General features: G+C 33.8%; 19 protein-coding genes, 1 long non-coding RNA gene and 2 other non-coding genes across 51 annotated transcripts; 13 read left to right on the top strand and 9 right to left on the bottom strand.

Annotated features, from left to right (window-relative positions):
* The first annotated feature begins 44064 nt into the window (after positions 1–44064).
* On the top strand, positions 44065–75585 carry LOC105249213 (insulin gene enhancer protein ISL-1). 2 transcript variants are annotated; one of them, XM_011254516.3, is made up of 6 exons: positions 44065–45424; positions 62743–62929; positions 67969–68273; positions 73033–73334; positions 73455–73661; positions 73832–75585. In XM_011254516.3, the coding sequence occupies exons 1-6, from the start codon at positions 45310–45312 to the stop codon at positions 74060–74062; spliced, it is 1347 nt and encodes a 448-aa protein (XP_011252818.1). In that variant the 5' UTR covers positions 44065–45309; the 3' UTR covers positions 74063–75585. The 2 variants fall into 2 exon arrangements, with proteins under 2 accessions (XP_011252818.1, XP_011252817.1); XM_011254515.3 differs by having other exon boundaries at positions 73440–73661.
* A 3147-nt stretch (positions 75586–78732) lies between these two features.
* On the top strand, positions 78733–82151 carry LOC105249214 (transcription initiation factor TFIID subunit 5). Its single transcript, XM_011254518.3, has 11 exons — positions 78733–78911; positions 79106–79291; positions 79406–79608; positions 79694–79890; positions 79982–80186; positions 80252–80371; positions 80447–80592; positions 80697–80834; positions 81160–81353; positions 81449–81740; positions 81813–82151. Exons 1-11 carry the CDS (start codon positions 78849–78851, stop codon positions 82025–82027), a joined length of 1959 nt encoding a protein of 652 aa, XP_011252820.1. The 5' UTR covers positions 78733–78848; the 3' UTR covers positions 82028–82151.
* A 190-nt stretch (positions 82152–82341) lies between these two features.
* On the top strand, positions 82342–86011 carry LOC105249215 (NCK-interacting protein with SH3 domain). The gene is made up of 9 exons (XM_011254519.3): positions 82342–82736; positions 82841–83034; positions 83107–83994; positions 84303–84505; positions 84582–84685; positions 84757–84975; positions 85061–85233; positions 85335–85432; positions 85520–86011. The coding sequence occupies exons 1-9, from the start codon at positions 82709–82711 to the stop codon at positions 85608–85610; spliced, it is 1998 nt and encodes a 665-aa protein (XP_011252821.2). The 5' UTR covers positions 82342–82708; the 3' UTR covers positions 85611–86011.
* A 1191-nt stretch (positions 86012–87202) lies between these two features.
* On the bottom strand, positions 87203–93439 carry LOC105249219 (troponin C). 2 transcript variants are annotated; one of them, XM_011254524.3, is made up of 6 exons: positions 93235–93439; positions 92046–92076; positions 89798–89941; positions 89379–89498; positions 88287–88418; positions 87203–87347 (listed from the first exon to the last, which is right to left on the bottom strand). In XM_011254524.3, exons 1-6 carry the CDS (start codon positions 93235–93237, stop codon positions 87319–87321), a joined length of 459 nt encoding a protein of 152 aa, XP_011252826.1. In that variant the 5' UTR covers positions 93238–93439; the 3' UTR covers positions 87203–87318. The 2 variants fall into 2 exon arrangements, with proteins under 2 accessions (XP_011252826.1, XP_011252825.1); XM_011254523.3 differs by having other exon boundaries at positions 93214–93430.
* A 4163-nt stretch (positions 93440–97602) lies between these two features.
* On the top strand, positions 97603–99348 carry LOC105249218 (protein TIPIN homolog). Its single transcript, XM_011254522.2, has 2 exons — positions 97603–97793; positions 98105–99348. The coding sequence occupies exon 2, from the start codon at positions 98156–98158 to the stop codon at positions 99131–99133; it is 978 nt and encodes a 325-aa protein (XP_011252824.1). The 5' UTR covers positions 97603–97793; positions 98105–98155; the 3' UTR covers positions 99134–99348.
* LOC105249216 (U6 snRNA-associated Sm-like protein LSm6) lies at positions 99271–100056 on the bottom strand. Its single transcript, XM_011254520.3, has 3 exons — positions 99882–100056; positions 99678–99768; positions 99271–99509 (listed from the first exon to the last, which is right to left on the bottom strand). Exons 2-3 carry the CDS (start codon positions 99766–99768, stop codon positions 99361–99363), a joined length of 240 nt encoding a protein of 79 aa, XP_011252822.1. The 5' UTR covers positions 99882–100056; the 3' UTR covers positions 99271–99360.
* A 945-nt stretch (positions 100057–101001) lies between these two features.
* LOC105249255 (monoacylglycerol lipase ABHD12) lies at positions 101002–108078 on the top strand. 8 transcript variants are annotated; one of them, XM_025409028.1, is made up of 11 exons: positions 101215–101751; positions 101893–101999; positions 102771–102916; positions 105124–105242; positions 106399–106504; positions 106619–106818; positions 106925–107060; positions 107152–107269; positions 107347–107508; positions 107597–107724; positions 107818–108078. In XM_025409028.1, the coding sequence occupies exons 3-11, from the start codon at positions 102846–102848 to the stop codon at positions 107855–107857; spliced, it is 1080 nt and encodes a 359-aa protein (XP_025264813.1). In that variant the 5' UTR covers positions 101215–101751; positions 101893–101999; positions 102771–102845; the 3' UTR covers positions 107858–108078. The 8 variants fall into 8 exon arrangements, with proteins under 8 accessions (XP_025264817.1, XP_025264816.1, XP_025264815.1 ...); XM_025409031.1 differs by lacking the exon at positions 102771–102916 and having other exon boundaries at positions 101214–101751; XM_025409029.1 differs by lacking the exon at positions 101893–101999.
* Positions 108079–109535: 1457 nt separating this feature from the next.
* Positions 109536–119678, top strand: LOC105249220 (glycerol kinase). Of its 2 annotated transcripts, none has more exons than XM_011254526.3 (12): positions 109536–109790; positions 111643–112205; positions 115413–115492; positions 115901–116159; positions 116372–116589; positions 116902–117114; positions 117198–117308; positions 117427–117683; positions 117937–118142; positions 118284–118427; positions 118562–118648; positions 119082–119678. In XM_011254526.3, the coding sequence occupies exons 2-12, from the start codon at positions 112043–112045 to the stop codon at positions 119177–119179; spliced, it is 1836 nt and encodes a 611-aa protein (XP_011252828.1). In that variant the 5' UTR covers positions 109536–109790; positions 111643–112042; the 3' UTR covers positions 119180–119678. The 2 variants fall into 2 exon arrangements, with proteins under 2 accessions (XP_011252828.1, XP_011252827.1); XM_011254525.3 differs by having other exon boundaries at positions 111598–112205.
* Positions 119679–120791: 1113 nt separating this feature from the next.
* LOC105249224 (E3 ubiquitin-protein ligase CBL) lies at positions 120792–152306 on the top strand. 5 transcript variants are annotated; one of them, XM_011254534.3, is made up of 8 exons: positions 120792–121895; positions 143337–143483; positions 143545–143817; positions 143920–144139; positions 144464–144628; positions 148256–148532; positions 149014–149676; positions 149760–152306. In XM_011254534.3, exons 1-7 carry the CDS (start codon positions 121345–121347, stop codon positions 149670–149672), a joined length of 2292 nt encoding a protein of 763 aa, XP_011252836.1. In that variant the 5' UTR covers positions 120792–121344; the 3' UTR covers positions 149673–149676; positions 149760–152306. The 5 variants fall into 5 exon arrangements, with proteins under 5 accessions (XP_011252836.1, XP_011252837.1, XP_011252835.1 ...); XM_011254535.3 differs by having other exon boundaries at positions 143920–144142; positions 149023–149676; XM_011254533.3 differs by having other exon boundaries at positions 143920–144142.
* On the bottom strand, positions 138935–142891 carry LOC105249223 (probable phospholipid hydroperoxide glutathione peroxidase). 2 transcript variants are annotated; one of them, XM_011254531.3, is made up of 6 exons: positions 142781–142886; positions 140597–140685; positions 139748–139847; positions 139557–139666; positions 139383–139474; positions 138935–139230 (listed from the first exon to the last, which is right to left on the bottom strand). In XM_011254531.3, the coding sequence occupies exons 2-6, from the start codon at positions 140655–140657 to the stop codon at positions 139015–139017; spliced, it is 579 nt and encodes a 192-aa protein (XP_011252833.1). In that variant the 5' UTR covers positions 140658–140685; positions 142781–142886; the 3' UTR covers positions 138935–139014. The 2 variants fall into 2 exon arrangements, with proteins under 2 accessions (XP_011252833.1, XP_011252834.1); XM_011254532.3 differs by lacking the exon at positions 140597–140685 and having other exon boundaries at positions 142781–142891.
* On the bottom strand, positions 143685–144470 carry LOC112638036. The gene is made up of 2 exons (XR_003122867.1): positions 144274–144470; positions 143685–144209 (listed from the first exon to the last, which is right to left on the bottom strand). It is a non-coding gene; the product is annotated as an uncharacterized LOC112638036 (long non-coding RNA).
* Positions 152307–152412: 106 nt separating the features above from the next.
* On the bottom strand, positions 152413–157196 carry LOC105249222 (peroxisome assembly factor 2). Its single transcript, XM_011254528.2, has 7 exons — positions 157035–157196; positions 155216–155738; positions 154600–155040; positions 154276–154502; positions 153807–154203; positions 153198–153497; positions 152413–153096 (listed from the first exon to the last, which is right to left on the bottom strand). The coding sequence occupies exons 2-7, from the start codon at positions 155649–155651 to the stop codon at positions 152483–152485; spliced, it is 2415 nt and encodes an 804-aa protein (XP_011252830.1). The 5' UTR covers positions 155652–155738; positions 157035–157196; the 3' UTR covers positions 152413–152482.
* LOC105249225 lies at positions 157117–163993 on the top strand. 5 transcript variants are annotated; one of them, XM_020026910.2, is made up of 15 exons: positions 157117–157241; positions 157999–158185; positions 158416–158620; positions 158683–158879; positions 158957–159185; positions 159275–159428; positions 159509–159740; positions 159889–160627; positions 160755–161521; positions 161617–161807; positions 161936–162361; positions 162472–162647; positions 162730–162977; positions 163366–163629; positions 163766–163993. In XM_020026910.2, the coding sequence occupies exons 2-15, from the start codon at positions 158046–158048 to the stop codon at positions 163938–163940; spliced, it is 4143 nt and encodes a 1380-aa protein (XP_019882469.1). In that variant the 5' UTR covers positions 157117–157241; positions 157999–158045; the 3' UTR covers positions 163941–163993. The 5 variants fall into 5 exon arrangements, with proteins under 5 accessions (XP_019882469.1, XP_011252839.1, XP_019882468.1 ...); XM_011254537.3 differs by lacking the exon at positions 157117–157241 and adding an exon at positions 157327–157499; XM_020026909.2 differs by lacking the exon at positions 157117–157241 and adding an exon at positions 157379–157503.
* Positions 163994–166313: 2320 nt separating this feature from the next.
* On the top strand, positions 166314–181051 carry LOC105249227 (DNA mismatch repair protein Msh2). Of its 3 annotated transcripts, none has more exons than XM_011254539.3 (15): positions 166314–166616; positions 166698–166747; positions 175800–175923; positions 176194–176450; positions 176785–176952; positions 177140–177328; positions 177653–178047; positions 178417–178631; positions 178907–179224; positions 179298–179519; positions 179650–179882; positions 179961–180052; positions 180124–180346; positions 180479–180571; positions 180738–181051. In XM_011254539.3, the coding sequence occupies exons 1-15, from the start codon at positions 166583–166585 to the stop codon at positions 180897–180899; spliced, it is 2775 nt and encodes a 924-aa protein (XP_011252841.1). In that variant the 5' UTR covers positions 166314–166582; the 3' UTR covers positions 180900–181051. The 3 variants fall into 3 exon arrangements, with proteins under 3 accessions (XP_011252841.1, XP_019882474.1, XP_011252842.1); XM_011254540.3 differs by lacking the exon at positions 166314–166616 and adding an exon at positions 173006–173190 and having other exon boundaries at positions 166625–166747; XM_020026915.2 differs by having other exon boundaries at positions 166314–166747.
* On the bottom strand, positions 167725–173339 carry LOC105249228 (filaggrin-2). 4 transcript variants are annotated; one of them, XM_025409094.1, is made up of 3 exons: positions 173208–173339; positions 170016–172583; positions 167725–169928 (listed from the first exon to the last, which is right to left on the bottom strand). In XM_025409094.1, exons 2-3 carry the CDS (start codon positions 172569–172571, stop codon positions 167781–167783), a joined length of 4704 nt encoding a protein of 1567 aa, XP_025264879.1. In that variant the 5' UTR covers positions 172572–172583; positions 173208–173339; the 3' UTR covers positions 167725–167780. The 4 variants fall into 4 exon arrangements, with proteins under 4 accessions (XP_025264879.1, XP_025264878.1, XP_025264880.1 ...); XM_025409093.1 differs by having other exon boundaries at positions 167725–170105; positions 170193–172583; XM_025409095.1 differs by having other exon boundaries at positions 167725–170281; positions 170459–172583.
* A 230-nt stretch (positions 181052–181281) lies between the features above and the next one.
* Positions 181282–183918, top strand: LOC105249229. The gene is made up of 5 exons (XM_011254543.3): positions 181282–181511; positions 181766–182590; positions 182699–183062; positions 183168–183471; positions 183683–183918. Exons 1-5 carry the CDS (start codon positions 181384–181386, stop codon positions 183802–183804), a joined length of 1743 nt encoding a protein of 580 aa, XP_011252845.1. The 5' UTR covers positions 181282–181383; the 3' UTR covers positions 183805–183918.
* A 3847-nt stretch (positions 183919–187765) lies between these two features.
* LOC105249230 (ras-related protein Rab-39B) lies at positions 187766–190205 on the bottom strand. The gene is made up of 3 exons (XM_011254544.3): positions 189799–190205; positions 189057–189166; positions 187766–188841 (listed from the first exon to the last, which is right to left on the bottom strand). Exons 1-3 carry the CDS (start codon positions 189904–189906, stop codon positions 188403–188405), a joined length of 657 nt encoding a protein of 218 aa, XP_011252846.1. The 5' UTR covers positions 189907–190205; the 3' UTR covers positions 187766–188402.
* A 2531-nt stretch (positions 190206–192736) lies between these two features.
* LOC105249231 lies at positions 192737–223854 on the top strand. Of its 3 annotated transcripts, none has more exons than XM_011254546.2 (9): positions 192737–193062; positions 211893–212912; positions 217560–217803; positions 219753–220179; positions 220571–220698; positions 221847–221966; positions 222407–222424; positions 223103–223250; positions 223655–223854. In XM_011254546.2, the coding sequence occupies exons 2-9, from the start codon at positions 211899–211901 to the stop codon at positions 223749–223751; spliced, it is 2196 nt and encodes a 731-aa protein (XP_011252848.1). In that variant the 5' UTR covers positions 192737–193062; positions 211893–211898; the 3' UTR covers positions 223752–223854. The 3 variants fall into 3 exon arrangements, with proteins under 3 accessions (XP_011252848.1, XP_011252847.1, XP_011252849.1); XM_011254545.2 differs by having other exon boundaries at positions 219738–220179; XM_011254547.2 differs by lacking the exon at positions 222407–222424 and having other exon boundaries at positions 219738–220179.
* On the bottom strand, positions 203695–203766 carry Trnaa-ugc. Its single transcript has one exon. It is a non-coding gene; the product is annotated as a tRNA-Ala (tRNA).
* LOC112638067 lies at positions 213431–213592 on the top strand. The gene has a single exon (XR_003122874.1). It is a non-coding gene; the product is annotated as a U1 spliceosomal RNA (small nuclear RNA).
* Positions 223855–224351: 497 nt separating the features above from the next.
* LOC105249232 (serrate RNA effector molecule homolog) lies at positions 224352–232641 on the bottom strand. 3 transcript variants are annotated; one of them, XM_025408976.1, is made up of 16 exons: positions 232501–232641; positions 231921–232060; positions 231487–231783; positions 231024–231218; positions 229681–229747; positions 229350–229597; positions 229089–229261; positions 228907–229029; positions 228568–228809; positions 227503–227643; positions 227175–227420; positions 226914–227084; positions 226544–226806; positions 226178–226453; positions 225845–225967; positions 224352–224743 (listed from the first exon to the last, which is right to left on the bottom strand). In XM_025408976.1, the coding sequence occupies exons 2-16, from the start codon at positions 232037–232039 to the stop codon at positions 224662–224664; spliced, it is 2766 nt and encodes a 921-aa protein (XP_025264761.1). In that variant the 5' UTR covers positions 232040–232060; positions 232501–232641; the 3' UTR covers positions 224352–224661. The 3 variants fall into 3 exon arrangements, with proteins under 3 accessions (XP_025264761.1, XP_025264762.1, XP_011252850.1); XM_025408977.1 differs by lacking the exon at positions 232501–232641 and adding an exon at positions 232327–232414; XM_011254548.3 differs by lacking the exon at positions 224352–224743 and adding an exon at positions 225278–225598.
* Positions 232642–235114: 2473 nt separating this feature from the next.
* On the top strand, positions 235115–243671 carry LOC105249233 (collagen alpha-1(I) chain-like). Of its 2 annotated transcripts, none has more exons than XM_025408951.1 (10): positions 235115–235287; positions 235763–235792; positions 236325–237506; positions 237812–238192; positions 238605–238784; positions 239025–240467; positions 240668–240730; positions 241246–242010; positions 243108–243227; positions 243364–243671. In XM_025408951.1, exons 1-10 carry the CDS (start codon positions 235209–235211, stop codon positions 243399–243401), a joined length of 4281 nt encoding a protein of 1426 aa, XP_025264736.1. In that variant the 5' UTR covers positions 235115–235208; the 3' UTR covers positions 243402–243671. The 2 variants fall into 2 exon arrangements, with proteins under 2 accessions (XP_025264736.1, XP_025264737.1); XM_025408952.1 differs by having other exon boundaries at positions 235116–235287; positions 236325–237222; positions 237528–238192; positions 241270–242010; positions 243364–243670.
* The last annotated feature ends 629 nt before the right edge of the window (positions 243672–244300 follow it).

The raw sequence follows: 244300 nt of genomic DNA, 5'->3' as shown, positions 1-244300 counted from the left end.
TAAAAATATATATATATTTATATTATAATAATAGTAATATATAAATAAATAATGCAAAAATGTTTATTAGAGTCTCTCTTCTGCGAAAAAATTTCATCGTTCGAGTGAATACGTTTCATTTAAGAGGGAGCAATCTCGGCGAAACTTTCGCGCAAATCGATCGATATCGCATAGCATAGAGATATATTCTAGATTCTAGATTAGTAGCTGAGAATTGAATCGCAATGTTTAGTGAGCTAGTTTAGTGGCGTCGCTTTTTCGTCGAATGCTGACTTTGCGAGACACGCAACGTTGTGAGAAACGAAAGAAAAGCGGTATTTTTCTACGATAGCCTGTATAAATACGCAATTCGACTCGAAACGGTCCTTTATATAATACAAATGAATAACTGCGCACCACTTTCTGCGAGAAATGCATCTCTGCGACGTGATCCTTCGTTAATTTGATTCGTACTTATGCGTTTCATTCGCGTTTCCTCGCGAAATTTTCACGCGTATCACACAAGATGCGTCGCAATTATTTAGAATAGCGTTTCGAAAAGGTAGTTATGGAAAAAGAATCGTGTAATTTTGTGAACAAACTCGGCTAAGCTCGAATGGGGAGGTAATCGAATCTGCGGGATTAATCGGGGACAATGAATTCAACGAATACGATATTTTTCATTATGATAAATTTAACTGTTGTTGTAAAATTATTGAAATAAATAGCGAGTATAGTCGTTACAACGAGCAATTGAAAAATGCGACAATTGTTAATTTTATTCCTAATATTACACGTTATTGCGTCCATTTATTACCCCAATTGATCTTAGTCCTCTAATGTTGGACAAGTTTTAGCCGCTTAATTTAAGCGCTCACGAAAGTGCAGATAGGACACGATTATTTTATAGAGAAAGAAAAATAGTTTCGATACACTTGAACACGAACAATGTTAAGTGCCATACCATACCATGTACTTGATACGCATCGAGATTTTTGTCTCCCAGCAAACGCATACATTTGGCGCGTACGCAAAAAATATACTATAAACCAATATATTGCGTATGTAATATGTTACACGTAATAAAGATAATACGCTTTATGATATATACACGTGTTTGTGGAGTTTGTGGTGTTTCTTACTTTTAATTTTCCTTCAAGAATAATTTATAGTCGATATAAAAACAGTAAATTATATTTTAAAATAGTATGAAATATACGTATATTATTTATTATTTATTATTTTTTATTATGCATTATTATTTATTATTTTTAAAAATTTCAACGTGTCTATAAAATAACTGGCGAATCTTCGAAAAGCGATTTCAATCTCTAATGTGTAAATTTTGACAATTAAATTTCTTGTCGAATTCTTCTGAGAAAAAAATCGATTTCAAGATTGATAAAGAAATTTGTGAAAAACACAGCGCGGAATAGAACACGAGATAAATCGCCAACTATGTAAACTTCTACTCTACTGTTTTTTATGGCAATCGAATACAGATCGAAATGAAAGGGAGAGAAAGAGACAGAGAAAGAAATACGCCTGTCGTCGAATCGAAAAAAGGCGCCGGCGAGGTCCTGTGAAAAACGGCGGCACCTCGCCCTCTCGTACTCAACTAGAAACGCTCACACACGCGGAAGAGGGCCCGCGAGGATGACGTATGGGGTCCACAGGGTAATTTTTTTCCCAAAGCGTTTTAGCGCGAGATGCGCCTCTACTTTTTCCGGCGCCGTAATCTATAGGCGCACTTAATACAGCCGCCTCGTTTTGAGTAACCTCGTCCCCCGCCCCTCGCCGCAGCCTTTCCTTCGCCTCCTTTCCGCTTCTCGTCTCTTCTTCTCGCTTCCTCCCCTCCCCCTTTTTCTCCCTTCGGACATACATTCGTTCAACGTATGACATCGTTCCGCTCGTTCCTCACGCTGTTCCCTCCTCTTCTCCCCTTTCTCTCTCTCTCTCGCGCTCTGCTAACGCCGACATCTCCCGGCTCCACTTAGCGAGACTGCATAATATATCACGTTGCTTTTACATCGCGCACCTATCTACGACCAGCGTGCAGCGCGCTTACGATGCGACGTTTATACAGCACGGCCACGTGTACCACATACATACACAGAAATGGTGCGGCACGCATTGCGTTTCGCTCGTGGCGTACCGCGATGCATCTCGCCACGACTAAATCGACTTGGCTACAATATAACGCGATTAACGAAAGAAATCTCACAAAAAAGAGTAACCTTCTTTCTTTTTAATGTTTAATACGATTTAGATCTCAGAAATGTTTCATCACGTTTCGAAAAGTTCAAAACACAAATTTTCACTACAGAAATTAAAATAAAAAATGATTAAACTCTTACCGGTACGATGTGCAGCAACAGAATTGTGGAATGTAACCAATCTGTAAAATACAATTGCAACCAGATTATAAAGAATGTCCAGAATAATAAATTAATTAATTAATTACATGTATATGTAAAATAATTATGTACAAGTAAAAATTTTGCACTTTTGACGCAGATATTTAAGATAAAAGTTAAATACAAAATTATAAAAAAGATTTTTTTAAAAATTAAATTTATATGAAATATAACAAGAATTTAATTATAAATATAATAAATTTAATATATAAATATAATGCAAATAATCTCTTATATATCTAAAGCATAAAATATTTGTGCCTGTTAAAATATTTTTCATGTATATAAAAATATTAATTATAAATACTTTAATATTTTATTTAATATTAAAATGATGAATAATATTAAATAAATTCTTAGAATAAAAGAAAAATATATTGTTGAAAAAAATACTATTGCATTTTTTATTCAGTACGTATTATGAAATGATGTAAAAAATAAATCGTGAAAAGATGGAGCATTTAATTTTACGCACACAGAAAAAAATAAATAATTTAAAATAAGTAAGTTGCTCACTTTCGATTGCTCTGTTGTCCAATGCCTCGCTTAGTTTGCTCCTTTTCTCTTGTTGATCCTGCTTCTTCATGGCACTCGACACTCATTCGCGAAAATACAGAATTAATTAAGATCGCGCACGCACTAATCAGCAATCGCGTGGCTTTACGGCACTTTCGATATTGATCAAAATATATTATCGTTGATCGATCGATGCGAACCTTGTTACGCGATGGGAAAACAATGCGAAAATAACAATTTCGCACAAAGCTACAATCAATATCCGAAAATTAAACGATTCATCACGGTGACGCTGTGTCTATCATTAACAAATAATACATATTTTCATTTTACAAAAATTAATTATTTATATATTATAATCTTTAAGAGAGAGGGAGGAGTGTTTGTGTATGTTATGTGAATAAAGATTAAAATTTCGTATTCTTTGATATGTATTCTGAAAATATTGTAGCTTTGTTAACTATTCACACGATAAATTTTCGAATAAATTATTAATTTTTTTTATTAATTGTTAATTATTTAAAATTTTTTTTTACGTTGTGGAAATTAATCAATCGCACGAGTTGATAATTTTATTTTTAACAAATAATCGCATTTAGGATTTCTCGTTATTTTCCATATTTAAGCGTCTTGAAAGTTAACGCGACGAAACACGTCTTTCTTATTTGAATGTCACCGCACGAATGATGACAAGGCCACGTTGTATAAACAATATGTACCACGTCATTACAATCGTACGTCACAAAAGCGAACGCCAAATATCATACAAATACTATAATAATATTATAATACATGATAATATTTTATATGAATCTTTCGATCTTACTGGTATCTTATTGTGTTTAATTTAAAAATAATTGGCAAATTAAATCGACAAGAAATTTAGAGTGAGAAAAGATGTATTTGAAATATACTTGTATATATTTAAAATATACTTGATTACAAAATTAAACAATTTCATCGTTAAAATATTTCTTATCAGTTGTATCGCGCAATAAAGTGATTATTTATAATTCTTATTTTTGCAGAATAAAAATTATAAACTATTATTTCATATCATACGGATTTTACAAGCGATGATTTTAATTAAATATTCGGATATATCTCTTCGAATGTATTTTTGACATTCCACTTTAAATTTTTCGCCGATATTATATTTCGCTCATTATTTTTAAAATACTGTAAGTAGAATGTACAATAGAATCGAGCAATTAAAGTAATAAAGAAGGAAATGATATATAAATAATTATATAGTATGTTGAATAATGATTAAAAACTAGATTAAAAATATAGTTAAATAAAATGATATATGATAAATAACAAAATGATATATGATAAATAACAAACCATTTATTAACAATAAATTAAAAATACGAGAAGCATTAAATATTCCGTAAATATTCTGTAAATTTATTTTACAATTCGTTAAATATTTCATGGCAACAACGAGAAATAATTTACATATACGCGATGTTAGTTCGACGTTCATTTTTGTAACGTATAGAGCGCTATTGTTGACATACCGTGTCCTTGTTGCCATTCGCGCGGCGACACTCAAGCGTGATGGTCACGATACGAGCCGCTCTCCGTAAACCTTCGTATTCTCTGAAAAACGCGATCATTCTTATAACTATTAGCATTAACGATGATTAATTCAACATTATTAATTGATTAACACGTGCGATAAACGTAAGAATATTATGGCAACAGCTATTTTATTTCGAATAATAAAAACACACGATGTTGACTGTTCATTAATAACGCGAGTATATCGTGCGATTTGTTGAAAATAAACTACATGTAATAAATTAAATTAAACGGCAATACGAGTCTAGAGTTGTTGATACAAAAATTTTATTGACGTCATTATGAGACTATATTTCGCCTATAAGGCTATTTTTATTAATATTTCATATAATTATTATAATATTTTATAAAATTTTTAGATATTAACAACTCTAGACTCGTATTGTGCCGTTTAATTTAATTTATATATTTGATTTATACATTCTCGAGTCTATTATCATTATTGTTATATTTTTTTCAAACAATCCATTTTGCGTCTCAAATAGCCGAATTAATAAAAACTCCGGATATTAATGAATAGTCGATATATTATTCTTTTTCATTAAAGATTAAATCAGTCTTCATCATGAGACTTATCGTTCCTATATTCTTATGTGTATCGTAGAAATTATATCTAATTAATATTGCGCGATAATTAAAATTGTCGATGTCTCTTTTAGAATTTTTCAAATTATATATTCATTCACTTATATTGTATGAGATTAAAATTGTCCTAAAAATATGCTGATTACGAATCAAGCATGATTGCGAGTGGCGACGTATGTAAATTGTCTCGCGCGATTTTTTCGAACGAATCTTAACTTGAGTTGTCTCGTTGTAATGTAATGTAAAATATGTGTGCGGTTTTTTTTAATGTCGGGAGTGCCGTACAAAGTATCGCGCGATTATCATATTTTACACAGTACGTGTGCAACCATAATTATTCGTATTTTCGCGAGTGAGTGTCATGAAGAAGCAACAAAAGATTAACGAGAGACGAAGAGGGAGACATCCAGTGACGACGGAGCAACCAGGTAAGCAATTCATTGTGTTTATGCTCATTAAACATGCGAAATTAATTGCGTTTATATTTCTATAATACATTTTCCATCGATCTGAGATTAAATTAAAAGCTGAAACTACAATTGGCTTGAGTTTTTCTTCATATGCTGCGAATAAAGAATTACATAAAGAATTACATATAGTTATAAAAAAAAGGAAAAGCATGATAACAACTTTAAAAGTAAAAATATAAATAAAAAATACAGGAAATAGTAAAAAACATGCAGACATATATTTAGTTAGAAAAGTTTTTCTCGTTTTTTCGATAAATAAATGCAAAATTAAATTTTTCCAATGTATATTTTTGCATGAAATACATAAGTTCAACTGTTACGAATTTTTAAAATACGTATTTGAGTTATTTGGGATTATTATAAGTTGAAAAATTTTGAGATGCCGTGTCTTCCTAACAGGGAAGGGATTTTTATCATTAAATCATCTGATCAGAAGTTATTTTAAAGAATGCAGTAATTTTTGTTTTTGACACAAAACGTTGAATTTTTGTCAAAAAATTTGAAAAATCTAATATTTTTTAAATACTTTGGTTGTTTATTTATTTCAAGTTTGTTTTTATCACAGTCGTTTTAAAATTTTCAATTGTTACATCCGTTACATTACATTGATTCCGTCATTTTATATTCATCTTGACATCAAATTTACATTCTGTAAAATCTTACAGTTTGAATACCTGAAAAATGATCCAATCGCCTGTTTAATTATTTATTTTATAACTCTATGTAATAACTCTATCTCACAACAAATCCACATCAAATATTTAATTACGAAAATCTTATCAACTTTAATCTTTGTCAAATTTCTGTTCAAAACTGAAAGTTCTAACAATGTACTTAATTATGAATAGAACAAAACTTTTCCAGCACATTGTATACCGCAGCTGTACAAAGTACATTAAAACAGTCTTATAAGTTTAATCTCAAACGTCGCAAAATTGATAGAGCATTTCGAAAATCGGAATTGTATCTAATTAACAAAAAGGTTACAAGGAATGATTAATCACTTTCTCAAATTTAAAAAAAGATTTTTTCATTAAGAAATGTGTAATCTTGCATTCTTAAATTTATTTTCCGGTCTAGTTAGCTCGATGAATGTCACGTTTATATATATTTACTCTCGAATATATTAATTAATAAATGTCTACATAATATATAATATATAATTATTATATCTATCAATATATATAATTATACACATCTATACTGGACAAAATTAACGCATAATTTTTTGCACTTTTTCTTTAAAATTTTTCGTTAAAATTTAAATATCAGCTTTTAAAGAAAAAAAATGCGTTTTGCCCAGGAGTACCTATATATATTATAATATATATAATTAATATAATATAATTGGAAAAATTCAAAGAAACATAATGCTTGACGACTGACACCGTAAAAATTTGCGCTATCGAATAAGTTTAATCGCAGATGCTATCGCTCTGCCCGAAATCATCGTAATTTCGGCGAGAATAACGACGATACGAAGTAGAGACGAGGATAGGGAAAAGCGTTCTCACGATTACAGGAAGCAACCCTTTGCCGCGCGAACACGTCGCGAGGACCGAGGGCATGCGTATGGATGGAGGAGAAGGAGGGGGGGTGCTATATGTCCATTACGCTTATTACAACCCCGACCACCCGCCGCCGCCGTCCTTTAACCATCCGCTCCCTCGATCCGCCGCCACCCACCCTTTTACGTGGATGAACATCGATCGACACACACGACCTGGAATAGTCGGCCGCGCCAGTCAACGCACCAGGTAACTAAATTGCCCTCGTTCTCGACGTCCCGAATTCGGTTAGACCGAACGTCGAAACTTCGATATAATGTCCGGGGCCACTTTCTGACGGCTTCCTGAGCCTCACCGCCGCGATGCTTGGATATATCGTTTTGTGCTAGAGAAACACGCGCCCTTTTTTCCATATTAATTTTTGCGCGTGTCTTTTACTACTTCGAACATTATTTGTTTATTGAATTAATACAAATTTTGTGAATAAATTAAATTGTATTGTCCAGGGGGAAATATTCAAATTATTTCTACGCAGAATAATCGAGGACAGAATCTTACTTTTCAATTCTTTTATAAAATTCCTTTTTTGTTCTGTAATTATGTACAAAAAATGACGCGGGTGAATTTTATTTTAATAATTTTAAATTGAATTTTTACGATGATGATTAAATTTAATAATCCATGGAGAGAAAAATACGAATCGAAAACGAATACGAATCGAACAAAGTACTTTAGGTGTAAGAAATTAACTGCGTGTATGAAGATGTGATATAATATTTCTTTTGTGGGTAAAATATTTATATTTATAATATAAATATTATATCATACGCAATAACTAAATTTTGCTCAAATCGCAACGTGTTGCACGCAGTTTCTTCATGTTTGTCAAATGAATTGACACCCACAATGTGCGTTGTGGGTATATATTTTAATTGCATTCGTTTATTACGAATAATATATGGTACATGTAGAAATTTATAATAATTTAATTGCAACAATTTATTTCAAATATATACAAAATGTACAAATATATTATAGGATTAGTCGGTAAAAGATTTATTCAAAAAAATGCAAATAAAATAAAACATTATTCGACTCTGGAGGAATAAAATAATGAAATAATATAAAAAAGGGTCCTTCGATTTTTCTGCTTTATTGACAAGTATTTATTTTATAATAATTACATATACTTTAACGTAAGCGCGATTGAAAAATCATCTTTTGCAATTAAAAACCTCGATTTGCTCTCTTTTCCTTTCTATCTCTTCTTTCTCTTTGCGTTTCTCGCCCTTTTTCGTTCTCCCTAAAATCGGATCGGTTTTCCCGGCTGCGAAGAGCACCCTTTCGACTTCAGGATCGACGAATCGGAGACAGGCGGGAAGACCAAGAAGAGTGCGGGCACCGAAACCCGATCGTTGTTTACGCAGTGCGTCGTAACCTCCCCCGCGTAAGCAAAGCGTCCGTCCATCCACATCCATCGCTTCGAGCAAACACATCCCGCGGTACCCTAAAAGCGATATTCGGTTCCCGAAGGCCGCGTCTTCCCTCGCGTTCGTGAACAAATTCGAGTATAATTTTCGACTACGGAGTTATCGTAAGAAGATCATCAATATCACGTAGTTTATCGTGCTTTTCGCGCGAATTATCGCGCTTCCCCTCGTCGTCGATTCGCATAATCAACAGTCCCGCAGACGAGAGGTCCAAAGGAGTCAGTTCTTATTGAAGATCCGCGTTCTATGAGTACTGAATAAAAAAAAAAGAAGAAAAGATGAGGAAAAGAGAGGAAATAATTGTGAGAGGAGATCGCCCGCTGGCAGGGGCGCAGCTCCTGATTGCTGTCGCATTGTGCACCACCTCGTCCCACAAACGAGGACGAGGACGAGGCAGCATTGTCGCCGCGTGCATCGTGAATAACGCCGGCAGGTCGACTATGAATGACGAGTGGGAGGAACCGGAGGAGAAAGACGCACGAGGAGGGAGCTTGTGGTGTAAGGGGACACGGGAAAGAAGAGAGGAGAAGGGGGAAGAGAGTAAAAATTAAACCCCAGAGACAATGGGTCAAGCGTCCATAGAATCGGAAACACCAAACACGCCCTTGCCCTTCTGTCCGCTTTTTTTTTTCTTTCTCGGAGCCCCTCGATTAAACGGAGTAAAACTACGAAACGTCAGCGTTGTCGTCAGCATGTTTGATATCAATATTGCATTTCCGTTTCGAAGATGACAAATATGAACTTTCCATTATAGAGAGTAAATTATGAGAAATATTATTAATACTCGTCACACATGATGTGGGTCACGTGAATAAAAATAGTTTATATGCAAATATATTTTTTATTTGCGTTCTTGTTGAAGAAAAGATGCGTCTTTTTGCGATTTATGTTGGAATAAATCGTACAATTGTTATCAACATGTAATAACTCAATTAATTATTTTAAGAATTTCAAAATTGCTTAAAAATGTGTATATATTTCCTTTCAATAATATACATGTTATTTTTCTTTTATTTTTTTTTAACTTCTTAAAATTGTTATAAAATTTTTTAAACACTTGATAAATTTCGTGACCAATTATACATGTTAGATTATCGCATTTACGAAACTTGTTGCAATTGTATGATTTTGTCGAGATAAAATTAATTGACACAACATTTAAGTATTTTGTCTTTTATTCGACATAACTACTTAATTGACCGAAATAGCGATTATACGATTCTATTTGCATATCATTTCTGGACTTTAAAATTTATGATACGTAATTATATATCTAAAATCATTTTAGTACTCTTTACACATACAGCTATAAAATCAAATTTAAATAGCACGAAACTATTCAAATTTATCGTCCGCGAGAAGTCAGAACTGGTCCACGTTCGATATAACAGAGGCTACTTAAAATCTATCATCCGCGATGCTCAATGACACAGATGCACCGGACCCATTCACGGTTACGTGTTATTTTATTTCATAGCCTCTCGCGCCCCTTATGGTGTCTGCTGCGTCGATGTGGCGTATTAAACACGAATGGACGGCGAGACCGGCGCGCGGTGTAAATGGAACGGGCTCGTAGGAACGGATAGAGAGATAGGGAGAGGAGCGGGCAACGAAAGCCACGCGTTATTGCAACGGTGATGAGGAAAGACAGCCAGAGTAGGGATGTACACACGCATTCGCAGCGCGCAATGTGGACACAGTCAAGGTCCAGTGATCGGCTGATTGATTGTCTCTACGGGGGTCGCTATTTAGGGGTATCATCGTAAACCGGATGACAGAGGCGCACGGAAGCCGCCGGGATAGTTCGGATCTTTTGGAAATTTAACAAGAAAGATCTCGTTTTTTTATTTATTGAATTAATTACTTAATGATACGCGTTGCGAGAGGATGTGCAGAAAAATTCCGTATGTCGGCCATCGTTGTTGAAATCTTTTTAGGAAAGACTTATTATTTTAGATGAAACGATATTATAGATATATATATTTATATAAAGATGCATACACAAGTGTTTGTGATTGCGACAATTAACGCGCACAAAGTGACGCAAATTGCAGGCGAGGATGTAATTTAGTCGACAACGACGAAATGGCTGCCTCGGTCATCTAGTACTCAATTGGTATCCCCCACGTTTCCGATCACACGAAGGAAATCGCCCTCCTTTGGCTTTAAATCGGGTCACCGGATATGTACTCGAAGGACTATAATGGGGATGAAAGCTGGGGAGGGAGAATCGAGGAATGTGCGAAAGGAAAAAGCTAGGAAGAGAGGGTAGAAAGGAGCACTTTGGTCTGCGAAGAGAGAGAAAGAGAGAGAGAGAGATTTGGGGAGAAAAAATGTATAATTTTATCAAAGGATTTTAAGATCGTGGCAAAAATATAATAATGCATTTTAGTTTAAACATTATAATTCAAGTGTCTAATGTCCCGATATTTTAAATATTTAATGTATTATGCAATAATATCTCTGAGAGACAGGATTATATTATTTAAATATTTTAATTAATTGTATGATTAATTTATTATCAATTGAAAAATATACAGGGTAATTATAGGAACAAAATTCATAATTAAAATAATAATATTAATGAAATATTTAATATCTCGGAAAATATGAATCATAAATATCTAAAATAATATTATTATAATATTATTATAATTATTGTAATATATATCAACGGAAGAAAGATAATCGTGAAAGCCATAATGAAGAATTAAAAAAACATAAAAAGATGGACTGGATATTTATTTTACTAGAATTCACATAATCGTTTATAGAATGATGTAAATAATTTATCAAAATTTGCACTTTGTTGGGAAAAGCGATTTGCAACGCGAAGTCTGATAAAAAAAAAGAGATTGTTGGAAGAAATCGTCCCTTTCGAAGAAGGCTGGATGACAGCCTTGATAGAGAGGGCGAGCAAAAAGAAAACGAGCGTTTCGTCATCAGAAATTAATGCAGGGTGACACGGGGTGGCGTCACTATTGTCCCCCAGATTCCTAACTCGGTACCACCAGTCGACCCGTGTCTCGTAACTGAAGGGAGGGAAACGAATGCGAAAAAATTCAGATGTGAAATTTTCATTTCCGTCGCGGCTCACCGGCTCGGAAGAAATACTTCCTGGACGGGGTGAGATTCTCTTCCCGAGAACGAGGGCCGTAATATTGACAGTCTCTTGTTTTCTCTTCTGCCTTCATCGACACACACATCGTAATCTCGCTCATGACTTTTGCATAGAGATAAATTTATGATTTGAAATTTAAGATTTTTCAGAGAGTTCTTTATACAATTCTTGAACTTTGTAATCCGTTCTTTTTGCATAAATTTTTTTCGATTGTCGACTTTTAAGAGCGAATAATTTTAACTTTGTGGAAACGTATTGAAAAATGATGACGTATTAAAAATATTGATTTAGTGTATTCCATTTTTGGAATATTAAAAGATAAATACAATGGTGTGACTTTTTTTTCAAGAGATTAAAACATCTTCCGCAATGTAATATATTCTTTAAATTATTTACTCTAAATTATTTAATATACTATGAATATTTCTTGTGATATTTTAAACATAAGAGCATTCAAATAATATCAATATTTAATAAATATTTTAAATATATTTTATATAAGATAACGTACATAATAAGATAAATAAGAAGATTATTTTTATTCTCAAATTTGCTAAGAAAAACGAAAGAATAACACATTCAATCGAGGCGACTCATCGTTTTCTAACAATTAACATATCGAGAGATTAGCATTAACATCGTCATAGAATATCTCGAGATAAAAAAGGTATTCTCGACGAACAAGAGCTTCGATACCGCATTCGTCGAGTTCGATAATCGGGAGAGAAATTTTTTTACGAAATCGAACCCCGTTTGCGGCGGCATCCGGTAAAAACTTGGACTCGGCTAACTCGATGTAACGGTTCGGCGGATCACCGGAAGCTTTTATTGTTTTACAAGTTTACTACGGCCGTCCCGAGATCGGACCGGCCCTATCCACGGCCGATTCGATTGCCTCGAGGACGACCGCACCGCATTTTCCGTCAAGACTTTTCACGTGGTTGCTTTCGTACTATCATCTCCCGGGAGACGAAGTGGGTGGGAGAGAAAATCTCATCTTGTACCGTGTACAATTGTCTCAATTCGAGAAAATAAGAAACTTGAAATCTACGCATACATACTAAAAGAATCGCGATATATACGTAAAGAAAAATTATAATCAGATATAAAAGAAAGAGATTGAGCTGACTTTCAAATATCAAGATGGCTATGTTTGAAATCTATCTATTTCCTTACACAGAAGAAAAGGACATTCTTGTTTTGAAAATATATTTAGTTTTAACATGGAAATCTTGAAATGAGATTATATTGCGTTAATTAAAGAAAAACATAATTGCTTGAATAATTGCTTACTTGATTGAAGCCATTTTATATAGTTCAATCAAGAAAAATATATTCTTATGACTTAAGATTTAATTTTCTTGAATGGAAAAGAAACAATGTGATAGATAGAAAATAACATTTTTAAATCAAAGATTATAATTTTCTTAAAATAGAATTAAATAATTATATATTCTTGAGGTGACAATTGCAATATTAAAATAAGACTATAATATAATTATTAAATTCTTCTAAGAAGATTATAAATTGTTACGTATATACAAAACAACGAAACGCGTTAGTTTAAGTATACATATAAATTTTGATCTGACACCTATCTTTTTTCTGTGTATTTACAAGTATTCGTAAATTTTGCAAGAAAATGGAATTAAAAACTGAGAAATGACATATTTTAACTTCTTTAAATTTGAATAAACTCCATGTCTCTCCATGTCTTAATACTACATAAATTTAAGAAAATCACTTGAAACATCTTAACAAAAATAATTCAAGTTTTACGCAGAAAAGAGAAGAGATAGGAGCTTTAAAAACGGAGGAAAGTAAGAAATAAACTTACTAACATAGTTCCGCGTATTCTACAAGAAGACGACATTTATGTCGTACATAATTATAAATTACGCGTAATTAAATTAGGACGATATCGCGGAAACACCGGATAGGAATGAGTAAGCGAGCGTCTTCCTGCCGGTTCTCCAGGATGTCGAGGCTGCGCGCCTCCCACGGGGGATCGTTAACGCATGTGCTTATATATATATGGGGGTTTGACATACAAACAGGCGGGTAGTGTTGTAATTAACCGCAATCATTGACGGCAAACATACAACGATCTCCCGCGGGACATCATTGACCGAGGCTATCGGGCCGAGGCGCGGCGCAAGGAGTATATCGCACACATCCTATATTCGCGATCAATATTTATGACCGAAATTCAAGGGTGAATCCACGGGGTGCGTAACCGTTTGTGCGCTCTCGCGGTTACGAGAACCGCGGGTCAATATTTACGATTGAGAACATCTCTTGTCGATGGGCACGGTTAACCGATGACGCTGCGTTCGTCGGGGAACTTAAAACACTGTGTCGTAATCATCATGAAACATCAATGTCGGAGAATAATCGATACGGTACGATGAGAGTTCTCTCGTGTGAGTTGAAAAGTAAAGAAACTTTCCTAAGGAGCGACGGTGTTTTCGATGCGGCAAGAGTCGCGAGAAAGTTTCTGCGCAATTCCGTGTGTAGCAGTGAAATAGAAAGGAATTGCTGATGTAGAAGGTTGCGAAATACGTCAATGAGTCTATAAATAGAATTAATACATGGCGAAAATAATATCGATATTCCAAAAAAGCAAGAATTATAATTAAATTCCATCTTGACTAATATTTTGAAAGCAAAAGTATCTGTATCTTAAGAAATATCTGGCGCCAAGAGAAGATAATCGATTAATATCAAATATAAAAATATTAGGAAGATGTGTATATAATTAAATATCCGAGAATGTTGAAAGCAATCAAATAGAATCAATAAAAAATATAATACGTACACAGAAAAAAGGACATTCTTGTTTTGAAAATATCTTTAGTTTTGACAGTTTTGACAGTTTTGACATGAAAATCTTAAAATGAAATTATATTGCGTTAATTAAAGAAAAATACAATTGCTTGAATAAAGTCATTTTATTTATTAATTCAATCAAATATATTTTTATGATATAAGATTTGATTTTCTTCAATGAAAAGGAAACAATGTTAGATAAAAAATAATATTTTTAAATCAAGGATTACAATTTTCTGAAAGTAAAATTAAATAATTATATATTCTTGAGATTGCAGTTACAATATTGAAAATAAGACTATAATATTGTTGAAATTTAAAATTATTAAATTCTTTAAAGAAGATTATTGTGTAAATTGTTGCGAAATAATAAACCCATTAATTTATTTGATTTGACATTTATTTTTTTCCGTGTAGCGTTCTCGGCGAGATTATAACTCAGAATCGACAATTTTTAACTTCCATTTCTAAAAACGCAACATCTCGTATGAAAAAAAAAATTATTTTACGCATCCCACTCTTATTTCTTCGCGAGCAATCGCCTTCTCGGTTGCGCCACGTGTCCCGAACATATAGAAAGTTTAAGTTTTCCATCTTTTGGGAAAAAAAGAATAGCCTTTCCTTGATCTATTCTTCTGCGTGGTGTTCTCCTAGCGTCACCCGCGTGTCGTTTTAACGCCGTCGTGGCACGTGTGCATCGCTGACACGGCTCGGAAACCGTGTGCGGCGTCCCCTCCGCCCCACTTCGCGCTAAAAGCATATCTATGTCGCGTCTCGCGAATACACACGGGGGGTTAACGAGAAGAGGGTGGAGAGGGCGATTCCCCTCAAGGTTGTCGGTCGGTAGGTCGTAGACGTCGTCGTCGCCATCGTTGCTTCGCTTTTCCTCGCGCAAGTCAGACGCTTTAAGGCCGATTTCAATGCCAGTTATAGAGATTTGTAGAGAGACGGAAAGCGCGGCTCTAGATTCGCATGTCTGATGACTCGATCCGGATGTACGCACATCCATCGCGTACTGAAATTAACGTAAACTCTCCCATGTACGATAGAGCGATGCCTTGTTGAGGCATTGCTAGCTTTTTGTGTCAGATGTTTAAGTAAATAAATTATATTGAATTATAAATATAATGAAAAAATAGAAAAAACTGACACGTATTTTTATTTCTGAGCAATTTAATGTTGTGCACTTTATCAAAACTGAAAACTCGTTTCGCTTACAATTAGTCAATTTATTTAGAATAAAAAAATAATAATGTAAGCATTCATCTTATATATAGAGAGAGTTCTCAAAGTATGAAAATTTTCTCTTTAATTTTCTTTAATGAGTTATATAAAAAAATTGTAACCTTACATAACAAAGAGAAATATTCTTTTAATAATATTCTTTTAATAATTCTTTATCATTTCTAAATTTCTAAAATTGTATCATCTCTATTTTTTTGGTATTATTAATCTCATCATACATCTATGGTTAGTTAGGCTTTATAATAAATGTATACCAGTGTGAGAAGTCAATTACTTATCTCAATTTTTCTCCGTTTCTACAAAAAAAAAACTCACTTATTAAAAAAAGATTGGAACGAAATCATCAACTTCGACAATAGCTGTATGATGCAATCTGATATAGAATAGTCTCTAAATATCCGCGAATATAAATTATGTATCCCCAACTTTCAGGCAAGTCTGCAAAGATAAAATGTTGATTTTTTAATACCTTTCCTCTATATTTATTTCAAGATAGATACGAAAAAAACGAGATAATATCGAGCGCGAACGGAAAATGAATCTGATAACCGAGGAGGTGACTGCAAAAAGATCCTTAATCTAATGTAATCTAAGGTATTTTTGCTGATGGCAGAGTCATTCCCTGCTTTAGGCAAGTGTATGTGTTCATTGAACGGGCCAAGTGGAGAAAGGGGGAGAGGACGGGAAGCGCAGACAACACACAGGGAATCTATCTCTGTCGCAAGCTCATGTCGCTTGTGTGCACGAGGGCACGGTTTGGCCCATATGGCTGGTATACACGGCCGATTATTACATTACGTATGTAGGCCCAAGAATTATAATCCAGATGAGGGGATGCTGACTGCGAGTCGGTGTCCATGTATATATTTAGGAAGTTGCTCTTTCAATATTTTATCGTCGAAATCGAGGAAAATGCGGAAATATAAGAGATTTCCCTGATGTGTATTTGACAAAAGGGAAATTTTAATATATCGCTTTATAAATTATATATTTTATTTATATGAAATATATATATATATATATATATATATATATAATTTAAAAATAATACATTTAAAATATATTCTGAAAAAGTAAAATTCAACTTATTTTGCAGATGATATTCGTAATCATTTTAAAATACTCATTTAGTTGTGATTAAAATATGAAGGAATACGTTTTAAGCTTTTTTGTAGTTGGTTCCCTAATTTTATCATTTTAATAAATGATTATTTTAATTTATAAATTAATAATCTAATTTTAATTTGCAGATTAATAGAAGAATGAATATTGTAATCTGTTTTTAAATATTATTAAATATATTTAATAAGATATATTTAATAAAAAATATTATTAAATATGTTACTCAAATAATAATATTATTAGAATATTTAACATATTACTTCACAAAAATGGTTACAAATGCATGTTCGTTCACGGATGGTATCTACTGTAATATCTACAAATGATCTCTAATAAGTGGCAATAACGATGGCATCGACTTAACTCTAGCAAGATTGAATTCATTCGACCGCATTTTCCGCTCCTGTGTATATACATATAGGGTGGTCTCGACACACAACATTGGAGAACGTTTGAGACTAGGAGATCGCTCGAAAAGAGAAAGAGAGAGAGAGAGAGAGAGAGCAACATCGTGATTCTGATTAAATCAGCATTAGAGTCGGGGGTTCTCGTTGCCGCGGACTTTCTCGTGTTGCACCCCTTCTGAGTCGTCTCACGACAATGACACCAAATGTCGATCCGAGCCCCAACGCAGGCTCTGTGGAGCTTTAATCACGATCCTCCGGGCTACGAAAGCGCGCGCTGTTACACTAGCAGGTGCCCCTGACCTGCCCCCTGCCCTCTCTCCCATCTAAGAGAACCCTCGCGGCTTCGATTTCAATTGACACGAGGAGAGCATGTTGCACTTTGCGCGCGGGACAGCCGGCCAGCAACGACGGCCATTCTCGGTCGCCTTCGCTTTTATGCGACGCGTTCGTCTGCTTTTGATGTCGCGCCGAGTGCGCGAATAAGTGAGCGAGATGACGATCGGGATCGATGAGAGAATAATTGGGTCGTTGGGCGGAAAAGGGACATGCGAGAGAAACATATCACTCCCTCGTGAATTTTTCGAGCACTTTTCACAAAACGCCTGAAATACTAGTTCTATTTTAAACAGAGAAAATAATAGTCATATTCATTCCAGGGAATTTTGAACAAGGATATCGTAAATGTACATTAATTAAATTAACACGTTGCAAATTTTTTTATTACATGATATATTAATTTTTTTAAAATTATGTAAATTTATTGTTATCATCATCAATATCATAGAGAAGGAGTCAAATTTGGAAAAATTAAAATAATTTCTCGATATTACTATTTTAATTTTAATATCCCCGCTCATCCCTTCCAAGAATATTTGATTTTATATATTTTTATATTTACATTTATCGATTTTTTATATTTATATAGATGATAATTTTCTTGCAATTTAATTATTGAAAATTTTTTTCACAAGAAACTGTCACTAAAAAGTCTTTATAATTATTAAGGATGCTATTGAAGAGGATGTTGTTCGCGTTTGTGACGGAAAAAATTTACGCATTCATCCCTCTGCCCGAGCGAAACTGCACCTTGCACGCTAGACGAGAGACGAACAGAGAGAAAGAAAAATATTATTCTTGCGATGCGGCGTGACCCTCTCTCTCCCCCTCCCCGTCTGCTCTCGGTAGAATGTCGTTCCGAATTTTCGATCCCCTTATCCCCATCGACTCGACCCCCGACGTTACTTACGCGCAGCTTACGTCGCGCCTGGGCGTTCACATTCGGTGATTCGGCGACGTGACGGTTTTACGTCGTGGCTCGTTGCGCTTTTGCGAGACGCCGAAATCGAATTTATTATCCGCCGCTACTGCTACACGGCGGCGTGTTTGCAGCGGCTTAATCGAATCTAACCGGACGATAATCGAACCGGACCGGTTACTTTGGAGGGAGCCGGGCGGTCCGCAGACGCCAGCCGGTGACGTCGTAAAACGCGTTACTCGACGACGGTTCGCCGCGACGCGGTCGCTGCCAATGAGAATTTCAGCGACGCTCCACGATAAATTCGTCTCGAGCAGGGAGAATACTCGAGATACATTCGCGATTATGCAATTCAGCGAAAGAAGATATGAGAAGGAGAATAAACGTCTCATAATTCTTTTTCATGAATACAATTTCGGTTTTCAAATTGATGCATAATTTCAAAACCGAGGTCATATTCGGTCCAAAAATATTGTGAGAAATAATTACTCTGTATTTTATATTTGAAAAAGAATTTTCTTATTGAAGTGTGTTATTACTTCGCGAAAAAAAGAGCTTGATCGATGCTGAGAAGATAAATCGATAGGTGAGAATAACATTCTTGTTTCGCGTAAAAAATCATTACTTATCTAACGGTACTTCAACTAGACATTCGTCGGTACGTTTTCCGTCAGTCGTCGTTTTTTTCTAAGACACACAGCGGTAATTTGTATAATTATGACGAGTCTATCGGGCAGAAAGATCGACGATAGGAGCTGTCCGTGGCCTGCGCTCTATTATCGAACAGTGCTGATCCGATCGTTGCCTAATTTCGACAGGCTGCGAGTTTAAGGTCTTACTTTCAGTAAATCTTCGAATTAGTAGTCGCCATCGTGGCCGCGATGCAAGATAACGTGGATGTAGATGGCCAGGTAGATTAAGATGGGAAGGAGCAACGAGATGCTGAGGAGCGATGGAGAAAGGGTAGGTAGAATAGGGAAGAATCTTTCTCTCTTTTTCTCTCTCTCTCTTTCTCTTTCTACTCTCTGGAAAGAGGAGAGAATGGTCGGCTGGGTGACGTGGCAGATGCGAGTCGTCGATACGGACTGTACCCTCTTCTGCCGTCGCCTTCTCGGAATTTCTACTAAAGGCCTGTCTGTCTGTCCGACCGTCCCTTCGGACATCGGTGATGTCACGAATGCCGCGTGCGAGATCGTCGGAAAGGCTCTTTGACGCACGGCTCTCGGATGGCACCTTAGGTGGCATCCCTCTAGTTATCTCGGCAGCCACGTCGCGCACCTCGATGAAAACATTCGGATAAATATTCGTACGAATTATTCGTCGGAGATGCGCCTAAGGGGATACACGGGATAGACGGGACGACACATGCGATACGCTATCTTCATCTTGCGGAGAGCACTCGATTCGCATAATAAATTATTAGAGTGAAAGGACGCGGTCATTTAAATCATAGAGACTTTGAAGAAGATAAATCAATTCAATATTTTTTTTTTCGAAAAAATTCTTTTCTCCTCCTCCGATTTTCGACTTCCTGAATCGTGGAAGAAGTTACCTTTCTTCTTGTTTTTTCAAGAGCTCCTTATTGTAATACGCTTTAAACAATTTTTTTTCGTTTTATTTTTTTCAAAATTACAAAGTTTTATCAAAATTGGAACGACGCGCGAAATATGTTCCCAATAAACGTCTCGTTGCTCTTTTATAACCGCGGAAAATGTAAATCAATCAATTTCACCGCGTTACCGTCGTGTTACCAGCCCGATGCACTTCGTGTTTTCATTATCGGTGTCGCGAGTTCCCTGCAAGACGAGGCTTGCATAATAGAGGGATGCACTTAGCGTTTCGCCACGGGAAGTCCGCCGTAGCGAATCTCTTAACAAACACGCGGTAGTCCTCCACACCCAGAATGCGACGACCAGCATCATCTGGTGCTCCATTACGCGAGGCGAGGAATCGCCAGACAGGCGAAGCTGTTGAGTCACTTACGCATTGAGCGCGTTGCACGACTAAGTTTGATTTGTCCGATCGGGATTCTTCGAAACTGATCGTGCATCTCTAGCCTGGAGGTCGAATTTATAGCGAATCAAAATGTCGATCACAAGAGTGATGATAATTTTTGAGAAAATTTTCGCGAAAAGATATGGAGCTCTATTTTATTCAGAGAATGAAGATAAATTAAAAGAAAAATATATAGAAAATTAGTTATTTATTATTATTTGCATTGTTTGTAATTCTAAGCTCTTCGAATTAAAATTCTATTTAAAAAATCGATTAAAAAATATAATATATAATTAAAATATATTTTATATATTTTAATTATATATTAAATTATATGTTAAAAGAATATATATAATAAATTCAAAAAATATAATAAATAACTAAAATATATAATTAAAATTAATTATGTTAATTAAAATATATTTCTATTCTTTTTGAAGTTTGCAAAAAACCCTCTTTTCAGACGCTTAGAAATAAAAAAAATACTTCCTTCGTTCTTTTTTATTTAAGAAAAAAATCGCTAAAAAAATCTATCATTAAAAGAACATCAGGTAATTTTGAGACGATAGTCTGTTATATACCCGTGCTTTTAATGTGTCCTGTACGCTTTTACATCGAATTACTCACGGTGCGATCTACGGAAATTACGCGGTGACCGTGCGTTGGTCCTCGGTGGTTTCGATTTCAAGTGGGGTGTTCCGGTGGGAAACTAAGTCGGGACGATCGACCATATATGGCACGCGGGGGAGTAGGCACAAAGGGTGCAGTAATAACGCGACATTATGCTGCCTAACGTGGATCATATTCCACGCATCGTCGCCCATTAAGAGCTCGACGTGGACCGTGAGACCGCAAACGATTCAGCGAAGATGATGTACAGCTTTCATCCTTTCGCGATAGCAAAAACTTAGACATTTTTGCCCAGAGACATTATTGTTTTTCCGCTGATTTAATAATTTCATTCGAATTTCATGGAATTAATATAAGTAGTGTCCATGAAGGATTTTTTTGACAATTTTCCCTTATTTGTCCCACAATAATACATCTTGTCGCAGAGATAAGATGATGCTTGTAAGACTTATATGACGAAGGAGAAGACAGGTAAATTGAACCTGCGCTCGTCATTCGGAAGGTGAAAAATTGCGTAAGCTTTGTTCAACGAGCACTTAACCTTGGTATAGCCAGAGGATCGTCGATCATCGAGATTTATTATGTCTTTGTTCATTTGTGACCACTGAATGATGGTGTCACGTATCAGAATTTAATTTTTTCTGCACAAAGTTTAGTAAAAAGCCCATCAAGATTTCCCACAATTTTAAATAATAATGAAGATTTCTATCATATTTTATAATAATTATATTTCAGCATAGTTTCCTTCTCTCTTTTTTCCGATTGTGGCGAAATATGCGTAGGCTTATATCCCAGAAAGCTATCTTTTGAGGGAAAAAATGATACCGATTTTCATTTCTAGGTAGCTTCATATATACAATAATGCGGAGAGTAAAAGACTCCTGCTCCAGAATCGTGGAGATGCTTGTAATAAAAATCCGAACGTTTCGTCCATTAGCGAATAAAGGACCTACCCCCCGTTCGCAGTGAGTTCCATCAATCTGCCGACCACAGCAACGACGGCGACCCTCGGCAACGCGGCGCGTGCATTTCTCGTCCTACAGGATGTATTCCGCGGGATCCTCGAGAGGATCGAGAGAGCTCATCCGAGAGTTGGTCGTCTCCTTCTCTCTCTTTCTCGTTGACGAGAAGATATCACTTAGCGCCAGCGGGAACCCCTCGACAGGGCAAAAAAAAACGAGAAAAAAGAGGGAGAAGGAGACGACCGCAGGGGTCGCGTCGCGCGCCGTCTCTTCAGGGGGCGTATGGGTGGAAATAAAAATATTGATGGTTCGGTTCCGGCCCGCGGACGGGACAATCGGCTAATTATTCACCGACCACGCGCCGGATATTCAGAGCGTTCGCGCGCGCGCGCGCGCAGGACGTCCCTAATCCTTCCCCTTCATCCCTCCCGTGCAACCCCCGTGAGCGCGGTAGATCGACCGAACGGATAACGCGCGTCCTGTCGCTCCGTCATTAAGCTCCTTTTTTTCGCATTCGCGCCTGACTTTTACATATCGCATCTGTAAATTGATTTCTCGACGCATCCTTTTTCGACGTAAACATCTTGGTAACTAAATTACTTAAATTATCCAAAAGAAACGACTCATTTCTTTGTTTCTTCCCGATATTTTCACGGTGGATTTTCAAAGGAAGATGTAAATTTTTTTCTGCAAGTTACATGTGATCAATTATTATTTTCAAAATTACACCAACGTAATAAATACATCGTGAATAATGTTATAATTCGTAATATAAATATCTTTATATATATATACAACAATAAAAATTGTTATATATATTGACAAAATTGATCGAGTGTTTTGAAAAAATTTATTTAGAAATATTGTATATGATTTACTATAATTTTTTTATAATTAATTAATTTCGGATTAGTAATATAATTTCGGGAGCATCTGTAGAATGAATGGACAACAGCAATGAAATGAAATTAAAATAGAGATCAGAATTAAGAGCGAAACGAGCATCCATTCCGTTAAAAGGACGAGGCGACGTTAAAAATACGGTGGATCGCACGCGCTTACGCGCAAATGTTTTCGAGAGAGAAAGGGAGTACCTCGCCCTACGCCGTTGCGTGCACCGAAAAGTTGGCTAGCGATACATAACAGCTAGCGGCACGTGACGTCACGGTAGCGTCAATTAGGCGTCGCGTGGCCGAACGGCGCCACGCGTCATTTGTCAGCGTCCCCGCGAGAGACGAAGACCGAATATATACTGCGACGTATGTACAACGCACACGTCAAATTCTCCTCTTCCTACGCGATCCGCCCTCCTCTTTCTCTCTCTTTCCTTCTCTCTTGAAAAACGAGCGCTCGGTTCCGGGATCGCTTTGGACCGACGACTTCCTTTGAGATGGAATGACCTCGCCGCACGATCGCTCATTTTACGGCGTGTTTTCATGAGACCCAGCACGCACAAGTTCACGTAACGCGAGTCCACCGAGACTCGTCGTCCCATTTCGTAAAACTTGTACTTGGCATTTGATCAAGAGACGCATACGGTAATTCGCGAAATTAAAAAAGAAATTGAGACATTAAATATATATTTAGAAAACTATTATTTTCCTCTTTTCTCTGATGATTTGTATAAAGTATGAGTCTTTTGCTTTTTCTCTTCTCTTTCCTCTTTACGTTAAATCTTTATGGAGGTTTTAAGACTTTCGATTTCGCGAATAATTATGTATATTTTTCAAGCTTTCAGATGATCTATAATTCGTGATAAAATTTTTGAGACCGAATTCTTTTTAGTTTTGTGTATTGTATAATATAATATATAATTAATATATAATATAATACAATATAATATAATATAATATAATATAATCATCTTATTTCATAAAACTTGTACTTGGCATTTGATCAAGAGACAGATACGATAATTCGCGAAATTAAGAAAAACGGAGAAATCAAACGTATATTTGGAAAAATATTATTTTCTTCTTTTCTCCGATGACTTGTATAAAATATGAGTTTTTTCTTCTTTTTCCTTTTCTTACGTTAATAACCTTTATGGAGGTTTTAAGATCAATTCGCGAATAATTACATATATTTTTCAAGCTTTCAGAGATGATCTATAATTCGTTAATATTTTTATAAAATTTTTGAAACAGAATTCTATTTATTTCTATTTTATGTATCGTATAATAAAGAAAAATATGGCAAATTAAATAGATTTCTATCTTGAATTTCGCAAATTATAGATCGAAAGTGGACTTTATTGTGTCCGACGAGACGCAAACGACGAGTTGAGAGCCGTGAATGGTGAAGCTCGCGAGCGAGAGTTTACTCATTAAACAAAATTTAAACGGACATAATTCAATCCGTGTACTGCTTATGTATAGAGCGTCTCGCGAAACGTGTCGTCTCGACAAAATGTTTAAACATCATGGGCAAAAAAAACGACGGAGGATAAACGTTTACGAATTTCCATTACGAGCGAACAGGAGGAGAGAAATAATTGATTCGCGTCTGATTAATAACGAAAACTACGCGCGCTCAAAGTACAGTGTGAACATTACAATTCAGGCGTATCACGCACGTCGACGTATCGTGTAAGAACATCCACCAACACCATCGACCGACTCCGATGTTCGACACAATGCCAGGCTGATTGGAAGTCACGTGTCGGCGGCAATGAATTCGTATGTCGGGGTCACGTGTCTCGCCAAGCGCGTTTCCGAGAAGTACACATAGCCAAAAGTCAGACCCTCCCCTTTCCGTTTTACCCCCCGTCATCCTCGAAATCTTCAAAGTATCGAACGAGGATTGGTTTTTCAAAAAATTAAAACCCATATATTTATATATCTTTCTCATTAACAATAAAAAAAGTCTAATTAATTTATTTATCTTATATTGCAAACTTGTAATCGAGGATTAATGACGCTTTTTTATTTCTTATAAATTATGTAGATATTTTTAACTATCCTATCCTTTATTCTTGGTACTCTCTATCGAGAAGTTGAAACAAAACTTCTGATTTTCTGATTTTTCATGTGTCACTAACGATTTCTAGGGAGAAAAGGGCTTGACAATCCCTTCGACGACAATCAATGAAAGAAGAGGAGGCAGAGAGCGAGGAAAGGGGTGGCAAAGGGCGGTAATGAATTAATTGCCTTACGTTAGCACGTGGCCGGACGTACGGCCGATCGTCTTCGACTTCCGATCCCGGCGACTTCTTCCTCCTCTTTCGAGGTTTTCGTGGTTCCGATCGAAAGCCGCACTCGGACGACGGTCGAAGGGACGCGAGAGAATGTCGTTCACTCTCCCGGAAAATATTTATTTTCGTGCCCGCGCGACATGGTGGACGCACAAAGGGTACTGAAACTGCCTTTCCTCAAATTCTCCGGTCCTTCCTTCCGGACCGACTACGTATGCGGGCCACTTTGATACCAAGTATCGATTTTATTGCGCGGGGAAATGCACGAGAACGCCATTACTTGACTTGGAATTATCGAGATATTGTTCGGAAATGTTTGCGTCGCACGAAAATAATATCAAAATTATCGTTCTCTTTTTTTTACAAGCGCCTTAGAATCCTTCTATGGAATATCCATTCAAGTTTAACTGGAAAAAATGGAATGGAGAAAAAAGATTTATCGACCATCGTTCCCTCGACGGGGAGAGACGATATAGCTTGTTTCGCTCTTATCATTCAGTACGATCTCTTATCGGATGCACACGCTTGCGCGGGGGTGGACTCGTGTCGAGGGTAGGCGGAGTACGGTTGGTGCATGCCATATGGCCAGAAAAAGGGCAGCTGTTGATCGGATCGCATGCTCATCATCTCTACTAAAGCCAGCTCATGCTTACTGTCTCCTACTTGATTTGCAGATGGCACAATTATTTATGCAGCGATCCTGCGAGAGAGGACGCGTTTAAGGGATCGCTAAGAATCGTGCAGGAAATCCGTAGCCTTTATCAATTAATTACTTTAAAATTCCAATTAGAAATTTTACGAAATGATTCGATTCGAATCATTTATCTCTCCACAAGAAAGATGGAGATAGTTGGACATTTTTTAATTAAATAATTTATTATAAATCGTAAACTCGAAGATACATATTTTCAGAGGAAAAATTATCTCCTTTCGCTCAATAAATTAATGATTATATGCATATATAAAATATTATATTTTAAATTTCGTTCAGCTCTTCACATCGGAAAGATTCGAAGCTCGAAGTGATACATGTTTTCTGTTTAACGAAAATATTAACAGTTGTACGGCGCCGATAAAGCGGAGATAACGCGGTCGCGTGCGCCGGAAGTTAATAAAAATAAAATACTCACGCGCACGACAAAGAAAGAAAGAGAGAGAGAGAGAGAGAGAGAGAGAGAGAGAGAGAGAGAGAGAGAGAGAGCGATAAAATGTAACTCTGTTTGCACAGATAATCCTTTGGTCCCTTTTATGTTAGCAAACAAATCCGATCCTGCTACGGTAGCGAGGCTTCGCAAACAGGTGACTCGATTTATATTCTATAAATAAATTTCATCTGCATACCATCATTTGACAATTCTTTCCAAGAGGTTCGACCTTTCATATTGCGATTAACACTCTCCCTCATCATGTGACGATGCATATTGTATAACGAAAATATAAAAAAAAATTACTAAAATAAAATTATTAATAATTATTATTAATAATTATTAATTAAATTATTGAAAATGAAGAATCAATCGTTTTACACTATCTCAAGTAAATTAAAAAGTAAGTTAATAAAAGTAAGTTAATAAATAAATAAAAATAAATAAATTTGAACAAGTAACTATCTCCAAAAAAGAAGTAAAGTATTTGTCATATCGATCTAAAAGCAATTCGAGTTTAAAAATCCGATATCGCAAAAATTGCGCCGCTTATCGTTTCTATCTAATGGAGCAGATGGCAGTGACTCTCCCGAATAAACGGACTATTCCTGCGTAACGTCGCGTAATGAAAAAAAAAAAATAATAGTATTTGCGCACATCACTGCCATAATCGCTCATCGCGGCGAGTGATTATCGTTTTTATTCGCCGCGACACGTGCCGCTCGTAATTAACGGAAAATCACCATAAACCGGACGTATACGTGTGGATTCGGGGCACGATGCGAGCGACGATTACGCGATCGCGTGTTGTGCGTACCTAGGTGTATACGCGATGCGTGTAGCGTTGCTCATCCCGACACGCTCCCTTTAACCGTTCGTCCTCGTTCGATCTCCTCTACCGTTCCACGACGGTAAGTCAGTCGGGGTCTACCTCAAGCGAGACACGCGCATATTGACTCCTACGCGATACATAACAGAGGCATGCATTAACGAGGACCACATGTCGATAATTTGAGAGACGAGATCGTCGTCCAAAAACGCGATACAAGAACGTGAAATTGTGAGACAGGTAGTTGAATTGAAAATAATTTGAAGAATAATGATAAAAAGAAAATAAAATATTTGAATATTCGCTAATAAAATATCATTTTAATTATTGATTTTATTACTTGTGAGATTGCTTGAAAAATTTCATATTAATATACATATATAATAAAAAAAGAAAGGAGAAAAATAGACATATTTATAGTATACGGTTCAACAGAAAAAGATAAGAAAGAGAATAATCATTTCCCATATAATCTTTTTGTGTTAAGAAATTATATTTTATTAAAATCATATTTTATAAAAATATATTTTATTAAATTATATTGTTTAAAATATTACTTTTTATTAAATTATATTATCAGAAAAATATATGTTTCTAAAGTAACATATATTTTTTTAATTAGCTTTAAAAATTTTATTTGCGTGTACATAATCAGTTTTGCGAATCACATTCTATATTTATTCATTGGTAGCTTTTTTAGAAGCTATAAGAAATGAGAATAATATACATTACTAAGACGATCGATAATATCGTGCGGAAATCAGAATTGAAGCGGGGAAGAGATTTCATTGTTTCGCCAGACATGGCGGAAACCAGTTGCTCTGGTTCGCCTCATGGATGCAGGATGCAGCTGGCAAAGAGAAGAGAGGAGAGAGTGCGCATCTCTCTATATAAGTAAAGTAGTTATGTCTATATATCGTCCAGGTCCTGTTCCAAGGGACTACCTTTCTCCGACCGGCCCGACAAAAGGGCAGCCACGGATAAATATGTAACTATAAAAAAAAAAGGAGGATAAATACTTACGGTCAAGAGTCAATATTGTGAGAAGAGTCCCCGTCGGTCTTCGGTCTGTTTTGTTCAAGATGGAAGCCGCGTTTAGGAAACTTTGCATACTTTTTCTTTGTTTCCTGGGAACGAAACTCCTCGCTCTTCCCTCGTTTATACGATCCTCGTTAGCCCATAGTTAACCGTTCTAATCGCGCCAAGGCTTCAAGGAACGATCATAATTTGCGGGCATCCAGGGTAAAGCGATAAACATTGCGACGCGACGTCAGGCAATCGGCGTCGGCAAGTTTTCGAAAAAAAAAAAAGAAAAAAATAGCTTTAATATTTCGGCGAAAAGGCAATTTTTACGTCCAGACATTCTTTTTTTTCTCCTCCTTCCTGATATCTCGCTGTCGATTCCGTCGCGCGGGACTCGCTAAAAAATCGCCGAAATGCATAATGCAGGTGTAATGATATAAGCGCGATCGGGCGCCAAACCTTTACCACTAAAAGCTTTCGAATCGCTGGTAAATTTGTCACCGGGCAACACCGACCGATAATGGCGCGCGCGCCGGAAAATAATCGCCGGCTCGCATTACGGATCCATTACATACGGGATCGCGCGCGCGACCAAACACGTATTAACCCCCGCGGCGTTTTGTACGGGGTACCCCGCCCCCGGGTCTCCCCGTCTCCCTCTCGCCCCTCGCACCCTCGCCGCCCCCTCACCCCGCACATTCTCGAGGATGGAGTATATCGAGCGCAAAAATGATCAATTATATTTCAAGCTGTACGATATGCATACGTATATGTATCGCACACGTTCCTTCGCTCACCCTTCTTCTTGATATCCCTTCTTAGGCGTATCTATGAAACATTTTCCGCGTCTTTTTTTTCACGTTAAAAAATTCACCCGAAAGTATACTTGAAAATTCATCACGCGTGCTTTGTTTCGTCTCGCGAAATTTTTTTTAATCAAATTACGCAGGTCATTAATACCGTGAAACGTTGAAATTACGTATATGTTTTTCGTTAATTAAAATCGATTTGTGAGAGAGCGTATTTGCTATACGCGTTTTTTCATATGTGAATTTTTTTCATCAACTCGCAGTCAATTTTGCCGTTTTTTTTTTCTAATACATAAACGAGATTTATCTGTAGCGCGTTTTTCCACAAGACAATGTGAAGCTGTAGAAATTTTATAACTCAATTAAAGAAATTGACGATACCAGAGGATGAAAGTTCTTCTAGTATACTCTATACATTAATGCCATGCATCTCGAGGTGCGCAAAAGGGTTTATACGTTACTACCCCTCCGGGCGTTTTACAGACAAGAAGGGATTAATATTTCGGTCCGCGTCATTGCATGTAATGGATACATCTAATGCCCAGAGGCTAATCATTCTATTTTACGCATCGATAAATAAAAACAACCAATGAAATAAAAGAAAGTTTTTCCGATAGTCTTTTAGTGATCATGCAAAGCAAATCTTTTGTGAAAATATTTAAATGCTATTTTCCTAAGCACTGATGTGAACATGTTTTAAATACTATTGAAAATAATTATTTAAATTTATATAGTTTATTATATTTCGTTTAAATAAAATATTATTGGAAAATTTATTTTTTTCCGTACAAACTACAAGCATAAATGGATAAGAAATATTTATTACGCAATATTTTGCAATTATTAATTTAAATAAAAATTTTTAAAAAGCTATCAGACATTATTATGTGAAATAATAATTGAAATTTTTGAATTTACATCGATATTTCACATGTGCTACTTTTCCCTTATATTTACTTATTATTATATTTAAAGTATTTCAAATATTATACATATAATAAAGAGACTCATATTAGAAGAGAGTAAAATGGATATGCATATATTTCAAACTTTGTGAAAGCAATAAACATAATTTAATGAAACACGAACAAAAACAAATTTAATGGACGCAAGAGAGAAATAAACAAAATAAATTTCTGAGAATTTTAATGTTATTTTCCAAACAATGAAAGAAGTAATTATATTAAGTGACGATTTGAATTTCTAGCGAAAAATATTTATATGAAATATTTATTTCTTCGTAAAATCGATTCGTAAAATCAATTAATAATAAATAATTAATCAATAAATATTTCGACACAAAGTGAGGTCTTAATTAACAATGAGTTATTATTTTTAAAGTGGGAGAGAAACAATTTGCGCTTACATATTTTTATTTCTTATTAAAATATTGTCTAGTTTTTCTATCCCTGATTCCTCCTAAATTATAGACGAGTTTCATTAAAAATGTAGCTACAGGTCTCGGGAGGATAAACTCTGCGCTCACAACACGAAGACAGTCGCGGATAAAAAAAGCTAACAAGGTCGGTAAGCATTCGCCTTGTCCTGTCGTTTTGTTCGATTTCAGTTCGAAGAAATGGACGCGCGGAATCAGCTGTATCACGATGCACGCACACTGATGCACGTCAAAGCTGTTTTTCTTTCTCTCTTTCTCTCCCGTTGCTCTTTCCAGCTTCTCGTAATGATGGCTCGGCTTGCTAATTGAAACATCGATGCGTGTCAGCGGTATTATTGCGAATTTGTAACTCAATTCCCGGTGAGAGACATTCTGCTTCGCGTTGGATTAACATTCGCAATATTTTTGCTGCTCGTGTATTAAGCATAATCATGTCAATATGCTGCATCAAACGCAGTCTGAAGTCTAATCTAGTGAAAGGAATTTTTTTTAGAAAAGAATTTATTCAATAGAATCTTCATGGAATATATGTCAAAAAGAATTTATTCAATAGAATCTTCATGGAATATACATATGTCATTAAAAATCAAAGAAGCTTACGTAAAAGTGAGCGCGCGATGTATATTTTCCGTCGCAAAAAATATATCGAATGTACAGATGGGGGGGGGGGGTGATCAATTATATTTCCTTAGATTATCGATATACAACTGAAATGTTTACTCAATAATCGTTAATTTATTCGTCTGTTAATATCATCGTTTGTTTCTCATTCGGTTCGTGAATTTCAATAAATACATGGCTAAATTTTTTTCGTAGCATCCATTTATATATCATATAAGAGCTCCACAAGGCCAATTGAAATCGCTGCAGATAAGTATCGGTCGCGTAGATGCCTCCTAGATAAATCGGAGGTGCTTGCGATCCTGTTTATTGTGAATGATAGAAACGCCCGTCAAGTGATCGGACCCCGAGCGCGTCAAGTCTTTATTTCTGCAGAACGCAGGTGTTGCTCTCTCGCTGGACGGGATCTGGGATCTAGAGATAGAGAGAAAAGTGACGTTCCATCGTAGATCAAAGATCGACGCCGCATCGTCCCGTCATCGCCTGGTGCGCAGACACGAATGTAACATTATACAGGGTGTCTTGGAAAAACGAGATGCGTACTAATAAACATACAAAGCCTAAGACAACCACGCGCACGGTAGAACATGACACCTGACAGTCCACGAATAAAGCGAGATGATGGATTCACGTTTTCTTATCTCGCTTACAATTGTATAAACAATATCAATATCATTCTTATATCATTCTTAATTTTCAAACTAATTCATAATTATCTTACATTAGACTCAGGCTTGTTCTTTTTATTCATAGCACACTGAGAAAAAAAAGTTGTTAACTTAATTAAACCATTCAACTAAATTATCTTTTTAATTGAAATATTTAATTATTTAAATTAAATACATATCAAATCTAATATGACTTTTATTTAACTTCAATATTTCAATTTAAAAAATAATAATTTAATTGAACGGTTTGGCCAAGTTAACAACTTTTTTTCTCGGTGCAGAGGAGTGAGAAAAAAATCGGGAATAATCCAGCAACGCAATTTTACTAGGCTCGCGCGCGCACGGGAGGGTCTCGTTATTATCTCGATGATTAATATCGTTACGTAGGCGGTCTAACAGCCGGAAGACGCGAACCCATCGCGCGGCTCCCATCGGAATTCCGTTTCGAGGCTCGCCATTGAATCCATGAATTATTATACTCGGGCGTGAGTCGCGAGTTTAAGCGGCCCTGGAAACGGCAGATCGATATGGCGCGCCCGCGCAAGTCCGCGGGACCGTCGCTTTTATACCGTCCGCGTAAATGTGCGTAGACGCGCGTAGACGCGCGTAGCGTACGCGGCCACCGCGGTTGTGCCATCCTCCCCCTCCTCTCCCCCACCCCTCGTCCCCCTTTTCCCCTGGCCCCGTGCTTTTCTCCTCTTTCTACCTCCGATTGTGGAGACACGCACGCGCGCATCCACCTGCGTATACAGGATGTCCCAGACTTTACCTTCCTTTGAGCGACCCGCGTCGCTTCCCAGGGATTCTTCCCTAACCGCAGACACGATGGAACGCGATGATTCTTTTCTGATGGAAAAGAGAAAACGATAGTCCTCCGAGAGCCTCGAGTAACCGAGGAGATAAAGGTCTTCCTTTCTTACTCGAAAATGTATTTCACTGATATGAAGGAGTGACGCACTCTTTTTCTTTTCGTTGATAGAGAAGAACAAGGGGCCCGATAAGAGGAGAGTCACGCGAGTGATTGAGGATAAAAAGATGTTTTTTTTTCTTTTTGAAAAATGTATTACATATCGGTATCCAGGCGATTTCTTTCTAATTGGAAAGTGTAGAGAGACTGAATTATAAATGATGGGAGGCAAAAGTTTCTTTTCTTCTTCGAGAACGTATTTCACTGATATGAATGGCGTCTCTTCGTTAAGAGAAAAGTGGGAAAACCGATACGAAAATTCAAAACTGGCTCTGAAAGTAAAGATTTCTTTTGTTTTTCAAAGAAATATAATGAAATATTAATTATACAAGATTTGATTTTAATACATTTTATTCTTATCCTTTAGATGAGAATAATTGATGCTAAAATCTCTATGGTTTCTAATGAAAATTTAATAACGGTATTTCAAAGCAAAGCTATGTTGTCTATTGACAATATTTCAATCTGCCATGTATTGTCAAATATATATAGACTATTAACTGAATTTGAAAATTATAGAAAATCTATAGAAAATGAACTAGAAAATGGCACTCATATTGTCGCTATTGACAATGAATTATTTAATATTAGAAAAAGCAAAGGAAAATAAATTTTAAGAGTATACAAAAATTTATTGGAAAAAAGAAATTTTGTTTCTTTAATTAATGTTATATTAAATCTAAGGCAAATTATTAAGATAATAAATATATATAATATATAATTAAATATATAAATAAATATTATTTATTATAAATATTAAATATATATAATATATAAATATAACTGATGAACGTGACAAGTCGAACTCTTTATAAAACAATATTAATTAAATTTCCATTGACATAATACTGAGACATTCTGTACACGAGAAAATAGAGGGTAGCTCGTTCATTTCGTGATAATAAGCTTCAATCACGTGCTTGAAAAGTGTTTTTGGTACAATCGAAAATTGCGACAAATTTACTTTACTTTATTTGTACGTATATACTTATAAAGGGTTTGCTTGTATATCTCTCTTTGCTTTATGATGTTTTATGCGCAACATAAACGACATAACTCTTTGTTTCATAAATTACTGCGAAGCTCCATTTATTAAGGAGAAATTTATGATATCTCGAGCATTCTAAACCATAACACTTTACATTTTAGAAATGAAATAATTAACACGATTTCCGCGTGTTTTCGAGTGAAACGAAGAAGTATGCGTGTTTTCAAGTAAAATAAGTTTTCCTCCTAAAGTTCTCAGGCTTTATCACATTATCTTCGGAGATTCTCGAGTTTCTTTGCCTTCAAATTTTCGCTATTTTGAATTTTAGGATCTTTAGATTGAATTTTCCAAGATTCTTGTGTCTCCAAATTTTTCCCGATTTTTCGGTTCTTGAATGTAATTCTGAATTTTTAAATTTTTAGAAACTGCCGAATTTTCAAATTTGCATCAATGGGCGTTTGCGATCGTCAAAATCGCATGATTATACAAATAACAAATCCAATCGTCGATTCAGAATTGTTTAATTTATTCGTGCAGTTCTCAGCTGCAAATCGTTATTATTTATCTAATAAGAAAAACTTAAAATATCCTGTAATATTATACATTTTATGAATAATTTAAAATGTAAACTCTACACTCTGTTTTTATTATGCATATATAAACTATTTATAATTCGTGGTGAAATTCGCGAAACAGAATTCCACGTATAATTTTATGTAATTTAAAAAACATTTGAGAAAAATTATAAAATATATATATTAAGATAGACACGTATATATTTTATACGATGTATACATAAAATTATAAATAAATTTGTCTTGAATTCTGGCGAATTATAGATGATTTAAAAAGCCGCAAAGATGTTAAGACATTCCTTTTTAAAATCGTTACTTTGCCCTAGCAAAACGGGAAAAAAGTGGACACTTGGAAACCTATTTCGCGATTGATTTAGCACCGGGAACGTTTCCGCCGACGTACGCGAGAAAATGGTGGAGGAGGGGCACGATTTATCCTCCGATGTGTCGAGCGATTCAGGGGCCAGTAGAGTCGGTTCGTAGAAAAATTGGGACATCGCAACACCGCGCCTCACCGTCGGCCAGGAGACGGTTCCAGGCCCGTAGTAAGGGAACAGAAGGAGGGAGGTTGATGGAGAGAAGCTTTTAGCCGGGCTAGATGGTGCCGAGATAACGGCGCGTCGAAGTGCAGAGTGCGCGCCGCAGTAAGTAGTATAGTGAAGATGCTACACTAAAACCGCGCGCGCGCACGTGTATCTCACGCTATGCATTCGCCTATCCAGCGCAGCATCTTCGGCGAGGCTCGCTAAAGAGAGCAGTCGATTCTTCCGTGTATAAAGTATGTTTCTCCCGGAAATTTCGAGCGATTATATAATCGCGATAAGACTTTTCGACGGATATCGATAAAGCTAAATTTCTTCGGATGAAACAATCGGGTCTATAGTAATTTAATAGAAAAGCCCTTCGACTTGAAATTTTAATTTCGATTTCAGTTTTCAATTTTTTTTCTTTGATATTTTAAATATATAAAGTCAGAGGTTCTTTTTTGAAATTGCAATATTAATGGAGTTAAATTTCTTTGGATGAAACAAAATCAGATCTATATTAATTTAATAGACTCTCTCGACTTGAAATTTTAATTTCGATTTCAGTTTTTAATTTTTTTCTTTAATACTTTAAATATATAAAGTCAGAGATTCTTTTTTGAAATTGATATTGATGATATTGATGCAGCTAAATTTTTTTGGATGAAACAATCAGATCCATATTAATTTAAATAATATCTACATTAATTTAAGAGAAAAATCCTTTGACTCTTGAAATTTTAATTTCGATTTCAGCTTTCAATTTTTTTTCTTTGATATTTTAAATATATAAAGTCAGAGATTCTTTTTTGAAATTGCGATTTTGATGGAGCTAAATTTCTTTGGACGAAACAATCAGATCTATATTATAATTTAATAGAAAAATCTCTCGACTTGAAATTTTAATTTTAATTTTCAATTTTTTTTGATATTTCAAATATATAAAATCAGAAATATTTTTTTGAAATTGATGGGGCTAAATTTCTTTGGATGAAACAATCAGATTTATCAATTTAATGGAAAAATCCTCCGATTTGAAATTTTAATTTCGATTCAGTTTTCAATTTTTTTTCTTTGATATTTTAAATATATAAAGTCAGAGATTCTTCTCTTTTGAAACTATTTAATTTATAATTTTGCTCTTCTTTTAAACCTCTAAAGAAATAATTCGTTTATTACACATTTATAATACAAGAATTGAATTTCTGTATAAATTAAATCTATCGAAATGTCTCTAGAATCTGTAAATGCAAGAAAAATGATGTTGAAAAGAGGAATAATATTTCTCGATATATTTCGACATATAAATAATTACATGTTTGTAAGATGAATCATTTTTCCTGATGAACGAAAAATAGAGAGCTCGTTTATTGAATAAGAATCAAGCATGGGTAATTTAGTACGTGTAGACTGTAACTGGCGCTCGTATATAAATCAACGTCTTAAAATAAGAGGCAATCGCTCTGAAGAACTCATCGTTCATCGCCGACATATACATATCGATCGAATCGTATTGTTTAATGAGTGACTTTGCGTGTATCTCGCGACTTATCCTTGATCCATTTGCCGATGGATGCGCGCCGTCGACGATGAAAAGCGCGTAAATTTGCATCTCTCTCCTCGGCGGGGTAGGGGGTTACGACTCGATGTGACTCATAACAAGAAATACGCACGACCGATGCTATTTCTACGAAGGTAACGGGAAGATCCCCGAACTACCTGGTCGTCAAGGCTGCATCGTAAAGCCTGACGCTAGCAATGCTGATACGAGACGCACTTTACCGTTCATGTTATACAGCGTTCGGAGTAATAACGAATATCGCCCTCTTACAGTTTGTTGCCGTACGTGTAATTCCGTAAGCCTCACTGGAATGTTGAAGAAAAAATTTCGACTAGATAAATCCTCGGCATCAGTCAAACCAGACTGACGTGGCTTCTAAGAATGTAAATTCTCTGTATCGAGTGAGAGAAAAAATATATTAAAATCGAATTACATCAAATATTAGAATGAAATATATATATATGTGTAGATTAGAGTTTAAAAATATTGCAAAAAATTAAATTATGTTGTATTTAAATTAGAATATTTAATTATATAATTGAATGTATGATTTTACCGAGAGTTTTATAAAAGAAATCATTTCAAATTATTCGCTTCTTTTTCGTGCTTGCATTGATTTACATTACAGCTTTATTTGAAGACGACGAGTTTCTTGGATCAAAACATTATAGAGACTATCATTGAAGTCTCAAAATTTACGAGGTTACCTGGATAGACTTCCCTAGGATTTACCCTCATTAGCATGAATTTATCGATGTTTTTTTCCAAGACAATACAACTGAGATTTTCATGAGAATTCCAGTTTTCAAAATTTTCAGACAACTATCGGCGCCGGAATCCTCGAAACCTGGGTTCTTTTTACAAGCGCGACTACCTTTTTTACAAGAGAAGTATCCTGGAAAACAAAGGATATTCCTTTTCCTTTATTTCTCCGAAACCCATATTTGTGACTGATTTACTTGCAAACCTAGAAATGTCGTTCATTTACGCGCTCATTATGAGAAGAATTTATTACTCGGCTAAAATTTATTATCTAATATTTTTAATAATCTAATTAAATACAGAATAAAAATAATTTTCTCTCTTTCTTACGCGCAAAAAATAAATATTTTTGATAAAAACATGTTTAATAAAAATCAAAAATATATTTAATAAAAATTAAATATATTTGTGTAGAATACCCAGGTAGAACATGAAACTCATAATGACATCATTATGACGTCATCATGATTTTATTTATCACTTAAAAGTTACCTAAACAAAAATGATTAAAAAACAAGTTAAAGATGACAAAAAATCATAAATTTTTAAGTTCAATAATCGCATTATATAATTTTAAAAAGATTATGTTGCTTAAATATAATTCAAATATATTATACATGAATAATTAAATAAACAAGTAATTGCGTAATATATATAAAAAATGATATTATTATGATTGATTCTTAAGATTTCATACGCGAAGTATATATATTCTTCAACAGAGTTCGCTAGAATTGTTTAATATCAAAAATAAGTCACCAAAACATTGCCAAAAGTATATCAAATGAGATCATTATGATTTTTCTAAAATGACTTTTAGGTGACGTCATAATGATATCATTATGAGTTTTATGTTCTACTTGGGTAATCTTGCTATTTGAAACATTAGTTTCTTTCCTCACGTCAACAACAAATCTTTGCCAGATCGAAAATAATTATGAAAAATATCGATAGATTGTCATTTTTGTTTGATGTAGTGGAATGCGCTTTTAGAATTCCGTGGACTCGTCATCGGAATTTTCGACATGGTTTACAAGGTAGCGGGAAAAGAGCATCGAGTGGCGCCTCGACGTTGACGTGCACAACAGGCTTCGCTGCCGCGTGGCTGTCGTTGTCTCTTCACGAAACTAAATCCTACCTACTTAAGCGGCTCAGAGCGGCTCCCGATACGACGGGTGGTCCTGAATATGGAGGTCAATCGGTGCCCGGAGGCGTCTCTCGGTGCGGAAGAAAGCTCTAATCCGTAGGTTTTGCGCTCTCTCCGCAACTACCGTTTTCTTCCCACCGCCTTCCACCCTTAAATACGTCCTCTGCTCCCGTAGATTTAAAACACCGTGAACGGAATCTTGTTATTAAAGCTTCCACTTGACGATTAGCTGCCCCAGCAAAATAAAACACGCTGATTAAAAAGGTAAAAGAGATTTTTCAGTTCTCTATTTCTCTTTCTCTCTAGAAATCCAAATAATATTTTCCAATAATTTTTTATACAGACAAAGAAACTGTAGATTGTTTAGAAAAAGGAATAATTATTATCTATGGCGCGAGTATTTTTTTTATTGCTCTTACGAAAGCAAGAAACTTTTGCAAAAATTATTCTTTCATTTCCAATAATTCCCGCAATATTAGCGGAGACACGTAAAAGGACTCTCGAGAGATGTGAGAATTTCTTCCGTAAGCGTCGAGTTTGTCGCGTCAAATTACCATCAAGTTCCAAGCGAAGTCGTGCGTTAGAACGTTAAAATAGCAGGGTGACAATGGGAGAAAAGCCGTAACTGCTGTACGGTGTCTTGGCGTTTTGAAGTTCGCGTGAATTATTGCGGACCGTCGGGCATGCCTTGTGCGCGCGTCTTGAAGAGGTCCGAGCGAGAAAATACGGGAAGGAGAGAGAGAAAGAGAGGGAGAGACGCAACGCAGCATCTGCCTGGAATGCATTCGGCGCTGATAGCTTTGTCGGCTTCCCGCATCCACACGCTCCTACGCGCTCTGAGCCGCTTAAGAAGCCTTCCTCCACTTCACAAAGCAGTCCCCCCGTTGTAAAATCTCGTAATTCCGAAACGCGCGCCGTGCTTTACCGAGAGCTGAAAGATGGACGATCCCCTCGACACTTGATGCCGTGGAAAAATGTTTCTTTCACGAATTTACGCAAGGACATGTCGGAAGTAACATTCCCAATTTTCGCTATAGGGATGACAGTATTCTTGTACTATTTTATTTGCCCTTAATAATAAGTTAGGTCCGCTTTAAATCGGTCTGTAATTCGCGATTCGAGATAGAATTTTGGAATTTATTATTGATATTTATTATTGATATTGTAATTTCTCATGTGTCGTTAGGAAATGCATATAAAATCATAAATGAAATTTTATCGAATTATAGATTGTTTATGGCGATAATATATTCTATTTTATTATAACTATAATAGTGTGATATTAAAAGGTTTTCTCAGGGTTTTTTTCTCTTTTTATTAAATACCAATATTATCGAATATTAATATAAATTATTTTATAATCAGAATCATTAAACATATTAACGAATGTGCGTTTTCTCTGACGATCCAAATATCAAAAACACGAAGCCCCTTTAATTTTTTTTACCTTTATTTTATTTCGCGCATGTAGTATTCTTCACTTATTTACATTTTTACGTTTCATTTTTAAAAGAAGTTTCCTCGCCGACTATTGTCGAACAAGCCGACCATGTGTGGGCAGTAGCCGATATTTTTTCCCGATCGGCTCGTTGGCCTGCGGATTAGCTAATGCGCCGCAAGCGAACCGCGAAAGCTCTCCCTGTTTTTTTTTTGCGGCGCGAGAATCGCAGCGCGAAGCTCCTGATTTTTTTTTCTCTCGCAAGCTCCCTTCGCCTCGGCTCGGTAGAAAGGAACTTCCGCTTGAATTGCGCCCTTGTTGCGCGAGAAACAGAGAGAGAAAGAGAGAGAGCCGCACCTAGATATGAGATAAGTATATATCCCATAGCGTTCAAGTTTTTACGCCATTCAAACGGTTCCTTTTCGTCGCGCGGCTGTGAAGAGATCGATATTATTTAAATTCTGTAAAGTAATTTTTATCTCGAATGCAAAAGCAGCAATAAAACGAAGCAATAGCATTGCATTAATTGCCGAGAACAAAGATTGGTTATATTATATTACACAAGGATAATTTGATTTATTACATCTCTTTGCCTCTTGACTTTATATATTTTTCCTATTTTGATGATTCATCGAAAGTTATTGAATAAAATTTACCGTACATTCAATATGCATACATGCATAGCAAAAAAGGGACAATTTTTTATTACAAATTACCGCTGAATATTTTACATGAAATGAAACAATCGCATTTAGCAAATGACGATATCTTATCGCTAGCCTACTTTAGAACTATAGTGCCGAGGTCTAATGGCATTAGCTTTCACTTTTGTTAATATCTTGGATCGACGTTTTTTTAGTAATGTCAAATGGACTTGAGATATTGATTTTTTTTTACTTTAATGCAATTGTACAAATAGGTAAATGGATAATTCTCGTAAACTTTATATAATTCATTTTTCCCAATCAGATATAGATTTTTTGGCGATAATTTGATTATCGAATTGCATTATTGATGAATGTTTCAGTGCAAAAAGTCTCTTCTCATACATTTTCATAATTATCAGTCTACCGAGAATTATTTTCTCGAGCCATATTTAGCACGTTAAGAGAAAAGGGGGGAATTATAGTCGGATAATTTGTAAAATAGAAATCGTGTTTTTTTCTTGTTTTTTTTAGTGAAACACGAAAACAAATATCGCGAGATATCCAATCCGCCATTCCGCAGACGTAATCTTTTCAAAGATTGATAGCGGCGACGTGTACGCGCGCGACGTGTCTTATGGAGACCAGACGATTTAACGAGGCTTTCGCGCAAAAAGCTCGCTCATCGAATCGTAATGTCGGATAATGTGACGAAAATGAATTATCGGTCCGACGAGCACGAAGGAAATATTTACTTCCGCGAGAAACGCGCGCGCTCTCCGCGTAAAAAAGGCCGAGTAAAACCGAATCGAATTTAATTTGATCTATCTCGTCGGTTCGAGGAGAGACATTTAGAATTGTTAATTAGATGATGGTTATGCGAGGAAAAGAGAGAGAGAGAGAATTAATCCGAAAAATTAAAAAAAAAATCGATTAAACGCACAATTGATTGTGAACACGACTATAAAAATCTATTATAAATTCATTATAAATTCAATTTATTCACACAATTCAACTATGTACGATGAGTTGGCTCATTTTTTTAAAAACGTTTTTTTGCATAACATCATCAGATTATACTTTGACAAACGACGCATATATATTTTCTTAGACTTTGTAATTGGAGAATTTTTCAAGAAATATACATAAGACTGCGTAGGAAATTTTTATTATAGATAGAAATGTACATATATTTATATTTATATTAAAAAACGTTAATTGCAGACTATAGAATTCCATTTGGAAAGAATTTTACATATGCGTTGAATTTAATTAAATTTTTGCCGCGATTAAAACATTGAGAAATAACATTTTATTTCGTATAAATATTTTATTGTTAATAACCATTATTTTTAGCTTACGAGCGTTTCTGTTATCTGTAATACATTGTTTTTAATAATACAATATGGTACGTAAGCTATTTTATAATTTTTTCGTTCAAATAAAGCGCATTGTGATTAAAATACATTTTATTCTTCACTTAAAAATAATTATGTTTTTAAAATATTCATCTCCTTCTCATCCATTTGTCATCATTCTCTCGTTTCTCTTTCTCTTTTAATTTCGTAAAAATTACTTATAAATTACGTATAAATTACTCCCTCGCCTTTTATCGAAATCGGAAGACTTCCGAGATTAATGGAGGAAGTCTTTTGGAGCTTCTAGATTCTCTCCACTCCTACGTCGAACCCTTTCACATTTCTAGCTCAATTCTAAATTCTATCTACTAAGAGCACATCTAAATTAAAAGGCTACGTTATACCTTCATTTTACTCGACGGTATCTCCGAATCGAACTTTTCGATGCGCGATATTTCTAATCTCTGTCGGACATTGCGCAGAAATCGACCTAATCGATACCTCGAGCAGCGGCAGGAAGAGAGTGCTTCGCCGCACCATGGGAGACACAAAGTGTTTTCGTGAATATTTCTTTAAACGAAATACCCAGGACAATGGCGAGAATTGAGGGGAAACAATCGAGTAAACATTAAGATAATTTTAAACCGCGGAGTTTTTTCATTTCGCGAAAAATAAGCGGAAATAAATATCAACATGTCCGAATCGAAATTTTTCTCCAACTTTTCATCTCAATTTTCAATTTAACATCAAATATTTTAAGCAGTTAGACTACTTGTTTTTCTGATCTGTTTAACTTGTAATTTTGCCGAAAGCTCTTCTTTTAAAATCTTGAATAAGTGGTAAATTTTTACCATTTATTGCCTATTTAAGGTACAAAGTACGTAGTTAAATTTCTTATAAAAATTAAAGTCGAAATTCCCAACGATCCACAAATGTGAGAAAATTGAGGGTAAAAATAAAAGCAAAATTTCAACTCGGATGTCTGTCAAATTTGCAAAATTGCGCGTCGCGCGAATACCGGCCGCTATTACAATTAAATTACCCGTGACGATCGCAACGTATCTCTCTAACTGTTGAAAAATTGATGTTGAATCTTTGACGACTTGTCCGTGTTAATGTATAAAACGTTTCGCGGCTAATTACTTAACCTTGTACTTTATTCGCTCCCTGTTATTCCACACGACATCGCGTTCTGTCTCTGAAATTATTCAACGAACTTGCCCGAAGGTTTTGCATAAATACTTTTCTCCCTAATTTATCGCGACGCTCGAGTACGAGCGTAAAATCAGGCATCAGGTATAAAGTAATTTTGCGCAGCGTAAAATTTGCGCCGCGGGAAGCATCGGATGCTGCCGCGAATATTAGAATTTGCGAGATCGCAAATCGACGCGAAGTAGCCGAAAAGCAAACAGGCGAGAGGAATATCAGTGAGCTAAAGTCGAGCAGACACGGGACGTAGCGTGCCACAGAAACGACATAGATACCGGCCGTTTGGTTACCACTCAGCCGACATCGCGGGTAGCATCACGGCAGCGAGACGGATTAACAAAGAGAAAGAGAAAGAGAGGAAGATGGAAGAGCGAGGCCCATATAGGAACCTGAGGACCGATAAAGCGCCGGAGAGAAAAGAGAGAGAGAGAAAGACAATGAAAAATACGTCGGCGAAGACGAACGGTGGAACGCGACGACGTATCGGTAGCAAAGGAGAGAGGAAGAAGGAGTGATTCGAGACAAAGGAACGACGAAGGGCGACCGGAGGTACCCGGAGAAGGGTGATAGCGGAGAGAGAGGAGGAAGGAAAGCGCAGGAGAGATGCGAAGAGAGGAAGAGAAAGAGAACGCACGGGCTTCGCGGTAGGAGGAGAGCGTAGAAGTGGAAGGATACGCGAAGTCGCGGAGGAGAGGAGAGACCGAGAGAGACGGAGGATAGGCACACGCGAATCGATTAGATGCGCGCGCGGTCGGCCATTTTGTTGCCGGCTCGCCGGGGGTTGCGGGGGCGTGGATGCTGGACGGCGTCGACTCCGATCGCGACGACGAATCCGATCGCGCTCGCGCGTCGCTCTCTCGCGTTCGATAGGACGCGCGCGCGACGTGGACGCCCGAAGATGGAAGGGAGATTGGGGCTCGAGTCGGGGCGAGCGAGAGAGGGGATGATTGTCAGGAAGCGGGAAGGGAGAAAGCGGTGGCGGCGGCGTAGACACAGGCGAGAGCGAGCGAGAAGGGACGGTGGAAGGGGAGAGTCGGACGGTCTCTACGGTTAGGTTGGGTCGGGCTTCTCGAGCAGACTATAGCGAGACACCTAACTGGCAGTCAGTGGCTCCCGGGGCCCTGCGTCGTCAGTCTCGTCGGGGTAGTTTCGTGCAACCTCTTCGTGGGTCTCTCCTCCTCCTCCTCTCTCTCTTTCTCTCTCTCTCTCTCTCTCTCTCCCTGTCTTTCTCTCTTTTTCTCTCTCTCTCTCTCCGACTCTCTCCCTTCCTCCCGGTGCCTTCCCCTTTCTTTCTCTCTTTCCGTAAACCGACCTCTCTCCCCTCGGCCCTGACTTCCTCTCTTCCGCGATCTTTCCACCTTTCTCGTCCGTTTTCTACCGGAATAGTTGTTTCTTTTGCTTGCCCTTGGCGCTATCTGTTGACGTGCGAAACATTCGTGTCTCGTGGATCTCGACAGTGAATTCTCTTTGCCTCTAGTGAGTGATAGGAACGTAATCGCGGTTCAGTGTCGCGATTTCGGACTCGTGCGAATGGACCGGTTGACGAATTTCGGAGCCAGCCGTTTTGACGAGAGCGAAAGGAATCAGCCGCCAAGCATCAGGAATATCGTCAAAGTTCTGCGTGGCACGTTGATCGTATATCGTATCGATCACGTTCTCGTCTGGCAATCGCGAGAAACCGCTCGCTAAAACTTGCGAGATAAGCCGGGTGTGGTATCGCGAAAGAGAGAAAGAGAGAGAAAGAGAGAGAGGAAAGCCGCGTGATAATTCGAGAAGACAGAGTGCGGAGGATTCACTCGACAATATCCAGGAAAGAATCACGGGAGTGTCGGAGTGTGAATCGAGAGTGAACGATTATCAGTGGCGAAAGTGCCAGAGAGTTGAACCGGGTTGGAGATCCGTCAGAAGCCGCAAACCCTGGAACGTTTCATTTTGTGCCCGGCATTCGTTAAAACTTGTATAAAATCCACCTTCAACGAGCTAACAATGTGAATCCCGCGATATTTATTAGGTATCGATACGCCTTAAATCTAAATAATTTCCCCAAAGAGTTTTCCATTCGCGTGAGACTTCAACTTTTGAGATCAACCAAGACAAACCTCTATTGTTTACGTATTTCCCGCATCCGAAGCGACTTGATCCTCGGTGGATTCTGTAGCGTTTCGAAAAGAGGGATACGAGGGGGCGGAAAGGGGGTGAACGCCGTCAAAGTTTCGCGAATTTAAAGGGTATTTAAAGGGTACGGCCGGCACGAAAGGCTTCAAGATTGCTCGAAAACCGTCGCGCGACGTGCGCAGGAGTGGCAGAGCTGCGGAAATAGGGGGTGCCGGCGTAATGCAGCGGGTGGGCGCAGCCGGGGGGCCCGGGCCCATCGGCTTCCAGGGCCCTCCGAGATCACTGAAAATCTCACCGGTCAACATACAGGACGAGCCCACCGATCCCACGCAGAGTAAGTACCTCGATTTCCCTTCTCTTTTACGGATATCCGCGCGATCGATGAAGAAAACCTCGCAACGATCCGAAGAAATCACTTTTTCACGGTGCAGGGTTTTTAGCTTGTAACCCTATCTGTGTATGTGTATGTGTATGAATATTTATATACACATAAATATTTTATGAATAAACACGCACATGTGTTTCCATCGCCACGTTATTTATAATTCTAATAAAAAGAATGATATATAAAATATATTTTCAGAATAAGACTCAAATAGATTTATATTTCACGATATAATTTTCACTCAAATTATCCAGGTATAAAAACTAGAATTTGATTGTGAAGTATATTTTATTCTTCATCGACCGTTCAATTTACGAAATTTTCTCTCTCTCATACATGCGATATATTGCGATAAAAATCTTTTTTTCCCGCTCACTAGAGGTATTTCTGATAGAATATATAATTGAGTCATTATTTTTCAAACAAAGACTTTATCTATTAAAAATAAGAGTAGCTGAAATAAAAAAGATTTTTCCCGCTGTCACTTATATTTTTATCCCTTCATCACAATTTTAGTTGATTCTACATATTGCGGCTAATTTTTGATCCATCAAAACCAATTTTTTATTTAAAGACGAACTATGATTTTCCATTAATTAACGGTGATTTGCGATTCATTACATCGTCGCTGATTAAATCATTGCTTAAAAATCCGTCCGCCCGATAATGAATTTCATTGCCACTTCATTACTCGCACGTCGCGTAATTAGATTGTTTAAATAATTATCTTCTCGTATTCGCTACTACACTTTGCCGCAGAGTGAAATCAAAGGACAGGTACATTAAGTAATATATGATGCATCTGTAAATCTATATCGACGCATTACTGTCAATAAAAATCGAATTCGAATTATTTTTCCGTGTAAACTCTATAATATTGTATTCTGGCTTATGGCGTTGAAATAATTAATAGAATTAACGGTGAAGAGAAATCAATCTCGATCAACTTTAAATTGTGCTTACATTGAGAAAAATAAAAGCCAAATGTTTTCACAATTTTCTATTCTAGCCAAAATAAATTGATCATCGTTTATACTCCAGTTTTTATTTTTTCAAATCTTTTGATGTCTCTAAATGTTTAGATGTATGTATTGTATATAATTATCATAGGAATGTGCGAATAAATTTTGAGTTTCAATAATAACAAGCAACATCTTTATAATTATCTGTTAAATTGCAAATCTTATAATCGCAGGAATAAAAGAGCTGTTGATAGTAAAAAAGAAAAAACTATTATCATAAAATTTGTGTATAAGAGGAATTTTATATCCGAAGGAAGATTAAATATCAAGTGTATCTTAAGATAAAACTCAAATAAATCATAAAATTATATTATTTTATGATATTATTCACTTTGTAATTACTCAGATATCGTATGCTAGGTGTCTAATCGTCGGAAGTGAAGAAAATCTTGTCGTATGTATTTAAATTCGTTGCAACGATATCGCGGATATTTCTTCAAATAATTTAGAATTAATTAAACGAATTTATAAACTTTGAAACGCTATCTTTTTATTGCGGAAAATGTGTTATTTCGTAATAATATGTATGTAATGTAATAATATTGATCATAAATCAGCGAAACAGAGCGGCAGCGAAACTTGTAACATGTTTATAGAAAAAAATACGCGATCGATGCATAAATTACTTTCATGTTCTCTAAGAAATCAATTACAGAAATGTTGTAACAAAAAACTAACCTAAATAATTTCTGGCATTATGTCAGTATTTCTTGATCGTATCGTTGATTCGACGAAACTTTTATCAACATATATCACATTAAACATTAATATATCACGTTAAAATCGCGTGCACAGAAAATGATAATGTTAATCTGGGATGCAAATTGCCATGACATTTTGTTGCAGTAAAAGCAACAGACTTTTTATTTCAATTGCCATTTCTAATACAGAAATGCTATAGTTATATCTAAAGTCCAATAGTTCTATTTTCTCTCCTCAATATTAATGAACATTATACCCAAATATCCTAAGCTATTAAGAAATCAATTTTGTTCTTTATAAGTTTTTTAATTTTAATATCAGAGCACTAATCATATAGTTTAATTTATTTGTATAAAAATCATTCGAAAAAAATACATATATTTCTTTACAAGGTTTACATAAAAAAATGGCAGCACAATTCTAACTTTATCAATATATTATTTCGTAATTATCTCTTACTGGACGTAAAATTATATATGTATTACATTATAATCTTTGGACGCGTCTCTGTTCTGGCTACATTGCGGTATTTTGCGCTCGATGCAAAAGTCGACAAGCCTCCTCGACGGTCGACGCTCGCGAACTCATTTATTATTAATTCGAGTTATCGCATTTTCATAATCGGATACATGGAATATTCAACGATGCGAAACGATTCGCCGATGATTTTCTGTAATTAAATGTTACAGTATTGCGTTTAACACGTGTTTTTCGCGCGCGCGCGAGCGAGCCGATGAGATCGTAATTATCATGGGGCGACATTAATATCTACTGTATTTATCATTCGTAATTATTGCGACGCTATATTATTCGCGAGTAAGAATGACGAATGCGCGTACATTTGCATTGTTTAGCGCGTGCATCATGATGGGATCGCGGTCTTTAATTTACACTCGCGATTAATTTGATAATGTTCGATGAGACGAATGAATAATTAAATTACCGGTTGCCGTATATGAGAACAAAGAATAATTAAATTCATGGAATTGCAAGATCGCGGTAATGTGAGTCTGCGATTTAATCTCAATGCGAGTGATTTTGTAGCGGAAAAAAGGGAAGAGGGGGGAAAGGTGTAGATGTGAAATGATTGGCTTTTACATTCTTAATGTTGCGAATATACCCTTTCGACATAAATTATTAATTCAAATGTCTTAAATGTTTGACGAAGTCACAATTAAATAATAATCTTCCGCGAAATTTAATCTAAAATTTATCTTATTAGATATTACACTCTAATTATATGATGTGATTATAATCGGACTTTAAAATTGTGTAAAGAATAGCCGATCTTTTGTGTTGAATAAGCTTAATTGGAATTAATAATCGGGTAAGAATATTCAAAATTTTAATAACTATTTAAAGTATCTTGAAATATAATTTTTAGGCGGAATTTTAAGAATTCAATTATTTCCACTGTTGAGATTATGATCCAAATGTGATCCAAAATTAATCAAAAATAAATTTAGTCAATTTGATTCATGTACTTTTCATGTTTTAATAGTGATTACTTGCAATAATCAAAATATGAAAGATAAAATTATTCCATCTTTTTTAAAAAATTGGAATTATTTTTTTGCTACATTTGAGTAACTATGTTATTTATCAAAATAACAATATAATTTTCTTTCAGAAAAGAAGAAAATTACATAAAAATGCATATATGTATATTATTATATATTAATATCAATATTTAATTAAAAAAGATGTATATTTATTAACTTTTACAATTGATTAATTTTTTATTTAATATTTTTTTATTTTCAATATTTAATATTACATATTTATTTTTATTTAATTATAAATTGCACGTTAATTATAAATTGCACGAGATTTAAAATACCTTATCAAGAAAATTAGAAACTATCATCCTTCTTCAATTTTTCCAAGAGTTTAAATTCGTCGAAATATTCGAGTCATTAAAATTCGATGCGGTGGAAACAGAATATTCCGTATCAGAAAGTATTAACAATCCGTATCCTTGCATCATTACAATTTTCTTGATATAAAAGCACGTAATATTGTATAATCGCGTCGACTACTTTTTCAACTTTTCCAATTAGCGTGCGACTTCGTCGAGAATCACGTTGCAACTTTGTTCGCTGTTTACGATCGTCGTATCGATATGTATATACAATTTCAAAGGGAGGAGGAAAAAAAGAAGAAGCGTTCCGCTCGCGTCCCGCAAAATGCGGTTTTTAATTAACGGCTCATGCATTTGCATGATTAGACCCTGAAACGTTAGAATTATTCGCGATATCAGCATTCCGTGCCTCGAAAACGACCGCGACATTAACGCTGGGATTCTTCGGTGAGCTTGACGTATACGACTCTGTCCCGATGACGTCGACACATTAAATATATTTAATTGTTCATTTTTTTCCTCCGTATTTTTTCTATGGCCATGCGCCTGCACGTGTTCACCTATGCACGCGCGGTAATTAGAGCAAATACGGGTAATTAGCGACATGCCACGACGCTTTGTTTAATTGGCAACTTTTCGTTGACATACGCGTCATGAAACGATATAAAGTTCATTAGTATAACTGGTCGCAAAAATATATAAAAGTGCTGTTGTGTGATTTAAAATCTATTAATACATCGTGTCATTAAAAGTTAATTTCAAGTTTCAAAGATGTAAAGATCGAAAAATTTTTATTTAAGACATTAAGATAATTGAAAAGCATAATAAACAGTTTCGAAAATAGATTTTTTCAAAAAATATATTTTTGATATTTTTGAGAAAATGATAAATTTTTTTTTAGGGCGCGAAAAAAATTTTATGTTTAATAAAACGAATGAAAAATATAATGAATCATCGTAATAAGATTTTCAGACGAATATTGATTCGATTTAAGGAGAGACAGATGTAAGAATTAATTCCTAATAAATTTAATCCAATATTTTGAGAAATTTAAATAAAATTGATCGAACATTGGTCTCTCGAAACGACTTTCGATGTCCGTCGAACAAGCTAGCTGCTAGTTGTTGTCAATCGTAAAATAAGGATCCGTGCCAAGTTTTTCGCTAATCCTGATTGTTTGCTCCGACGCTCGTAGCAACGAACGATTTATTTCGTCCGCGTGAGAGGAGAGACGACGCGTGTGCGCGCAAGAAGCGGGGAACGACCGGGCTTCGGTGGAAATCATCAGCCGATTAGAGTGCAGATGTTCTCGTACGGAGATTACGAGCCGTCTCCACCCTCCGCGCGGTGCCATCATACGCACCGGGGGTTTAGGCCTTGCAGGGGCGGCGGAAAGTGGATATAACGTCATAGGGTAGGCTTGATTGAATTATCATGAGTGTTTGCGGAACGGCGGCCTGCAATTGAATTAGATGCGGGGCCTTTCCTATCGAAGCGCGTAGACATATATCAGTGTCTCTCGACGTTAGTTCTTTCTCTCTCCTTCTCTCTTTCTCTGACATCCAGATCGTTATATCTTCTCGTCGCGTACAGAAGTCGAGGAAGGATCATCATTATGCGGGATCATCCTTGCACCTGACATTGCCATTCTTTTATACAGGTATTATTGTCGCTTAATGAAGAAAAAATTGTCTTGTTGGCGATTAGACTTGTAATTATAGTGAAGATGTATAATATATAAGATACATATTTATATAATAGATATATTTAGTACTTTTATTTTTCATTCATATATGTTTCCTCAATTATATTTTTTAATTCTATTTATAATGAAAATATTAGGTTTATTCCTTTTCAGGCAAACGTGAAGTTAGCTCCCCCAATATTGGAAATAATTAATTTTGAATAATTTATTTTCTATAAATGTGCAAACAAAGATCTATCGATTATGTGTATTGATTGAAAATCATTTTTGAAAACATTGGATGATTAATGTAAAATTGGCCCAGCACCCAAAAGTTTTTTTTGGATAACTTTTTTACTAGAAGTGTATGAAAATAGAAGTAAATGAAAATAAAAAAAGTGCATTCCTGTGCAAACAATGTGCAATCGAATTATGAAAAACAATCAATTATTTTTAATATTGGGGGGATTAACTTCATGTTTCTTTATCAAGTGGTTTTATCGCAAATTTTATATTTCAGCAGTTTTTCTGTGTCCTAAAAAAATCATTATAATTTTAAGTTATAAATCTATCTGTCAATTCTCTCTGAATATAAAAATATCAGAAAATCATTATTCAAGTCAGAGATATCGTTGAGATAGATTTATTACTAAACTTATTTAATACGTCCTCGAAAGATACAGTTATTGTGAATTTTGTTATCAGCGATATGTACAAAACAGAAATATATACATTGGAGATTATTGGTAGTTTTAAAGAGACAAGAAATTGGCAAAGATTCTCGTTTATCTCTGAAAAGGCGGCGGATCAAAAAATCGACAACGGCAAATATTATATTTGTAGTGTATCGATATAAGAAGTAGTTGTCCCTTGGATGTCAGTGAGACGCAATCGTTCGGTACACAGAGTTATCTACGATCGAGAGATTGTTTGCGGGATACAACGAAAAATCAGTGCATTCCTTTACGGATCAAAGGCGCACCGCCGATAGAAGAGCGCGCGTCGAACAAGACACTCGATAAGACACGTTCGCGGCTTATCACGCGCTCGCGATTGATTAATCGATAAGGATCTTGACGTACGTCGTCATATGTGACGTTTCCTCGAAAGCAATGATTCCAAAATTGGCATATTTTCGAACTGAATTCAGAAACCTTCAATGCTCTAGTTCACGCGACAAACATGTGATAAATATAAAATAGAATAATATAATGTAAATTGATTAATCTAAGTGACGCTCTAATTGAAAAATTATCATTAAAGATATTTGAATCGAGGAAAAATTGAGGTAAAAAAAATCGTGATGCAAATACGTGTGTCATCCTGAATTTATCTTAATTTTCAACCTCAATTTTTTCATATTTATGAATTCAATAGTTTTACTTTATAAATAAAGCTCTCCTTTACGCTTTCATTTTACACTTAAAATATGTAATAAACAAATAGCTTCCTTGGAAGTTTACTTGGAAGTTTAAAAGAGAGGTTTAAACAAAACTACAGATTACATAGTTTCGAAAGAGGACGGACCCGATTGCGTTTAAGGAATCAAAGATACTTTGGATGAAAATTAAAAATCGAAATTTTGGATTAAATAATTTAAATAATTTTGGATTGGATTAATTGGATTAAAAATCGAGAGGAGAGAAGCGGGATGCGTCGGAAGCCAGGTCGGCGGTGTACGTTTACAGGAAGCGAAGATTGTCACGCGCGAAGTATACACGTACACTTGCTACGGTCATCCGCATTCACGAGCCATTTGGTCATTGTTGCAGCCACACGAGAAAGTCCAGAAGGCCCAGACCGAACCGGGCCGTGCCCGGGTCTGGTGGTCGGTTTGTGATCGCGGCGCCCGGCGCCAGACCCTCGGGAGAGTCTCCGGTTTACGATACTCCGGAGGATCCGGCGCCGCGCGCGCCCGGAGACCTGTGCTTCCCGTCATTAAGCCCCTCTAACGAGAGGGACCGCTGCCGGTGTTCTTATCGCACGGGCAGCTTATAAAAAAGCGTAATCGCTGTTCGACGGGTACGTTCGACCTTTATCGTCGTCGCCGATCTCGCTCGGACGAGAGATTTTTCCTTTCCGAAAGGAGAGGGAGAGAGATAAAGGAGAGGTCTCGCAAAAATGGCCTAAAGTCATGTCTTGGTCATGCACTTGTCACGCGAAGAATGTATGTCCCGCGAGCAAGACGGATGGACCATCCATCTCTGTTTGTTTAAGCTTTCAAGGCGCTGTGAAAAATTGACGGAATTTGTCTGGTAAAATAGTCATAAATCATCGGAGATGTTAGAAGAGAGATTTTTCAGAGAATTTTTCGCATCTCCCATTGTATAAGAGATTTTTTATATATTTTTGTTTATTTTTGCAGAAGTATAATTTTGAAAAATTACAACGATCAAAACAACAATTATTGCGTTAATCCAAGATTGCTAAGAAACGATTTATTATCGTGAATCGTACAGATTCTTTGAGATATTTACAATTTGTGCGAACTAAAGATAGGTGGAACTTAAAATTGTATCGCGGCAAGTTTCTTTTATCGCAGTCTAAATATAAAATAATTAATTCGATTTCTCTTCGCGGAAACGAGTTGGGATAAATTATTTTTACTTGTTAATTAACTTATTAGCGTATATTTTTCACGAGCGAAACTATTCGGTTCTCTTATGTGTTTTGTTTCTTCTCGCAATGATTTCGATTGATAAGAGAGAAAACATTTTGATTAAATTATTTAATGAGACTTTCGATAAGAGACTTTGAAAGTTGGATATCGTGACATCGATATTAATTGGAAATTGGCTGTTTCCTTAAGAGAGATCATTTACATAAAACTGGATCCGATAAGAGTGGAAAAGGCGAGCAAAATATAAACAACGCGTATAGCAAATGACGCAATGAAACTGGTATTGTAACTTATAATTAGATAACAAATTGTGATCGATTGAGCTTTCATATCCGACATCATGAATTTTCATTTAACATTCGAAATATCAAAAAGATAATCTTTTCAACATTTTAAAATTTCGTTACAAAAACTTTAAGCAATCATTCGAATATATTATCGACAGTTCTCTCTCGTGGTTCCACTCAAAAATTCATTAGCAATTTTCATACAATCTATTCGTTTATTGGCTGTTTGAAGTACAAAGTAAATTGAAGTAGCTGAATTTCTATGTAAAGTAAACCTATCGAAATCCACTGGAGTTCACGAGCGTGGAAAAATTGAGGTCGAAGATGGAAGCAAAATTTCGACTTTGGGTTGTTTCGTGAAAACTGTCGACGCCACACATTTTGGCGGGGTAGATCCCGGGGAGATCCAGGGCGACGGGGGCGAGAGGGGAAGATGCGAAGAGACCGAGTTAGAGTCGCACGAATTAGAACCTGCTCAGCGATCCCGACGCCAGGGCGCCGGGTGGACGCGCAGGAATGTCGGCCGGACTGATAAAAGCCACGGCCAACACCTACATAAATTTCAACCGTGGAAAGGGGGGCGGGAGGGAGAGGGATATCTAAGGACTGTGCCTGCCTTTCGTTCATTTAAACGTACATCCTCTAAATTTAGTGTCGACCGCGTTCGGAGATGCCGCGGGTATCGGCGAAGCGGCGCCGAGGACACAGCGCCGTCCCGACGCGCCGCTTGTCATCTCGTCAGCTGGACATTGATGTTGGCTGTGACGAGATTCCGCGCGTACGCGAATCCTCTAAAAGATCTCTCGTCTCTAACTCGTCGAAAGACTATTCGACATTCCGTTGACTGATAGTCAAACGAGACTTTGTTGCGCGGATCACACGCATAATGTGCGTAATCTATTTCTATCTCCTCTTTCTCTCTCTTTCTTTCCCACTTATTATAAAATTTATTTCTCCTCGAGACGAAATTTTGCTCCCATTTTCAACTTCAATTGTTTTACGTCTATGGATTCTAAAAGAGTTTAATAGATTTGATTTATGTAGAATTTAAGATTCTATATTTTATAAAAATTTCCTTATTGCTAGAGGATTAAAAAAATCTTTCGACAAGGCTATAGTTTCAAAAAGGATGATCTGACTGCTTAAAGTAGATATTAAATTGAGAAGAATGAGATTCAAAATAGGAAAAAATTTCGAGGTGTGACACACTTGATTCAATCCAAATTATCGATAGACATTTACAAATATATGCAGTTAAGGAGAAGCTTAAAACTTGTTTTAGATAAATGATATAATAATTCGCGATGAAATTTAAAATAGAATTTTATTTATAATTTTATGTGTGTTAAAAAGAAATAATAAGCGTATATAAAATACACATTGAGAGATACATACATTCATTACACATGCGCATGAAATTATAAATACAATTCTGTCTTGAATTTTATCCTCTATCTGATTTTATTCTTATGAATATAATTCTATTTTGAATTTTATCCTCTATCTGATTTTATCCTCTTCGCGAATTATATCCTTTAATGAATCTAAGGCTCGTGAAAATCGTATTTTTATCTAGGAAAAATATCCTTTGATTATTCACCGATGCGATCTATCCTGAAGAGACAATGTAGCCGGTTTGCACGCTGTGCGTGCAAACTCTACATCGCGAAGCGACTTGTGCGTTCACCGACGATGCTACCCGCAAATTTGCACGCCACTTCGGCTCGACAGGCCCCTTTTTCCCCGCTGACTTGAAGACTCGGTCGAGTGTATCCGCTTTTACGCGTGGAGGATGTGCGTGCGACGTACTATGCGTACACACATTCGCATGCGGTATCTCGGTGACCCGAGATATGTTCGAGAGAGAGAGAGAAAGAGAGAACATCGCGGTACCGGCGAGCTTGTATAAGGACGCATTCCCGATTCCTTTTGCTGCGCGAGACCTGGCCGCGCGTCCGGTAAAAAAAAAGGGAAATAATTAGCGGAGGTGTTAATGAAATACCAAACGAACGCCGTGAGACACCGGGTCGGCGCCTCTGAACTGCCAACCAGACATCCCCGACACAAGCTGCGGCGCCGCTTCCCTCCTCCTCCCTCGTAGTAGCAAGCTACTCCAAGAGATATCTCCTTGTTTCTCTTCTCTCTCGTTCTCCTTCCACCATCGCGCCGATACCCTCCACTTTTTTCCCGTCCTCTCTTCCTCTTCTTCATCTTCAACTTCTTACATTTCTTCGCCGCATCCTTCTCTCCTTTTTCTTATTTTCCCTTTTTTTGTCCTGTAATCTCCACGTTTCTTTTTAAAATGTTTTCCTCTCTCTGCTCGAAAAAATAACGAGCTTAAATGACCGTAAGTCGTGACTATTGGCCACTTGTTGTATTAGATGAATAGAAAGCAAGTTTCGTTTTGGTGGAGGAAAATCCTGTCCGTATTGTTCGCGAAGGAAAAATAATGCGTACAAAAATATTATCACGTTCAAATAATTATTTATCACCTTTATTCGCAAATTAAAGAATCTTTTTAATTAATGAAACTGTGTTGCACTGAATCTTATGACGACGACACGATAATGATTAAAAATAATATAAAATTATGATTAATAATATTAATAATATTAAATAATGATTAAATCGTAAGAAGCCTACAAATGTAATCTGACCGAGTCCGATTATTTAAAAAAGCAAAAATGAATCTGGGCAATAAAAAAAGGGAAATGTCTCGAGATACAATCCTATATTTAAAGTTAATTCGCGTTGCACAGGTATCGTGTTGAGCAAGCGTCCGACTGAATACAACCTTCTTCGTGAAAAACAAAAACAAGAAATATTACGGTGTTGGTGAAGACGCGACCTATCCGTGAAATATATGACCTACAACGACAGGGAACGAGCCGCCACCCACATTCGGAGGTCGGTAGCGAGCGATCGTCCCAAAAATCGTTGCACTCGTGATTTTCTTTTATCCCTCGGAGGGAAGAGGAGGGAGAGGACGACTACCTCATCTTATAGCATCAGCGACTATCCTCCTCCGGCGTGTTCGAAAGATCGAGTTTTACCGATCAATTCTGACGAGGGCCAGGCAGCACATTTTCTCCATCTTCATCGACAAGTCTACTATGCATTTCATCCCTGAATAAATTATACCGCGGCTCGACTCTAGCGAGAAACGTACCTTTTAAGCCTCTTCCAGACAAATTGCAGAAAAACTGACACGCGGATATAGCGCGTATCTTGTGAACCATGCGCATCAATTAACGCGCTTCAAAGTTTCACGTGATGCAGCAAATACGACTTATTTGTACGGATGAGCAACTGTCTAGTTCATTAACATCACCTTTATATTAAGCGAATCTCTAAATAAAATAGATCAAGCGTTTCTAAGGGAAATAAAAATCTAAAAGAAGTATCGCGAATGTATGAAGCTAAACATAAGATTAAAATTCAATACATGCGATATGTATATATCAGACTGTTGATACTAATAATCAATGCGCCATATGCGATTGTAACATTAACTGGGATTAAGCTTCAATGTACCGAAAGATTTCCATCGTCCATAATTGGGTAATAATCACGGCTCCTGTCATATCACGCGGAAGCATTTCAAGTGCGACTTCGAATTGAAAATTGCAATTGTAATCTGTCGCCTGGCTCATTATTACTCATTAGCGTCAACGCGATGCATTCAATGTAATCATCTGGAAATGAGCAATAACTGACAACAGCTTATTGAACAAGAAAAGAGAAGACGTCAAAACAATTACATTAATTAATCATAGGACAAATTTTCAAAAAATTTTCTTTTACTATTTGGTTTGAATAAGGAATAACTGTGTGAATTTTTTTATATTAGCAAAAAAAAATAATATTCTTAATATTATAATAATTATTTAATAATTATTATTATACTATTATATAATTATTATATAATTCTTAATATTCTAATAATTATTAGTTTATATAATTATTATTATTTTATAACGTTTCTCGCCTCTCCACGAAGAAGAATTATTATTAAATTCTCACGGAGCAAACCACGTGGAAAACTTGATTCCTATGTTTCTAGAAATTATATATTTTCCAAAAAGTTGCGAATTTTTTCCCCAATAACTACAAAGATTTGGATCTGAAATACACTCCGAGTCACGGCGGTATTAAATCAGTCTCGCCCACGCGAGCGAAAAACGTGTAACGAAATAGCGACAAATACGCGATGGTATCTTTACGATGATTTCGGGAGGTGAGGGGAAGGGGGAGGAAAGGGAGATCCCGAGTACAGAGGCGCGCTGGATACGCTTAACCAGATCCGAGAGGTCTACGAGATACGAGGTGGTTGTCGTCTCTGGGAGCTAATGGGATGCCGCCGACACCCTCCTCACGTCCGAGTCCCTTTGATCCTGGCCGACCTTGCCCTCGCCTCCGGCGTGACTCCTGCGCGTCCTCCTTATATCTCTTCCCGATTTTCTCTCGTTCCGTTCTTTTTTTCTCCTCGCGCATCCCACCCTGACCTTATCCACCGGGTCGAGGATTTTCATGGTGGTCGCGAGATTCCCTCCCTCCCATCGACACGCGTGTATACACATTTCACATGAGTTCGTTCCGTAAACTCGGAGATTTTTTTTCTCTCTTTCTCTCTGTTTGGATATGTGAGTGCGATATATAAACTGGATACACAAATGCGCGCTAATCTATCAATGTTTAAAAATAATGATAAAGAAGGACAATTTCATTCTCAAAATGACACCGTACTATGAAGTTGTACTATTTTCTCATATTCGGAGGCTTTCGCGTAAGCGAATAAAATTTACTCTACAAGATTTTAAATTATAATTATTATTTTTGGAATAATAATAATACACATACTCATACACATATCTTTGTTTTCTCTTCATTCTGCCATTTACATATTTTTTTACTAAGATATAATGAAACTCAGGTGATGAAACTTTTGAGAATTTAATTAGTTTTCAAATTAAAATTTGAAAAAGTAAAGCCTGCTTGAAATTAGATGAAGAATAAGATTTTGTTATCTTTGAATTTTATGCTTCTGAAACTTATCCGCTTATAGCTAATTAAAAAATATCTGAAACTAATTCGCAAGAAAAACGACACGTATTTGGTCGTTTATAATCTAAAAATAATTGATGCATTCGTATATTAAGGTTTTCATTTACTAAATCCGCTATTAACTTGCTGAATCTGTTATTAATAAGTGATTCTATTAATAAGTAACTTGGAAATAACGTACAGTCTATATTTGTTTTTCTGTGATTCTTATCATTAACTTTACATCTTCAGTTTTTTATTAATTGAAATCAGTTGGATTAGGATATTTCATATCAATTTAACAAAAGTAGATCCTCAAGCAATATATATAAATACAAGTCCCACTAGTCTACTACTACTACTACTACTACTACTATATATATATATATATATATATATATATATATATACAAAATATCCGAGAACTATTTTTTTTAATTTTATTACTTGCAAAGGAAAGAAAATACAAAAGATATATAAAAAAGGTTACATAAAAAAATTAATTTTTCTAATACAAGAATGTTTAGTGCAACCATTAATTATTAAAACAATCAATTATATAAGAATTATGTGTGTTAGTTATAATTATTTAAATAATCTATAGCTGTATATTAAAAACGCTATAAATCTTTTTAAAAGAAATTTATTTGCGAATAATAAAAGAAAAACGACGAAAGTCTAATGTTTAGAGATTGTAATTTTTTAAATACGTTTAGTTTGCATAAAAGCAGCATATTTATTTAAGAGAGAAACAATTTCTATACATTTCCAAAATATTATTTATTTAATTTTCGAATTGCGAATAGATATTCCTTTGTAAGTTTTCTTTTTACTTATTTATATATGTCATGACATAACGAAGGTGACTCTATTTTCCATGATAATGTCTGTCTACACCGGCTAGCGATAATTAACGCGTAATTACGCTTATCGAGTGATAAATAAAATTACAGTGCGTTAGTTTTCGATGTGCAACGAAGGTAGAGGTGAGAAAATTCAGTTGAGTGACATGACAAATAAGGCGATGCTTTAAGATTACGCAGCATAAACGTTTATTAATAGCTGCATAATGAAAATTGTATTACATATCGCACTGATTGTATTAATGTTTAAAATTCGTTTTCACACATGTAAGTTCCTTCAATTTTATTCCTGTCATAGATAGTTTTTTAATCATATTTTCTTTGGTTAATTTATTAACCATTTATTAAAGGCGATTTAAATTGATGATTTATTTTATTTATAAATCATTTAATAAGGAACAGAATAATAATAATTTATATCAAACATGGTGTGGCTAATGATAAGCGAATTAAATATTTTTCAGAAAATCTTGAAAATTTAATATCATTTTTACACATCTTCTAGTTGCTGCCACTTATCAGCAATAACTTACTAGAAACATTTATTTAGCAGTATAATATAGTTTTATATTTTTTAATCATTAATATTGTGATATCTGAAAATTACATTACATATGCATATAATGTGTCTATTTTTAGAGATGAAGGCATCCACGTGACGGCGAATGTAAAAAACTGTCTCTCTCAACGGTCGACTAAGTTATTCCGATTACACATTTTCTCACGATTAAATATCATTAGTTATATAGTTTCTTCATCTTACTAATCCACATATTGATAAGAAAATAAAATTATACAAGTCTATATCTCATATGTATATACATATATCAAATAACTGTAGTATTATAAGCGTTTGATAAGGAAATTGTTATCAATATGCAATATGAGATAGCCAAAGACGCTTTAAAGCTCGTGAGAGGTCGGTATCAGCGTGTGAAAAAAATGCAGAGGACTTAGAAAAAGTGTTCTCTGGAAAACATAAATGCGACTTCGCGTTTCCCCTTACAATACTCAATATATGTATTTGAATAATTTTACTTCATCAAGGCTTGTTGACTGAAAACTTTTCGCACTTCTCGTTTTTCCTCTCTTTCCAACTCGTACATCTGTCTCATTCTATTCCGTCCCAGTTCGGCTGAAAGGAGCCCCGTCGCGTCGACGGCAAAAGGAGCTCCTGCGCGTTCGGAGAGCCTGAATGTTGCGGAAAAAAAAGGGACGACGCGTCCGAGAGTCCGCGAAGTTCCCGTCCGTGAACGCGACGCGGCGCGTCGCGTCAGGGCGCAGAATCCGGACGCTCCTCGCCGTCGAGACTCTGGGCGGAGTTCCGGCGGCGAGATGTAAACCCGCGCCGCCCAGACGTGTAACGCCCCTGACGTTCCCCCTACGGTTCCTCTTTCGTTGGCGCATCTTTTCGTTTGCGCGCCGCCGACGACGACAGGGACGACGAGGAACGCGGAAGCGTCGCGCTCCGCTAATTTTTAAGCGGCTTTCCAGCGTCGCGGATCGTGACAGCTGACGTTTGACAACTCGTCACCTGATTCCTTACATGCGCCGCAATGTTTAGCCCAAACTCCTCGCCGAATTATAAATATACTTCGTATATGCGATTAAATGAATGAATTAATCGCTGTCGTTTCGCCTCGTGGCTATTTTTTACGGATCTCCGCGTATCGCGATAAGTAAAGTCGGACGGTGTATTAAATTGCCCTCGCTATCTCCTTCTCTGTCTCTCTGTGAAATGTATTGAATATTTATGGGAAATTTATGTGGAAAACACGTATTTATTGACGCTGTTTATTTAAACGCGATAAATTTATCGTTTTAATTATATTTTTAAATTTAATTGCATTTTGGTCAAATGTAATAAACATAATATTATAAAAAGCTGCAAATATTTTCCAGAATAATTTCCGACATATATAAAGCGGATTTCTCTTGATAAATTTAGGATATTAAATGATACACATGCATAATTATTCGTACTGTATTAAAAAAAATCATTTGAGATCATATAATAGAGTAGGAAACGTCACTTCAATTTTGAAACTTTTAATTTGCATTGAAATGGTGAAGAAGAAAAAATGAAGAAAACGTTACGTTAACTTAAAGATGTAAAATATCTGAAAATTATGCACTCTTTTGAACGTGCAAGATTATCCTTTCAGAATTTATATAGATATAAATGAATTTGTAACTACATTTAATAGAAATAATCTCTCCGATTAACGCATCTCACATTAAGAGACTATTATGTTACGCTAATTGAAAAGCTAATCCGCTTTACAGATTCGATAAATTTGCAGCAAAATTCCTCGTAGTGCTTGACGATTATCTTTTTTCGATAACGCATTCGTATGCTCCGATTCTTTCAAAGGCGCGGCATCGTCATACGATTTAAAGGCGTAGCGAGAGAAAAAAATTTTAATTTGATTATTTAAAAAAAAGTTACATTGATTTTTCTAATAATTTTTCTAATAATTTTTTCTTAGCAACGTCTTTTTATTTCAATTTCACTTATTTATTATAAATAAATAAATGAATGAATAATTTTGAATTGTTATGTCTTTTTTCTTTCGTGTTGTTTTTTTATTGTTAGTTACTTAAAAAATATATGTATTAATTTTTTAAAAATTCCCATCGTATGCAAAATCCGTGATTAAACATCCTCATGTTACATTAGGTACATTACGTAAGCTTGATCCGCGAAATCGACAATCGAAATAACGCGTCGTTATTTTTGTCACGACATGATAGAGATCGAGGAATCGATTATTTTCGTTTGTCGGCGACTCAGTCGGTCGACACAGATGTTATTAATCGCTATTTCGCGGCTAATATGTAACTAACAAGCGGTCGTTGCGATTGATGATAAGATCGATTCTGCACGCATATTTGATAATGTTTTACTTTCACCAATATGCGTATATCAAATATGAGAAATAAATCTATTTTGGTACATTCGTCGAATTATTTCGAAACACGTGTCTCGAGATAATGTAATTATTACTTTATGTTATCATGTTTTTGATAGCAGACTCTTTGAAGAGTCGAATTTCCTGAATGCATTTTGTACAAAGGAAATATAAACCAGATGCATAAAAATTAAACTCTTGAGACACAATGTATTCCATTTCCATTTTTTTCTCTCTCCCTCTTTCTCTAAAACATAATTGTTTCTGTTTCAGAAGGAAGAAGTTCACTTTGCGTCGGTTGCGGCGGTCGAATCCACGATCAGTGGATCCTGAGGGTAGCGCCTAATCTGGAATGGCACGCGGCGTGTTTGAAATGTGCCGAGTGTCAACAATTTCTGGATGAAAAGTGCACCTGTTTCGTGCGAGACGGCAAGACCTACTGTAAGCGCGATTACGTTAGGTGAGTCACGTCGACGTTCTTTCTTTAAAAGAGCTTCGCGCGGAGAAACTCGGACAAGGAAAGAGAGCCGCGATCTCTTTTAAAGGCGTTGTCGCGGTTTTTCTCGCGCGCGAGAGAGAAATGAATGATCTTTGACGGTGAAAAAGTCGTTTGATTTTTCGGCACGTGTCATCTTATGTAAAGAACGCTCCCTTTGCGCAATGTTTTTGGACTTTCCTTTAGACTTTGATCGTTTCCTCCGGCCTTACGAGGCCGAAGCCGCGCCCGATGACGTAGAACGTCAAACGTGTGTCGTCCAAGGGTTAAGTGTCGCTCCTTAACGAACGAATTCCTCGAAGAGCTGCGAACAAGAGGCACTCGAAAGAAAGAGAGAGAAGGCTCGGCACGATCGACGGTGCAATATGGTAATTAATGCAAAACCGTGCCTCTTGTCAACGCGGCCGCCACATTCCCCGGCGACACGCGATACGCTCTTTCCGATACGCATTTGCGAGCGCACGAGATCGGGAGGCGAGCGAAGAGAAGAGGAAGAAAAAAAGGGCCGGGTGGCAGATTGGGCGGCGACGCGAGGTCGGGAAGGAAGTATTTTTATCCGAGGTGTACGACGCGAGAGAGAGAGAAAAGAAGAGGGAGACGAGAGAAAGAGAAGGAAGGAGAGATGTGCGCGATACACACACACGCGCACTACCGTACGCAACCGTCACTGTCACATTGCGTTGCGTGCGCTGGCGCGTGCAAAAAAAAAAGAAGCGCGCACGCAACTCGCGCGAGCGAAAAACGCGGTTTAAGCTCGCGATTCGTGACAAGCATTGATCGACGTCTCTCCGATTCGGCCGCTGACGTTATTTATTGACGTTCCGCGATCAAAACGGTTGAGCCGATAATTGCGTCGACGTAGAAAAACCCGAAAATTCCGTGTCCTTTTAAAATTGCGAGGATATTGCGGATCAAACTGAAAGAATATAAATAAGAAATTAGAAAGAATTGTATAACGTTAAGAGATGTAGGAAGTATATCATGTTTAAGAGATTAGAAAGAATTTTGTCGCGATGAGAAGGAATGTTTACGCTTATAAATAAATAACGAAATTCTCTATTACTTGTTAAACTGTCATTTACTATCTTATTTTATTTAGAAAATAATGCGTATGTTTGTAGGGAAATTTTTGAAATTTTTTCCTAGAGATTAAGTTGTTCGATAATGGCAATAATCTATTCAATTATTGATTTTCTGTTCTCTCCGATTGAGAGGACAAAAATATCTTAATATAACGAGCTTACAATCGATTCAATTAATCGAAACCGATTCTACTACTCTTACATTTCATTACGATACGGTATTCAATATTTTATTCTATATAGAAAGATCATAAGATTATTGAAACAATTTTGAGTTGCAATGAGGAGAAAAGCTTAATTTGTTTAAAATACAGATGTTATACAGATTTTATATTAAATATAAAAGCTTTGTTGACTAGCTTCAATCGACAATTGAATCTTCTAACAGAATATGTGAAATAAATTATATTTAAAAATGAAATTGATCAATTTCCAATAAAGCAAGCGTTAATTAAAAATTGACAATTAATTCGGATATATTAAACGCACACAAATGATGGAATATATCATAAGCAACATTCAATCTCTGAATCGCAATCACGAAATGCTGGGAATTATTCATTAAGAATATTTATAATATTTAAAAAAATGAAACTCTAGATAATTAACCTGAATTAAAAATATATATTGTTTCTTTTTTTTTAAATAAATAAAGTTTTATAATATTTTCAGAGACTGAATACAGATTGTATTCTTTCGAAACTGTATGTATCTTTAATATCTTTAATTAAATACAGTTTACATGTTCGCATAAATAAAGTAATCTCTACCAAGATCATTAAAGCTAATGCATCACGCAATGCTGGAAATTATTCCTGAAGAATTTTTATAATATTAAAAAAATGAGACTTTAAATAATTAATCCGAAATAAAAATATATTGATTCTTTTATTTAAAATTAAATAAAGTTTGATAATATTTTCAGAGACTGAATACATATTTAAAAAAATGAAACTTTAGATAATTAATCTGAAATAAAAATTTATTGTTTCTTCTTTTTAAAAATCAATAAAGTTTGATAATATTTTCAGAGACTGAATACAAATTGTATTCGTTTGAAAATTTATGTATCTTTGATATCTTTAATTAAATATAGTTTACACGTTTGTGCGCATAAAGTAACCTGTGGCACTGCTAAGATCATTAAAGCTAATGCATCCATTTAGCCATTATGTCACTTTTGTACGGTGGAAGCACCAAAAATGAAAGGACGATGAATGTCTCTCGCGCCCGCGCGGAGATCTTTCTTTTTCGTTTACGACGGTTAATGCCGCCGAATAACCCATCGGCACGAATCCGAGAGACCTGGACCAAATATTTTTCTCCGCCGAGGCAGCCGGTTTATTTGCGCCGATCCGTCGAACGTCAGGACGTCGACGTACTCGAAGAAGACTGGCACATCCGGCCGCGGATTCGAGCGACAGCGTTGACGGCCGTTTGTTATTTCGCTGTCGCGCTTTCTCGTTTAAAAGTCCAAATTACCAAAGTAACTTCCTCCTCGCATGTGTCCTGCTGGGTGTTCCCATCTCCGACTCGCGCGCGAAAGTGCGTGTCCGATTTTTACAAATATTATAGCAATCACGTGGTCGATTATTAAAGTTGTTTGTATTATGACGTTTTTAAATTACGATGTATCGCGATCGGAATAATCTTAATATTTGATTGACGAGCTTGTCTTCTTTTCTCGCGAACGCTTCCATTTTCGATAATGTCGATGTAAAAGACATCTGGATACGAGAATGTAAAAGTCGGGCAAATGAGACAATTTTTAGAGTAGAATCTCAAATGTATAAAATTTAAATAAACTTCCACGATTGTAACGATTTAAATTAAAAGCATCCTTTTAAAAAATTTATAATTAAATTTATTTAATGAAAGCTTTACCGAAGGTCTTTCGGGAACGTCGACATTAAATTATTACATAGTTTAATAAAGAAATACATACACACGGGAGAGAATAGTTATATTATGTAGCTTTTTTTAGATTGAATACGATTCCTTTTAATTTCCATCACGTCACAATTTTGAGAAATTTTCGAAAAAGATCATTTCATAATTTATCATAATTTATTATAATTTATTATAACTTATATTCCATAATTCCATTTATATTATATTCTTCTTTTGTATTATATTTTGTTGAACGGTGCTATCGAGGATTACGCTATCGATCAGATTTCGAGTTTTTCGCGAGATTTTACACAGTAAAAAATAAAAAATGTTAATCGTAACATTTTTCACATGTCCCAGAAAGTCCATTCTAAATTTTAAGTTAAAATAACTCATTCGTCGTATGTTACTTATTGACAAACTAAAAATGTTAAATAATGGACACAATATTTTATATTTATTTTTGTTATTGTGATTTTAAGTGTAATGTAAAAATAACATACAAATTAATTAAAAATTATATGAAAAAATAGTTACAATAACTCGTAAATGTTGAGGACATTAACATATAATAGTAATTATTTTAATTTGAATTGTTTGTAATAGAAACATTTGATTTTAGTAAATTTGATTATTTTTGTACGTCAAAGTTCAAGATTATTTGAAGATTTGCTTTAACTTTTCTTAGAATGTTAAAATGACTTTGAGACATGTTGATTGTTTAAAATGATTATGTTAAAAATACTCAAAATAATATTCCATTTCTAAGAGATATATACCTACAAAGTGTTAAGTTATAAAGTTGACATAAATACCACATGAAAACGTTATAAAAATAATAACATAGGTTGTGTGTTAATTTTACATTGAAGTACTACTTTTTGTATGTCAAAGTTCAACATTATTTGAAGATTTGCTTTAACTTTTCTTAGAATGTTAAAACGACTTTGAGACATGTAGATTGTTTAAAATGATTATGTTAAAAATACTCAAAATAATATTCCATTTTTAAGAGATATATACAAAGTGTTAAGTTATAAAGTTGACATAAATACCACACGAAAACGTTATAAAAATAATAATATATAGGTTGTATGTTAATTTTACATTGAAGTACTAATCAAAACATGGTGACACAAGAAAATTTTAATATAATATGGATGCACAATTTTTTACTGTGTATTAAAGATATGACGATATTCGCGTTAAAAACGCCTGTAAAATCCATCAATTATGAACTTCAGCATTAATTCTCTTTCGTCTCTCGAAGACAAACAAAAGTTTCGCTTCGATCACGTTACACTCGGAGATGCCGATAATATGTGCACACATGGGGAAAGTTTTGATCATTGATTTTGAAAAATAAGCGACACACGATAACGATGACGATAGAAATGTCGATTACATCAACGTGCGCGGATCGTCATCAATTACGCGCGCCAGCGGATTAATCCTGGATCATTAATCCTGGCGCGTTACATCAATTTCGCTCGCATTACATCGTGGCATACTTTCAATCGACGATACATGAATATCGGACATTTCATGATATCTCACCTCGCACACCCAGACACACGCACTGCATGTGCACGTAAGTTTATTTATTCAATTTATTTATTAAAAAAAAATAAAAAATTGATTCTCTCTCGCGCGCACACAATGTTATTGCACGCAAAAATAAATATACGACGCGACAATAAAAGTCACTTCGTTCCCGATTTATGTTTCCCCATCTATCGGATTTAGAACAGGATTTTTTGTTTCACCAACCGAAAATATTTACAGCCTCGCGATACTCGGTGAGATGGGAAATGAAAGAGAGGGCAGGGAAATAAAATGGCGTGAATAATGGAAGAATTACCGTCCAAGTTTATACGCAATAGATTGGCACCGCTGAATATTTCCAATCGTCGTATCAAGTTAGACTTTTTAATGAAATTTCTCTCCGAGAGTTGCAAAAATAATTCCTTTATTTTTTCGCCCCATGGGCTCATGTCGCGATTAAACCCCCTACTCTGCTTTTTGTTGCAGATTATTTGGCACGAAATGCGACAAGTGTAGCCAGTGTTTTAGCAAGAATGATTACGTGATGCGAGCGAAGACGAAGATCTATCACGTGGAGTGCTTTCGATGCTGCGCTTGCATGAGGCGGCTCGAGACCGGCGACGAGTTCGCCCTGAGACAGGACGGCCTCTTCTGTCGGCACGATCACGACGTCCTCGAGGGCGGCAAGCACTGCACCGGTGCCGCCGGGATTCCCGGAAGCGAGAACAACAACAACGCCTCCCTGACGAACAACAATCATCATCTGCACCCGAACGACGGCTCGATGTCAGGTGAGGATACGATATTTTCGAAGAAGATTCTCCTATTTTCCACGATAAAAGTATAGCCGAGTTGGAAAAAAATATACGTTTGCGGTTAATCTTCTCAAAGGACTCGAGGATTTGAATTTGAAAAATACTCGCAAAGGTGCTCTCTGAATTTAAAATATTTCAAGAGAAAGTCCGCTTTTATGTCTCGTTTTTTACATGTTGCATTATTTATATCACTCCTCTTTTCATTATTCTTTTTTTTTTGTTGAGCTCTTATCTTTAATTGAAGATTGCCATTAAGATTCGATATAATTATATTATCACGGGGAAATTGTATTCAGCTTCCGACATGCATCAAACGCGCGATGAACACTTCGGATATCTATGGATTATCAGAGAGGCACAGCATTATATCCGTGTACAAAGACCAAATTTGCAAAAGGGTGCACGCTCGAGGGTATGAGCTCAAAGGACTCTCCTAACAGTGATGTTGTGTTAGGATCACGAGAAGTATAATTAGGTGTTGATAATTGAAGCCCTTAAGACCGGTAAGGGCTTGACCACTACCCTCGCGCTACGCGTATCGGGATTACGCGGGCTTAATGTCCTGTAGCTCTGTAATGTGCGTGTAATGTGCGTACGTCCAACCGACCGGTTGAATTGCCGTCGCGTGAATTAACTCGACCGACACGGAGAGTCAAAATTCAGACGCTAAATTTAAATAACGTGTAAAAAAAGATTGGCAGGATTAGCGAGATTTTCCATCTCGGAGAATAAAATCGAGAAACGATCGAAATGGGCTCTTTCGATATCAGAATTGGAATAAACATCAACAAGTATTAATTTTATATAATTTAAAGCATAATTGCGTGTTGAGATATCGCAATCTTAGATCGAGATCAGACAATTTTAAAAAAAATGAGAGCTATGAAGTGATTTAGGAACATCTACACGCTTTAAAATTAGTATAATTCTCTTCCAATTTCTGTCATAAAATCTTTTAGTTGAGTAATATTTTAATGCTCTAAGAATTGAAATAAATATATTTTAATTTTTATTTCGTATATATACAAAAGAAAATGGAAATCATATAAATATATAAATATTTAAAAATAAATTCACTTGACAGCGAATGATCATAAATTCTCTTATTATATTAAGAGAAAATTCGGATATTTCGAATATGAAATAGGGCTGAAATAATGATATTTTTTCGAAAATATATATCTAGAATTATGCGAATAAATATAAACACAATTTTCGCGTATTCTTTTATACGCATCATACACTTTTCATTCAAATTGTTCACAACAGTTCACAATCTCCTCGATTTTGTTTCGTTGTAATAAAAATGTAAGAACGATAGTTTCTTCGGTATTTCCAAAATTTCATTGAATTATAAAATCATCGAGATCCTCCACAAGTTTCTGAATTATCTTCTGGTTCGGAATGAAATTAATTTTTTTTTAGTAATTATAAAAATCGTAAAAGAACGATCAAACTAACATGACGTAACGATCAAGAAAAAGAGAAACCATGGCATGTATGTACGATGATGGGCTACCGTTTTCCGTCATGTCCTTCCCCGAAGGCCTCCTCATCTCTCTCTCTCTCCCTTTCAAAATGCAAACGACAAACGTGTCGGTATATAATTACCCGATATACTAATTCCTTCTACAAATAACTCGTGTGCGACCAGCGCGCGTCCTCTCATATTTGTCATTGTGATTCGTCACGAGATTGTCGCGCGCGCGCGCGCGCAAACATCGTTCTCTATAGGAACGAAAAAAAAAAAAAGATTGGACCATCTCGCGCCGACGGTAGTGTGTCTTTAGAACGCTGCCGAGGTGCCAAATGTAACACCACCCTGCCAACTACTGTCGCGCATAACTACGCACGATCTGTTCCTTCTTATTCTTATCTTCTTTATTAGCGTGCTGGATGTCCCGCGGACGACCCGATCGCGTGTATGTGTGTCACCGAATAATTAATAACTCGGTGGACATTTTGTGTGTGTACAACCTCGAATTATTAATAAACCCTAATAAACTATTCGCTTCCAGCCGAAAATTAGCGATGTCCTTCTTGACAACGCGAGGTTTTATTTTATGGCGTTGAAATAGAAAAGAGAGGAGATCTATAATTTATTTATAGCGTTTGATGATTTTGTTTTTTAAAATAACTGAGAAGATAAATTTTATTATATTTTTTAAGGGATATCTTCTTTTTTTTAAGTTGCAATTTGCGATATGTAAATTCTTCTAAATTAAGAGAAAATTATTAATACGGATTACATAATAAAAAAAATATTTTTGATCAATGTTAAAAATATTTTTTTTAAATTCTTGTATTTTTCATATAAAAAAATCCGAATTTCGAGAGAACTCGTATATGTAACTTTTAATTTCCCTCAAAATTATTCTCGCGATTAACTTGTGATGTGCAAAATATTTCTTCACGCACAGCTCTCATTCGCGTTTTATTTAGAAAGGAAAAAAATCACGCGATATGATCTACCTATGTGATCTTTCAAAGATCGAGAGCCTTTTTTACTCGCTTTTCTTATCGTCATGCCGCCGTGTCAACGCGGGTTTCGTTCTTGCTTGTGCCAACTGGGACCGCTATTTGGTTAGGACGCAGAAATACTGGGATTTCGTTTGTTCTCTCCTGTAGTGTGCTCTTGGCTTTCCGCGTCTTTCTGCTAGGCAGACCTACTAGATTTCGAGCCACGTGATGTGGCTAAAGCACCTATCCCGATGTCATCTAACAATAAGATGCACCAACAGATGATCAGGTCAAATAATATTATGGGATGAGTCAACTATTTTGCTAAATCATGCGAAATGATTTTATTTCCGTCTTAAATTTCGTCTCCGACGTGTCTTGTATCGTTAGGTTTATTTTATGTAACGATAAAGTTTGAAGTTTAAACTATTCACAAAGATATTTAAAGAAGAAGCCACAAAAATATGATAGGGGTTTTATATTCGGGATTTTATAGTAATCAAAAATTGTTACAGAAAGAACAACGTGTTTTTCTATAGCTTCAGAATATTATATAATTATTATAAAAATACTTTATATTTTATTTATATATATTATAAAATATTTTAAAACATATTATATTCTTTTCGTGTAGTCTACGTTTTGCAGCGATTCCAAAATTATTCGCACCTTTTTAGATCTTTACTATTCGGAGGGAAGTGCCAGACGGACAAATTAAACGCGATATTTTTCGCTAAAAAAAAAAAAAATACAAAACTCGTTTCCACAAATAAAACGTTACGACTGCGACTGCTAATCAATCTCCGCGACGCTCGAAATGTTCCCGCGATCCCAAGGTCGTTCGACGATCGAGAAATCACGACGGATTCGTTTGTTCATCTGAACTATTGTCTTTTTGATTGTTGCACCGGCTCCTTTTCCTCCCCCCTCCGTCGTGTCGGTACCTTTTGCGCGTTCCTCGTCCGCCATGTTGGACCAGTATCCGGATCTCCCATTAGCCCCCCATGCTCTCGGCCGTTTTGCAAGACCGGTTAGGAAGATGGTCCCGCGGATGGGCTGGAATCGTACCGCGTGTTCTCTTCTTTACCCTCGTGCCCGAGATGTTTCTGCCTCGCGAACTTCCTTTTTTTTTTTCGTGCGAATAAATCTGGACGAAATGGGAAACGGCAGTTCTTGGCTCGGATCTCTCGCGATCGGTCTGGAAAAAACGTTAACGGGCAATCCGGAAAAGCACGCCGAGAGATTTATGATATTTATTATGATTGCCCGATACTACTCCTCCTGCAGATATCGTGGGGATATTTCCGAGAAAGTTCTGTCGGCCATTTCCAAGTTTATGATTTCTCAGTCGGAGTAATTCGCGCGCACTCGCGTCAGTTTATTGCCATCATAAAAGTGACAGCACCTCTTGATCGAGTCTTGAGAGACCCATTAGATTAACTAATTAATTTTGCGAAAACGTCTCTGCGGCTTTTAATCCACCTATTCTTCCGCGAGCTATTAATATCTATTTATACAAAGGCCACACAGAGTAAATCGAGTCGCCCGATATCTTAAATACAATTTATTAATTACTGTTTGTTTATATATATATATATATATATATATATATATATATATATTATATTTATAGTCTTTCGAGTACTCTAGACATATTTTGATACGTGGAAGATTTCGATATATTTTTAATTTAACAATAAAATCTATTAGTCATCAAAAATAGAGTTTCAAAAAACGTTGAAAATTATAGTGAAGCATTCATTGTGAATAAAATTGCAATATTGTGGAGAATAAAAAATATTTTCGATGAGAAATATATAAGGAATGCAGAAGAATCGAACTTTATGCGCGAAAGAATTTTGTTCGGGTAGTTCTATCTAGTTTTATCGTACTATATACATATAATAATTTCGCTTGATATCAAAAGACACATTTTCAAAAAGTGTATATATACGATATTACTTCAACGTTACATACATATGTATAATATTCCAATTTCCTCAAATGAGTACTTAGATAGAACTCTTGCGTTATACGGAATAATTGTTTTTATGTCACATGTACGTCAAATGTATGTCGAAATTATCTTATACTACCTTGTACATTTGCATACATTTTCATTTAGCGCGTATTTTTCATTTAAAATGTTTCCTGGATATTATATTAACGATAACAATTGATGTTACATTTGAAATACGTATTTATATATCTCTCTGGAATTTAAGATCCAAGTGGACTAAGAGGACAAAAGACTAAGCTCTCGGCGTGTTTGCAGATTCCGGGTCGGAGAGCGGTTCGCACAAGGCGGGCGTCGGCGGCGTCCGCGGCTCGGGTGGCCACAAAAGCGGCGGCGGATCCGACGGGAAGCCGACGCGGGTGCGCACGGTTCTCAACGAGAAGCAGCTGCACACCCTCAGGACCTGCTACGCCGCGAATCCGCGCCCGGACGCCCTCATGAAGGAGCAGCTCGTCGAGATGACCGGGCTGAGTCCGCGCGTCATCAGGGTGTGGTTCCAGAACAAGAGGTGCAAGGACAAGAAGAAGACAATCGCTCTGAAGCAGCAGATGCAAGAGAAGGTAAAGATTAATATGACGTCGAGAGCGACGAGAGAAAGGGTATCGCGTCGATGAGCATTTACAAATTAGAAGCGAATCGAAGCGAAACGATCTAATGGATCCAAGCACTTTTTATTTCAGGACGGGCGTAAGTTGGGTTTCGGCGGCATGCATGGCATTCCCATGGTTGCCAGCAGCCCCGTGAGACACGAAAGTCCTATCGGCATGACGCCGCTAGAGGTCCAGGCTTACAAGCCACCCTGGGAGGCGCTCTCGGAGTTTGCCCTTCATACGGACCTGGAGCGACTGGATCCCAACGCGCCGTCTTTCCATCATTTGATGTCCCAGGTAAAACGCGACGCGTCACAGAACAGCCGTAGCCTCTCCTGGCTCTAACGTGATCGAGAAAAAATGTCTAAAAAAAGAGATACGATTTATAGAAAAATATATTTGCGCGTTTTCAATTTTTTACTTGAAAGAAAAAATTGGAGGGACCCATTTATCTGTGATAATTGCAGATGCACGGCTACGAGATGCACAGAGGCCCGCCACCGCAATTACCGCCCCCGGGGATGCTCGGCGGGCCGATGAGCGATGGCGGGGGTGGACCTTTACCGCCGCCAGGGCCTCATCATCCGGGCGGCGGCGGCGGACCGGATATGGGCCAGCATCCCGACAGCACCGACAGCTTCGTGACCTACGTGGAGAGTGACAGTGACTCGTTTCACCACGATACGGGAAGTCCATAGTGTCGTGCATGTGACGGATGCAAAGCGACGACTAGCCCGCCGTCCTTCGCCTTCGTAGCTACCCTCGTCGTGGTGCTCGTCGTAACAGCGAGATGGTTGCAGCGGCGGCGGATCTGACGGGGAACCGGAAGTGCGCTCGATAGGAACCGGAAACGCACGCTTGCGCGCACTCGACGAGTTTCAGATACCAAAGGACTCCTTCGTGTCTCACACGTCGATTCTTCGACGATAATCAAACAAGGCTCGGGGCGGGACGGGACACGTCGGGATTCGGAGAAAGATGCTTCGCGGGAACGACATGATTTCCGATATACATATATGAAATCAACGGGCAAAAAGGGGGGGAGGAGATAATATTGTTATTCGGGACATTATCTCGCAAATTGACATTTACACTTATAATATTTCCCTTTCAATTGTAACAATTTCAACGTGACGACAGAAAATCAATCATCTCACTAGGCACTTGAAAATTTCAACGCAAACAACTTGAAACATCCTACGATTTATCCAGCTTGAATGACGTAAAATCATCGACGGTTTTCTTGTCAGACTAAACGTTATTTTGATTCTCTTGTTATTTTTTTTTGATATAATTCTTATCAGTTTTTTATTATATGTATTACATCTATCGTTTATATACGTCACGAATATCTTGACAAAAGTTCGCCGCGATATTCCTGTTAATTGCAACATCAATTTTGTCGAATTCTTGACGAAACAAAAATTTTAGACACATGTCGTTGACCACGTGTATATAAGGAGAGAGAAGAGAGGATCCCGACATCCGACACTGGAAAAATACACTGTACATAGTTGCTAATTGCTGTAAATCTAAGCAATGTTAAACCATGATGTACTCAGGCGCAAGTTGTAGCGTAGAATATGAATAGTAGAATATATTATATATATATAGGCACATATGTTATATGTAAATTTATATTAACGATTGCGCATTATTCCAATTATGTTAAGTTTTACAACGGCAGAAATATGCTTGGAAGATATTGCCATACGACGCGATTTATTTATCCATCCTCGATGAGAGAGAGGGGGAGAGAGAGAGAGAGAAAGAGGGAGAGAGAGAGAAAGAGCTGCCGCGCTGTCATCGTCGATATATTCTGTATTATCTTTCAAATTTGTATGTCTAAACGAAAGGAGCGATTCTGTACTTATGATACACATGCCTCGGTTTTAAAATAAATGGATGATTACGCTTAATTACCGAAGAAGCACAAGGGAGCGGTACTCCTTTAATTACATTAGGCATAAAGAAAGCTGCATTTTGACAAACCGTGCAATCGAAGTCGCCTTGTAAGAAACAAGTTAATTAAATGATAAAAAATTGATAGGAATTAATTGTAACGCAAAATTATAAATGATCTTTAAAGCAAGACTTTTTAGCTTCATATTTGTTAATTTTTCTTCTATTTTTCCTTCCGATTTCTGTCTACTCATTCTAATCAGATGCGATTGTGAATAATCGGAGAAATTAAAAATTATATTATTAGGAAGTAAATTTTTATGTTTAAAAAGTAAATTCCTTTTTATCTTGTATTCAATAATTATATTATAAAGTTGGCAATTTTCTAGTAAACTAGGAAGATTTATAACAAAACGCGCAAAATAAATTATCTATTGTATGCAATTTTAATGTTACCTTTACCGCTTTACGTATTTGTCTTAAAGTCGTAAATATATTAAATTTTATATTATAATTAATCATAATTAATTATATCATAATTAATCATTTGCCTATTTCGCATTAAATATTTTCTGTGTCTCGCTAAAACATTTTGTCGTTTAAAAAACCGACCTAGTAATTCAACTTTCGCCGCAAAAATGATTAGAATTATTTAAAATACAATTGTCTGAATTGAAAATATAAATAGTAACATTAAAAAAATATTTTATATATATTTTTTTATTTTGATACACGTTATTTTTAAATATAAATTGATAATTCAGATCCTGGGACGAATTTAAGTACCTCGAGTTTATTACTGGAGGAAATTCTAAAAGATTTAAAACTCTTGTCGATATATTTCAATAAAACATTGTCTCGAGAAGATATTTTAGACTCTTTGTGCACTCTTTTAAACTTATTAAATTTTCTGGAAATGTTGCATTAGTACATTTATAACTGATTTCGAATGAAACGAATTTTCCAGGATTAAGCATCTTAAAAGTTAATAAAAGAAGGAGGATTTTAATGTTATATATATAATGATTATTTTTTCAATTTTTTTGTATCGAATTTCAAGATCATTATTTCAATGTTTTTTCTAGGAATGTGCTTTTGGAACTTTGCCATATATTTTCATGAAGAAAACGTGCAAAGCTTAACAAGTAACGGCGAATAATCCACCAAATTGTAAATAATACTTTTCGACTATTCATTTAATGAAAAAAAAGATACGTAAAATTCACCATGGACGTATGCACGATGCGTTACTAGCCTTTTTGGGTGTTTGTGTAAAATCTACACACCGCTCTCTTGTACATATACGTGATTAAAAAAAAGAAAAAAAAAACATACGTAGATCTAACGGTTTCGTAATTCGTTCAAGCATCTTCGGATTTGTATGATATTTCTATACTGGCACAATGTATGTAATAAACTGTCAAACAAAAATATTTTAATGAGCAAATAATCATTTTAACAAGGTTTACTTGTTTAGGCGCAAACATGCACTTTAAATGACATTCAGAGACCTTTAGAAACATTTTTCACTTATCCCATCAATAATAAAAGAGTTAAAAATAATAATTTGTCTTGTAAAATTCTAATGTAATTCTTTGATATTTGTGTATTTCGATATAAAATAATATTATTAATATATTATTAATATATTATTAACGCTTGTAGAGTATCCAAAATTCAAGTAAATTTATAATAAGTTTATTATTACAAATTTCACTAAATTTCATGATAATTTGAAAAACACGATTTGTTTATATTATGATTATATTTTATATGACGAATAATTAATAATAATACTTTTAATGAATATGAAAAAATTTATAATATTAAATTTTAATGTATATGATATTTAAATATCTTGGAGGAATATATATATTATATCAGTTCTGGAGCACAAATATCGCAGTTTCTCAAAATGCTAGCGCTACATGGTGGCTTGTATATAAATCATTTACATACCTAACGGTATCTCGTCGATAACAAAGCGTAAAAAAGGCGAAAAAAAAAAAGATTACCATAAACGGTAAAGTAAAGCACGATTTTACTTGCTCCGAGTTTTATCAACAGAGCGGTATTGAAATTATAAGTAAAAAATACTTACCAATCGCGGCGTTCTTGCATCGATATCCGATAATCCGAATCTTGAGATCCTCCTCCCCCACCTTCCATCATTCTTACTCATCCTCGAGAAATCTGCAACGTTGATCCATGAATCCGGTGATCACTGTCAATCGATGCATCCCATATCCTTGCGATCGGCCTTCGCTAACACTTATTTCACTTTTGGCGAACTCGAAGCAGCTCCGGCTCGTTCGCACTTGATGCACCACACTTATACTTTTGCTACTTTATATCTTACTATATATTATATGTATAGCATATTTTATTTATTCACTCGACACTCGCGACGATGACGAATTATAAGCGAAATCCAGTTTCGAAATACGGAGAAAAAAATGCGGAGAAATCTTCTCGGAGAGAATTTTCGAATCGAGACTTTTCTCGACTTCACGCCTTGACTTGACGCGCGCGATCACAACCGATTACGACATCGACGCGCGATTAATTGAGTGACATTTAATGCAACGACGGCCGCTCACATTTCACTCGGCACTCCCGACGATGCTTCACGCGCGAAACTCGCTCGATTAATCGGCGGAATTGCGAAAAACACGGAGCAATTTTTCGAATCCGACCTACCGCGTCGCGAGTCGCACCGTCTTATGTATCGAATCTGCTTGCGATTCTCGAAGCTACGGATGCCTTCGATGCAACGGGCCAATCACTGCGCTCGGCTCATTGCAACGGGCCAATCACTGCGCTCGGCTCATTACAACGGGCCAATCACTGCGCCCGGCTCGTTGGAACGCGTCAACTATTGGTGGATAGCCGCTTGCGATTCTCGAAATATCGAACAGCGAATCAATTACGGAGATTCGCTCCCTTTTTAAAGATTGTGTGATTTTAAAAATTCATGCAACGATACTTGAACAGGATACAGAGAGTACCTGATATATTGAAATAATCGCGTAAAAAAATTACTATCGTACCTTGATCCAGTTGCTTGCTCTTGAAAGAATTAAATATCATCAGAATATGTATAATAGAGTGAGATTCAAAATTTTGAATATAGATGAAAAAAATTGCTGTTAATAGAATTTAATGTTAAAGTATGATGTGAAATAGAAAACATTATGCTTATTAATTAAATTTGTATTATTTATATTATATAAATGGAAAATACAGCTTTATTCAACATATTTTTATTTTATTTAAAACTAATCTACAATTTAATAATAAAGAAATTCTGTAGGAAAATTAATGTTGGATGCTTTGAAGCGTTTGATTGGCTAATCAGAACAAAAGAAGTAAAGATTTCTTTAGACCAATCAAAGCCAAGCAGCTTGCTGACTGATTGGTCAAAACTGTCAATCGTAATCCCAGTCGCAACGAAGCCTACATCTGTAATGTAATACGACCTTTAGTGTTCGTTTTAAGATTAGGTTAGGTTCCTCTGTTGTATATTTCCTATTTTTCACAGAAAGAGATCCTATAATACTTTATTAACATTCGCACATAAAGATGGATAACGATAAAAGCACAATGCTCGCTGTTTTACAGCTCTTGAAAAAGTACAATTTAAAAGTAAGTTAATTTTTACTTCTCTCTTGAGGTATTATTCTCTTATTTCTCTTATTATTCTCTATTTTTCTTTATTCTTATTATTCTTCTTCTAACCAGTGTTAATAAATGTTATTTTATGAGATATAATAAATAAATTGTGTATAATTAAACTGATAGGAGAATGCTATTAATCTTTTTTTTATACTTTTCTTTAGGGGACCGAAGAATTGTTTAGAAAAGAAGCTAATCTTACAGATATTTCGGCTGAAGAAGCTCAGAAAACTGATTCAGAGGTAAATAGTGTTCTTCGTGCTTACAAGAGCGAAGGGGATCCTGCACAGTATGAAAAAGCATATAGCGAATTGAAGAAATTTGTGGAAGGAGCTTTGGATATTTATAAGGTATAAAAAACTATAAAAATTGAAATTTATGAATATAAAGTATATGTACCAAGTATGACAATATATTATAAGTTTATAATTTAATATCTCTCTTATGATATGTATTTGCCATAGCATGAATTGGGGACCATACTATATCCAGTTTTAGTGCATACATATCTAGAATTGGTTTACAATAATCATTCTGAAGAAGCAAAACAGCTCATGGAAAAGTTTGGTGGAAGTTTAGAAGAATATTATCAAAATGACTTGAAAAGATTATCTAATGTAACAAAAAGAGAGCAAATGGCAGAGAATGAATTTATTGATACTTTTAAGTAAGTGTGTCTGTGAAAAAAAGTAATATAATCAAGTATTATATAATATAATCAAATGTTATAAACATATTATGGTTATTTACAGATCTAATCAGTTTATAATTAGAATGTCAAGAGACACAATTTCTATACTAAAACGACATTTGCAAGAGAAGAAACATAATCTTTTATTAAACATTATACAGGAGCACCTTTATCTTGACATGTATGAGGGTGTTGCTCGTAATAAAGAACAAATAGACGCAACATCTGGAGCTATGGTGGGTGAAGCTACTAGACAAGGTAATAAAATTGTTTCATCTTTCCAAGAGAATTGTTTTTTATCTTTGCATTATAGCAGAAAATGTCTATTAACAAAATTGTTACTTTATAGATAATAAGGCCAAAGTTTATTATGGACTTTTAAAGGAACCAGATATTCAGTGTGTAGCACCAGCTGAAGAAGAAGAGGACGATACAGGTGGTGGAGATGGAGATAAACCAAAAAAGAAGAAAGCTAAGAAAGATCCTTTATTTTCAAAAAAAACCAAATCAGATCCAAATGCACCACCTGTTGGTAGAATGCCATTACCTAATCTGTAAGATAAAATGCATTTCTTAAGGATTGTGTTCCTATGATTTTTCATATAAATCATATTTTTAGGAAAGATGCGGATAAACTTGAAAAAGTTAAGGCATTGAGGGAAGCGTCAAAAAGAGTTATTCTGGGACCTGATACACTACCATCTATATGTTTTTATACATTGCTGAATACAGTTCATACGTAAGTAGATGTAGTATGAATGTGTATGAAGAACATTTTCTTTAATATCCATTTGCAATTATATTGTAATATTAGCGTAACAGTAGCAGAAGTAGCAGAAGATTCAAGTTTATTAGCTATTGGGTTCAGTGATTCTGGTATAAAAGTTTGGAGTTTAGTTCCACAAAAATTGAGATTGATGAAGACGGGTGAACTATTACAAGACGTCGAGCGAGAAGCAGGTAGAAATAAAATTCAATTTATGTTGTTCTAAGGTGTATATTAAATAGCATATAATAATACATATAATAATACATATATAAATAGCATATAAAAAACTTTCCAGAGGATGTGCTGGTTAGAATGATGGATGATAGAACATCTGAAACTACAAAAAATCTGTATGGTCATAGTGGACCAATTTATAGCCTTTCATTTAGTCCAGATAGAAATCTTTTACTTTCATCAGCAGAAGATACTACAAGTGAGTTTCATATATAATGTTGTATATCTATATATTAATTAATTTGTTATATATATATATATATATATATATATATATATATGTATACATTTTAAGTGGTTCACAATAAAATAAAAATATAAATCAAAAGTACAAGAAAATAAAAATCAAAAGTTATAATTTTTTAACAAACATGTAAAGAATATTTTTCTTAATATAATACATAGACGCACGCGAATGATGTATAAAGATTGCGTTAGTAATTCTTAGAATATTAATTTCAATTCTCTCTCTTTTTCTCTCTAAAGAATTTCTGTGATAACTTTTAATCTCTAATTTTTTTTAGTAAGACTATGGTCACTCCATACATGGACATGCGTTGTATGTTACAAAGGCCATTTATTTCCCGTGTGGTGCGTAAGATTCTCACCGCATGGTTATTACTTTGCAAGTGCTTCAAACGATAAAACTGCTAGACTATGGGCAACTGATTCTCATCAACCATTACGAATATTCGCTGGCCATTATTCAGATGTCGATGTGAGTTAACATTTATCGACATCGATCAAGTTTATTTAATTGTTAGTTGAAAAAATGATCGATTATTATCTTATTTTATATATTTTTGGACTTAGGTAATTCAATTTCATCCAAATTCGAATTATGTCGCGACTGGTTCGAGCGATATGACTGTAAGATTATGGGACTGTGTGACTGGCAGTCAAGTTCGATTAATGACCGGACACAAGAGACCGATTTTTTCTCTAGCTTTTTCAACAGAAGGACGATTTTTGGCTTCAGCCGGTGCCGATCATCGCGTACTCGTATGGGATCTAGCGCATGGTCATCTTGTCGCAGCCTTGTCGGGTCATACAAATAATATTCATTGCCTATCGTTTAGTCGAGACGGCAATATTCTAGTCTCAGGTATTTACTCTATCTATTAATTTGTCTAAATTAAACGAAATAGATGTCAATAATAAATTGTCATTTTACTAGGATCCTTAGATTGTACATTAAAATTGTGGGATTTCACAAAATTAGCAGAAGAGATGAGCTTAGAAGATGTAAATGTTTCTCACAATCCAGATGTGAAGACTAATGCAGAATCTTATTTGTTGCGTACTTTTGCTACAAAAAATACATCTGTCCTGACAGTACATTTTTCACGTAGAAATTTACTGTTGGGTATCGGTATGTTTGATTCTACATAATTTATTACATCTCAGATCTTCATTTCATATACATAGAAGACTTGAACTACTTATTAAGTATATCATAACTTCTATCAAATGTAATATAGATTATCATCAAGCATTAATAAATCTTTCCTATTTACATATTTTTGTGTGTATATGTATTACTAGTTTAATAAAAACTATTTAGTCTGTTTATAAACGCGATAAATTAGCGTTGGTGAAAATTTATACATTTTATTAAAATAGCAGAGAATTTTAAGATATTTGTGTATTTAATTTCATTTCTATGATTCTCTCATTTTGTATAATCGTCGTTACACGTTGTTATGAAATCAGAAAATGTGTAAGTAAAAATTGAAATAAAAAACAACATCGAGGTCGAGGGAAATGATGCATTGCGATCGATAATTTGCAAGATCTTGCAACTCGAACGTGCGAGTGAATGGCGGTAGTAAACGTGCCGTTCTTGCGGCAATAAGCGCGATCTGTGTGGTGGTGTGTTGATGCATACGCACACAACGTTGACAGAACTCGACCGAGCGATAAAAAGCTATTGACAAAAAATAAGCAAGTAGGAGGCGGAAATGAAATGGATAAAATGTCGGCGCGCGTAAATGAAAGTAAGTAGGTGGTTCTCCGACATTCCAATTGTCACTTTCGGGCGTTGCCTGGCGTGAAACCGTTTCACTTTCTAACATGATGGACGATAATAGTGCAAGGTTAGGTGAGTTGAGAGCTTGGTACATACGTCTGCATTTTCTGGAGAGCCGGTTTTTTTTACATCTTCGAGATATATAATTTCTTCTGGTCGTATTTTATTTTGCGTAGCTACGGATAACGGACACGAGGTAGTTAAAGCTTTGTACGACTTCAAGGCCACATTTGCCAAGACTCTCAGCTTCCGGGTGGGCGAGCATTTCCTCTTGCTGCAGCGTAATGTCAAGCAGAAGAATTGGTGGCAAGTTGTAAATAGAGGAGGACGTCTAGGCTATATACCATCAAATTATGTTACTACTGTGAAGGTACGATTTTGTTTATTTATATATATATATATATATTTTTTTTTTTTCTAATTGTTATCAATTAATCACTAGGTCCAGCCCCAGTTCTTGATTGATTTTTTGGATGACTGTATAATCACTTTGGAAACAGAAAATAGTAAACAAGGTGAATCGCTCCCTCCTGACAAGCAAGATCTTTGGGCACAGCTGGTGGAGAAGAAAAAGCAAGTTGAATTAAGTAGGAAGCTTAAGAGACAGGCGCCTAAACCGCCAGATTTGGAATGTAATATTATACCTGGAGAAACAGATTCGGTGTCTGTTTGTGACAACATAGAAGCAGATGTTAGATCAGCACCAAGCAATACTTCTTATGTAACAGCACGGACTACTCTTCATGGTAATACAAATGCAGATGCTGTTCAAACAGTCCTTCAACGACCAGCGACAGAAAATGAACATGTGCAATCGCTGCCTCGTCAATCATCTTCAGATACTGTGCAAAAAGCCCAGACGCAGATCACGGATGTTCGTAAAAGCTCCTCCCAGAGTAGCATGCAAACTGTATGTAGTAACTCGCCAATCAAATGTAATTCATCAACTAAAAATGGCTCGCCTGTTAAGAGCAATTCGTCGTTACAAGCCATCAATTCGCGAAGCGCTTATCAATTACTCGATCAAGTGCGCAAAAACACTCAACTTAGTCATGAAATGTCAAAAGTAGCAGTTACAGTGGTAGTGTCTGGCCTACAACAATTGCTGCCAGAAACTATAAGTCATTATCTCGATGCTTTGTTACATCAACTACAAACACCATTGACTGTGTCAAAAATGAGTATAGAAGAAACTTACGATGCTAATAGATTGAAAATAATTTTTACCGAACTAACTTCATGCAAAGAAGATTCACAGCAAAGGAGTTGGATGCTTTATGAAGATGAATCTATCATTGTGGAATATATCAAAGAACTGACGGAAATATTGGTATGTTTCATGAACACCAATAGAGTATTTGAATTAAGATGTTAATATCACATATTTAATACTTTAATTTCGATATTACATATTCCTAATTCTTTCTAATCTTCAATTAAATTTTTTTTTGTTTAAATCAATACATTTTTAAAGGTATTATACCCTTTGCTTTCCCTTTGCATTTCTACTTTTCTATTTTTATATATGGAATATTATGTATAATTGTTATAATTGTTAGCATTAAATATGTGATGTAAATATAGGCATTTGCTTATTATTATTAAACAATATTTATAAGTATATTCCTTATTGAATAGACCAATGCTGATGCAAATGTATCGAGATATGTTTTGAGGCAAGATCGGTACAATGGAGCAACAATATTAATACAATATTATCAAATGGAAACAAGATGGACTATCAGACAATTGTTGTTACAATCATTTGGTGTTATGTGTAGTTTAGATTCAGTGGTTCTAACTATAATGTTAAATAGTATTTTACCAATGGAATTAGCAAGGTACTACAATATAAATTTAAAACTTTTTGATAATATTTTTTAAATAGTAAATAAAATTCTTGATATGCTTTTGTAGAGATATGAGGAGTAATCCCAGAAATGTATTAAGATTAAATTATTCCTCTTTACTACTTACAATGATCTTTTCAATGGGTGAACCCATGCCAGTTACACATTTAGGTAAATAAAAAATTAATAATAATCAAAATAAAGATTAAAATATATATTTATTCTTATGAATTTTATTATAGAACAACTTGGTCCAGATTTTATATCGTTCCTCCTGGACTTAATAGAAACACCACCTGATACAGATTTAGAAGATCAAATTCCAGACTTGTTCATAAATTTAATATTATCCTACAATCTGCAATTTACAACTTCCGAGAATATGGTTCTAAATGCTCTACGTGAGCGGACTGTGGCCAAGACTTTTACTGAAAAAATTTTGTTCCTTTTTAATAGAGAAGGTGAATTTTAGTAAGGCAAATAATATCACAAAACCGATATGACTGACATGTTCAAACTGATTAATAAACTGATAATTCATTGCAGAGGATCCGGTACGAATATTTGATCATGAGCCTCAACCGCCACACTCTGTATTGAAGCTTTTTATCGATTTATTCAGTAATGATGCCATAGCAAGTCTCTTCTATACCAATGATGTGAAAGTTCTCATTGATATCATTCTACGGCAACTTTTCGATATGTTCCCTGGTGATAAGGTATTGCATTATGTTACATGATAAAAATGTTTACATTGAGTTTGTGAAAAATATTTTAAATATGTACCTAATATTTATATCAATCTTTAATCTAATAATAGCGTAGACAATATTTAGAACTTTGTCGTCGAGTTCTACGTACTTCAAGCTATAAAGAGCATCGCCATCGATCTGAAGATTTGTTAAAATGTTTTACAAGGTAAGATTGAGTTATATGCCGTGATACAACTTATTGCAAATATTTTTGTATTAAGCTTTGTTTTTTTCATTTTGTATTTTGCTCTAGAATATTCTGCGAAGAAACAACAGAAAGTCAAGAAGATCAGAAAATAGTACGCGAAATTAGCAACGAATTTCCACATTTATTTAAGATGTGACATTTAATTTCATCCTCTGATCAAGATTTAGAGGAAGATGATTTGCAAACTCTCGTCTAAACATACAGAGATCTGTGAATTTATTAAAACAAATCAAACTCATGGAATGAGTTTTTGTTAATCTTGGCTTATTTTCTTTTAATCTTAGTAAAGAGGAAATAGCGAAATGCGCACAATTCATGAAATCGATGATATGTTTTCCAACTGCCATAAATGTTTTCATTCAGTTATGGTGCTAAGATGTTATTTGTTGCAATTTAGGTGAAATTGTAACTATTTAGAGTGAAAAGATAACTATTTCGTATATGTAAAATTATTATATATATATAATGCATGAAATAACAAAAAAGTCCTTTTCACTCTTATTACGAGGACCATTGATATTTAAAAATATTCCAATATTTGCATAATTAAAAATTACATTCAGTAATTATAGTTAATCTCTCCATATATTAATTTATATATAGAGATTATATATAATGAGATTATACATAATGAAATAAAGTTTAATATAAAAATACAGTTTATATATATATATATATATATATATATATATATAAATCTGCGTGCATTGTTAAAAGATGGACAAATCAATTAAAATTATAATGTTATTTCTTCGTAAAATATATATAATCTAGTCCACATCTATGTGTCAGAATAATATTCTAAGTCATAAAAATTAAATTCCAATTTATATATAGTTTATTTTTCAGTAAAATATAAATACTTTTATGTCTAAATACAGTGCCGTTATTTTACAAATGTTTTAATTATATAAAATAAAATCTAGATAGAAAAACTTTCTCACGGATTTACTTATAAGACTTACTAGGTATCACTGTGCTATTAGTAAACTTGCTAGTCTATAATTAGTAACTATATTTTTTTAAACATGTTATTCTACGTTATGTTTGCAACTATCAACATGTCAATTATAGAATCTCAAATTTATTGTGATTAATTGAATGTTAAATAAATAAAAGGTTTAGCTGATAATTCTCAGATAAGAGATATTGATATTTCTCCTCTTTCTTGTATTTTTGTGAAATCTAAAAATTAAAAAAATAAAAGAAGAAATAAACAAATATATATATATATATATATATATATATATATATATATATATATATATATATAAACAAAATAGACAAAACAGGATTACATAATTTTTTTTACATTTAGTTAATTTTACAAATTAACTAAAGAATCTCGTTAAAAAATAATATAATAAAAGTAAGATATGTGTTTTCTATGTTAAACAGCCTTAATCGAATCAACATGAAAAAAGATTTGCTCGGATATAAGTCGAGAAATATTAAAAATTTTTATCTATGACGAAACACGTTCAGGAAAATTATGTATACTATCATCAAAATATAAGATTTTTATCTTGTTTTATTAATAACAATAAATATATATATATTGACTTTTTTAATGAAAAAAATACAAGGATTTAGTATGAAAGTAACATTTGTTTACCACAATAAATATAATGTATGTATAAAAGCAGGGAATATTCATTCGATGTAATGTTCATGGTAGGAATTTTCTTTCGAGACTAATCACAAAATGGAAGGATCTGTAGGAATAAATTTTTTTGCTGTGCATTGATTTTTCATAACTATGCGAATGATCAGTTCCAAAATGTAATGGTTGCATGCACACATGTCTTTGGATCCAAAAGCAATTTATCATTCGTTCAAAGTAATTATTCACCAGTCATCATCTCCATGAATTCTGAAACGAGAAAGAAAACAATAAATTTACAAGCAATTTTTGTTTAGCTTTGCCTTAAATTAATTAGATAATTTTAGTTAGATAGTTTTAGAATTTCAAATTATTCTCGTTCTGACGATTCAATTGATAATAAGTTTCTGATTTTCAAGATCAAGGATTGTTTTAAAAGTATATTATAAATATTTTTGTTTATTCGTTTCTATTTTTTTAATTTTCATTCTTTTTGACAAAATCTTATTTAATTTAATTCTTCAATAATAATTAACATATCTCTTATATAATAAATTTCTTGCTATTGGGTTTAAGTAATTCCTTTATATGCATGCATTTACTATTTGGTATACTTTTAAACTATTTTATTACAGAAATTAAAGATCATTAATTTAATCACTCATAATAAATACAAACTGATAATATACGAAAATTAAAACTCCGCCTTTTCAGCGGATTGAAAATAAGTTTCAATTCACTTTTAATACACTTATTTCTTGCAGAATTATTACTTTATTCGATATTTATGAACATCTGAAATTCATCAAGAATTGGAACGGACGTGTGATTTTGATAAATCGCTGCGATTTGTTAAATACGAATATAAAAATAGATAGTCGCGGATCACGAAATCTGTGACATCATTCATGATCATTTCCGATCTGCCAGATGTTTCACATATAAATAAATCACTGGGTTTTGCAATAAGATACCGATTCTTTAGAAGAATAAAGTAGGGAATATTTTAATTTAACAATGATAAACATAATATTTTTCATTTCATTAAAATTGGAAAATATTTCGAGACGAAATGCTTTCGTAAAAAATTAAAAATTATTTCTTTTTAAAGCCAAGCCATCCAAAAGTCTATATTTTGTTTTCTTAAAAAAAATGCTTTTTTTGTCTATCGAAAAAAAAAACAGAAGAAGGAAATAGAATAGAACGTACCATCAAAATCAACTGTACCAGAGCCGTCAGAATCGATCTCTTCAATCATCATGTCCAATTCTTCATTCGTCAATTGATCATCCAATTCTCTCAGGATCTCGCGTAAGCACGACGTTGGGATGTAGCCGTTACCTAAATAAGAATAAAAAAAATTGCAGATTTAAATAACATTTGATTAATTTAGATTTCATAAAAATTGCTAAGAGATCATTAATAATCGCTACACATTGTTTTATTATTAATCGTAAGTTCAAAAGCATTATCTTCAATTGGTACAAACAATAGATTTGTACGGAATTTATCCGCTTCGTAAAGCGGATAATTTCTCTTCTCGTTGTCAGTCATACACACGTTAAAATAGATACGCACTGCTTTCGATATAATCGTAATTCATGAAAGATGTGTTACGACATTCTTGGCTTTTGGCCGCCACGTGAGGTGATTCCGTTGGGAATCTCCGCGTAGCCGGCTTATTTTTACATTCACGTATAGTACGAACTTAATGCGCTTGTTTGTATCCCGACGTTTCCTTGTCATACTTTGTCACATATGTCTCTTTCCTCGAGAATTGCGAGATGGATTTTGTTGATTTTACAAAACAAAATATTTGCACTTAGAAAGACCTCGTGTAATTTTATAGATTAGATATAGAAAAGACATTGTATATATAAAAGCAACAGATAAATGTTATACAGTATCGGACATTTTTCGATTTAAAATATATTATTCTAAAAAAAAGTATGAAAATAATGAATTAATTTTATTGCAATGTTAACCGTTGTTGGACATTCTTACAATTTATGATCAGAGATATATTTAGAAATTAGAAAAGATAATTCCAAATCAGTGCTATAATGAATCAATTATAATATCATACAATGTGACACGATATGACAAAATGTACCAACGGATTATATTGTTTTCGCATTCTTAAACGTTTATCGTTGCTTTCGAAATTATTGGATTTAATATAGTCGTTACTAAAACGATCAGCGAATTGCCTGCGATGTCATCACCTAACGTTAACAGTGCATAAATAATGGGAAACCTCGTTTCTCCATTAAAACTGTTTATATGAGCAACTTGCCCTACCTTCCTTGTCGTAGAGCCTGAAAGCCTCCCGAAGTTCCTTTTCCAGAGCCTCTGCGTCCTCTTCAACGATAAATTTCGCCGCCAATGTGACGAATTCCTCAAATTCAAGTCGTCCAGATTCTGCAAGCGAAGAATTGTGTAAGAAAGAGATTACGAATTCTATAAATAGAATTCTGTGAGGCCAATTATACAATAAATTAAATCACGACATTTGACAACAACTCGTATTAAGGTCGTATAACAATCTTGTAAACACGTTGAAAATAGAAGAGTAAACATGTCATTATTGCGCAGTCATTAATATACTTTAAATAAACTTTATTGTATTTTTAATATCTAGCTTTAATTGCGTTAAATATTAAATCTAATTTCTAATTTTAATTGCGTGAAGTATTAATATATAGTATGTTATTATTTACTATCGGCATCAACTTCATCAATGAGTTCGTCCAAGATTTTCTTATTGAATGGTTGGCCCATTAGTCGAAGAATATCAGCCACCATGTCAGTGGGGATGCTGCCGCTCTTGTCCCTGTCGAAGCTGTCGAAAGCTTTGCGTAGAACTGCAAAATATAAATGACTTATTCTATATTTATTATTAATATTTATTAGAATTTTTATATAAAAAAATTTCTTCTTCTGAAACTAGAATTTTGTATCACTCTTGTATCATTATTTTCTCAATTATAATATCGAAATCTTTTACACAAAATTAATTATCATAAAATCAATATTTTATACAATTTTATATATTCTTTAGTATAATTTTTTCTGAAAATTTTAGGGAAAATAATAAAAATTAAGAAAAGACTCGAAATAATATAAAATATAAATAGCAGGTTTTAGATTCGATAAATCTTAATCGAAGATTTAGCTATAACTATTATAATTATAGTTAAAAATAATTGAGGAGAATTATTAAAGGAGACAAATAAAAGACAGAATAGTCTCTTCATCGAGATTAGTTTCGCCGACAATAAGTCATCCGGCTAAAGACATTAAATGCCGCAGCGATACGGATTTAGACCGAATGTTAATGTCCTTCCGTCAGCACTAGCCAGCTGAGCTCTAGACTAGACGCTGAGCTTATTTAGCTTGGTACACCATTGCAGCAGGTTACATGATCGGATTGTTTATCAAGATCCTTTGGAAATTTCGTAATTACACGCATCTGCGATTTCGCGTATCATACGATCTCGTGAGGTCAGATGAATTTAAATTATTATTTTTAATTAATATGATTATCATTATTGTTGTTTAATTTCTTTGAATTATTATACGATCCAAAATTCACAAGCTTTTGACACTTTACTAGTATCATATTACTTCACTGTTTTTCGCGATTAATCTTTCTCATTTTCATTGCAAACACACAAAATTACTCGGCGCCAAAATAGACAAGAATTCGCCATAATTTGTACGAAATATTTAAAAAATGTACATATAACGTATATTAATATTTAATTAATGTGCAATATCTAATATTTTAAATTAATTAATATTTATATTAATTTAACTATATATAAAAATTGTACGAAATGTTTGAAGGAGAGTTTTGTGGTATCTTAAAAACTTTTTTGTTTTATTTTATGATAAATAATGCGTCAGTTCCATTATTAATCAAATGAAAAGAATTGAGCCTTGATGTATTTTCGGCAGCCTCGAGGAGAATTGTATTGTTCGAGTTATATTCGTAGCATACAGAGCTCTCTCTCTCTCTCTCTCTCACTCTAGTTGTGCGTTATTTCGTTGTAAAGAAAGAGCTTGATTTATGCGAGAGGGCACATTTTGCTCCAAGCGTTTTGAAATTTCTCTCTTTGAGTGATCCGACACGATGATCGCAAACAGCTGGAAACGACAGTCGCCCATTTTTCTGGCCTTCCGTTCTAAAGAGTAACTTTTCGTTCTCTCCTTCCTATTTTTATCATTTCGATACACGTGCGTATTCGTAGAATCGATCATCGTATGCGCGAGATACTCCCTCGTCTCGGTTGGGAGACCCGTGCGCTTTTCGAGGGATAGCTATACATAGACACACTCTCCGCAGCTGCCCCCGATCGGATTAAAGCGTAAATAAACTCGGGTAAAGACTCGGCGAAAGCGAAATGAAAATTTATCCGGGCTCGACGTCAATTGCTGTTATATCGTCTTTCGATCTAAAGGGTTTCTATTTTCATTCTCTCTAATATAAACCATCCTTGACGAACTATCGTGATGCCGAAAATGCTTTTACAAACGCTGCCATACGATCTTTCCTTTATCAGAGAGAAGGAAACTGAAAAGATTGACATGTATATAAATCTTTTAAATCGACATAATTTTTTAGCAATTAAATGTTACATTTATCGTAATAGTAAATCGCAGATAATATCGCGTAAAGTAGCTTCTCTATCAATTCTTGACACGTAATATTACGGCTTCAAGTTCTGGGCAGTTGTACAAGCTTGACTAAATTTATATCTATTTGTTCTGCATTTTTGGCCAGTGCATTTTACAATTTGTTTATTTCATGAATCTTCTTGAGATATATGCTATCTTTTCGTTATATCGATAGCAAGATTATAATAGATAATAACACCTCTCGATTACCTCGTTTTAAACGGTATGAGTTTGAAATTGTTAGTGCGATTTTACTTTAGGGATTAACGAGCTGTTAAGAATACATACCGGCAATTTGTTCCGCCGGCAACTCATCAGCCTGTAAACATCGCAAGAAATACGATATAATTATAATTGACACTAAATATAAAATAAACATTATATAAAGATGTCTACACGGTGAACACTTTCATCATTCCTATTAATCGAAAGTATTATACAATTTGTTAAAGACTTTGAATAGATTTGATCCGATTAAAAATCGATGCAGTTACTTTTGGTAGAAACATTCGTGCATTGTTAAAATTCATTCAACAGATGTTTTTTTAACAATTGAGTTTATCTTTACTTCTGAAATTGAAGATTTCAAATATAGAAATATTTTATATAGGATTATACTTCAAAAAATATCTCGAAATTAGTTACTATGAAAATATTTTGGAAGTCTTCACAGGCATGCAGTACATTACAAGCAGAATAATTGAACTTCTTAGTTAATGAATTTTTGAATTATAATTTTATCAAAGTAAATCGTGCATAGTGTTCGTATTTTTAATGATTTTGCAATAATTATGCCTTATCACAGGATCATTGTTTTATTCAAAAAGCTTCAATTATCTTTCTATTCGATTTTACCGATAATAATTCATTAAAATTAACTTTGTCCGAACCGCCACTTTAAACATATCATAATTGATCGTATCAACCTCTGCATAAGAATCGTACAGGAAGATTTTTTTTCATTTAATAATATATTTTAAGCAATAAGATACGTATTAGTTTCGAAGCTAATGTTAAAGTGGCGGTCGAACTGACTCGCCGTCTAAGAAACAATCACGTTTTTCCAGAATCCCATCCATCACGGCTCCAAAATATCTCTCTCAATAAATGGTCAATCGATCAGATATTTTATACGCGTGCTTAGCATACTATTAGATTACTATTAGATTAATTAGACTATTGTAAATCCGAGCTACGTGATACGTGTTAAGCATTACTGAATCACGATGCATAAAAAATAAAACAAAAAGAGTGCAAACGATATTTATAGAAACAGATTAGAGAAAGAGATCTAAAAAGTTAAATACCCAGGCGGTGACGTGCAGATAATTTTTTCTTACGATAGACAAGAAGAAAGAAAGAGAGAAAGAAAGAGACGATTAAAAAAATACAACAAATAACTAAAGTACAGATTGACAGTAGGAAAACGTGTATGTTTACCAGGGCGACGACTTACAATATCATCGATAGAACATACCATGATGATGGCGCGATAGGACTTTCTTTTTTTTTTTTTACTCTACTTAAAACACCGAGATATTACTGTGCGGTCTCGCACGAATTGCCTGACACGTCTGAATCTGAAGATATGAAAACGTGCAATTCCAAAGAGGGGGTAGAGAATCTCTTTCGCGGGTCGCCGATTAAACGCACTGCCGCGAGGCGACGCGGCGCCGCGGTAATATTCGAATAGGACGATATAGCGGTTGCGTGCCAGTCGCGATCCGCACCCCGCAAGCTCCAGCCAATCGTCGGTCCATGTCTGTTCGATGGTCCACGAAGCTTTCGGGAAGGCGCTTGCGCTATTTCTGGGACGCCGTGTACGACGTACCTACCAGTCGCGGGGGTCTCTCGCAGATCGCAGAGGCGGGTTTCTCCTCGTCTCGAATTCACCCGCGAGATCTGATAACGGTGGCGAAAGACATCTGGCTATTATTCCAATTCAACTATTTTTATCTCTTCAATCTCTTTCTCTCTCTTTCTTCTCTTTTGATGCGAACTGAAAAAAAGTTGTGAGAAATTAATTTTCAGATTATAATCTCTAAAAGATAGTTCAAAACTGACAAGGAGAAAGTTTCAAGTTTCAAGTTTAAGAAAACAATATCATCAAAAAAATAAGTCTCTCTGACGAAATATTTTGCATTTTTGAAATTCTTTGATGTTGGATAGATTTTATCTTAACGGAAAGTAAGAAATATTAGGAAAAGTGCCATTCAATACGATTATATTTAATTAAATATGCATCTCCATTCATTTGTACTGTTTTGTATCCTGAGCCAAGGCGTATTAATCAAAAAACTTTGACGCAAAGCTCAATGATTCGCGAAGAAAATTTAGATCTATAAACACTTCTTTTTGAGAAATTATTCACACAAAACTGGTAGTTATTACGAATATAATTATCCATGTAAAATTAAGGATACTATTATAATTTCTTTCAAAAATAATTTAAATGATTCCTTGATTTGTAAAATTATTTGCGTAAAAAGTGTGAATTGTACATAGAATAAAACAAATAAGCAGATAATTATAATAAAATAAATTATTGCTTGACATTGGATTTTGGAACTTGAAGTTTTGCAAATATTTAATATAAAAACGCGATATTCCAACAAGTTTTTATTAGATCGCTTATATTGTATGATTACAACCGTTCCCTCCTGCGAGAGAACGTAGCGATGTACTGCAGTGGTACGAAAATAGAGAATGAAAATCCTGCGGTTAGAGTAAGCGACAGTAAAACGTAGAAGAGTATGGTGCACCGGATAAATCGATGTCAGACTCACCATTTGGAATCGGGACAAAAACCTTCGTAACAATAGAAGCAACGGACAATTTAATTAAAAAAATAATAATCGCCCTACGCTGAATTTTTCTTGCGAAAATAATAATTGTAACAATGAGCTTTCTTGTAATCAACGAAGAATCAGAATGTAACATTATGTATTGTATATAAGATACACTTTATACATTGTATTAATTAGAATATTACTTTTCTTTCAAGAGAACATTATTTCATTTGATAACAATAATTATTTGCTTTTGTGCGCTTTCAATATTACACATTATTGCAAAAATATATGATATATACATATTCTCTTGTTAGAATATAATATATAGAATCTGGATAGAATTATAATTTACTCAACGAATATTCGTCAAGAGTTACAGCTGTTGTATTACGCCATAATCATAAATATAATATTGCAGCAAAATTTATCATACAAATTTGACACTCTTGGATTTGTCGAATATTTGGTGATTTGTTTTAAAATGAGAATGACAAGAAAATTTATTTAGAAGCACGTTTCATATTTTATATAGCAATTCTTATATCAAATGTCGATTAAAATTATTTATTCAATTATATTCTTATAATGCATATCTACAAATGCGAATAAATTTAATTAATATGTCAATATGATTCATAATTAATGCTAAAAAGGATAGATGTTGATTTTATATAATTGACAATTTCTTTGCTTCTGAAGAAATATTTCTATTAGATTAGATATTGAGAAACATAACTTTCATTCATAACGTTCATTCTGTATTTCTTTTTAATTAATTAAAGTTAATCGATTAATTAATTACAAGATATTAAATCGATTAATTAATTAATTGCAAGATATTAAAAGTGAAGCAATTTTTAAGATATCGTTAATTTTTGCGTATTAATATACGAGAAATTAGATTTAATATCACGTATGGTGAAAAAATGTAAAGTACAGTAAGATACATATTTCGTGTATTTTCGCGAACATGTGCCAAGTAGATTTCCGGACATTTTGACAGGATCAAAATGAGCGATGAGGTATAAAAGAGCGCATGGACATTTGCCAGTAGAAAATCTCTGCGCGGACAGTGCTCTGCATGAAAACAATAAACAACCGTCTTATATACATATATGTATATGTATATTTCGTTTATATATTTCTATATTTTGTGGCTTAAATGCGTCATCCATTGATGATGCTTAATTAATCTTATATAAAACATCACTCAAATTCGCTGTATGTTAATCGAATAGAGCTATGTATTTTTATCATATCATTTTGCGATAACATTTTCCCTTACTTTGATCTGGTCTCTTATAAATATTGTTTTAGCAAAAATGTTCATTACATATTAAACTTTGCAATCACTCAAGAGTTAAAAATCTATTAAAGTTAGTTTGAAATTAATTGAACAATATAATTCGTTTATTGATTTTTTTAATTCAATTCTTTGAAATTTGATTCTCATTTCAATTTTTTAAAAGATTGCAAATAGCGACAGACTAGGAATTATAATCCATTATACAGCTTAATTCGCCAACCAGCCGAGAATATAAATATGCTATTTGTTCTTCGAAGCAAAAATACAATTTGTTTATCTGCTTTGAAAACAAACTAATTTAGTGCATTTTGATATATTTAGCACCTAAGATTTCATTGGAATGTGCGTATATAAACGTATGCGACATAAACAAAAGAGAACCGGTACTTTATTTGAATTACAATAGCCTCATTTTTCACATTTTTCATTTAATATAATCGTTTAATTTTGAGTTTTATTTGAATGTATTTTTTTCAAGCATTAATTTTGATTAAAAGAACAAAATTGAGATAAATATCACAATTACACGATTGACTATATAATTATTTGCATTGGATGTTTGCTGACTAAAAACTATAAAAGTATAATTACATTTAATATAATATGAAACTTATACTTTAAATTTATATTTTATCGGACACATTGTAATAAGTGATCGATAAATCGATGAATTTGGAAGCATTAATGGATGCATTTGAGTTCTCCAATTTTATTACAAACAAGCAAACACTCGGTCTTGGACGGCATTCGTGTCTGATTGAGATATTTACGCTCTCGACAAGTTGGATCATTTCAGATCACTTTATTAGTTTTTGAATTTGGCATCGATAAATCAACCTCTTGGCACCCTTACCGTTTTTCGCGTCGCATGTTTTCTTCTCGTCATCGTGGAAATCTCTGATTCGAATAATATACTTCCAGTCACGTTTTTTATTTATGCCGACGATAAGTCGTATCTCCTGATCCAAATATTGAGTTTATTATTTTTGAAGTTTACGAATCATCTTATGTTATTAATAAAATCATATCCCAACATCTTGAATATCCTGGAAAATTTAAAAAAGGTAAAAAATACAAGCAAATTTTATCTAAGACGAATTTTGCAATTTTATCAACGAAATTGATCCATCAATTGTTGCTGGCAGGATTTAAGCAGAAATCAATAAAGATTTAAGTTTTGTAATAATATCTTTTTACTTTTTTTTTGTTTATACGAGGTTATGACGGAAAAAAGAATAGTAAATAGAATTGCAATGTCTTCTTTTTCCTTGAATTCCACACTGTCAATGTATGCTGTATAGAAAACATTTACTTATATATAAGATACAGTTTCAAATTTAATTCGGAACTTTTCACTGAAACAAAACAACATAAACTTTGATTTCAAAGAAGAAAACAATCAAAGAAACGATAATACACGATGTAAACATCGAATAAAATCTATCGATTAGTCGAACAATCGACTCCGTTACCTTTCATCGCTACAGCTGATATCGATTTAGATGACATTTCATATATTTACATGTACTTTATATCTTGATGTTATTTCCTATGACTAAGTGGAACTGAACGCTTTCTCTCTACTGAAGAATATATATTTTATATTCGATAAACGCGCGAAAATATCGTCGCGAATATATTCATTCGTATTCGAATAATTCGTAAACGCGATAACGAAAAATGCCGGGGACTCCGATGGAACAGGACAACAACGTGTTAGGGAAATTGCAAAGTGAACGATCGCCGGACGAACCGAAGAACGAATCTGTCGTGCGTGAAATAACGCAGACCGATCGGCTGAATAAGAAGCTGCTCGTGTCGGTTTTGGAGCGTATGAAAAAATCAGACGGGCAGTTTGACAAGTTTATGGAGGACGAGAGAGGAAATTGCGAATCGCACGACGACAGTGACTTCTAAGACGACCGGTATCCGGTAGAAGTAAGCTGTGTATTTTGAATTTTTAGAAATTTTTGATTATAAAATTTTATATATAAAGCACTATTTAAAAAAAAAATGCTTCTCGCATTTATTTTGTTGAAATAAAATCTATTTTGTTGAAATAAGAAAATTGCCAGACTTTGTATTCAAAGATAAATTAGGGTTAGTTACTTAAAGAGAGAGAGAGAGAGAAAAAAAAAATACCCTCTATTTAGTTTAGATTAGATTAATTTAGAATTCCTGATAATTTGGTGATATGCAATGATGTGGTTATTCTTGTTTGTATTTAACGATTTTATATCTTTTTTTAGGAATTTGCAAGTGGTGCTTAAATTTAATCAAGATACTTTACACTATACATCATGACGGATATTCCCGATTATGAGGGTGATGATGATATCGTGGAATATTATGAAAATAAAGAATCCGATGATGAGCGTGGTAGCCTTGGGATGGCAGGAGAAGCAACTTCTGATAATGAGGCAGACACTGGGCGAAGAATCGATCCATCAAAGTCTAAAACACATACAGTTAGAAATCCTATGCCCAAACTGAATACAGAGCGATTGAAAGGTCCCAATGGTATTCACACTATTGAAAAATATTTTGAGGGTTTTAAGTTTTATGGCAAAGGACATGAGAAAACGGATCTTGACAGAATTATGAAAAGATTGGAACATTGGTCCTATCGATTATTTCCAAAATACCATTTTGATGATTTTCTTACAAGAGTCGAGCAACTAGGGACAAAGAAGGATCTGCAGGTGTTTATGAAAAAGTATCGATTGGATATGCTCACTTCAGATGATGATTTAATTATCCATGATAACATGGATAACGAAGAAGATCAACCAGAGAATGCACCTCTGGATGATTTCGATTTATTGATAACAGAACAAATTCAAAAACAAAAGCAAGCTGAAGCACGAAATTCCATGCCTACTGCAGCTCCGAGCATTTCTAACGAGGATGCTTTTGATGAACTTCTGATGCAATCTAATAATTTATCAAATTCACAAATACAATCCACAAGCACTGCCAAGGATGAATTGAACGATGAGATAAAAGAACGAATCGAGAGAAACAAACAACTGGCTATTCAAAGAAGACTTCAGCGACAAAAAGAACGTGAAGGAGAACCTAAGAGGACTAAATTGATTGAGCGCACAAACGTAGAAACTCTAAGTGAAAACAATAATCCTATAACAGTTTACGAAGGGACAAATACATCTCAAGTCGATAGTACGCAGTCACAACTCAATGAAGATGCAAATGAAGTATTTGCTAGTAAATCGGAAGAAATACTATCGAATGAGAAGCCAACAACAGATCGTATTTAAGCAACTTAAAATATATAGTAATATAAAATTTTTGTTACATCCACACATATAAGATTAAAGTATCATTTAGAAGTATTTATCATATAATAAAAATTATCGCTTTATACCTGTAATTATTGTAGAAGTAAGCCAAAATGTAGTTGTTACAAATGTTTATGCAAAGATCAATTTCCAATATACTTAATAAACAAAAATTTAATTTTTATTGAAATTTATATCTGCTTGTATTAATTTCTACGCTTTTGTGTGCTAATATATAACACATTATTTCCTCGTATAAAGGCATCTCCATACTTGTCCTTCAGCTGTCCATTGACATATTCTTCTGTCTGTTCAAGCGCTATGTTCATGTAACCATCGATACAAGCTAATACACCTGTAAATAAAATACTTGTTGCTTTAGAATATACAAAAGAAATTTCCAAATTTATAAAGCATGCGAACTATACTAATCAAATTGAAAAATAATTATTTTTATTTCAGTAGTGAAGATAATAATTAGATAAATATTAATATTATGCTAAAATATAACAAAAACATTTACCTCTGTAATCAACACCACTGTTTAATTTTACGACAACAGGCCGTCCATGAATTTGTTGTATAAATTGGGATAACGCTTCCTTCCGACTCATCTGTTAATATATAAAAATATTAGAGAATATTTATGTACATCGTGACATTTATCGTAATTTTCAATAATAATGAGTGAGAAACGAGTATAATTATCACGGATATTTTGTTTTACCTTTGTAAATAATACGGATATCTAACTAATACGTATATATTTCAAAACAGTTTTAACCTATTCGAAAAACTGATTTTTCATCAAATCAACATCTGTTATACCGACTGATCGCGTCAATTTTCCTTTGTGCTACGTGATTGGTTGTTACATGTTTATGTATGTAACATCAATAGAATGCCTGAAATTTTTATGAAAATTTCTCTCGATTTGATCAGCCTGTGCCGACTTAAAAAAAAGAAATTAGAATTTAAAATTTAGCTATTAACAGGTTATATCAAAATTTTAAACCACGTTTATGCGTGAAAAAGATTAGTAAAATAATATAAACGTAAGAAAATCGACCAATCAGTGAGACTTTTGAGAATGCTTTACTGTGATTGGTCGATTTGCTCGCGACTTTACCAAGTCAAAAGGTGAGATTACATGAACGATTTAACCGCATTTTCGATTGCGTTCAATTTGACGTTACTACTAGTGCTTAACCAATCAGAAAAGCAGCAAACATTTCTTTACCTCGATTGGTCAATGCACTTCGAAGCATTTGTAGCGCCATAAAAGCGGCTTTTATCGAATATATTCGTTGAATACGTCATCTTTACCGGTTTCTTTTCATATTCAGAAAATTCGTAAAAAAAGAGCGTTCTTTCAGAAGAATCAAAGATAATTTATTGATATTGTTATAAAGACAAGGTATTAACTCATCTATTAATTCACCTATTAATAGATTAATATTAACCGAGCTGCCACTTATATCCATTCAAGAGATTAGGCTAGGTCTGTTCTATATTCTGTTGTATATTTCAATTGTACAAAGTGCAATTGTTATTGCATGTTATGAAATTTTTTGATTAAATAGGCGTAATCTCAAATCGGATAAAATTGGTAGTAATTATTTATAATTTTATACATATTTATAATCTTTATTCAGTGATATGTGCCTTATTTTTTCAATTTCGAAGTTAATATTTAACATTCTTTTTATTGCGAGAAGCGAACTCGTATTTTAAAATCTCGATAGAGATAAACGAACAGGCAAACAAAAAACGACGGAAAAGAAAGAAGCGACCTTTGAAACTGAATTTGTGTTTTTATCACTGGCGATTACTCACTCGATTAGTCATTCAAATGTCGAGCGGCAAACACACGAGTCAAATAGTGCAATAAAAATCATGCAACGCGTAATGGTTACAGATGACAGATGACGAATTGATATGTAGCAACGCTAGATTACCATGCAAGAGAAGTACATATTTATCTACACGCGAATGCACCTATTATGAGTAGTTCCGCGCATAAAAACAAGCCTTGTGTGTGTGTTGTATGTGTGGATCTTTAACATAAATCTATTTTATTATCATACACATCGCCTTCAATGAGATGCGTATATATTTGCATAAGAGTTTGGAGGCAGATACACGTTTATGCAAATTTTTGAAAGAGGGAAAAAGAAGCGCGAGATAAAGATGTAGAAAGAGCCAACGAGAATTACTCGTTTCTACGACCGAACATAATTCGTTTTCGCTGTGCTTTTTCTTCATATCTAACCTGTTGCATTTCAAAACGCGAGTTGTGTAACATTTCGTAAGAGATCTTTCGACATGAAAAGGAAGAAAAGGTGTAGAAAGTGTAGAAAGTGCGGCTGCTGTGTGTGTGTGTGTGTGTGTGTGTATGCAACGCATTCCCCTCGTCCTCCCACTTTTCTCATCTACCAGTTAGTTATGTACGTTTTTATTTCGAGGTCACCTCTGCAATCATAAAGAACTGTGGCTAGAATCTCAGTTGATTCGCATTCCTCGATCGTTTTAGTTTAATATTAAGCAGTATTAAAAGTGAAACAGTATATCGTTAAAAGTGTATTAATATCGTTTAGGTACGAATCGTTAAATTTCATTAAACACGACGCGAAATACATACGTCAGAGAGGATTCGAAAATGTTTCCCTCGCGGTTGTGACGTAAATGTCATTCGTATAGTTCAAAGTGTTAATTTTATAAATATAATTGCTTCTCAGAATACAGGTATCCATCGTGTGTCTCGAGATTAATTAGTATTATTTTAATTTCCGATCGTAATAACAATGATAGTATATTGGCTACCGAAGAAACGTCTCGTGAAAAGGTATATTCGTTCGTTTAATTAAACCTGCATGTATTTGACGATTTTTTTTTCTTTTTTTTTTTTGGTATACGTATTCTTCCCCTTTTCCCGTCTTATTTTTTCTGGAAGCAAGAAGGTCCTTGACATACTCTCGATCGATATGTAACTACTATTATACAAACGTTGGGGTTTGAACTAAGTTTTTTTTACTAATCTATATCTATACTTATGCTGTCACTTTCACTTGTCTTAGACTAATATTTCACATAGGAAATATTACATGTGTGAGAGAAAGTAATATACAGAAAACATTTTTTTTAAAAGTATGATAGCATGTATAATTCGTATTTTTTTAATAAATCAATAGGATGAATTTTTTTAAGTATGCAAAAATGTGAATAAAATGTGAATAAAATTATAGAAAAAATATAATCTATTTTATAAAAAAAAACATTTATTGCTATTTTATATATTATTTCTATATAATTTCTATGTCATGTGTCAGAGAATCATCATTTTTAATTTTATATTTATATATAAAAGTTATACATTTATCATTCTATTATATAAAAATATTCAATGTATAAAAAGTACTGGAAAAGACTGAAATAAAGTAATTAAATTTCTATCAGAAATATTATACATTTACAAAAGGGATTGTTCTATTTTTTATGTATAAAATATATGTGTAAATACCATAAAATATACAAATATTTTGTTATTACGTCATTTTAATTATCTTATATATTTATATTTAACTCAATAATGATAGAAATAATTTCTTACAACAAGTCTCTGGAATTAAATTTAATCAAAGAGGACTAGAAAACGAGAAAACAATATAAACACCGGTAACTACTAACAATCATGATGTCAAGTTATCTACTATTAGCAGTGATAGTACCATTCGTCATCTTTGAGATTTGGCATACAGGAATGTAAGTTGTATTTGTAACTGTGAATATCTTTATTTTTACTTATTTGTACTTATCTTTGTATTTATTTATTTCTTTATATTCTTATATCGATGTCACTAAAATGTCATAATGTAGTTTGCAAGCTTATTTAAACAAAATAATTGTAAGATATGTATGTTTCTGTTTGTACAAAATTTATATGAACTTTTATCCTCAGTGCAATTATCTTAAATTGTCTTAAATTCATCATGACACATTGTGATATATTACAATTATTCTTGTGAGTCACAGTAAATCAATAATGAAAGAATTTATACAGGCTAATCTTATATAGCATGATATAACAAAATTGATTAGGAATATGTTTCATTAAGTTCATATAAAATTAATTTTCTTGTGAACACACAAGCTTTATATTTCATTACAATCTACTAACTTTTTAATTTATTTTTTAAAAACTAGTGACTTTGACACAGAAATGTTTTTTAACTTGCAAATAGTAGAAAAAGAACTATGGACTCTAATCATTTTGTTGTCAGTTATATAAATTAAGTAGGAGTGGGGTAAAATTGCGGAAAATGATTCAGTAGAAGAAAGAATAACTTGACTTAATATAAATACATATTCTGTGTTACAAATATCTATCTTTCTTTTCCTCTTTCTCACTTTTTCTCAGATAGATTCTCAAAAGATTCTTTGTTCTTGCTTGGATAACTGTTTGTAAGTATTTTACAATTTGTAAAAGAGATTGATTAACATAAAATTTGATAGAGTAGTATAGGTTAGTCAATTTTGCTAAATCTATAATTTTTTAAATAAATTTTTATATGTATACAAAGGTTTTATATAAATTAAAATGTGGAACAAAATTTTAAAAATTCAAATAATTCAATGATAATGAAGTACAAATTATATTTATTCAAATAATGCAAATTCAATGATAATGAAGTACAAATTATACTTAAGAAATAAAAAATGAAATATAAATATTCATGTATGCTTTATCAGTTTTAACTGCTTTGTATTATCTATTCACATATATATATGTATGTATGTATGTATTTATGTATGATATATATATATATATATATATATATATCTATTTCATGTATATATGTATGTAAAACTAGCAGTATATGTATATGTATAATATATAAAAATATTTGAAAAACAACTTTATGTAAACAACTTTATCATAAACATCAAGAAATATGATCATAGTTCATATATTTATTTTACGAATCAAGTAATCAAGTATATCTTTATGCATATCAAATTATAAATGAATAGAAATATGTAAAAAAAATTTGATCAATTTAAAGTTTATTGATATATAATTTTATATATATATATAATTCGCTATTTAAAATTAAATTTATCTCATATTTTCTTTCTATGTATATTATTTCCTTTCTTACTACGTATATTATTTCTTTACATTATTTTTCTTTATATTATTTTCTTTCTATGTATATATATATCATATTTTCTACTATGTATATATTTCTTACACTTAATGTGTGTGATCTTAACGATATTTATCCTATGTGTGTGTTTACTTAATGCATGCAATATTAATGCATATGTTTATAAATGCAGCTATCTTATTAGTTTCTTATTATTCTTATATTATATTAGTGTTGTGAAACTTGCAACTAACTGCTAATATTTTGTTTCTTTATTAAAATCCTACAAAGTATTTGAGTGTGCAATGACAAAAATAACTCGGTAATTATTATATATGTTGTTAAAGAATCATCCAAAGTTCTTTCAAAGTCCTTTAATCAATTTGAAGTCATCTTTTTTCATTATGAGATTATTATTTATCATACAATTCTTCGACTTTATGTGTCATATTTTTATAATAATATGAATTACAATTAAAATTCTGTTAATGTTATATAAAAAGTACATTTTTATGTATATTTGCTTTGTTTGTGATTTATCAGATGATATATCAGAAAGTTTATTTTGATTCACTAATTTTACCCATTGTTAGAAGAAATAATAATAAATATTTAATAATAAAAATTTTTATAAAATAAAGTTTATTTCACACAAATCAACAAACAATATGTATAGAACTTTAGATGGTTCTATATGTTTGAAATTGTTTTTGTTGTATATATCTTATTAATTTTGCTACTAGATCTATAGCTGGGTATATTTGTACATATGAACTTACTTACTTTAATATATATATATATATATATATACTTGTATTACAGATGCTTAATTTGGACAATGAAGGCATCTGTACTGATATATCTCGTTGTGTTTGGACTTCTGCCTGTAATTTTTCATTATTCCTACAGCATTCAGAAAAAGATACTTTTCTTAAATTTTGGTAAGATATAATATATAATTAATAATTGTAAACTTAATAAAAAATAATAAATAGTGGTATATATAAAATTAATATAATTGCAGTAACTTGAAAGTTTTTTTGAACTAATCAGAGAAATATATATATATATATATATATATATATATATATATATATATATACCGGGTGTTTCAGACCACCCGTACACCCCATTTTAAAGCAAAGGAAGTGGTTATTTTGAAAAATGTTTCAGACAAAAGTTGTTGAAGATAAAGTAATGCATTACATGGGTAAATTTGATTGACCTTGGGTGGCGTCGTGAATGTCATGTCAAGGTCGACTGGAATTTTTTAAATGGGAACCCCTATTTTTCATTGCATATTCTTGTAGCTTATCTCGAGAGCTTTCCAAAACACTATAATTAAGTACCTTTTTATTAAGTACTTTTTGAGTTATAAGGCTTGAAATAATTTCTTAATTTTATATAAACCATAAAATATCTAGTAAACCATTCATTTTTCGATTATCTTACCTTCATACTTTTATGTACAAAATAATGAGAGGAATCAATTGGTGTAAAGAAAACATACAGTTGTTTTTAAGAAAAAATATGGAATTGTTAATTGCAAATTACATATTTTTTCTTAGAAACAACTATGTGTTTTCTTTACACCAATTGATTCCTCTCATTATTTTGTACATAAAAGTATGAAGGTAAGATAATCGAAAAATGAATGGTTTACTAGATATTTTATGGTTTATGTAAAATTAAGAAATTATTTCAAGCCTTATAACTCAAAAAGTACTTAATAAAAAGGTACTTAATTATAGTGTTTTGGAAAGCTCTCGAGATAAGCTACAAGAATATGCAATGAAAAATAGGGGTTCCCATTTAAAAAATTCAAGTCGACCTTGACATGACCTTCACGACGCCACCCAAGGTCAATCAAATTTACCCATGTAATGCATTACTTTATCTTCAACAACTTTTGTCTGAAACATTTTTCAAAATAACCACTTCCTTTGCTTTAAAATGGGGTGTACGGGTGGTCTGAAACACCCGGTATATATATATATATAGAATAACATTTGTCTTTTTAATTTGAATATATTGAAATGTGATGGAAATTAACTCATGTAGTAGTTTATATTATATGTTGTTTTATTTCTCTTTCAGTGCAATGGCCACTTAAAGTGGAGTTTTCTGATCCAAAATCGGTTGGATTGGAAGGTGCTAGAAATTTTTATTTACATACTGATCAACAAGTTAAAATAGGTTTATGGTGAGTAATTGAGGAGATCTATGTGAAATTTTTAATCTGAAAAATTACATTGTTCTCTACACTATTATAATAACATAGTGTATATTGTTATATTAAAAGTTAGTACATTTACAGGCAGATATTACCACGGTCTTTATTAAATAATTCCATTCCTGCAACAGATGAAGCTTACGAAGCAGTTTTAAATAATTCCACACAACCTGTATTCCTATATATGCATGGAAACAGTGGTAATAGAGCAAGTTCGCATAGACTTGAGCTTTATAAGCTTTTTCAAGATTTGGATTATCATGTCATAGCTTTTGATTATAGAAGTGAGTATGCTTGAATTTACTTTTAGAATAATTGTGATTTAAAAATAAAAATGTTCAAGTATTATATTTAAATGCTTTTCTTAATTAATTTTGTCTGTTAATTTAGGTTATGGCGATAGTGATATAGTGGAACTTTCTGAAGAAGGTGTAGTTACGGATAGCAAATATGTTTTTGAATGGGTTATGAAAAAAGTTAATGGTTCAGTTCCAGTTTTTGTTTGGGGTCACTCTTTAGGAACTGGGTAAGAGATTTTTTAAAACTTGATTTTTTTTCATTTATAAACAGGAATAATTTGTTATGCTTGAAGTTTTGAAATTTTTATTTGTCATTAGAGTCTCTGCGCATGTATTAGCTCTACTAGCAGCTGAAAATATACAACCAGCTGCATTATTTCTGGAAGCACCATTTACCAACATAGCGGATGAATTAATAGAACATCCATTTGCACAGGTATTTAAATATTTACTTCTCGGTTAAGAAAGATGCATTATTTCTAATATAATCTTCATTTTTATATTTTTACACAGTTATTCAAGCATTTACCATGGTTCCATTGGGTGGTTGTTGAACCATTTTACAAGAACAATCTAAGATTTGAATCTGATAAACATATTACTAAAATTGAGTGTCCCATTATGATATTACATGCCGAAGATGATGGTGTAATTCCAATCTCCTTGGCAGAGAAGGTTCTATATTTATGACTTCAGATTACTGCATAAAGATTGTTATAAGAAAGGAATATTTTTGCACATGATTATGTATGTAATGTTTCAGCTTTATAAAACAGCAATAGATAGTCATGGAAATAATACAGATCGTATTCAAATGATAAAAATAGATTCATCCTACGGACTTGGACATAAGTATATCTGTAGATACAAAAAATTACCCAGTATAATTAAGTAAGTTATTAATATATTATTAAAATATAAACTCAGAGGAAGAATAATTTTACTTTTCTCAACGAAAATTTTATATTATTATTATGTTTTTAGGACATTTGTTGCTAAAGCAAACCAAAATCAGACTGAATAATTCATCTAAACTAGAAAAAGCTGAAATTGAAAATTGTCTCAATTGTGTCATAATTTTTTAGAAATTATTTGATTTATACGAACAGATATATGTTTTTACAAATTTATTTTAAAATAAATTAAATTCTGAGGAAAACATAAATCTAGAGGAACTAGAGTAAACATACTCAAACTATCATTTTTAAATATTTTGTTTGTTTAGGAATCTGTCACTTTTTTTGCGATATTAAAAATATACTTATTAAAAATTTCTTATTTAATATTTTAAGTCCAAAGTTAAAAATCTGTGGCATTAACCAAGATTTAGCTATGCACTGAGTTTATTATATTCGTTATATAAAATTTATTTAAATTTATTAAATACGTGAGAAATTTATTTATAAAATATACTTAGCTAATTTTAAAAAATATATATGTGTAATTATATGTGATATATGTAAGACATTCATCGAATTAGTATAGTATGATGATGACATTTTTATATGTCGTGAACATATATTTAAAATTATACGACGTGTCTATTAAATAAATGAGGATATATCGAATAAGTACTGTGATAACTGTATTGACACACAATTTAATAAAAATTACTAATTCCACGTGATTAACTTGTATGTACACGAAACAGTTTATAAAATACTCAGCATTATGCAACCGTGATACTATTGTTCTTTATACAATACTTCTATTTATAACGATGCATAATTTTAAGTGTTACATAGAAAGTGAACCGCTTATGTTTATTTCCTTATTGATATTATTAAAAGTTGATTTATAAATAGGTAAGATATATGTAAAATGTATGTATGCGTGTGCTCATGTGTGTAAAAATTTAGTACATATATTTAATATAATATTTACATGATATCCCTCGATATATATACTTCATATATCAATCTAAAATAATGTGCACACGATTTTCTTTTATATCTTTTTTTACAAGTATAATATTGTACATATTTCATTTTTACTTAACTTTATCAGTGATATAAAAAAAACGCGCGATTAAAATAAATAATGATAGAAACTTCAATTTATTATTTCATTAAGATTAGAGTTATGCATTTATTTATACAAAAAGCATTGCACGGTTGCCGGCAGAATTTCATTACGATAAAGAAAAAGAAATATTCTTGAAACAGCAACAAATTGATAGCAGAAAAAAAATTCTGTTTTCTATCGTAGAATCTTTTGTCACAATCAATTATCATAGGCGATTAATCATCCATTTTAATTTGGCAATTTCGTATCTGGCGTGCATCAAAATTTGAACATTCGCGCCGGATTCGGGTGTGAGATAGTCGAGCCTCTATTCTTAATTCAGTTCCCTATTTTTAACAATTTCTGTATTCTTAATCCATCTTGCTGTACGTGTAAAAATGACATTTCTGTTCGTATTATTTAAATTTTTTGCAGTCGAACCTTGCTATCTTCGATGCCTAAAATATACGTTAGTTTCATTTTAAATATGAAATTTTCTACGAGTTGCAAGCAACGTTAATTTCACGCTATTAAATAATAGATAAGTGTCAAGAATAAGGGAGTCCATTACGTCAGACGTTAAGAATAGAGGAGGAGCGTGTCGACTGTTATAAATGCGGACAGTTGCGCGCGCACAATGGCGCGTGCAGCAGACGACAGCTGTGGCATGTGGGCGGGAGGAGGGGGGGAGGGAGGAACGCGAAAGCATGGCAAAGCGCTGAAACACGCGTCTCTCTCCCTCTCTCGGTTGTCGCGCGACCGCCCCGTGAAGAGGGTGATCCGGGTATTCGCGACGCGCTCATCGTCGACGACCGCGACGAAGCGTCGACGGAGGAATCATCGACCGATCTCGGGCGATCGAGAGGGGGGGGAAGGGGCGGGAATGTCGCAGGACGCAGAGTGCTCGTTCGCCGGCTGCGCGCTTCGCAGTTCGAGTGTACTCGAGGCTTTGAGTGAGTAAACCTTTCCGGTCTTCGCCTTCCTCGTCGCACGGAAGGTTCGCTTCCGCGTAACCGGGACGTCCCGTATCTCCGCTTCCGGTTCTTCCCGCTCCGCGGAATTAGCCGGGGGGGGGGACGACACCGTGAAACCCCATATGTAAAATGCCATATGTAGAGCCACGTGGTACGATGTCACGCTCCACTTGCATTCTGACAATTTCCCTTATATTTTTTCCCGCTTACCTGTCACGCTTTTCTCACGTATAAAAAGATGAATAGAACAGACAGGTATTGCAGTTTAAGAGGTTTGATTTTCGATCTTTGTCTAGTCTCGTTAATAAAAAGTTGTCATATTTGTTGTTTATATTTCTATTTAAAAAGAAAAAAACTGAGAAAATAGGTGTAAAATGTTCATAGATAAATTTTTTTCAGTCATTGTTTTTACTGAAACGTCTGCAGTTTTCACATAAATTCCATACATATTGCGTTGAAATTAATATCTCTTGGATATAGAATTTTCTAAGTTAACGATTAGTGTTCTCTCGATTATTGGTTTATTGGAATATTCATGAAAAAATGTCGAATTTTAAAGAAATTACGTAATAAATACTCAATACGCAATCGTCTATTTCATCATAGCCGATCGATGTGTCAACAAAATATTCAGAGTTCACTATACTTTGCATCTTACTCCATGTCGTAAAATTGAAATTTCAAGGATGCATCGACAGATACTTTTATAAAAAAAATTACATTTTACACATTTTAATTAAATATCGTTACAAAATAGAAATATATAAGAATATTCCTCTAATTTAGTTTACAATACCCCCTTTTTCCTGCGCGTATTCATGTCGATGTCACTGTAATTTTTCCAAATTTTCCTCGAGGAGCGTACGCGCTTAATTAATTTTATTTGAAGGAGAATCGCCTGATTTTATCGAGCGCAACTTTAAATATCCGCGCCACGAGGAGAGCATGCAACGATGGCGTTGCATGCAATCGCGTTGCACTTTAGTTTGACATTTCGACCGCTAGGCGGTTGTCACCTTGTACCTGGCTGCGATTATTTAACTAAATAATTGCAAAGTTGTATTAAAAATCCTACGTTGGATCCCGATAATGGTCACCCGCGATAGTCGATATTTTTTAAAATTTATTCTAAAATTCGAATGCTCGAGATCGTGGTTTGGAATCGTTCTGAAAATCTGCATTCGCTATCGTAGTGTTTCTCGCTAGTGCTTGTGTACGATGCAATTCGTATATAAGGATGAATCGCGGAGATTGCTTATGGGTAGTCTGGTGCTTCCCAGGGAAAACTACGAACGCAGATATGCGGCCTTCTTCGCTTTATAATAACGATGTCTCTGTTCAGCATCATAATCCAGTACTCACGTTCAGTTCGAAAACCACGTGCGTACAGGTTTGAAACTACAAAAAAAAAATCGGGTCGGTATTGCTTGTTTGTCATTTAAAGAACGACTGAGGAAGCGAAAATTGACTATCTCTTTTGCAAAAAATTACAAAAAATTTTGCTCTCTTCCAACATCTTGACAGTAGATACGGCGTGGCGAAAAGTAATCGTATTCTCGTGAATTTTGCGAAAACTTATGTATCGTAGATTTTTATATATTTGTGAAATCATTTTTTATATAATTGAAAGATCATCTTACATATACTTATATAAAGATTTCGCGAGTCGGTTATTTCTGTATCTGACATATGTCCTCTTTTTTTCGAAGTATCTATTTAGATTCTGACTATTAAGTATCTATTTAGATTCTGACTATTAAGATTCTGACAGATGTAAGTTTTTTAGAAATCTGAGGTTTTTAACGATATTTCCTGCCACGTGGAATAATAGACGTGCCCTAAACTAACATTGACCGCGGGAACTCGATAAAAGATCCGGCTTATTTTGAGATCCGACAGTGACCGAACAGTAGATTTGAGTCACGAACACGCGATATCTACGCGCCAGAGGAGGGAGGAGGAAAAGGTGCAGGGCGGGAGAGAGAGACGATTCTCGTCGAACAGGTCACCGATTGTCTCGCATTCTATCGAACAGGCGTGCGTGACACGTTCGGTATGAAATAAGACGTTTGTTTTCTCGCGATTCCGAGAACGAAGTCTCGTCTCGAGCGAATTTAAAGTGAGAGAAACATTCCCGGAGAGCGTCAGCTGATTCATTCACAAAGCGTACGTCAACAAGCGCGGTTCCCGCGCTTTTCGTCGCCAGACTCGGGAAGACGATCGAGTGACTTATGGAGCAGGAAGACATGAATGGAAATGAAGAAGGAGATGCGAAGAGCGAGCGTGGCACTCCGGAAGGCTCCTTCGAGGACTCGAACGCGTCCCTGGAGATGGAGGAGTCGGAGATGGGAAGAAGGACGAGCATTTTCAAGTATTACTCGTACAAGAATACGGGTGAGTCTCCTAAGTGCAGATAACGGTGAATCGGATTTGTGTTAATAAACGCTCAGATAGCGCTCAGATAGAGTATATAAGTATTTTTAAGTGCAAGGGAAGCTTAGTTGATAGTGTAGTTTATCTCGATTATCGCGAAAGCGATTTAGAGATCGATCGCTTGCGCGATCATCAGGATCTTATTTTTCCCGGTTAGTCAGCAATATTTAATATCGATAGAGTAAATCAATGTGTCGCCTTTCATCGTTTGACTAAATCGACTTGGCTGTCATGCGATGATACAGAATTCAAAGTCGATTCTATGCATATTATTCTGGACTTTAGACGTATGTCTAATGATAATTGAATGCGTAGATAAGAATGACGATGTAACTTTTCTAAACATGATTCACGTAAAATAATTTCTTTTGTGCTCGTTATAATTTTTTCTTTCGTGACATTTCATCCAATTATGATTTTCTTAGTTTTTATATTATTTTCTTATATTATATTAATTCTGGGAATGAAAGAACGAATAAATTCGAACATTTTTATTTACTTTACGCTGAAGTTGAATGAAAAAAACACACTTTGTTATTGACTATTCATTAGTTATGGTGACTGCCTTCAGCAGAATCGAATACAACACTTGACATTCTTATTGCGCAAACATTGAAGAGGTCTTTAATCTTTAAAAATAAAAACCACTTCTTGTTCCTTAAATAATGCAAGATTTCGCAGAATTATTGTAGTTTTATCGTATTTTTCTTTGATTATATCTGTGCATTTTTTTTGTGAGAAAAAAACATTTACACGATAAAGAGATCTTCGTTTAATTAGAGAGAATGATTTTAAAGAAGATAATTGACCTCCTCTAAAGATTACGTAATCATCGGTACAAAAGTATGTACAGATGCCAATATTTTCATGGCCACAGTCTTAATCCTGCCTCCTGCCAGAAATACAACATGATACACGTGTCATGTTATTATAGTACACATAAAGTGTCTATACTAAAGTTTCGATGTGATATACTAACGTTCTAATGTAATAAATCACCAAAGAATTATGATGTATTCGAGTTGTCAAAACTTATATCGCGTGTTGCGTTTATCAATTCACTTCCGTGCGCGTAAAATATAAATTTAAAGTAGAATATAAATTTCTATATATATATTATGAATATATTTTTAACGAACGTTAGACGTAAAATTAACATATGAAGATATATAAAACTGACTTGACAAATATACGAAAAAAAAAACATACTTTTTACAATTTATATAAGAGAGAATATAAATATTGGATAGAGTTTTTCATAAAATTAATTGAAAATTTTATATATATTATGTACAGAGAGAGTATACCAGAGTTGTACAAATTTCGCAAAACAACACATATAAACAAAAGACCACACAAGCATATATTTTATCGTTACGAGCGATGCAGAAAATTCTGGGAAGCAATTAATTGATTACGTACACTGTCGAAAGCGTGTGTGGGATATTAAGCCAGTTTAGTTATGATATCGTAATGAGTATGATATTTTTTTTCGGGCCGTACAAATGATAAACTTTGCAGATCAACGGAGATATATAGAGGCTCGGTTTTATCGGAATATTTTATTTCGAATTTTATTTCGAAACCATGAGGCACAAACATACTATTTCTTATTTATTATTGTAATAATATTCCAACTTATGATATATTTTTTGTGTATAGCAGTACTTAAAGCTGAGATAGCAGCATACAAGATTTAAAAGATCAATTATGGTATTGTATTAGTAGTTAAATGACTGTAGTTAATATGCTCTAGCTAGATTATTAATTTTTTAAGAAATAAAGGGGAAATTTGTTATTAAAAAGAAAGAAAAAGATAATGTACCATGTGTGTCTTTAACAATTAAAATACCACTGAAAAGAATCAAAAAATTTAATTAAAATCTAAAAATTTAGGAAAGTCGAAAACAAGAAAATCGAAATTAAATAGATATTAAAAAGATATTAGAAATAGAAATTGAAAGATCATTTGGAAAAAAGACTGATATATTACGATAAAGAATAAAACTGGATTTTATGCAATATTTGATAAATAAAAAAAATTCAACAATAATAATATTTCATGAATTAATAATATTCTATGAATTAATAATATTATAAGAAGAAAGTTAAGTATCGAAAAAGAAGCACGAAAAAAGATTTAAAACAAAAAAATTAATGTTTTATTGTGATGTTATTTTCAATAATAGAAATAATAAAAACATAAATGATAAAGTTCTGCAATTTTGCATGGATTAATTTTCTTTCTCTTTTTTAGGATTCTTTGAGATTTTTTCTGAATAGTTATTTCACGGTTATCTTACTCCATAAAAGAATCTTGTGACGATGCATCCGATAAATTCTTAATTAATTTTTCTTTATCAATCAATATCTATATTCTCTCTTTCTCTCTCACATATTTATAATAAATTCTAAAAAATATGTACATATTTTGAGAAAATATATAAATATTTTGCACATTGCGATGACGCACGTGCTTTCTATCAATCAATCAATCGCGCGGGCGCGCGCTGTTTTGGTACGAAATGACGTCACGGTTCTCGCCATGTGGCCGACTTTCTTCATTCAAGACGAGCCGTGCTTACGCATCTTAGCCATGTGACAGCTTTGCGCGTTATAAGTCAAAGTGATGACGCGAGAGAAAAATATACAGGGGTGAGCGAGAAGGGTGAAAATAATTATTTATCGATCCGCGAAGATGTGGAAGAATCTTTGTATTTCTAATCTAATTGTGAGAATCGAACACATGATCACGATACAATCGCGATCGAAGATAGCTGTTAATGTTCGCCGTACAGTTTAACGACATGGAAATTTCCTTATCGATATAGGAATATCAGAAACACTGTCTTGCTTAACGATAACGAATCCAATTGAAAAAAAGACGAAAGAATCTTGCAGTGACGATAATGTAAGCTTATAATAGAATGCATAAATACAAGGTCGCTTATGATTTACGTAAATTCCTTGTAACCAGTTTTATGTAACTGTACAAAATAATAAAGAGCATATGTCTCTTCTAAGTTTCTAGTAACTTTTAAGTTTTATCTTAAAATTACGTGTAATAGATAGCAAATTTATTTTTTTTTTTCTTAATATTTTTTTAAGCTGCCATTAGTGGATTCTACTCAAGGCTTTTTATTTAAGAGAATTTTCTCTCTTTTTCAGATACGATGCCGAATTCAATAAGAAAAATAGGACCGCTTGTTGGCGTAATTGATGTCGGCACGCGGACTGTCCGTTTTGTGGTGAGAGAGTGCTTATCATAAAGTATAGCTCTTCGATATAACGTTATCAGCATTATATAATTTTCCATAGTTTTATATATTTATATATTTATTCAAGTTCAGAATTCAAGTGAGAATTTCAAAGCAAAAATATCGTGGCTTTCAACATAATAATCATATTGAAAAGCCGATATATTAATGTAATAAAGGGACTGGATATCGCAATTCTGACATTTAAATTTAGAATTTAATAACATTTAATTTTTTAAAATTTGTTTTTAAAATAATTATTTTTTAGATATATAATTTATTAAATATTTCAGAATTATTTCTGAAAATTATAGGACATGTATAAATATTTTATCGTTTTTTTTTAAATAATTTTTTTAAATTGAGAATAATTTTATAAAAGGAATTATGTTTCTGTAGGTATTTAATGCGAAGCATGTTGCGGAGGTTGCATCTCATCAAATAGACATTGAACATATCAGTTTACAAGAGGGATGGATGGAGCAGGATCCCAAAAATATCCTTATGGCGGTAAAAACTTGCGTTGACAATGTAAATCACAAATTGAATATACTGGGTATGAAGATTGATGAAATCGTCACAGTGGGCATCACTAATCAGAGAGAAACTACAGTAATATGGGACGCGATTACCGGGGAACCGCTTTATAACGCTATAGGTAGGTGTTTTTTTGCGCTTCATTATAATAATTTAGCTACGAAAGAACAAACATTATCCTGAGAAAAGACTTGAAAAGTCTTATATATTAGACATATTGTCTTTAAAAAAAAAGTAGTTTAAGAAAAAAATATAAAGAAAGATTAATTTTTTCAAAGATCTTTGAAAAAAAAATAATCTTAAAAGATTCTACCAGGAAATGTTTAATTTCAGTGTGGTCCGACATTAGAACCGATGCGATCGTGGACCAGATCATAGCAAAGTTTCCGGATCAGAACAAGAATCATTTGAAACCTTTGTGCGGTCTGCCTGTCAGTCCCTATTTTTCCGCTTTGAAAATTCGCTGGTTGAAAGACAATCTGCCGAGTGTAAAAAAGGCAATTCATGAGAGGCGATGCAAAGTGGGAACTATGGACACTTGGATTGTTTGGGTATGTGAGACGAAGAGATATTTCTACATGTTAGTAGAAATTAACAGATATAGTTTGAATCGAGCTTATTTAATTATTATATTAATATCTGCTAATGTTTGGCATTAAAATAAAATTATCATTGATATCAAGTAATAATTGAATTATACAGTGTATTATAAATGTCATTATTTAACTTTCGAGATATCACAAATAAATTAGTATCTGGAAAAGCATTTTTAATAATCTTATTCTTCGATAATATATCTGACTGAGGAAATTAAAATCTTATGAAAAAAATTGCAGCGAAATTAATGTTAAAATTTGTTGTAGAACTTAACGGGAGGCATAGATGGTGGACTTTACATCACCGATGTAACGAATGCATCGAGAACCATGTTGATGAATATAGAGACGCTCTCTTGGGATCCCACATTATGCAGATATTTCGACATTCCTATGCAAATGTTGCCAGAGATCAGGAGCAGCTCCGAAATATACGGCAAAATTTCGATTCCCCCTCTATCTGGTATTCCTATATCCGGTGTATGTAAAATTTTACGATAAAAATTATATAGAGATAGGGAGAGAATACGCATTTTTCTATTGTCACTTTCTGTTTCTGTCAGATTCTAGGAAACCAACAAGCAGCTTTGGTAGGACAAAATTGTCTGAAGAAAGGACAGGCCAAAAACACGTACAGAAGTGGTTGCTTCCTGCTGTGTAATACGGGTCATACCGTATGTAATATCAAAATATTCATATAAAAGATTAAAAATATTTCATTAGATCACACATGCTTCTAATAAAATTAAAATGTTCGTCTGTCGTATTATTTTTTTAATCTTTTTTTTCCAGAGAGTATATTCGTCTCATGGATTGGTTACGACAGTTGCATATCAGTTAGGTCCAAAGAGCCCACCTGTCTACGCATTGGAAGGTTCGGTCGCGGTTGCAGGTGCAGCTATTAAATGGCTGCGAGACAACATGAAGCTCATAAAAGATGTTCATGAAAGCGAACACTTGGCGCAAAGCGTATTTAATACGGGGGATGTCTACTTTGTACCCGCTTTCACGGGATTATATGCGCCTTACTGGAGAAAGGATGCAAGAGGGTAGGTAAAAATTATTCGAATTATTTCCTGTATTTTTTTCTCTTCTATTCTCTTCGTAAATATATAAATATAGAAACTGAAATATTAAATTTGGACTTCTTAAAAAATATATTTAATAATATTGCTTATATATATAATGATATATTTAAAGTATCAAAAGTATCTTGTTTATTCGAAGGATTTTAATCCTGGATGAATTAGTAAAATATATATTTATATGTGTGTTTGAGAGAAATATTATTTTTTCTTTCAGAATAATTTGTGGGCTCACAGCATTTACTACGAAACAACACATAATCAGAGCATCACTTGAAGCGGTCTGTTTTCAAACTAGGGATATCCTCGAGGCAATGCACAAGGATTGCGGATTTCCATTAACGAAGTTAAATACGGATGGGAAAATGTCGACCAATAATCTTCTTATGCAACTGCAGGCCGACTTGTGTGGTACACCAGTATGTAAGTGTATTGGTTGGACTATATAACAGGATTTATGAGCGAAATAATACATTTATATACGTAATAGTATCCTATTTTTATGATTTTTTTTATGTTTCTGGCTATTATTAATTGTATTTATATTTTAACGTATGTGTGCAGTTAGGTCAACTATGCCTGACATGACAGCTCTAGGCGTAGCGATGGCTGCAGGACATGCCGAAGGGATAGATGTATGGAATCTGGAAGGTGAGGAAGTGGAAACAGTGCCATCCGATACTTTCTTGCCGACCACCACGTCGGAAGGTATAAAAATTTTCGAACTAAGGAATTTAAATATTTTTCTAAATATATAATTATATACTCTATACATATATAATATTTTCTATATTTTTATAAAAAACGATATTATTTAAGTGAGATATAATTTTTTTTTATAGAGAGGGACGCTAGATATAAAAAATGGAAAATGGCAGTGGAAAGAAGCTTAGGTTGGGCAATAGTAAAGAAATCTAACCAAATGACAGGTAAATGTAAAACTTTTGTACAAGCGAGAGAGATGTCTGATATAATTAAAGCTGCTAAGTCTATTAATAATTACATTAATAAATAAGATCTTTAATAAAAAGTCAGATGTAATTATAGTAATAAACGTTTACAAAATAACTTTTTGAGCGAGAATGTTAAATTTAAATCTTTGAATAAACATCAAAGTAAATTAAAGATGACATAATTAATATAAAATAAATAAAAAAAAATGTACACAATAATTTTTCCTCAAATCTTTCTAATATTATTTAATCTTGCTAATAGTTATATCTTGAAGATATAAATATATAGTTATAAATTATCTCTGATGATATTTGATAAGAAATATAATTGCTATTGTTTCTCGTTTTTTTTCACGTAAATTGTACAATTATATATGCAATATATAATATTTTCAATTAAATGTTTCAGATGAAAGGTACTACATACTAGCATCCATTCCTGCAAGCTGCTTTATGTTATCAAGTTTCATTCTATTACGATTAAGTAATTATATAGCGAACCGGTGACAGCAAATTAACATTATCGAAGCACAAGTTATCCTAGCTGGCAGGTAGCCCGATTCCAGAAGAAAATTTAGAAAAATGAAAAACTTTTAAAACTTGCTCAACTGACGCAGCATGTAAGTGATGCGTATGTTGATGAGTATTACGTTATGAAATGATTAGAGATCAAATTGCTGAATTAGAGATGCGATTTCATAGATTTTAGTGCGTTTTATCGATGCACTATATTCGATAATCAAAAAAAGGTGTATCCAGTATTCTGGTTTCCGAGCTTGCAAGTCTTATATAATAATAAGTTTAACGATGCAGTAAAAAAAAACTGTTTCGTTATAATGCTCATTTATATCTCAATACATAATTTCATCTTATAATCATTATAATATACATCCAGCTTGATATAGAATTCCATTTTTCCTTTAAAATAATGACATCACAGATTACAGAGTCTACAGAATATTACATTAGTTCATTAGGTTATTTGCACATAATCTCATATATTACTTTTTATTATTTATTGTAGAAAAACTCATTTGTATAAAATTTTAAATTATGTATATTATCATATTATTATCATATTATTGATATCATATTATATGATAATATTATGTATATTATGTATATGTATCATAATAAAGATACTTCCTGTTTCACTCATAATTTTTTGTTGATGCGAATTTTACATCTTTTCTCTTTTGAATTGTCAACATTATGAATGTTCTGGCTGAAGCGAGTCCTCAAATATTCATGCAATGTAATAGTTACAATATACATTCTCAATATTAATGTATAAGTGTTAATTGTAAAATTCGCTCACTAGTAAAGCTAATACTTCTCGACACTTGATGTAGAGAAACTCATTATGTTAAATGATTTAAAAAAAATAATACTTCTTTTATCTAAAATAAAGATAAAACTAGAGATGAAAATAATATATTGACTTTGATAATTTAGATAAAGAGAGGAAGAAGTAATGATTTCAATTAAATGATTATTTAGATACTATATGAATAAAGAGGAAGAAAATATATTGTATATTAAATAGAAGAGGGCAAGCTTATAGTGTATTAAAGATATCTGCATCTCGCATCTGTTGATGTTTCACAAGTGAAAAATATTGACTAAGAAAAAATTAATTCAAAGTAAATTATAATAACTTTTTAAAATAATTCATATATATTTAGTTGCTGAGGAACGTTTTCTAGCAAAATATCTATATTTTTCTAACGAAAATACAAATTTGAAATTGAGAAATTCCACACATAACACAAATAAATTTAAAAAAAAGCGTGGAATATAATTAAAAAATAAAATAATTTACATATATTTAGTTGCTGAGGAATGTTTTCTATCAAAATATCTATATTTTTCTAACGAAAATGCAAATTTGAGAAATTGAGAAAAATTCCACACATAACACAAATAAATAAAAAAAAACCACGGAATACAATTAAAGAGTAAAATAATCCGACAAATAGTTTTGCCTCTCGGGACAAACTTGACGTTTGAATCGCGCGCCAAGGCGCGCAGCGCCTCGCCGCGGCGGCTCCGCGAACTAGCGGGCGAGCAGCCCGCCGCCGCGCGCTCCGGCTCGCGCTCGGTCCCGCTCGCACGGTCGCGTCAGTGTCAGTATCATCGATAGTCGCCGCGAGTCGTGGAGCATCCGGCTTGTGGGGGACCCCGTCGTCGTCGTCGTCGCCGCCGTCGCGTCTCTGGCCGTGTGTATGTATGTATGTACATGTGCGTGTGTGCGTGCGCGCGTGGCCAAGTGAGATAAATTAGGATGCGGTATCGCGCGAGGTTCCGGTGCTGCGTCCCGTGCCCGCGGCTTCGCGGTGACGTTGTCGTGGCCGCGGCCGCGTCCCGCTGAGATATGCTCGACGGCGATCTTGGGCGATCCGTCGTACATTCCGAGTGACGTATGTGTGCGCGTGTGTGCACGGGTTAACCTCAAGTACAACAACGAGGGTGTGAAGTAAAAAAAAGAAAAAAAAAAAGAAGAGGAGGAAAGAGAGGAAGAAGCCAGGAACCGGTGCATGTGTGCGTGAGGGTGCGTGTGTGTGTGCGCGCGCGCTGGCAAAGAGAGAACGAGGAAGAGACATTACGCACGCACGCACGCACGCACGTACGTACGTCCGTGCATACGTCCGTTCGTCCGTCCGTCCGTCAAGATGTCGTCGTCCGGACACAGCAGCCGCGCTCGCGCCGTCCACTCCGTCGGCTCGATCTTCCAGAAGCTGCACGGCCGTTTCGCGGACGCGATGACGCCGCCTAAGCTGTCGACCGACAAGCGTACCCTGGACAAGACCTGGAAGCTGATGGACAAGGTGGTGAAGCTCTGCCAGCACCAGCGCATGAACCTCAAGAACTCGCCGCCGTTCATCCTCGACATTCTGCCGGACACGTATCAGCGGCTGCGGCTCATCTACAGCAAGTACGAGGACCGGATGCAGATCCTGCACAGCAACGAGCACTTCTGTGTCTTCATCAACAACCTCATGCGGAAGTGCAAGCAGGCGATCAAGCTGTTCAAGGAGGGCAAGGAGAAGATGTTCGACGAGACGTCCCACTATCGTCGTAACCTCACCAAGCTCAGCCTCGTCTTCAGCCACATGCTGTCCGAGCTCAAGGCGATATTCCCCAACGGGGTGTTTGCCGGCGATCAGTTTCGCATCACCAAGGCGGACGCGGCCGAATTTTGGAGGGAGCGCTTCGGGAACAGGTACGTTTCGCCCTTTATCTTTCCTCTTCGTCTCGTTCGATCGCGCGATCGAACGACGAAAGATCCTTGCGACTTTACGCTTATCTCGGAATCCGAGTCTCGTCTCCGGGAATCGCGGGATCATTGCACGAGAAATGCTCTCATTGAGAAGTAGCGGATTCCTCCGTTCGTTTCGTAAAATGCTCGTATTCTCGTCTTCGCGGAATCCGAGATTACGTTAGACTTCTCACATTCGAGAAAAATTTATACGTTTACTGTACGCAAATTGATATACAGTAGACAATTGTTATTGACAGTTAAGAATGAATGGATACTATGACGTTAGCGTTTTAATATAATATTTAATCTGAATGATAAAGACGTCGCAAAAGTCACAGAGGAGAATTGAGAGGAATATATGTACACATTTAGAGCAATATAGTTAGATATAATAGCAGTTTTTAAAATGATAGATATACCGGGTGTTTCTTAATAAGTGCGAAAAATTTTAAGAGATGATTCTTTGCCGAAAATTAAGGGGGGTTTTTCATAAACATTAAAAAGTTTATATGAATTCTAATAAAAAATTTTATATGAATTCTAATAAAAAATTGAATAGGGGTTGCTAGTTTCATTCCCTTAACAATATGGGAGGCTAAAAAAATATTAATTAATAACCTTTTTACTAGTAAAAAATATCCACCTAATTTCATTTCTTTAACTTGTTCCAAATTTGAGAAAAAAATAAAAACCTAATTCTTCCCCATTTTTGGAGGAATGTAACTCTACAGGGAGGCATATAAGAGTATATGTTAAATAATGTTTATGTGAAAAATTTCCCTTAATTTTCGATAAAGAATCTTCTAAAATTTTTTGCACTTATTAAGAAACACCCTGTATTTATTGTGCACAAATTGATATACAGTAGGCACCAATAATACTTTAACATATGAAATTGGTCGCATTCGAGACTAATAATAACTTAATAAGAACTAATCATTATTAATTCCGAATACGACCAATTTCATATGTTAAGGCATTATTGGTGCCTACTGTACAGCAGACAATAATCGTTGCCAGTTAATGATGATGAATGGATACTGTCAGTATAGTCGCAATACAAGATACCATGACGTTAGCATTTTAATATAATATAATATAATATATATATATATATATATATATATATAATATTTATATAATATAATATTTAATCTGAATGATAAAGATATAAAAACGTGCAAAAGTCACAGAGGAGAATTAAGAGAAATATATGTATTTATTTAGAATAATATAGTTAGATATAAAAGCAGTTTTTAAAATGACAGATATAGAAAGACGCGATATGTCAATTATGGCAATTCGGAAAAAGAAAAGCGAGAAAAATCGAAAAATGAAGAAGGAATGAAAGGAAAGGGAGGGAATTGAAATATCTTACTGCAGAAAATATGAAAGGAGCTTTGGAATTTTTGATATGTAAATTTTCGAACACGCTTCGGAATCTCAAAATTCTCGAAGATTATTAAAGGTGTAAAATGACATTTCTATCATGACATTTCACCGATATTGTCAATTTTTGTATAATGTTTAATTCGAGCTTACATTTTTATAGTCGAGGTTTTAAGGAATTTATTTCGGGACGAGTTCTGAAATATAAAGTGCAAAAATTTTACAATTCCCAAACGAATTATTGAGGTTTGAACGAATGATAACTTTTTTCACGAGTGTATTTTTATATAACATTTATATAACATTTATATAACATTTCTTAGGATTGTGAAGCTACTTGTGTTATGAAAGTTGAAGGAGTTCTTGAAAAGTTTCGCAGTCTCAGAATCTCGGAATTGGAAGATCACTCTATTTGAAGAATGATACCTTTTTATTTTCCACAAAAACACTGTCAACTTTCGCGCGATGTTTGGTTCTCAGGGTCGACGAGTCTTCCATTACGTTTCATTCATCGTTTATCGAACTGTAAGAAAAGTCCGTCGGTCTTTCGCAGCAACTTTGTAGTTACCAACCTACGAGAATTCCACGGTAGCTCCACAAAGAGTGTAGCTGCTCAATATTTCTTACAAGCGTTGCGAATTTTCGAATTCTATTCGATATATTGTCTCCGAAACTTTATCATACACGTCAAAGTTCGACAAAGGTTCATCGACTTGTATGAAAGTTTCGGAGATCAAGATTTAAAGTCCTTCGAGAATTATTGCGACAATAATAGTCAGTCTTGACGCTTTTGTCTAACTTTTCTAAGTTCAAAGCATAGTCTTAATGAATGTACATATAATATAATTCAAATTAATTTTTTTAATTCTCTTTTTTTTTCTGATCTGTTCTACCTTACATTTTTAATCGTACACTTTATTGCAACAAATTTATAAAACGCGATGATGAAGGCGATGACGAAATTTTTCGCGATAAACCGGTGGTCTCTTGCATCTCGCGCCAAGTAAACAAGTAAATTCTCCGATGAAATATTAGAGGAAAGATACTTCAAAACCGACATAAATCTTTTAAATTAATGTACCTCTATTTGCATTTATTAAATGCTGCACTTTAACAGAAGCGATGTAAATGATTTGATCCGTTTAGTTAGTTTGTTTAATGGAAGCTCATAATATTCTCTGTACATTCATTATTCGTTTATTTGCTAAATCAGCTTGTTATCAAGAGTTCTTCAATATATTTTCCCGCAACACTTTTTTCAATGTGAATTACATGATTTGAACGGTGCAACGATAATAGAATATTTTTAAAAAAATATTATTCTACGTGGATTAAATCCACTGCATTTATTTTTATCTTTTTTCTACCATATTTGATTTTTACTATTTGATTTTTACCATATTTCTATAGTTTTTCTGCAAATATGTCAGTTGTAGAGATGAATTTTTCTTCGTTTTTAAAAAATATTCTATTTGTTCGAAAGTTTGAAACTAATAAAACCATTAAAGTAACCAAAATTCAAACACGATCTGACAGCGAGAAATTTCTAATAAAATAAATATATCTGCTTGAATATAAACTTTTATTTTAAACTTCAGCTACGTAGGAGGAGAGCGAGGCACTAGAAACAACGTGATACGCCAATTTTGATGCTTTCCTTTATTACGCGCTCGTTTATCACTTCTTTCTCCCTACTTAAACTTTTGTTTTTTCCCTGTATTTTCGACACGGTTCACAGGATACTTGTCCGCCCACGTGCGAACCTCTAGGTGCCCTTCGGTTGAATGTGCGTAAAAACAAATAATAAAAGATGCGCGAGTACAGTTCGCACGTGCACGCACCTAACCTAAAATCGTGCGCATGATGCGGTGAGGGGGAGGGGCAGAGGGCGGTCGAGGGGAGGAGAGAGAGAGAGAGAGAGGAGACCAATGGAGGAACAGAGAGCCGCGCGCTGACGCGCGAGCGAGCGAGACAACACCGGACGTCTATCGTTGATATTGACATTATTATCGTGCACCGAAAAGCGGGACACGTCGACTCGTGTGCACACGAGTCGTGGACTCTATAGAGAATGCGTTTTATCGACCGGAAGTCGCGCGCGACGCGTTCCTCGCCTGCACGTGCGACGCGCAAGGTGATGACGTATCGAGAATTCGCGCCAGAAGCAACAACGATGAATTTATTTGAAAAATCCCTCGAATATTTTTTATTTTTTTCCTTTTTTATTTTCGAAAAAAGTTGTGCCATGTTATCACGATAGGCGCTTGGAATGAAATAGAATATCCTCTATACACGAAAAAAAAGGACATTCTTGTGTTGAAAATATTTTTAGTTTTAACATGGAAAGCTTGAAATGAGATTATATTGCGTTAATTAAAGGAAAATATAATTGCTTGAATAATTGCCTACTTGAATGAAGCCATTTTATATAGTTCAATCAAGAAAAATATATTCTTATGATTTAAGATTTAATTTTCATGAATGGAAAAAAAACAACGTTGAATAGAAAATAACATTTTTAAATCAAAGATTATAATTTTCTTAAATTAAATAATTATATATTCTTGAGGTAACAATTACAATATTAAAATAAGACTATAATATTGTTGAAATTTAAAATTGTTAAATTCTTCTAAGAGAAATTGTTAAATTGTTCTAAGAATTATAAATTGTTGCGTATATACGCGTTGTTTAAGTATATTAGTTTTGATTTAATACTTATTTTTTTCCGTATAGACGTATTTTATATTTAATCAATATTAAATTATTTATCAATATTTAATTATTTTTTTATGAGGAATGAGATACTGGTTTATCTCTAGGAAACGCCCTCTGTATATGTATTTGAGATTTCGAAGAAAAAAAAGATGGAAAATGTGATGCGAAGTATCTGTGTAATATTTGTTTATAGCGAATAATGTGTTTATAATTATATTTAATTAGAATTAATAATCATTAATAGTTTTAATATAAATTTTCTTGAGCTTTTTTTCCTGTAAAGTGTAACAAATTTGATTAACAATGAATTTTCCTCTTCATCGATAATGCCGAAAATAGACAATCAGGTTTTTCTCGCAACACTTTGCTATTTTTTCGACATTACATCTATTATTTGTAACCAGTCGGCCAGAAGTACTTTCCTCCTATTATAAAGCATAATTAAAATTTCACAGCGCGCTTGAATGTTACTTTTATATCACACGAGATAGAAATTAAAAAAAACAAAAAGAATTATGTGCATGTATTCTAGAAAAATGGTAATATGTAAAGTGTCTTGTTGAAATATATATATATATATATATATATATATATATATATATATATATATCGAGAGAGAGAGACATATTTCGATGTCATTTGCGAAAAATCGAATCGATAAGAGCGTCGTAATCTCTCTGACGTCATCGCGTGTGCTTGACCCGCGATTTAAATGCATTCGACGGTAATAAATAGCGGAGAGGATGCTCTGTCTGGTGTCGGTATCGAACTTTGCGGTTTGCACTATCGTCGTACATATATGTACACACGCTACAAAGAAAGCTACCCATATGTCGTGTCATCGCGTTCGAAACGGTAAACGCATTATATATATTGTGGCCGACAGATATGAGCCGCCGTATTAGCGTGAAATAACTTCCGGCCTGACGATTTCCTTCCTCGTTTCGGCTTCGACGCATCCGGCTTGACGAACTTGCCGTTACTTGCCGAGAAATTTGCCATAATATGTTCGCGGATGCACGTAAGATTATCTTAACTCTACAGATATATCCGAGGACAAAGAAGAAAATAAATGTGTTTGTACGATAATATCCTTTTCCGGACGCGAAGCTCGTCGCTCGTCGACATAATTTAATAATCAGTTATTATTATTTAATAATTAGTTTTCGAGGATCGTATAATTGAGATTTAAAAATTATGATGTAAAGAATAAATAGTGTAAAATTATTTGTACGCAATGTGTGAGATTCACACATTGTGCATGAAAATTGTGAAGATATTAGAAAAAATTAATTGCACGTAATTTTCTCATAAAATAATTGTAAATACAGGATCAGATTTTCATCCTCATTATAGTAGCCAAGGGTTAATTTTCTATCGATTTCACCGGAGTCGTTAAGTATTAATATAGTGGAATATTAATAAAGTGGCAGCACACACATGATGCAAAAGAACACACACATACACACATACACACAAGATGGAAAAGAAAAAAAGAAAGTCGATAAAGCTGACATTACTCGAACATATAATTTTTAAAGCGCTCTTCAGTAATTTTTGCAATTACATGTTAGTCATTTGATTTTTTAAATTCCGTCAATTTTCTCAAATTAAATATGACTTTAACGTAACGTTACTCATCAAATTACGAAATATTTGATTGAAAAAGGTCATTTCCTTCTTAACATATATGAATATTTAAGTAAATGATTATTTTAATCATTTTATTTTAAATATTATTATATTAATATTATTATGTTAATACACTTTAAATAAATTATACATGTACATATGGTATATATAATTACACACTATATGTATATTCTATATTACATATAATATATTTATATTATACACAGAAAAAAAATAAGTGTCAAATCAAAACTTATATATTTAAATTAACGCGTTCATTGTTTCGTATATATATACGCAACAATCTACACAATAATCTTCTTAGAAGAATTTGATAATTTTAAATTTTAACAATATTATATTATATTATTTTATTTCAATATTATAATTGTCATCTCAAGAATATATAATTATTTAATTCTATTTTAATTTTATTTTAATCAAGAAAATTATATAATCTTTAATTTAAAAATGTTATTTTCTATCTAACATTGTTTCCTTTCCATTCAAGAGAATTAAATCTTAAATCATAAGAATACATTTTTCTTGATTGAACTATATAAAATGGCTCAAGCAAGCAATTATATTTTTTTTTAATTAACGCAATCTAATCTCACTTCAAAATTTCCATGTTGAAACTAAAGATATTTTCAAAACAAGAATGTATTTTTTGTATTATATTGCTACATTAATTTTCGAGATTTATCATGTCTCGATGTTAAAGTAGAAAACCTCCGAACAAAGAAGGGGGAGGATCTTCTCGATATTCGCATTCTAATTTCGGAAACGGATCCTATCGCGTTGCTTCTCTCGCGAATCCCCGCATCTTGCGAAACTCCGTCTCCGTTTCCGGCGTACACACATACGCACGCGTTACATCCGGCCTTGCGACCTTGCGACCACCCGCGCGGATCGTCCCCGATACAGTATCGACCGTTATCCCCGCGCGGATGCGCTCTTTCGGTATTAATGGGAAAATGTGGACGGGAATACCGTGTTCTCGTCTCGCATCTCGACGTCGCAGCGATGCGGCTAATGTAACAACGCGACATGCGGCGAAATGGCAACTCATATGTCGCGGCCAGTCGTTCTATATAAATAAACGGCGAGTGTCGAAACGAGTCTCGATTCATGAATGACCGCCTGGCCGGCGTGGTGTGACGTACGTATTTCGTGCACGCGCTCGACGAGGCGACGTCGAATCTCGGACATGCGCGTCGACGCTCGAACCCTCGTACGTGCGAACGCGACTCTCCTCGATGTGCAATCGAGAGATTAATAATACTCTTTATAGATAATAATAGAAACTATTGTATTGGATATCATATATGCAGATGCGTGAATTTTTCCGGGTGTACCAGGTATAAATAGATTTTGATACGAGGTTTTTGATAAACTCCCCCCCCCCCTGATAAACCCCCAGGCCCTTTGCGAGGTCTGAATGGCTCAATGATAAGAGCAGTCGCCGGGCGAACGAAAGACTTGAGTTCGATTACAAATTCAGCGACCTCGCCCCGATATTTTTCTCGCCCACGCTTCGTCAGGAAGGTATAAAGAGGGATTTATTACGAATCTTTGAGATTTATTTATACTTAATGTATGTGGATCAAAGAAAATGCCTGCCCTATGCATATTAATTAGTGGAAAGTCGGAGGAAAATTAATTTTCTGTGACATTTATGCACTATCGTACCACGTCTGGTTTTTAATAAACTCGGATATTCAAATTTTGATATAATTTTTAAGAATACTAATCGTGTTTCCATCTTCTTCACTTTTGGCTTTTAGTGAAAAAAAAAACGAGATCAAAGATTACATTGCACAGAGAATGCATTGAAAAAGGCTATATTTGGCTCTTCATTGTTATCTTTATGATACAATAATTTAGAGAGAATTTCGCCGATACTTTTATACTTTAGCAACATTGTGAAAAAATTGCAATATCTTGGGCCATTTTTTATAATAATGATACAAATAAATTATGTAATGAAAATTATGTAATGTTGCAGAGAATGTCAAAAGTTCAATGAAAAGCGTAATGAAATATATTATACAGAATTTGTGCGAAAATTGCGTTTAGATGGTTTTTATTCAATATTTTTATTTCATCTCGAGAATTGTATTTTTAAAAGAATATATTTTAAAATTATACGTAATGTTACAATTTTCTCCAAGTATTTAGATTAAAATAATAAAAAGAGAGCAACTTTTTCCATGAATATTATCAAGCGAATTCTCTTTGAAGAGTGATTATGTTTCGTGTGTAAAATAAAATATTTCTCTCGAATTTTATAAATATATTTTATATATAGAATTTTTTTATGTTAGCATGAATATCGAATATATCTAATATGAAATTGGCCCACCCAAAAGTTTTTTTTTGGATAACTTTTTTATTAGGAGTGTGCAAACAAAAATAAAAAAACAATATTTAATCGAATCATGAAAAAAAATCAATTATTTTTAATATTGGAGGGTTATTAATATAACAAGAAGTTTTATAGATCCAACTAGAAAATACTAACCAAAAATTTATGGTAAAGTCTATTAAACGTTCTAGTTATAAAAAATCAAGTCTTATCGTGATTAGAAATTTTGATTTAACCAAAATCCCTTTTACGAGATACATCTTTATAATCAAACGATTTTTTTCAGTGCAGTATCGCGTGTTGGTTTTTCTTGCAAATTTCTCTCGTGAGTGCACACATGTTTCTCCATCGGAGAAACGACTTCGCATTTCGCTTGCATAGGATGCGGATGATTGCGGCGCGATTAGCGTACGAGCGAGCCGCCTCGATTACGCCGATGCGCGAACCTTCAGCTTCCGGTCAAATGATCCGCGAACATCCGGTCCCGGCGTGCGCGTACACAATGCCGGGCTCTCTTAAAAGCCGTGTGCAACACGCCTTGTGACAGTGTCGTAACTAACCGGGGACCATGCCCCCGGATCGCTCCGAGTTTTATCTTCCGGTGACTAAACGAGGTCGGACAGAGGGACATCATTTGTAACTCGAAAACGTGCACAGAGAAAAATATCACTCTACTGCCAAGAAAAACGATTACTCAGTCTATTTTTCTGTTTTTAAGCAATAGTTTTTTGCAACAAAAAAATATTCTTGATAATAGTCGTAAAATATATCACAGGTGTTGGAAAATCATTATCACGCAGACAAAAATAAGTGTCAAATCAAAATTTATATACTTAAACTAACGCGTTCATTGTTTCGTATATACGTAACAATTTATAATCTTCTTTGAAGAATTTAATAATTTTAAATTTCAACAATATTATAGTCATATTTTAATATTGGAATTGTCACCTCAAGAATATATAATTATTTCATTCTACTTTAAGAAAATTATAATCTTTGATTTAAAAATGTTATTTTCTATCCAACATTGTTTCTTTTCTATTCAAGAAAATTAAATCTTAAATCATAAGAATATATTTTTCTTGATTGAACTATATAAAATGACTTCATTCAAGTAAGCAGTTATTCAAGCAATTATATTTTTCTTTAATTAACGCAATATAATCTCATTTCAGAATTTTCAAGTTAAAATTAAATATATTTTCTAAACAAGAATGTCTTTTTTTCTGTGCATATATTTGCAGAAGAATTTATTTTCTCTTCGAGAATATTGTAAAGTTTGTAGAGAAAAATTAAACTTACTTTAAGCAGACTAAATTTTAATTTAATATTCTTGACTAAAATGTTGCATTTATAGGATTCAAAATATATTTCTATTAAATTTGCTTGTGGTGAACTCATGATATATTCGCGGATATACAAACTTGTGATATACTTAAAACATGTAATATTTACTTGAATACAGTATACATTTTTCACACATATACACACACATATACACGAATCTCGTTAGTTTCTTTAAATTTTTTATGAAAAGCTCTTACCTTGAAAAGGATCTGGAATATCATACGAATTATAATTTGTAAGCGTGAAATATTAATCTTCCGAGCAAGAACAGATTCCGCTTTTAGCTTACAAATGATATTTTATTTTCAAATGTCGGAAGAGATTAATTAAAGAGAGGCGCGCACTATCTTTTTCTAATAAAAGTTTCCTTTCTGCGAAGTTCTTCTCGTTTCTTTTCAATTCCTTCTTCTTTCGTTTTTCCCCTCTCATTTTTCTGGACACGTCAGATTATTTGCTCTTACCAAACTATATTTGATCCAGATAAGGATATTCCCGATCTGCTTTGAGGACTGCTTAAATTGTAACGTTAGAAATATCTCTGTGGGTTTCAAGCTTTATATTTCAGAGACTTTAATTTTACGTGAGAAATGTTTAATGTATAAATTTTTTCCATTTCTTGACACGATAGATATGAATGACTTTTAATTTTTATTAAAATTTGAAAGCGCACTCCTATTAAAAGAAAAATATTCAAACTTCTTATACTATTTTATTTTTGAAGTAACTCCAAGCTAAAAGCTCCTAATGAAATCTATATTCATAAATATATTTTCTAGGAACTGCTCTTTAACAGACTGTTTTCTGCTTTGATAATATTGTTTTAAATTTTTAAGCAAATAATTTTTAAAAACCGACGAAAATTACAAGAGACCCGAGAGATCTTTGATTCTAAGACACTGACACGTACACCGAAAATTACAGAAACGTGAAAAAAAACTGAACGGATTTAGAAACCTACAAACTCCCACAGGATGACGTAATATTCTAGAAAAAACATATCATCGCTATTTCGTTTGAATAATTTGCCAAAGGGAATCACGGAAAGAGACATTCAAATTTCAAAAAAAGAAATAAGTCGATTTAGCGTACAAATTTTACGAGCGACGACGGAATCAACTAATCCATATCAGGTCAGATAAAGTGTGACGTTTAATTATAGAGAAATAGAGCAAGGGGAAAACACGGAGGGGGAGAAGGAAGTTGTCATCTTGGGATATCTATACACAGAAAAAAATAAATGTCAACTCAAAACTTATATACTTAAACTAACGCGTTTATTGTTTCGTATATACGCAACGATTTATAATTTTCTTAGAAGAATTTAATAATTTTAAATTTCAACAATATCATAGTCTTACTTTAATATTGTAATTGTCACCTCAAGAATATATAATTATTTAATTCTACTTTAAGAAAATTATAATTTTTGATTTAAAAATATTTTCTATCCATGTTTTTTTCCCATTCAAGAAAATTAAATCTTAAATCGTAAGAATATATTTTTCTTGATTGAACTATGTAAAATGGCTTCATTCAAGTAAGCAATTATTCAAGCAATTATATTTTTCTTTAATTAACGCAATATAATCTCATTTCAAGATTTCCATGTTAAAACTAAATATATTTTCAAAAGAAGAATGTCTTTTTTTCTGTGTCGACTCCTCCCGGATCTCTTCCTAGACCAGAGGGCAAGATGAAATCGCACTCGCGATTGTCGAAACACGCTCCGATACATCTCTGTCACGCGCGATATGTCGGCATACATGGTGTACACATTCGTACATGTATGTTTTACGGTCGATGCGACGTCGAAAGGCGGCCGACCGGTCCCTCCCCGGTCTCGAAACGGCGGCCGGCGAGTTAAGCTCACATCCGCACGTGAGTCGAAGCGGAAGGAAGGGGACGTGACGTCGCGATTAAGGCGAATTAAACGAGTGAATTATATGAATCGGCGAGCGGAGGTGGACGCACACACGTGCACCGGCCCACGTTTATCGGCCGAACTCGAGCTGTCTCTTAAAGTTGCCCAAGATCGAGCCGATTAAGCGTCATCGCCGACCCGATAGTCGACTTTGCTCCCGCGACTTTGGCTTCTGCCTCCGTTTAATCCTCTCGGTCATCGGTAAATAGAAAAGTCGGACATCTTTACAACAGCTGTTTCCAGATTTCGAGCATTTTTCTCCGATAAATAAGCCGCTCTCGGGATACATGGAATTGATTTATGGAACTGGTTTTTTCCTTTCGCTTCAGGCTCTGGCTCTTTTTTCTGATGCGCTGTCATTTGATAAGATATCGCAGAATTCTGTCGACCTTAACTTTAATCGAGATATTCCGTCGTCGGCAATTTGGAGCGAGTCTAACTTTCGCGAGTTCGGATAAACGAGGATCGAGTTGGCTCGTGCGTTTGGCGCAATACATAAATATAAGATCCGTTTTTACAGTCTTGACGACATTTATTACATCCGACGATCGGAAATGTCAGAGCGGAAATATCCCGAGTAGAATGCCGCTCGATAAAACGCCGATAAACGTACTTTTTAACGGAGACAACGTCGTTCGTCGGGGGGGGGGGGGGAAGACAGGGGCTGACAGCGCGTGTCAGAGGTTCACGCGAGCATGCAGAACCTTTTGAACGGACGCAGCATCCTTGAAACGTAATTCCAGCCGTTCCACTGACATTTTCCACGGATGTATTTTTACTGCACATTGCGTAATTGCATCTGGACGGGTCTTACGCGAGAGGGATGCCGAGGATGCGAAGGAAAGTGGACGGGCGGAGGGGGGAGCGGGCGGAAAACTCGTATACGTCGACGTGGGCGGAAAAGGGTTAAGGTTGAAATTAGATGCCTTTGACGGCTGAACTTTGCTGATAATCAGTCGCACGGTATAATGTGTGACGCGCTCCTGAAACCAGGTGCGTCCCCCGCGGAACGTAACGTTCCGTTAATATTGACAACGTCAACATCGGCTGCTTAAAGACTGCCATAAGCGACAATTCGCAGAAGCTATTTTACGTCATCGTTATCGATCAGGCTTACGTGCCTCTACGCTTCCGGGATAAAAGCGAATGAATTAATTGGGAATTTACATAGACGAGTGAAGTGTATTCGTTGTATGCGTTTATCATTCGACGAAAAAACCCTTTACCCGAGTTCTCGTTGACTTCCTTTTTTTTTTTCAAAGTTCATAAAGGATAATTGGAAATTGGAAGAGCCTTAGATTCTCTTACGAGATTGTATAATTAAATGTATTATTACCTTTCCTCATCCACCTTCGATATTTAATTGAATGACTGGTACAGTAATTAAGATTCAAAGAGGATGTCGGGTAATTGAAGAACTTTGATTCATAATTGAAGAGAAAACGCGCTCGTCATTGACATTTCTCGGAAATGACGTAAGCCGTCTCTCTCCGTGCCGTCATTTATTTATATAAAAAAAATCGTTACGGGGTCGCTCATAAACATTACTGTCGATAGTCTTGTAACTTTTGCTCGAACCATCTTTTTTTTTTCCTGAAATCGATATACATACTTCGAGAAAAATTAATCTGTCACGCTTTACGGGCCTCGCCCTGTGATATGAGCTCGGCGCGACCTGGTCTTTACGTGAAGTTTCTCAACCTTCAAAGGTCTCCCCGGTGACATATCGAGCCCGTGTTTCCCATAAATGTGCTTGGGGAACCTTTCTTTTATCTCGGCGCTTCTACAGGAGGACAATATAACCAGAGTCTTTTCACGGGAGAAATTGTTCGGAGATATACGAGAAACCCGCCGGAAGTAAAAATCTTAACAAGATAGGATTATCGATCGGTTATATTATGTAAGAATCTCGAGTCGAGTAATTTAATAAGTAGCGCGCCTTTTTTGCATACGTATTATAATCAAAGTAAATTCCTTCAAGTTTTATAATACATTTTTCAAGTTTAAATAATAATAATACATCTTTCCAAATTTCATTACGTTGTTTCAACACGTGGATATTTTTACGATAAATAATAATTTTATCCAAAAATTCTAGTAGCTTGCTTTTTTTTGTAACAGGATGTTTGTTTCAATATCGATAATTCCAAGAGAAAATAATTTTCCTTATAGACGAATCAATCTTTCTCCTTCATCGAAAAGAAAAATATTTGCGACATAACTACATTTACTATATTTTTCAAATTTAAGTAATAATAATACATCATTTCAAATTTCATTACGTTGTTTCAACACGTGAATATTTCTGCGGTAAATAATTTTATCCAACCAAAGATTCTAATAGCTTGTTTTTTTTTTGTGACAGGACGTTTATCGTATTTCAATATCGATAATTCCAAGAGAAATTAATTTTCTCTAAAAATGAATCAATCTTTCTCCTTCATCGAAAAGAAAAATATTTGCGACATCATTACTACATTTTTTAAATTTAAATAATAATAATTTTTTCAAATTTCATATTGTTTTAACACGTGGATATTTCTGCGGTAAATAATAATTTTATCCAATCAAAGATTCTAGTAGCTTGCTTTTTTTGTAACAGAACGTTTATCATGTTTCGATATCGATAATTCCAAGAGAAATTCATTTTCTCTATAGAGGAATCAATTTTCCTCCTTCATCGAAAAAAAAACATGCGACATTATTACATTTATTACATTTTTCAAATTTAAATAATAATAATCTTTTCAAATTTCATTATATTGTTTTAACACGTGGATATTTCTGCGGTAAATAATAATTTTATCCAATCAAAGATTCTAGTAGCTTGCTTTTTTTTGTAACAGGATATTTATCATGTTTTAATATCGATAATTCCAAGAAAAATTAATTTTCTCTATAGATGAATCAATCTTCCTCCTCTTCATCAGAAATAAAAAAAAACACTTATGACGCGTCGTGAATTACGTATGGCGTCAATAATGTCTTAACATATAACAATAATTAGTTATTATTAAATTATTATTAGTTTCGAATGGGACCAATTTCATATGTTAAGGCATTATTGGCCTACTGTACATTCGATTAAACGTGAAAATCGATAAATTATTTCACTTTTTCTTCCATTCGCAAATTGTAAAAGATATCTTAATACAGTCAGAAGTTTCGAGAGAGATCGTGTCCTCTCTTCCCCGCTTCAACCGCGAACGCGATTACCCCCGAGGAGAAATGAAACGTCACGTTGGAGGAGACGACGTTGGAAAAGCGGTGTTCTATGAATGGAGGCGAGCCTCGGATCAGTCGGCGAGGCAAGGACGACTAATTATAGCGTCAGTAACTCTCCCTCTCTCTCTCTCTTTCAACTTCGTTTTGTTACATTAACCATGTGCACCGTCCGTCCGCGCATACGTACTATACATACGCGTGCGCACGTGTATTATGGAACGCTTAGTACGACCCGAGAGAGATTACAGTCTGACGATGGAGGACATGACCCATTTTGATCGTCGTCGTCGACGACGACGACGACGACGTCGCCGACCCGGGGATGTGAATTCAGGACGTGCGTCACGCTTACCCTTGTGTCGCTGTCGACACCTGGCATCTCGCAAATTACGCGATTGTCAGACGGATGAGCCGAGTAGCGAGACATACGAGCTTTTCGAAAAACGTAATTTTAATAACGATAACTTGGCATAATTTTATGATTATTCGATAGACATCATGGGGAATATCTCGTTAATTAAATTTGTGGAATGCGCCAGTTCTCGAAATCGAAATTCTGAGTTATAATTTAAATCTGAGAATACGGTAAAATTTTATTAATAACCGCGTTTCTCTCTCTCTCTCTCTCTCTCTCTCCCAGAATCTTAGCTTGCGAAAAGTTCTTAATTTTTAATCGCGAAAAATTATTTAATATTTAAGATAAATGAAAATAAATATTAATATTTAAGAGACAAAAGAAAATTAATCAATATAAAGGGAAAAAAATGTGAAATAAAAAAAGATGAATTTATAAATTGATTGAAAATTCTTCTTATACTTCTTATACTTTAAAAGATAGTGTTATCGAACTGAATTATCTGTCATGTTTCGTTAAAATAGAATGGTTAAAAAGTTATCAATGAAAAAAAAACGACGAGTATAAGTCGCGTCTCGAAATTGAAACATATTGAAAGAGATATATTTACGTTAATAGATGTGATGTCTGTGCGCGTTTGTTCTTTTTAAGGCAATCTAATGATAAATTGTCCTGCGCTTTAATGACTGTCGCGCGGAAACTACACGCGGGAGAGCGCTTAAAAAGGTACAATTAAGCTAAAAGTGCAGCGTCGCTTCGTTAATGCCGTAAACAGACAAGGTCACGACAAGGAATAAACGTAAAACGCCGCGCGAAAGTAACCACGTCACTGTGCTAATTATCACGATGAAAGAGAGTGGGCGTGTTATAGGCGAGTGAAATTACATTCATGCATGTCGTATATCTCCTATTGTGGAAGTTGAACAAATACATCAGTTACTTCCACCGGAGGAAGCATCAGCTTGGACTTTCCCAATTAATTGGTCGCAATTCCACGTCTCTCAAGCTGTACTTCAATCGAATTGGAATAATGTTATTGATTTAACTTTTGTTACGCATACAATTCAGTTTTCATGGAATACAATATAATTTAATTTTTAAGTAGTAATAAATGTAAATAATAAAATACAATAATTAAATTTGTTTTTATTATTTCATGTAAACAAGAGAGTAACAGGAGAGAGACATCTCAAAAGTTTTATGCGCGATAAATTGATTACACAATTGTTTTATTTGTTATCATTTTATGATTAATATATAAATTGAAATTATTTTGATATCGAAAATGCAAGCAAAGTTGGTTGGATAAAGTCGATGTAGTACATCGATAATAAAAAAAAGGACAAAACTGAAAGCCGATTACTTTAAATGTATTTTTACGGTGCTCGAGAGATTTCATATTTTTATCAACAATAATATAAATAATCTCTAAAATGGAAAATAATTCTGAATGTAAGCTGGTTGTTCTATACTAGATGAAACAAAGTGTAATCAACTATGAGAAAACTATACTTTCCTCTCTTATGCTAGATTTTTATAAAATATATAATTCATACTGTTGAATATCTGTAATTATATTTTTCGAAATATAATTTACAATTTAAAAAACTCGTACATAGATTTTGAACGAATGTGTGTGCTCATCTGAATAAATATAATTTTTGTTCTTCTATGACACACACATCGCAAAATAAATAACAAACATTGTATACAAGATAGATATAAATTGATGGAAGATTAAAATTGTTAGTATTAACCAAGGTATTAACTGTAAAAATAAAATGAGAGCGAAACATTTATTCAGTAATCTAAATAGTTTCTATGATAAAAATAAAGCTCTATATAATAATATTCATGTTTATTTTAATTAAATCTAATAGAGATAAAATGTGTAAATATAAAATAATAATTTTCAGTTACATAGACAGTTAGTATGTTTGTATTACATGTATAATAGAATTTTTGAAGAATTTAATTTGAAGAATTTATTTTACTCTATATATCGTATATATCTTATATATTGTAAAGAATAAGTTTTCATATATATCGTAGAATCTGTATATGTTGTGAATTTCATATTCCATACATAAGCAAAAAAATATTAATTTTGAAAAAAGACGATTTAAAAATATTTCTCGAGAGAACCCTTCAGCTTTTGCGGATTGACATTAGGACCTTGTCGTTCGACGACCTTGCCCTCTTTATCGACGATAAACTTGGTGAAATTCCATTTTATGAAGCTACCCAGAAAGCCGCCTTGTTCTTTTTTCAGATATGCCCAAAGAGGATGCGTGTTATTTCCATTCACGTCGATTTTTTCGAACAAATCGAATTGTACCTGTAAAAGATGTATCAAACACAAACGTTAAAAATTTATTTGTTGAAGCAAAAAGAGACGATTGTCCACGCATTTGCATGAATTATTATTGTGCAATGTCAGTAGAAATTAAATAATCGGATATATTCGTGAAGAAATATTTCAAGAATTACTTTCTGGCGATCGGCGAAACTGCAAATCTCCTCGCTGTTTCCTGGTTCTTGACCGTTGAATTGATTACAGGGAAACGCTAGAATGCGTAGGCCTGTCGAATAACAGGAAAGATATTTAAAAACTTTATTGTACGCGGAATAACTTTTGATTTTTGCACTTATCGAGATTATTACCTTTAGATTCGGCGTACTCGTCGTACAATTCGTTGAGTTCCTTGTAATTCGTGGCTGTAAGACCGCATTTTGAAGCGACATTTACGATCAGACACACGTGGCCTTGATATCTAACGATAGACAGATGTTTCATTACATCCTTTTGACAACATATATAATATCGGCGATTTATCGGTTGGATTTATGCTCACTTGGACAAAGGGACCTCCTCCCCTTTGATAGAGTTGGCTGTGAAATCGTAAATCGATGTGGCCGAGTTATAATCCTTGTTTCCGCTCATCGCTGCTGCAACTGCAATCATGAAAGTTGAATGTTTGAAACGATACACTTGCCTCGCGTCTTCTTTTTTCTTTTATTCGCAATCCGATGTTGTTAATTTTCTGTGCATCTACGTTAGTCACGATCTCTCGTCTTCCTCGAAATAAATTTAAAAAAATATATGTATCAGTTGAACAGTACTTTTCCAAGTATTTTTCAACTGATACATATATCATGATATTAAAATTCCACGAACTTTGCGGAAATAAATGTTCAATTTTTTAGATTAGATTCTACGTCATTATATGTTAAAGGAACATCACGCGTGTTTAATAAAACGAGTATTATCTTTTTACATGCATCACACTGTGCTGTCAATATGCATAACAATCGCTTTCGAAACATGTTGCAATTTTCAGCGCAGGCTGAAGATATAAACGAATAAAATTGCGCGCATGATAAAACGATATGATTGTAATATCTTCCTAATTATACGAATAATTAGAACGAATAATAACATCGAAAGCTTACAAAGCGATATTTCAAATTATCACTTAATTATTATTACAAAAGATAATCGGATCAAACGAGGTTCCCAGAAAATCGATCTCAAATTCATTTTCTGAATAATTTACAGAGTGTTTTTACGCGAATTGCTTTTTTTATAGATCATTTCGATTGCGATTGGCATTATTTATGACCGGTATATTAATATTTATCATTAGGTGAGAGACGAAAGAAGGAGACGAGGGGCAGAGGGGAGCAATTGTAAAATTACGTGCCTGCGAAATTTCGGACTAAATGCGTAAGTCCGGTGGGTAGTATGAATTTTATAATTCTCATTTCCGGTACATCGGTGTAAGTTGCGTTCCTGCAATTGCCGATATATAGAGAATATAATATTGTAGAGTATAAGAGATAGTTCTATAACTTTTAAGGTAACGTGAAATATTCAAGAGCTCTATCTCGTGATTGCATTTTTTTTTCATGATTATCGACGTTCATGGCGTTTACGATAATAAATGATAAATACGAATTAAATGCAGTCTAGTTAAGTGCATCTAGTTAAATTTCCAGCATTTATACAGTTAGCATTAATTTATTATTTAGAAAAACGATAGTTGACGATCTCTTCATTTTAAACAGCATATTTTGCGAATATGTAAAAAATTAAGTTGACTTGTTATGAGTTATTGAAATGGAAATAATTAAGAAATAATTAATAAATTTTAAGTTCATGAATGTTTTATCGCCATTTAATTATATCGAAATAAAAAATATAAAAGGGATATGCATACGAAAGAATCGCGAATAATACAAGAAATTTCACTCTCATATATTTTTTAAATATTTCTATAAGATTTATAAATTAGTTTTTAAAAGCTTATTATTAAGTTTATTAATATTTTTTATTTGACAATCAAATCAGATGATTCAACAAATAACCCTCGATGGGAAATCCATATTCAGCAATTGAATGATGATTGCTAGATGTGGATTTCCCATCGTTCGATTATAGACGCATAAAAACACGAATAATAAAACAGTCCGAAACAGTTATGCGAATTGTCAATGAAACACAATGACTATGCAATTGTGCTGTGTTAAAGGATAAATTGACGCGACGAAATATCGAAAGTTCCCGATTTGTCATCCAATCAATTTACAATAGAAAGATTTACTTATCATATACTTATAATATATATTTATCATATATATTATACAAGTTTTTAATAATTAAAAAAAAAACTATTATTTTTTTATACATTTCATGCTTTAATATGAGATGTGTATAAAACAATTGAGATAGTTTCTTTTTTTCTTCTAATGTAATAAATATAGAAGAAGAATATTTACGAATATTATTTTTTAGCAAATAAATATTGCTTTTTACTAGTGCTGATATAAACTTAATTTTTAGCTAGTTATACTCATTAGAAATTTCTAGTAGATTCATTGCTCATTAATTCTGCATCAGCTCGATCGAAAATTTAAGTTTTTTATAAGTTTATAAGTAATATAAGTTTTATAAGTAATTTTGCAAATTATCTACTGTAAAATTGAAATATAACGTAATAATAGTGAAGTATTTTCTAAATGATATTAGATCATTCTCACCATATGTTTGTAGATTTTTTTAAATCTATCATATTTTTCATCTTTTTTTATCATTATTTTTACTATTCTTTTATAAATTTCAATGTCGACTTTTTAAAAACTAATTTCTCATATCTCAATTTCTATTCGTTTTAAAGAGATTCGTTTTTTAATCTTAATTTCTATTAGTTTTACAGATTAATATTATCAATATTGTAATATAATCTGATAGGGAAAATATATTTGCATATAAAATTTTATTTTATACATTTAACTAGAGATTGGGAAATAGTATATCGATGTTTTTCTTTGTTATAATTAAAAAAAGAAAAAAAAAGATATTAAATTTTTCTCGTAAAAAGCTGCTTATTTAGTTTTTAATTGTTATGTCTTTCCATTTCGCGTAGATAACGAGAACTCGATTAACCCGGTTATATATTATTCCTATTCTTCTCAATGAACGACTTGGATATAGTAAGTTGACGTCAGTGCGGACTGAACTTTTGCAATCGATAGCCACCTATCGTGCGCCGGTCGTAACCTCACGAAGGCTCGCGACGATCAGCTGGCGGGCGGTATCCTTGCGAGAGATCTAACTGCGAAGTATGTACGTGTCGACTGCGAAGTTTTTTTTCATCGATGTTCTCGACATACACGAATTACTTGTATTTTTATATTATTATTGAATACCGTTAAAATGACACATTAAATTGAGATCAAGAGATACGGTTACGTTTTGCGTCAAGATATGCGCAGTAAACAGAGAGACTGTTTACGAGCCGTTTAATCGAGAATATCTTAGATTATCGATCTCAATAATTCGCGTGAAATACTCGGATTCTCGATTCGCCTTAATCGTTTTAACTTACCGTTAAAAAAATGCGATTACACGTTGAAAAAGAGCCCGATGAAATTACACGTCCAAGCACTGAGAATTGTTGTCTCACACTGACAAGTCATCCTAACACTGCCTTAATGCGCATGCGCGGCAACTACCAACGTTAAACTTCGAAACGTTCGAGTGAAAATGATGTAATTTTCAATTATGTTATAATATTATTACTATTTTTTATATGAATTGCAAAATATAATTTGTAAAAAGATTTTTTTTATATCAATATACGTACAAGTATCTAATTATATTAATTCTTAGAATGAATTCTCTGAAAAATTTTAAAATATTGCCGAAACAAAGATTGACAAGGATTATTATTTATAAAATTTTAATTATTTATATAAATTATTAATTGTATATTAAATTATTAATTATTAATTATTTATAAATTTTCATATAAATTATTCATGTCTATAAATATTGTAAGAATTTTTTATTATGCTTTTATAAAATTTATATTCATTAATTAAACATTTTAATATTATAAAGAAACTAAAAGATAATCTTTGATTTATTCATATTTTTTTCAGTACGTTAGTACCGTGGAAGGTATTCAGACACGAGTTGAATCAAGTGCATCCCATCAGTTCGGGACTGCAAGCAATGGCACTGAAATCCACGATAGATTTGACGTGCAACGATTACATCTCCAACTTTGAATTCGACGTATTTACAAGGTAAATATTTCATTCGCAGCTTATAGTCGGGACAGTTTGCACTTAGTCTTGTATTTTCAAGGTTGTTTCAACCGTGGTCGACTCTCCTACGCAACTGGAAGATTCTGGCTGTGACGCACCCCGGCTACGTGGCTTTTCTTACATACGACGAAGTGAAAGCACGTTTACAGAAATATTGTATTACCAAGCCTGGGAGTTATGTGTTTCGATTAAGTTGCACGAGGCTGGGACAATGGGCAATCGGTTATGTCACGTCTGACGGTGATATTCTTCAAACTATACCGCACAATAAGAGCCTGTGCCAGGCGTTGCTGGATGGCTACCGGGAAGGCTTGTGAGTACATCTTGTATCATTCAGAATATCAGGCGGCTTACCTGATCCTACCTGCAATGAAGATTATACATCAAATACGTATTTCAAAGATTCGATTTCCAGCTACTTATATCCTGACGGCCGAAATATCAATCCGGACTTGACATGGGCGGTGCAACCAACGCCGGAGGAGCACATAAAAGTGACGGCGGAACAGTACGAGTTGTACTGCGAGATGGGAAGCACATTCCAGCTGTGTAAGATCTGCGCCGAACACGATAAGGACGTAAGGATAGAACCGTGCGGACATCTTCTCTGCACTCCATGTCTTACAGCTTGGCAGGTAGCAGTATATAATCTTATCGTGTCATCGTTTTGTAGATTTATCGATCGACGCTCGTCAATGAATGTTTCTGTAATAATTCGATTTGATTAACGTGAGATTAGCTTTTCACTTTTACTTGATTTAAATCTTACAATTTTTCTTGCGTAGCGTAAACGAGAAAATCAAGTTTTTTGCTTGTCAACTGATCATTCTGTTATTGAGTTACTCCTAATTCTCTCATGCGAGAATATATAATAGAAGGATTCCTTTCTGAGATGAGAGAGAGAGATGGGTAGATACAGTAGACATCAAGTTAATGAACGTTTGATTGGTTGCTTGCAGGATTCTGAAGGACAGGGTTGTCCGTTTTGCCGAGCTGAGATTAAGGGTACCGAGCAGATCGTCGTAGATCCGTTCGACCCGCGAAGAACGCATCGACCTGGAGCGCACTCGGCGTCCGCCAGTAATGCATCGACTCCCACGCGGGATCTCGACCCCGACACCGAGGTATCCGACTAGGAATAGCATCTACCTTCATTATTAAATGTGTTCTATGTATAACATCGCTCTCATTCTCGAGAATGCCTCATACATTTCACACGAGAACTCGCGATCGTATACACGTGTCACATGTCATTTCGTAGAATTTATCGTCATGACTGTACTCGTGGCAGGTACGCAGTAGTTTCAGGCATCTATATGATATCGGAGAAGTTACTTACGTTCTATTCCGGGACCAAAAGGGACCAAATTGCGCAGAGACTTGTCTAGTGTAAAGTTCCATAGAGTTTGTTGTCCTCTTTTTTTTTTACGTGTTCGCAAGATATACGGAGCGATTACTCGATCGATCAGCCTTATCTATTGTCGCGCATTTTCGCAACTAACACTCGTTTCAAATCGTTTCGTACGCCGCATAATTTACAAATTTCACCGATTACGCGGGGCCTCGCGCTCAGGTAAGACACGCTTTTCTCACATCTCATTGGAAGCTACGAGGCGGCTCTATTATACCGGCCCATTACCGCTGTACATTATTACGACTACTACGCATACGCAGCTACAGCTTCCGAGCAATTATAGATGATAATCTGATATAGAGATATTTGATAAGGCATTATCGTATCGAGATTTTAGATCGTGCTTGTATAACGTGTTAATGTATCAAGCGGAGAAATGTATTAGGCATAATATATATGGGTTCGCATCCAGTCATAAAGCGGGTTCATTTACATTCACTTACTGACGCCGCAAAAATCTTTTTTGGCTCACGAGATTCATAATGCATGTGCATATGCGTTTTTAAAAGCGCTCTTTTTTTTTTAAGTATGTGCATACGGAAGAATGTTGGTGCCTGAGAATATTTGTATATATTATTTGTGCATACGATTGTGATTCTTAGACGATGATATGGAAAAATAGCGCTTATATTTAAATTAATATATGTGAAGCACAGAGAGAGAAAGAGGAGAATTATGATTCTACATGATGACTCCGAGCAAAAAATTTTAATAACATATTGAAATTTTGCATTTAGAATTGCATTAGAGTACGAGACAGATCAGCAGGATTTGTTAAGATTAATAATTAAGGAAACGATTAAATGACACGAAATTATCTCCTCTGTAATTTATAGAAATTTTAGGTATTATCAGCAACTGTGTAAAATTTATGATATTATCGTCAACTATCGACAATCAATTGCATCTTAAATTGCATATTGAATCGTTCACATTATTTCTCTCATTGTGCAATGATGATCGAGATCTATTTGAACGTTCGCTATCACACTTACATTTCTTCAAATACTGTGATAACGAATGATTGTTTTATAGAGAGTGACGTTTATCGAAAGGAAAATGGGAAGAGATACATATAAACGTTCCGTATTATTAAGATTCTAAATATAGCTTTTAAGCGTTCACGATAAGAAAGAGGAATATATGCGACGAGGTCGAGTAAAGTAGCATAAACGACGAACTCGAGAAAGAAGCTCGTTCACCATCGTTATACTATCGCGTTCGATTGTATTATGTACCTGCTGGCGATAGGCACGAATGTAACGTCACGTTAACATCACCATTAATACACAAGATCGTCGTTTCGATCGCAGCGTTAATTGTTTCCTTACAATATTAATTTATTATTTATTCCGTATACTTTCTTGTATCGAAAAAAAAAAGATAAAGTTCAAAAGGTTTCTTGTGCTGTCGTGTCCGATTATACGTACATTTTACAATACAAGACGCTGACTTAAAGACACATTTTTATACGCGTTGTATAATTCATGCAACTAAAAATCCAAGTATGCAATCTCGATAAAAACTCTTAGTATGATTCGATGGAGTGTCAATTTAATCCTCCTCGTAAAGTTTACGGAGGATTCACTTACTTTACGGATCGTTACTCAATTCAGTTCAGCGTAACTGGCGCGTTCGTAATTTAATTAGCGATTTGACGAAGAAGCGCTCTCACTGATTGCGTAGCTCCGGATCAATTTTTCGTATAAACGTAACTCTAGCGTCTACGACCGCCGAGAGTATCTATTATTCATTGTAAAATACTAGGGAACTTGAGAATAATTTTTTTACAATAAAAATGGTATTATCATTATTACACGTTCGAGTTACTTTTGTGCACATTGTGTGTATTTTGCATACGCACGATATCCCTCTCGCTCGACTCTTCGCGCGTTGCTCCTCCGGAGCAACTCGGGGAGCTCTCTCGATTTTTTCTCTTATTATTATAATCGTTCGCATGATCGTTTTAGTTTTATTTCATAACGTTACTTCTCTCCGCACACACTGGGGTCACATTGCTCTCTACCCGCTGCATGATCCAAAAACTAATCGGTAATAAAAAAATGTCCTATCCGGGAAGAGGGAGTAGCACGCGCATCGCACACGCAAGTCGCAGGTAAGTGGCAACAACATGCATTATGATTCGTCCGTTTTTACGCTTTTATGCTTTGTAATTACGCTCATTATTTACTTTCAACGTGGCAACGTTAATAATTTCGCATTCGATTCACGACGGATAAGGGGAAATCAACCGGTACTTTGATATTTTCCACCTTGTTCGTAAAGTACGACGCGATGAAATTTTTTTCTCTCTTCACAGAGACTTTTCTATCACGGATGACGATGATGACACGCCGTATCCAAGCGAGATCCCTTGTCATTAAAATATGAGATATGACTTTGATTTAGTTTATTTCAATTATTTCTATATCACACGAGTCCGTTAGTTGCAAAGTTTGACAAAAATAACTTTCTTGTACAAGAAAAAGATTATTATTTCTCACACTGAATATTATTTTTTTCGGCTTTTAAATTTCTCTATCAGGTCACAATTTCTAGAAAGTTGCGATTAAATTCTCCCGGTCTAATAAGTTTCATATTTAATCATAAATATTTTACTTTAATCGTAATTTATATAAAATTTTTTGAAGCAGCAGATTCTTCTTTTCTCATGATACCTTTATAATTTATACAATCTTTGTATAAAAATCACTTGGTAGAGAATATTCGTTTTTTCTTTGTTGAAAAATAAAATGAAGATAAATATCATTCTTTTGTAAAATTTACAATCGCGCTTATTCTTCTATAATTTTCCGTATTATGAATCATTATTTAGAATACATTACATTTAATTTAATATTGCTATAAAAGTTCTAAATGGCTTGAGAAGATAGAGATAAAAAAAAGTATTCAGTGCTTAAACGGAAATAATTTATAAACGCGAGACTCTCGTGATTGATTATATTCATGAATATTAAAGTCTGTTTCTTCTCCGGAATCAATTCATGCGCAATTTTATTCCGTCTTATGACAGGGTGAACTATATAATTTTCTGATTTATTATTTTGTATCGATGGTGGAAAGATCTAAATTTCATTAACTTGACAATACTAATTGTTTTGCGTAAAAAAAAAAAAAAAATTTACAAGATAATTATCGAAACTCTCTCATTGTTATTTATTCTTATCGAGCGCGAATTTAAATCGTTTCGTTTACGAAATTTAGAAGTATATAATTAAGGTCGTCGATTCGGTCTTTGTACAAAATGTAAGTATTTTCTCGTTGCATGACGGAACTTAGCACTTAACCCATTCTTTTCGCCTCATCGATGTTTTAGGACATAATGGAGCTGTGCAACGGGAACTGTGGGCTCATCATATGCGACGATTCGGACGAAGAGGAGGATTCCAGTCCGACGAATTCGCCGGTGCCGCCGCGGAGGATCGTCCCGAGTCCACCGTTGCCGCCTAGAAGACCTTCGCCGTCGCCCACGCCGAACAATCATCTCAGGAACGGCCGTCACCTGACGGTGCCGAAGGAAAATGCCCCGCCGCCGCCGTCAGCGGTCACGGTGATATTGAATTACACCGACAACACTCAACAAAATAACAAAGGTACGGCAGAACAGTTTCTTTAGAAATGTCTTCAACTTGCGCGTATCCTGCAGAAGTTATTCGAGAAACGATGTAATTACCTGTAAAAAAGTACAAGTGAATCCGTAATGCTTTTCTTATGTTGATTTAATGTGTTGATTGAAGCTTAAGATTTATGAGCTAAAAAATTATTAAAAATCATAGCTTCAACTTTTATAACAATTCAAGATTCTAATGTTATATTACATGAAATATATTACGCAATAACTTTATAATATTTATAATATATCAATCTATTTTATTTATTGCATAATATATTTTTTATAATATATACTATGTACGTGATGTACTAAATTTTTTATATATAATTATTAATATATATGTGTATTATATCTTACAAATAATTTGCATAATAATGTGTATTATATCTTACAATAATTATGATTTTGCATACGCAAAGATAAGCGTATGATCCGAGGTCCAGGTTCCAAAATTTTCACAGTATTTGCAGTGAATACGGAGGCGAGGTACGACATGCTGCATCGCGCTTCTTCGCCGTCGCTGGTGCCGCCGATCCCGCCGATACCGCCATCGACAGCGGTGACGAGGACCCACGGAGCTCGTCGTCCTCACGGAAATCACGTGAGTGGCACGCCACAGCGACAGCCGCAGCCACCGCCGACGTTGCCGGAGAAGGCGAGTCGCATCAGCGCGACCAGTTCGACGACGACGACTACGACGACGAGTCAAGGTCCCAGTAATAATCCGGTGCCGCCAGTACCGCCGCCCTTATCGGCGCCACGACCGCCAAAGGCCGGTGGGAAGGAGGCGGTTGGCATTCGTCAAGATCATCATTACGAGAACACATTCGTCATCTGCGGTCCAAGTCACCAGGTAGTGAAGAACCTGACGGCGAGCAGAGCCGCCGGATTGAGGGCGCTGATGATGGCGAAGGATGATTCAGGCGGTGGCGGTGGTTGTGCCTCGATGATCAAGTCCCCGGAATCGGCAGCGTACGAGAACGTCAATGTCGAGCATATCACGAGACTGACGGCGCTCGGTTTCGCGCAGGACGCCGTGATCAGGGCGCTCGGCATCACTAGGAACGATCTCGAGATGGCATGCGATATATTGCACGAGTTTGCCACAAAGTCTTCCTGACCAGGTACAGATAAATATATGATGTTGCGAATTTGCTGAAATGCAAAATGAAAATACAAAATAATAACACATTAATCTTAATCGTAGGGTCGGACACCGAGGTCTCATGACCGGCCTTACCCGCCAGGCGATACTTTTGACAGGGAACACGCGCAGGCTCGTACAAGTCCCATCTCTGATGCGTTCGCAGATCACAAACATCTCCGATCACGAACATCATCGGGCGCTCTCGCTACGTCGACAAGACGATGTGTCATCGTTTTACGATTTAAAACGAATGAGAGAAACATAGACACGGGCGGAGCACGATGAGCGTTGAGAATATTACTGCGAGAAACATCCGCCGAATCATCCTCGTCGTGGATCTTCCACGAGCGGACGAAGCTCCAAATGTTCTCGAGATGCAAAAACCGTCGTTCGCGCGACAGATGTAAATATAGGCGACGACCGACCAAAGGCGATTTGCGGCTGCCGAAGTATTCCTTCACGATAGCCATATTTAGCGAGCAGTAGCAGTAGTATATCCTTACATATTTTCCTAATCTGGTACCTCTCACTGACTCGTAGTCATTACTATATTGCGTTCCTTGATATACTTAAGGATAAGGATTAATTGTACATTAATTCGCAAAGAGAACTCGCTTAACGTAACGCACGTCGGAAAGCGCTCCTCGAAAAGGTGCTCTCGGTCGTTCGTTTTCCACATTTTGTATTATATAGCGTATCTCACGAGAAGAAAAACAACGAACACGCGGTCTGATATCGCGTCGTTCCGACGTGTTTAGAAATTACACCACTTACGAAGGCAATATGATCCGTTTCACTTAACCATTTAAGATGCATATATTTTACATGGAGTTATCGATTCGCTAGACACTCCTTGCTCACGAGTATATACATGTATGATGATAGTACTGACCGAAAGTACATTTAGAAAAATGCCTGGCATCTAATTTTATAATCCCTATTCTATGCATATATATCGTTCTCATCCAACTCTAGAATAGTTATCATATATATGTATGTATATTGCTATTTAATGTACATTATGTAATGTCTTACACATTAGCATTGCGTAGTTAAAGACAACACGCAAGAAGAGATACCTCGGAGAGTATAAAAGTGAGTAGCAAAATAACGATTTAGATGTATAAAATTGTTGATTTACACACTCCGATGATTTCTGATCCTAATTTCTCAGAAAGACTATCTCCGAGACACGATAGCCTAGGGCGCGCACCTCCCTAAGATTTTGCACCTTCTAGATCTGAGTCCTCGCGGCGTTTTTCTTTTTTCGGCTGGCACGTGACGACTTATAATAGAAATCAGCCTATTTTTTACCGAATGTGATACTTATGTTTGCACGTAAGTACACACGGCTTTACATCGCACATAAGTATTGACGTAGAGGAAAAGATGAAATCGTCGCACGTTTCACATACGAAAAGCGGCGCAAATATCAAAAGTCTACAGGTTTACGATAACTTTCGGTGCAATGTGTGCGGATCAGTGTTTGGATGAGCGTGTGTACATGATTGTAACGATAGAATATAATCGAAGATAAAGATAGTACGTCGTGCAAAATAACGACAATTGATAATAACCATCCAACTAACAATGAGAGAAAGAGAGGCGCACTTGATGAATAAAAAAAAAAAAATAATAAAAATTCATTGTTCGTCATGTTCGTCATGCCGAGTCGAGAATAGCATACACGTATGGGACATATACATACATACCACCGAAGCGTATCAATTCGCTTTACACTAATTTATGTTTTTTGCAATAGATGCTCAATCATAATGCACCGAACCGTTTTGCCCTACGAAAGGACAGGCAGATCTGGAAGTTGATTACTACCTCGCGATTACCAAAGGTATACACGATCTGTGATCGCCCGAACAATGTGTGTTTAATTCGCTTTCATGCGTTTTAAATATATAACATGCACAAATGGGATGAATCATCGTGTAACATAATTAATATATTTAGATATGATATTTAGATTTCTTGCTCCCGTTGAATTTCTTTCTTTCCACGAAAGAGAAAAAAAGATACGCGTTGACGGAACGGCGCGCTGTTAAAGCGAAAAACGATCACAGTTTATCCTATGCAAATTCGAGCAAAGATCATGTTTCGAGAGAATCCGAAATAGATATAGAGATACCGAGATATCCCGATTTTATTCGCTGTCCTATATGCACCTAATACGTCAATCGCCACTCTTGAGAGAATATTTCAGCACCCTTTATCTCCGAACTCGACGGATCCGCGAATTTAGCTGTCCTATTTTTCTACATTGTATATTCTGTCGCTGTGTATTGTATAACGATCAAGAGCGTTCAAGGCACCTCTTTGCTCCGAGAACGTAAAGAAGGACGATGTATAATTAGGTGCAATACGCGCAGAATAATATAAATCGATGATGCGATAATCGAAGATGATACACGAAGAATATAGAGATTGACACCTCCTTCATTTTAATTATTCGCTGTACAAATTATTTTACATACTTCTCGAAATAAAATAACATGTCGTTTATAATATCGCGCACGTTATTTTATTACACTTATTGTATCTCTATCCATTAAGGATAAACCATTTGAGAAATATACATGCATGATATATTGATTATATTTAACTAAAATTATAAATTCTTTGGCACAAGATAAGGGATCAAAGCAACAAAAAATCTATCACGGATGATCAGCATTATGATGATATTATTTTTCATAACTGAACAGATAGCTATATTTAAGATCCTTAATAGAAATATATTTTACCATACCTTAAGGCACAATTTCTTTAAATTATGATGTTGATAACTCTGTACGCATTTTGTTGTATCTCTCTATCTCTTCGTCACTAACAGAAGGTACCAAGTCGCGAATAGCGTCCGAAAAATGTCGCAGTTCTACGATAATACTATCTTTAATCATATCTTCTTCGATAGAGAAGTCTTTGTTGAATTTTTTTCTTTCCTGATATCTTGCGACAACTTCGCGCACAGCGTTGAGCCATGCATTGGAAGAAACGGAATACAGGTCTGCACCGGTGACGTTATCGGGCAATTGATCCACGACTCGTTCCAGCTCTCGTCCGTTCTCCCGTAATTCGAATTTTCGCGTTTGCGCCTGTAAAACACTAAGTTTGGACGCGCTGTCGGAATGAATGCCGACATAGAGCATCTTATCGAATCTTCCGGGTCGGAGCAGAGCGGGATCTATGAGATCAGGTCTGTTTGTGGCCCCTATGATGAATATGCCACCAGACTCGTCGAGGCCATCCATCTCGGCGAGTAATTGAGAGACCACGCGGTCCATTACGCCGCCGCTGTCGCCGCTTCTACCGCGATTAGGTGCCAATGAGTCCAGCTCGTCGAAAAAGATGATACAAGGGGCCGCGGAACGCGCACGTTCAAAAACTGCGAGAAAATAAAAATAGTTTTACTTTGTTTTTAAAGAACAAATAATTTTTTGTTATACGTTTACTCTAAAAATCGCCTTCTTCTTCTAGATGACGTACTTTGCCTTACGTTCTTCTCGCTCTGACCGACATACATGTTCAACACTTCCGGACCTTTGATGGATAAAAAGTGTAATTGATATTCTGTCGCTACCGCTTTAGCGAGAAGAGTCTTCCCGGTGCCGGGCGGACCGTATAATAGTAATCCGGATTGTCCAAATCCGAAGGCGTTCAACAATGGCAATTGGATTCTACGAATAATTTCGTGCTTCAATTCCGCCAAACCGCCTATGTCATCCCAGTGAACTTCCGGCACACGTGGAGCGCCTTTACTATCTGAATATATGGATTGCATATATTCTGAAAATACATTTATATTATTTATATTATACATAAAAAAAATCTAAGATTTTATACTCCATTTTAACAAGATACGTGATTACATGTTGCAAATGAATTAATTATTATGCAATGAAAAATATATTTAATCGAATTTAACACTCGATTTAGAAGATAACTCAAACATTGTATAATTTAAGAAAATTTTATAAATTTAAAATTTATTAAAAAAACATCTTTCACGTCTTTGTGATGCATCTTAACATTTGTACTTAAAACGTTTTTTGATATTGCTAAATTAATTATAAATTAATTATAAAGCAATTATACCGTAAGCTCGGTCGAAATCTGTTTGCGTCAAGATTTTAGACTCGGACGATATCCATGATTTGTATCGATATTTAGCCGCATGCAATGTCAACGCCATCAAATCTGCAAATCTGAAATCCGAACAAAAACCAGAGACTTTTGATAGATCTGCGGTAGTCGTTAAATTCTTTTCAGATAGCAACCAAGACATCAGTTCCGTCCGTTTATTCTGATTCAAATGCTTGACGTGAATCGTCTCGATAAATATTCGTTGCAGTTCCGCGGGTAAATCAGTCTCCGAAGCGGCGATGATGATCAGAGGAAATCTTTGTCTACTAGCGTATAACGTGGTAATCTCCGTCGAAAAAGCAGATATAATCCTCTCGTCCTTTTGACCCTCGGCAGTCTTGCCGAATATCTATGAAAGACAATTAAATTACGATCATGGAAAACGCGAAATAATTTGACGCGACTCTCGCCTCTTACGCACTTGAATATTATTCAGATATAATATGCATGGTACGCATTGCTGTGCATTATGTAACGTTATGCGAAGTTTAGCCTCAGTTTGCGCCGCCGTTAGAGTTTGCACCTCCGCAAAGTCAACGCAAAGAAAGTTCAATCCCATTCTCGCGGACGCGATTCGAACCAATTCGCGTTTGCCACAGCCTCGCGGTCCTTTCACGAGAAACACTGGCCTTACATGCAACTGTACATCTGAAACGATATAAGAGAATGTGAAAGATACATTTACAGAACGATTATGGTATATTTTCAAACATTATCGATTTTTTAAATGTGCGCTATTCCTTACTCTTCTTCAGGAACGGTCTGACGCAGGATACTAAATGTTCCAAAGGTTCCGTCAAAGCTGATGGATATTTGCTTTCGGGAAATGTAAAAACGTGCCTCCGCGGGATATAATCGTGGACTCGTGCCTGCTGGATGAGCGTCGATTCTCCACGCACGACGTAACAGCCGTTGACGTTATCGCTACGTCCATGATGATCTACTTTTAAGGATTTAACCGTAAAATACATGGTGCAAATCGCCGGTGATCCGGATAAGTAAAATTGATCTTGAGCGTATTCTTTCGCATCGATTTTAAATACATCATTTACATGTAAATATCGAGGATGTAAAAAATAATTCTCCAGCATGACATCCATCATTTCGGTAGCGCAATCGTACGGATTGGCGATTAAGGATATTCTCGCCTCGCTCGCAAATTCGACTACATCATCTTCCAATGGCACTAAAACAAATTTTTAATTATTTTTTATTGTTAAATAATTTATTATTAATTATTTTTTATTATTTAATAATATTCGATAATCGGTTACAACTTAAAAATGAAAGAAAATTATACAGTTTTATATTTTAGGATATGTAGATTAAAAATACGTCTGATAAAAACTATAAATATTTACATATAAAACATGATTCATCCAATTGTTCGCAATGAAGGGCGTTTTGCAAATTATGCCGCATCGTTTCAGAGATTAGGATAGTGTTTTCACAAACATCAGGTGCGGATATAATCATTAATTTATATCTTGCCATTGAAGTCATCGAGCATACGTGAAACCAGGAACTCGACGATTCCTTTGAAAATCGTATATTCGCTAACGCACAGGAATCAAAATCGATGTATTTATTTTGTGTATCTTCCAGATCATCCAGCTTATGTTTAAAAACTATATCCGGTAGCGTAATCCAGCAAAGATTTTGTTCAAACATCCTTTGCAATCTACGATAGAGATATTCCAGAAAAGCGTAGCTCAGCACGTAACGCGGATCTTGTCGCATCAAGGTGCTGGTTATTCCTCTTATAATCTTTTTGTGAAGCAGGAGTGTAGAGAGCATTTTTCGAACGTATGTTATACACAATTTATAAAGAATCCTTTATATCGCATCAGTCACTTTTCATCATGTTGATAAAATATGTTAAACCTGAGATTGAAAAAAAAGAAATTGAAAATTATAGCAACTTGCATAAATATTATTTTCTTAAATTATATATAATTATTTTTACTTAATATCGAGGTTTTTGTTTGATATCAAAGATTAAAGAGCGAAACAGTATTTTATATACATTTTTTTCATATTTTCGAAATTAAACATTCCCAGGTAGAACATGAAACTCATGACATCATTATGACGTCACCTAAAAGTCACCTAAAAATTTTTAGAAAAATCATAATAATCTCATTTGATATATTTTTAGCAATGGTTTGATGACTTATTAATATCATTTTATATATATATATTACGCAATTACTTGTTTATTTAATTATTCATGTATATTTTAGTTATACATGTCTTTCTTAGAGAAGGATTTAAGCAACATAATCTTTTTAAAATTATATAATGCGATTATTGAACTTAAAAATTTATGATTGTTTTTGTCATCTTTAACTCATTTTTTAATCATTTTTGTTTAGGTAACTTTTAAATGATAAATAAAATCATGATGACATCATAATGATATCATTATGAGTTTCATGTTCTATCTAGGTTGTTAACATTTTTTGGTAAAAATTTTTCCCTTTTCCTTAATTTTTTTCAAAATCACTTTGAATTTGCATTGAGTAAAAGTCGGCTAATTTTTTGTCAAAGAAAGAGCAATTGAAACAAATTCGATTCTAGTATAATTTTCTAGATTTTGAGATCCAACCTATATCAAATTTGTAATTTACATTTGATTCATCTTCTCGCGCGAACAATAACTTTTGATCGCCCAGAAATTATCCTTTCATTTTTTATCGATAAAAGATGCAAATTCAATTTTAAAGCCTCCTTTATTAATCTTTGTTTCGCAGTAAATTTGCAATTCCTCCTTATTCATATTTTCGCAATTTACGTGATTATTGACGCGGAATTTTAAATACTATTTCGCTCTTAAATATATGTTGTGTGATTTAAAGATCTGTCCTCTTTCTCTTCTCTTTACTTAACTTTATTAAAATAATTCAAATGAAATAATTCGGGACGATTCCTTTTCGAAAAGCACCTACATAATCCGCCATTCGCTGCGCGATCTTTCGAATCATCGTGCTAGAGGTACTGACAATCGCGATAAGAGAAAGAGAGAGAAAGAGAGATCCGAAAGTAGAACTCGAGAAAACCTAGAGTTTTATAATTATTCTCGAGTCGATCTTTCGATCTTCACGATGCTTCGACCTTCGCTTTTATAGCGAAACGAATAGAGACGTTTGACGTTTCGGCGACGAGACTTTTGACATTTACCGCGACGAGTTCAAAGCAACAGCGAAAATGCGCCATCGCTCTCGTCCGCCTTCCGGTTGAGCGTCACTGAACAATGCACCCAATTTCGGCTCCAATCTTCGGCCGAGGTTACTATAGGAACAGTAGCGGCGACCCGTGTGGGAGACCCGTCCTCGAGGGAGATCGCGCGAGCGGGGGCCCCTTCGGGCGCAACAGCTGTGCTTGTCGGTAAATTTCGCCCGGAAGTCTCGCGGACAAGTATCGCCGAGGCCCTCACAGTCGCTCGTTCGCGGCTAGTTGGTGGCTAGTTGGCGGCCAACTGGCGACCGATTTCACGCTCGTCCGACAGTCCGCGTAATCGATCGAGGGGCTCGATCGAGATTCCGCCACTTGCCGGTGACGGTGACGGCGACGGTGACGCGACGCGGGGCGACGCGACGCGACGCGATATTCCGAGTGTGTAACACGGGTACCTACCGTAGCGAAGTACGTACGTATGCAGGGGAGAGGAGGCGGTTAAAACCGTTGGTGGCGGCCGTTAATGCGCGAGACTAACCCTAACCTAATCCGTGCGCCCCGATAGCGTCCTTATTGCGGTTTTTTCGGAGAACGGACCGTTTCGAATTTAAAGGTCCGCCTACGCGGGGGATATTATGCGAAGGTGCGGTGAGCGAGGGTGTTGACGCGCGCGAGCCTGTTGTTTCTCGGCCGAGTGCGTCGGGCCACTTTGACCTATCTCGCGATTTCGGAAATTGATGTCGCGAATGCGACCCGATAATCCCAACGGGGAATACGCGCGTACGCTTCTCACCACGTTCTCTCGCTCTCGCTCGTGTCATGTACGTCGCGGTGCTCTAATTGACAGTCGTAGAGTAAAGGATGTTTACATTTTTATACGTGTACAATCGTATGATCAATTGGGATGCCGCTGAGTATTCTCTGCTACTGTTTGCGTTAATTGTGGAACTTTTTGTTGTTTTGTCAGTGTATAAGGAAGTCTCTGAGCGATAAACGACGGTGATCGGGGCAGTGATGGATCCCGCGACGGTGATAGCTCTCTGCAAGGAAAATATCCAGCCGTTAAGGTACGGAAGGAATGCCACGCAATTGGGAACCGCGTTGAGAGCGCAGGAGGACGCGGATGCGCAGCAGTTGTTACTGCAGGAGAAGCAGTAAGTGTCCTCAATTTCGAATGACAATTGTACTTACAATTTTCTCCTTCTATAATTTTCCTATAATTTTTCTATAATTTCCTAATATAATTCTATAATTATAATTAATTATAATTATAATTTCCTAATATAATTCTATAATTTTCCTATAATTTCCTATAATTTTCTCATAAAAATTCATACGATACGACAGAACAAAAAATATGAGAGCGATTTATATTTTTATTTAGAATGTACGAGGATGCGATCAAGAATTACGAAGGGGATGATCCTCTGGAGAATTGGTATGAGTATATTCTCTGGGTAGAACAGAGCTATCCGAAAAGTGGCCACGAATCCCACGTTGGAAGACTCTTGCAGCAGTGTCTATCGTTATTTGAGAAGGAGACCAAGTATCATCAAGATCGTAGATATATACGTTTGTGGATTAATTATGTAAGTAATTTAAAACCTTATGTATCGATATAATTGTATATTAATGCTAGCTTTGCTTTTAGATAAGTATGCAAAAAAATCCATTAGAATTATACCAGTTGCTGCACAACAACGGTATCGGGACTAGAGTGGCGGATATGTACAGAGCCTGGGCTTTTGAATTGGAGCAGATTGAGGATGACAAACGAGCGGATGAAGTTTACATAATGGGACTGACTGTTCGTGCAGAGCCTTACGATGAATTGAGTCATGCTCATCAGTATGCATTGTCCCTTTTTACAAAACAAATTATCCTATAAATATAAAGAATAATCAAATTTTACACTCTTTCCATAGAAATTTCCAAATTGCTGTGGCGCGTAAAACACTCGGTCGTATCGAGGAAAGAAATGACATTTCGTTATTCGAGCAACGTCAGGCTTTTAGTTCTTTAAAAGCGATAAGAGCTGGTAAAAGAGTTGGCAGCATACGAACGGGTCATCGCGTACGCGATTATTATCCTGGCGTAGTCCCCCAAATCTCAACATCTAATGCAAAGTCCAATTCTAAAATACAAATATATCAAGTGAGACATGTCTATCGATAATACTTATAGTGCAATGTAACTTGGATATGTTTTGAAAATGAATTGTGCAATAAAATATTATGTAATAGGATGACACACCTGGAGAGATAAAGGGCTCTATACTGGATCATGTGCCCATAGAGGATTCGGTACATAAAGAAAATACCATCAAACCTGGACCATGGAATAGCGCAAGCAAGAGAGGTCCATTAATAGGACCTACTGTAAAAATAGGTTTCAAGAGTAAGGATGAGAATAAAATAGATGAAACTCCAGTAGTAAATTATTACAGAAAATTTATTGATAGTTGTTTATGTTTCTAGTTCATGAAGATGAAAGCGATGATATTGATATGGAAAAAATTAAATTATTTCCAAATCATATAGCTTTTTGTGATGGCAGTAAATGTCATGACAGTTTAAGAGTGCCGGTATATGTAGCAGATGCAATAGATCCAAATATTGTACAGAAACCATGTTATCCCAAAGAACTAGTCTATGCTGATAATGTCGATCTTAGTATGGAAGAAATTAGGGCACAACTTTATTTCGAAAGGTATTGCTGTAAAGAAAAAGAATCACTAGATGTATGTGTTTATCTTAAAAAAATATATCTTATTTTTATTATTACACATTATCTTATCATTAGTATCTCGCTAATTGCATATGCACATGATAATTATAAAATATAATTTTTTATGCAGAAGAGCACAACTTTTGGAAAGTAAACATGAACTATCGATGATTTGTTCCCGTGAAATTGGTAGTGAATCTCAATCTCAGTTGAACAATTATGAGAATATATATCATTTACAAGAAATAGAGGAGCAAAAACTTAATCAGCAAAGAAGAGAGGCTGAGATTAACAGGCAAAGACTCCAGACTGAACAACAGGAATTACAGAGGCAGTACGAAGTGGAGAATCAAGTTTTAGAGACGCAACGACAGGAAGCGGAACGAAGAGAATTGGAAAGATTAGAAGCTGAAAGACTTGAGGTGCAACGAATAGAAGCGGAATTAAATACGCAGCGGAAATTACAATCGTCGAATCAATTTATGCATCAACATCATACTTCATCATTGGCTGCCGATGCTGAGGAACACCTGCTTGGCCAGAGTCTTACCGTAAACACGAAGGAAGCTATTTCAGTTGTGCAGGGTTTGTGGCAATCTCCGGACACAGCTTTGCGCTTTCGTCATCCCGTGGCATCTAGAATAGTAGATTCAAGAAATAAGCTGCCATTTGATATACACATGGATGGCTCTATGACGCAACACGCGATGTCTAGTAATAAGCCTCATCATCAAGGTTACAATGTACAAATTTATAACGATCAAGAGAATCATCAGGGTTATCATACACAGCATCATAGTTACTCTGGTCAAGAACAACATGCTGGATATGCAAATCATAGTCTGCAAAACAGTTATTATCAAATGCAGGTATAGAAAACATTCGTAAAATAATGCTTTACTCTTCTACTATATATATATCGAATAATATAAGATTAAAGTAACAAAATATTTGTAGATTTGAATCTCTATAAAGCAATAAAATTTTATTTTGCAGCAACATCATGATCATCAAGTACAACAGTCGCAGCATCATCCTCGGCAGCATCACCCTCAACATCACCAACAACCGCACCAAATGATTCCATCGCATCAGCAAATGCACACTGTGCATCATCAGCCTCTCTCTCATCCGCAGCATTTGCAAGCGCCTCATGGTCAAATGTCACATCATCAACCACACATTCATCATCATCAGTCTCCACATAATCAACATATCTTGCATTCTCAGCAGCCGCAACATATGCCTCAACATATGCAACATATTCAGCATCCCGTTTATGGCAACATATTACCTACCGACATCGGATATCAACAATATCCGACGTCAACTCCGATGGAAACTCCGACTATGCTGCAACAGAATATAGAGCCACAGAAACAACTACATTTCTCGCCATATAACGATTCGGACATTGAAACGAACAAACCGTACAGAATGCCACCTGAATTACCATACATCAAATCGCCCGGGATGAATCGTAAAGACATCAAATATCTTGAGAGCGCGGAGGATAAAGAAAATGCTATCGTTGTGGATTATAACGGTCCGCTCGAAGAAAATATGATACCCAAATTAGACGAGAATAATCTGTATATTGACGAAAGTCTAGGTATAGCTCCGCTTTCGACCATAAACGAAACATGTTATACGGAAGCCTTTAACACGCAATTGACAAGTTCTACACCAGTGACTAATCATTTCAAGCCATCTTATAGAATGAAAGATGATTTGCAATTTTCAAGTCAGAATACTATCCCGCCGTATGTATCAAATCTGCTTTTGACATTTTAAAGATATATTTTTTAGATATATATTGAAATATGCTTATAGTTTGATATTTATTTATGTTGAATAGAATTGCAGAAGCACCTAATGTCGAGGGTGATGATAAATTGAGTGTAATATTGGAATCCACACGGGAATATGTTTCAAGCAGTTCGAGTAGTAACAATTATACTAAAACTACTGGATTGACTTTTGGATTAACAAGGGAGGATATGGCTCCTATTGAGGAACAATCTGTGGATACAAGTACATATCCTACAAGTATATATAATATCTTTGTTATTATAATAAGCATCTTTTATTTCTTATCATATTTAACATAAAATATACATTTTGAAAAGTCCACTTTTTTATTTATGATTGAATAAATTTTTTATTATTATATAAAGTTGTAGAGGAAGAATCAAACGAAGCTGTGCTGTCTGCGAATCAACCTTATGAACAAAAATTGCGTGCTCAAATTCAAGCTGTGCACGCTCAAAGTCCGCGCACAGTACAACGAAATGTCGATCAAATAACCTCTGAGATACAGAATAATTGCGATTTAAGGAAGTCTATAAATTTACAATTTAATAATGAAGAGGAAAATTCAGAAAAGGTTGATACTATGGATTGTGAAGAACACGAACCTATGGAACAAATGGAAGAAGAACTGTCTTTCGAGCTTCCTTCAAAAGACATAAATCCATTTGACAAAAATTTGATAGCTGGCCTATTGAAGAAAATTAAATTTCCACAACCCCAACATGCAGATGGATATACAAGAATAGATACCAATCTAAATAAGCTCGTGCCTTCGACCATGATTACGCTCGGTTGGTATTTAACTTTCACTTCACAATTAAGAAATTTTTATATATTATTGAAATATATATTTACAAACAACTTTTCTCTTCTCATACTTGCATTTTTCACGATTATACAGGCACAGAAGCGTATGATTTGGAAAAGTGCCTTGGGAAAGGAATGTATGGAACAGTTTTTAAAGCAGTCAATATACAAACAGGCGAAACTGTTGCCCTTAAAACGCAAAGACCCGCTTGGGTCTGGGAGTATTATATCGTACGAGAGATAAAAACACGTCTTACAAATCCACATATGGTAATATATGAATATCTCTTATTATCAATGCACCTATATCTTATAATTTTTTTTCCTTTATACATGCTAATAATTCTTTCAGTTACGCGGTTTTATGGATGTAACAATGGCATATGTGGCCAACAATGGAAGTGTGCTAGTTTCAGAATATTCCAAATTCGGAACACTATTAGCAGTAACGAATCAGATAAAAATCGCTACTGGCAAACCTCTGATGGAAACTGTAGCTATTTTCTTTACAATCGAAATGCTTCAAATTGTGGAGTACTTACATAATTGCCAAATAATACATGGAGACATAAAGCCAGATAACTTTTTATTAATGCGATTGTTAGTATTATTTTATTATTACTCATTTTTACATGTTGGAAATAATATACAGTTTCATTTTTATATGTTGGAAATAATATACAGTCACTATTATCTAATATGTATATAATGTGTAAGTGTAATTTTCAATATTAAGTTGACACAAGATATATGAAATTTTTAAGAATATACTAAAACAATCCAGTCTCTCAAAAATCTATCATATGATATAATATTTTTGTTAAAGAGAAGAGAATTTCATCATTTAATAATACAAAAAATAAATCATTAGAAAGAATAGAGAGATTATTTCAAATAGAGAATATACATACATAAATAGCTAATAATTGCAAGATTTATTCTTCAAGTACATTTAAGCTGTTTTTAATATTTTTATGATCATTGACAGACCTACACAAGATGTAAGGCCAACAATACAATTGATAGATTTTGGATGCAGTATAGATATGAAACTATTGCCAGAAAATACAACGTTCACACAAGTTATAAAAACGGAAGATTTCACTTGTATCGAAATGCAAACTGGAAGACCGTGGACATATCAGACTGATTTATACTGTCTAGCGGCGACCAGTCATTGTTTGCTATTTGGCAATTACATGAAAGTATCTAACGTAGGCGGTCGTTGGTTTATTGCCTCGAAATTACCAAGGTATATAAATAACAAGTATAAACATATTGTATATACAAGTGTAATGATATTGTGTGTAATTAGAAGAATCACACTTGTTATTCTCAAAAGATTAAATATTGGTTTCAAAAACTGTTTCCTTTTTTTCTTATTACAGGTATGCTAAAAAGGCTGCTTGGGAACAATTTTTCACAGAGTTATTAAATATCGAATCTTGCGAGAAAATGCCTGATTTGGCAAAATTGAGAAACATGATGGAGGAAACGTTAGCACAAATGTCGGAGGCGCAAGCGAAATTTCGGACTTTTGTCAACATTCTTAACAAACGATAACGCTTACTATATTTGACGATATGTACCAATGTGTGCATATATTTAGTAAAGAACCAACGTGTAATAAGAGACATTAATGTTATTGTGCTATTTATTATAAAAAGTTAATACTACAGTGATAAAAATATATATGTATCTACACAGTTATAACATACACGAAATGCACCTTATGGCCTGCTTCGTGGAGGCTTTATCGATACTCGTGTTGCTTGCACATAATCAATGTTATTAAGGACCACTGTTACAAGGAAAGTTTGACCCTTCACAAATGTTTCGGAAACTTACGAGGTATGTGAAGATTTATATAATAGAGAGGGATTTTTTGGAATGTATCTTGTTATCTCCTGCAACATTATATGAGTTCGCTACATAATATTTATATAATACAATTCAACACAAAATTTTACAAAAAAAATCGAGTCTGTAAAAATGAATAGTACAAGATGGGTATGATGTGATGTATTCAGATCGTTCAATTTGCAAGATGGCATGCAAAAGCACATGCGTACCTAAAATATATCCGAATGTGAGTACCTTGTATAGATAATTAAAATGTATATGTAATTCTTGTATATTTACAACAGACTTTGAACTTTCAAATTCTGTTGCAATTAATATTGAGGTGGAGTTCGTTTCGTTTTCAAATATTCTTTCCAGAATGTACGGAAATATATTGCATAAAGAATGTTAACTGATTATCCTAGACAATTCTTCCGCCTTCCCCTCCACCTTCTTCCACCTCGTTCAGTTTTAATGTAAAGCAATGATAATTACTATGTATTATGTATTATCTAAAGCAATGCCAATATTTTGATCTGAATATGTGCAGGCTTGTTTTCGAATGTCCACTAAACAGGCCTTTTATGTATTATACTTTTTATAAGTTAGATTATATTTATATATATAAATATGTACGCGCGTAAATACGACACGATCAATGGAAATTTCCAATTTGTGTGTTCCAATTGTAGATTTTATAAAGATACGCAAGGACTTTGGGTTGTCTAAAAATCGTAAATATGAATATGAAATTATGTATTTGCATATACTGCTATATAGAATATATTAAATCATATATATATATATATATATATATATATATATATATATATATATATATATAATCGACAACCTATCGTTCTTGTTTGTGAAAATTTATGAGAATATGCCTTATCTCTTACTTTAATGCAACATGAAAACAACTTTCAGATAAGATCCCGTACAAAGCTTTAAGATAAAAAGAAAACAGTTGAGACATTGTAAAATACATTTATTAAAATCAATAACATCAAGTTATGGATTTCTCGATTTATCTTTGATCGCAAAATCTGTATGTCATAATATTTATAATCTGCATATATCTGTAACCTTATAAAATCATATATTTATATCTTTATATATATAAAGGGAATTATATATATATAAAGAGAAAGATGTGTGCAAAAATATTACATATATAAAATATTGCAGAATTTCCAGTATTATACAAAGAGCCCTGTTATTTGACAAATTATTATTAATATAACGTTCTCTTTAATAAAAAAATTCGGTATTGATTTTGCAAGCGAATACAAAGATTATTACATTACATTATGTCAAATATTTTTTTATTTGTTGAAAATATTTTTGAATTTTTAACATAATCAAACATGATACATTCTATATATATATATATATATATATATATATATATATATATATATATATATAATAGCTTATTTCGAAATACTTAATTTTAAAAATAATATTTGAATGCATGATATTATTATTTATCAATTTGTAGCCAAACTAAAAAAATTATATTTTTTATGATTATTTTATAAATTAGGAGACTTTATAAAAATTTAGAAATAATCATTTTTATTATTTTTTTAAAATGCACAAGAATATATTTAAGTGCATTTTATTGGGCATCTACATAGTCTAAGATCATCGAATTGTGAGAACTCATGATCTAAAAATAAGATGTCAAATAAAATAGTAGTAATAATATGACAATCAAAAGTAATCGATGGTAGAAATTGACAGATTAAAATAATTTTGCGACATCAATATATCTAAAACATTTTTTACTCACAAAACTTGGAAGAAAATTATTAGGGTCAGTAATAATATTTCATTCGATAAATGTACATTAAAATAATTCAATTTGAATCATTTTAAATCTCTGCGATTTTTTCTCAAACTTGATAATGTGATATTTGATAAAGTCTAACTGTTTCTAAAATTTATTTCGATCTCCAACGCAAATTTTATCTTGATTCCCGCCATTTTTACAAATGTTACTTATACTTTATCTGATTGGTCTATCTGATACACATTGCTCGACCAATCAGCATAAAAGGAGCAGAAATTCCTTTATTCCGATTGGTCGATCAAATCTACCCAACAGAGAGATTTTTGAACACAATTATGAATGAAACCAATCAAATTTGATCGCAGCCAATGATCGTCGAGCAAAACGTTCAAATGCGAAGTAAGCAGCTTCAGGTAAATAGCGCGAAGCAAAGTGACATCGTGTTGTATCCGAGGGATATTTTTAGTGGAGTCTTTTTTGATTTAATAAATTCTAAAGCGATCTCTTTCAGTCATCGTTCCATCTTGTTCTATTGCTCGTGTTGTATCGTATTTTATTACAAACAATGGCAGTGCAACCTAATCAACAGCTTAGTATGGGTATGAAGGAATCTCTAACCAATATTTTACACCATACACTTTTATTGTGTTGTATCTCTCAATATAATTATTCTATTTTAGATCCTCCCACACAACAGAGCTTTGTCAGATTTTTTAAGAGTCTTCCAGAGGTAAGCAAATGTCATAATGCAAATTTTATAATTATTGAAATATCTTCTATTTTATTTATTATATCTTTTATTTTTTATAATTTATGTATCGATTACATTTAATGTTAGCTGTCTTTATCAGTTTTTATAGATTATTTCTTTCAATGTGTTTAGCTTACTGAAAAAATTTTTTCTACAATATTGACTGATTAGAAGCTCATAGAAAAATTAAAGCAAAATTATTTATAATACAATTGGAAGAAAGAAGTCATTCTTACTTTTTTATTAACATTATTCTTTTTCAAGTTAATTTAAAATAATTTATAATTTATATTAATTTTGAGAAATAAGATAAAAATTATTTAGCTTTAATAAAAATATATATACAGACAAAAGATTTGAAAATTTTTACAAATTATAATAATAGTTTGCGTAATAATAGTATTTAGATATATAGTGCAAAAAAAGATTGTAGGATATCTATTTGTGTAAAATATTTTTCTGTTAATATGTAGGAACACACATATATCAATTTGATCTCTTTTTTTTTGCTAATATTCTTTTTTTAATATTAAAAAGAAAGGAAGAGGATAGCTGCAATTAGCTTTTCTTTATTTATATCTGTATCTTTATTAAATTTTACTTGTGTCTATATTTGAATCATTGCTAAAATGATAATATTTTGTGAGAAAAATATATGTATAAATGCTATATGGAAAAGCGCTTAAAGATATAAATTAGAAAACTTGTTTCTATGCTGATATTATATAAAAAAAGATTGATATTAATATATTTTTATTTACAGAAAATGTGAAAAGTGCCTTATAATAATGTTTTATAATACTAATTCAGAATATATTAATTAATGTCATAGACTTATGATACCATGATTATATGTTTCTTGATTTAACTTTGATATTATCGGTAATTCTGCAAATATATGTATGTTACAAATAAAGTAACAATTCAATATATTGAAAATCAGAATAGAAAAATTTTGTTACATATAAATAAGTAATTTTTAAATAAGTAAAAAGAATATACAGAGAGATACCTAACCAAAGTATTCTTTAGCTTTGCCTCTAGCTTTATCATATGTTTCCTTAGCTTTATCGTATGTACTAGTTATTTTATGTCCAACTCTACTCCAGAAGGATGGTGTTGTTGTACTTTCTATTATCTGCGTTGTATTCTCTGACGCTTCTGTAGTTGCAGCTCTGACATTCGACGTACTTACTGTGGGCAATGTATCTGCTACTGTCCATGGTATTATCTCCTTTGGCTTTTCCCTGATATCCCATGGGTCCTCACCACCTATAGGTGGCAAAGTAGCGCTAGGATTTGGCTTGACTCTTCTATAAATATCATCATTACGCGATGCATATGGTCCTCCGCCATATGCTTCCAAGATTCGCGATTCTATTTTATGTTCTGTCTGTTCTGTAGTTTGCGTTGAGGTTTGTTGCGAATTTTGCAGCGGTTTTACCCTTAATGGAGTTTCTTCAGAATTTTGATTAAACTGATCATCAAAGTGGGATGTTTCAGCTTGTTGGAATGATCCTACCTGTTGATCATGTTTGTCATGTTGGGTTTGCGATGGTTGAAAAACATCTATATTTTCAAATGTATCCTTATTTTGTGTTTCCTGTTGGCTAAAGTCAAATGGTTTCGATTGTTGTTGCTGTGTATCTTCCGTTTGCTGCGAATTGACATTATGATGCGGATAATAATTGTTATGCGAGCTTTCGATATTAGTTAAATCGCTTGGATGATAAGTGTAATGCCATTGTAGACCTACTGTAGCATCGTTTGATTTATGTACCCAATGCAAGCGATCCATATTTTCTTTTTCGTTGTCAAATACACTGCTCCCTTGACTTTGGTCATGTGGAATGTCTGATCTACGATGACCGGATGTGAAATGTGTCAGGCGACTGCTGTGTTGAGCAGTTTTTCCCTGGAGATTGTCTATTTCAGCCTCCGGGTTTATTTCGATCGGTTCAAAAATATCGTCGAGATTCGTGTCTGTTCCATCCATATGCGATGGAATGGAATTGTATTTCTGATGTCGCTGTCTTGGTCTTGGTTTTGGTTTTGGCGCCGGTTTGACGAATTGTCGATCGTCGTTGGTTTGTTGAGTAAAATCTTGCTGTGTTTTCTGCGACATATCCAATTGCCATTTTGATTGTTCATTATTATTATCGTTACCGTAGGATGGATATTGATGAGATTGTTGTGAAAGATCATCTGTAGTCCAGTCATTTTGTTGAGACAAATGTTCCGAATGTTGAGTATTGTATCCTGGCCAGCTAGGTTTTTGTGATTGGTCTCTTTGTTGTCCGTATTCGAAATGTCCTTGCTGCGTGAAATCGTCAAATTCTCCAACCTGTTGATTTAAATTTTTATTTGACTGAATAAAATCTCCTGAATGATGACTAATCTTTGGATTATTGGAGTCTTGCTGTGCAAATTCTAGTTGTCCCATTGTCTGTTGTGTAAAATCATGTTCTCCCGTCTGTTGAGAAAAATCTTCGTTGTTAAATTCTTCTAAATGTTGATTTTTTGGATTAGGAGGTTTATTTATCGATTGTGATTTATCGAAAATTGTTACATCTTCCAAGTGTTGATTATCAGCAGTCTGGTGTCCGAATTCGAGTTTTCCGCTCGTCTGTTGCGTATAATCATCAGATCCTGGTGTTTCAAATTGTTCAATTTGGTGCTTTTGATTTTCCAAGTGTTGATTACCAACAATTTGTTGCCCGAATTCAAGTTTACCACTCGTTTGTTGCGTGAGATCATCATATTCTGGCTGCAATTGGTCACTGTGTTGTGTCAGATGTGATTGATCACTCAAAGTTTGCTGTCCGAATTCGAGTTGACCCTCTGTCTCCTGCGTGAACTGTTTATCCTGTTGTGTTAAATCCTCTAAGTGTTCATTACCGACAGTTTGTTGTCCAAATTCGAGTTTATCTGTTTGTTGCGTGCGATCATTAGATTCAGGCTGCGTAAGTTCCACTCCAAGTTGCGGACCAAATCCAAATCCATGCGTCTGATGTGTAAATTGTTGATCTTCTGTCTGTTGTGTGAACTGTTTATCCTGTTGTGTTAAATCCTCTAAATGCTGATTGCCGACAGTTTGCTGATCAAATTCGAATTGACCTCCTGTCTGTTGTGTAAACTGTTTATCCTGTTGTGTTAAATCCTCTAAATGCTGATTGCCGACAGTTTGCTGACCAAATTCGAGTTGACCTTCTGTCTGTTGTGTGAAATGTTTATCATGTGTTGAATCCTCTAAATGCTGATTGCCGACAGTTTGCTGACCAAATTCGAATTGACCTTCTGTCTGTTGTGTAAACTGTTTATCCTGTTGTGTTAAATCCTCTAAATGCTGATTGCCGACAGTTTGCTGACCAAATTCGAGTTGACCTTCTGTCTGTTGTGTGAAATGTTTATCATGTGTTGAATCCTCTAAATGCTGATTGCCGACAGTTTGCTGACCAAATTCGAATTGACCTTCTGTCTGTTGTGTGAACTGTTTATCCTGTTGTGTTAAATCTTCTAAATGCTGATTGCCGACAGTTTGCTGACCAAATTCGAGTTGGCCTTCTGTCTGTTGTGTGAACTGTTTATCATGTTGTGTTAAATCCTCTAAATGCTGATTGCCGACAGTTTGCTGACCAAATTCGAGTTGACCTTCTGTCTGTTGTGTGAAATGTTTATCATGTGTTGAATCCTCTAAATGCTGATTGCCGACAGTTTGCTGACCAAATTCGAGTTGACCTTCTGTCTGTTGTGTGAACTGTTTATCATGTTGTGTTAAATCCTCTAAATGCTGATTGCCGACAGTTTGCTGACCAAATTCGAGTTGACCTTCTGTCTGTTGTGTGAACTGTTTATCATGTTGTGTTAAATCCTCTAAATGCTGATTGCCGACAGTTTGCTGACCAAATTCGAGTTGACCTTCTGTCTGTTGTGTGAACTGTTTATCATGTTGTGTTAAATCCTCTAAATGCTGATTGCCGACAGTTTGCTGACCAAATTCGAGTTGACCTTCTGTTTGCTGTGTGAAATCTTCATCATGTTGCGTGAAATCTTCTGATTGCTGATTATTTGCTTGCGTCAAATCCAGTTGTTCCGAATCTTGCTCGAACTCCTGATCTTGCTGCACGTGATGATCATCTCGTTTGTATTTTCTGTGATAACTAGTCTCATGTTGATATTGTTGATGAGTCTCTTCGGTGCAATCGGCACCATGTGTCGCTCGTCCCGGGTCTAGAGATGACTCGGCAGCGATAAGCTGCTGTCCCGATCTAGTTCCGTATCCGGAACCGTAACTGCTTCCGATACGAGAATCGTACCCATGTGCTGTGCTATGATAACGACCGCGTTGTTCATTGTACGCGTCTCGATCGTAATGCGTTCTACTTCCAGTCCCGTGCAATGTGAAATCTGCGCCATGTTCGGGAGCTAGATTTCCCGCGTTGTGACTCGAGGAACTTTGCCAGTGCTCTTCTTGGTAGTGTCTGGACTCGTCTCGTCTGCCAGGATAAATGTTGTAATTCGGGGTCGGATTTGGGTTGTACACTTGCTCAGTAAGGAGCCGATTCTGGGTTACGCCGGACTGATGCGCACCCGAGATTTCCCGTTGGATTTCGCCTACTTGATGTCCGCCTAAATGCGAGTAACTCTGATAATTACCCCCGGTGACTTGCATCGGGTAACTAGGAGACAAATGACTCGATGGTAATACGGGTTGCGCTCGAGATACATGAGTCTCGTGACTCTGATAGCTCCTTTGACTCTCCGTGCCATAAGTATTTACGCTAGGATATAACGACTGTTGTCTATCAGCGAAAGCTTCCGTTTGCTGTTGATCAGTATAGTGACGGACAGTTCCAACGGATGGGACGCGCCGGAAACCTGATATTTGCTGTTGTCCATAAGTGTTCTCGCTCTCGGCGGTCTGGAGATCATTGCTGTGGAAGCTGTGAGCCGCTTCCTGAGTCAGACCCGCGATGTTGGCGGTTTGATGATGAAACTCTCGTCTGAACTTATCAAGCTCCTGCTGCACGTTTTGATGCAGCCCGCTGTGTAATTTATCCAATGTTTCCGAGTGCTCAGCGTCACCTGACGTACTGTAGCTCGAGGTGTAGTTCTTCTTGAAATAGCGGACCTTTTTGGGTCCGGATACGTATTGGCCTTCCTCCTCAAAGACGCGTCCATGACCACCGTCAGTTTTGTAAGAATCCACTCTGCTCCAGTTCTCCGGTGTAGTCGCGCTCGTTTGAACGTTAGCTCCATGTTGCGAATGTCCGTATTCCCCAAAATCTTCAAGTCTCTCGTTCTTACCGCCGATTCTCGTAGATGATTGTTGACTGTGCAGACTACTGTGTCCGCTCTCTTTCGTAACCGTTTGCCCCAATTGCGTATCTTGAGACTCGAGATGTTGGCTAGGAACGTGCAATGAATCGTATCTATGTTGACCACCTAATTCTCCATCTACATTACCCGTGCCATAAGATGATGAAAAATTCTGCTTGTAATATCGTACTCTCTTCGATCCTTCCACATATTGTCCTCGTTCTTCGTGAACTTTGCCGTGTCCACTATCCGTAATGTACTGATTATGTTCGGTCCAATTTCCTGGTCTGGCGTAATCGTAATTGTTCAGATTCGTGCTACCTTGAACTAAAGGCGCGTGATCCTGATAACTGCCCGACGTACGGCGATTCTGATAGGATGTTTGGTAGAAGTTGCAAGACTCTATACAACCGCTTGGGGCGGATAATGTTTGGACAAACAACGCGGATAAAAGGATTATATGTCCTACCGCCATAATCCCCATCTCATCCAATCTCTAAAATAAAAATAAATTTTTAGATAAGTATATATTTTTGCTCTTATTCTTATTATTATTGTAAACATTAATTTTTTCAAGTTTATTATTTTGCAGAAATTATCTAAAGATAATTATGTAGGTTCATCGAAAAGTCGGCATAATCGATAAAAAAGAAACAAATACGTAACATGATATGTACAAGTTAAATTTATAATTTATTATAGCATTCATCGATTTCTCAATTAGAATTTCCGTTTTAATATTGCAAACATGTCAAGAAAAAACATAGCTTTATATTTATATTGATTATACAAGTTTTGATATACTTAATTTAGCTCTTTGTAAGATATATTTAAAACAAATATGTTCATGTAGAAAGAGAAAGAGAGAAAGAAAAATATACTTTTTGTTAACTATTTTCTAAAATGAAAAAATTTCAGGTGATGCAATTGTCTGTGTTAAATAAGAAAGACATCCTCTCCTTCACAAGAACACTAGCGAGAAGAAGAACAAAATCTGTACATTTCCTCTTTGGCGCAAAATTAAAACTTGCAATTCAATGTCTCGCATTCATCGACAAGTTTCATTCGTACACACTTCATTCACACCTGTCGCTACGGAAGTGGTATAATATTTTATTACCTTAATGGAAGAGACGCGCTTACAAATTCAGTTGTAAATGTCGAGATGTTCTCACTAACACTGTAGGCTCACGTATAACTGAAGCAGATTACCGCAAATCCATTTATGTTCTCTCCCCCTTCTTGCCATCGATGATTCCTGAAGCACTTATACATATATTAACGATCTTTTATTTTTATCCATCACGAGAGTCCGGAGATTCGTTCTTATCATACACAATTCTTGGTAACGTAAGATTGACGTTCTGTTATGGATGTATAAGAATATTCCTGTTTCATCAGTTTTGAGATATATTTTTATTATACATACATATATATATAATCATCGTTATTGCACGCATATTTTGTTGGTATCTGTTTTGCTATATAAATTTTAAGTTATCGTATCATTCTTTCAAGAACTAAATTTCTTTTGCAACACATGGGAATACCTGTTTTCCTTATAGAAAAACATTCTTCATGCATAAAAATAAATATATATAACACTATATATGAAACTCCCTGTATATATAATTATATGTTGAAATTAAGTGTATATAAAATTAATATATGTAAGGGATTTTTCTTATGTAAAGAATAGACTTTAAAAAGAAAATTTATTATATATAATTTATTATATATAAAATAGAAAATAGCAGAATATTAACGCTTAACTTTAACTTATTTGTAAATTGATCACGTTTAGATGTATCCTGTTGAATGAATTATACCGCAATATATCTTCTTGACAAATAAAATGATACATTCTTGTTTATATATACAACGTAATTCAGTGATTTCCAGGTAGTGGCTTCAATAAACCGCGTTTTTCCATACTTGGTTTGATGTGTCATCGATTAAGTCATTCTGAATTTGTAACATTCACAATGATCAGGCTCACTTTCATCTAGTAACATCCATGAATAATTTCAAGGTCGTTGTTATGTAAAAGTCGTAATATTTGTATTCTTCGGGATCGTATTCTTTTTGCATATAATGATAACGAGAGAAAATTATTTTTCCGAAAAAATATGCGAAAAATTGAATTTACTCGAAAAGACAATAAAGGTGGTGGATGGCCTACTTATTACAGAAATTACTGACCTTCCTAGAATATAGACCGTGACCTTTTATCATGTTAAGGGTGAATAATATTCCACGATCATGACCTCAATATATGGGTGCCATTGAAGCTGTTGGGATTCCCCATTGAAAGATTAATATGTATAAAGATACAAAGCAGCTGTACCAATATACTTTCTCTTTCATTAAAAGATTTAAATTAGATACAAATTATTTTATATTTTTACAGATATGTATTTATATCATTTACATATTATTAATAATTAAAATCTTATTAAAATGCTTCCGTATTTTTTTCTCTTTATATGAATTATATTATTAAAAAATTATTTAAATATTTATGTCAATATAACTTGTAAGATATTTTTATATAGAGAATAAATTATATATGATAATTAAATTATAATATGAAAATATACAGTTATATATGAAAATATGAAAATATATAGTATAGTATATATAATATATATAATATATACTCTTATTTTACTTTAACTTATAACAATATTCCATGTAATTTTCATGGAATGTTACATGTTGAAGAATTTTTCAAATTTTAGAAAATATATACATACAATCTCAATATTTCTAAATAAAGTAGATAAAAAGTATATTTGCTTATGATCTTATTTAATAAAACAAAACGAAAGAATATGTCGAATAGAAAATATCTTCAAACTTTATCAAAATTTTTATTTTGCAATTAATCTGCAAAATTTTGCGCATCGTAAAACTCGTTTCATGAAATTCCAAACTTCTATAAGATATCACGCGTTAAAGCGACGACCTGCGTTCTGCACTCTGACCTCTCGATAGGCATGACCTATAGATACGTTATAAGTTCTTTAATTTCTCCGAGAAATATGAAATATATAATATACTTTTCACAAACAGAAATTGATGCCAAATAATCATAAAGTATCTGCTTCTAATACATTTTTCAAAAACGTGCATATAATATGTTTAATTAAAATAAAAATGTGAAAGAGTGCAAAAGTCAAATAAAATATTATATTAAATTGTTACATTAAATAATTATATCTTTTCAACTGATAGAATGTTTTTCTCTATTATAACTATTTTGTTTATCTATATAATTTATACTATGATATGATAATATATCATACATATGAAGATATATTTTTAAATGTGTGAAATTGTATGTGAAAAATAAAGTTATCTTTATATAAAAAATATATAATATTATATCTAAAATTATAATTGAGACATTATCTTGAAAACTATATTCTTATCTCTAAAAGCTTGCATCATTACGTTAAATAAGTCAAGGATAAATTTAAACGACAGTTTATATAGCATCAGATTCAATATATAATACGCAGAATGACGTACTGTATGCTCTCAATTCGTCATATCAAATATTTTTTAAGAGAATTAAGAGAAAATTAAACAAAAAGATAGCATTTCAATAATACAATTTTTTTCTGTATATTAAAACGAGAAAATTGACTGATAATCAACGAATCTGCATATATATGTATATGTAATAATGATAATTTTGTATTTTCAGAAACTTGACACGACGATACGATTCTTTAATAGGTCAGACTATTATACATTACATGGAAGTGATGCTCTCTTTGCTGCACAAGAAGTATTTAAAACAACGTCTGTTTGTAAAATGATTGGAGCTGGTAAATATTATTTTAAAAATCGAACATCTAAAAAACGAATCCTTGAACGAATTACTTATTACATTTTTGAAAAGAATATATTCTGATTTTTTAGAGTAATATTAACTGCAGATATTTCGTGAAACAATAATCCTTATTTTTGGTTGGCTTTTGTATTAAAAAAAATCTTTTTATATTTTTTACATACAAAAATAATATAATTAATTATATATATTATATAAAAATTCTCTCATTACAATTAATAATGAAATCATAATCTCTTTTCCCCAGAGCCACATAAGACGGAAGGAGTTATTCTCAATAAAGGCCATTTTGAAACATTTGTGCGTGATTTGTTATTAGTTAAACAATACAGAGTTGAAGTCTATGTGAATCAAGGCTCCTCTAAAAATCAGAACTGGGTTTTGGAACACAAAGGTTCACCCGGCAATCTATCTCACTTTGAAGACATTTTATTCGGTAATAATGATATAGCCGTGGGTGTATCTGTAATAGCTGTGAAACTAGGTACAGAAGGAAAATCCAGAGTAAGTTTATCCTGCATAGTCATATATTTTTTCTAAATAAAGTATTATATATAATATGTTATATATATAAAAATATAACAAATTATATAAAAGATTTTATTAATTATAAATTCTATTAATTATAAATTGTAAATTCTTTTAACATATAGATATTATAATTCTTTAAATATTACAATTCCTCTAATGTATAATATATTATCATACATTATTACACATATTTACAAAAGAATATATGTTTAAAAGTTACATATAATATATATAAAATAAAAAATATGAAATTAAAATATGATCTTATATAAATTTATAATATATCTAAATTATTAATGTTTTATAGGTCGTTGGATTGAGTTGTGTGGATGTTGTTTCGACTTTAATTTTAGTCGGTGAGTTTCAAGATAACGAGTCATTTTCGAATTTAGAATCTCTCATTGTAACTCTGGCTCCGAAAGAGTGTTTACTAATTCAAGGAGAAGGCAGTTATGAATTTCAAACTCTTAAACAAGTATGTAAAAATATCATGTTATAATATTAAATACATTAAATATGTAAAGAATGTAAAGAAGATTGATTACACATACTTTAGTAAAAAAATTGTAATATATAACATTGTAATATTTTTAGATTATGTTTTATACATATATGTGTGTATATATATATTTATTCATTTATTTATTATTATATTTTTTCAGCTAATAGAAAGAAACAATGTGATGGTCACTTTAAGAAAGAGAAATGAATTTTCCAGTGATTCAATCATAGATGACTTAAATACATTAATAAAATTTAAGAAAGGACAGAAGCAGAATGCGCAATCACTACCTGAAGTTAATTTAAATTTAGCTATGTCTGCTACTTCTGCTCTCATCAAATATTTAGATGTAAATGTTATAGTTTTGTTTAGAAGAGATTTTTATGTAGAATGTTACATCTTTAGTACTTTGAAATTTGAATGATTTCCTTTTCCTATCAAAAACAAAAAAATTAATAAAAAAGATGAACGAAAAAGAGAGAGAAAAAATGTATGACAACAAACATATTCTTTTTTCAAGTTATTTGATACTAAAAATACAAAAAGAGTAAAGAGGGAATTTTAAATCTATGTTAAGGGAAAAAAATTAAGTCATTAAAATTTGTAGTAAAGATGACATTCTATATATTTCCTATAGCTGTAATGTATTTTTCATATAATAATTATTTGTTAGTTAACATCAGACGAAGGCCATATGAATCAGTTCAGTCTAAAACAAGTGGAGCAATCGCGATATATAAGATTAGATTCCGCAGCAATAAAAGCTCTTAATATAGAACCGCAGATTGATGGGGTTTCTAACTTACACGGAAATCCTGCCGCCAGTGTCTTAACGTTATTAGACAAGTGCAGAACCGCTCAAGGTCATCGATTGATTGCGCAATGGGTTCGACAACCTCTTAGAGACTTGTCTCTCATAAAAGAACGGCATGATATCGTTGAGTTATTAGTAAACAATAACGAATTAAGATCCATTCTTAATGATGACTATTTAAAACGTATACCTGATTTGCAACAGCTCGCAAAAAAATTGGCTAGAAAGAAATCAGCATTACAAGATTGTTACAAGTAAGCTATTTATGCGAAAACAATGTTATTGTTAAGATTAGAATTAACAATTCTTTGATCAATTTAAAGTATATTTTTTCCTCGCAAAAATTTCGAGATATTTTTTCACGTTTCCAATTTTCACCATCATGTATCTTCGTAATTAAACCTTAAATTAAAATTCTATTGAACTTGACAAAGTTTGGTTTATAAAAGACTTTTCTTGTTCAATCGCTTATAATTTGTAAATTTTTATACTTCGACATTGTTGCTAAGAAAAAATCATTTTCAAATTGACCAAAGAATGTACTATTAAAAGAATATTCAATAATTTTGAGACATTGTGATAAAGATTAATATTAATGAGCTTATTATACATATGTATTTTAGAATTTACTTGTGTGTATCATATTTGCCAAAACTATTAGAACAACTCTTACCAGAAGCAAATATGACAGCACTGAAAGCAATGATAATAGATCCATTAAAAGAATTGATAGAGGATATGGATAAATTTCAACAATTAGTGGAGCAAACAATCGATTTAGATGCTGCTGAAAAGGGAGATTTTATGGTTAATCCCGGATTTGCGGATGATTTCAAAGGTAATCTCAACTTTTAATTTTATATTGAAAGTCACATATAGAATATCTGTAAATAAAATGTCCTAAACTGAACTGTTATCAATTAGGCAATAAATTAAGAAAGAATCTATCTTTGCTATAAAAAAAGATATATTGAAAAAAGAAGTGATTTTTGACACATTTTGACACATACTTTCTTCCTATCTAGTTTTAATGCTAATATTGCGAAATAAATGTAATAGATGTTTATATTTATATATATGCATTGTATGATTGTATGTTTTAACATTACACAGAATTAAAAGATGCTATGGATGAAACAGAGGAAAGGATACAACGACAACTCGGTAAAGCGGCAGATGATCTTGGCATGGAAGCAGGGAAAACGCTAAAATTAGAATCTAATCAACAATTGGGCTATTATTTTCGTATCACATTAAAGGAAGAAAAAATACTTCGAAATAATAAACGTTATACAATTTTGGATTCTAATAAAGCTGGTGTAAGATTCCGAAACAGTAAATTGAGTGAATTAAATGACGAATTTATAGTCGCCAGAAATAAATATTTAGAGAGACAGAAAGATGTTATTACAGAGATTATGGGAATCGCAGGTTTGTGATTCGAATAAAAATTATTTGTATATGCATTGAAATATTAATATAATTAATTTATATACCTATGTAGCTGGTTATAGCGAAACAGTGCGTACTATCGGTGGTGTGCTGGCATGCCTCGACGTTCTCACAGCGTTTGCTTCTGCGGCAATAAGCGCTAACAAGGTGTACGTGCGTCCTGAAATGGTCCCGAGTGAAGAAGGTGAATTGAATCTCATTCAAGTTAGACACCCGTGTTTGGAAATGCAACAAGGAGTCGACTATATTGCCAATGATATCAATTTTAAGCGAGGTACGAACTTAATGTGTTCCAGTTGTATCAAACTAATGCAGCTAGAATTTCTCATTTGTGAATTTTGAATTATATTTTTATATACTTATCACAAAAATTCTTATTCAAAATTCTTATTCGTTCCTTGTAGATCAATATCATTTTTGCATTATTACTGGCCCAAACATGGGAGGTAAAAGTACTTACATTAGATCTGTCGGTGTAGCTGCACTAATGGCACATATCGGTAGTTTTGTTCCTTGTGATAAAGCTACTATATCATTATTGGATTGTATATTGGCTCGAATAGGAGCTGACGACTCTCAATTGAAAGGATTGTCAACTTTTATGACGGAAATGATAGAAACTGCTGCTATTTTGAAAGTAATTTATGTCATAAGAGTTGTTAAAAAATTGTAATAAAAATAATCCATTGTGTCTAATATTATATTTTATTTTCAGACAGCAACATGTAATTCTCTTGTAATTATTGATGAGCTGGGTAGAGGAACATCTACTTATGAAGGTTGCGGTATAGCATGGTCAATAGCAGAGTAAGTATGTGCCAGAAACTGTCATTATGTAAGATTAATATTAAAAATAATTTATTATATGTATTTTTTAGACATTTGGCAAAGGATATCAGATCATATTGTCTGTTTGCTACACATTTCCATGAGATCACCAGATTAGCCGAAGAAGTACCTACTATACAAAATCACCATGTTACTGCTCTTGTCGAAGATAACAAATTAACGTTACTTTATACAGTAAAACCAGGGATTTGTGATCAAAGTTTTGGTCTTCATGTCGCTAAAATGGCTAATTTTCCACCAGATGTGATAGAGGTATGTATTTGATTTGTATAAAATAATTGAGATGTAATTGATAATGTATATTAATATATAATTAATAATGTATATTATTAATCATGTATAAAACTATATAAACTAGTATAATCTTTCCTTTTTTTCTTTTAGTTTGCCAAAAGAAAGCAAGCAGAACTTGAGGATTATCAAAGTGTAGTTTTTGAAGGATCTAATAATTCCCACAAGAAACGAAAGATTATTCAGGTATTGTTTTTTATTCTTATTAATTAATATGTTACTAATGATTAAATGAAATATTAAATATAACGTTATTCATACATGGAATAATATATTACATTCAGTTGAAAAATTCATTACATTAGTAGAAACTGGATTTACATATTAGCGAGATAATTTAATATTGTTACAGGAAGCTGAAACACTCATTTCACAATTCTTCAAAAAGTGTAAAACTTTGGCTCTGACATCTTTATCCGATGCTGATTTAGAAAATAAGGTATTAGTATTCAAGGAAGATATACTATCTCATAAGAATCCTTACATTAAAGCATTACTCGATGCTTCTTCTTAAGTAAACTTTAAAATTGTAAAAATCCCTGTTAGGGATTTAAAAAAAGGAGAGAGAGAGAGAGAGAGAGAGAGACAATAACACATCAGCAGTATTATTTTCATAAATATTTTCACCGTTAATTATATGCTTCCTTCCTCCGGAAATACCGAAGATAATTTTTATTAAATAGAAAAATATTTATATAAAAAAAACGTGTATTTAAATCTTACCTCTTTATTATTCCTGTTTCGAGTGTGATTATTAATTATTAATTTGTTACTTTTTATTGATTTATACTCATTTTGCCAAGATTTAAATTTTCGCAATCGTAAAATTAATTAATACCATCTGTAGATAACATATTGATTCACGTTTTATCCGCTATTGTAACCTTGAACTTGACTAGCGTATTCACTGGTCCTGGGGAGTGTCTGAAGGCCTGTATCAAGTGCTACTGTTGATCCGTGTAACATTTTTCTATCGTTTTTATCACTAATACACAATTATGGATCCCGCGGTCTTCCCGGAAGAAATTTGGATTAAGATTTTATTATACTGCGATGTACCTGACATAATCGCTTTCGGTAGCACCTGCAAGTATCTGAGGAAAACGTCGGACACGGATTATCTGTGGTGAGTGGATGCTAGGGTTAGGTTTACTCCAAAATCAGAATGATTCCGTTGAGATTTTCGTGCGATTTGAGTGATCGAAGGCACCGCGTTTTTGCCCGTGAAAAATTAGATACATCGATATTCGTCTGCTATTCTCTTTCAGTGAGATTCGACATTTTTTAAGTACACAATTGAAAAATCTGAATATGTACTATTGTGATTATCCGGAAGAAATTGTAACGCTCCATTTTTAAGATAATTTTCTATCATTTTAGGAAGATGAAATGGCTGCAGTTGATTTCAAAGGTGCACTTCAAATTCCCGGATATAAAGTGTCTGCAATTACTCAGCGTCAGCTTCAAGGCTATGTGCTACAGATTGCATATGGTGATCACATTGGGCGAAAATGCGCCCTTCCCAAAATGTTATCACTGCAGCGGTTACACTTGTCAAAGAAATTGCGTAGAGGGTTCCAGCGCAAAGGTGGTAATCGAGATTGGCAATAAGTATACATGGGTTATCACACCAAACTTTGGGCTAAGAAGACACTTCTCGATGTTCGGCATTCCCAAGTACAATAATAAAACTCACATGGAGCAAGCGCAGACTCAAAATGCCCCGAGCAGCAGCACACGCTCCAAGTCTGACACAAAGTCGCTAGCAAAAAGATTGAAGTTATTAAAATTGTCGGAATTGGCGACCGCTAAGATCCCACGGCCGAGCGGGCCGTTCTGCGTCTTCTGCAATCCTGTGAAACTGTACAGGGAGAAGCGAAGATTAGTCACGCATCAAAATGATCCCATGTGTTACACCAGACCGAATCCAATTTATCAAAAGCTCATAAATGGCTACTGCACCGACACGGTCGACGTTTTCGGTATTCCGAATGTGGATGTTGTAAGCCCGGCAGAGGCATTGCTATGCGAAGGCACGTTTCCAGTTCTCAAAACCTTTATCGATCACTTGTTTCATCAGATGAGTTTAACCGCAACACTGAGAAAGCCAAATACCGTACTCATGTTTTGTGAACCATTGGCTATGCATCCCACATTGAGAAAGCAATTGTTACATTATTTATTCCAGGAAGTTAAAGTAGCAAGGTATACAATTGTACTTAATATCAATAGCCTGTTACTTCTATATTACAATTGTGTTATACATCTTTTTCGATATCTATATGCAAAATCTTACAGTTAAAATTATTGCAGGGTATGCCTGGTACCGAAACCTCTAGCGGCATGCGCTATGTTGGACGTAGAGACTTGCGTTGTAATCGACAGCGGTGCTCTTAGCACAACGGTAGCCGTCGTAATTGGAGGACGGGTTATACCACAACGTTGGAGATTGTTACCCGTGGGTGGTTGGCATGTTGCTTATCATTTAAAACAAGCTATGCACTGGCAACCAAAGGAATATCATCAAATTCCTATATCCTACTTGGATGTTTTGGCTGTTAAAGAAAGATGTAGACTGAGTTATAACATTAAGAATGAAGAGAAACGCTTTGGACAGAAGGCGAGAGAACATATTAATCTCCGAGTTGATAGCTATGCGGATTACAAACAATTTTGGGTACATATATGTAACAATTATATTATATTTTAACTGAAAAGAAATTTAATTTAATTCGCATGTTTATAAACAAAATTTCTTAAGAAAAAATATCGTTATTTCCAGAGAGTATCTCTAGGGCCAGAGTTGTATATAGCCCCCGAAATGATGTACATCAGTCTCCGTTTGCCCGAAATTATAAAAGATGTAACGTCAGGATTACCGGAAGATATAATGCACGATTGTCTTTCACATATTCTACTTACTGGTGGAAATACGGATCTTTCTGGTTTCGAATTAAGGCTTACCAAGGATTTACGTGAACTGTTGCCAGAGTATAGCAAAATTTTAGAAGTGAAAAGTTGTCCTGGAACGCATAGTTGGAATGTCGCGATGGGATCTACATATGTGCCTTTAGCTGTGCATCCTGGTAAGCATTGATAACTTGTATATATTTCTATATATGTAATAATTAAGTATAAAAATATATATATATATATATATATATATATATATATATGAAAATCATGTTCAAAATGCACTAAAAGATAAAGTATGTAATAAAGAAATTAGAGAAATATTTTTAAAAAATAAATAATATAGTATAAGTGATAGTATTTTTTCAAAATTATTTGTTTTAGATAAAACTCCACCAGAGTATATTGAAGGTAATCCATTTTGGTTATCACGAGAAGAATATGTGTTATTTGGATGTGAATCTTTGGAACACAGTAATGAAGGTATAATAGGTGATACCTTATAATGCGAATGCCTCATTTATTATTACATAACTAAGATGCATGGGTACGCGCGCATCTCCTATTTATATAAAAATAATATATAATGACAGGAAAGTAAATGTTACCATCATTAAGTATATTTTCTCTTATATTGTCTATAAATTGCAAAAATAATTTAGATAGCTGAGAAGGGGCCTGAAACATTCCAAGATATAACTATCATATTCACTATTTAAAGGCACCTAAATGTGTTTCTCTTTCTCAAATTTTGCTATCTAAAATTTATTTATTAGTATAGTATATGTAAAAGGTATATAACAAATGTTCCATTTCGATCTACACAGTGAAATTTGTATACCAAACAAAATAGTGCACACAGAAATTTATATCTTTTAAATTTTACATTAAATAATATTGTCTTTTTCTAGATGCATTAAAAATAAGTGCTTTCACTTAAAAAAAATTATATTTTAATAGCATATAATAAAATAAATTTACATATTGCACACACACATACACACATATATATATATGTATATATGTGACTATTGCGTTTATGTTTTATATAAGAAATGTTTTATTGTGTAGATTGTAAGGAACATTTTGTATATATGCTCTAAAACTGCCCCTCCGCCCTGTATTAACTTCGAAACTTACGGCATTTAAATTATTAGGCATACTAAAAAAAGATTCATTATCTATTCATAGTATTTTAGAACATAAAGCTTCATATAAAGCTAGTTGATATGTCAGTTACAGTAGTTTCATACATTTGTTACTACTAATTCTATCAGGATCACTATCATACTATTTGGTGCAGTGTTACATGTTGATGGCGTAAATGTTTTAAAGCTGCAGTAATATAAGAAATTTGGTGCCATCTGAGCAATTTTAAATTATAAAACTATTACATTTATGTGTGTACATAGCACATAATGCAATGAATTGTTTTGTAAATATAGTATATAATTGAGCTGCTTAAATGAAAATTGTACAGATCAATAATATAAACGTCAAATACATATATTATATGCAGCTAGATATAGAATATTTCCAGAAATTGTTCACTATTTCGTACATTTATATCACAGAAATCTTGCCAAAAAAAAGTATGTGTTAACAAGAGAAAATATATAGAAACATTTCTAGTCACTTTAGATATAGATTTAAATATATATTCAATAAAAAAACAAGAGATTCCTCTTCCAAAATGAGATAAATAATAATATTAGCGACTTGTAATAAATAAAAGGAACAATGAAAATCTTTAGATTATAACTCATTAATATATATGAAGATATATCGTTATTCTATATAAATATATATTTTTTTTTGTTAATTATAATTTTTTTAATAAGTTATATAAGGTATAATTATTGATATAATTGTACTCATGTGTACAGATATTTGATTAAGAGACTGTAATGAATTTTATAGTTGTAATTAGAGCATATATATATATTGAGAGAAATGAGTTGAATATACATATTATTTAGATAAGAATATGTAATGTGTAATCAGTATATAAATATAGCAGTTAATTAAAAAGGATAGTATTGTAAAAGCTATGTTATAAAAACTGACGTTTGTATTAAAAAAAAAGTCTAAATTATTATTGTTGTAGCTAGAAATTTTTCAGAGGAGACTTACTTAAGTTTTCATACAAATCACACGGCTTCAATTCTGTAAAACGCTGAAATATGTAAGTATAAAATCTTAAACAAATCAACATACGACAAAGTAGCTTCTAATACATAAACATATATTCTGTTTTCACTTTGAACGTAAAAAATTTTGCATCTTTAATATGTAAGAAAATAAATAACCCAATACAATGTTTAAAATGAGAATAAAAATGAGCATAAAAATACATTTTTTTGATTATTTTGTAAAATATTTTTTCTCTTTTTTTTTCATATATATGTAATATAACATTGGCCAATTTACTCTTAGAAACGTAAATTATAATTTGAAAATTGTTTCAATCTTTAAATCGCATATGCGTTCAATAATAATAAAATGAATCTACAATATAAAGATATTGTTACTTTTGCCGTGACAAAAAGTTATACTTTCGTAATGAAGCGTTCAGCGTTTATTGCATTCGGAAAATGTAGTATTGCAAAAATCTTCATTATATTAAATTATAAAGTATATAGATATATATAATTCACTGTTGCTTGGTTTTGTTATTTATAACAGATGTACAATGTTGTAAATAAATCTTTTTCAGATATCCGTGCGTTATATACATGTTCAATATGCATAATTAGATAGTAAATAAAAACATAAATAAAAGAATATGAAAGACGTATTTTTTGAATATAATAAAGAAATGTTATACAAAGAGGAAGAGAGAAAGAGAACACATAGCTTAATTCTTTTTTTAGAAAAGTTTAGCAAATTTCTATTGGTACTATTACATACAAAATACATTCCAAATGTAATATATTAATTATTGGGCATTTTTACAGAATTATTTTCCTCTTTATATTTCCGTAAACTGAAGATAATTTATAATTTGATATAGAAAAGAGAGAAAAAAAATTATTTTCATATGATCGCATCGTTTTATTAACAATTATTAGCAAGCTCATGTATACCTGTAACATCTTTTTTAATTTATGTATTTATAAAATTATCTACAAATTTTTATTTCCTTTTTTTATACAGCTGATGAGTATAAAATGTAGTAAAGAAAGATACTCTTTCAACGTAATTTCATTCATTACTACTTATAGACTGTGAAGATTTACTTTATTTATATTATGCATTGTGTGTATGTGTATGTTGACATTAAAGAGACATTTCTGCATGTATTTACTGACATTTTTTAATTAAATATAAATTACTCAATGTTGGTTTCTTTTGTAGTCACGTTATGTATTCAGAGTTTGAAAAATATTCTATATTTGTAAAACTTATAGAAAATTCCATAAAGGAGGTATATTTAAAATAGCACGCGTACCAGTTTATATAAAAAATCTCATATTCCAATTTAAAATATGTATATATATGTATATACTACTATATATATTTTCTATATATGTATATATACTTTGGTGCTATATTTAAGTTTTTATATGATACATAAAGCAAGCGACTTAATAATACACTACACTAACATCAACAATGCATATGTTAAATATGTATGTTACAATTCAATATTTTCACAAACTCTGGCATTATCAATAACGATTTATCAAGAATCAAGTTATGAAGAAGTGAGAGAAATATGTTTCTGCTTGTTTTATACATTTATATAATTTTACATTTTGTCTAGTAAATCCCAATTTTAAATCTTGTTTTCTTTGTATAAGATAATGCGCTGATATAATAAATATCATATACTGTCATGTTTAGAAATAAACTTTTATTATCTCATAAAAAAAATGAATTCAACAAAACTGCACAGTCTTTATCATTTATTGAGTAAAATATTGATCCTTGATAGACAAAATATATTAAACAGCCCAATATTGTAAAAATATTCTTTATGGTTTTAACATATTTCGTACATAATGTTATATGTCTTTGAAACAATCCTAATTCAATCTTTATTTGCTGCGATATTATATTGTTAATATATCAGATGACTAATAAAGTTCATATTTACAAAACTACACATTTTGTTAAGAATTCTATGATTAGTTTGTGGTTAAAATCTAATGTGTATATATATATATATATATATATATATATATATATATATATATATTTATATATGTTGTGATCAAAATTAATATTATCTACAGAATATACATTGTTTTGATAAATTGCTGAAAATATAATTTTATGTTTCTTATACATATCATGTATCGCTAACTAAGCCATAAAGGTGTCTAAAATTTATATGATATCAAATTTGCTGTGAAACTCTGGCTAGTTAATGCAATCTGAGGACAATTTTGATTTTACCAGGTTCTTACGATACGCATGCATAATATCCGAATAAGTACTTCTGAATTGAAGAGAAAAAAGCTACTTCAAATTGCTATTATTTCCATATGCCTAATTTAATCATACAAACTTGGCACAACAGTTTCGAGTAATGAGTAAGATATGCATACCATTCAAAGATTAAATGTATACATAAGTGGTGTTTTTCTCATTATCAGTCATTCATAATCCATAAAGAATCATTAATTTTTAGAATGTTTATATTTTGAGGAAATATATATATAAATCTTCATTTATTTTCCCTGTAAATATTTAATTATTCTAGGTAATTGTATGAATTTTATTAGTCATCTGATGATTTATGCAAATTATATATACAAAAATTATATGTATGTGTAATTTTCAATAATAATTGTTTATCTTTTCCTTAAATAAAAGAATGCAGTAGAAAGTTATTTGTCACATGAATAAAAAGAATTGTGCCTATATGTTGCTATTTAATAAAATGTTAAAGTAATACACAAATATATAGAAACAATCTGTTATATAATAATGCAATAAATAACTTTACAGTCTGAATGTAACACATACAGGTAAATAACAACATGCTTATAAATTCATTAAATTACAGATTTAATGTATTTTTCCCTGAAATAACTATCCCATCTGCATTCTCTGAATTCTTTTTTTCTTTCTTACCTCGATAAATCAAAATAGCAACTTAACAACACGAAGTTTTTGCCGGTTCTGCCTCGACTAGGTTAAAATCTAAACCACCAGGTCTAGCAAATCCAGTTTTGATGCCATCCCAACCATCTTCTACTTTGTATTCGCCAGTTTGTATCCTATTATAAACTTCCTGCGTAACCGCTCGAAATGCCTCTTCGACATTTATACCAGTCTTTGCACTGGTCTCAATATGATGTACACCATGCTCATCGGCAAACGCTCTAGCTTCTTCCTTTGAGACTTCCCGTCTACCACCATTAGTTACTAGATCCAACTTACAGCCTACCAAAGCAAATACAGGACGATGTGGCTCGATATGTCTGCGGGCCTCCATCATCCATTGAGGAATATGCTCGAAACTTGCTCTATTACATACATCGTATATGAGAAGGGCTCCTACAGAATTTCTGTAGTAGGATTTTGTAATTGACCTAAGAAGATAAAAATGTTTGATATTTATTCTTTGTCAGTTGATGAAAATTAACGAAGCAAATGTATAAAAATCTATGATACAAGAATATACAGAAAAAAATTTGTTTATTATATTTTCCAATATTGTTATCTACAAATATTATGCATATTGAAAAATATAATATATTCATAAAATATACATTAGATATATATATATTAGCAGTATACAACATACCTAAATCTCTCTTGACCAGCTGTATCCCACAATTGTAATTTTATTCTTGTTCCATCCTTAACTTCTATTAAACGTGCGAAAAAGTCTACGCCAACTGTTGGATCTGAAAGCTAAAGTTGAAAAAGAAATTAAAAAGAGCTTAGTAGCATTTTATATGTATAAGTTATATAAACAATATTATTTGACTTCTATACAACTAAAGTTTACATGTATTCTAAGGAAGAAAGAACCGTATTTATTGTAACAATCAATTTAAAACTATAACAACTTTTATATATTGCCTAATCTGTATTAATCATGAAATTCTTTAATTGCAAACTATGATGATGCAATTCTTTAATGACCTAAAGAATGACATGCAGAAATACAGATGTAATTGAAAAATAAACGACAGGTATAGCACAGGGTTAAGTAGTACTCAAATACATATTTTAATACGTCGAGGTGCAACAGAAGGAATGGCACACGAGGAGAAACCAGCCTAACCTAATTAAATCGTCGAACATCGTCATAGTAATTTACAATTGAAGTCGTACAGCGATTTGAATCGTAAATGAAACGGACTTTGACATGGAACGTTGGAGCGTCGCGTTAAATCGCGAGAACGAGAAGCAAGGAAGTAACGCGCAGCAGACACGAGTGGAGACATTTCTAATGGCAGCCTGTTGTGCGTGCCTCGCGCTCGCCCGTTCGCGAGACGGGGCAAGAGAAGAGCCGCGCGTCGACATTCGATCAGCCTTACCTCCGCGAATTTGCCATCCGTGAAGTATTTCAGGAGGGAACTCTTGCCGACCGTACTGTCGCCGATCAGTATCAGCCGAAACTGATAGTCGAAGAGAGGCTCCACCATCCTTGTTACAGCGCAAGGCGCCTGCTGCTATTGTTGTTATTGTCGTAACACGTTAATTGGGCAAGCGCGACGTCCTTCAGCAGACCTCGCGCATCTCTAGCACCGGCGTGATTCGTCGAGCGCAGCGCGTACTGAGCGGCACAGCTGATCGTGACAGCGATCATCGGAGCCTCGCGATTATACGCGACTATGCACGCGAGACTCGAGAGGACTCTCCGTTGCTTACTTTACTCGACACCGCGTATACTCCGCGAACTTCGCGCTCCGATCGCGCGCGCGCTACTGCGCAGCGCGCATCCAGCGGTGCGAAGCGGGCCGAGTCTCTCGCGCATGCGCGGCGAGCGTGCGTCGGTGTCATATCCTTATATTACATTTGTCGTGCGATAAATTTTTTAAGCATATTGATTGGCTGCGGGATAGTAATTTTTTGAGTCTTTAGAAACTTTCTATTCTGCAGCCAATTGATATGTTTCGAAAATTTGTACGACAAATGTGTAACATTAGCCGTATTCATACGTTTTTTCATTCTTGTTTCTATTCGTAGAACGCACTGGCAGAGTTTTATCTCTTAAACTTTGGAACGTCTTGTATTTAAAAATATAGATATTGAGTATATACAATGTATTAACTTAAGAAGAATTTCTATTTATCTAATCTATTATTATTCATCGTGTACCAATATCCATGATATTATCTATGTGATATGCGATATGTCGTTGTTCATTGGTTCTATCGCGCATGCGCGGAAAACTAGGCTTCGTAATACACACGCACACATGGCACTGATGACACATCGTGACACAGTCGTGCAACACGCGTCGACGCGTCTCCGTTCAAAAGTTCACTAGCACTCTTCTGTTTACATTCGACTCTTTTCTCTGCCCCTCTCTTGTAGATAGATGCACTACTACTGGATATATGTATGTACGTATGTATTGTATGTACATAATTATGCATACATACATATGCTAATCCATAGAAAGTCAAGAAGTGTAACTTGAAGTGAGCGAACCTGTTATCGCGATCACGCGCGAATTGTCGGATCAGCTGATGATCTCGCGAGCTTTATTATGCGCAATAATAATTATGTATAAATTTATTCTTTAACATTGATGTATGCATTATTTAATTATATTTTCTACATTATTAAAAAATTATTGAAAAATTGATTCTTTTGAAAAAGAATACGATATAGCCAATGGAAAATTTTAAGGAGAGCGAAACAAATATGGAGCATTTTTCTTTCTTTTTTCTCAAGATTTGAATATTTCATTATGTGTGTAGAAAACGTAAGAAAGCGTAGCTAAAACAAATAGATTTATTTTATTTCTTTCTCTACTTCTCTCTACTTTCTCTTGTCATTTAAATGTTTCAAGAATATACATATTATTCTTTCTAGCTTTTCTTTTCTTTTTCTCTTTTATATCAACAAAAACTTTGCATATATTATATGTATTACATTTTATTATATTTATTATATTTTAATATATATTTATTATATTTTATTATACTTGTTATATTTTTATATATTATATTTTAATATTAAAATAGGAAAGAGTGTGTGTAATGATTACAAAAAATTTATTATTATTAATTTTTAATTTATTAATAAGACTGAAAAGAGCAAGCGAACGTTATTTTAGCTCTGTGAGACTCTGTGAGGCACGTGTCAAATAATATAATTTGAATAATTTTTTATTTAAAATTTTCAATATACCTTATATTCCTTCCAAAAATTTTTACAAATAGTAAATTTTATTATACATATATTTTAATAACAATGTATTAATGGGTTGAAATCTTGGCTTGATTCTATTGAATGTTATCGTACTCTGTGTATGTATATTTTATGCTACTGCTATGTTGTGTTCTACTTGACACGTACCCATTACAAGTTAAATCGACGCTTTTTAAACTTTGTACATTAATTTTTTAACGCGTTAAATGTGTCGACTAACTAGATGAGTCATCATGAGTTAGCTAACTCTTTGTTAATAATTTAAATGTCACCAGTTGCAGCGATTTGTCAAACTGGCTCTTGCAGTTTACTTTTTATTTAATTCTAAGTATTACAAAAATTTTGGAAATAACTTTTCTCGAAATAAAATTTTGCACTTTCAAAGATGTTAGTCATTAATAAATGAAAGATTAAAAGAATTATTTAAATAAGATATTTGTTGAAGTCGATCACTTTGATTTTATGCCGCCCTGTTTTAAAGTTCGCATATTAAATTTTACGCTACGTTAAATCCTTTTTTGTATCTTATAATATTTACAATTGAATCTCTCTTTTAAATCGAATCTATCCTTTTTTATACGTTACTCGCATCACTCTTCATTTCATGATAAACTTATTATTGTCTGTGAAATATTTAAAAAAAATATACATATCTGTATGTGTGTGTAATTCCTTTATCAACAATCGATATCCCAATATCGCTTAAACAATATTTCAATATTCCTCAAGAAATATCTTAGAAACTTTGAAAAGCTTCTCAAACAATTTTTGAAGACTGCGTGATTTATAAATGACAATTATAAATAAAAAAAAGCAAAGCTTACAAGTATACTTGTGCGTAGAATCGGAAAAAATAAATTCTCCCATTTACCACCATGGAATATATCGATAGCCATACGTCGGTATCGATACGGCGCCAAGGATCTTCGTTTACACGCCGTTGCCTGGTAAATCGCGCCGGCGCGCGAGCGGCGAGCGCGCGATTGGTCGGCCGGCGCGTCGGCCGGCGCGTCCGATTGGTCGCCGGGGCTTGTGTACGCGACGACGGGGGCGACGTGAGTCGCGACGCGCCGCACGACCATTCGTACGCACCGCGCGACGCCGGTCAGTCGTGTGAAGAGGAGCGACGCGCGTCGGTTTTTCACGCGAGTGCGACGCTCTCGGTCCAAGTCGTGTCGCTTATCGTCGTCGAACAAAAATTTGTTTCATCAAAAATGTGATCGGACGATACGTACGGCGGTTTCTCGCTCGTTTGGGACGCTCGTTCTTGTGAAAAATCTACCCGTCACTCTCCCCCTTTCACCTTCTGTTTTTGTCCTTCTCTTCCGGAGGCGAAGGCAAGAAGTCAGCAGCAAATTTCGCGCTTCACGGAGGATTCGCATCGACGGCGAACATGATATTTTTGTGAGAAATCCAAGGTAAGCCACGATTTTACTCTGAAAATATATTATATTAGGATCCATCTGGGAAAAAAGAGAAAGAAAATAGATAGATGTGTGTGTTTCTTTTGCGATTTTGAACGCTCGAAACCGGGAGCTTGCAATTGTTGAAATTCTCTTCATTTGGGTTTATTATTTGTCATCCTCACAATTGATTATCAAGAATTTTAAGTAATTTGTGCGCGACATATTTTCGTAACATTAGTTATAAGTGCATCTTAGAAAGACAACTAGAGGAGAAAATACTACCAATTATGACCAATTAAGATCCGGTACTACCAATTATGATCAATCTCTTGATGTAAACCGTATCGCACATATAATTTCAATTGATATAAATAAATCATTTTCAATTGATTGTAAAGATTGAAGTCGTTAAAGAAATAGTTGCATCGATAAACATTGACGGATTATTTAAAATAGAAAGATTTGTTCCATAGTGTGGTTTAAAGTTTAAATAGAGAGATTTATCATATGGTTTAAATTGTCCCGCGCGATAAAGCGCGCGAAATTTCATCGCGCATGCGTTGTGCATTTTTTATATAAACTCTATTTTTTAGTTTCTTTATTCTCACGTTCAACACGCGCTACGCTTTTTCATTCATGATTCCAGAGAGTGCAACGAGATATAAATCAGTATTAGCGTGTATTCTTGAACAGATTTAGAGTTAATATGAATGGAATTAGGTCGTCAAAAGTTGCGACAAATTAAATTAAAAAATAATACGTGTAATAATTTATGTTATTATTTCTCTGTTGGTGGATGAAAAGCAATTATTTTAGAAAATGTTGTAATATTTTTCAATGAAAAAAAAATATAAAAAATAAACCTATCAATATATCTTTAAAAGAATATTTTTATATAGCAATTATGACAGTTAATCGATTACAAAAAATACGCGTAAAAATGGGTCAATTTTTTTTTTCAGTGAAATTAAATAATTGTAATATTTCTGGATCAGTAGTTTACGTAGAAAAAGATTACGTAATAAACAAATAAACGTAATAAACAAAAAATAACTAGTTGAAGCGAAAAATATATATATTTAAATATGTATTTCGGGCTGGATTATTATTTAATTACTTATATATTTTCCAGATGCATATGATTTCTAAATTAATGCTTAAATTCAATTTATTTTTATATTTTTGATGAGATAAAAGCTACACATATTTGCAATTTACTTTCCTTAATGTATCGTAGAAACAATTTTGGTTTATTTAATAACAAAAAAGGAAGAAGTATTATTTTGTACATTTATATCGCGTAAGGAGCGTGAAATCGTTTCCGGGTGAAGAAAGTTTACCGGCGTTTATTCCGTCAGAAAATGTAAGTACGGTCTCCACGGCCCATTGCATTGTCGCAATTCGCGTGTAGAAAAGGAACGCGCGTTTTTCTCATCGTAATATTAATCTCTCCGTGCATCCGGGCGATAGCCTCGATCGCGGCCTCATTGCGAGTACACACATCGCTATCGCGTTTAGAATGGTATGAATTTTTTTGTCCATCGGTAACAAGCCCATTCACTTTTTTTCGATATCGATTCCTTTATTCGCCGAGAGAAAAATATGGATTTTTCTCGCGCAAAGTCCTTTTACCATGAATCATGTGTTGATGTATCGCGTTACAATAGAACACCGTTTAATTGAACGTTTGTTTATTCGAAATTCGAAGTAATACATCGAAAAATTAAAATAAATGAATAAAATATATGAATATAGTCTTAGATGTATATTATATACATTTAAATTATCGATGTAACAACGCCAGATTAAAAATGACGCGAAATGGATAAGGAAGAACAAAATTCTAATTCTAATTACTTAATATTTCCAGTTATTTTGAAGCTATTTTAAAGTTCGTTGCTTTGGACAAATAGATTTTACGATTTTTAGATAATTAATTATATGAAATGCAAAAAGAAAGCAAGTATATTAAAATAATTATATCAAAATATATATAAATTACAAGTAATAAGTACAATATATTACAAGTAATTTACGTAATAAATAAATTTTCCAAGACATAATTATTTGATTATCTAAACGTTTTATTCCCGATTAGTTACAACTGAGATTTTATTATATTATATTAATAAATTAATAATAAATCTATCCATATGAGGTAGTAGAGGTTTCAAAATAAATTGTTATTAGAAAATTAACATTCCTGAGAAATGAAACTTATGCAGAAACAAGAATAGCGAGTATAGATTTAACTACAGTTTGTATTTTTCTGCGTTTTAAGAATTATATTTAGATAATATATCAATAAGTAGCAAATTTGTGTTCCATAAATTACATAAAAATTAAATTTGATTAGAAATCAAATTGCTTATATTAAGTATTTATATTGAGATCGTAATGCATTATAAAAGCAGGTTCTTCTACTTCAGTAATACAACTGATCGGATGTCCGCGTTACGCAAAACTAAAGCATTGACCCTATGATATAAAACCAACTTTATATAACGCATTATATCTACTATGCGTTTGTCGAATGGACTACTTTTTTTTAAAGAGTATATGTTATTATTGAAAATTTATACGTTTTAGTATCGCCTACAAAAAAACTTGAAAGAAATATATTTTTATTAAATGTGATATTTTATTGATATAAATATTTGAAATTGTATTATTCAATTATTATTCAATTATTGACACGATATGGTCTATCAGATTTTGCGCTACTAATCTTGAATTCTTCTTGTCGTCATGATAAAATTATGCAAAGAAAATTTGAAAAGCTCCAATAAGTTTGCACTGCATAAAGTGATCTCAAATCGATCGTCACACCGTGATAATAAATTATAAAAGACTCTTGTGAGAGTTTTCGAAATTTTTAATAGTGGTGGATATTTGAACATACATGAAATCTTTTTTATTTATTATACATATTATATTTGAGAGAAACTTGATTTCGCTCTTGCTGTTAATTTTTTTCTGAAAAACAGTTGAAAATTTATTCTTCTTGTCAGTACGCAAATATAACGATTATTTTTTATAGCAGTACATGCATTACATGAATTTTTATATACATGAATATTTTTTATTTATTTTTATTTATTATTTTCATTTATTTATTTTTATTTATTTATGTATTTATTTTATATTGTTTATTATTAGTTATTATTAAACTAACAATAATACACACGTACGCACATATTTTGCATTTTATAGATGTATGTATAAAATAACACAAACTTAATTAAAATTTATAATTTGTAATTTTATTTATAATTTTGATCCATGATTTGATTACATTGATTGAAATAATAAGTTATAGATAATGTTTCCGTACAGAAAACCGTTGTAAAGATATGTTTCTGTTGCACATACATATTATTAGCAATATAGTCTTGTCTGTAAATTATATACTATTCACTAACAGGAACATCATAGCGACTAAACTTCCATTGAACAGTTGCATTTTACAATTATGTCGTCAAGGCTGAGACGCTTTCATTTTACATAGTCTCTAAAGAACCTTGAACAATATTAATTAATTATAAAATATGGAAACTTTATAAAATACGATAACTGTTATTCATAACTGTACTAGGTACATTTTATACATTAGTAGGTACATTTTATATTGTAAAATATTGAAACTCTTTATGGAGTTTTCCTCTCGTGATAATCCTAATTCTAAATTTCTAAAATATGCCGAACGCTTTTCAATTGTAATTTTATATAATGTGAACCTATATAAAATATAAATAAATATTGAAAGTTGATTTCGATATTGTCGATACTACGAAAAGCACTAGAAGCAAGAAGTAAAAATATTAATTATTTAACATTTGATTTAATAGATAATTATAAAATATTTATTTGTTTTATATATATAAAGATATTATTGTATAAAGTTAAAAAAAATTACATGCAATTTTAGATGTTTAAAATTATAATTATTATATGTTCATAAATTATGCAAATAATGTGAACGTGTGTTTGATGATTTTATCTTGCATTTTAATTTAAATTATTTTTCGCAAATTACTTGTTTTTATTTGTTTTATTTAAAAAAAATCAAGAAAATAATAAAAATTGCATAATTCTTAATTCAGCAAAAAAATTAGCTTGAGAAAAATATTTCATAAATCTTATATCTGCGAGTTAATACTAACATATCGATAATATCGAACTATAACCATAATAAAAAGTTCATAGAATTAATGTATAGTCGATTCTCTCTTCAAGATTTAAGAAAAAGATTTAATGGTACAATTTTGTAGAATTACATCTAATTATTTGTAACTCTAGAGAATGCTTTAGTGACTTCTATATCATGGCCTCTCTCTTACCAGAGTAAAACGTAGTACATATTATGTATAGTCTTCATTTAATGCAATTGAAAGTTTTAACTTTAAAGGCAGCGAATATATAATCTTGAGTAGCATAATCGATATCATAGCTAAAGCGCATCATATTCTCTTTACATTATATCTCTTTCTCTCTGCTCGCGTAGGAAAGCTTCTCTGAAAGATATAGTTTACGTCCTACTTTGCCACGTCATATACGATGTAAATCGTGAACATTTAAACATGATTATGCTTTTTAATTACCTCTGTTAAGCTAGCAGGACTAAATTAGCAAAATCAAACCAAACCTATCACATTATTTAGTTATTATTAAATTAACAGTAATACACACGTACGCACATATTTTGCATTTTATAGATGTATGTATAAAATAACACAAACTTAATTAAAATTTATAATTTGTAATTTTATTTATAATTTTGATCCATGATTTGATTTTTTTTTTTTTTATTGTGGTCCTGCTGACTTAATATTAAGGTGGCAGTGGTCATGATTTTTTCAGAAATTGCACAGAGTACAAAATTATTATTAGTGATACAAATTAGTACAAAATAGGTACTAAATAATGTGATAGGTTTGGTTTGATTTTGCTAATTGGGTCCTGCTAGCTTAACAGAGGTTTTTTAATTTTATAATTGCAATATATTCGATGCATGGGATTCCTAGAATTTGAAATTTTATTCCATTTATCAATTTTTTAAAATTTATGTAATCGATTTCTCTTCTTGATGAAAATATTTAACTATGAAAATTACAAAATCTTTTTTTAAAACTAACAATAAGTTTATACACATATTTTAAAATATAAATAGCAAAACGCGTTATTATTCCATCAATTTTTAATAAACTTTATTTTAACAGAAATGAGATTTGAGTCTTAATTACCAGGATGCTTTATATTCAAGTTAATATCGCGACAGAACAAAAGAATCTCTCTTTTTTAATATTTACCAAATAAAATCTAGATTAATTTTTGAATAATTATGTCGCTAATAAAATAATATAATGATTTCGAATATTGTGACGCGATTATGCGAAATACGCGGCGAATAAGGTCGGTTAATTGCATATTTTAAACTATAAACGTTTCTATAAATCTTGCTTGTAATTATGCGTATATGTGCGACAAAATAAAGCATTCAGCGAGTAATAGCGGGAGGAAATTTGCACGGCGTTAAATAAAATAACGCAAAAATAATGGTACTCTGTGTTTTGCACTTCCACCACGTTGTTTCGACCATGCACGGCAAACTTTTCCCGGATTCGGCCGAGCGGTGCGGCGCCTATTTATATCGCGCCTGTTAAATTGCCTGCAGTATATCCGCTCTCGCTATATAGACTTTGGTGGGCCGAATCATCGAATTAAAAAGGGCATTCGGTGCTTACAGGAATCGATTATTTCGAGCCTCGTCGGGTTCGCCGAATTCGCTAATTGTCGAAATTACACATCGAATTCTCGCTTAAATCTACGTTACATCGCCTTGCGATGTTAACGGATGCAGTCGTCGTAAATCAAGCTTGATTAACGCTATAACGCGTCGGGAATTCGTTCGTTATAATTGTTAATGCTACGATCTAAAGAAGGGCGAAATTTCTGTAATTAAATTCCGATAAGAATATCTGCAATAAGATAAAGAATTATTTAAAAGCGATCAAAACAAACAAACTAAAATAATATCAATTTAACCTTTTATTAGATAAATATTAATGTAATAATTTACGTAATTATGTAATCTGTTCAATTGTTATATTAATATTTTTAGAGAGTTATAATAGAGATTAGTAGAATTTATAATAGAATATTTTAGAGATCTGTTCAATTATTATATTAATATTTTAGAGAGAGATTTTTTCGGATAAAAATAAGACATTGTTTGCCAAAATGATCAATTACAACATTGTATAATCATTGGATCAATTAAATCTACACAGAGAAAAATATCGTTCTATTAAATATCATTCGCCAAGAAAAACGATTCAGTTTATTTTTTTTTTTTTAAGTAATAGTTTTCTTCAACAAAGAATATATTTTTGATAATAATCTTAAAATATACTCATCACAATTGTTAGAAAATCTCATTATCATTTATTCAAAAGAAGAATTTATTTTCTCTTCAAGAATATTGTAAAGTTGTATCAAAGAAAAATCAAACTTACTTTATGTCAACTCTTGTAGTAAGCAAACCAAATTTTTGTTTTAATTTAATATTCTTGACTAAAATACTGCACTTACTAAAATTCAGAATATATTCAATTAAATTTAATGCTTGTGGCAAACTTAGATATATTTGCGGATATATACAAACTTATGATATACTTAAAATAAATAATATTTACTTGAATACAGTATACATTTTTCTCTGTGTATTTATTACAATACCCATATAGGACAGAATATGGTAGCAATATTATTAATATTATTGTAACATTGCAGCAATATTGCTGCAATGTTTTGTGCTGTGGGTATTGTAACAAATAGATATTTAATTGGTCCAATAATTATACGTCATCTTGGCAAACAATGTCATTTTTAAATATACAGAAAAATAATAAACGATCCAAATGATAAAACTACGAAATAAAATTAAAAGGCTACGAGACCGATCTATTCAAGATCCTTGTCAACGTTCAAGAAGTCGTTAGGATATAAACAAAATTAAATTAACTAATAAAACTAAATAAAATTAAATTAACTAATAAAACTAAATAAAACTAAATTAACTAATAAACAGAGCGCGATTACACAAAGACGGGCGCGATAGGAGGCAACATAAACAATAAGTAAAATAATTACGGTCGCAAACTTTCGAAACGCTAACAAAAGACGAAAGCGCTAAGCAGTTAACAAACTAAAAAAATTATTTTAGTTTGTTAACTGCTTAGCGCTTTCGTCACATCTTATGTTAGCGTTTCAAAACGTTTGCGACTGTTATTATTTTACTTATTGTTTAAGTTGCCTCCTATCGCGCCCGTCTTTGTGTAATCGCGCTCTGTTTATTACTTAAATTTAATTTTGTTTATATCCTAACGACTTCTTGAGCATTGAAAATAATCTTGAATAGATCGATACGAATGTATTTTATATCTAACTGATTATTAATATATTATGCTTCTTACTTAGAGTCTTTTATTACTTTTTTTACGCTCTAACACCTTGCGCCATGGTCTCGTAACCTTTTAATTTTATTTCGTATTTTTGTCTCATTTTTATTCGAAGAAATTTCTCTCCAAAAATATGCTCCAAAGATTCTAATTCGTTATCGCGAGAAGAGACGCGCGAGCGGATTTTTGAGAAAAAAAAATCCGAGTGTCGTGGCAGACACGAACGTCTCGATGGATATGTACATACGCGTGGGCGCCGCGTAGGTCGGTGTTACAAAGTGCAGGCATATGCGCCAGGTGTAAATAAAACCCTCGGGTGTAACGTTGTTCGAGCGTGACGACTACTCCGGTCTTTTCTCCCGCGGCATTGTCAGCTGGCCGGTACGTTTGTTGGCGTCCCTTTGTGCGCGCCTCACCGCGGTTACTTTGCCGAAGGCGTGCGACGATGCCTCTCTATTTGCATAAGAATTCCGCGTCGCGCTCTCTCGCGACTCGATAATGGAAAAAAAGTACATTCAAGTCCAGGAAGAGAGGCAGGATCTTTTCCCGAAGGATGCGCTCCGGTTTTACGGGACCCTCGCGCTTAATAGAATCTAAGCATGTTGTGCTCTTTGATTTTGCGACATCTTATGCACGTCAAGAAGTGATGTTAAAAAATTTCGAAAAAAAATACATCAAAGTGCGAATAAAAATATTTTTATAAAATATTTTATTTTATATTTTAATATTATTATATTATTTTAATATTTTATATTAATTTTTATTTTAATATTATTTTAATATTATTATATTATTTTAATATTATTTTAATATTATATTTTATTTGATAAAATATATAATATATTATATCCTAAAATATTTATACGCGAGAAATATAAAAGAGAAATTAAAATGTCAATTGTAGGAGGCAAAGAATATGTTGGAGTGAAATTAAATAGCCTGGCACACTTCTGGTTCTACAATGAATGACTATCTTTTAAAGAATTCACGCGCATGCTACACGTTTACGGCACGAATACATTATACATACATGTATACAACACAATCGGGTGAACGTTAAAATTAGTATCGCTCGATGCACCAAGGCGCATTCCGCAACGTGCAACCGATAAGAGGCGATATCGAGCACGTTAACCGGATACGCTTAGAGTACACAGGCTCTACGGGCATCTGTTTCCGTTTAAATCTCCGTTCAATCCCTCGTTGTAAGTCTGTTTATGTTTATCGGTTTGACGTGCCGGTTCTGCTTTAGCACGTATCAAAGTTCGTATTAAACGCGATATTAATCCGCGTATGTTTTCTGTCTCTATAAAGACTCTTCAGTTATCTACTTCTTGAATTACGCGGAAATTGAAATATAAATAGCTTAATTATCGGTAGCTGTTTATGTGTCTTGAAATTCCGAAGATCGTGAACTTGCGATTTCGCAAGTTTGTTTTTCTTTTCATGAAGGAAGGGACCGAGTACATAAACGGATCGCTAAATCCACGCGATTGAAAAGTTAGGAGAGACTCGAGATCCCTTCCCCGAAAGACTCGCGTTCCTGGCGCTCAAGCAACGTCCCGTCGCGATTCTTTTCGGGGATCCGCCGCACGGATATAAATTTTCTGATTTATTTGTCTTGCTCGTGGCGAGAGGGGTGGGCGGCCAGAAATATATGTACAATATATACGTGGACGCGCGCGCGACTGGCCATTATAGCGAACCGTATGAATTACGGCTGCGTGGATGCCAGTGACGTGCAGTCATCGGCCCGATAGCCCCCGATAGCCCTTTGGCTTGGACCCTATACTTAGCGGATAATCGACACGATATACTGCGCTTATTAGCGGGTATAATAAGCCACATGCCGAAGCCCCAGAGGGCCTTCGAGATTCGTTCCGGCGACCGTTAAGTAGCCCGCCCTTCCTGGCCGTTTCCTTCCTCCACTCCCTCCCACACGTCGTTCCCTTCATCGGAGGTTCTTCCCTGGGAGAAGCGCTCGGTTTTGCGTTTAGGAGAGTTTTGGAAAGAGCGCGTGCAATAATGGTAATTGGCCAATGATGTTACATTGACATTACGAAGACGAATGAGTTTGTGCTTGTCTGAAATTATATTATTCGGGGGATCCCTCGAGAAGATTACACGCGAAAAATTTTTATAAATGAGCTTCCCACTCCGAGAATTATATATAGTCTTTACTTTCTCGGAAATTACGGATTTCTGCTAAGAGAAAATAAATTTCTAATTGATAAGCATGAATTTCTGAAAGAAAGAAAAGGGTAGGATAATCCCACGGATGGATCGTTGATTAAAATAGATCGGAGCTTAAATTGATTTTTAAATATAAGATGGAGCATTTTTTATTCGCACATGTTTGATGTCTTAAATGTTCTGTTTATTATTAAATTCATTCATTATTATTATTAATTAATATTATTAATTTCATCTCTTAGACAAGAATATCCATAATTAATTTAGAAATTCAATCTAAAAGGCTTACACTGAAAAAAAACTTGGTTGAAAAAGGCAAAATTTGTTTTGCCCAACTAAATATATTGTCCGATACGTATGTACAACAGAATATTTTGTTGGTAAATTTTCAACCAAATTTTTTTTCAGTGTAGATAAAATAATATAATCGAAAAATTTTATTGGAAATATTAATAATAATGAAATAGATGCATTAATTTAGAATATTCAATCTAGAAGGCTTAGATAAAATAATATAATCGAGGAATTTTATTCGAGACATTAATAATAATGAAATGGACATTTAATGAGACTTGCAGGTGTTTCAGATATAGTTTGTAAATTTCAATAATCAAATACTGATAATTAATTTTTTAAGATCTCTAAAAATCTTTTAAAAATTATTTTAAATTCAATTCTCGAAACACGTTTCATCTTTTCTTTTTGCAGATCTATCAATTATGATCTAAAAATTATTATTAAAAGAAAAATAGATTTAATTCTTTGTTTTTTTTTAATTTTTTCATGCTATATATCAATAAAAAAATAAATTACATAAATAGATAAATGTATTAAGTCGATATTTTAAATAGACATGTTTGTTGCTATTTTCTATGATTCTTTTCTGTCCATCTTGAAATTATCCTATAAGAATATCATTAGCGAACTAATGGCATAGAAGCATACATACACTTAAATGTATTTACACTTTGGTAAAGTAACAAAAAAAAATTGGAGATGCCGGGGATCGAACCCGGGGCCTTTCACATGCAAAGCGAACGCTCTACCACTGAGCTACATCCCCGAACGAGAATAAATCATCGTATGATCATCACTACTTTTATTGCTTTCGGAGTAGAATATCAAAGTTGATCAATTCTAACAATACATGAAAAACCGATATCTTAATGTCTCTAACGCAAGCTAGAAACTAATAATAAAACTCGTTGAGACCTCATCGATATTTCGCAGTTAATGCTATTTTATCATCATTACTTGGGAGAAAAAAGCAACAAAACATAATTTTGCAAATGCGCTCCGGTTTTTCAACCATGTAACCACGTCCATATCGACGGCAATTGCCTTAAATCTTTCTGAGACAGTAAAAAGCAGGTTCGATTATAGAGAGCGTATAAAGGATTATGGAGAACGGACTCGCGAGGGCCTTATACCGGGGCGGACCAAAGCGCATACCGCGCTCTCGCATAATGCACCATTGTGTGTTTTTTCGATATAGCGGAACGCGCCGTATCGTTATATCATTTCCGAAGAATCTCGCAATAAAGCGCGCGTCGCACAATAATTCCGAGAGGGGGGGAGGAGGAGGGTGACTCACTCTTTGCTCTTTCGCAGAGCGAAGTTCCGTTCGCCGGACGTGAATTTGTCCGCGGGGCAAGTGTTTACAAGAGCTCTCCTCCTGTTTCTTTCTCTTGTTACTTGCTCTTGACTAAACTATGATAGTTTACGTTATTTTTACGAAGAAGCGCAACTTTCTGAGATTCAATTGGAACTCGATCAGATCTTTCAGAATTCCATGGATCTCGGTTGGGGAATCTATAAAGATGAGAAGTGTAATTTATATAGAATATTCGAATAAAATATTGTAATGTTTTAAAAGGAAAATATCGAGAGAGATCGCAAGTTGTCGACTTTTGACACTTTAGTATTTTTGAAAATTAAGAAAAAAATATTGGCTTCGTCGAAAAATCTATAAAAAATGACTCGATATATCGAAGATATATGTTCTATATAAATTCGTTGCATAATTCATAGAAATTGCAAATTACCGTTCAAGAACTAGTGTTTTGATAAAAATTTCTTAAGATAGCAAATAATCAAATTATAAGACTCTATCTCTCTAACAATCTCTTGCTATTTCGATGTACATACGAGTTAGGATCTTGATATATTACACTTGCAACGTTCATCCTGCTTTCGCAAATAACTCACATTGTCCGAGACTGGTTTTATTTGTGTATCCCATTGGCAAATAAATTCATTAGATGGGTAACATTACGTATTTCCGAGGGGTCGTATTCTAACGTATGTACCAAGGCACTGAGGTGCTCGCGATTAATTATCCTCTCGGCCCTCGATGCAACTTATAATGACGATCGGTGCGTAACGCCGGTGCGTAGCTGCGGGTGAAAACGCACGGCGGCATATGGTTGACACGTGCGACCAAACAACCAGGTTTAGAGACATGAGACATGGGCGCCGACCGAATTTTTCATGAGAATCCTAAAAAACTTCTTCTTCTTAAATATAAAATTATAAAAGTGGTTATAAGATAACAATTAAAATGAATAGAGGAAAACAGGCAAAAAAACCACAGCGCTAGGTTAATGATAGCTACAATTAAAAGAAAATTTTAATATACAATAAGTCAACACATGTTCATATAAAAATAATCAGTTGACGCTTAATTAAAACGACAGACATACGTTTCGATCCCGTTCGGATCATTATCAATGTCTAACAGAAAAAATTTGAAATTAATGGAAAATTATAAAAACAAAACATAAATCAAAGTCGCAATAAAGAAAAAAAGTCAATATAAAGAGATCTCACGGACGCAAACAGAATAAATACAAGAACAATATAAGATAAATCGGATATAATAAAAGGCGCACGCATAATTATAAAGAGAGAAAATATTAACACGGAAATTTCCACACGCGAAACGGCCATATGTGATGCTCACCTGCTAACCTTCCAAGACTGATAAAAAAGCAGTAAACATAATCCGTTAAGCAAGAATGAAAATATATCTTCTTAAAGATGCTTCAATTCAAGAAAATGCAGATTAATTTCAAATTTTTTCTGTTACGTGTACGTCTGTCGTTTTAATTAAGCGTCAACTGATTATTTTTATATGAACATGTGTTGACTTATTATATATTAAAATTTTCTTTTAATTGTAGCTATCATTAACCTAGCGCTGTGGTTTTTTGCCTGTTTTCCTCTATTCATTTTGATTCTTCTTCTTAGCTTGGTTAAAAAAACGTATTTGTAATTATATTATCTAAATTGTTTATTATAATTCTCTTTTACGCACGTTCATATAATGCGTATATTTTACAAAGTATTGTGACATTTAAATAAAAAAAATTGTTTCATAGTTTTATTTTTGTAGTAATTTAATTTCAAAATTGTTCGTCAAGAATAATCACACATTAAAGAATTTAAAAAGTTATCATATTCTTGATTTAATAAATTTTCTACTCGCGTAGAAATCTTCCAGATTTTCCCAGATGCAGCCTAAATTGCGATTAAAATCCTCAAATTTTTTTTTAAACAGATATCAGAATTTTCCTCAATTTTCTAAGTTTGAAGAAATCTACGATTTTTTTGAAAAATTTTTATATTACAATTAGATTCCAAGAATTTTTTTATGCAAATGTTAATTTACCGTATATGAATAAAGTAATAAAATACTTGTTTTTGTTATTGGATTACCTTGTCTAATATTCGACGCCCATGTTACGTGCACGCACACAATCACGTGCCGGCCACACAATCATTTCAGGGCACCCGTCCAAGTCTCACGCTCAGAAAATGACCCTCAACGCAGCTTAAGTTGTTTCTACGCGAAACTTTTTAACACGCGAATGATGCGCCACGTGTACCCGTTGCAATGAGTAGTTTCTAATTGATCGCTGACCAATCCAATTATTCCGTTGGACCGGAAATAATATCGATTGTGAGAAACTGAGAAAAATTTGAACTAAAATAATTGCAAAAATTCATCTCTTAAGAACAGCAAATCCACCATCTCGATAATTTCTACTACGAGAAAAAAGAAATTTTTAATTATAAAATAAAGTAGCGATGCAAATTTTAAAACTAATAGTTTTAATTAAATTTAAATTTTTTCAGAATATATTTTAAGAATATATGTACATTATGCGTGGAATTTTGTTTTCAATTTTAATTTTTTATAGGAAAATAATCTTTCGATAAATATTTTAAATAATTTTTCTAAGACTTTACACCTTCAAAATTAACTGCAAATTGGTCTGCGTGTTTGTCCAAGTATTTTATTTTGTATATAAAAATGGAGTATTTTATAACACAAAGCTAGAAGTATGATACATATGTAAAGGACGAATATTATTTTCTCAAGTATCGATAATTGATTCTTGATTTTTGTCTTCACGAGATCGTCGGTTCAACCACCTACGGAAATGGAAACCGACACCACGAACGGTCGTCTGTGATCGTTGATCCGAGAAAAAAACGGTCGACTTCGGAAAAACGGGCTTCTTCATCGGGCGCAGGCATTTCTTCGCCGGTCGTTTAACTCGTTCCGCGCGATAAATTGGACACCACTTGACGTAAAAAGAGATGGCATCCTTACAAGCGTATATGAGAAGTAATTAACCATTAGTAGTCGAGCGACCGATCGGCGCCTATAGCCTTCCATGATACCGCCGCCGAAAGGCTACCCCTTTATTGATAATATTGCCGACAATATTGTCTGTAAATTTATAACGTACATCTTTTTTATTGCTTCAAAACAGGTTTTCATAAATCGATCCACTTGAATACACAACATGCTTTAGCATTCATTATCAATGCACATCTTGTTGAACAATGTACCCGATTGTTCATCATCGTTAACATGATGATATTTTATTTTAAACTTTTCTCAGATCACAAATCTAACAAATATGTCCAATATTACACCAGTTACCGAAAAGGGGGATGTATTTTCGCGAGAAAAAAAGTTTTTATTCCAAATATATAGTACATTATACAAGGTGTTTCTTAATAAGTGCGAAAAATTTTAGGAGATAATTCTTTGCCGTATTGTTATAAGGGGATGAAACTAGCAATATCTATTCAATTTTTTTATTAAAACTTTTTAATGGACCGGAATATGATCATCTAAAATCTAAAAATATGCATTAAAAAGTTTGATTTATTTAGAAACTTTTTTATTTCTTTCATTTTTTTCATAAAATTAGTAGTTTTCAAGAAAAAAAAAATAAAATACGTTATCGTATACAGCACGATGCTAAATAACATAGGTTTCGAATTATAAGAAGTTAAAATTTAAAATAAAAATAAAATTATAGTAAGTGTTGGAGAAATTGGAATAAAAACAAAATTATAGTAAAAACCTAAAAACTTAAAAAATAAAAACCTAATTTTTACTCCTAATTTTCGATAAAGAATCATTTCCTAAAATTGTTCGCACTTATTAAGAAACATCCTATATAATATATAATCAAATTGATTCTTGCTAGCAGAATTTTTTTTTTTGTCCTCTTCCTATTTTCGAATACCTCAACTTTAAACGAATACCTCAACTTTAAACGAAAAAGTATAATTTTCTTTCTGCGAACAAATACGAAAAGTAATTAGTCGGGACTTTTAATTATTGGCACTCACGTTTTTCATAATTACTCCAGTAACCTTCCGGAGTAGTAGTCGGACAAAAAAAGAGACTGAAAAGAAGAGCGACCCTGTTTCCGGTTCGTTCTTCGTGTGCATTGCGAGTGACAATGGAATGCGTAAATTCGCACAGTGTTTATTCGAATGCAAGCGGATTGCCTTTAAAGCCGCAATTATTCTTGATATTCCGTAATTATCCGTTTGTTGACGCACAATGTAACTTAAGTAGCATCATCACGTCATAAACATATGTTGTGATACAATGAAAGTAGCATACATTTCTTAACGTCGATATAAGATATTCGAGAATTGTCCCGTTTTTATAGATAATTAATTATATAGCAAAATTAATTTAAAAAAAAATCTCAACTTGGTTTTTGTCGACTTAAAATTTAAAAAATTTTTGCTAATTTAACAATTTTAATTCTAGCTTTGATTGTATCGTAATAATCAATAATTTGTTACAAGTAGTGATTTCTCATAATTCAAATTTGTCGAAAATAAATCTCTGGAAATGATTAAGAGGGAAGATAAGTATACAAATTAAAGAAATTAAAAAAAATATTTTCTTCGCGATTGTAGTTAAATATTAATTTAACATACTGATTACCAGTCGTGATCATAATAATATGACTTATACAATGTGCGTACCTTCTTACGTGAAAAAAAATTTATAACTTGAGCAGGCGGGAGAAACGAAAAATATACGTGGCAAGCTGCAATCGCACATAATGACTTTAATGATAGCTCATTGAATGTCTATCGCAGGAAACGCAGGTGGAAAAGGAGGAGTCTCGTCCTTCGTCTCGGCCTTTTCCTTGTGTACACTTGAGTAAAATTGCGAGAGGATCGCATCGTGCGGCTCGCAGTAATTCTATAAATGCAATAAGACAAACGTGTGTCACATATTCAATGTATCTTGCCATTTTTTAAATATCGCAGAAAGATTTGTATTATATGAATATAAATATAGTATATATTTATCTTTACACATACTTTACAGATCTGCATTTCTATTTTTATTTATGTATTTATCAGCATGGATTTTCTCTCTAGTAATTATTTATATAAAATCATGATTTATAACTTTTTTAAATCTAACTAAATCTAAATTTATATGATTGATAATTATACATATATGCTAATTAAATTTATTTATAATTGAAACAAAAATATTTTCAAATGCATATTTTTTAATGCATGACTTTTCAATACTATTATATTGATCGGAAATCATTTATAAGAAAAAAAAGTGTCCAATAATAAAATTGATTATTTCTGTGAGTTGTACTATTAATATTAGATTGGAGACAATTAAAAGAAAAATGTGAAAGAGAGAGAAGTGTAAGGTAATATTTTTCAATGAGATAGCCTTGCGAAATGTTAAAAATAGCCATGTTGGCACGCTGAAGAATGTGCTTTGATGTGACTGGTAGAAATATGTGATATGTAACCGAGCTTGCTCGCGTAGACTATAAAATTAGTCCATATGCTTTGTCTACCCAATGGGTGCATTTGTGCGCGATCTATGCATTTATCTCACGTCAATTTGAAGCTACGTAAAGCTACGTATTAAATAATTTATCATGTATACGTACGTAAAATAAATAAAATGGCAAGGAGATATATACTTTGAACAGAAATGCAAAAAAAAATTATTGTTAATTACTAATATAATGTTTGCATTGGATTTTTAGCAACACCAATATTCTAATGTGAAGAAAATAAATTATATTATAAATTCAATTTCTTTTTATAGCGTAGAAAATATCAATTTTAAAAACGGGAGAGAAAAGGAAAAATGTAAAATATTATCTTAATCATGTCATAAATTGCATTATTGATCAAAAGTTCTTCAGAAATACCATTTTCGATATATTTCAAGATATTATATTCTTCTAATTAAAGATTAATATCAATAAATAATATATTATTTAAGCGAAATCTCTCTCAGACTCGATATTCTTTCGCAAACCAAGCTCATTCATTCACAACATTCCATCGTTAGAGGAAAGTCGCGATCTAATCGAGGATATCCTGCTCGTTTTTCATCGAAAGAAATCAAGCGCGTGTTCTTATGTAAACCGCCGATTCGCAACGATCGTGAATAATGTATGTCGCGGTATATCCTTTAGCTTTTAGCTTATTAAAATTTTCATCGCGCACGATGATGACGATGGCGGTGCGTGCGTTTGCGGAATCACGGCGCATGATAAAAATCGCGATTTCGCGACGTCGTTTTTCCATGCGTCATGAATGCGTGCTTGTGAATCAGCGCCGGATTAATCGGATTGATTTCTAATACGACGGTCGGCAGGATTATTAATCTAACGGGAATCTGTGCGGCGAGACGAGAGACGCATCGCGCTGACGCAACTGGAAATAATCTCGATACTGTGCGCGACGCGCTAATTGTATTTATTAGTGAATAGGCTCTTTGTATCGCATCGACTTCGGACGCGAATCCTTCGGGAACGGTGGCTGGTCGTCGAAATACGAACATGCATTAAATGACTATCGAAAATGGAAATTTAAGTAAATTCCTTATCATGTAAAATATATAATTATATGATATAATTAAATGAATATAATATAATTTACATATATACATATGACATGCTTATTTGCTTTCAAAATAATTGTAATAAAAAAATTATAATTATAATTTTATAATTATAATTTTTTAATTATAATTATAATTTTAAAAAGTCGATTTTCAAGGATATTCTGTTATAAAAGTTTTATTGAACGGAGATGAACAGCGAGGGGGATTTGATTTATTCTTCCTGCTGAAACGGGGGAGCATCTGTGGCACGTGTAAAATTGCGGAAATCTAAGCGTATTGCTGTAAACATCACAGAGACGAATTAAGAATAAACGGGTGATCCCACGGGCGCGCTCGTGAATGATGTCATGAGTCCGGCAGGGATCAATCGGAGAGTCAAGTCGCGATAATTGCGACAATCGTGTGGATGCCTCCCTTAACGAGAGACGCTCGATTCATCTTCCCCCATATATATACATATATAGCTTCGGTCCCTTCTATTTTCTCCGCGTTCTTTCTTTTCCTCTCTCATGAATGTGATAGCTTCAAATTGTTCAAGTACACGTGCGGATATTTTTGCTAGAAACAATTATAGTTTGCTTTTCATACGCAAATTTCTTAAGAAGAAGCATTAATCAACCACAAATTATCAACCACAAATATTCGCTGAACATGTCTTACTTTTGCAAATAGAATAAAAAACAATTTGGTTCATGCATGCAATTTGCTGTAACGAAAATTCGAAATTTTATTTTAATCGTGTTGGCTCTTTTTTGATTCCGAATACATTAATAATACGACGCCTCTCTTAGTGTACATGATGTATGTATTATCTTACAACTTCCTTAAATGTGATCTAATTCTAAAAATAACTCGTCGCAAAATTGTTAATAATTATCGCGCGATTATTGATTTCCTAAAGTTTAATTAAATAACAGTATTAAAAATTAAAAATGTCTCACTAATTTCGCACCTTCTTTCTTTAGTTTCAGATGGAGAACCAAGGTTACGAGGAGGAGCAATCGCGAGTGGAAAAAGAGCAGTCCACATTCGAGTCTCGTTATCGGCAGCCTCATGACACGATCGAGCTAAATGATCCTGTCGCTGCAAGGACGCATCCCGAGAGTCACGTCTACGAGGACATCTCCTCCGATACAGTAGCTAAATTTTCCGAGAGGATATCGTTTCCGGATGAGACTCACGAGACCAAGGATCATCAATCGACTGATCTTGCTAGACAAGCCTGGATCGATGAACCATCGTCAATAACGACTACCGCGATTCTCGACAAATCCTTCCAACAGAACTTGACTTTAGACTTGGCTGAAATCAGCGCCAACCACGATAACGCGATCTCCTCTTCGCGAGCAGTGTCCAGAACAAAGGAAGATGTCCTCGAGGAAGCCTCCAAGAATCCTCGCGATCTTCCAAGACCCTTTGCTGATGGCGACCTTTTCGGAAACGTGGTGTCCTTGTCACCACGAGAGAAGGATTCGTCGCGAGATTCGGTGCAGCCTGATCGACGGACGAATCGTAGACGCAAGAAGAAAGACTGCAAACATTGCAGAAGCAAATTGGCCGTTGCGAATTCCTGCGAAAAGCTGGACAAGCTGGTCGGTAGCGAGGATGCGATCTTAAGAGAGAACGAGATCAATCAACGAAACAAGGATTTTACGTCCAGCTTTTTGTTCCGGGAATCGCTGCTGAGGCCACAGAACATTAAGATCTATCCGATCGTGAAAAGAACGAGCCTCGGAGATATCGGCGTCAAGAATTCCTCGGCATTTCTCGAGAATGAATTGCACTCGACCGCGGAGAACGCGGCCAGGTTCCTGGTGAACGATAGAATGTTGGACCAGGTGACGCAGAGCAACCAGAACAAGATTCTAGGAGTATCGAGGAATGGAACGGATATGAGGATTAATTCCATCTACTCGCAGGATCGCTGGTACGGCAAGGAGCAACCGATATTCTACACCGACGTCAAGGAGCAGAATCCTTTTCAGGTGAATTGTTTGCAAAAACGTCTCCTATTTTCCATCCATACATTTTTTAAATTTATAGATGCAGTATAGTATTCTTATATAAGCATATATCTTTTGTATAAATATTTTATTTAACGATACGCGAATTAAGATCTCTTGGTAGAAAAATATTTTAGCTCGCGAAAGGATAAAAATGATACGAAGACTTTTTGAATCTTAATGAACTTATTTTTTTAATTTAAATACAACGTCATGTATAAAATGCAGGAAGAAAAGCGCTTCGTTTTACGGTTTTTAAATCAATTTAAATCAACTGCAATAACGCAAAATGCAATATAACGACGCGAAGAATATATTTAGAATTTTACTGGGTAAAGAGGAGTCGGAGAATCACTGCCCGACTAGTTTCGATTAAACGACTGGCTGCCAGAAGACTTAGTTGGACAATGTAACCGCTACGTGGCGCGTTCAGATACAAGTTTCTCGCATTAGAAATTCGTCAAACAGGTAGTATTAAGAGGTTGCGCGGTCCGGAAGGCATACTTACCTGGCGCAGAGGCTACCGTGATCAAAAAGGCGGTTCCTCCAGGGTGAGGCTTTTCCATTGCACTACGGTTAGGCTGACCCTTGCGAATACCCCTAAAGTGGGTATCTCGGGCGTATAATTTTTGGTAGTCGGGACTGCGTTCGCGCTGTCCCGGATAAGATCAATGTAATCATAGAATTCTCCTTTATCATCGCTATTGTCAACGATAATAAATAGCACAAGTTTCTCGTATTTTATTTTCCGAATTTAAAAATTAATATAATCACGTATAATATTGTTATTAATTAATTATAGGCGTATGTTTAAGGAGAAATATAAATATGATTATAAATATGAATTGATTATAAATATAATTTAATATAAGTTATATTTAATATAAATATATTTAATATAAATTATATTTAATATAAATGTAATATAAATATAATTTAAATGTAGAAGAATAAGACAATAAGTATAGATATGTGAGATTTCTATTAACAAATAAACATTAATTTATTAATTTTTTAAGAGCAAGAAATATCATTTTATAAATATACGGTGAGAAAGGATATTCTTAGAATGATTTCTTGTCTATTTTTAGTAGAAAATCTCTATTGATTGCATGTTTTGAAGATGTTTTACAAATTTCATTCAAAATCAATATAAATAATTATCCACAAATATTTCTTCCGAAGTTTCTTACAAAAAATGGATTAGATCATTATTGTGCTTGCGCTTTGGACCTATCAGAATAAGTTTTAGAGTTTGATTATTGTTATTATTTTATGAGTCTATCCATTGTACGGTATTAGCATTTAGAGACATGTGTATGCTCAATAAACGAGTGGCAACGACGACTGGTTATGTCATCGCTGCACACGTGCACGTCGCGCGTGCCGAGTGTACGCATGAGCGAGCGAAAAAAAAGAGAAAGAGAGAGAAAGAACGGTCCCCTCCGGCTTTTAGAGCTTCGTGACAGAAGCGGGTCGATTGGCATCTTTGACATTCCGTGGAGTGTATCGGGGTATCGTTAAACCGCTCTCCATCGCGTGCCATTAAATGTGATTGTTTTTAATCAACGACGATTGAGAGAGTTGAACAGCCCTAAATGAAGGTAAAGCTCGTTTTTATCATCGAATTCCGTGGTAATTAATCTCCTTGATCTCTTTATTCTTTTTCTTTTATTCTACTTTTATTTTCTTTACGTAATCGTATGCGAGAATAACCAAGTTTGAGTAGAGTTATTACGTAGTGTTAAAATACACGTCTTATCAGGTATTGATAATGATTTATGACAAATTTTTTCACATGCAAAGATTTTTAATTAAATATTAATATATTGAACTATGCAAATTGTATTTTATTTGCGCGAAATATCTTGCATACTTTATCTTGCATCTTGAATTATTTTATAGTTTGTCCGTAAAAAATATTATTGGAGTTTGATTTTTCTTTGTATATTTTTAGAATATATATATATATATTTCTTAAAACTTTAAGCGCATCATCAATTTGAAGGAGATCATCTCTTTCCTCTTTCATCTAAAAAATAAATATGATATCAGGATTACTCAAAGGCCATTTTCTAAGAATAGATTCGCAGGTGTGACTTTATTTTGAGCGTCTTTTAGTTTGTGTTATGCTTTCTAGATAGTTTCCTCGAGACTTCCGTCCGCTTTAACGAAGCTGAGAAACCGTAGTCCGCGCGAGAAGCGTTGAATTATAATTTTATTATAAATAAAATATAAGTTATAAAGTTTCTGGTAAATATAAAAAAAATTAAGTAAAATTATAAAAATATTTTATAATGTATTTAACGTAATATATTATAATGTTTTATAATGTATTTAATTAAAATATATATTTTATAATGTATTTAATGTATTTAACGTTTACATTTTTTAATATTTATCTGACAAGGGGAGGTCGCGGTTGATTCTTCACCAATTTTGATCTCCTTTGGTGTGAATCTACTTCGAAAAAAAATTGATCCGTGTTCGAGCTTTTCGTCCAATGCGCGTTGTAAATAAATTTTTTTTTCCCGAGGTTTAGAGAAATTGACAGGTTCGTTATCAGGCCTAAAGAAAGACACACTTTCGATCGGTGCTACTAGTCCAGTGGCAGAGCGCAAGAATAATAATCCCGGAATCCCAGGTTCAGGATTTTGGGCTGTTACTAATAGTGTTAGAATGCATACTTTTCATAGCTTTACAAAATCGGTTTTTCTACCTGCTGTGAACCGCTGTATGCTATGCCCGTTAAAGTATCGTTACAGAAAACGTTACGCAGGGGGGAGGGGGAAGGGTCCTGTCCATCAATAAGGGTTCTAGAAGGACTCTCGAAAGATTTTAGAAGATCGTAGAAAATCAGTCTTGTTCTGTTACAGCAACTGCTAGTAGTCAGACGCAAGACATTTTTCCCGTATTTTTACACTGTATTATTTCGCCTGTGTATAATTTTTACTTCGATTATTTAAAAATGAAATCAAAATTAGAAATCAGTGAGCAACCATTCACAAGCAGAGCTATGAAAAATGAAAAGTGTGTACTATAACATTATTAGTATGCCGAATATTTATTTAACATAATAAATAATACATGTTATATACATATATATATATATATATATATATATATATAAATATATATATATATATATATATATATATATATATAAATAAAATATTAAAAAAAAATAAAAAAAAAATAAAAAAATTATGACAGCCCAAAGTCCTAAACCTGGGATTCCAGGATTACTATTCTTGCGCTCTGCCACTAGATTAGCGGCACCGATCGAAAGTGTGTCTTTCTTTAGGCCTGATAACGAACTTGGCAATTTCTCTAAACTTCGGGAAAAAAAAATTTTTTTTGCAAGGCTCATTGGACGAAAAGCTCGAACACGGATCAACTTTTTTTCGATGTAGATTCACTATACCAAAGGAGATCAAAATCGATGAAGAGTCAACCGCGATCTCCCCTTGTGAGTAAAATAGATTTAAAATAGATTTAAAATAGATTAAAAATATTATTTAATTTACTTATAACACGAAAGTTCTTTTCTACGAAAGTTTTTTTTAGATAAAGTATCTTTTATAATAAAAAATAAAATAGAGTATAGCCATAATGAGGAATATGAAAGATCTGGTTGTCGCGGCATATCTGGCTAGATTAATGGATATCCAGGGAGATATACGTTCACTGGATATTTGCGTCGTACCAAAAATTTTAATCAACGCAGGAAAATTAAATAGGTCAATACGAGTGGGCAATAAATAAAGTACATGAACTCACTATGAGAGAAATTGTGGACCGGAAGTGCGCGTTTTGGTGCCTCAAATTCGTCGATTTACCGGTCGTCCGCAACTTCGCCAATCCTCATCATCAGAGTTAACAGCCTCCGCGAGAGAAGAAGAAGAAGAAACAGCCGCCGTCTGGCGCGGCACCGACATAAAGAAACAAAACGGAACGGAAGTGGAAAACGTCTATCTATAGCCCGACGTAAACCTCGTCGTTAGCGAGCCGCGCAATGTCGAGAGAGGCAGACGGCAAAAATTATGAAACCGCATTTTAGAGTCGACATTTCTCTCTCTCAAAACCGTATAATATAGTCAATTAATCAGTTATTATTTCCGGATCATTTGACGAATTTTAGGTTTTGGCGAATTTGAAAAATTGAAGAAACAAGGGGGATGTTGTGGAAATAATTTTTCTCTGATATAATCTATACGTCTGTTATTTTAGTCGCAAAGTTTTCTCTCTCTCTCTTTTTTATAGGATATATGTGGAATTATATATGTATAATTTATTATACACATATATTTATATAATTATAGATTTGCCAATTGATTGTTGATAAAAATTGAGGATTTATTTTCGAAATGTTACGTTGAATTGTAGAATGCTTACAGGAATTTTTTTAATATCCTAATTATATTTATTTTTCGATTACACTGTGTAATAAAAAAGTAATTTTCGAATCAATTTTTCTCGCGTTCCCCAAGGAATTTTTTTCTTTTATTTTTTGCTTTTATTTTCTCCCCACCTTTTTAACGAGATCATTTCTAAGATTTACGTTCCGCTCGTAAATTCATATTCGTTTTAGCGTCGGTCGTTTTCATCATGTTTTTTTTTCTGCTTTAGAGAGCCTATTCGCTGCCAACGCGGACGCACACACCGACCTCGCAGAATCGCGTTAATCTGCGTCGAAGTGTCAGAAACGATCCACCACCGCATCCGGCGCGTCTTGACAAACATCGTCGTGGCTGGACGCTTCATCTGGCTCGTCCCCTGAAGACATCCGGATGTTCCAATCCGCTTGTACCTCTACTGATCGTCCTGCTGATCCTACTGGGAGTCGCTGGGGTTGCGTTGTATATCGTCTTCGGTGAGTAAATCCTTATTATTAAGTTTCACGTCGCATGTTTCACTCCTGGTGCCCTTAAAAAATTTTTTCCCAGTATTATAACTCTATAAATTCTTTAAAAAATTTTCTGAATTTTTCTAATGTTGCTTTTATACAAACCGGAGTGTTGAATATAGAAAAATACGTCTGCTGTTCCTTAACTTCTGAATTATAAATTGTGTGATATTCTTTCAATTATTTTGTTAAATAAGAATTTAGATGAAGAATTATTGAAAATATGAGAAGAGATTTTTATTAATAGTTTCTCACGACAAGATGCTTATTTCCGTTTATCTTTTGCTTCTCTATTAATTGAATAGAAAAGTATTAGAAAAAAATAGAAAATGTAGAGAATTATTTTACATATATTGAAATTATCTTCTACTTTATTGCGTGCGCTTGAAATAATAACAGTAGCTCGATGAATATTTGATGAAGTGAAAAATGAGTTCACCAGCTGCTAGATACGCATTTGTTTGTCAGAATGAAATATTACTCGGCTCGTGGAGATTAATCGATTGATCAAAATGTTTATCAATTAAAACAAATGTTTATGAAATTAATTTATTATGGATGTTATAGAAATTGATTTATTATATTCATCTCTATTGATTTATCATATTCATTTCTTACGCTTATACTGATTGCAAATTGACTCATCTTTCGTGCTGTTAAATTATCTCAGATTTGCGATATTTCCATTGTAAACTTTAGCGGAGGAAGACTGACTTTTTTTATAGTAAAAGTTTGATTTGAAGTCATTATCTCCTCGCAATTTTTTCGAACGCAAATTATTTCGTCAGCGTTTTTCTGCATTGTAGTATCACGAATGACAGTCTTTTGTTACTCTCGATAGAATTTACAACCCTCATAAATTCTTCATCTCGTTCTATCAGGGATTGCGTGCTAGAGCGCCCTATATTGGTCGGGAATAAACGATGCACTCGCTGTGCATCGCCGTCGCCTTATCGTTTCGAACAATTAAAAAATATCTGCATCCAGCCGAGGCCGAGGTTTAATTCGACGAAGCGCAGCAATTGTTCGTCCAACGATGAGATGAATTTAACCGCGGGGTCAACAAAACGTTTCCTTCGTCCGCGTGCGCGGTCGATCGAATTGAAGCGCGCTCGCGCGTCGCGATGCGCGATGAAAAGCGACAAAAGCCAATGACCGTGCAAAACGCCACGTCCATGGAATCCTGCGGATTCGCGAGAAACGAAACACGTTTCTTAAATACACGAAATTGGGAAATTGGCACTTTTCAGTCTCCGAGATTTGAGCAAAAAAAATTGAAAAAATCTACTTACGTAAGAAACTTTTTTTATTCACTTGTTCCGTATAATAATTGAGTGTTTCCGGTCTCTAATATTAAGGATAGAATTAAAAAATTAAAAAAGAAATATTGGAGAATATGCAGATTTGTTTCTGTATGTGTGCTGATTCTTATTAATGTAATAATGTAAAACATCATTAAAGCTCGCTTTTACATAATATTATAGTTGCATTTTTTTTAACAAAAATTTAATTAAAAAGACTTCTTTTTTTCATAATAAATTAAAAAAGTAATATAAATATAAATATAAATAAATTAAAAAAGTAATATAAATATAAATATAAATGTATATAATAATATAAATATAAATAATTTACATATATGTATATATATATTTTTTAGTTTATATATATATTTATGAATGTATATGTGTACATAAAATACCAAGAGAAAAAATTGTTTAATTAAAGGATTTTCAATCCTGTTGTTATATTTTAATTTCAATTTCTTTTTGGATAGGCGATGATTAAAAGCAGACATATCTGTTGAGCCTCAAAGCGTTATATATTTAATCTATACTTCCGGTTTCGAAACGAATAAGGAACAAGTTTTTTTAATCTGATGACTGATCCGTTTATTACAGTCTCCTCTTTCGCAGAGCCAGAAAAACTCCAGATCATTCAGCAGTACCTGAAGTCGTCGACAAGCAAGTTGACGGAGCAGAACGTTACATCCGGTGAACCGATCACATCCGTGATTCCGAACGACGAGCCTGATCTGATCGTCACGAGCGGGATGACGATGAACGTCGACGCGTTTACCATGGCCGCTTTTTTAAACGGCGAGGCGTCATTTCCGGAGAGCGTTTCACCGACGACGGAAGTGGAAACGGAAGCCACGACTCGAAATCCTAATGCGACGAGATATTGCGACGATTGCTTCGAAGGTGAGGTGTGCGTTGCTCTTGTTAACGATGAGGTACCGATATGCAGAAGCCTCCTTGATCGTGAGGATCCCACCGGATGTGGCGGTTTGTGCATCATCGACAAGCAAAAGTGCCATCGCCTCGACGTAGACGCCTTCAGGTTCGTTGATCTTTGATTGACAGATTCGGGAGAATTCGTTTAGTATTGTAAATCACACAATAAAAGATTTTCAAATAGTGAATCTTTTCACAGTTTTAGCTCCATAAAGAGCTGGTAAAGTTATGGAGGAAAATATCTTGCAAAATATATGTTGCAATTATATTAGAAAATTAATGATATAGATAAATAACAGATATATTAGTAACGATATAATCTTATAATTATATAATATTTTATTTAATCTATTTATATGATCCAGGAAATCCTGATATATAAATTATTATTTATCAGATTATTCGGTGTGTGTTTTATTGATTATTTCATACAGGCATGAGAATTTTAAAAATTTATAATTGATTTCTTTGTTTGTTTTCTCAATTGTTTCTTAAAGATGTGTAGAAATTGAGCATTATTGTCTGGACAATGAATGGACTTGTTCCAATACTCTGTGCATCCCCTTGTACAAGCGTTGTGACGGGCATATGAACTGTTACGATCATTCGGACGAGTTCGATTGTAGTAAGTATAAAAGTCGCAATTGAAAAGATCCAAAACGCATTTATCTTTTTTTAAGATTTAGAATAAACTTGATTAAATTTACACACAATTTGTTTAAAATATTGACTTTAACCCTTTTGGCAAGAAAAAAACAAGAAATCCTATAATTAATATTACATTTTTCTTCAATGAAGGTAGCCAAAATTTATAAGAATCCTCTTGCTATTGTTTTGATTGTTACTTGTATAATATATAATATGTAATTAAATAATAATTAAATATACGCTTTAATATATATGTATTTAATATATATGTGTCGCGTGCGTGTGTGTATGTGTAATTGTACAATAATCGTAACGAAGTGAGTACGTAGTGACCATTCATTTACTCGCGCCTCGATCTTGAAATATCGTGAAGCGTCATAAGCCACTATCCGCGTGCGACTTTGTCTCTCGTTAAAACATACCGCATTGCCCCAGTTCGGTGTGACCTATAAGTTTCTGTTATCGGCTTTTCTACTTTGCCATTATTTGCAAGGCTTCGGTTATTATTATTTTTTTTTATATCGTTAGTCATGTAATCCGCATTAAAATTGGAGCATAATCACAGAATATAATGCAATCCAATTCCAATCGAAATGGGAGAGCTTAGAAAATAATATAAACTATCAAATTTAGTAATCAAATTAAATATTAAATATTATACGTAATTCATAGTCAATTATAATAAAAATATCCTTTCCAAGAAGGATCTTATCGTTGCTTTATTCGTTTGTAGATGTAATACAAGCACATGCAAAGTTACTTTTACAAGAAAAAAATATTACTGTTTCTTTGTACCATATTGCTAGATTAGGATAAAAAACAAAATTCGATAAGATGATTTTATATCGGTCATTGTCTCTGTTATCGAATTTCTATTATCGTTCAAATTTTATCTCGAGATTTTGAACGAGATAATTTCCATATTTTTGTAACAATCATATATAATCATATATTTATGAAAACACAAATTCGATCAGATAATTCACGTGTAATTGCTCGCTCGAATTAACAATGGAAATATTGCTCTTGCCATATTTAATATAAGCGTTCCAAGCACCGAGAGACAAAGTACATAAAGCAAGTAGAATGCGATACTATCGAGTTGTACTACACGTTCTTTTTCAGCCTGCAATCTGGAGACGCATTTCCAGTGCGGTAACGAGACCTCCTGCCTTCCGTTGGAGAAGAGATGCGACAGAAAGATAGATTGCTGGGACGCAGCCGACGAGATTAATTGCACGTTAGGTGAGCGTTTTTCTTTCTTTGTTTTTCGCGATAACAGCAGTGTCGAAATGTTTAACGAAACAAAAATATTATGTTGTAATAGGGCGGACAATTATCGTAGAAGATTTTCGTAGAATGTATCAATAGACCGTTAATTGTAATCGAGAAAATAAAAAAAAAAAATCTGCCGAATTTTTTCACAATGTCCTACATTTATCAAGCATTTCTTCGACCATTTATTTAGATCCTATTATGATAAAAAGTAACAATTTTTCGAGTGTTCTCTGAATACATTTTTCATATCTAGTATTTTATTATTTCTAAAATACGTGATGAGAAAAGAAATATTTGTAGGACATTTTGTGCAAAAGTTTCAGTAGGAAAATGTATATTTGTAGTCTTGCTTTTGAATCGCTTGATCTACAAAGTCCTCTTCTCATTTCTTTTTTTTCCTTCCGTAGGTCGTAATCTCAATTGGTGTGAGTACTTTTGTACCTCTGTATATTTGAAACACACGCATGCCCAGCAAACATGATGATGTCTAAAGACATCTTAATAACGTTTTAATGACATATAATGCATCATTAATACATCATTAAGTTTTTAGATGTCATCATGTTTGCTGGGTGTTTTGCACGACTCTGCATGCCTGCGCATCCTATCGAATTGCCAATAATGCACACAAGTTCCAACAATGCTTAAAAATATTTCATTTTAGCACATTAAACGTTTTGGTATATTTAGAGACTAACCCAATTTTTATTAGAAAAATGTTGCATGATTTATAATGATTTGCTTATGCGATGTATAAATCTGGAACGTATGAAGATATTTCACATACAATATTCATAGACAAAAAGTGACTGATCGAATTTGTCACATTTTGTATAAAAAGTGAAGGAAAAATCCAATATAATAATATACAAATTTTGACTATTAGTAATTACTTATCAAGTTTTTGACAAATGCAATTGAGATTGTTTGGCGAATAATTTTGAAAGTACAATGTAAATATATCATTAAGAAATAATCACACACACACAGACACACACAATTAGAAACTTCATCGTCTCGAGTTAATCGAATAATCAAAAACGCATCTTTTATTTGCTTAAGTCTAATAATTTATTTGCTTAAGTCGATAATTTTCATTTTAGCTTGCCCCGTGGACAAGGAATTTACGTGTAATAATGGGGAATGCATATTAAAAGTTCGTTTTTGTGACGGACTAGCGGACTGTAGCGACGAATCAGACGAGCCTCACGGGTGCAAAGGACGATGTAATAAACAGGAATTTACATGCCAGTAAGCCATTAACATACATCCCTCTGTATAAGAAATAATTAATAAGAAAAAAAAGATATACATGTGATAGGAATACTTTCGTTAAATTGAATCTTCCATCTTCTGAATCATAGCTTTTAAATGTCTTTAGTATGTTTTTTTTTTTCTATTTTTAGCATACTGAAATAATTTACAGTGATAATGTAATAAGTATTGAATATTTAAAATATTTAAAGTTCTTAGTTTATAACAAATTTCAACTTTATTATAAAAAAACGAATTTTTAATATACATCGCGTCTCGATTTTCTTTCGATATATCTCGAAAAGTAACAATGTTTTTTCAAGAAAAGAATTTGTAAGATACAATTTTAAATTACAATTATACCGTTATTGTTTTGTACATGTAACAATTATGTTATACAGAAACGGCAGATGTATTACGAAGGGAATGAAATGTAACGGGGTTGACGATTGTGGAGATGGTACGGATGAGAGACACTGCAAGGATCGGTTCACTTAGTATTCGTATGTGAAGAGACAAGATATTGCCAATCGGAGAAAATCAAATGCAGTATTTTATACAAAGATAAATGTATGTTACGTGTATATAGTGTGTTATATAAGTAAAAATATAACAATATATATATTGAAAATGTCTCATTTTTCTCTTCTCACACCTTCTTTTCTTCCTCTTTACATTTAATTTTTTTAACAATCATAAAAAATAGTACGACAAATAGTACGGAGAATCTTTTTTATTATATCACTATTATATAATTCTACATTCTAGTCACATATATATATCGTGAATGATAAATATTAAGATTATATATAAATCAATATTGTTCTTTCATATTCTTCATAAAATAAAAATAAAAGATTATGTAGAATAAGTTAATTACTCTGTTTGGTGCATATTTTATTGTTTATAGAGTATTTATATTTTTTAAAATTCAAAAATATAAGAAATTCAAGTGATATGTAAAATACATAATAAAGATTCTTTATGTTATTTTCAAATTAGATTTGAATTTATTTCTTTTCAAAGTTTTTTTTAGATGGCAATATTCTCTTTTTAATATCTTTTTCACAATTTTTTAAAAATATTCTATATTCATATACATTTTGCTTAACATTTTAGTTAAACAACTCATTTTTTTGTAATCGATTGTAGCAATTATTAATGTATCCAGATAACCAAGCGTAATTATTTATATTATTATCATATTGCCAAGAATTGTTAGCAATATAACAACAACCTGACAGATAATTGGCTATCTGAGTTATGCACGAAACGTATACTTGTATGAATATTGTTTATAAAAGAAATATTAAAATCTTTTCCAGAAAAGAAGACAAGAACTTTTAAGCAGTGTCCATAGATCTTTGTATTCGATCTCAGTATTTCTTGTAAACATTACTTAATCATCTTACAGGAATTCGTCCGGTTCTCGAGGTGCATCGAGGTCTCGATAATGTATGACTGGTCGAAAGTCGCTACCGCCGCCGCCACTGTAATATTAAATTTTTATTAGAATAATTAAAAGAATGATGATTTTAATATTAATTATATATTTTTTATTACTTTGCATGTGTATGTGTAAAACATTTTTTTATATGTTTCATATCTTCCATATGTCATCTATATTGAAATCTATATTGAAGAAACAAATTTTTATATAATTTGAATAATTCAAGTAATTCCCAACAAAGCTTCAAAAATATTATTATAATGAATAATAATAATAATAATTTTTTTTCGTGCCACATATAATTGGATCAATATATCATATCACTTTCGCACGATCAACCGGACATAGGATTCAAGCGGAAATGGGATAAAATAAAATAACAAAATGTTAAAATAACTTACAAATAGGTTTATTTGTTATTAATAAATGTACAATATCAGCGGATCTTCGAACTCATTCTAAATAGCATTGTATGAAAATTGATTTGTCTATATATTGCGACTTAAAATTCTTAAAAAAATAAATAAATATATATATATATATAAAGAGATTTAGAGATTTGCTTCTCTTTTTATTTATTTTTGTGCATATATTTGATTTCAAGGTATACAATCAAATAAATTTGGGCTATATTATAAATAATTTGAGTAAAAGATTATGCTGATTTTGTAACACAATAGTTAATTTTATGTTTTTTCTTTTTTTATCATTAATGTATTACACATCATGTACATATATAATATGTATATGATATTGGCACTTTTTTATGATTGCTTTGTTCTACGAGAGAAAATATATTCGCATAGATTTCGATAAAATTTAAAACGTGTCCATGTCTGGTTGGTCCAAGTCATTATAACTAATAATAGCTCTTAACGCAGAATCCGGAGCGTCCCTGTAAAATATTGCATCACTACGTTCACTCTATCTAACCTGACCGGACCGATAATATATTTGTGAATTTTAAATTTTATTTTAATTCCAGTACGAATTTCATCAATGTGTCAAACTGACATGTGCCAACGCTATATAAATTCATTTTATAATTTTTATTTATAAATCGCTCGATATTTTATTGGTGACTTACTTTATATTCAAACAAAAACTGATTTTTTATATTGTGAAGAAAGAATGATCTTACCGTCCTCGATTGAATCCACCACGATTAGAGCGCGGATTGCCAAATCCGCCACCGAATCCGCCACCGTAACCAGAACCGTAATTGCCTCTGTTGCCACCGTATCCGCCACCGTAATTTCCGAATCTGCAAACACAAAGATATTCATACAAAATATCTTAACGATATTTATTTTCTAAATTTTTCATACAATTCCAAGAAACCTATACATTTAGTGCGATTACACAAAATAACGCCTTCTTTTTATAATATGTATATTACATTGATGATTATATATATAGACACGATTTGCTCGTTAAATATTTTTAATTGCTGATGATTTTTGATAATACTTACGAGCTGCAACCATACGGTGTAAAATTCTCGCGTGGTCCGTCTCTCAATGGAGCCTTGTTACCAGGATGTTCGGGAAGCTGAGGCCTCTTTGGATCTTTTAAATAGTTGTTGAAGTATTCAGCTTCTGCTTTCACTTCAGCGACCTTCTCGGAATGTTTATTGAAGATATGTTTGCGGATAAAATCAGGTCCTTTGAATTTCTTTCCGCTAAGAGGGCATAACCATTTATCCTTTGATAATTCCTGGGTGTTAGCTTGAACGAATTTTTCAACTTCACTATTCATATATTTAAGAAAATATTTCATGATAAATTATCATTTTCAGATTAGCGTTTTACACATTTGTGCATTCGTCAAAAAAGGATACGCTTCGGCATTCTTCGCTCCTAGCTTGTCGAATTCTTCGGTGGATAAAGTAGCGACCGGTTGCAAGAAAGCTGACATTTTGCTCTCGAAGTTACGACAATACTCCGATAATTCAGCGCTGGAAATTTTGGCGGTGGGTGGCGATCCTCTCACGTGCATTATTCCACATCTGTTTGGCATTTCATCTTCGTTTGGATATTCACAATGATTGTAGTAGTCAACAGAATGAACGATTCGTAAGTACAACACTAATCTGTCTAACACCTACAAAAACAAAGATGCAACATGCATATAAAATATAATTCATATAAAATACAATTGAAACAAGTTATTTTCTATCAATCGCTACTTGGTACGAATTTATTTATTACCTTGATTAGAATCGGATCTCTTTCAATGGAACTATCTCCATCACCACCCAATTGACCTTCTTCTTGCTCACCCGACATACCTAGCAACTCCTCCTCTTCGGCTGAAGCTTCTTCTATCAAGTAATCTGTTATATTTTTCAATACCGGATTTTTAGATGACAATCCGAAAGCCTAGACGACAGAAAATTTGATTAAATAGCGAATTACATTTCTACGTCCACAAGCACTATCATTGAGATATAATATACAAATTTTACTTACAGCTTGCTCGACTTCATTATTACTTGGAGCGGTCTTATTTTCTTTCTCTTCTTCTTGTTTCGATGCACCTTCGTCCTTTTTTTCTTCCTTCCATAATCCCACTCTATTATCCAAGTTGTGAACAATTTTTGCACTGAGTTTAATATCGTGTCGGACTATCTGTTTGTGAGATGTTAAACCATTCACTGATCGAATTCGTCGTGATAAATCTCTGTTTACTATAGCACCAAGTTCACAATCACGTAGCTGTATTAAAGAAATAAAAAAAGGTTTAGAAGTATTCTTAAATTCCTATTTTAATAATAAATGCGCACGCGAATAAACTCACTCGGATGTTGTTCAGACTCCAGCAAATTTCTTTAATATTCACTTGTCTTTCAAACGAAACCCAACCACGACGGAACCATCGTCTCTCTGGTTGCGGATCTGCTATAGCCACACGTAAGAATCCAGGAAATCGCTTGCACATCTGTTTAATAAATATATTATTTTAATAAAATAAACAAAGTTAAAGGCTCCTCTAAATTAACAAATCAAAATTAATATCGAAAGGCAGTTAAGAGCCAACGCAGTTGTAGGGCGTGGATAAAATAATTTCCAAAACAGCAACTCAATTTTAACGATCCATTCGCTTTATTCCAAACGTTTCGAACTCGATTCAAGCCTTCTTCAATGATTCTAATACAAACAAAGAAAAAATAAATCAAATGAGACAGAATAAAAACGCAGTATCAATAAAATACAAAAGAAAGGAGAAAGCATAGTCACAAGCATGTATGGTCTATAGAAGTGACGCGACTTCGTCAAGGCTGATCCATCCGAGAAAGCACGATGCAAAAAGCCCTCTCAACGGTACAAAGCGAAGAGCGATGCACTGAATAAATATAATCAAAACTAGTCACACATCTTAAAAAAGAGAGAAATTCATTAACTATAGTCAAAGACCACTCACTCACTCGGACAAGAGACGGACCAGCAGAAACGACACGAAATAATCGACACGCTAACAGTCGAATGAGCCGATAATTCGAACGGTAACGGTAATAATGTAAAAATGTGGTCGGTAACAAACTATATATACAGAGGACAAAGACAGTCAAAACAGAAAACAACCCGTTAAATTTTCGGCATGTTTTCAATTATCGACAGACATGAAGTATTTAATTTTATTGAGTTGCTGTTTTGGAAATTATTTTATCCACGCCCTACAACTGCGTTGGCTCTTAACTGCCTTTCGATATTAATTTTGATTTGTTATATTATTTTAAGTTCCGATAATTATAATATTAATACAGACGAGTTTGCAGTGAAAGAAAATATGAATTATTCACAAGATTATTTAAAGCCTTTATAAGTTAATTATTAATAATTGATAGGTAATATTTCAACTAACCGCTTCAACTTCCGCTTTGGTAATCGTAGGTGCTAAATTACGAAGGAAAATGCTGCTTGTTTTATGTAGAGCTCTAGGTTCTTTATCCTTATCTTCACTGGCTAAATCAATTACTGCTTCTGGCTCAATTGTAGATTTTTTATTATTTGTAACTTCTGCTTTCGTTTTAATTTCTTGATTCTCTTTCTTAGTATCTCCTTCGTCAGTTTCTTCATTATTAACCTCCATTTTTTCAATGGCAGCTGATAATAATTATATATGATTTGAGTAAAATAAATAATACAATATTTTTATATAATGATAATTTAGATAAAGAAATATCTATTTAATTATACTTACGAGTCTCCGTCTTCGGTGTGTCTGGTTTATTACTGTCACTACCAGAAGAACTACTGCTACTGCTGCTACTGCTGCTGCTATTGCTTTCTGTACGTTTACGTTTCCTCGATTTCTCTGATTTTTCTATTGCAATAAGACAGACTGTAATATTGGAATGGAGTCAAATATTCAGATATACATACCAGGCTTATCATCATTAGCAGTTTCTTCCACGTCTTTACATTCATCATCGTTTTGCTTTATTTTATCAGAATCAGATATCGCATTTTCATCTTTTTCAGAACTTTCGACTTTTGGTATGACATTATCATCATTTTTGGAACTTTTCTCACTATGCTCATCTTTGTTTTCATCACTGAAATAAGGCAAATACAGAAATAATAGAATATATTTGAATTTCTTCATATCTTATGTATATCTTAATATAGAATATCATATAATACCTATTCTCGGATTTCTTTTCTACAGAAGATTTATTCTTATTATCTTCTTTTTCTTTCAAGACATCTTTAGCTATTATAGGTTTAGGTGGTTTGATGTTTAAAACTTGTAAATCCTCTTCTGTTCCTCCTTCTAATTTAATAACCACTGCATCTAAAAGATGTAGCAATGCATCTGCTTGATCGGCATCGACAGACACTTTTTCAATGTCTCCCAAGTTCAGCAACTCCAGAAAAACATCCACGCGTTTCTGCAATAAGAATAAAATTCCAGATAAATATTCTAAAATCGAAAAATGTTTTATATATTTTAATATTTTAATATTGTATCTACCTTAAGTGCTGATACTTGTTCATCCTTTCTTTTCACTGATTCCTCAGGATGATATTTTATCTTGAACCTGGCGATCAATAGAAAAAACATAATAAGTGAATGCTCACAAAATAATTCAGTGTGTAACAATACTATACGATATTATACGAATCTTGAATAAGAATACACATATGTATAATTCAGTGATGCAGCTAGTTCTGTAATTTAAAAGATACAACGCGGATGAAAATTAGCGTCTTTTTTCTACATATAAATTTGTGTATGCAAATATGACAGATACAAAATGTTGCAAAATAATTTTTTATGCACCACATAAGTAAAAGCAAAAAATTCGGCATCTTGCTTCCTCATATTGCGTATATGCATACAAATATTCGTAAAGTAAAACAAGAACAAGAATCTTATATCAATTATGAACGTTTTACCTATGGTACAACTTTTATTTAAAAATATTATTCTCAATAGAATGTGTAGAGAAAAATAGAAAAAATGATACATTAGTAAGAAGTATTCAAACTCGTTAGCTGTGTCCTTTATAATAAATTAAAAAACGAAAAGTTGTACGAGTTTTAATTAGTTGCGAATCCTTGTTCCATGATTTATCCAAATCCATATATATCATAATTAAATATATCCGAAGCATGGTCGGTATAATACCATGCATTGTTGGTTACAGAATGAAGCCTCACCTGCAGTCATATTTCTACTCGCATTCAGTTTTCTCGTCGATTCAGAGTCTTATAGACAAGTATAGTACTCGAGCGTGATAAATAAATAGCGGGTTTAGAACGCGGCCTATACGCGAGCATATTTTGGGCTTTGCGCGCCCAGCTCGCAATTTATTTAGCTACCTAATCAGGCACCTTGTGTCTTCAGCGATGCGCGAAACGCGAAATTCATAAAATATCGTACGAGAAAATAAACGAGCGAGATGACCCAAGGTATAAGGCGATGACGGCGATACGCTGTAGGGATAGACAGAACTGGTCATATTGTTTGAAATTAGCTACATATCAGTATGCGTCTGCAATTTATCAAAGATTATATAAATTATCCACCTCCACCAGACATGTAGCGATATATGTACATGCGTGGACAGAGTTCTGTGATCTCCTACAATGGCCGCATTATTTAAGTATATTCATATTTCTTGCATAAAATTATAGTTTCAATGACGTTTACTATGTTTACTTTTACTTGATAAATTTAACAATATTTCAGCCACTGTAGAAATTAATTCCATTTTATCATCTGTCAAAAATGCCGTAATAAAATTGTTCAATCTTCTACATGCAACCCCTTAAATGTGAAAAAAAAAAAAAAGAATATAAAAATTAATATACCATTCTTCATCCTTATGAGCGACAAAGAATTCATTGAGTTGTTGTCTTCTGAATTCCAATTTGTACTCATTGTAGCGTTTAATAGCCTCTTCATCAGTAATAGTATCTTCTTGAGTGCCAAGGAAGGCTTTGAATGACATCATAGGTGGCTGAGTTTCGACATTCGAATTACTGAAATTTCCAGCTACTTCCCGACTGAAAAAAACAATATTACACAATAAGCTAAAATAATTTTAATAATGTAATATACACAAGATAACATAAATAACCGTCATTATTACAATCAGTAAATTTAACATACATTTCTAAATATGAATACTACCTTAATTTAGCTAATAATCTTGGAGTCAAACGACTCTGTTTTGGAGCAATTCTCATAAATCTTGCTCTCCTCATTATTTACCATTCTTTACAATTCATAAAAATTAAGAGAATAATTCTTCGGATGACAAAACAAACGAACCTGCTGCTATTACTGTGATTGCCATAGTGATGGTTGCCATGGTGAGGAGGGGGATAATGATCCGGACTCCAAGAAGTTCCACCACCACCAGTACCTCCACCACTACCTCCGCCACCACCACCATAATAATCATGGCCACCATATCTTGGTCTTTCGTCCCATTCAAATCTCATTCTTTTCAAGGGTGGTTGTATGTCTTGAGATCTCGCAGGACTGTAACGATCGCGTCCTCCGCCTCCTCCACCTCGATACTCGCGATAATCAGGACGCTGTCTAGGTCGACTTGACCATTCTCTACTAAAAGAGATAAGAAGGAATTTTAGCAATTTTCTTCAGATTAAATATATAAATATATCAATAATAAAGGGGGAAAAAAGAGGAAACAAGAATTTTTTTTATCATTATGGGTAAAACAAAAGGAGAAATATGTATACCTATCAACCCAATCGTCACGTCTACGGTCATCTCTGCGTTCTCGTGAATACGACTCTGTTCTTTCACCTCTGAATTTATCACGTCTCTTTCTATCATATTCATCATCCGAATCTGCCATGTTCTGCAGAGTGTCAAATGCCTGAAAAAGAAATTCGAAAAATGTATATATACATATATATATTTATAATTTTTATGATTTTTGATTTTTTTATGATTTTTTTGTAAGGATGTTACGTATAATGATTATATATATATAACAATAATTAAGACATTTTTTTAGAGGTTATGTAAGTGGAATTATAGCAGAGTACTATGCTTCGATTTACAAGGATTACTGGCTAAATTTAACGTTATAAATAAAGAGACCGTCAATTATAAAACCGTTTTCTCTATACAAACAAATACCCATCGTTAATAAAATGCCGGCGAACAGCACATATAATAGTGTGCCTCGTTTTCTTTCCGAAAAGGCGCGAGGCACACTATTATATGTGCTTTACCCGATACTTTGTGCATCGAAGAGACACGATATAGAAGATTATAGAATATTGGACGATATAACTTAACAAGTTCACTTACCGCAAATGTACCAGTCGATGAAAAACTGAGAACGTACTCAATTGAAATTCCAGAAATATCCGATTCCTACGTCATCCGAGTTTCACCTTCCATTACACTTTGCTGCAGTTGCTGCACTTGGGTGAATTATGACCAATCAGTGCATGAGCAGTAACCAATAACTCAAGCGTTGCAGGCTAGAGGGCTAGACAATAAATTTAGAAGTATTTTCGGAAATGCTACTCGTAGGATAAAGTAGCGTTTAATCGACCAATCAGGAATAAAGATTTCTTTGTCTCGATTAGCCAACTAGAAACTAATCTGCTCCACGAATAGAATTTCCGAACATATCTGGGAAAGTCAGTCACGTGGGCGGTGACGTTTGCGCACGCATGCGCACAAAGGTACATGTCAGACAGCGCGCATGTGGCGTCCTAACAACGTGTTATCGATTCTATTCTCCGCCATTGCGCGGATACGAGAAATTTAAATACATAAGAACCTATTGAATGAATATTTAAGAAGAATTGTTAGACTATTTTCATTATTTCAGTCTAGAAAGGTTTGTTTCGACTAATATTTATATCATTAATTTATAACCTATATATTGAGTTTATAGCGTTTGTAGAAAATTTCCGACAATTTTACAAAATATCTATCTTTATGTTGATTGAAAATCTGATAAGCGTGATATAAATATACTATGGATCTATCTCACTTACTTATATAACTTATATCATAATCTGTTAAAGATATCACTATCTGTTTTTCTTCATCGACATAGATTATTATACAGAAAATATTTTGTATAAAAAAATGGAAGAATAAAATATATATGATTTATTAGAGAGGAAAATTATGCAAAAATTTTGCACACAAAATAATGAAATTATACTTTTAGACATATTAGAATTTTTATAATATACGTCCCAATTATTGGATGCGATGTAAACAAAAATTTTTGCAGAGGAATCGAAAATGGCAAAGAGGGTACAGAGATTAATCATTATGTATGTTTCGTGAAATTTATCCACATTTATTCTGTAAGATTTTTTTCATATCCGGTAAGCGAATTTTGCGGATCGTATGATTAATTTTTTTTTTTTTTTTTATCGCGGATGCAGCACGCGATAATGAGCCAATTTAAATCTTCATTCCGAGATACCATCTGCATCGGTAAGAGATTTTTTCATGTATTCTGTGCTTTTCCCGATATTATACGACTACTTTACATCCAGGATATTGATATTTAGGAGGAGGCATTACGATGTATTACACCAGGCGTATGTTCTAAAAATACATGCGATCACGGGTGTTATTATTACACAATGAATCGTTAGTTTCGCCTTGTACATGGAATGATACGCAAGGTAATGGTATACATACATAGTGATCGCATAGTTCTGCGACATTTATATTGCGCAGGAGTTTGCGATATATACAATCTGGGAGGAGAATCCTGACACATACATTTCGATGTAAATGATTCGTCGAAAAAAACCAGTCCTCTCTATTGTCGAAACCAGTCTCTTTTGTTGTCCCGTATAATTCGCGATATTTATTCTAATACGCAAGACTAGAGAGTTTGTGAATCCGATAAAGATAGATACATAAAATTTTTATGGGATAGATATGGTATAAATTTATGTGAGATAAATATGGTATAAATTTGTCTGATCTTGTTGATACGTGAATTATATGTTATTTAAATAGGAATGTTTCAACAGGCATTAGCGAAACAAAAATGATTGCGTTTGAAAGAATAATTAATTTAACGCAACAAATTAGGAAAGATTGTTAAAATTGATCCATCGATTAATTTTTTTTATTGGGGAGAAAAAGGTATATTTTTTTCAATGATATTTGGACAAAGTCATCTTTTTCTTATCGTCAAAGTTTGTTAACGAATTCAATGGAAATATTAAATTATAATTAAATCATATTAGATTATAATATATGATTCGATATTAGATAAGATTCGATAGATACAAATTTTTCAAAATTCAAGCATGATTCACATTTTCGTCAATATATTAAAACTTTACAGAATAGAGATCTTATTAAAATTTATTAAAGAATTAAAAACAAATGTCTTTGTCTCTTTAAAGGGAAAAATAAATTCCGTCATTTTCGAAATTATTTCAACAATTTCGCTGAAGTTTAACTAATATCTCTCGCCTTTATTGCCAATAGACAAGTTAATTATCATCTCATTATTTGAAAATTGTTATTTATATTTCGCAGTAACCGGATAGAAAAGGAATCGTGCGATGACGAGCTCTCATAACGTGCGAATTTGCATTCGCTTACTGCATACCCTGTACAGGATGTGTGAACGTGACGTGACGAGCATTGAAGTCTCTCCACCGGGGAAACTCCTAAAGAACGATGACGTAGTCACATCTTCGCGCAGGACCGTCTCATCAGAACCAGTCGCGACGCTTCTGTTATATCGCCGCACGTTCGCTTTGCTGTGATGGCAACAATATAATTATTCATTGTTCGACAATGCATGTCTGCCGCGCGAGGATGCTGCCTATGCCGGATCGCCTCGCGGCGTCTGGATTCGCCTCGACAGATTCCCTTTCACGCATATACACATTAGTAAGTTGGGGGTATCCTTATATATATATGTACGAGTCTTCGATCTCTCAGGATGCTCTTGGCAATCGGCGCTGCAGTGTACACGAGGCAACCGGTAAAGTAACTACGAACCGGCCTCCGCCGAGATGATCGAGATGCGGCCTGGCTGTTTAAAGTGTTCCCTGACGATTGCCTTCGTCGTGTGCACGTATATCGTTGGGTCAGGTAGTGTCGCGAACTTAAATGAGTAATTTATCATCCCAAATCTCATATTTCCAAAAATCGTAGTATTTAACATGATATTTAATAAAGAAATGAAAAATCTTCTTGCCATCTTTCAATAAATTAATTTTCTTATCTTTTTCATTTATTTTTATCTTTATTTTTATTTAAAATTAAAGGAAATAGATATAAAAGTATTTATATTGATTCTAATACATTTTAAAAATAAAAGAGATTAGAAAATAGGATTTTAAAAATAAAGCTATATTTTTGTGATCGAATTAATTTTCTCAAAGCTTTTTTAAAATTAGACTTGTATTATTTAAAAAAAAAATTGATATTTCAAGAACACACTTCATGTAATCAATCAAGTTAGAATCAAGTTATTTAGAAATATTTATTTTGTATCTGATTGAATTTAAATATTTTAATTTATAGTTTGTGTAATCTCTATATACAATATTATGATATCTTTCAGGTGCAAATGGAGGTAGTAGTGGCGCCTTCGGTACGTATATGAATCTTTTCTATATGTGTTTCTGATAATGAAATCATCTTTATAAATAATGTTAAAGGCCATCCTTGCCATACGACTACGTCATAATTTGTACATATATCTAGAATCACTATATCTATGGAGAAAATATAATATTATTTTTTCATTCGTGTAAAATATTCTCTGCTAAAAACAAATTGTTCAAAATTTGCAGCCTTTGTCTAGAAAATAGAAATGATTAAATCTATCGTGAAATATTCGGCCTCTCTCGCGTTTTTGTAAACATAAAGAAAATTTATTCCCTTATTGATATGTAAATTTTTCAACGCGAAGCCTCGTTCTCTCACAACCCTAGAGTTATATATTTTGATCATATTGAGTGAACGAGTAAAAGATAAATGCATTAAATTTGTACGAAAATTATAATTGACGCAAATTACTTTTTTTTTAAATATCATAATTTGAAGTAAAATAGAGAGAATAAATAAAAAACATGCGTATGCGTATATCATTACTAAAATTGGCATTTGTTCTTCACGTACAGCATCAGCCAGTGCTTACGCTGGAGCCAGTGGATTTGCATTAAGTAACGCCGGTGCATTTGGAGGAGCGGGAGATTTTTCCGGAGACCACGACGGACACAAAGGAATTCGCAGCTATGACAGCAGCGGCTTCTCCCATGACAATGACGCCGATCGCGGTGCGAAGTCTTACGGCGCCGTCCCAGGACACGGCGCCGGCGGTGACGGAATAAAAGGCTCGGATCATGGCTATAATAAGAACGACTGTTCCAAATGCAAATGGGAAAATGACGATTATTGGGAACGGGATGAGCCAGAGGAGGAGGGGGACGAGAATGATGGAGACGAATGCGATGACGGCCAATACAAGCCTGACGGGACGCGTCATCGAGGCGCGGGCGGATCTGGCAAAGGACATAGACCAGGGTCACATCCATCCGGCGTACACAAGACCGGACCCACAGGCGTGTATGTGGATGCTGAAGATGGTAGACCCGCTGGACCTTTCAGTGGTGCTGGCTATCCAGTGCCGACTACTGGATACGCAGCTCCAACTGGTGGCTTTGGAAATACGCCGAAACCTGGATCCGGTTGGAATACTCCATTTTCCTATACGACATTAAAACCTGGATATGCTGGTGCAACCGCAGGCGCACCAGCTTATGGCACACCGTCAAGCTCTCGGCCAGATTGGAATAGAGGAATAACGCCGAGTAGTTTTGCTACCACGTCGAAGCCTACTTGGGACAGTTCTTCTAGACCTGCTGGACATTTCGTAACAACTCCGAAACCTGGAACAAATTGGGATACCGGATCCGGTGCGCCAACTAGCGCACAACCTTCGTGGAAACCTTGGAATACTGGACACGATGGTACACCTGTTGCGAGCACATCGAGACCTGGACAAGGATGGAATACTGGATTTGATAATACTCCAACAACAGACTTTTCGCAGAAACCTGCGCCAGGCTGGAATGCCGGCCGTCAACCCACCGGAAGCTTCGGTGTTACACCGAAACCTGAACCGAATTGGAATACCGGACCCGATAATACTCCAGCCGGAGGACTTCCGTTCTCGCAAAAACCTGGTTCTTGGAGCGGTACTCCTGGACATGATGGCGCAAACTTTGGTACAACGCCGAAACCTGGACAAAGCTGGAATGCTCCATCCGGCGGTAAACCGAGTTGGAATACTGGACACGATGGTACACCATCAACTGGACAAGATTTGATAATACTCCAACAACAGACTTTTCGCAGAAACCTGCGCCAGGCTGGAATGCCGGCCGTCAACCCACCGGAAGCTTCGGTGTTACACCGAAACCTGAACCGAATTGGAATACCGGACCCGATAATACTCCAGCCGGAGGACTTCCGTTCTCGCAAAAACCTGGTTCTTGGAGCGGTACTCCTGGACATGATGGCGCAAACTTTGGTACAACGCCGAAACCTGGACAAAGCTGGAATGCTCCATCCGGCGGTAAACCGAGTTGGAATACTGGACACGATGGTACACCTATTGCGAGCACGTCGAGACCTGGACAAGGATGGAATACTGGATTTGATAATACTCCAACAACAGACTTTTCGCAGAAACCTGCGCCAGGCTGGAACGCCGGCCGTCAACCCACCGGAAGCTTCGGTGTCACACCGAAACCTGAGCCAAATTGGAATACCGATAATACTCCAACCGGAGGATTTCCGTTCTCGCGAAAACCTGGTTCTTGGAGTGGTACTCCTGGACATAGCGCAAACTTTGGCACAACGCCGAAACCTGAACAAAGCTGGAATGCTCCATCCGGCGGTAAACCTGAACCGAATTGGAATCCGGATTATGGAACGTCTGCCGGTACATCTGGTTGTCCTCGACCTGATTCAAGTTGCACTCAAGGTAGTACGATAATCTCTTTATGAAAAAACACGATAATATATTTTAATATGTTTTCTTTGTTTTCAGTGATTTTATAGAGTATCATTATTTTATATATTTTGTTATATATTCGTATTTCGAAGTTTGGAAAATAAAAAACTTATGTATTACAAATATAATAATCTCAATCTTAAATATATATTGTTTCACATAATATTAAAATAATATAATGAAAAACTTTATGAAAATTAGAATATAAAATTATGTGTATAAACTTTATATAATATATAGTAGTAAGAATAAAAAGAGAGAATATATTTTATTTTACAAATTTTATTTTTATTTTATATATATATATATAAAATAAAATTTATATTATATTTATAGTATATTTTTACAATAATATATGTTAATTATATGTATATTATACTAGGTAAACAAGGTCCTGTCAAATTGGGCGCAATACCTATCAATATTGATCAAACGAATGATGAATCTCCAAGTGGTATTTCTTCTGCGGGACCACAAACAGGAAGTGGTTTATCTCCTCCAAATAGTTATGGAAGCCCTAAAGAAAATCAGAATTGGCCTTACGGTCAATCTGGAATACAAAGTACGTGTTTCTGAAAATAACACTTCGTTATTTTATTATATATTTAATATAGTATTGTTTTTACTTAAAAAAATAAAAATACAACAATTTTAGATATAATCCATTTTTTATATGATTATATATATTAGAGATATTGTGAAATTTAGAATTGTTTTAAATTAATTTAAGTGAAATTTAGAATTATTTTAATTAATTTAGAATTGTTTTAAAGAATCTAAACTTAATGTTATGTGTGCATAGGTACTGGTGCTTATGCTGGAGCAAGTGTAACATCCGGCGTTGGAAACATTCCTCACGGAGGAGCACCTAATTTTGGAAAGAAAGATCATCCATTTGATAATAAACCAACGAACACTCAAACACCGTACAGTGGAGTAGATCAAGCACATCCTAACATTAGTAGTGGCACTTATAGTCCAGGAAGTGTTCCTGATTATAACAAACCTGGACACGAAAGTACATGGCCGTCGAATGTAGCAAATACTTTCGGGACCACCAAAAGACCGTTCGGAATTAATTCACCGGGTCCTGGAATTCAAGGTAATATATTCAATTCTGGAAAATTACCGGGATCTCCTGAAAGCGGTGCTTATCCAAGTATTACCAAACCAAATTATGGAAGCGGAATCAGTCCTGGTCAGCATGCAAGTGGAAGTAATACCTGGTATAATTCAGGAACGACAATTTCTCATACAAGATTTCCCGCTCCTGGATTTGGCACAACCAAAACTCCGTTTGGTCACACAAACATTCCAAGTCCCAGCAATTCATACAGTGGAACAGGGCTAAAACAACCCAGTTTTAATGTGGCAGGTAGTAGTGCAAGTGCGAGCGCTGGTGCAAGCACATTCGGATCATTTCCTGGTACGTATACTCCTTATATAACTCCAACAACGCCAACATATGAAGGAGCTTCGGATCATCCCGGAGTCAAAAGCTCTTCTAGACCTGCTTATGGAGTTATTCCTCATACACATCCTGATGCTGGAACTGGTACTTGGCCTGGCAAGCAATCTGGAAATGAAATTACTCCTGGAAGACAACCTGGAAGTGGAACCACGCTTGGTGGGTATCCTGGAAGCGTGAGTGATACTTCGCCCGGGAAACGACCTGGAGATAATAGTGGATCTTGGCCTAGTAAAAAACCTGGAGATGGAGGAAGTAATATTTGGCCTGGACAACAGCCTGGAAGCGTTAGTCCAACTTGGCCTGCTAGACAACCAGGTAGTGGAACCGGCAATTGGCCTAGTGGAAAACCTGGAGATGGAAGTAGTGCTACGCCCGGTAATTATCCTGGATTCGGAAGTGGAATTGGACCTATCAAACAACCTCCAAATGAAAGTGGAGCTTGGCCTAATAACCAACCTGATGGAAGTAGGACACGGCCATCTGAATGTTCGAACGGAAATTGTGGAAATGCCATCAGCAGCCATTGTGGAGGCGAAAATTATAATTGCGGGGGCAGTTGCACTGGAAGGGATAATAATACACCAGTGACACATAGACCATGTAGTGAACCAATAAGCGGTCCCAGTGGCGTTAATAAAACATATTATCCCGCTGGAACCGGTGATGGCCACGTTCCAAATATTGGGAATACATATGGATCAGCTTCACCTTTCAATAACGGAGCTTATCCTCAAAATGTAGGATGTAGAAGTGGAGATAATTCATGTAATCAAGGTAACAATGTGATACTTAACTAAAAAAATACTTTATACTATTAAATTATGAAATAATATGTGACTATAAGTAATATGTAATTAGAGAGTTATTTACACACACACACACACACACAACACAAACGTGCGCGCGTGCACATATCCATATACACATAGATTTAAATATAATTGAACAAAATTAAATCTTTATTTTAATTGAAGGCGCAAGTGTAACACCTGAAGATCCTGTGCGATGGAATTCCGTAAATCCATTCTTATTTGGAGGTATATATTGATGATGTACATTGATGTACATACAAAAATTTTGTTAAATCTTATTTTTATTATTTATAAATTACATTTTGCTTTCAATCTTAATATTTCATGAATATATTTATGAATATTTTTTTTATGAATATACTTATATGTTTTATGAATTAAAGAATATATATTAGTGAAGGAAAGAATATATAAGCGAAAGAAAATTTTACGATAATAAATTTTTCTTGAAGAATCTATTTTATAAAAATATTAAATTTTTAATTTTCAATATGAAGGTTTAGATTTTTAATCGTTATATGAAATTTACATAAAAGTATATAAGTATATATTGTAACTGATGAGATTGTTATCTTAAAAGAAAATGAGTGAAATTATAAGATAAGCATTTCAAAATAATATGAAAATCATTTTTCGAAGTAATTTTTTGATATGAAAATTATATTGTATAAAATATATATATATATATATATATATATATATATATATATATAAACATTATATTTTTCCTCATTATTTAGGCAGTAATCTGAAACAACATTCAGGTTCCTCGAACAGCGGAACTACAATTAAACCAATTGGAAAAGGAAATCCATTCTTCAATTCCGGTTGGAACGAGCATAAGCCTGAATATAACAATAATGCAAATAACGACAGAAATTTGATTCCTTATGATGAAGAAAATACGAAGCCTATTGGTCAAAACAATCCATTTCTGAATAACAACAGAAGAGGAGATACCGAAGTTAATCCTAATGAAAGTGTCATTCCACTCGGAGGAAGAAAACCTGAAAAATACAATCCCTTTTTCGGAAGTGCAAACAGTGGCTCAGATAGTCCATCATACACTGGGGGACAGCCTGACGGATATCCCGCATCGAGAAAGCCAGAAAGTGACGGTGTAAAGGGTTCTCATGGAGTTTCGCCGCAACAGGAAAATAGCGGCGGGGTTTATCCTACAGATGGAAATCCTGGCAGTGTCGATCCGTTACGATGTAAGTTGGGTATTTTTGGTTGCGGAACGCCCGGTAGCGGAAGCTACGAGACTAAGCATCCGGGAAGAGTACTTGGAGGAATCGGTGGAGGTGGAGATTCAGGAAACGTTAATGTTCCTGGTGGGCCCGGCAATCCTGGAACTGGAGTAAACCGTGGTCAGTTCGACGCAGGACATTCCGCATCGGCGGGAAGTAACTTGCCAGGATCGTTTGGTGGTGCTTACGCTGGATCTTTCGCCCAAGCTTCCAGCTTTGCCAATGCTAAATCTTTACCTTTCCCTAATACAGCAGGTTCGTTTGCAAAAGCATATAAACGTAAATAATTTTAAACATGTCTTTTTTATATAAAAATACATATATCTAATATGTACATGTTCTTGGAATAATTTAAAAATGCGACTTGTTTATATACAGGAAAAAAACATTATGTTATTTTGAAGAAAAAATCAATAATATGATAAAATTTTAAAATTATAAGAATATAATGATTTAACGTACAATCTTTCTTGCAATTGCTTGAAAATTACAACAAATTTCCAAGATTTATTTAGTCTTATAAGAACATTACTGCATTAATTCTTAAAGTTGCATATAATAATATGAAAAAGAGGTAAAATTGATCAAAATTAATAAATCGATGCCGATTAAATATACTTAGATAATCAGTATTGCAATGTTTACAAGCCGCAGAGTTAGATGGATATTAAAACGTACGAGGGAGTGGCAATTATATACATCAAATCAACGATGCGTTCATAATTTCTCGACGTTTATATCTTCCTCAAGTAGATCATATGAATGTGGATACTCAAATTTTCCCACAGCTAATTTAACTTCTCCATTTAACGATATTTATTGTGCACATTTTTGAAACGAGGCATAGGAAAGAGGGATAACAATGTATCTCTCTCATAATCGGAAATGCTTCGAGGTCATTCGCAATTGCATATGAGAGATTGGAAATACACATGTGTGATTGATGCGATCTATCGTACAATGATGCATAAATCAAATAAGAAGGGAACATTTGAATTAATAGTAAGCCCCAAATATCCGTTTCCGTTCCTCGACTACGATAGCTATTATACAATCCGTGCCACCAGTAATTAACTTACCATATTTATCTGTGATAGCAATGAAATATGCTTTTCAACATACCTCTTATCTATTTTATCACATAATTGGAAATGTGATTAACATGTCACATTTTAAATATTATATTTATATAATATTTTTTATAATATGCAGAATATTTTCAAATATGTGATTAATTTGTTTTAATCAAACTGCAACATGTCTTAAGAGAAAAAAATTTCGTTTAGATTCTACAATTAATTTACTTGTAAAAATTGAATAAATAAATTTATTGTGCAACTTTGTGTTCTCAGCATCTGGCAATGATTTTGGCCAAGCTAGTAGCGGAAATTGGCCTTCTAGTGGAGCACAAAACCAAGGCGGATCTAATTCCTGGGCTTCCAGCGGTGCCTTTGCTAGTAGTAATTCCGGAAGTGAGTTATAGGATTATTCTTTCAAAAAAGTTTATAAGTGTATATGTTGTATAAATTGCAGCATACTATTTTATTTAAAAGATAACAATTAGAAAATATCAAAATGAAGATATTATATATATTTATATTATTACAGGCTGGTCAGGACATTATCCTACCGACGTAAAGGGTTAATTTCAATCAGAAAATGTGAAACGGAATAAATGCAGATATGTTGACGACATAATTGTAATATTATTATATTTTTTATATTCGATGTGTTTCGCTACTTAATAATTATAAAATACTCTTGATTTTTTTTATATAAAGACTTTATATACATATTTATTACATCCGTTTTTGTCGCGATATACTATGATGGATAAAAAAATTTTTTTCGTTATATACATTGTCTATTTGTACACATTACATTGTATTTTATTCAATCAGCGAAGAATAAATAGATTTCGCAGAATCATGTGAATTATTGTTTACGCAAACGTTAATTGCCCGTTATATGATCGATAATTGATTATACACATTGATTTGTAACATTCCATAACTCTATAGGATGACACGTTAAAAAGAAATATTAATTTGCACTACTTTTTAGGATATCAATTTTGTTTTAAGTGAAATATATTCCAATTGAATATATTATTTGATTAATATAAAATAGAGAATAATTTTATAGCATAAATAGTATAGCAGTGATATTCGTAAATCAAAATTTCGAAAGTATATGTATGATCAATGTATCCACCGGTTATAAAAAGAATGAGTTATTATTCGCAAATAACTTATAATACAGAAGTAATTATAGGTCATTAAGAAAAATATAAAAGATGTGTGTTAGATGCGCATAGGATTAGTCGTTTTTGTTAAGGTTTATCGTGAGTCTGTTGGAAGTATAACCATCATGAAAATTACGTTTTTAATTTCAGTCATATTAATATTACTACTTCAACTGTGTAACGCGCAACCTCGTCCTTGTAAGTCTTATTTATTGTTACTTGTAATGGTATTGTGACATTTCTTCATTTTACGATTTCGCACGATTTGTTTAATGATAAAATTTGTGCCTTTGATAAATT

The sequence above is a fragment of the Camponotus floridanus genome, unplaced genomic scaffold, assembly GCF_003227725.1.
Source record: "Camponotus floridanus strain SB8 unplaced genomic scaffold, Cflo_v7.5 scaffold24, whole genome shotgun sequence".
Classification (NCBI taxonomy): Eukaryota; Metazoa; Arthropoda; class Insecta; order Hymenoptera; family Formicidae; genus Camponotus; species Camponotus floridanus.
Note: the sequence above shows the minus strand (reverse complement) of the source record. Positions and strands in the feature narration are given on the sequence as shown.

Bases quoted from the DNA above. Each gene is read 5' to 3' on its own strand.
- LOC105249213 (XM_011254515.3), top strand. From the start codon at position 45,310: ATGCAGCGGGTGGGCGCAGCCGGGGGGCCCGGGCCCATCGGCTTCCAG. The intron at 45,425-62,742 runs GTAAGTACCTCG...TTTCTGTTTCAG, and splicing joins GCCCACCGATCCCACGCAGA to AAGGAAGAAGTTCACTTTGC. The intron at 73,662-73,831 runs GTAAAACGCGAC...TGATAATTGCAG, and splicing joins TCCATCATTTGATGTCCCAG to ATGCACGGCTACGAGATGCA.
- LOC105249214 (XM_011254518.3), top strand. From the start codon at position 78,849: ATGGATAACGATAAAAGCACAATGCTCGCTGTTTTACAGCTCTTGAAA. The intron at 79,609-79,693 runs GTAAGTGTGTCT...GGTTATTTACAG, and splicing joins GAATTTATTGATACTTTTAA to ATCTAATCAGTTTATAATTA. The intron at 81,354-81,448 runs GTGAGTTAACAT...TTTTGGACTTAG, and splicing joins GCCATTATTCAGATGTCGAT to GTAATTCAATTTCATCCAAA.
- LOC105249215 (XM_011254519.3), top strand. From the start codon at position 82,709: ATGATGGACGATAATAGTGCAAGGTTAG. The intron at 84,976-85,060 runs GTGAATTTTAGT...AATTCATTGCAG, and splicing joins GTTCCTTTTTAATAGAGAAG to AGGATCCGGTACGAATATTT. The intron at 85,234-85,334 runs GTATTGCATTAT...ATCTAATAATAG, and splicing joins ATATGTTCCCTGGTGATAAG to CGTAGACAATATTTAGAACT.
- LOC105249219 (XM_011254523.3), bottom strand. From the start codon at position 93,237: ATGGTATGTTCTATCGATGATATT. The intron at 89,499-89,797 runs GTAAATAATAAC...CTTCGCTTGCAG, and splicing joins TGATGAAGTTGATGCCGATA to AATCTGGACGACTTGAATTT. The intron at 88,419-89,378 runs GTAGGGCAAGTT...ATTCTTATTTAG, and splicing joins CAGGCTCTACGACAAGGAAG to GTAACGGCTACATCCCAACG.
- LOC105249218 (XM_011254522.2), top strand. From the start codon at position 98,156: ATGACGGATATTCCCGATTATGAGGGTGATGATGATATCGTGGAATAT.
- LOC105249216 (XM_011254520.3), bottom strand. From the start codon at position 99,768: ATGAGTCGGAAGGAAGCGTTATCCCAATTTATACAACAAATTCATGGA. The intron at 99,510-99,677 runs GTAAATGTTTTT...TTTTATTTACAG, and splicing joins CAGTGGTGTTGATTACAGAG to GTGTATTAGCTTGTATCGAT.
- LOC105249255 (XM_025409029.1), top strand. From the start codon at position 102,846: ATGATGTCAAGTTATCTACTATTAGCAGTGATAGTACCATTCGTCATC. The intron at 107,061-107,151 runs GTAAGAGATTTT...ATTTGTCATTAG, and splicing joins GGTCACTCTTTAGGAACTGG to AGTCTCTGCGCATGTATTAG. The intron at 107,270-107,346 runs GTATTTAAATAT...ATTTTTACACAG, and splicing joins TAGAACATCCATTTGCACAG to TTATTCAAGCATTTACCATG.
- LOC105249220 (XM_011254526.3), top strand. From the start codon at position 112,043: ATGGAGCAGGAAGACATGAATGGAAATGAAGAAGGAGATGCGAAGAGC. The intron at 117,309-117,426 runs GTATGTAATATC...TTTTTTTTCCAG, and splicing joins TGTGTAATACGGGTCATACC to AGAGTATATTCGTCTCATGG. The intron at 118,143-118,283 runs GTAAGTGTATTG...GTATGTGTGCAG, and splicing joins CTTGTGTGGTACACCAGTAT to TTAGGTCAACTATGCCTGAC.
- LOC105249224 (XM_011254533.3), top strand. From the start codon at position 121,345: ATGTCGTCGTCCGGACACAGCAGCCGCGCTCGCGCCGTCCACTCCGTC. The intron at 121,896-143,336 runs GTACGTTTCGCC...TATTTTTTTCAG, and splicing joins AGGGAGCGCTTCGGGAACAG to TACGTTAGTACCGTGGAAGG. The intron at 144,629-148,255 runs GTATCCGACTAG...TCGATGTTTTAG, and splicing joins ATCTCGACCCCGACACCGAG to GACATAATGGAGCTGTGCAA.
- LOC105249223 (XM_011254531.3), bottom strand. From the start codon at position 140,657: ATGAGAATTATAAAATTCATACTACCCACCGGACTTACGCATTTAGTC. The intron at 139,667-139,747 runs GTGAGCATAAAT...GTCTATCGTTAG, and splicing joins GAGGAGGTCCCTTTGTCCAA to ATATCAAGGCCACGTGTGTC. The intron at 139,231-139,382 runs GTAATTCTTGAA...CATCTTTTACAG, and splicing joins GTTTCGCCGATCGCCAGAAA to GTACAATTCGATTTGTTCGA.
- LOC105249222 (XM_011254528.2), bottom strand. From the start codon at position 155,651: ATGCTCTCTACACTCCTGCTTCACAAAAAGATTATAAGAGGAATAACC. The intron at 153,498-153,806 runs GTATAATTGCTT...ATGTATTTTCAG, and splicing joins AGATTTCGACCGAGCTTACG to AATATATGCAATCCATATAT. The intron at 153,097-153,197 runs GTACGTCATCTA...ATTTTCTCGCAG, and splicing joins CGAGAAGAACGTAAGGCAAA to TTTTTGAACGTGCGCGTTCC.
- LOC105249225 (XM_020026910.2), top strand. From the start codon at position 158,046: ATGGATCCCGCGACGGTGATAGCTCTCTGCAAGGAAAATATCCAGCCG. The intron at 159,186-159,274 runs GTGAGACATGTC...ATTATGTAATAG, and splicing joins CTAAAATACAAATATATCAA to GATGACACACCTGGAGAGAT. The intron at 162,648-162,729 runs GTAATATATGAA...TAATTCTTTCAG, and splicing joins GTCTTACAAATCCACATATG to TTACGCGGTTTTATGGATGT.
- LOC105249227 (XM_020026915.2), top strand. From the start codon at position 166,583: ATGGCAGTGCAACCTAATCAACAGCTTAGTATGGGTATGAAGGAATCT. The intron at 177,329-177,652 runs GTAAATGTTATA...ATTATTTGTTAG, and splicing joins CTCTCATCAAATATTTAGAT to TTAACATCAGACGAAGGCCA. The intron at 179,225-179,297 runs GTTTGTGATTCG...ATACCTATGTAG, and splicing joins AGAGATTATGGGAATCGCAG to CTGGTTATAGCGAAACAGTG.
- LOC105249228 (XM_020026916.2), bottom strand. From the start codon at position 172,571: ATGGGGATTATGGCGGTAGGACATATAATCCTTTTATCCGCGTTGTTT.
- LOC105249229 (XM_011254543.3), top strand. From the start codon at position 181,384: ATGGATCCCGCGGTCTTCCCGGAAGAAATTTGGATTAAGATTTTATTA. The intron at 181,512-181,765 runs GTGAGTGGATGC...CTATCATTTTAG, and splicing joins TCGGACACGGATTATCTGTG to GAAGATGAAATGGCTGCAGT. The intron at 182,591-182,698 runs GTATACAATTGT...AAATTATTGCAG, and splicing joins CAGGAAGTTAAAGTAGCAAG to GGTATGCCTGGTACCGAAAC.
- LOC105249230 (XM_011254544.3), bottom strand. From the start codon at position 189,906: ATGGTGGAGCCTCTCTTCGACTATCAGTTTCGGCTGATACTGATCGGC. The intron at 189,167-189,798 runs GTAAGGCTGATC...TTTCAACTTTAG, and splicing joins CGGATGGCAAATTCGCGGAG to CTTTCAGATCCAACAGTTGG. The intron at 188,842-189,056 runs GTATGTTGTATA...TTATCTTCTTAG, and splicing joins GCTGGTCAAGAGAGATTTAG to GTCAATTACAAAATCCTACT.
- LOC105249231 (XM_011254545.2), top strand. From the start codon at position 211,899: ATGGAGAACCAAGGTTACGAGGAGGAGCAATCGCGAGTGGAAAAAGAG. The intron at 212,913-217,559 runs GTGAATTGTTTG...TTTCTGCTTTAG, and splicing joins AGGAGCAGAATCCTTTTCAG to AGAGCCTATTCGCTGCCAAC. The intron at 223,251-223,654 runs GTAAGCCATTAA...TATGTTATACAG, and splicing joins AAACAGGAATTTACATGCCA to AAACGGCAGATGTATTACGA.
- LOC105249232 (XM_025408976.1), bottom strand. From the start codon at position 232,039: ATGGCAGATTCGGATGATGAATATGATAGAAAGAGACGTGATAAATTC. The intron at 229,262-229,349 runs GTATTATATGAT...GCCTTATTTCAG, and splicing joins GAAAAGAAATCCGAGAATAG to TGATGAAAACAAAGATGAGC. The intron at 229,030-229,088 runs GTATGTATATCT...TTATTGCAATAG, and splicing joins TGCTAATGATGATAAGCCTG to AAAAATCAGAGAAATCGAGG.
- LOC105249233 (XM_025408951.1), top strand. From the start codon at position 235,209: ATGATCGAGATGCGGCCTGGCTGTTTAAAGTGTTCCCTGACGATTGCC. The intron at 240,468-240,667 runs GTAACAATGTGA...TTTTAATTGAAG, and splicing joins AGATAATTCATGTAATCAAG to GCGCAAGTGTAACACCTGAA. The intron at 243,228-243,363 runs GTGAGTTATAGG...ATATTATTACAG, and splicing joins TGCTAGTAGTAATTCCGGAA to GCTGGTCAGGACATTATCCT.